Source organism: Myodes glareolus, chromosome 5 (assembly GCF_982192425.1).
Source record: "Myodes glareolus chromosome 5, mMyoGla1.1, whole genome shotgun sequence".
Taxonomy (NCBI): domain Eukaryota; kingdom Metazoa; phylum Chordata; class Mammalia; order Rodentia; family Cricetidae; genus Myodes; species Myodes glareolus.
The window spans coordinates 31,952,341-32,206,856 of NC_142030.1; the positions used below are offsets into that span (position 1 = coordinate 31,952,341).

A 254,516-nucleotide genomic window follows, 5' to 3' on the forward strand; every position below is an offset into this window, starting at 1 on the left:
GAACCACTTGTCCCAGCCCAGCACAAGAGTGGGCACACAATAAGAATACTCTGAAATAACTAATGACAAGTGCCATCATCTTGTCCCTTCTGATTCACATCAACGCCTGGTTCTGGTCATTTAAAAAGGAGTGTCTACCTTCGGTCATCATTTATCAACTCAGTCGCTTAACATCCATCTACTGGTTCACCATGTGCCAGCCCTGAACAGACACACAAATGACAAATGAATGGATTAACAGAATTACCTAGATATGAAAAAGACCAAGCTACTAAAACACACAGAAAAACGGAGACTCGCACCAGCAATACGCTAAGGGAAAGAAGCCAGACACCAGGACTGCATGCTGGTGGGTTCCATTTCTTTGACATCTGAGAAAAGGCAATCCCAGTTCCTCAAGACTTGAGCCCCAAGAGAGAGTCAGGCAGATGTTGAGTAGTCTTGTGACTCAATGCGTAAGTATACTTGCTGTACCAACATGAGAACCTGATTTCAAATCCCTGACACCCATGGAAAAATATACCTGGCCATGTACACACTTGTAACACCAGTGTTGTAGGGGTAGAGATACTGGGACTTGCTAGCCACCAGCCTATCTATAGGTTCAATTAGACACCCTGTCTCAAGGCAACGAGGTAGAAGGTGATAGAACATAGCAGTCAGCATTAACCCATGGCCTCCGAAGGCTCATTAGGAAATGGAACCCAGTAGAGAAGAGAATCTCTGAGCTTGAGAACAAAACTATACAAACTTCCAAAACTGGACTGCAAAAAGGAAATGGACTAGAAGAAATGAAACAGGCTACCCAGACAGTAGGGCTTCAGGCCAGGTGCTGGGTGCGTAACAGGAAGGGGCAGAACAAAGATCTGAAGCGTTAATGACTGAGAACGCCCCAGAATTAGTGTCAGACACTACATGTAGACCCAGGAGGCCAAAATAACAGTGATTAGAACGAATATTCTCTCTCTCTCTCTCTCTCTCTCTCTCTCTCTCTCCCTCTCCCTCTCCCTCTCTCTCCCTCCCTCCCTCCCCCTCCCTCCGTCCTTCTCTCTCCCTCCCTCTCTCTCCCTCTCTCTCCCTCCCTCCCTCCGTCCCTCTCTCTCTCTTCCTCCCTCCCTCCCTCCCTCTCTCCCTCCCTCCCTTCCCCTCCTTCCGTCCCTCCTCTCTCTCTCTCTCTCTCTCTCTCTCTCTCAACTGCAGAAAATCAAAGATGAAGAAGAAACCCTGAACAAGAACAAAGATTGAATGAAGCTTCCAGACACTACTTCTGCAATAACAACAAAAAAGGAGTAAGATGAAATATTTAAAGAGTTGAGAGAAAAAAAGTTGCCAACTACAAATTCTATTTCCTGCCAAGTTATCCTTCAAAAGTGAATGGGAAGACAAGACTTCCTCAGATAAACAAAAACTGGGGGAATCTGTCTACACTAGACCAGACTTGCAAGAATTCTAAAATGAAGTTCTTTAGAGCTGAGGAGATGGCCCAAGGACCTGAGTTCAAATTCCTAGCACCCTCATTAACATCTGGCCATGGCTGCACATACCTGTAAGTCAAGTATAGGACACTGAAGACACAGAGCTCGCTAGCCTGCCAGGCAACCTGACCAAATGACAAGTTTAGTGAGAGACCCTTCTTCGAGGCAATAAAGTGAAGATGGATAGAGAAAGACACTTGACATCCTGTTCTGGCCTCTGCCTCTGCATGGCATGGCATGGCTGTGTGCACTTGCACACACATGCACATGCACCACACACATATGCAAAAGCAAATTCTTTAGAGAGAAAGGAAATTATTCAGGTCAAGCCTCAGAGTTAAAGGAAGGGAAAGTAACAAAGAAAGAATGAGAAAAGGTAAAAGAAACTTTTTCTTATTCACAATTGATACAACAGGCAATTTGCTCAAAATAATAGCAATGATGTATTCAAGGATAGAAAGATAAATATAATCTGTGCCTTATTCAGCCATCATCAGAGGGGTTTCCTCCTGCAGCAGATGGGAAAGAATACAGAGACCCACACTCAGATAGCAGAGAGAGAGACTGGGGAAACCCACCGCTCTAAACGGGATATCTCCATCAAATGCCCTCAGAGCTTGAGGAATCTTTAGGAAGGGGAAGCTGAAGGAGTGTGAGAGCCAGAGGGGATGGAGGACACCAGGAGAACAAGGCTTTCTAAATCAACCGAGCAAAGCTCATATGAACTCACAGCGACTGCATGGGCCTGCACAGGTCCTCTGTGTATATGATACAGCTTTCAGTTTAATATTTCTATGGGGCTCCTGAGTGTGTGAACGAGTGGGTCTCGGATTCCTGTACCTTCTCTTGGGTTCTTTTCCTCCTTTTGGTTTGCCTTGTCCAACTTTGATGTGATGGTTTTTCTTTCACCGTATTATATTTTGTTTTGTTGTTATCTCTTAGAAGCCTCTTCCTTTCTAATGAGAGAAAAGGAGTGAATCTGGAGGGAAGAAGAGGTGGGGAGGAACTGAGGGGAGCAGAGGGAGCAGAGACTGCAATCAGGATGTAGTGTATGAGATAAGAACCTATTCTTAATAAAAAATGGTAAACGTTAAAAAGAAAGAAAAAGCAAAAAAGAAGCTTTAATGTGAAGCCCTATTCTATAAGTTAAAACCTGTTTGGAAGATCTTAAATCAGTAATCAGAAGAAAATATTCTTCAAGTAAAAGCACGTGGACCCAAGACCTGTCAAACTTCAATTGCGTTGATATAAGAAAAAAAAACAATGAAAAAGGGAAAAGGAAAGAAAAAAGCAAAACAGCTACTCCTAAACAACTAACTCGGAGACCTTCCCCTTTGCTTGACGGGCTCTTTTCATTCTGTCAGGCTTCCGTGTGAATACTATTGTCCCATTTTATATATGAGAGAACTGAGGTTCAGAAGAGTCACTTGGCAGTAATATGGAACTCGAATCAGAGCAAAATGGTCTCAAACCAAATGTCACTGGGACTTTTTTTTTAAAAAAAAATACTTTTATAGTAAGTGTGGGTGTTAAAGCCAAAAAGAAAAAAAGAGGAAGAAAGAAAGAAAAGGAGATAGGGAGATAGATAGATAGATAGATAGATAGATAGATAGATAGATAGATAGATAGATAGATAGATAGATCCTAGTACTCAGGAGGCAGAGGCAGGCAGATCTTTGGGTTCAAGGACAGCCTGGTCTAAAGAGTGAATTCCAGGACTACACAGAGAAACCCCGTCTGGTAAAACAACACCAAAAAATCCACAAACAAACAAAAACAAAACAAAAAACCTTTTCTTATTCACAATTGATACAATAGACAATTTACTCAAAATAATAGCAACAATGTTGGCTTCCTAAATTAGCAAATCACCAGTTCCAGGCTCAAGCGAGAGATCTTGCCTCAACTTAATGTAAGACAGAGCACAGTGGAGGAAGACACCAGCATCAACACCCGCCCTTTCCAGAGGCAGTCATGGAGACAAAACTGGGTCCAGTGATTATTGAGTATCCACTGTATTCCATATCTTACACACTGGGAGATTTGTCTACCACGTCCTCTTAAAACCCAAAGTCATACTTCCTATATTCCACCCTTGACTAATGATTGGGTGATGGTGTCCAAATTCCACAGTTTGCCTCAGTTTACTCCTGGGGGCCTTGTCAGAGGAAGTCAGTGAGGTAGCCCTGGAAAGTTACTCGGCAAGCTACAAACAAGCACTGTGGTTGCCATGGTTACAGTTCTGAAAGCCCCCATACCTGTGCATCTGCATTCAGTCAGTCAGAAAGCTGGGCTGTGTAACCCCCGTCTTCATGTGCCGACTGTGAGACCTGAAAAAGGCTATTTAGCCTCATTGTTCAGCTGCTCAGCGCTGCCAGCTCTTTTAAACAAGCTTCCTTACCAAGTGGGTGGGGAGTAAATGAGCTGACATCCAGGAAATGTGTTTTGTTTTGTTCTGAGATAGGCCTCTCTATGTATTCGAGACCATATTGGAACTCACTTTGTAGACCAGGTTGACCTCCAACTCACAAAAATCCATCTGCCTCTGCTTCCTAAGGGCTAAGATTAAGGGCGTGCGCCCCATGCCTGTCTTGGCCTTGAATTTTTGATGCTCCTGCCTCAGTCCTTCAAGTACTGGGATTAGAGGTAGGCACCATACCTGGCTTTAGAAATGTTAATTATCCAAAGACTTTGTACAGCTAATGAATTTTAGCAAAGAAAACTGAAGCCCAGTGACAATAATCATGATCACACAAGTCAGCCAGGACAGGGACCCCGTGTCCCAGTTCAGGAGAACATATCCGACCAAAGCCCAGAGAGTGTTCCATTTCCTCTCTCCACATCATAGCAGGGCCTCCAAAGTCCCTCTTCAAACACTAGCAGTAGATTGGGAAAGGAAGTCCCTCCCGGTACCTCCTGCCCTCCCCAAGGGTGCCACCCAAGTGTGAGGAGGTCAGGTCAGAGGCAGTCAATGATCAAGGGTCACAGGATCCTGAATGTGCCCAAACTCACCTGATCTCAGACGACGAACAAGTTTAGCCTGCTTGGTACCAGGGCTGAAGATGAAGCAGGTTGACCCCGGGGAAACTGTCCCAAGCCCAGTTTCCACGTGACCCTGCTTTGGGTTTATCTGAAGAAATGCGACCTGCTATTCAGACACACACATGCACACATGCACACACGCACACGCACACATATACAAGCCCCTACCGCAGGGGGAGAGCTGATAGAGTTGGAGTTTCCAGGTGGGTCAGATTGGAGGCTAGACATCCCAGGCCAGTTAAGATCCTATCTGGACAGCAAGCATGAGGGCCTCTGAGCACCTTCCAAGGGAACAAGCCGTTCCCAAGCCTCCAAGGGCTCTGTGCCTTGCAACAGAGTCATCTACCCGAGACCAGCCTCTTTGCTCCTCATTCTAAGGAAACATTTATGTACCCACTCTCATGCCAAATTACTTAAGCAACACTTGGGAGCCAAGCAAGGAGGCAGGATCTTTCTCTGTGGGCCCAAAGCCTGGCTCTGGCCCTACTCCCACAGTGGTCTTGGAAAAATCACTGGAAATACAAGGCCAGAAGAGTAGACCCAAGGTTCTCTGGGGGCAGGTGGATGGGGCTTGAAAAGGTCAGCTGCAGGAGGGAATAATAGGCAATCACCTGGGAAATCCAGCAGAGGAGATAGGTGCATTGGCACTGTGGGGGTAGATAAGGACACACAGGCAGGACATGCCAAGCATAGAGGTCAGCGTGTTCACACGCAGAGAGTCACGCAGGGTAGGATGGACCAAGTATGATGAAGGAGACCTGGGCACTAGACAACCCTGACTGACTTCTGGGCTAAGCTGAGTTCCGGTGTTTGCTGCTGGGACCCAGGGAACCAAGACAGATCAGGTTCATGTGCAGGATGACACTGACCGCTCCTTCCACAGGCCAGGACCCAGCTGTTCTAGTTAGGTACTCCAGGAAATTACTGTGTTTGCAGCCCTAGACTTTCAGACCAGAAGGCAACAAAGAGAAATGGAGTCTAGGACTAAATTAGAGAACTTTACTTTACACTTGGCTCTGAGTCAAATCTCAGCTCTGGGATAAGGAACCCACAGGAGAAAAAAAAATGCTTCCCCGTGAAGCATTAAACCGGGACTGACCCCTAGATCTACTCAGTTAGTGTCCCCGAACCAGCAGACACCAGGCTTCTCATTCATATGGGAGGAAACCAAGGAGCGCAGGACACCTCAGTGACAGACCCCACAGCAGCCCAACTACACGAAGACTGTAGGTGGAGGTCAGAGATCTCATCCCTCCCTACCTGGCACCTACCATGGCTCAGAACATGGAAAGGACTGGCGAAGTTGGGTCTTAGTTGTCTATCTGTCCCTCAGAGAGTCTTGATGCTCAGGAACTTAGATGCCATAGAACTGTGGTTATGGTCCTGATCCTATAGTTCCAAGAAAAACAATCTTTGAGTAACCACAAACCCTCTCAGCCTCAGTTTCCCATCTGACATATAAGGCTTACAGTACTCTAACTAGGGCATGGTACTGGACTATAATTTGCAGGTACATGAAATATCACATTATTTATTGCCACAACGCTAGGTAGCCTCACATGTGGTAGACAAACACTACCATTCAGCCACATTCCCTATTTAAAATATCACACTCATCAAGCCTAGTGGAGTGGTGCATGCCTTTAATCCCATCAACTGAGAAGCAGAGGCAAAAGGATCTCTGTTAATCTCCATTAACTATGTACTGGTCTACATAGTAAGTTCCAGAGTTAGTTAGTAAGACACTGTCTCAAAATAAAATAAAAGATATAAAATAAAATATCACATTCTTGAGTTTCTTTTCAAGAAACTTAACCCTGGCCACCCTGGCTCCATCATTACCAAACTCTCATACCTCTGTCTCCCTGGGGAAAGTAGAAGTTCCCAGGGTCCAGGAAGTATAGGCAGGGTTTGTACCATCCAATCTGTTCTCACTACCACTGAGGACCCATGACCTGAGCAAGTGTGACCCCTGGCATCTTGTAGCAACCTGCTTCAATGGGTCAAGGTCAGAGCAAAGCACCAGACCCACCCTCAGAGGCATGAGAAAGGCCAGATCCCATCCCAGGCCTGGGCCTGTCACCCTGCCTGGCCCTCTTCCATGCCCAGCTCTTAGAAGCTCTCTCGGACTCACTCCTCAAAAGTGATGCCTTACTTGACAAGTCATGATGATGCGGGAAGCGGGGCGGTTCTGGTTCCTGGCAGGCTTAATGTGGTTCTGCTTCAGCCTTCAAGCCCCAAAGTAGAGAAACGCAAAGCCTGGTGGGTGTATTGGCACATACTTGTAACCCAGAACCCAGGAGACTAAAGAGGAGGAACTTGAGTTTGAGGCCAGCCTGGGCTATATAAGCTCTATCAAGAAAGGAGAGGAAGAAGGGAGGGAGGGATGGTAGAGGAGAGGAGGAAGAAGAAAGAAAGGGAGGGAGGGAGGGATGGAGGGAGGGAGGAAGAGGGAGGGAGGGGGAGAGAAGAAGGAAGGTAGATAGTGTGGACCCATTCTATAGAGAATAGTACAAATTGAGCATCTCTGATTTGAAAATCCAAAGTCCGAGGCTGTTTGAGTTTGAATATGTCACAGCCTGATTCCTATCTGTAGGTGACCTCCTGTACTGGCCATCTCCCCAGAGGGCAGCTGGCAGTGAGTGGATCCCGTGTTATGTGTGGAACTGCTTGGAGGACAGAGAGCCACACAGGATGTAGCTGCCCAGTGGTGGCTCACACAAGAGGCACCTAATGCCCTGATATCTGTATCCTTCAACTCTGACCAGCCCTCAAGGCAAACCCTGCAAGAGATGATGGAGAGTTCCAGAAAACATAAGAATAATGGACAAACATACACGATAACTCAAGGTGTTCTAAGCATCTGCACATGGTCCTGCTCCATGGAAATTCTCCATGGAAGAGAAAAAGAAGCTGGTTCATACTGTGGGTGTGTGACTGCCAGCCTTGTAGGGGATACAGGCATTAATGACAGTTAAAATTAGAACACATTGGAGAAGCATTTTTGTTATGAGACTCAGGAATAGAAAAGACCAACTTCCTTTCTCCTGTGCAGACCAGAAACCATGAAGGATGTCTGAGTGCCTGCCCTAGACCCAGGTTTGTCTCTCTGGGAAATGGGTGCAATGGCTCCAGGGGACTATGTAAGACAAAGACGCCTTTATCTAAAGAAGCTTGCTGAGCAGGGCTTTGAGTTAGTTCAGTGTACAAAGATGCTTGCACCAAACTTGTGAGTGGAGTTCCAGCCCTGGGACCTACACCATGAAGGGACTCCTGCAGCTTGTCCTGTGGCCTCCACACTGGGCAGCAACTCATGTTGCCTTTCCATAAATAAATTAATGAATAATAAATGCAATAATTTTAAAAAACCAAAGCTTGCTGAAGAAAACGTGATCCCAGTCACATACCCCCATCAGCCAAGATTGAAAACCAGGAGACATAACAGTTTTATTTCTGTCTCCTCCGCAACTCTAATGGAAGGGTCATGTCCAGAGCCGCACCCAGGCCATGGAGGTCCATTTATCTGCAAGAATACTGGAGATAACAACCCTGCCTGAGGTCCTAGCCCACTGTGAAGGCAAAGGGAGGTCCAGAAGCACATTGCCAGGCCCTGCTCCAGGAAAGGGGCTGCAGGAAACGGGACCTGGGGCTGGAGTTGGGGGTCTCAAAACATGATGCTGATGAAAAGTAGATGCTCCCCAGGGATGTCAGGGATGTCCCAAGCTAGAGGAAAGGAGAGCTGTCATTTCTAACCTGTCTGATGGAGGAGGTCAAAGACTGAGAATTATGTCCCAAGTGAGCAGCAGTGGACAGTCTAGCCTCTATGATTCTTGCTCTTGGTTAAAGAGTGAGTCACCTAATTTTTCTGTAAAGAGTTGAAATCCCCTTGGTGGCCTTCCGTCTTCCTTTGTCCCGTTGCCTTCAGAACCTTTCTAGAACAAGATCATAGCGCTCATTCACTCACCCACCTTCAAAGCGACCAATCATCTCTGCCATTTGCCCCTACCTGGCTGACCAATAAAGCTTCCTCAGGCTCTTGTTAGGCACACAAGGCCCCTGGACTCTTGTACCCTAGCTCCCAGCTCTCCTGGCTGCTAGAGTCTCTTCCGCGGTTCTCATTTACTAGCGAAGACTTGCACTGCTCAGAGAGGCCTAGCCACTTGATGTAAGGCCACACAGAAAATGGACTTGAATTCTAATTCAGCTCCTAAAATTCACTGGAGCCTGAGAGCTTGACACAGAGCTCTGGGAAGCTGCATTGCTTGGTTCTGCTGCAGGCCTTGTGCTGGGGGGACAGGTAAAGAAGGGTGAGTTAGGATGGGAAGGTTTGTTATATCTGGTTCAGCAGCTTGGCCCTCAGCTGCCTTCTGGTTCAGCTCCCTGCAGTGAGAATCAACTGGCAACTTCGGACCAACAATCTTTCTTTGGAGCATGCACTGACTGTAGTACTCAAGCACCTGGGATCTACAGTACATGGGATCCACAGGCGACGAGGTTGTAGATACGGGCTGGACTCTGGAGATCAGTCAGTAGTCCACCCCACCACCAAAAGGAAGCATTTTGAAAGCAGCAAGGCGCAAACATCTCCTGTGCTGTACGCTGCACGTGGGGGCGGCAGGAAAAGGCACAACACTTCAGAGAGGAAAAGGCGGTGGGGTGGGGGCAGGGGCCAGGCTGAGGCTGCCAAAGTGAGATCTGATAAAAGAAGCTGCGTGCTGAGCAAGCCTGGGGTATTGCCAGGAGGCCGAGGTGCAACAGCAAGACTTGGAGGCTGGGGGCACAGCGATAACTCAGTCTACTGCCCTCTCAGCTTCTGGGATAACCACAGGGGCAGGTGTTGCCCAACCTGTAGCACATCTAAGTCCCAGGCTCCAGGCTCTAAAGGATCCCTGCCCCAGAACTGGTGTCTGGGGTGCCTCCCCCGCTTGGGCTTGGCTTCCAGGGTACAGAAGGGAAACTGAGGCTGGACAAGCCTCCCAAATTCAGTCAGGGTCGTCATCTATAGGATCTGGGTTTGCTCCTGCTCCTAGCCTGGGCCACTCAGAGAGGAGAGATGGGAATGGGCATGCGATCAACCAGGGACTCTGAAGTGCCTAGTCTCTTTGTTCAGTTCCTCGGCTGACCTTTCATGATCTTGGGGGCTATTGCTGCCCCTCTGAGTTCACTATCCCCCAGTTTAGCGGGGGTGGGGGGGTGGCGCAGTTCCTTGCTATACAGTCCCCAGTACAGTGGCTTAAGTCTAAACCAGCCCGGCTCAGAACTGAACATTCTACATCTGCGGACAAACCAGGTTGAGGCCCACTATGACTGGTAGTGTCTTTCTCACACTCGGGCCTTGAAATTCCTTTTACTGAGACTCTAGAGGTCCTTCTCAGTCATTGCCGGACCCTCTCCATGAAAGGACAGAACTGCCCTCCTGGACAGACTACAACTTGTTAGAAGAGACAGCAAACCTCTGCTGGGACAGTAAAGAATGTGGCAGGGGCTCTGTGATTCAGGGGCAGTGTTCTGGGGCATACAGGCTCAGGGGTAGGAGCCCATGATTCAGTGGCAGTGCTCTCAAGGATCTGGGTGGTATGCAGCCTGGCCCACAGAAAACAACAGCAACAGCAACACAGTGGCAGGCATAGTGCAGAGAGCGCCTCAGATACCACAACTGAGTGTTTAGCTGGGTGGTAAACACCAGAGACCCCCATAGCGTAAATTCAAAATCCACTCTCTCCATTCTCTGAATTCCCTAGCTGTATCCATTGCCAAATGGCTTGCACCAAAATGAACAGAAACAATGAAAACTCAGTAAGTTGAATTTTGTTGCATTTATTTCAAGTGAAGAAAAGCTTTTCGCAGAAAAGGAGCTCTGAAAGTGAGCGTCTGCCCTCGTGCTAAGGAAAAGTCTTCATGTTCCCATTAACTGGGCTTTATGGCAGACATTGAACTGGATCTCCTCTCTGCCTCAGTTTCCTAGTGCTGGAATCATAGGAATGCCCCACAGCACTGAGCTGCATTCCACTAGATTCATCAGTAAACAGAGGCTGGAAAAGGCAAAGCAATCTTCCCATTTTGTTTTGTTTTGTTTTTTGTGTTTTGAGACAGGGTTTCTCTATAACAGTAACTAACTGTTTAGTTAGTTATAACTAAGTTATAACAGTTAACTAACTTGTAACAGTCCTAACTGTCTTGGAACTAGCTCTTGTAGACCAGGCTGGCCTCAAACTCATAAAGATCCGATGGCCTCTGCCCTCTGAGTGCTGGGATTAAAGGCGTGCACCTCTGCCCATCTTCTAAGTATGTCAAGTAGATAAGGGCTCTGCCTGGTCAGAAAGGGTTTTTCTGTGTAGTCATGGCTGTCCTGCAATTCTCTTTGTAAACCTCGAACTCACAGAGATCTTCCTGCCTCTGCCTCCCAAGTGCTGGAACTAAAGGTGTGTGCCACCACTGCCAGGCACGACACTGCTTTCTTAGCTGTGTGCTAAGGGCCCAAAGCCAAAGGTTATGTGGGAAACAGACCAAAGTGCAGGGAACTGGGGGTGTGAGCAAGGGAAGACAGCAGATCTGCCACCGCAGACCTCACCTTTGAGTCCCTGCAGTTCCAAGGTGGGCGGGGAGGGAGTAGGGGTGGGCTGAGGTTGGAAGACATGCAAAATAAGTCCGCAGCATGCAGTGGGAGCCGTGTGTGTGTGTGTGTGTGTGTGTGTGTGTGTGTGTGTGTGTGTGTGTGCATGCCAGGGGTGGGTTGTGACTCCCCCAGGACGACAGAGCCCCAAGTCATTGTGAAGTGCCCTCTTCATGCCATGTTTCCCCTTGAGGATCTTGCACCCATTGCTTTTTTCCCACCACAGACTCCTGAGCAGGATTGATGAACAACGTAATAACGGGGGCAATCACATTATTCCTGAATGCATTTTAATAAAAATCAAATAAAAGCAATTATGTGAATTTCCAAGAGGATCACCTCTCCTCCTTTCCCCGAGGTAGGAAATGGAATGAATTCAGGAAATCATTAAAATCAGAAACTGAGCTGACTGCCACTGGGGCTCCAGCGGTTACACAGAGGCGGCAGGGAAGCCCAGTCTCCACTGGCACGTGGCAGCCAGCGGCGTGGGCGCCTTTCTTCAGCTGAGTGGAAATTCCACCTATAGGTGACAGAGGGTAATTAAGGGCCAGAGGAGCCACTTTGAAAGCAGGTGGCCTTTTGCCCCTCTAGTGTAGACTAGGAGTTTCAAAGGAACCTAGCCTCCACTCAAAGGAGCATTTCTATCATCAGCAGCCAGGGGCCTGGTGGGCTCAAAAGAGATTCTCAAACTACTCCGTGTTCCTCTGTGGGGACATACAGAACTCAGCTTCTGGATGTCAGAAGACTGGGTGTCTTGTCTGAAGCACAATTAGTAAAAACTCAGAGACAGATATTGGGGTTCAACCTGAAGACCAGAAAAGCAAAGCAGTCAGTCACTGACTCTTACCTCAATCTCAGTCCGAAAATGGTGATCCTGCCTCCAGGAAACCTCAGAATGAGACTGAGACTGAGAGCTGTCTCCTCCCATTTTATAATCCTCTCTAGTTCTGGGATTAAGGGCGTGTACTACTACTGCCTGGTTTCTATGGCAAACTAGTGTGGCTACTGGGATTCAAGGTGTGTATCATTGCTGCCTTGTCTGTAAGGCTGGCCAGTGTGGCTTTTCTGATCTTCAGGCAAGCTTAATTTATTACAATACAAATGAAATGCCATTGCGCCTATCCTCCATCATTCCTCAGAGGTGCATGGGCTTGTAACTTGCAAGACCCTTCTGATGAGCCATCAGATGCTCTTATCTAACACTGGAGTTAGTAAGATCAGGAGGTAGCTGTAGCCAGAGGGGGCCAGTGACATCCTCAGGGCTCTCAGCTAGTAAGGCAATGCCAAGTCTAGATTCTGGCTTCTCTGGGACCATGAAGGCAACCGCATGTCTTGTGGTGTTGGTGGCCTGAACCCAGCGGCTCCCACCAGGCACGGGGGCTTGCAAGATTAACTGAGTGCCTCAGTTGTGTCCTGGACTGGTGTGACTCTCTTCAGGCACTATTGAGGCAGTAGTCACCCTGTTTGTACAGGTGTGGAGTTGGTTTTTTTCAGGGAGACAAAGAGCTTGTCCAGAGCCCGACAGATGGAAGTGAGAAGCCATGGGTTCTACCAGGCTGCCAGGTAGACACTCTGCCTGCTAAATCCCAGGGCCACTGAGGGAGGAAGTTGTACAGAAGGTAAGACAAGAACCTGCCAGCCCAATAATCACACTGGCTAATAACCCATGCTACCATGTTACATGAAAAGGAAAATCAAAAGGACCCAGAATGGACTCACTGATTATGTCAAACTTTATCTCCCTCAAACACAACTTGAAACTCAGTTGCAGTGGGAACAACACCTGAAGGTCCCCTTTGAGGACAGCCTGAGAAGTCTGGAATAACCTTTGCATGTGTGTCCCTAGTTCCTATGGCCTCTGTGGGAACACATGCACACGTGTAAATCCGTGTGTGTGTGTGTGTGTGTGTGTGTGTGTGTGTGCATGTGTGCTCGCATGAATACACTGGGGCAGGAATGACCTGGTTCCTGGTTCAGACATTTGGTGGTGCTATTCCACCCTGTCCAGCCTCACTCTACTCCAGGCTGTCTTCAGTCTCTGCTGCTGCTCACGGCTCTGCGCCCTCCTATAGGACACTTGTGGAAATGACACTGGGGAGAATCACAGCTTACATTCCAGGAAGCAAGAGAGAAAGGGGAGATTTTAGACCTTCCTGATGCCAGCTTCCTTGTGGTTCGGGCAGACCCTGCACTGATATCACTCAGCATGAGAAGCATGCACTGGCCACCTGGTTGCTGGCCTCACAGTTCTGGCCTCACTGTTGACCTGCATGCTGGGGACTCTATCTGAGAGGCTGAGGCCATGGTACTGGAAGCTGTTAGGGCTGCAAGGCAATCTAGGAAGAAATGTGAACAGTTATTCAGTCCCCTCAAAGGCCAGCAGCTTGTCCACTGCTCTGCCCCCACCAGCCCCTGTGGTCTAGTGCATGATAACTTCTCTACACACGTGCCTTGTGTGATGCTCAGAGACCAAATAGACTTTCTCACAAAGAGAAGAAAGTCCTGCGTTCATACACATGTGGACTTGAAATCATATTATACGTGTGTGTGCAAACGCATGCGTGCGCTTACGCTCACTGTTAACACCCACACCTAAATGTGTATATATATATAATAAATAAATAATAAATGTATATATATATATATAGATATATATATATATAGACTTTGCTTATCCATCCAGTTAGTGGATAGCAGAACACCCCAAGTCATAGGAGCCTCCCTGAGACTTTCTCTCAGTTCACAGGTCAGACTAGCCCACAGAACGGCTGGAAGAAATCCATATCCATGAAGTTCCTATATCCAGAGATGTGCACCTACTCACATACACTCTCTTACTCTGAGTCACTCTAGGAATGTCTGCTTTGGAGGCAATGCTCAGCTCCCCTGGCATCCGGGTACTACATACCTAACATCGCTATCCTGTGAGAGGGATGGGTGCCCAAAAGTCACTGGTGGGTACAGAGATCAGATCTCCCAAGAAAGGCCTCCCTACCATGAAACCTTGGAACTGGAGCTGGAAGGAGCCAGGTATCCTGAGTGGAAAGGAAAGGGTCCTACAGACAGAGAACATGGCCTAGGCAAGCACATAACACACCTTGCTCAAGGAATGCCCAGTTGCACGTGCTGTTCTACCCTGCTGGCTGCACCAGGAACATACATCCACCTTAGAGTATTTGTTGCAGGAGGGTAAATGAGGTTCCACATGGCCCTAAATGGGGCCATGAGAGTAAAGCAGATCCTCGAAGACCCTCCTTTCCCTTAAAGAGGTCTAATGCCATGTCTCAGCAGTGCAGTCAGCCCAGTGGTTCTGCACATATTTACTGAAATGATTTGTTAAAAGAGGAAGGGAATTATGGCCACATTTAGGGTACTGGGTTCCTTCCGAGAAGTAGGGGGCCAAGAGCCAGGTCTTCCCCAGTGCCCAAAGAATCCAGTTCTTAAGCAGAGCGGCTATGAGCTTCCATTAGGATGTGTTCATAGCTCACAAATAGTCTTTTATATGTAGGAAATAGAATGTAATAAAAAAATTTAATTGTGTATAAGTCCAGGTTTACAGGGCTGTTGCGAGGCTGGGTTGGCTGAGAGGCCTCTATGATACCCTGAGGCTGGCATCCTTAAAGGTACCCTATCCAGCTCTGCAGCAGTGTGGAGGCCCAAGCTCTTTTCACAGCCACCAGTAAAGGCATAGTAGATCCCAGTCATGACTAGAACGAGGCTGGGCATGGACAGGGAGACAGTCAGAAAAGGCCAGCCCATTCTTTGCAAGAACTGCACACATGGGCCTGAGCCTTGTTGACCTCTCTACAGTGACAGACTCTGATAAGCTATGGTCCCAGGCCTGATCAGACTGTACCACTTAGGTCATATTCCTTGGGACACTCTGCCTCCCTACTAGAAGACTTATTACAGAGGTTGTGAGGAATGTAACATGCCTGTAACATGCCTGTTCTGTTACACCCCTGGCATTTAGGATCCCTCCACCAATGTTGGTAAAAAAACAAACAAACAGAAAAAAAAAACCCTACCTGAACAAAGCCCCTTCATACAGACAGGGCAGGGCAGGAGTCTAGAATAACTGAGCTCGAGGCCCAACTCCACTGCTTTTTGGCCAGAGCCTCTGGTCCTTTCTCTAGGGCACACTGGGTTCCCATGTGACATGGGACTACCAGAGCCCCTCTGGAGAGGAGAAGGTCAGCACAGGAGTGAGACAGTGAGAGTGAGAAAGTTTTGGCAAAGCAGAGCACACCGCCTATGCCAGGCAAGCATCTTGGGTTCTGATCTCCTTCCCATGGTGAAAACCCTTCAATTCATTATGGATATGCTGGGCCTCCCCCAGGGCAGCGCTAATCCCTGCTCCAGTGTAGTACAAGGCTTCAGCTCAACTGCCTGGGTTGGGGGAGGGTCCCTTTTCATTCTAGGGCCCTGCCCATACATCTGAGACCCAGTACTTACCGGAAGTCTGGGTAAAGACAGCAGTTTGGGCATACTGGCAGGGGAAAGTGGGTCTCATAGTGTCCTTGAAGTACAGGCCTGATATTCTTCAAGGACTCGTTAGTATACTCTCTAATGCCTGCCTTCAGGAGCCATGGTTGGGCTGTCCTAAGCTGGAGGGAAGACCCGGGCTCAGCACGGATCTGCCCCTATAGATACCAACAGAGCTGGCAAGCCTTTGGCAACAGAAAACAGGTGAGAAAGACTGAGCAGATGTGGTAGCTGTCACCCCAATTCAGGCAAGCTGAGCTCCTCTGGCGCTACCATCTCTTCTCTCTCCAAATACTGCCGTCTACCTCTTGCCTTGCAAGGTTCCCGCTCCCATCTCATGCCATGTTTCATCCTTCAACGGACTCCAAGGTCCTCTCTTCACGTCTATTCTGCAGAAGAAACGAAGACTCCGAGAATTAGAGATGGGCCCAGTAAGAGGTGAGTGAATTCTGAGCTGAGGAACTTCCAGAGAATCAGAGTATCGAGTTGGCCCAGGTGAGCCCAGCTCTCTTTGCTCTATACTGTCTTTCAAAGCGCATGAGCACTGCGTGGCCTCTGCTCCCCTGCCCAACAGCGTGTGCAGAAATGTGAGCCTTATACGCACAGACCTCTGATGCTCTCCCACTAACACACTTGGCCTTTGCTCCTCTGTCTCCTTTTGTGAAGACCCATCACAAATGCCTCTCAGTGAGTTTCCTTCCACTTTATGATGCTCTATCCATAGTGACATCCCTGACCCCTAGTCAAGGGCCTAGAGATGTTCTGCTCTTGGGTACTAACCACTTTTCCTGCTGAGAGGCCCAAAGGGAAGATCAGTGGCTTCTCTGCCTCATTTCACCTCTATCTCTAGGCTGGGGTAAGGATGTGCAAAAATGGGGAACATTATGGATACCCCAATTCCCAGCCTTTAAAATCCACAGACAAACTCCTATCACTGCCATACAGCATCAAGTGTAACAGCCGTGATTGGAAACAGATTGTCCCGGGCTCATACCTCAGCTCTTTCACCCAGGACCCATGTGACCTTGAGCTTATATAACCTGACTGTGCCTTAAATTATCTTTTTATTTGGTTAGTTAGCAGGTTCCCCTGGCTAGCATCATATTCTTGATGTTCTTCCTGCCTCAGCCTCTCCAAGGCTGGGATTATGGATGTGTACTACTGCACCCAGTACATTATTGATAGAAATAGATTAGTCCCAGCGTTCCAAGCTTTGGAGGATGAAGGGCATCCACATATGCAAACTCTTGGATTAAGACCCTGTATCTCATATTGCTATATGTGTGACTGCTGTTACTAGTATTAGAGTCTAATAACTAGACTAAGAAGAGGCATTGGCACAAGGTCTATCCAGAAGAGGATAAAAGTCCAGACAGGAATGGGAAAAGGGGGCTCCATTTTAATCCCACTGAATTACCAAAACCATCTTGGAAGTGGTTATCACCAGGCCTGCCTTGCAGATAAGGAAACTGAAGCTCCCAAAGGTGGTGTGAGCTCCAGAGAATGCATATCCCTAGTGGCGGAGCTGGGATGGAAGGCCAGGTCACATGGCTCCAAAGTCCACACTTTCAACAGCCCGAGCTGCCTCTCTGTCTGGCAGGAAGATAAGCCATGTACACAAATAGCTGTAATCCGAGGTAGAAAGTGATAAGTGCCAAAAGAGATGATAAAGGCTCTGGGAGGATTTGAGAGGGAGACAGGCCTACCCAAGGCAGGAAGAGAAAGGGAGGCAGCAACATAAGCTTGGGAGAGTGAGTGTCAGTCAGTCTGAGTTGGGTGTGGGAGGTGGACAGGCAGGGTAGGTGGAGCCAGGGAATCTAAGACAGTCCCTAGCACCATGGCGTCGCCAGGGCCCAATAAATATTTGGGAAAAGGAAGGGAAGAAAGGAGGTAGGGAGAAGGGCAGAAAGGGAAGTGGCTGTACCATCTTTGCTAAGTCCAGGATCTACCCGCCTCATGGGGCTGAGATCAAGACATGAAGGGCGGCATGAGAACAGTGAGGTATTTTGCTCAAAGAACTTTCCAGCAAGTCAAGTTGGACCGGGCTTCTCTTCGGGGTAACTCTGTGCTGTAACCTGCTTGTACTGGCTTAGGAAAGGCAGCAGTTAAACTTTCACCAACTGTGTGAACTGCTAAGCAGGCAGCACCAGGCTACCATGGTAGGACTATTTACTCTAAGGGAATCAACAGATACTACGAATCAGGTTTTCCCCAGTCTGGAGAGCCAGATGTTAAACATTTACTAGCACGCACACACACCACTGGGCAGAGGTCTGCTCTGTAAAGGAGCAAGCATTCTATCTCCTCCGGAAAGGTATGGGGGCTGGGAGAGACTGTTACTTCCTGGGAAGAATGAGGCTAAGGTGTTCTTGCTTAGTGAGGGGGCTCAAGTCAGATGACCTGAGAAGTTCCTCTCTGGCTTCAAGTGCCCATGAAAAGTTGGGTTTAAGAAAACACTGTACCAGGATAGTTACTCACACCAGGAAATCATTAACCACTTGACCTAGAAGGTGGTAGTGGGGCAAGGACTTAGAAGCCATGGGAGAAGCGATGGGCTTATAGATGTCAAGAAAGCCTTTCTCAGTCCACAGAGTCAGAAGAAATAACACTAGGGCAAGAGAGCCTATGTCTCTAGACCCTGGGTCCAGGGCTCTTCCTGGGGTACACGGCTGGATCTCTGCGAACAGAAGTCTCTGCATAGGGCCTGTGTGGCTTGTTTCCTCCATCAGAATGTCAGATGGGCGGCAGCATGGGTCACATTTGCCTCCGCTTTGTTGGATCCCTAGCATTTAGCTCTGTGCTTGACACACTGCTTAGAGACAATAGCATTTGTTGAATGAATCAGAGTGTCTGAGATCCTGTCTCCTGGTGTTTCTGGGGAGAGGAGTGGCATCTTCTGAAACATCACTACCTGGGTTAATGACATGGAATCAAGTTATCAGGACCCAAATCCTGGCAAGACCCCCCCCACACACACCTATGTACACCCCTGTATGATACTGGCCAAACCACCAAGTGATTTTCTTCTTCACAAAGTGAGTTGTGCAATCTGCCTGCCTCCTGAGAGTGTTGTGGCACGTATGTGGGACAGAAAATGCTCTTTGCAAATTCATAAGTGTTATTTCCCAGGGGAGAAGGGAGCTTGAGAAGTCAGCCCTAGTAGACCCTGGCCAGTGACCAGAATGTTGGCTTTGCAGGACTTATCACTAGAGTAACCTGGGTCAGAATGGCCCGTGGCCTGGGAAGGTCAGAGTTCAGGTGTAAGAGCAATCTCTCCAAAGGGGTGAGAGCAAAAGGAGACAGTCACGAAGTCTTGGGGAGCCCTTTCCAAAGAGCAAATAGTAATTGTCTCAGAAGAGAGTTGTTTGATGTACCTTTAGGTTCCCGGTCCTTTACCCCTGCAGATGGCATACCTTCCTGGGAGTGGATAGGAAAGCCCACTGAGCTCACCCTGGATTCAAACCAGTGTTTAAAGTGATGTTCTAGAAGAGAGATGTTTGTAAGACCCCCAGACATGTACCTCCAGTCCTTTCTTGGTAGGAGAGGGGGGGTCCAGCTCATTCAAGGCTGCAGGTGAATGAGGAAGGGAAGCATGATGCTGGCAGTGTCCTCCCAAATGACATCTGATACTTGCGGAATGGGTGAAGCCAGGCCTCTGGATCCTGATCTGGCTGACTCCTGATCCATCCTATGTATCAAGATTCTGGTTCTGGTTGGTACCAGCTGCAGTTAAAACAATACCTCGGTTTCTCTTCTTTCTCCTCTCTCATTCTGATCGAGGGGAGAAGGACCACAACCACTTACTGAGTGGCTCAGCGTCAGCAAGGTGTATGTCCTTCAAAAAGAGCACAGTTTCAGGAGCTCCAAAGCAGGTTCGCAACAGAATGGCTGTTACTTTGGTGGGCTTGATACTATCCCACTCTTGCTCTGTGATCTTGTGTAGATTCATAGCTCACTCTGGTCTTTTTTTTTCTACAACCTCCATGAGCACTTACCTTTCAGGCACCTGTTCAACATCAGTTATTTTTCTTTCCTAAACCAGAAGAACAGCATCTAGGTGAGTCCTTCATGGGAGCCTGGTCTGTCGATGTGTGTCCCCATATCTCTGCTGTACTTGACTGCTTGTCAGTTCACTGGGTGATAGTATCAAACAATGAACCATACCTCTAGAGGTAGGGGGACTGGGTAGTTTTCCACCATGAGGTATTAAACTGGCAACTGAGATTTCCTGTGCCTCAGTTTTCCTATCTGTAAAGTGGAGCCATTAGTACTAATTCTCAGTTCAGGTGAGGACCAGAATACAAGTGCATGAGCTACTGAGGACCTGGCCCATAGCAGGGACTGGATAGGCAGTCGCTATGGTCACACTGATATGGAGGCAGTATGGCAACATTCAGAGATGGCGATGATGTAGACAACCTGGCTTTTGGTGTCATCAGAGTAGGCTCCTGAGCAGGTGGCTGCAGATACGGACTGGAAGGCTAGGATGGGTGTGTCCTAGGAAACAAAAGGAGTGTGCACAAAAGCAGGCAAGGAGTTGTGTGCATGTGATGATGGTACTCCTGGAAGTCACCGAACACGAAGAACATGAAGACAGGTTAGGGCAAGAGGCTGTAAAAAGCATGCATATGTGAGATGTCAGGCCTGAGCTCCTCTTCAGGGTGAAGGTGCTGCAGGACGGAGGCAGGACACCATCATACTCCACCCTTGGCATGCCGCATTTTTATCTCCCCAGCTGTCCTTCACACACCAACCAGTCCCAGCCTGTTCTTTGGTGGAGCTCTGGTGTAGGGAGAGGGTGCTGCAGGAAGCGGTCCACCTTTCATGCTTCCCCTGTACTTCCCAGTCCTGTGGCCCAGGAAAAGCCACCGCCTCCCTCTGTACCATCTTAGTCATCCATAGAAGTGCCATTGTGAGGATCGGAGGATGGCGAAGCAAGATGATACGTCCTAGCTGGGTGTGGTAGCTCACAGCTGTAATCCCAGCATTCAGTCAATACAGAACTGAGTTCAAAGGCCAGCCTGGGCTACATAGCAAGACCTTGTCTCAAAGTGCTCTGCCACCATGAAGAAATCAATACAAATAAGTCCTAGACAGTCATATACTGGGAATCTTCCTCTGATACATCAGTTTTTTAGTGTTCAGAAAAGGGAGGAGAATCTTGCTGGAACACAGAGACTCTGTGCTTGGGGGTACAGGTTTTCTGTGTTGCACCAACCATCTACTCCTAAGAGGTATAGGTACAGATCTGGGCAGGATCCAAAGGCTCCTGATCCAACCACAGGTGAAGACTAATGATGCTGTCATTACTCCCTGTCCAGGAAGAGCTCAGACAGAGATCAGCTTCTAGAAGGTGCTTATATTTTCCCCTGAAGCACTTCGAAAGTCACTTCAGCTGTACCATACTTGGTCATGAGATGAGCTCAGGGTGCAGCCCGAGCTGGAACCCCAGCAGCCAGTCTGTTCTCTTCTATCAGCCCGGAGACACAGGAGAGGGAACTCCAAAGTACCTGGCCCATGGAGCAGTGAGTTGAATTTTTGCATACCTTTTGGCTCCTGAAGTAGAGAGGCAGGAACTGTATGTTTGTGCCTACCTCAACCCACGGACGGCAGCCTGGTCCAGAGGCCGCTATACCCTACCTGCACAGATGCGCTGCACACTCACGGTGCTCACACCTCACATCAACGCTTTCCACCTGGCCCTCGGACTTCCTGCTTCCTGGGATCCAGGGACAGCCTACACTCTGGTGGGTACCAACTTGGCCTTCTGAGCCAGAGGGAATACAGGAACCTTTCCCCACCCAGGCCTACTGCAGCTGAGGCTGAAATTGGGAACTCAGGAAATAGACAACAGCAAGGCTTGATCTCACTGTTATGAGACCTAGTCTTTAGTTTATAGAAGGCCTAGAAAAGGAAAGCAACTTGCCTAGGGCCACACAGAATTTCTGGCTAAGGATACAGACCTCGGGTTGTTGGCTAACAAGAAACTGTTAATGAGGGCCGGAGCAGCTTGGTAAGGTATTTACAGTTCACTTTTCTTTGGAGGGGATAGGATAACGTAATTAATTGCAGGCAATAAGTTAATACCTATCATGCCCTAGCTCAGCACACAGTAGGTAGTAAATAAGTCATACCTTCGAAGACTCCAGAGGGAGCCAATAGGCCTAGTAACCTCCTGGGCAGAGGAATAGAGGTAAGGGCCTAGGGTCCCCAATGCTTGAGGCCTGGGGCCTTCACAAGAAGCCTGGGTGCGATTTCTCAGAATTCTTGCCCCCAAAGTGTCATGCTTGGTGGACTGGGAAGACTGAAAACCACCTGGCTCTGTCTTGCTAGGCTCCTCTGCCCTCGGAAGCCACTTTCAGGTTTCCAGATGAACATCTTGGCTAGAAATAAGGGGTGGGGGAACAGCAGGATGGCTCCTCAGTGGGTAAAGGCTTTTGCTGCTGAATCTGAGGATCAATCCCCAGGACCGACACCGATGGAGGGAGAGAGATGACTCCCAAAAGTTGTACTCTGATCTTCAGGTGCATCCCTCTCCTCAACTAAATAAATACAATGCAATTTTTAAGAAAGAAAGTGGGTGGAGCCTTCTGGACAGGAGCTTTTGAACATGAATGTTCACTTAAGGTCACCATTTTCTCCACTTCTGGAAGTGGCCAGCTCTGATGACTTACAGGAGTTGGTGAGAGGTTGAGAGGGCTGGATGCCTTGACTTGTGGTCATCAAGGCAATAGGAACTGGCCAAGGTGTTGGTTGGGGCTAGATTCTTGCATCCCAAGTCTGACAGGGACTTTTATGCTGGGGATGGAGGTGGCCAATGCTGTGTATGTCTGAGGGTGGGATGGCTCTGTCTCCATTCAGCAAACTGAATTCTCACCTTTCAAGTCAAGCTTTCCAGGGTTTCTCAGACTACCCTTCCCAACCTGGGCCACCCACAGGATGGTGTGTGTGTGTGTGTGTGTGTGTGTGTGTGTGTGTGTGTGTGTGTGTGTAAAACGGGCACGTTGTTGTTAATCTTCTTGGGAATGTGCTGGGACCGGGCCATTCCAGTGTCCCTAGAGGTCTGGAAATGATTTCATGCCACCTACTTTCCCCAGGGATATTCAGCTGCCACCTGTGGGTGGGTAGTGGGCAAGTTGATAACAGGTCATCCTGTGTGACAGGTCCGAGGACTGAGGCCAAGGAGCACCGCCCGCTCTCAATCCCGCCCCCCACCCCGCTCCTCCCTCCCGCACACCCAATGGCACCAGGAGGCAGAATTTATCTCAGGAAAAGTAGTTTTCCGCACCCAGACAACCCCTGCCCCATGTCCCTGTGGACCTGAGCCGTAGTCTGCCCTCAGGAATTTCAGGCTGAGTTCACAGCTGCCAGACCGTGCTTTGAGAATGAATTCAAAGCTAGCAAACGCATTTTGCCTCCTTGTCTTGGTGGTGGAAGGAGTGATCTCTCTGGCCCTGAAGGAGTTCAAGCCGAGGTCAGAGCAGCCAGCCCTCTGAAGGATATTCTAAAACGGGGGTCTGCAGTGTGTGTGGGGGCTCTCCGGCCTGCTCCTCCTGTTGGCCCGCGGTGCGCTATGATCACCGCCCAAGAGGCTTAGGAACCCGCGAGTCTGCGTGGCACGTCTGCGCTCCCGTGCGGACCTCGTCAATCAAACTGCGGCCCCAGCGAGGCCAACACTTCTTCCGCCCGCCCAAGGCCCAAAGGAAGACCCCCGCCCGGGCTGCCTGCCCGAGCCCGCCCCCAGCGGTGTCATTGTTCTCTGACGTCACGCGGCGGCCCCGCCCCTCTCCCCCCACCTTTCCTCCCCACCTCCGGTTCTCCCGGCTGGTGGCCAAGCAGCCTCCGACGACCCGGCAGTGCAGGGCTCCCCCCGCCGCCCGGCCGGGGCTGCGCCCCCTTGCGCTCTTCCCAACTTGCCTTTGTTATTCCAGCTCCCTTCCTCGCCTCGCCTCCGACACCGCGGCTGCCTGCAAAACGCGGAGCACGGAGTTCTCGCCACACCTGGATTGCCTAGCGGGCTCCGGCCCAAGCCTCCCCCGCCTGCCCTGGAGGGGAGTGCGTGCGTGCGCGCTTTTCCAACCTAGGCGCTTGTTATTCTCAAGACTGGAGTTCCTCGAATCAGGAGGGGGGTTTGAGGAAAGGATGTGGAAGAGTAAGAGGATATGTGTACGTGAGCGTGAGATGAAGTGCACGGGGGTATGCCTCGTGGTTTTTGTTTTTTTTAAAAAAGCGTACCGGAGGTAGTGTACAGCGATGTTAATGTGTACAGTAGGAGTCAGAGTGCACGGGCATATTTAGGATGGAAAGTGCGTGTGCAAGTGTGTTGGGGTGCAGTGTGCGTGCTTTGCTTAGGATAGGCGCAAACGTGTGTGCCGTTTGTGTAGGAGTTTCTGTGTGAGTGGCAACAGACTTGAACCAAAGGTAGTGCGCACTTGGATACTTTCCGGGGCGGGTCTGCAAGGGAAACCCCCGCGAGTGGGCGCACCTAACTGTGCTTCGTGAGTGCCCTCCGTCCCCACAGGAGTGGTGCTCAGCCCAGGGCTAGAAGCGGGCTGGGTTCCTTCCACTTCTGCAGCGCGAGAGCGCTCGGTTAGTGGCGCCCAGGCGCTCCCTGCAAGGCACCCGGGCGTTCTTTCGTCTTTGAACTTCGAGTGGGGTGGGACATACAGTTCGCTCTGCAACCGGCGCTCTTCCTCAGAGGTCAAGGGAGGAGCGCTTCAACCTCCCCTACGTCACTAGTGGTGGTGAAGGTTAAGGTCCTCTCACCCTCTCTCTACCATCCGGTTTTAGGAATAATCCCAAAGTCTCCGGGGAAGCTTTGCACACTTCTCGTTAGCAACTCGGTCGCCCCAGTTGGAACAGCTGACAGCATCTGCGGTCCCAGTGTACTCCGGCAGGGGACCAGCAGGAAGTGGGGGTACGCCTCCGGGCAGTACTCTTGCGCCTACCAATGCGGTCCCTTTCTAGGCACATCTGTCTCCCCACTTCAAATGTAAGGGATTGAGGGGGTGATAAAGATCAGCGAAGGGAGGCGAGAGGAGGGACCTGAGTGAACCAGCGGTATAGGGGTGTGGAGGTAACGCGGAGCCTACAAGGGTCTGCAAGAGAAGAGCTTAGAACAGAGACCTGGAAACGGGAAGAAAGGGAGAGAAAGGAGTGATAGTGAGTCAGAAAGGAAAGGGAAAGGGAGAGCGCAGCGAGCGCGCAGATGGAGAGCGAACCAAGGCAAGCGGAGCTGAGCGCTGGAGGCGCGGCGCTCCGCTCCTGCATTAACTCCGTGCCGGCTTTTGCGGGAGGCCGGTGGCGCGGGGCCCTTTGGAAATAGAATAGCCAATGTAATCTGACACTTCAACTTGCTCGGCTCCGGGCGAGTTGATTCACTTACTCACCCCCTAACGCCGAGTTCCTTTTCACTGTCTGTGGACATTAAAAAAGCAAGCGGCGGCGGCGGGCGCCCGGAGAGCGAGCGGCCGGGCGGGCGAGCAGCGATCGGGCCGCCGAGCAAGCGAGCAGCGCCGGCGCAGCGCGGTGACCCCAGCCCCGGCCAGCTGGGAGCCGGAGCCGGAGTCGGAGCCGAGCAGATCTCCGCGCTCTCCCAGCGCTCCTCCCGGCTCCAGCCGGCCCTACCCGGCGGTGGCAGAGGCGCGTCCTCCAGCGGTGGCAGCGGTGCTCGCAGCGCCCGGTAAGTTTGGGGACAGAGCCAGGCGCCCGTTAGTACCGAGGCTTCCTCGCGCTCCCCGCGGATCGTCGGGGTGCAAGTGCGGGGTACTGTACTAGGACTTTCCGCTTAAAGCCTTAGCTCCGGCCGGGCGAAAGGGGCCAGCCGTGCGGGCTCGGTACGGTGCCCTGGCCATCGGAGGCGGAGGCCCTGGCCACCGGCGAACGCCGAGCTGGGTAGAGCGGCTCGGGATGAGCGCGGGGACCGGGGGATTGTCGGGTGTGCGGGGCGCCGGTGCGGTTTGTGTGCGCGCGGACTCGGTGCCCGCCTCCTGCCGGCGCGTCTCCAGTAGTCGCTCTGAACACTCGGGGGCCGGCCGGGATACTGATTCGGAGGAGGGAGGGAAGGATCCGGGAAGGCTTGGCTGAGTCTCCCTCGCCTCATTTGGAAAGATGTGAAGTTGTGCTCCTGTGTGCGTAGGAGAACCTCTGGGAAGGCGCTGGATTCCAGGGTGTTCAGGGTTGGTGGTGTTAAGTGTGCTTTCTATGGAGAACACACTTTTGTACATGGGTGATGGGGGCGCGGTTAAGTTGTTCTGGGGGGGGGGGAGAATGGCCCAGGAAAACGCGGCGCGTGGCTAGAGCAGGGCACGCCGAGGGGAGTGAGTGTGTCGAGGCTTCCCGTTCGGGCTTCAGAAGCTGAAGGGGCTTTCAGGCAAACGCCTGGCTGGGGCTGCCCCAGCCAGGAGGCGAGCCCAAGGGGAAGATGTGTCTGTGTATGTGCGTGCGCGCGCGCGTTGCAAATACGAAAGTAATTTCCCCGTGTGTTCTTTCTTCCTCTCTGTCTCCGGCGGCGGTGGCCCCGGGGGAGTGGTAGGCCGGCCCGGGCGGAGGTTGAGGGGCCGGACTGGAGCTGAAGCTGGGGTACGGATGGTGGGGGCAAGCTCTGAAAGCTTGTTTCACATTCCTGGTGTCAGAACCGGGGAGAAAACAGTGGGGAGCATGCCCTCGATGTTGCGGTGCAGGCTGCGGGAGCGCGTCGCCCTCTGGCCGGGGACATCTGTCCAGGAAGCTGGCCAGGCAGGGAGAGGGCGCGGTGCAGAGGGCAGGCTCCCCGCCCTGGAAGTGGTGGGGGCGCGGGCGAGGGGCAGCCGCCTCTCCCGGCCATTGTGCGCCAGCAGATTTTCACGGGAGACTGCCCCGAAGCCGCCGGAGAAGGCCAGGAGCCGGCCACAGCCCCGGGTTTAAAAGACACTCCAGGAATGTAAACAACTCGGGCGGGAGGGCTAGCGAACGGGAGCGCGCTCCTGGGCCCCCCACCCTCTCCCGGGGACAGCCGATAGACACGACCACTCTGCCCTTCCCCTCTACCTGCCGCAAACTTTTCCCTCCTCTGCTTTACAGTTCCACCTTGTGCCTCCAGCCCGGAGCAGGGCGAGGGCCTCTCCTACCACCCAGGCTCAGGGAGCCTAGCAACCCGGACCCGATCCGGAGACCGGTGGCCAGATCTCTGTTTCGATGCCGGGAGTCCGAGAGACGTCTGCCTCGGGAGCTGCAGCTCCTTGGGCTGGCAGTGTTAAGAGTAACTGGGACTAGGAGCCTGCCTGCTTGGATTGCTTGCTCGCTCTCTCCCGCCCTCCTTCCCGCGGCTCCTTTCCCCCCACCCCACCCCGCTCTCCCCCTTCCCCTTTCCCCTGACTGCTTTTCCAATGCCCTGACATGAGGGAGGAAGATTTAACTTGGCAGCCCAAACAAATGTTCTCTCTGAGATCTCCAAGAAGCTGGCTGGCGGCTGGGTTGGCGGGGTGAGTGCACCGCTCGGCCAGCCTTTCCCTTCTCTCTGCACTGCCAGGGACATTTGGAGCCCCGTGGGTGGACAGCCCAGGGCATGAAGAGTGGGGACCAACCCCCGGGATTTGAAAGGGCAATCAGTGGGCTGTGCCTGTGGAAGCCCCTGCCTTGGCGTTCATTACATAGAGAACCATCGGCTCCAGCTGCCTCCTGGTGCCAATGGTTTTCTGAAGGGTTTTCTTGAGCAACAGTTTGCCTCTGCTGCAACCTGGGAACTGGGCCTGGTAGACCAGAGGGTTAACTAGTTCAGTCTCCTCCCTCCCTCGTGGGTGTGAGGACAGGCTGGTTACACAGGGCAGGGCAGGAGGCCAGAGGCTGTTCCCAGAGGTGCCTGGTTTTGCTTATTGTTTTTTTGAAGGTACAGATAAAGAGATGGTGACTGGGGCTGGAGAAACAGGCGACTTGGCTGCTGGTGAATTCCGGCCTGCACCCCTTGTGCTTGCATGGTGACTACAGTGTGAAAGAGCTGCCTGTGACCTATTTGGGAAGTTTGGATGAGGGAGCAAACCCATGGCCTTTCTTATCCAGGCTGGTTTTTGAGGAGGTCCAAAGCAGGGGGAATTCCTGGCCCCTTGCTTGGGACCTCTGTCCGCTGAGTGGAGGCAGAGGGTTTGTGAACACCCCCGGGAGCCTTGTGCTGACCTTTCCCTCTTCAAGAAGAGGATGTCGAAACACCAGCATCAAACAAAAGGCACATTGAAAACCCTATCTGCCTAGGAGTGCCTGCGGCTTTGGGGCCAGGAGCGCCTTCAGAGGGAGATGGTGTTTTCCTCTGGCTTTTAGAATTTTGGTTGTTTTGTCGTCTCCCACCCCCCCCCCCCCAAAAAAAAAGACAGAAGCATCTCTGGCCCCCAAGTCACAGGTTAGGAGACCTAGTTTTCTCCTATGAATCAGAAGTTGGGACTTGGGAACTTGGTGACTGAGGCTGGGGGCGGAGCTATGACTTTCCAGGACTTGAGCTGTGGTTGTAAGACTTCCTGAGTACTGCTCACAGGCTCACAGAGGGACTGGACTAATGAAAAAACTTTGAGTAAGTAGCCTTGTCTTTGCAGAAACGGCTGCTGGCTTCTTTGTGGGGACAAAATGTTCTTTTTTTACTCCTGAGGAAAAGTGTGTGTGTGTGTGTGTGTGTGTGTGTGTGTGTGTGTTGGGGGGGCTCCAGGGGCAAATAAAGACCTCGAAGCTGGAGTTTGGCTCCACCCCCCCCATTTGTGTGTGTGTGTGTGTGTGTGTGTGTTTGTGTACACATGTAACACTTAACCAGCCACAGCAACACTATATTTTTATCCCTGGCCCCTTTATTAATGTTGTCCACTCCAGCCAGCAGATGGAAAAGTGTCTCTCTCTCTCTCTCTCTCTCTCTCTCTCACACACACACACACACACACACACACACACCACCTCTGACTGGTGAGGGTGAATAAGAAGGAAGGCACTTTGAAGCCTGTATATGTCCTCAGAGTCTGGGTCCAAGATGACCTGTGCAGGAAACTTGGATACCCAGCTCCAGCCCCAGGTCCATGTTTTTTTGTTTTGTTTTGTTTTACCCAAAGTCTTAGGGTCGAATGTTGTAAGAAATGTGCACCAGCATATTTTGGGAATTGTTTGTGGATATGGTGGCATGAAACCAGGCTGTAGAGCCTGCTGGATAGTGACTGGATCCCATACATTTTCATTCATAACTACTCCCATGGGTCCCTTGTCAGGCCCCAGCTTCTGTTGCATCTTTATGGGATTCCTTGGGTTTTGTGTAGACAACAAAGGACACTGCCCTAATTACCCCTGACCCTGACCCTGCGGCTGCAGTTTCTCCTGGTGATTGCTGGATCCTCTCAGCAGGACACAGTGGCCACCACCCAGGCCCTCCCTGGGGGCAATCTTTGTCCTGAGGAGACCTTGAGGCCGGGGTTGTGGCTGCCTGCCTGGGTGTATGGGAGCCTGGCCTGGAAGTGCCAGCCATGAGTCTGACGTTAGGCCCTTCCTCAGGGAGGCTACACACAAAAGTCCCACCACAGACACTAGACAGAGGGAGAGAAGAAGGTATCAGGAGGCTGTAGCTTGTGGACCAGGAGGTTGACTCTGCTGAGTCTCAGTCTCCTGTTGTGTAAAATGAGTTCAAGCACAGAACTGTCATCCGACATGGTTGCTGGGAGGATGAGGTAGGTCCAGACATTTGAGTCTTCAGCCTAAAGGCTAGACAACTCTGATGTAGGAAAAAGGGCTGGATTGAGGCAAAGGGATGCTGGAAACATTTTCCAGAAGTTGCTCCATTATCCTTCCTTACCTCCCTGACAGCTGACTGGTTAGCCTCAGCTTGTATGCCTCCTGGGACAAGGTACTCACCACCTCCGGGCAGCAAGCCTCTGTACTCACTGGGCAGCTGTGAGTTACATGGATGGCCTCCTGGAAAGCCACACCAGCTGATCGATCCCCATTTCAGGCTTAAGATGCTGGGGCCTCTCCCAACCACAGACTCATTTTCCTTAATGATCGTGAGGACTAAATCTTATATCCAGGCTATAGTGATATGACTGCACAGGGCTGGGGAGCTTTCTTCCAGTGGTTGTTTTCAGCCTTCCTGATAGGGCACAAGCTCAGGGAAGGGCCTGCCCAAGGGGTGCTCTTCCATTTGGCTCTAGGGTAGTTGGCTTGCCTCTTGATACTTTCCTTGAATTGGGTATGACCTTGGATGGGTTGCATAATGAGGGTAGGGTCAGGTCAGGGACCCAGGATTGACTCTTCATGTGTTTAATGATAGTCTACAAAGTGAAGACAGTGGCCAGTGAGTCCCAGAGCTATACAAGACACTCTTAGGCGCTTTTGTCCAGCAAGGGCAGAAAGACCAGTCCAAATAAATAATTATCCACCCGCCTCTGGCTGCTTGCCATATGCACATGAGAGAGGGTGTGGCTATAGCCCTTTCCTTTGCCTGGCGTGGTCTATCTAGAATCACTTTTCAGATTTGTTTGATCCCATTAACAACAGTGTCAGCTGCTGTATGGAATTACTTCCATTTAACAGAGAAGAAAAGTAAAGCGCAAGAGAGAGGCCAAGAGGCTGTGACTAAGCCAGGACTCAACTCCAGGCCTTACCGACCCCCACATCACAGTGCATTGAGCAATAGCCCCAACTATGCTGGAATGTGGCACAGCAGCCTGTGTGGACCCCAGGAGTGGAGCAGTTGTTTCCAGGAAGGGTCACAGGTGGCCCTCCCTGCATCTGGCAATGCACGCCCCCAGCAGCTGTCCTTTCCTCCCTCCTTCCCTCCCTCCCTCCCCCTCCCTCCCTTTTCTCTCCCCCTTCCTTTTTTTTTTTTACCCCCCCCCCCCGCCCCGTATCCATCTAGAGCTTGCACTGAACCTCAGATGCTGCCTGCCTAGGCATCTGTATATAGAAGCTTCAGCTCTGCCTGGCCCTGGAGGAGGAAGCAAGATTGTCCCTGAGCTGCTATGGTTTCTATACATACAGAGCATGACTCAGACTGCCCCTCCTCTGGCTGAGTCAGTCCGCTACACTGTGTCGGGTGGCCGCCCTGTGGAGCCCCTGGGTTCTTTCCCTCATGGTCACCACTCTTGCACCTCATCATCTGGAGCCTAAAGACTTTGTCTGGTGGGGAGGTGGGCAATGGGTAACAGGGCAGGCTGAGATGGCATCTCCCTAGAAGTCTGACCTGGCCTGGCCAGGCACACCTGTGCAGGTAATGACTCTAGCCCTGAGGGCCCAGAGCCTGCCCCTCCCATTAGACCCAGCTGCCAGGGTTACTACAGGATTGTGCTGGGGAGGCCGGGGTGCCTGAGCTAATTAGATTTCTTAGATTTCAACGCTCCCCTAATCCTGTTAGCCTGGCTGTAATTGTAACCACTTCAAGGTTTTTGGCGGTGGCAGACTGTTGAGGACAGACGGTGTGGAGACTCTGCTCTGCCCAGCCCTAACCCTAGACAGCCGGTTGGGGATAGGAACAGCCTTTCCAGGTCTCTTGGGTCGTGGTGGTGGTGGTGGTGGGTGTTTTTCTATATAGCATGTCTGTATCCCAAACTGTCAGAAGTGGTATGTCCCTCTGAGGTCTCCTAACTCAAATCCTTGTCAGAACCTATGGGGAAACTGAGGCTGAAAAATGACAGAAAATGGCTGATGGTTTCACTACCTAGAGTGGCTTGTTCCTGGGAACAGCAGGGCAGCTTTGGAATTTCCAGGGGCTGTGACCCTTCCTGAGACACCTGCTCCCAGAAACAGGATTTGGGAGGCCTTGTTCCCCTATTGGTGGTTACCCACGCTCCTCTCCTCTCCCCTCAAGCACACATGCAGACGCGCGCACATGCAGACGCGCACACATGCAGACGCGCACACATGCAGTCGCGCACACATGCTCATCTCTGCCTGTCTCCCTCCTTGCCCTTTGATTCTTCCTGTCCACAGTCTTTCCCACGTTCTTGTCCAGTCCTGTGGTCACCAGGACATGGCCAGGCCTCGGATAGGGAAACGTGTCAGTATGTAAACTCTTGTGTGCTTTTAATGACTCCTTGTCCAAAAGTCTTCTTTTGGTGTCTGACTGGAGTGGAAACTGCCCCAAGGAAGGATTTCTCTGTGACCAGCAGAGCCTTTCCTTGCCTGGAGGCTCCCTTTAGGTCCCAGAAGGCTCACCGTGAATGCTTAGCTCTGGACCATCGGAAGAAATGCCTGGAAGCCTCCTTCTACCTCAGAACCCACTGCTCTGGGCTTTAAAATCCTAAGCCTGTAGAACTGGGGTGGGGGGCTGTCTTTTTCTAGCCCAAGAAACAGAACCTTAGAAAGCAGTGATTAGCCCGTTCAAGGTTAGCAGTACACGGAGCTGCCCTCGGGCCAGAACCTGGGCTCTGCCAGTTCATGAGTTCCTCAGACATTTACTGAGCATCTGCAGTTGGCCAGGCCCAGCTCCTTTTAGCTGGTCTTTAGTTTACCTAAAGACTGCCTGTTTGTAACCTAGCTCAGGAGCCCAGCCAAAGGAGAGGTGGGTGGCCTCTGAGTTCGTTTTAGGGATAGCCTCTTGCAGTACACAAGCTGGAGTATATGCGTGTGTGTATATGTTCCCAGGTAGCATACAATACTGCTGTGAGAGAGGTAAAACCTAGTTCCTCTTAAGAAGGTCCAAGGTCTCACCTGCCAAGGTTTCCTCTCCCTTCCTCCCAAACCCCCCCCCTCCCGATCCATTTCATGCTGACTTTGAGCTTGTAGGCTGATGGCTTGCTTACCTGCTGTCGTTTCCTCTGTAGACAAGGAAGCAGAGTTGGAACCTGCTTGCTCCACCCTGAGAGTCACTTATATCAGATCCAGGTGACAGCCGCTGGAGGAAAAAGGGACCAGGCTCAAGACTGAGTCTGGACCTTGCCCTATCCCCAAGGCTCCTGCCCAAGCTCCCACCCTGTTCCCTGCGTGGACCTTGATCTGAACTGGGACAATTGAGAGGCTCAGAACACCATTCCAACAGCCAGCAAGCAGCAGAGCCAAGCAGCAGGCAGAGCCGGAGATCTCTGGAGTCTTGACTTTTTTCTTCTGGTGTTTGGAAGTACAAGGAGTCCTTCTGGGGTCTCTGTTTACCATCTGGATGGCAGATGGGGAAAGCCCAAACCCAGAGTGGTTCAGGGACAGGCCCCAGGTCAAATGAGATGGCTTTCCTTCAGCAGGGTGTCACAGCAAGGAAACTGGGGAGGGGTTGGTCCAGGTGGAGAGGATCAGTGTATCTCTGAGGTTGCTACTATTTACACACTAGAAATCATTTGCTGAAGGCCCCCCCAATCTCCTGCCACCCCCTTCTGTGTGTTTGCGTGTCTGAATTTATGTGTATCTGTGTTTGTGTGCATGTATGTGTGTCTATATTGTCTGTATGCATGTTTGTCTCTGTCTCCGTGTGTATGTATGTGTGTCTGAGTGTGTCTGAGTCTGTGTATATATGTGTCTGTATGTATGTATGGTTTGTGCCTGTATGTGTGTATGTGTGTTTGTGTGTGTGTGTGAAGCCAACCTCAGGTATTAATCCTCAGGACAACCGTCTTGTATTTTGAGACAGGGTTTCTCCCTGGGACCTTAGCTGATAAAGCTGAACTTGCTGATCAGTGAGTCTCAGGGACCTTCTTGTCTCTGCCACCAAGCCCTGGGACTCTAAGAGTACACAACTACACTTGACTTTTGACATGGGTACTGGAGACTGAACTAGGTCTTCTTCATAGTTGCGTAGCAAGAGCTTCAGTGACTGAGACGTTTACCTCCCCAGCCCAGTTTCGGGATTTTCTCTGGCTGCCTGGAGTCAGCTCTCAGCTCCACCTTTTATGTGTGACACCTCTGACCTTGGCCTCCACATCTGTAAAAGAGTTATTCATGCTCTAACAATCACTAACACACTGCCCTCCCAGTAGGTGAAGAAGAGTGCTCAGCGCCTGGCATGTGGCAAGTGTTTAAGGAATGGTCGTCTTAGTCACTGTCACGAGTGTCCTCCCAAAGCCTTACCTCCAGTGTACTGCTTGCTCAAGGTCAAACTGACTGACCAACCAAAGCTTTCTGATTCATTGTCTGTAGGGTCTTCTGAAGCATGGCATGGGTGCCTGACCACTCCTAGAGGTAATAATCCAAGGGCATTTTAACTCGACCCACCAGGGAGGTTTGTTTGCCCCCCCCCCCAGAATGTTCTAAGTCATCTGGCTTTCTGTCTGAGATCTTTGCCTTCTGCAAACTGAGGTGGGAGATACCAAAACCTTTCCTTTTAGCCTCTCTCCATCTGATATGACTCAGGGAGGACCAGGCCTTGATGCCTGCTCAGCTCCATGGAAGGCAGCTATGAAGGAGGACAGAGAATGGGACCTTTGAGTAGTCACAGACCCCCGCCCTGAGCTTCAGTTTTCTTACGCACCAGTTATGAGCAAGGATGATATCTTAGCATCCTGATGCTGGTTGTTAGGGTAGCATCCCCTCCTCTCCCTCCCCACTATTCCTGGGAAACCCTCAGCCTAATTTACTATGAACTTTTACGATAAAGAACACTTGACCTCATTCTGGTATCCCCCATCTTCTGGAGAGACGGTCCACAGTTTGCTTCAATGTGGATAACTGGAAGCAGTGTCAGAAGGTTGCGCTTGCCCACAAAGCCGGTGTCCCTGGCAATGAGAGGAATAGCTGGATGTGTCTTGAAGCTCCTCCTGGCTACATTCCAGCTCAGTGTATGACCTCTCCCTGTAGAGGACATTGTCTTTTGAAGCCTGCCTCTCATCATAGCTTGACATTTTATTGGTGAGAAGACAGAGGTTGAAGGAAGGGAAGGGACTTGACTAAGGTCCCTAAAAGTAGAAGTCTCCTGAAGCATATTACCTGTCCCAGGGGTTGGATGGTCCTAGGGGAATGGTCCAATGGGTATGGCCTTGTGGGGTAGGCTGATGTCCCTGGAAGCAGTCCTATTTCCAGCTGCAAAGGATTCAGTCCTAAGTCTTTCAGGAGATTAGTTGGGGAAAGCTCCCCACCCCATCTTCTAGGAAGGTGGCAGACCAGGTCAGACCTGATGTGGGTCACCTCTTCCTTGGACTTGGGAGCCCTGACACTACTGAGGGAGACACACAGCCCTAAGAAGAGCTGGCTGCCTTGATACTGAGGTGGCCTTTTCTGGGGGGCTTGCTTTGCATGCAGGGAGGCAGTTTGGGTAGGGCCTTGAGAAGGCTTGTGACCCCCACCTGCCGCTGTAGGTAACACATCATTTCTCTGGCTCACGGTCTTTATGCGACTTTCCTGACTTTGGGAAATGTACTGTGGCTGGCAGGGAGAGGAGGAGGGTGTTCATTGGCTATCAGCCTCCCTCCTTATCGTTCATGGGCCACTGGGGCCCCAGTGCCTCATAGTACCTCAGCTCCTGGGGGGAGATCTGAAAGTTCAGGGGCAGGTTTTAGTTTTGTTTTGATGATGGGCTTGGAACTATGAGCTCAGCCACTGCTGACCCGCTGCTGAAGGTGGGGGCACTTCAGTGCCCTGCAACCCTCCTGAGCTGGCTTCACTTTTCTGCAGGTCCTTGTCATTCTAGCTGGTCCTTTTATGCAGGAGGAGTGGGCCTGCTTGGAGGGATGGAATCCTTTCAGGCCTCAGAATTCTTGGGGTCTCTGCCTTGTATTAATAGTCCCTACAGGTGCCTAGGCAGCAGGACCTATGCCACCTGCAAGCTCTATTTCCAGCATTCCTGGGACTTTGGGTTTCCAGTCATCAAGCTACCTTGGCAGCAGCCTCCTCTGATGCCTGCCATCCAGATTTACACCCCATGTGTGACATGGCCGCAGCGTCATGTGTGCCTTTGTGCACGCCCAGGAGTGGGCTGCTCCCTGCTCCCCGGTACTTCCTTCTGTCTGGAAAGTCCCATGTTCCATGGCGCTTAGAAGGGATCCTGAGGTCCAGTTACCATTCCAGAACTGTGAAAAATCCAGGGCTCACCCCCACTCCCCTCCCATAGCAGGAGGAAGCAGAGTGGACTCCCTGAAGGAGATAGCTTTCTTTTGGCTCCCAGTTTCTTAGTTAGGGTTTCTATTGCTGTGAGAAAACACTGGGTAGTTGGTGGCACACACCTTTAATCCCAGCTTTTAGAGGCAGGCCGATTTATGAATTTGAGGCCAACCTGGCCTATAGCGTGCGTTCCAGGACAGCCAAGGCTACATAGAGAAACCCTGTACCAGAAAAATAAAACAAAACAACAAACAAACAAATAACAACAAAATCCACCATGACCGAAGCAACTTGAAGAAGAAAGGGTTTATTTCATTTTAGGGGTTGTCATCTACCGTCCAGGCGAATCAGGGCAAGAGCTCAATGCAGCAACTTGGAGGCAGGAGCTGGTGGAGGAACGCTGTGTGCTGTTGGCTTCCTCTTTGTGACTTGCTTGCTCGGCTTGCTTTCTTAGAGCACTCAGGAACATCAACCTAGTGGCTGCGCTGCCCACAGTGGGCTGGGCCCCTCTCGCATCAGTCATTAACTAAGAAAATACACTACCGGACTTACCTACAAGTTAATCTCCAAATGGCTCTAGCTTGCACCAAGCTAAAATAAAACTAGCCAGTGCCCTGGGCCTTCTTAATTTTCTTTGCTTCTCTGCAGCTTGCAGACATCAGGCTGGATGGGGAAGTAATGCACTCCGGTTGTGGAATGTGGAAGTGGCTGGGGGGCAGTATTGGCAGATTTCGGGGACACAGCAGGAAGAGAGTGGCTGGCATTTGTTGATCACGCAGGATTCTTTGCTGGGTGGTTTTGTCTTTGGGGCCCTTCCTGTCATCTTCATTCACCGCCAGAGGTGGAACCCTGTCCAAGGAGGTGTCGGCAGTATGGATGTGAGAAGAGGTTCCTCTCTAGCCCACCTCCCACTGGCTTGTCTTCCACCTCCACAGCCGTCTGTCCAGGTGTATCTTACCCAAGGACTCTCAGGCTCCAAAGCCCAGGGCCTGGGTTTGGAATCCGAATTTTTGGCATTGTTTCCTGCTGTGGCATCCCTTGTGGCTGTTGGAACATTAGCTGGGAGGCCCTACCCTTGTCAGGTGTGGTGTATAGTGTCACTGAATCAGACAGCATAGAGTATTATTACCACATACATCAATAATAGCAGCCCAGACCAGGCCAACCCCTTATTTAGTCACTGAGTCTAAACCCAGAGGGACAGGTCACTAGTTGAGCTGGGTTGGGAACTAAGGTATCCCTACCATGTAGCATATTGTTGGTCCTTTCACTGTTCCTACAAAAGCCCTCCACTGGAGTGAGCGAGGCCCAGGGACAGGGCCTCCTATGGCTGTTAACAGTGGTGCTTGGAACTTCTGCCTTGTCCCATAGAGGCAAGGTCCTTTGCTTGCCTCTGCTCTCGAGCTACAGAGCCTGGGCCAAGTATCTAGGTTTCTATTCACTGTGGTCTCTGGAGGACTGTTGGTCTCTTGATCATGGCCTGTACGTGGCCACCACCCTGTAACAAGATACTTCTCAGTGCATAAAGAAAGGGCTGTCTTATTTTGCCAGCTGTCACTTTGAGTAGAGTAGGCCCCAGAAACTGTTGTCCTGGGAGACTCCTTGCCCGCATGTCTGGCCTATCTGGCCACAAAGTGTTGCTTTGTCCTAGACCACAGTTTGGATGTGTTACTGTGACCCCTCCCAGAACCCACAGATCCGAAGATGGCTGGAGAGTAGCTTTCGAAAGGAGCGAAGGAGCCTGTCCATCTCACCCTCCTTGTCCCCACTTTCCCGTTAGGGAATGGAGGCCCAGGGAGGGGAAGCAAAGCTAGCGGGATTCTGAGGGCTCCTACCCTACCCAGCAGTCTGGCCTCCCTGTGCCTCCATCCTCTCCTCTGAGGCTGGCCTCGTTCCTGCTGGACCATGAATATGTATGACGAGGGACCACAGGCAGAACACCAGCCTCTGAGTGGTTCTTAAGGTGGCCAACCCTGCTTCCTGATGAGGGTTAGGGAGCCACTAGGGTTGCGGCTCTCACTAACCTGAGAACTAGGTCTTGGCCTGTGTCCAGTCCCTAGTACTCTTTCCTGGGAAGAGTAGTATCTGGAACCCCTCAGGGTTGTCACTTCGCCTATTACAATGCCTACTCTGTCACTATGTCCCTTAAACACTTGGGAGTGGGATGTGTCATGGACACTGGTTTACAGTTTGCATTTGGTCTCTGTCTTCCTTTTTAGCCAGTGTTCAACCCCCCCTTTGTGTTCTGTACTGAGTACCGGTTACTCCCTAGGTCATTCTCCCGTCCGTCTTTCCCTTTTTCCTTCCTAGTTTTAAGGATTAAACCCAGGGCCTCACCCATGCTAGGTGAGCACTCTACTACAGAAGCCCCCTCTCTGACTTTTTGAGACTGATTTCTGGCCTGCAACTCACTGTGTATGTAGCTAAGTTATGACCTTGAATTTCTGATCCTTCAGCTGCAGCTTTCCAAGTGTTGAGACTGTAGGCATGGACTACCACATGTGGATGGTTCAGGTAGAGGTCAAACCCAGAGTTTTGTGTATTAAGCTGCATCTCAACCCCTGCTATTCTCTTATTTGGAGACAGGATCTTACTCAGTTGCCCAAGCTGACTGTGAACTTACTCTACAGTACAGGTGGGCCCAGCACTTACCATTCTCAGTAATGGTACCATTCTCAGCTTAGCCACCAGGCTTACACAACACACCACAGTTTTCTCATGTGCAGTTACCTCTAGCCTCATCATTCAGTCTGGTGAAACTCCTGTTCATCCCTAAGAAGCCAATTCAAGGGCTGCCCCCACTGAGCTCTCCTTCCCCTGAGATGCTGTCTCATGACATTGTCCCCTGTCAGATGCTGGGGAGCTCTCTTCTGAGGATTCTCCTCCACTCTCTTAGTTGCTTGCCATCATGCTAGGCTAGGACTGGGATTGTACCTCCCCCGACACCCCCTCTTTCCGTCCATGTCTTCACAGGCTGGCCCAGGGCCAGCACAGGCACAGAGGAGGTAACAAAAACATTTCAGTGTATTCCTGGAGCAGTAGCTGGTTACTATGGAAACAAGGAAGTGTTGCAACTTCCTGAACTTGAGGTTGAGGTCAGAGAAGACAGCTCTGACTTGGTTCCATGAGTTGAACCCAGGATGACTGTCCTGGGCTTCTTCCTAACTCCAAGTTTGTCTATGGCAGGAACTTTCCTGTCTCTAAGCCTCAGTTTACCCTTTAGGAAGATAGAGACACTGGGATGCTTGGCTCACTGCCTCATCTTAACAAATCTACTTTCCCATGTGACAGACAGTCCCTTTGCCCTCTTCAGGCCTCAGTTTCCTCCCTTTGCTCATCTATTTCCCTAACAAGGTGCTCCATTGAGCTCCATCTAGGTGCTTGGGTCTACCGAGTCTCTGTAGCCTGACTGCCCTTGACCGCATCACGATTGCTGTGACTGCAGAGGCACAAAGAGGGAAGTCCCCAGGGCTAGGGTGGCAGAGGGTAGAGCATGCGGTGGGTGGAGGGGTTGTGTGCAAACCAGGCCAGCTGACTCTGGTCTGAACCAGCACAGGTCCTGGGTCACTTTGCCTTACTCTGAGGGTGGCCTAAGCCAGTGTGGGTCAGGGTGGCCCTTGATTGTGCTGGACACTGCCAGCTTTGCCTTCTGGTGTCAAACTACGAGGACCCTGCCCTGCCCTCTGAGAGCCTCAGAGGATGTTCCCTGCCCACAGCAGCAGGTGGGCAGCCTACTCTTTCTGTTTCCTCTCTCGGCCTCATTGCTTGGAGCCTCTAGTCAGCCGAGCTCCAGCTGCAGCCTGGCTGCCGCCTCCCCCGCAGCGCTGCAGCAGAGGCAGGTGCTTCTGGGCTCAGCCCTGTCCACACATGACAAAGAAGCCAGGCCGAGAGTCAAACACCCTCACCCAGGTCCCATGGCTGCGCGTACTTACCACCCAGCTTAGTAGGTAGCAGACTTTGATGACCCACACCCATTCTGCCTCCTTTAGGCCTCTAGAGGTAGACCAGCTCTCCCCAGGCCTCGTGCCAGTAGGACCGGGAGGAAAAGGTTTCACATCCTCTCCAGCTAAGATTGCTAATCAGTAAACTAGGTGGGGAGTGAGACTGAGTGGGCTGAGGCAAGCTGCCTGGGTTCTCTGGAGCCTAATCACAATCAGTCAGTGGCAGGCAGTCACAGGCTGTGCCAGTCATAGCCTGGAGGTTGCCAGGAATTTGGGGGGGAAATCTAAGCTCAGGTGATGTGGTGTATGGAGCTCAGTAGTAGAATGCTCACCTAGCAGACCTGAGGCTCAGAGTTCCTTTCCAGCACAAATGGAAGGAGAAAGGGAGTGAGGGAGAGAAGGAGATGGATGGATGGATGGATGGAGGAAGGAAGGAAGGAGCAAATAATCCTGATTTTTGTTTATTTGTTTGGTTTTTCCAGACAAGGTTTCTCTGTGTAGCTCTGACTGTACTGGAACTTGCTCTGTAGACCAGGCTGACCACCAACTCAGAGAACTGCCTGCCTCTTCCTCCCAAGTGCTGAGATTAAGAAGTACTTCTTGATTTCTGATTTAGGGGATCATCAGACATCCAAACAGGTCTTTTTTCCCTGATGTTGCCAGCTGTGTTTCCTACCCCTGGGGCAACACCGGAGCCTGGAAGCAACTCTGGCCAGAGTCTACTGACCAGTTGTCCCCTCCTGCTACCTCTCAGCTTCCTGATCTGGAATAAGCCCTATGATCTCCCTGCACTGTGGGACACTGAGTTCATGCCTGTGTCTAGGATGCTTCTGGAAGCTTGTTTGAGCCTTTTGTTCGCCCAGTAGTCAGAGTCTTCACATTAGACCCCACTACCCTCAGGTTCCATATTGGGTCTAACTTCTAGGAGAATCTTACTTTATGGGTGAATGTGGGCCTGTGCATTTGCACGTAGGCCAGAAAACCCCCTCAGATATTGCTCACCTTTCTTTTTTCAATTATTTATTATTAGTGAGTATATACATGTGTGCCTGCTGAGTGCTTGTGTGGTGGCCAGCGGGTCCAAGGACAACTTTATGGAGTCTGGATCCTGGAATTGAACTCAGGTCTCCAGGCTTGTATATCAAGAGCCTTTACCTGCTGAGCCATCTAGCCAGACCCATCATATTTTGAGTCAGGGTCTCTTACTGGCATAGACTGGCTGACCAGTGAGCCAGAGATCTACCTGTCTGTCTCCCCAGCACTGGCATGAAAGCGATCTAGCCTTTTTTTTTTCTCCTTTTTTGCATGGGTTCTGGGGACTCAGACTCCAGACTCAGACCCACTGAGCTCTCAGTTTTGTGCACAGCCACAGAACCCCAGAAGCCCACTCTTCACAGTTTGGCAGCAAGAGATGAACCTATTACTTCTCTGTTTACTGAGGTCCCTTCGGGTCCACCAGTGCTTTGCCTTCTTTCTGATTTGAGCTATGTTCCCAGACAGTGCCTGGAGCAGAGAAGCCCTGAGTCAAGCTGGGTGTAGCTGCGAGTCATCCGAAGAAGACTGTCCACCATCCTCCAGATGACTCTGCTGCATGGAAAACTCAGATTCTCGGGTTTACCCACTATCACCCTGACCTGTTTACCCACTCCCATCTTTTTCTGAGGGTTTAAAAGAAAAGATTTGTTTTGTTTGTTTGTTTGTTTCTGAGGTCTCGAGACTAACCCCAGCCTGATTTCTTTACCTTTGACTCGTATCCAGCTGTCAAACCGCTGCTTTCTGTGTCCTGCTTGAGCATTCCCTTTATTAGCCTGGTTTGGCCAGCTACTTCTTTTCTCTTTTGGATCCCACATGATAATAAATAGACATCTCATTTTATTTAGATTTCTCATGCCAAAAAAGCAGAGAGGGCTAATAAACACTGCCTTGGTTGTTCCTCACTTTGGTAAGAGGTTTGTTGTCATTGTTTTCAGTTTTTTACCTCCGTGTCTAGGATTTTATCTGCTGTTTCTCTCCATGAGCTCCGGTCCTCCGACCCTTCCCATTGTCTGTTACTGGCAGTGTGTCTCCTAGGAGGCCTCTGTGCTCTGTGTGTGAGCGCGTGTTGCTCACTGCAGATTATACATTTATTAAATAGCATTCTGGAAAGCGGTGGTCAAGTGTTTTGGGGGAGGGAAGTCTTGATCGTGATTTACATAAAGTCACTGTAGGGAAAACTAGGGTCATCACCTTCTCACTGTTCCAGCTGTGATCTGGAAGTCATCTTGATGTCACCCTAAGACTGCAACCATGAGAAGGTGGGCTTTCTGTTCTAGGAGCTTTTCTTGTGGAAGGACACAGGGAGCTCTGGACTCAACCTTCAGAATTCCAGAGCCCTCTCTGGCAACCTCCATATAACCCCTGCCTGTCCTCTCTCTACTGGGCCACCTGGGCGGGTCTAAATAAAAGCTCCCTCGGCCATCAGCAACTGCCCCCTCTGCTTACCTTTCCTCTGTATCTTACCACACCACAGCCTGGCCTCCAGGCTGCCTGTTATCTGTCCCCAGCCATGCTTTCTCCTGTATGTCCTTTCTGTTCCCTCTGCTCTGTCTGCTTGCGGAACTCCTAGGCATCCTGCAAAGTCTGCTCAGGCCTCAGACTGTCCTAGTGCACCAGCCAGATCGAGTGTGCAGTCTGCCCTTGCCCTAATTCCTCAGCACGGCTGGACGACTTCTGCTGCGGCCTTTGTTGTCAGGATGGCTGCCGCTTTCAGCTCCGACTCGCCAGCACCCTGCACCACGTCTGGCATCTAGCAAGCGTTCCAGAATGCTCTCTGCACAGTGGATAATAAGTGACGCCACCTTTGACACAGTGCTGGTGGGTTTTGTGGTCTGGAATACACGTCTTCGCATTCAGGAGGAATGATCACCTCAGTGCTGGGGCCACAGCTGGACCGTAAGCCTGGCCCAACCCCTCTGCTTCCTTAACCTTTACCTTCCCAGCTGGAGCAGAGGGTCAGCCCTGCCTCTCACAGTACCTCTAGGGCAAGGCTGTTTTGTGCAAAGTGGCCAGGTCTGTAGGCTCCTGTACTTCAGTTGCCCCTGGGTTGCTGTCTGTCCTGGTTTTGCTGACTTAGAGAACTGTCTCCGTTTTTTGTGGCCTGGCTAGGCTGAAGGGCCTCTTGGGCAAGATCCTGGGCAGATCTGGGGCCCAGGCCTCATCGGCAGCCTACACACCAGGCAAATCTATGGCAAATGGCCCTGGCTTGCCAGCTCTGGGGAGGGCAGAGGGAGGGCCACCTTCTGTCGGGTAAACATGGTGTCTAGGCCTGCCTGGGCACGTTCCTGGCTCTGTCGGTTAAAGACACAGGACTACATTTTATTTCACCAAACCTGGAGTTATTGGGTGGCAATGAGAAGTGACAGGTAGGGACACGAGGTAATCTGTAGTCCTTGGTTAGTTGGTGTGGGGGGAGAATCTGTAGTCCTTGGTTAGTTGGTGTGTGTGTGGGAGGCAGGGGACATGGCCAGGCTCTGCCTGTGGCCCCTCCCATCACTGCCTTCTTTTCTCTGCTCACTGCTTCTGGGCCCTAGGGGTGGTGGTGGGAGTGGGGGTGGAGAGCGGGATTTGAGCTGCTTGAGGGTTAAGCCAGGCCTGACGCCAGAGCCACCTTTGCATCCCACTGCAGATGCGCTCTGGCCCACCCTTACCCAAGCTGGCTCTTTGTTCCCAAAGTCTGCTGGGCTTGTTCCTGGAGTGGCAGCCTCTGCAGTGGAGTCTCATCCACTCACCTGACTTAGAAGTGGAGCTCAGCACCATATTTCTGCATCTTTCTCCTGATGGGAGGCCTTCTGCTGAGTGTGTGTGTGTGTGTGTGTGTGTGTGTGTGTGTGTGTGAGAGAGAGAGAGAGAGAGAGAGAGAGAGAGAGAGAGAGTCCAGGTACACACATATCACAACTTGTGTGTTGTGTGTAGAGGTAAAAAGACAACTTTTAGGAGTCTCATTTCTCTTCTTCTGCTAGACTCAGTGGCGTGTCTGTACTTGCTGAGCCATCTCTCTGGCCTGACTCTTTGTTTTGATCTGTCTGTTGGTGTGCCTGAGTAACATTCTGGGCATAGTGACCAGAGCGCCCGCATGGAGAGCCTTAAGCGTTGCCTGGGCTGTTTGCCCTGGAGAGTTGGAAGGGTGGCTGCCTCTTAGGAGAGCTTCTGTGGTCCATGACAGAGGCAGAACTATTCCAGGCATTCTGTTCTCATCCACGAGAGCTGAGAGATCCTGCTCTATCGCCCTTGACCCTTGTGTGAACAGATTCTAAGACACCTGTGAAGACAGCGAGCAAGGGCTGGCACTCCGGCTCACTTGCCTTCTCTTCTGCCGTGTAGGGCTAGCGTGGCATCCTTGGCTTGTGGCAGCGCAAGCAGTGGACCCTCCTGAAGGTCCTGCAAGCTGGGAGGCTCCTTAGCATCACTCTGGTAGACTCCATAGGAGCCAGGTAGAAATTGGATGTCCTGGATCCTGAAGGACACAGAAGTTTGGTGCTCTGTGTGCTGACACTCAGTTATGTCAGCATGACGCCTTACATCACAGACTTTGACTCGGAAGGCTTGGAGCTCACTATCCAGAGGGCAGGCACCGCACTCTGACCCCCTGCTGCACCTGGGACTGAGGACCGGTCCCTGCCTTTGTCTCTCTGTCCCATTCCCCACTCTCAGGCCACCACTCTTTCCTCTCATGTCCCCTTCCTGATGTGGTCCCCGAAGCTCCTGGTTTTCTAAAGGGGGGGGGCAGGTTGCAAAAATCCGGGAAGAGCTAGAGTGTAATTTTATTTCTGTGGTTTTCCTTTCAAGCTGTCACGGTAAATCTATTTTACTTGTCACTTTGTAAGTCATTATGCAGAATTAAACCTTTTACTAGCTTTTAAGGCTTCTGCAGCCATGGACGGCCCACTTGGCCCCTGTGCTGCCTTCTTTTTCCTCCTGATTGCCTGAGGAACTTTGAAAGCTCCGGGCAAGTCCTACTGCTGTGTTCTGCAGAAACGGTCAGTTAGATTGCATATGGGACCCTGGGTACAGTGTGCCATCCCTCAGTTAGCTACCTCATCTCACAACTGGGGGGACGTGCTGGGAATTAGGGGCTCACATCCAGTTCCTTAAACAGCCCTTGTTTCCAATGCCCCGGAAGTGGTGGGGCAGCAGAGATTCTGAGAGCAAGGAGGTATGGGATGTGGAGATAGAGAGGCTGTCTCCAGCCCCCAGGCAGACGAGGGTACCTCCTGGGGCTGTAGCATGAGTGCTCCAGACCTATGGGTATTCTGTTTAGGATTGGGGGATACACTAGGAGCAAGAGAAGGCCCTTCTGTCCTCTCCAGGCGCAGGGGTAGGCAGGGGTAGGCGAGTGTTGTACAGTAGGCCTGGGAAGTACACTGGAGCACATTTGAAGAGTGCAGCATGGTCCGAGTAGCTGCTCTGGCCTATAAGATCCCATTGATTTATTCCTCCAGAAGTCTGTGCCCGGCTTCAGAGGAGCCCTTCAGCATGAGCACAATGGAACCATTGGTGGAGCTACCGAGAGCTGCACAGAAGGGCCCGGCTGCTAGGCTGCCAGCCAGCAGAGTGCATCTCTCACAGCCAGTCCATCTGGGGAGCCCCACAGTAGAGCAGAAGCCAAAGGGCTACCAGTCCCATGGGCTGCCACTCTGGTGGGCGTGTGAGGCTCCTGGGTGCTACCTAGGTCAGGGACCCTGGTATCAGCCCTAGCCAGCCATCCAGCCTTCTGCTCTGCCTCATCCATGGGGATAGATGGCCTTGCTGGAGGCCATCCGTGCCTTATGATGTCTCTGCTAGTCTGCCAAAACTGTCCCCCACCTTGGGGGACCAGTATATGCCTAGCTTTTTTGTCTTGAACCCTAACATAATGTCAGTCCATTGGGATTCCATGGGAAAACTCTTGCTGACTCCCCCTATTCGTGCATTCTTCTCCCTGCCATCGGCTTCTAGAATCATCTCCCTTAGCACAAAACTATCAGGGTATAGCTATAGTGATGTGCCTTCAGTGGAGGATGGGCAAATGAATCCCAAGACTTGACCTTCAGTTCTGTAGTTTAAATGGGATGGTGAACCTTGGCTAATGGGCAGAATCAAGAAGATAAATAATCAGACCTCCAGAGGTGACAGTGAAGAGCTTCAAAATGAGGAGAATGTGGGCCCGAGTGGCCAGGGAGGGCCACCTGGAGGAAGGGACGTTTAAGGGAAGCTTTAAACATGGAGTGACTCTGGCTAGAGCAAGGCAAGGTGGATGGGAGGGCGTGAAGGAGGGGTCTTCAGGCAGTTCAGCCAGTGCCTATGGACTTTGAGGGAGTAAGTGGTCCTGCTTCATAGGCCTGCCCCAGACAGCAGTGGGAAGGCCTCTTCCTCTTTCTAAACGGGAGTGTGAGGATCTGTATTTAGGAGATAAAGAACATTTTCTGGATGATTTTTATCAGTTCAGGCAGCCTGTTTGACTTACAGGAAGAAGGCCGCTCAGTTTGCGTTGGGAGAGAGAAAGGCAGTGGTGAGCACTGGGTAGATTTATAAATAAACAGTCTGCCGAGGGCATTGTCTGTCCCCAGCTGGACAATGCTGGACTCATATTGACACCACAGCCTGTTCTGCACGTCAAAGCTGCCCTTTGGACAGAAAGACCTGCTTGAGTAAGAGCGCCACCAAAATGCCAAGGAACCCTTCCTCCAACTGGCTTCCCCAGACCTGCTGGGTGAGTCCAGCTGCGACGGGACCTGTTTCGTGAGGCTGCAGCCTGGGGCCGTAGGTGTACAAGGAGCATGGGGTATACAGCCGGCCTGTGCTGGTACTAACCTGGGTCGTGAGGGTTGGAATTAGGCAGCTTCTGTCCTTTTCGCAGCCTCAAGGGAGCACCTGAACGGGGGTCCCAGGACTCTGAAGTCCCCAGTTGCCCAGGTAGTTACTTACTGTGCTCCAGAGGAGGCAGGTAGAACCAACTCTCTGCCATTACTCTCAGGCTCTTCTCTTTTGGGTGACTTCTGTCCTTGGCTGTGAAGCTATGTTGACTCCCTATTTCCCAGATTCTTTTGAAAATGGAAGCCCACAGTCACTGCTTCAGGTGGCCTGGCCCTGCCAGCCGAGTGGGTGATTTGGTGAAAGTTGAGCACCTTCCTGGGCTTCAGTGTCCTCTTTAGAAAGTGTCTGGGCTGGGAGATCATTCAGTCGGTAAAGCTTGTTGCACAGATGTGAGGATCTGCACCTAAAAATACAAAGCTGGTTATGGTGGCATTGCAGAGACAGGAGGAGCCCCGGAGTTTGATGACCAGCCAGTTTAATCTAATTGTTGAGCCTCAGGTTACACACACACACACACACACACACACACACACCCCTATAGTGGTGGACTGGGCAGTTGACTCAGTGGGTAAAAGAACTTGCCATTCGAGCTGGCAACCTGGGTTTCAGTCCTGGAACCCACGTAAAGTTAGAAAGATAGAATCCACTCCCAAAAGCTATCTTCTGACCTCCACACATGTGTTTGGCATGTGTCCTGTCTTAATAATAGTAATAATAATACTTCATAATAATCTTTAAAAAATCAGGTCTACTGGGGGAGGGTTGATGCCCAAGTTTAACTTCTGGTCACCAAAAGTGTGCCCACAGACATACGCTTGCACATGCCCCCATTCACACCTGCCCATATGCATAGACAGACAGAAAAGTAGATCATGCTTGCTTAATGCTGGTGAGAGGCCTGGGGACCCGCATACATGTGCACTAACACCCATTAACACACGTGCACTTGCTCATGCAGAAAGCGGCTAGGTTGGATGCTGCTGAGAGGTCTAGGGCTCTCGGGGCACAAGGCCCAGGGCCCTGCACCACTCTGGATTCACAGTGCACTTCTCACCTGCAGGATCTTGGGCAGTCAGCATGCTCATTTCATGGGGACCGTGGAGTTGTTAGTGGGATGAAATACAATAATGTATGCTTAGTGCTCAATGTTGAGCCAGTCCCATGGTGAATGCTCATAAATAAATTATGTCAGTGATATTTATTTCAGGGGAAAACTCTATTTTCAAGTCAGAACACTATCTATTAAGCCAAATGTTCCCCTGATTTAATTCCAGAAAGCACTAAATAACAACAATAACCATAGTACTCCTAGTTTGGAGACTGTTCCAAGAAGTCCAGGGCTGTGCCTCTGAGCTTGCTTCCTGATCAGGGCGCTTATGCAGAGACAACCTTGAGCATCTGCCTTGCCTATCCTTGCTCTCTGGGTACCTGGGCCTTCGTGCTATCCAGTTGGTCTACAGGGTAGCTTTTGTCTGTCTGTCTGTCTTTCTGACCTGTGCTGAGTGCAGGCCTGCTGCCCTGAGTCTCACTGTCTCTGAATATGCATTTCTCTTGCTGACGCAACCATGGCCATGAAGAGGACACCCCATGCATGTCTTCACCCAGCGATGCTGTGGGCTTCTATACCTCTGAAGTGCAATGAGTCTCCCTGTCCCAAAAGTCAGTTCTCATGGGCCCCAACCATTCCGGAGTTTCTTCCTAGGTCCTCAGATCTCACCTTTCATGGTTAGCTTGAAGCATCTATAGATGATAATACCAAAGCTGCCCCCAGAATGCACTGCTTGTGATAAGCTAGGGACCCATCATTCCTGTCGGGGAGCCTGAAAGTCCGCAGAGATGACTGATCGTAGGCCTCTGACACCTGCCTTATAGGGCAGGTGATTGACATAACGTGATACGGTATGTGCTTCGCTTAATTGATGGGACCAGAATTTGAAATTAGCTCCTGAACTCAAGTCCTCACCTGCCTACTGGCCTTGCTGTCCAGATTGATTGTTCCTGAAGGAAGCTGAGTGTAGAGAAAGTTCAGGAGGGGAGGGAGGGACAGGTCCCCACAGTGAGCCAGATATGAAAATGTGTGACGTAACTTCTGGCCACTGGAAGAGGCAGTTCAGCTCTGAAACAACTGATGTTTTTTACCAAACTTTTTTTTAAAAAAATTGTTTTTATTGAGCTATATCTTTTTCTCCGTTCCCTTCTTTTCCTTGCTGAATTTTTTTATCCTAAATCACCACATTCAGGAATGGACAGGAATGGGGTCTACTGAGGCCGAGACTCTGCTAGGCGCTATGGACAAGATGGTGACCCTAGAGTTAAGATTCCTGTCTGTGGAGAGCCAGAGAGAAAGCACGGGTAAACAAGCCAATTATCTACATCTTTAGTAATCACAGTGAGTGCCAAGCAAGAAACAAGTGCAGGATGGGAAATTCTGGGAGGTGGGTTGCAGAGGCCCGATCCAGCTTTGTGGTAGTGAGGGTGGGGAGAAACACATGGGAAAAGCCTGGGTAGCTCAAAGGAGACCTGTGTGTCTGGGGACAGTGACCAAAGGACAACGTAACTGTGGATGAAATAAACACCTTGTGCATCTTCTGTCCTCCCGTTTGTCTCTGGAGAGCCAGCAGCGTCTGGCTCAACCTGTCACAGACTTGGGTCCAGTTGAGCTTGGGGCCCACAGATGGTGATGGGTTCTCCATGGGACCAGCTTCCTGCCCCAGGCAAGGAGCGCATTAAGATGACATCACTGTCTGTTGATGCTTCCTGAAGGTCACCTCCATCTTTGAAGCAGTATGGGAGGACTGACCTTGGCCCTCGATCCATGGTCCTGGTGAATACCACCTGCTGTACTGAGGACCTTCAGCTGTCACAGGGGCACGGGGAGGCCTGGTGCCATTCTGTGTATGAGTTTGGGTTCTCGTGCCTGGGGTCACCTGGTTCTGCACCTTTGCTTATTGACTTGTTCAGACTGGGGTAGGGAGCTGCATCAAATCAAATGTGGAGAACTGGGGATGATAATGAAATCAAACTGGACTGTTTCCCCAGTAATTCTAGAGACTGATGCATCATTAATGTTGGTAATACAGTGCCTGTCAGCTCACAAACTTCTCAATAAATGTGCAGCTGGCAAGCTCTGATAGAAATTGGAGGCAAGCAGAGAATGAGATTTGGGGCCTTTGATATATGGGGTGTCAGTGGCACTGTGAAGTTTTTATCAATTTCTGTCACTTTGGGCTTTTGTGCACGCTACATATGTGGTCTGCTTGGCCCCTCTCCTGGGCTGCTTGAATGCTGACTGTGCCCCCACTTCAGTGTGAGGAAGAGGAGTTTTTTTTACAGGGGGGCCACCCCATCCTCCTGAGACTTTCCCCGGGGAGCTGTTATTCAGACCGATACGAACAGGCAGCATCAGAAACCTCTGGACTGGTCTCATAGATCACTCAACCATTATGTCAGTTTTGAGCGAGACTCAGCTTAAAGTAGCAATTCTTGACCTGTGTGTCATGACCTCTTTGAATGAACGGGTCAAATAACCCTTTCACAAGGGTTGCCCAAGACCATCAGAAAACACAGATTTACATTAAATTCATTAACAGTAGCAAAATTACAGTTATGAAGTAGCAACAGAATGATTTTATGGTTGGGGGTCACCACATCTGTATTAAAGGGTTGCCGCTCTATGAAGGTTGAGAACCACTGGTCTGAGAACTTAGGTTCTCAGATGGAATTCTGGGTTTGAGCTTTGAGGTGTGTGGAATTGAACTAGAATGGAAGTGTGTGGGTGGACTAGAAGTAGGGCCCGTTAGATAGGAGAAGCTCTGTGGACCCAGGCTCGGAACTGCAGATAAACCCTGAGGTTTATGGGAGTGAGGAAATCGACCAGGCTGGCCTGGGTGCATGGGTGAGGGACTGTAGACTTTTAGATGCAGCGTAATGTGATGATTGGGGTGTACATTCTGGAGCCAGCTCTTGTGTTTGCCATCTGGGCACCCTTGTTTGGGTACTTCCGCTTCAGTGCCTTGGTTCCTTCCTTTTGTTAAATGGGGATAGGAATGGAAATACCATATACCTCATGTGACTAGACATGGATGAGTATTTGTAGGACATCCAAGCCCTACATCGATCAGACACAGAGCTAAGATATGAGCTCAAGTGGCCGTCAAAGCCTGAAGACTTCAGGATGCTGCAGAGGCTGAAGCTGGGGTTGCAGTATGGTGGGGATATCTATGAGGACACCACACTCATGCATGCACATGCACAAACACACACAGAAATGAGGTCTCAACCCCCTCCGAGCTCTGACCTCCAAGGTCAATGTCACCAGCAAGGAGGTTAATTATGAAAGGAGAACATGAGGGGGTTCAGACTCTCAAGGAAGCTAGAGAAATTTTAAGACCAAGGACCAGAGTGTAATCGTCTAAGAAACTTGCTGGGACCCCTGGGGCTAAGATAGAGATGGTGGTAGTGCCAGACAGATGAGCCAGAAATCAAATAGAGAGCAGGGCAGGGCCTTGGATCTTGCTGGCATCGCCTATGCAGGAATTAGAAGAAGGCCTTCAGAGGCCAAGTGTCCAGAAAGCAGAGTGTAAGCACTCTTGAGCTATAGGGAGGACTGGGCAGGAGGTCCCTTTGCTGCAACCATAGCTCCTTCCCATTGGATGGGCAGTAGCTGAGAACTGACGTGGGGGCATAGGAGTGCACTGTGCTGGTGCTGGGAGGCCAGTGCTCCTGGGGGGTCTTCGGGAAGAGGGACCTTTCGCCACGCTGAGCACAGTGCTCTTGGGCCTCCCCCAGGCTGCCTGTGAGGTGCTCCTCCCTCCCCAGTCTCTGTGGAACCCCAGGAAATGTCTCTGGATGCTCAACCTGTGTCTGTTCTTCCAGGAGGGCAGCATGCGAGACCTTGGGTATCTCAGTCATGAGAGGGTCATGGAAGACAGAGGCCCTCCAGCTGGACTCCAGCAGGGAAACTCTGTGCCCAGTCTGGAACCCTCGCTTGTTCCCATCCTACAGTTCTGGGGAGATTTTCTCCAAGGCCCCTGAAGCCTTAGCCCTTCACCTCAAAACACCTGCTTCTGTGCTGTGGAAGGGGAGGTGCCTATAGGTGCATTGTAGGGGTCAGCTGACTTCCTCTTACTCTCAAGGGGCCAGTCATGGGACTAGCTGGACTAGCCCACTGATTTGATCCTACTACATTTGGCCCCAACTGCTGCCATGACAACAGGTATCAGGTCCTGAAGGAGTGGCCCAACCCCGGAGCTCAGAGACTCACTGGGAACAAGACAGGTCAGGAACTTTCCACAACATGGGTGTCTAATGAACAAGGAAGGGAGCCGGCTGCAAGCCAGCCTGTTAGGGAAGGGCAATCAGGGAGGGCTTCCCAGAGGAGGAGGAGGCCTCTGAACTACATCCTGAAGGGTGGCCTGTTTCTAGCAGATAGGGGCTAGAGAGGACACCAACTTTGCATCCACAGAACTAGTAGGCCCTAAGTTCATATCATGGCGGCCTTGAACAGCAACCGTGCCTCAGAGGACTCGGGTAAATAGCCATGCCCCCAGATCCTATCCGCAGAGCAGTTGTGGCAGTGGCTCCCAGAGGGCTATTCTTCCAGGATCCAGAGCACTGCGGTGGTCCAGGAGGTGTAGAGTGTAAGACCCATTACACTGATCCTGGGGCTTATTGACCAGACGATGAGCCACTCTCTGCATAGCTGGGCAGTTGAGTTGGAAGCCGGGTGGAAAACTGCAGGTCTGAGGGCATCCTAAGAGGATGGGGAGCTGCTGAAGGGAAGGAGCTGACTACATTATAGAAGGCTCTTGAGGGGGCCTTGAAGGGGGCTGTCAGGGGTACACTTGGCTGGGGCAGAGAGAAAGGAGAAGCTAGCTCTTCCCCTTCAGGGTGGTCCAGCACACACTTGCACACATCTCCCTGTATTTGTATTGAGGAGGGAAAGGACTCAGCCCGAGGGAGCTACTGCCCATCTAATGGAGAAGGGTATGCAGTGCAGGCAGAGAGCTGAGCTCACTCTGGTGGGAACACGGCAAGTCAGGGCTCTCCTTGGCCAAAACATGAGGGAAGGGACTTGGGAGGCACCAGGAAGAGCAAACTAAGGGACAGACACAGGGGAGGTGTCGAATGAGCAGTACACCCTCAATACCTTCAAGCAGGGGTCAGCCAGGCCCCATCTGTGTCTCTGTCATGTTTTACATGGTGTAGCCAGCTTCATGGAACTGCAGGTCAGAGACTAGGCCACCTGTGCATGGAGGGAGGGGTTTTCTCTAGACAGGGTCCACCACCTGCCCTTTGGATATTAAAGTCCAGGGTAAACCAGGTCAGGGAGGGAGGCACAGGGTCAGGTGACAGCTGTCCTGGCAGGTGTGTCGTCATCTGGCATGAAGATGGCTGTGGGGCCCAGGGGTGGCCTCGTTTCTCATTCCTTAGCTCCCCGCTGCCAACTTGTACATGGTACTATGGGTACTGCCCATCCATACTGAGCATGCCCTCCAAGGAACAGGTGTCCATTCTCCGCTGGCAGTTGGCATAATGAATGAGATAACTGAGGACCAGAGACCTGCCCCAGCGACACAGCAAATAAGCCTTCCATCTGCCTCCCAGAGTACCATGCCACTGTGATCCTGGAGGCTTTGGCATAAACTGGTTGGACCAGGATCTGGCCAATTCCTCCGTCCCGCAAAACACACATGCAGGGCCATGTGCCTACTCAGCGTGCCTCTACCCCACCTTAAAAACAGAGGCAGTAACCAACCCAGAAGGCCTGGCCAAAGTTTGACTTGGACCAGGCCTCCTGGGATGGCAGTAAAGCCCCTGAGCTTGCTGACTGAGAGGCAGAGTCCCAGCTCCGCAAGCATAAACATGGCTATTTTTAGCCCTTGCAGGGCTGTGAGTGCAGCAATGTGACCTGAATTTGGCTCAGCCCCCTCATCCTGCCCCACCCCAGGACAACAGGCCTCTCCTGTCCCTGACTCTCCCCATCAGCTCAAGGCAACTCTGGGAGTTACTGGGCATGTTGAGAAAGGGAACTGGGATGGCCTAGACAGGGGTTCTCGAAAGGATGGCTAGGAGCCAGCCAGGCACATGCGGAGACTAGCTTGGCTCCAAAGACAGGATGTGGTAGGCAGTGAGGTGGTATTTGAGTCTCAAAGGAGATGTGGAAGCCATTTATGTCCTGTTTTTTTCTGTGGTGCTGGGTACCTCTCTGGTCTGGCTGGACCTCAGGAAGCCTAGGCTCTGCCTCTGCATCACAGACTCTCAGACAATCATGGCTGTTCTCAGTTCTCAGTGTCCTCATCCAGGGAGAGGGGGAGCGTGTGGATGGATGTCCACTCACTTTCTCTTTGAGCAAACCCTGGGCTGCCATCTTGTGCCAGCCGTTGGACATGAGCCCAGAGATTAGCCTGACGAGGTGCCTACCCTCCCGAGCTGTTGTTACTGGGCAGAGATGGATGGGAGCATGGAGGGCAGAGTAAATACATATATAAGGAAGCAGCTTTGGGGGCATGCAGTGTAGGAACGGCATTGGGTGTTGTTACAGGACGCCATGTGTTTTAGATAAGGGTACCCACAGAAGGACCTCTTGGGACACTCTTGAGCTGTGTGGGCAGGGAATTTGAGAGGGAAAGACGAGTGCAAAGGCCCCGGGGCAGGAGTTCATTTGGTGCATCGCGAAGGTACTTGTGGAGTGGACAGAAGTAGAGAGGAGTTTATAAAATGAGGTGAGCAGGGACCAGAAGCACACAGGGTGGAGACAGCTAACAGGACAAGTTATACCAGTGCAGGGAAGAGAATTGGGTGAGCGAGGGAGCCAGTGAAGAGATGTTGCCCTCCTGCCAGCAAAGGAAATGGGGGGCACATAATATGGCAGGCTACCAGGGAGCTTGGCTGAAGGCAGCGTCAGAGTCAAGGTTATTGCTTGGTTTCTGGGTTCAGCTTATGGGTGTTGGGCCCTGGGCTCTGTGGAGTGGGCATCAGTTGATCCAGAAGGAACCGTGAAGGAGGAGGGGAACTGACTGAGGGAAAGCAGACAGTGGAAGGGTAGTGTCCTGGTGGATGCACTGGTTTTCTGGGTCTGTTGACATCCCAGAGAGTGGTTTTATGGGTTCAATCAAACCCAATGCTATCAGGCTCCACTGCCTGGGGCACTGTGCCAGTCTCCTCGGGCAGTGTGGGTAGAACTGTCTTGGGCTTTGTTTCAGTGCTTCTGGGACCATGGTTCTCTGAAGCTTGGCTTGTAGGTTGCCTGGGCTCAATGGAGCTGTGTACAGGGGGTGGAGGCTGCAGCCTGAGTGCAGAGGGTTTAGAAACCCCACCTAGAAGAATAGACCTGGCATTGCTCAGAAGGTGCGTGCCTTGGGCATGGAACACTGTTTACTTTCCCCTGGACCTGGGCCCTGGGTGCCACTGCTGCTCCGTGTGCTCAGCTGGGAAATTCTGATTGTGACATAGCAACTGCCTCTGGTGTGTCCACTGGGATTCGAAGCCAGAAGGGGCAGCTAACGTGTGGGGATTTTCGCAGCAGACTCAGTTTCCCGGTGCTGTGTGCTGGCCACCATGAGGGGCCTAGACATGTTCCTCTCTTTCCTGGGCCTTGGCGTTTCTACCTGAGACTCCAGAATGTAGTAGAAGAGCCTCAGGGCTTTGGAACTGGAAAGGTGAAAGGTCATTTTGTGAGTTATCCAGGGCCAGGGCTGAGTCTGGCTGGAGCCCAAGGGAGCTGGTTAGTATGGGATAGAGCAGGGAGGGCTGTGACAGTCTCCTAGTGCAAAAACAGGCTTTTGCCTCGTTGACATTGACACCTTACTGTGGCTATGGGCATTACAGAGGTCAATAAACTTCTGCAAGCCATCAGCAAGTGCCTGGCTAGTCCTGCTCCATCTGCCTTTCCCTAATCCTGTACTGCAACTGGAATCTTTAATTTGGAGGGAGGGATCCTCTACTGTTGAGGTTCCCAAGAGGGCCATAATTCTAGCCAGTGACTCCTTCCAAACCTAACAAGGAGGCTGTGAGCCTCACTGGCCCTCATGGTAGCTTTCAAACTGTCTGTGTCTGTGTGTATCCCAGGCAGCATGTGCGTGTTTGCTGCTCTGGGTTTGTACTGTGGTGGAAAGAGAGGCAAAGGGCAGATGTTGCTTCCAATTGTCACCAAACTGCCTTGAAATGCTGTAAATATTTTCTAAAGGTGAACTTCCCAGGCCGATGCATTAGTACCTGCTCAGAAGCTGATTCCTGAAAATTAAGACAAACAACCTCTTAAATCAGAGCTGTTAACCTCAGGTGTAAAAGCTATTAGCACAGCCGTGGGTCAGGGTGACTCCACTCTGCCTCAGCGACTGTGTAGCATTGACATGGCAGTGCGGCAGCAATGAGGAACCTTCGCTTACTCAGAAGGCTCAATAGCCAAACTCAGCCACTCACTGCTGTGCGACCTCAAGTCAGTGAATCCATGTCTCCGACCCTCCTTGTTTGTCAACAGAGTGGCTGGGAGCGGCCACCCCTCAGGTCCCGTGAGCCTTGTTGAGATGACCTCATGCTCCTAAAAGGTTGGCAGAGATGACCAAGGAATCCTGTCTATTCCCAGACCAAGCTGCCTGTGTCAAGGGCAGCTTCCAATGGCCAAAACACTAACTTGGTGTTGTTTTCTTCTAACAGAGTAGTGCTGCTGGGGGCTCCAGCTTCTGGTGGGCAATAGCCCGTAGTACCATCTCATTCATGAGTCTCTTCTTATTTTTAACTTGTATTCATGGTGGTTAAAGCTAATTTCATATTAAGGTAGTACTGTGAATTTTAGAATGTATTTAAACCAAAGTTGTGAGTTGCCTTCAAGTAGAACATTCTGAGGACATCCATTAGGAGGGCTGGAGCAATGACAATGATCAGGAGGAAGACTGGAATGTTATTTGGAGTGCCCTTTCTCTGAGGGCTCGTGGAGTTCTGTTTTAGAACTGTGGCTATGGAGAGCTACTGGAAGGACAGATTCTGGTGGCCTGTCAGTGCCCTGTCAAATCGACAGAGAAATCCCAGACCCAGGGTCCAGTCAGAGGGAAGCTGCTGGGCTCCTGCTGGGTTTGCGCCAAGAGTCTAGAAGGGTCCAGCAACAAAGCCATCTCCTGCCTTCACACTAACTGTATGTTTCCCCTGAAGATCTCAGACTGGGGTCCCAAGCTTGCATCTGCCATCTGATAGCTCCCAGGCCAGAACCAAGACGAGGCCTCACTTAAGCTGGCTGTGATTTATCCCAGTGGAGTGTGACTACCCAGGGATGTCAAATACTTTGTGTTATGCCCTGTCTAGGAATGACAGCCCAGGGCACCATGTAGGATGATAATTCAAAGGCCACAAGAGAGCACAGGGATTGATTAGTAATGCCTACCATAGGTGTGGGCAAGGACCTTGGGGGTACTTGTGCTGTCGTAGTCACCCCAGGATCTTGTCGCTGGATTCCATTGCCCCTCTAGAGCTAAACATGGGGGTTAATTAGCCAGTACAGAACCTAGAAGTTCCTGATATGACTAACAACTGTTCTTGGGGCAATCCTTGGGGCTGGCCTGTGACTGGACTCAGTGTGGGTGACCAGGACGTATGTCACCCAGAGTCTAGAAGGATCACCACAGTCAGGGAAGTTACAGAGGCTGCATGGGGAGCACAGGGGAGAGGTCATCCACTTTGCATGCTCACGAGGCTCCTCAGGCTCCCCCCCCCCCCCGTGCTTTTCCAGGGCATACCTGGTTTCCGATTCCTGAACCGTGTTCTTTAGTGGCTTCACCAGCATTTGAACGGGGGTTTGGGGAGCCCAGGTGCCTTTCAGTCATTTCCAGAGCGTTTGACTCCGCCATTGCCTTCCTGCCTGCAGAGGGAGAGCAACCCCATTCATCCCACTTCACAGCTGACGAAACAAGGCCCAGACTTGGCAAAGGACTTGCTTGAGATCACACAAAAGGTGAACGCAGAAACCTGGCCTGAAGCCATAGCCCTCATCTCCTGACCGCTTCACCATCTACTCACACTGATAGCTCAGAAGGTGGTGGTTCAGTCCCCAGTACCCTTTTCCAGCCCACAAATGGTGTTTAATCTGGACTAGCTTATTTCTTAAAGTCTCTGTGGCCTGGGAAGTGAGTTTCTTGATCCATCAGATGGGTCACCAATAGCACACGAGCCGTTGTGCAAGCCCGCAGTTCAGAGTGTGTATCCATTTGGGGTAGGGTTTGGAGGCCCCTGTGCCATCCATTTGCCTACATTCAGAGTGACTGGGTGCTCAGCAGAAGCAGCCCGTGGTCTGACCAATGAGAAGCTGTATGAGCATCTAGAGTGCATTCTTCTTCACAGCAAGGCCAGAGGGCCTGAGCCCACAGGACAGAGGAATGGTGGCTGCACCCACTGTCCGACTGTGGGGGAGGGAGGTGTGTCAGAAAGGCTTGTACTGTGCAGGGAGATAACTTGGTGCAGGGCTGGGGGTGGGGAACCAAGGAGGACACCAGACAGAGGTCAGAATCTGTCACCATGCTCACCCGGTCTTGCAGCCCACAGCATATGAGGCGTCTTCAGCTGAAGCTCAGGGCTCTAGGCAACAAGGCAAAGCTGAGAAGAGCTAGCGCCTAGCAAGCTTTTTTCCCTGGGGGCAGGCGCAGAGAATCCTTCCCTGAGGCCAAGCCTCAGGGACTGTCTGGTGTTCACTGTCTGATGAACAGGTCCCCATCGTCTGTCTGTCTGCCTGCCTGTCTGCCTGCCTGGCGGTCTCTGCTCTCCTCATCTGTCTGAGCAGCACAAACAGCTCCTCCCCAGTGCTCCATCACCGTGCATCCACTCTCAGGCTGTTGGTGACACCAGTGGCCCATTCAGAGACCTATTTATTCTGCCGCCGGGGCACAGGGCCCGGTTTTAATCATATGTGCTGTACCACGAGCTACAGATGGCTGTATTATTAATAGTCATAATTAATCAGCATCCACGAGATCTTTTCCCCAGCAGCAGCTCCTCAGCTTGAACAGCTCTGGAGGCCCTGAGCCCATCCCCACTTTGCAGACGGGAAGTGATGTGGGCCAAGGGAGGGAACTCCTCCTGGGTGGAACCGATGGTAGATTCATGCTTAAATGCCTGGTCTGGTGACAACCCACAGCATTCCTTTTGAGGAATAGACTGTCTACCTCCCCTCCCCCACCCTCATGTGCCCATAGGATACTAGTCACTGGTAGAAGCTGTCAGTGCTAGGCCTGTGGGCCAGTGCCCACGCTGTGACTGTGCTTTGAGGCTTGGCTGAACACGAAGGAGGAAAGGTTAAAGCAAGAAGGGCCTAGTGGCCAGCAGGGCAAGGGGGTCTAGCTCGGTGCAGGTGGGGAGGCAGTCCTGGGTGAGGGATGCAAAATGCCAACATCTTTCTCCTTTTCTCCTCCCAGCTGCTGGCCCTTCGTCCTGAGCGCCAAGTCCAGGAGCAGTGATTTAAGCAGCTGCAGCAAGTGGCTTCCTGATTTATGGTGCTGCTCCGAGCAGTCACAGCCACACAACACAGCAGCAGTCAGGGTTCTTCCGCTGGTCCTGTAGATGGCTGCCTGCCACCTGCTCTCTTTGCTTGTCTCCCTGTCCTGGCCTCCGGAACTACTGTGCATGAGTGTGTGCACATGTGTCCTGAGCCATATCTGGGGCCACATGCGCATGCACCAGAGACTGTTCACATCCTTGCTCTTGATTCAAGTGCAAATGGACATAGTGTGCCATACGGGTGTACCTGTCAGCGTTCAGGGCAGTACTTGGTCTTGTGGGTCGGATGTCTGCTTATCAACCAGTGTACATGTTTCACATGTGTGATCATCAGGAATGTAATGGGGTATGTCTGTGTATACACACATGTGCTTATAGCCTCTGACTTACTTTGTATGCCTGTGTATGCAGACATGGGGTATATAAGGAGGCTGTATATGCATGCATGTGTATGTATGTAAACACACGAAATACGCAGTTTGTTCCAGGCATTTGGCCTGATCATAGGTTCACGAATAAGACTTTCTGCCCTTATCATCACGAAAGAGTGACCATGCCAGGAACCCTGCAGGCAGTATGGAGATAGCCTTATCTCCTCAGAACCTTTTGCCTATCTTTCTGGCCCCCACTCCCAGATCCCTATACAGTCTCTGTTTCTCCCCCACTATGTCCACCAGCTGTGAGCCAGACCATAGGAAGAGGACTGTCTCATAGAAACCCATTCCCAAAGCACAACCAGGTTCTGTCAAGAACACACGTCTGTGGACAGTTCCTTCTCCCTCTCCGTCCTGTCTTTCTGTCTTCTCCTTTTGCTAATGGCTTCAAGGATAGCTATTTTGGAGTTAGGTTCAGATAGAGGGTGCTAGCTAGAATAATGGTAATTCAGGCTTTTTCCCAGTCAGGCCTGGGGTTCTCTATCTGTCACGTGGTAATAATGGCCTTCACCTGCTGCCTCGAGGGGTCGTTCATTGTGTCCTGTTTGTAGTGCTAGAGATGGAACCCAGGGCCTCATCATGCAAAGCAAGCACTCTTCCTTGAAACAGAATCTTAATAACATGCCTAGACTGACTTCAGATTTGAAATCCTTCTGCCCCACCCTCCTGAGTGCTAAAGTTAAAGTCCTGAGCCAGCATACCTAATTTCACAGGGCCATTTTGAGGGCCAGATGAACAAAGGCTCTGAGAGGAAGGCAGGATGATGGCTGAGATAATGCCCACAGCACTTGTCAAAGCTCTGAGCTTGGGCAGTGAGGACTATGAGGGCATTAGTGACTGATAGAAGCTGGGATCTCAGACAATGGCTTCCGCACCGTCCAGCTCTCTGTGGAACTCGGAGTCCACCATTCATGCTGCTGTCTCAGTCTTTATCTCTCTCCATGTGGCGGAGGAAGGATAAGGGTGCTGCTTGGTCTCATATACTGGACGCACAAGGCAGTGGCACCCGTCACTCTACTTTGTGGCCTGTTACTGTATGGGTGGCCCTGAATCTGGAAAGCCAGGCGACTTCGTGGTGAATGGCATTGCACCGGGGTAGGATGCCTATTTGTGAGGTTCTGTCTATGCTTCTGGACTTCCTGTCTGCTACAATCGGCTGTGTGGCAGCCAGGTTTCTGTAGGGTGGCACACTGAGGAATGAGGCTGTTGTTTCTGGTCTTTGCTGGCTACAAGGGAACTGGCATTTGGCACCACCCAGCTCCCCTACTCTAGACTTGAGGTCACCTTGATCTGCTGCCTTTGGTCCACCAGGCCCTGGAAAGAAGCCCGAGGATCCCTTTCCACCAGAACCTGGTGAGAGCAGCAGACCCGCACCATCCCAACAAGTCCCAGGTCCTGGGTTTAGAGCTGTGGGGTCCCAACAGAGCCTTGTGTCCGGTGGGGTGCGGAAGAGTAGACAGAGTCCCTGGTAGAAATGAGTCCCAGGCGCTCAGGCCAGTTCAGACAGACCTCACAGAGACGTGTGCAGGGCTGAGAGGACTTGGGGGTCATGGGGCTTAGGTAGAAGGCAGACAGGAATGCACCCAGACCTCGAAGGACAGAAGGGATTTGGCCAGCTTGAGAGGGCAGTGTGACAGAAGGGTGTGGGTATGAGGGCAGAGGTTTGGAGTGACTCTTGGGGAAAGGCGAATCCGCTCCCATCAGACATCGGGGCTTCTCTGGCTCAAATGGTCTTGCTTCTTGGTGAACGGAGGCCACGGGGTAAAACAGATGGCCAGTGGGGGCGGGGGTGGGGGTGCCCTCAGGCCTGAGCCAGGCGAAGCCAAGTGGCCCACATAGGCCAGAGTCAAAGACCTTGGCACAAGCACTTGAGCTCTCAACTTGAAAGTTAATGATTCATTTGTGGCCAATTTCTGTTGGCATTGGCCTGGAAATTCCCAAGTCTGCCCTTTCCTTTGGCTTAGGAACACCAAGAGTATGGTCTCATTACATCTGGCGATGAGCTGCTCACCCTTTCTCTGGGGGATGGCTTCTCACATTGCCATCAGACCTGTGCAGGTTATCCATTAGGTTCTGGGTGGTAGACCGGGAGCTGGGCTGGGTCCAATCAAGCTAGAGGCTCACTCCGACCCTGTGTGCCAAGGGCTGATGAAAGGAACCCTGTTTGTATTCATGATGTCCCCTATTTAGCTCAGAACAGATGTGACCAGAATCCAGTCTAGGGTAATGTATAAAGTGTGCAGCGGTTGCAGATGGACAGAGCAGAATTTGACTGGCATAAGCAAAGGCCCTGGGGCATGACAGTCTTGCTGGTGGAGCGCCTGTGGTGTGACTTCGGCCAACAACGCCAGCGAGGGTAGAACTGGAAGACTGGAGATAGGACAGCGACACGGGCTAGTAAGACGAAGTCAGCTGGAGCCAGGTGTGTTGGTTTTGGACTATGGAGTCATTTGCCCATTTGGGTCTTGCTTTTGCTGGCCATCAGAACTTTCTAGATAGCCTGCTCCCAAACTCCGCCCAAGGCCCTGCACCTATCTGAAACCTGTACTAGAGAGAAGTGGATATATAACAACCCAGCTAAAAAGAAGATGCAGGGGCCCTGAGACAACACTGTTAGGACCACAAGTGAGAGAGGGACCAAAACATGATGTCACTCTGAGTCTGAGGGTCAACAGAGAAATGTTGGTTGGGGTCAACATCTGGAATTCCATGTTTCTGGCAGGCTGCAGCCAGCTACCTGGGAGGCTCATGGGAGCCGTGTAGTTTTCTGTCCTGAATGTGTCTCTGTCACTGTGTGTACAGGCAGAGCCCAGGAGGGGACAGTTGATGGCAGAGCAAGGACTGGATTCAGGGTCCTACCTCTGCATTAGCTTTATGTACCCATAATCCTACTCCATAGGCCCCTTCAGCCTAAAGGATGTTTCCTGAATCCCAGGCCGCTTTTCCCAAACAGCTGAGAAAGGGACCCTTTGACTTTGCAGACTGAAATTCTCCTGGTGATGCCTTGACAGTCCCTGGTGTGATGGTAAACATCTCTTCTCTGTAAAATATCTCCCTGAGACAGCAGCTTGCTCTGATGAGGGTGTGATCCACACTTGGCAGGGCCTCTGCCACAACTGACAGCTCGGAAAAACATTCAGAAAGACCAATATGTGCTGGGCATGGCTGGAGGAGCTAGGCAGGGTCAGACGAAGCAACCCAGCTGGGCCTGGGATCCTCACATGGCCTCTGACTGTGGCTGGTCCCTGTGCTGTGAGGTGGGGCAGTATCAGGTGTCTGCTGGCTCCCATAGCCCTGGTATCTGGGTCCTTGGCACAGGTAGGCAGCAGTAGGGGATCCTGTCTCCCGAGGCTAGCATTGCCAGGCCTGTCTGTGGCTGAACGCAGCAGGACCTTGGACCTACAGCCTCGGGGCCTGCGTCATACTGGCTTAGGTGTCCTGAATCAGAGCCAGGAAATGGATCTGCCGTACCAGTGTGGTGGGGATACTGGCCTGGCAGCTGGGGTGAACCTCAAGTTCCTGCCTGTGTCTACTGAGGCTGCTCGCCTCCTACCTGTTATGCCTTCTGGTCCCTGTGCCCAAGCTCCCATCCCTCCTATCTGGAAAGTGCCACTCAAGCCATCCTGGCGATGCTCAGCCTTTCCCTGGGCTATTTATCCCCTTGGTGCCACTCCCTGCTTCCCCTCAGGACAATTTTCTGTTCCCATCTAAGAACGTCCCCAGGAATTACTTCAGTGAATCCTTTCTTGGCAGCCTCTTCCAGCCGCAGCTGACCCCTCTTCTCTGCATCACCTCCCCGTGGACTTCTAGTGTTGGCTCCATTATTGTGCAGCACAGTCAGAGTTTCTTGCAGTGGGTTCTCTCCCACCACCTTTACCCCCTGAGGGCCTTGGGGGCTTGTTTATTTGTGCATCCTGCAGGTCTGATATATAGTAGGTGCCCAATAAAAGCAGGCTGGATTTAATTAAGAGCCTCCTGAAGGCGGTGCTGGAGTCTCCCTTTGTTAATAATGTCAGGAAGAGCAGAGGATTGCACACTAGCAAGCGCGAAGCCTCACCTCCCTGCCCCCACATACCCCTATCCAAGGTGACTGTTGGGGCTGGGGCCAGCCTCCTGCTGGCCTCTCTCCAACCACTGCCTTCCTTGCTGGCAGAAGCCAGCTCCCCGGGCTGCCCGAGTGATCGCTCCAGAAAACACCCCAGTGGAAACTGCATGAATGATTGATAAGGGCTGAGAGCTGTTTAATATTTTCCTCCTGTTTAATGGCTATCAATAATTTAATACGCTCTCTGTATGTTTTTAAGAAATAGCACCCATTTTGCCGTCTCCGGTTTAGCGGGCTAAATGATTTAAGTGTTGGAAGTGTGCTTGGAGGATGGAGGTGGTGCACGTCAGAAATCTGGAGTCTGGAGGGGGTGGTAATGAGGGCTACCACAGCATCTTGGCCTGGGTGAGTGTGTGTGTGTGTGTGTGTGTGTGTGTGTGTGTGTGTGTGTGTGTATTGTGGGGGGGCGTGGTTAAAGGACCAGTGCCTTTCTGCTAAGAGCAAGATAATTGCTTTTCTGGAGTCTCACTGGGCAGCAGCTGTTGCTCCCCCAACCTTGCCCCATGCTAAGCTTGTGGCTCTAGGGGCTGAGGGGCTAGGAAGGAGCTGGGCTAGTACCACCACTGTGGGAAGAATTCCCCCAATCCTACCTCTCTCCCCTCCTAAAGCTTTTAAATTGTTATTCATGATGTGTTTAGGCCACTGCCCGGGAGGGCTGACATCTCTAGAAGGGTTTGGGGAAATGAAGAGGGATATTCAAAGCTGATAATCTCTAGGCCCAAGAAAGACCTGGAAGGTCACCTGTCAGTGTTCTCCATCTTTCCAGATGTCGAGGATCACCTGGGAGATCTGGTTAACTATTTGAATTTCTGGGCTGTCTTCCAGACCCACGTTCTGTCCAGGGAGAGGACAAGACGCTGTAGGTGCAACAGTCATCTGGGTGATTTGGTCCTCAGGGGAGTCTGAGAAGTCGAAGTCCAGCTTGTTTCTGATGTACCTGTGACACGGGGCCCTCCCTCTGCTTGCACACCTTTAGGGATGGCGTCCTCACCCATCCTACACCCATTACTGTGTGTCCAGGCAACTGCCTCTACAGCTGCTCTTGTATGGCTGTCTTCTCTCGTAGGATGGACCTGGTGACCTTCCCTCACCCAGCCTGTGAGCTTTGGCTCAGCTATGCCCCCCTCTGCTCAGTAGGGGTCTGAGGCTGGGAATAGGTGCTGTGCCCTGTGTGGAGTGAAGTGGCTGCATCAGACTACTGCTAGCAGGAATTGGTGCTGGCGGCACAGTAGGGACAGAAAAAGACCCGAGACCCATAATGACCTTGTCTTGTTGGGGCTCAGACCTTCCACTGAAGAGGGAACCAGGGACCCATCAGAGGTGGTTGAATTAGCCTGTCTTTCAGATGGGTGGTGGGCTAAGGGGTAGTGGTCACACATACTTTTAGACCAGAACTGGAATTGGGAGGACGAAGACAAGAGACTCACCCAGAGGGTTTATGTGCGTAGACCCTAGCAGTGGGGGTCATCTGAGACCCTGTCTGTCCTAGTTACCCATGGCAAGGTGCTGTGCAGGCTGGGTCTGAAGCGCCACACTGCAGGAGTACAGAGGAACCAGTGTCCTTGTCTGGCCCCATACCTCTTCCTTTGCTCTTTAGGGTTCTGTGGTCTTATTTTAATAGGTAATTATGGGGGAATGGTATACATTATGGTGTCGTCTACAACAGGGAACCCATTAAGACTTCCTACTGGGGAGCCCTCTTTGCAACTTCACCTTCGGTCTTTCCTGGAGATGAAGATGGTGGTGAAGGACTGATGGCCTTGTTTGATGCTGGCCCCTGAAACGTGTTTCCAGGAGACTGATCGCCGTGGGATCATTGTGTGTGTGTGTGTGGGGTGGTCTCTTCCCTGGGGATGATCAGCCTCTGCTTGAAGAGCTTTCCGATTCAAAAGAAAAAGTCTCAACCCTGCCTGAGATAGGCTTTGTCCCCTCCCACCCAGAACCGTGCACATGCGGGCCTAGGAAAGGGTGGGAGGGAGGAAAGGCTTCCTGGAGGAAGCTCCCTCTGGTATGGTGGAGAGGGATATGGCTTACCAGTTGCACAGGTGAGGCAGCTATGGGGTATGGAGAGTAGGAAGGTGGGGCAGCAGGGCAGTTCAGGGATTTGTTTGGCTTCGGCTGCTACTTAGAAAAGTCTACTACCCTGCTCCTGTATCTGGATAGATTGTCTCAGCATGAGCATGCTTTTGTCACTACTGGGTCACCCAGAAACACACCATCCCAGACCCCCTAGAAGGGTGGGGTTCCTCTCAGACACTACTCCCCTCGTGCAAAGGACCCTGACTTTGACACCTGCTCTCAGCTATCTGTTGTACCTTAAAAGACATGGTCTGCAAGGGCCGCCATCCCACTTGTCTGGGGAGTCCCTTGGGTCCATGTGACCCCTCCAATCACCTCTTCCCCATCTGATAGTGGGCTGGAATACTGACTGTCCTTCACTTCTCCACTGTCCAATGAAGTAGCCCTAAGGCTGAGAGTCAAGGGTCAGAAGCAGAGCCTCCTGTAGCCATGTCTCTCCGCCCCAGGAAATGCCACTTGCACTGAATCCTGTTTCTCAAAGCGAGTTTGAAGGCTCACACAGGATCACAGGCGAAGAGCAGACTTAACAGAGGGCATGCCATGGCTATACTACAGCCCCGAGTCCCCTTGTCTCTTCTTGACCTTGGTCTGAGTGCTCTCCAAGGGTGCACTCGCCCAAGTTTGGCTTCCGGGTCTGTGCCCTGCTGGTAGGATTTATGTGTTGTAGCTGTGGGGGTGCATGCGATGCGCCGGTTTGTTCATTCTGTGCTGGTGTTCACTCTGGGGCTGCCGTGCCTGACATTGAGAAACCACCGACGAACAGTGTGCATTGCTATAGAAATGGACTTGCTAGGTGGCGGGATAGCCCACCGGATTGCTGTTTCCACACCCTACTCCAAGATGGCAATACTAGTGTGTGCTGCACAAACAGTGTTTAGGGTCCAGAAGGGAGTTTTAGAAAGGCCTATTCGCTGTGGATAGGCTTGGGGGGGGGGGTTGTTGCTGATTGGCAGCTGCAGAGATGCTGCAAGAGGTTCCCTGTGCTGCCCTCCCTGAACTCTGGCCTCAGGGCTCCAGGTTGGAGGAAGAACGGCTTGCAGGCTGGGCAGTTTGTCCTGAGAAAGCCTTCTTCCCTGTGGCACTTTTTCCCGCTCTAGGGACTTCCTGTCTTCCATAGCTCATCCCTCCCACAGTCAGTTGTCTGGAGACACAGCTGAGAAGAGCCTGTCGCCCATCAAAGCAGGCTTCATACCTGAGTCTGCCAGCAGTGGGCAAAGTGAGGAGACATGGTATACTTCAAGCCTTGCCCCCTCACTCACTAAGGAATTCTGGGAAGAGTATTCCGCTATAAGGAACCCAGTTTCCTCATTTGTAGAACAGCAGAGAAAAATCAATCTCTCTCTCTCTCTCTCTCTCTCTCTCTCTCTCTCTCTCTCTCTCTCTCACACACACACACCCCTTCCATTGCCACCACATGTTTGGAACTAGACAGCAGGAAACCTTTCGGGAGCTCTGGAGGCCTCCTAACTGAAGGCACATGGAAGCTGACCCACAGGTTCGGCCTGTCTAGTAGTGCACCTCACTGCACCCGGACTGTGCTGTCCTTGTTGCTCCCTCCCCGCCTTCTCCGTCCAACACCAAATGATCCCTGTGTCCCTTGATAACAATGTCAGATGACATACATTAGACTGACTTTCGAGGCCATGGAAATCTGGGAGAGACTTGGTTAATATGCTGCAAATCTGCAGAAAAAAGAGGGGGCGTGGTCAGAGAGGGCCTCCCAAAGGACCCGAATATGGGCTCCAAGGCCACTCTGGCTTGGGGCTTGGAAGGATAAAGAAGAAGAGATCCGGCTGGAGGACAGGAGGCCTGTTGGTGGGGGTATTGTGGTGGTATGTGTGGGGATGTAACTGCTACTCCCTGTATTCAGGTTATTGAACTCACTGAGGCTTACTGTAGGGCTGCAGGTATGAATCTCAGTAGCCTGTGCCTCTTGAAGAGGAACTACAGCACCCAGGAGTTGGTTTGAGGGACCCAGGCATGCTAGATCTAGAGGACAGCTGGAAAACTCAGGGGTTGCTTGCTGGCCCGAAGCTAGAACTCATGGTCCCCTCTGCTCTTTCTTGCAGAACTTGTGGCCGCTGTGCTTGGACTGCATAGAACCCACTCAACACCTCTTTCACCGCAGCCTCCCTTCCCCAACATTGCAACAGCCTGGAGTGGTGATCGACTGGCAGAAGCCTTAGCAGGTGAGTCGATGAGCCAGCCATGTTGGTACTGGGAATCCGCTACTGAGGGCTGGGTGAGTGTGTGTGGCTACCTGAAATAGGCGATGTCAGTAGCTTGAGGAGCTTGGGCGGAGACGTGGCTCATTTCCCAGTTTCCCCTTTGTTCCTGGGCTTCCAAACCAGAGCAGAGAGGGCTTGGGCCTAGCCTGGGCAATGGACATGTGGTTCTGTTCTATTGTCAGCGTCCTGTGTAGGCTTGGTAGCTCTCACCCTCCTGCTAAGGGATTTTGTCTTCTAATCTCGATCATGGAGACAATAGCAGTAGTCATAGAAATGTCCTCCGCTCCCATGGACATTTAACTGTACCATGTCAAGATTTTCCCCTCCATCACTGTCCTTGAGGGAGTGGTTGTCACCATCCCCGTTGTGCAGGTGAGGAAAATGAGCCTTGGTTAGGAAGACCTTGCCCAGTGCCACATACCTAACCAGACCTGGGTTCAAGTTCATATCTGTGCATCCTTGAACCCTGTCCTGGTCCTCCCCATCCTGTCGCACCTTCTGGAGGGTGGGTCTGGGTGTCCTCAGAAGAGCCAACTCAAGACAAAAGGAGAGGCCTTCTACAAAGTGACCGTGGCTGCTGGTTGCTATGATCAAGCTTCCTCGGATCCTCCAGGCATTGGCTATTTCACACTGGATGGGGTAACTGAGAGAAGGGTGAGCTACACAGGCAGGAAATGACAGGGCCAGGATTGGTATTGCATAACCACACTGCACCCAAGCCCTCCTTTCTACTGACCTGCCTCCCTGATATGGGGACAGCATCTGTGTCAGGGTAGAAAGCCTAGGAATGAACCCTGCGTGGGAAGTGGCCATTGGGCTGACTGGGGGAAGGTGAGAAGTTACCATGCTGATAGAGAGGGGAAAGGAAGATGAAGCAGAGGGCATAGCTCCTGTGGGGTCTCAGGGAAGCAAAAGTTAACTCCCAGCCGTTTAGGCCTGCACCCGAGGGCCCATGTGAATCTGTTAGAATCGGGGCCAGCTGTGTCATTTGCAGGGTCCAGTGAAAAATAAAAATCAAAACTGGTTGTTCACGAACTATTAAGGACTTCAAGTTGGTGACAGCAGGCGCAGTGAGGTCCCTTAAAGCTTAAAGACCAGTATGACAAAGGCTAGCCCGTGAAGCCAGGTATGGAAGTAGAATAAAGTGGAATCAACCAAGTGGGTGTCCAGCCTCCTCCACTCACAAGCTGAATACAGGCCTGCTGACCTTGTACGAGGCCCCTTGGCCTCAGACAGTGGTGTCCCCCTCCCACAGCAGGAGGCTCTGTGATGCCAGGGGCTAGCTTGTCTCAAGCAGCCGGGGACAGGCTGCATGAGGATCGCGTGGGAACTCTCTTGGGTCTGCTGCTCCAGCCTGCCCTGCCTGCCCCTGCTACCCAGTCCCAGGCAGCATGCATGACAAGGGACAGAGAGAATGGAAGACTGCGTGCGCAGCAGAGCGGCTGCTGCGAAGCCCAGGGTCTTCTGACTGCAGAGCCTCCTGTCTGGACTGCGCCCTGCTTGCCCGTTCTGTCTACCTGTTCCTGTGGGTTGGATGCCAGGAGCTTTCTTTGTCCCCGTGCTGTCGCCAGGTGCTGCCTCTTGTGGTTCTCTGCCAAGGGCAGCGTGCTCGCGTAATTCATTAAATCCAGTAAAAGGCGTCATTCCTATTGACTGGATACAAAAACAGTGGCTGTGAGACCTAACACTGCTCCAAGCTCCTGGGCTGTGGTGAGGTCCACCCAGGCCGTGAGGTGGATGATGACCAGAGAGGGCCATAACTGAGCTCTGGCCCTACAGGGGCTTTTTCCTCTTGGTAAAATTTAACTTCACTCCTGGTCCATGAGAGGCTCCAAGTTCTAGGCTGTCAGGATGACCTGGCAGGTCCTGGAGATCTGGCTCACCATAGTAAAGAAGCCTTCAGCCCTGCTTATTCCTGGGAAGGATAAGGCTCAGCCCACACAGAGCTCGGGCAAGCCACTAGCTGGGCAGAGAAAAAAAGCCTTGAGTTGCTTCTGACCATCACAGAAGGAAAGGCCAGATGCAGAGGGAGAGGGTGTCCTGTCAGGTTGTGGCACTCCGCCCCTTCTGTGGCTGGAATGTATAAAAGGCACACTGGGTGAAATACATTGACCATTACAGTTAAGAATGTGAACTCAGAGTTTAGGCTTTTGGGTGTTTGTGGTTCTGTTTCTCCATTTTTTTTTAAAAATAAATTGTCTCATTCTGGTGAAAAGGCCTCTTTGGGCCCCATGTCATCATCTACAGGTGTGTGTAAGAGAGTCTTCTCTGGGAGGTGTCATATGGTCGCTACGCCTCCAGCCAGGCCTGTGGACAGGTGGTGTGTAGCAGGTAGGGTGTGTGACATGGTTGATTCCAGCTGTGCGGATCCACAGCGGCAGTTCCTGGAGAGAGGCTTGCCTGATGATGAACAGACATTGGGAAAGGGGGATATCCGGGTTCCTGAGGCAGTTCTGTGGGCAGCCACATGACAAGAGCCGCACTCCTGTGCCACCAGTCCCCAGACTCCAGCCTGGCAGTCACCTGTAGTCTCTGCACTTCTAGGGTTAAGGACAGTGTGGGCTGCCTGAAAAGACCCATGGGTGCCAAGGCCAGCACGCAGAGGATTGGCTGGGCCTAGCCTGAGGTCCTGCAGACTGGGCCGCCTGTGGCATGCCTGTCAGTCTTCAGTCCAGCTGAGAATGCTCGCCCCAGCCCCTGCCCAGAATTTGTGGCCTCCAGGCTATCCCTCCACCAGCAGCCTCTGCAGCCTGCCCTGCCCCCCCCCCCTCATCTCCTGCTACTCCAGTCTAGTGCTGGAAATGCTCTACAGCCTGCTGCTTAGTCCTGCCCCTTGTGGCTTGGCAGGGTGGGGCTGCCTTTCCACCAGACCTGCTGTGTGACCTTGGGTAAGTCCCTGCCCTTCTCTGCTGCTGTCCCTTAGTCTGTGTGACCAGAAAGTGAAGCTTTTAAAGGCATTGTAGAGATGAAGAAATTCAAAACACAGAGACTAGGAAACCTACCCAGAGTCAACACAGTTCTTGGTGGAACTGGGATCAAGCCCAGTTTCCTCTGGAACCATATGTTCCCTGTGCTGTCAGACTGGCTCTCACCAACACTGGCACCATGCTGGGCCCTCCTGCTAAATGCAAATGGTGGTTGAACAGCTGGGTGAGCACAGGTCCAAGGCAACAGTCACGGAACTGCGCTGCACAGGCACAGAAGTGTCCACTCAGTGAGGGCGAAGACCAAGGAGGTAGCCAGGAAGTCTGCCTGGAGGAGGGAGAAGCAGTGCAGGGTACTTCACAGGTCTGCGTGTCCTGGCAGCTTCACAGCCAGCCAGGAGGATGTATTCAGCAGCAGATGCAAGCAGGTGCTACAGCAGCTTCGGAGAGCCCCCAGGCCCATACCCAGTTTGCCCTGGCTTCTTTACTCTATAGTGGGAGTAAGGGCAGCTCTCTGGTGATGTGGGATCCAGTCTCAGCCTCCACACGAGAGTCAGAGCCTTGGTTCCCAGGCTGGGGGAAACAGGGATGGACTAGCTTCTTCCTGTAGCTGGACAGTTGGGCCCCACCAGGTCTTGAAGCCCCCTATTCTGTACCCGTTCTGGGAGGGAAAAGCTCACCTGCCCAAAGGCAGGAAGAGGTTAGTCTAAAGGGGGAGCTAAGTGTCACTCTCTTCTGCCACCCTCTGCACATCTGTTGGTCCCATACTCTTCAATGGCCTGAACTCAGCTCAGGAACGTGGGGTGGACATTGCTGAGGGACAGATGATTACGGAAGCCCTGAAACTAGCCTGGGGACACACAACTTCATTATGGTAGATACAAGAAGCTGTGACTTAAGTAGGTGGCATCCTTCCCAAGATGGGTAAGGCTGGGTTGCTCTCCAGCTCTACCACTTACCTGATTATGTAGGAATGAGGGCCCATAAAGAGCTCTGTGAATGTCATACAGGCAAGTCTTCCTCCCACTGAGGTTTGTTCACCCAGCACTTGCCTGGAGTTGATCTTGTTCTTGTCCGTGAGACACATACCCAGGCCCCACTTGTCGAGACGAACAGCTCTGCCCGTGCCTTTTGTCTCTTTTTCCAAAGCCCCCACATACCTCACAGCAAAGGAGAAGACCCTGAGCTGGCTGCTGTCTGGAATCATCAGAATGTCACACTCTGTCCCAGAGAAGACGTGAGCTTCAGGAATCACCTGGCCAGGTTCCCAATGCCACAAGGAGACCCGGGGCCCAGTGGTAGAAATATACCAGTAACCGCATGGTGCTCTAGCCTTACGGCCATGCACACTGCCCTCTGAAACTACACTGACTGTGTGGAAGGTGGTGATGCTGACAATGGGGACCAGCAATAGTGACCAGAGCCCTGTGTTTACTGAACAACAAAGTCAGCTGAGGAGCTGTGGGTGCTGAGAGCAGTACCAGGAAAGCTCAGTTGTTTGTGGAAACTCACGTAGAAGGGGCCAAGGGGTCCAGCTCTGTGAAAACCCATCACTGCCTTCTGCCATGGCCCTCCCATAGTGAAATCTCCCCTACCCTGACCCATGTAGTTGGTGTCAAAATGCTGTGGATGAAGACATAAAATAGACTGGTGACCAGGACCTGCCCATAGTCCTCATCGGCTCCATTTGCAGAGGGATGCCGGGTGCTTCGCTACCCTGCAGTCTGGGAGGCTGTGCAGTGACATTCCTTTTCCTGGAGTAGAGGTCTGCAGCCAGTCCTGGAGAGTGAACCTGAAATGGACTGCCAGCGTCCAAGCCACAGGAAAAGCTGGGCAGAGAGGCTGCCCCAAGGACTGTGTCGAGGGCCAAGGGGGTAATAAAGGACAGAGGGGTGAGGTAGGTACCCTTGAGTTCAGATGCCAGAAAATGGAGTGTGTAGTTTTCTTCTAACTACCAATATTCTACTTCTGTGCTTCAGTTTTCCTTGGATCCTCTCTGGGCTTCAGGCATCAAGGAGCGCACCTTCAGGCTTTGGTGGGAACATCTGCCTTTGGTCAGCACAAGTTGTGCTTGGGTTTTTGCTGAGGGAGGGACAGAACTGTCAAGATCCTTGGTGGGCAATTGGCTGAGGAAACCGCAACAGGACTCTCCCTAGCTGATGAAGACCAGTTTAAGGCTCCTAGAGTTCCTAGGCTAGACCATCCAGGGAAGGCAGGGGCTGGCCCTGTGTAATTCTACCTGTGGACTAAGAATCTAGTTCTCATAGAGGGTTTGGGAGAATGTTCTGATTTGGACATCCCCATCTTTCCTATAACCAACTGCCTCCTGGGAGAGACTGGCAGCAGGGAGAGGGTAGTTCTCCCAAAACTGTGCCAGGTGAGTCATGCTGTGTGGCAGGAGACCTCCCTGGCTGCTACCACCTGTAGCAATGCTGAAACCCTGTGGGCTCCTCCCTGATCACGCCACACTGTGTGTGTCGAGCAACGCTGACCCGCAGTGGTCTTGTTCTCACCTCTTTCCTGTCACTAGCTACAGCCACGGGCCCGTTGGACTCCAGGTCCTGGGCTTGCATGAACCTCCTGCGTGATTAGTATGCGCAGCTTCCAGCTCCAGCCCCATCAGCCTAGGGATGGCCCAGGGATTTGTTCAGGAAGCCCACAGTTCTTTCTGGAATGCTACAACAGTTATCCTACATCATGGAGTGGCAAAATTCTTTGAACTCAAAGCCTCTCCATGGTCCCTGACTCATGTTATTCTCACATATAAACTGGGTAGGAGCCTGATTCCAATGGGGGGGGGGGGACTAGAGTCAGGACATTTGGCCAAGGTCACACAGCCAATCCAAAATCAAGCTGAGGATCCGGGGCCCTGCTTACACACCTCTGGGAACCAAGCAAATGTTGCTTGTTTGTTAGGGGAAGCCACTGGCTAGAGATGCTGGAGGCCCACAGGAGGCAAAACCTTGCTCTCTTCCCTCCTGGACTTGGTCTGCTCTAATTGGCCACAAGTGCTGTTGCTGCTGACATTTACCTGGTAGGGAGAAGGACCTCTCCCTCTTACATCAAGATACTAAAAATAGCTACGGCCAGCTTCCTTCAGCCCCTGCCCAGCCCACGCTTGCTCCCCCCCTCAGTGACCTTTTTTCTGGGGTGGCACAGCACTAGGCTCCGCCTTGCAGTCTCTGTCAGGTCCCCATGTCCTTAGGCTGTCAGGAGAGGGCCTGCAGGAACACCTCCCTTTTCTTGCCACCCGATGGGCACTCCTTGTCTCCAGTGACCACCTCACTCCTGGACTCCAGCAGGGGGCTTGCTCCATCCCCCAGTGATTTGGTGCTCAATTCTCACCCTCCTCTTCGCTGAACCCAGACATTCTGTGGCCTTTATCCCAGGGCTTTTCCATCCTTGCCACTCCAGCAGTGAAAACAAGCCAGGCTTTGGCATGGATATTGCGAGGCTGCGCACATCCTGATCTCTGAAATGGACAGGAGCATGGGGCGCAACTATAGAATATTGCAAGGATGTACTAAGGCAACGTACAGGAAAGAGTGAGTCAGTAGCCGAGCCCCTCTTGGGGTTTTTTTTCATGCAGCTACTCTGGGATCCTAATAAATGAGATTGATATGCTGGAACAGGAAAAGAACGTTCCAGAACGGGCTCAGGGCTGGCAACTTGATTTCCTCCAGGTCAGGGCCTCTTGCCCATTCCCCATGCACTTCCAGTTTGGCCTGCCATGCCTGCCTAGCCAGTGTTTGTCTGGTTCGTGTCCTGGGTCAGGATGACCAGAAGTTGTATGAACACTGGCCTTCATCCAGTAGCTGGCTGGCTTTGGACTCAGCCCAATGGAAACAGGAGTGGTTTTCCAGGTTTGGACTTGCGCCTGGCACATGGGCTACTCCAGTGTGCCTCGGTTTCCTCAGCTGAAACAGTATGATAATGCTCTAACTTACCCTATGCTATATGGGGGCTCAATCGTACCCAGAAGAGCGCATGGTTGGATCATCATGCTGGCCGCCTCAGCTGGGCCTCCCGCAAGTAAGGCTAATTTCACAGTTGGTGGTAAGGACAGTGACCACCTGCTGTGGTGAGTGACTGGTGTCAGCTGCTGAGCGCAGCACATGAGATGCTGAATTCAGTCTCCAAACCCCTAGCACAAGGTCCTATTATACACTGCATTCCAGATGAGGAAACTGAGGCACACCGAGGCCACCCACAGTTGAAAAGGGGTGGGTCTGGAAACCAGAACCCAGAATCAGCCTGGCTAGAGTGATCAACAGCTATCAACAGCCATCAACAGCCTAGGACTGTCCCAGTGTTAGTAACACAAGTTCCAAATCTTGGAGATTTGCCTCTCTTCTGAGTGACGAAGTGTGGGTGACAGGGCTGTCCCTGGCTGTACAGAGTGCCTCCCCCCTGCTCCCTGCTGGTTGCTGGTCACCACCATTTCCACACCTAGGGCTGTGTTCCTCACCCACCGCTCTCCTCCACCCTGTTCTTGGCAGGCTTCGAGAACATGCCAGTCAAGTCTTGGACCAGGTTGCACCAGTAGCTGGCTGATGGATCATGGGACTATTGCCTGTCAGACCTCAGTTTCCCCGTTTACACAGAGGGCCTATGCAGCTCTCCTCCCATCCTTCCAAAGATTTCTGGAACCTCTCTTTTATGGTTATCATGTGTGTGATACGTGTTCGTGATGTCCAAGGGCCTTGGTCACATGTAGAGGTCTTTAACCCCTGAAGGGGTTCAAGGGGTTGCCTTCCTTCCAGAGGTAGGTTCTCATGTTTGCCCTTGCATCCACTAGACTAGCTGGCTGGGTACTTCCGGGGATTCTCCTTCCATCTAGGAACACTGGGTACAGATGTACACCACTGCCTCACTCTGCATGGGCCTCGAATCCTTACCGTTGCACAGTGAATGCTTTACCTGCTGAATCGTTCTTCTCCTTAGCCCTGGAACGTCTTAAGAGGGAAGGCAGAAGGAATCCCCGAAGGAGTAGGGCAGCACTACTGTGTGTCTCAGAGACAGCAGAGGGGCACAGCAGGAACAGAGACAGCCTGTGTTGTCCCTCCCCGGCCCAGGCCTTCGTGGGTGAGGAGCCAGTGCTCCTTGGGGTCCTGGGTCGTCAGTTCTTACTGATGTAGAAGGTAGTACATGTTGAGGCCAGATCTTTCACAGAAGAAGCCTGGGTATCATTGACACTCCCTCTCCCTCATCCCTGGTACCCCTTTCTCCTCCTTGAGTCTGTGTTTCTCTCACTGTCTTGCTCCTGCCAGCAGTCAGGCCTTACCACGTTCCTGCCTCCATGTTATCCTCTCCAGCCCTGTCTATCTCTCCAGTTTCCCATTGCCTGTAGGGGAAAAGTCCACATTACGAGATGGCATCAAGGCCGTCTTCTGGGCTCAGTGAGGTATGAGAGCTGTTTGTACTTCTCGGCCCACCCGAGCCTTCCATGTCGTCTGTCTTTAGTGGTATGGGGTGTAGTACCTTTGTACATGCCCGGCTTTGTGCCCAGTCTCTAGTCTTGTAGATACAGTTGTGCTTGGAACCAGAACACTTTTCTCAGATACTACCTAGAACTACTGCCCCCAGCTACCCAGTGTGGCTCAGACCCAGATTCCGGATGTAGGAGCTGCCTGTCTACTGACATGGGTGTTCAGTCCCAGTGAGAACAAAGTTGTACCTCGGGGAGTGAGCAGGCTCGCGTGGTAAATACAGGCGTGTGCTCCCAACTCCGCAGCTAAGTGACTTCGGGTAGCCTAGATAAGCCTTGGTAGTATGACCTATGACACGTGCTTAACAAGAATGCCTTCATCACTGGCTGCTGGAATTAAATGAAATGGCACAGAATTAGAGTGTAAAGGGTCCTAGGCCATTGTAAGAATGATAGGCACACTGTGTATCCATTTTTTTTTTTTGTCACATCAGGGACGTATTTAAACCTTGAGTTGTCAGCCACCTTCCAGAAAGGTTCTTACTCAGTCTTTGATGTAACTTGCATCTCTGCCCACCCCCACCTTCGTTCTACCCTAGCACTCCTTCCCAGGGCCCCCTGACACCCCAAGAATTCCAACCAGTGCTTGCTGTCCTGTGTTGTCACCTTGTTACCCTGTCTCCACTGAGCCCCTTCTGATCTGACCCCCTCCCCCAGGTTTCTGGATCCCAAGGATGGGGGCTAATGAAACTGTTTTGGGTGAACCCATGCTCAAGCCAGATCATCTCCAAGAGCAACATAGGTGTGGCCAGCCAGGATTCTGGGTCCACCCACAGGCTGCTTGAGGACATATCTGGGCCACCTGCAGTCAGGGGCAACACCCATCCCTAGCTTCATGGGGCTCAGCAGGCACCATGGAACTTGCTCTGCAGCTGGCTCCCCCGGAGTCCAGAGGCTCCCTTAGCTATGTGTCTGTGTTTTGTTTGCTGAGGTCCCGCCCCACCCCCACAGTCTTCTGTTAAATTGTGTTATTATATTTAAACAAATCAATTCCATTGCAGAGTTTTCCCGTCCTAATGATGAGTTTGCAGTGCAGATGCCATTGATTTCTCACAGTCCTGAAAACCAGCTGATGAATGGCGCCCGGTGCTTCTTTGGAGAGGCACTTAGGCAGCCTGCGTTCGCCTCAGGCTTCTCAGGGACACTGCCCCACCCTGCCCTCAGCTGCTGCCTGCAGTTGGGACTGAGGTCATGGGTCAAAGGAGACCCCAAGTCTTCCCCCACCCCCACCCCCCCGTGGAAGGAATGTCAGGGCCTTCACCTGCTCTGGTGACACAGGGTGAAGTTTTTTTTTGTTTTTTTTTTTTTATTGATTTTAGCCCCAGGCAAGACTTACTGAGGGGAGAAGGCTTGAGGTGTGATCTTGATCTTCTACAAATCCAAAGCACCTTCTTAGGAGTTGGCACCTCATTTTTAAATCTGGTGGGGTTGCCTGTAAAAACCACTTGAATTGCTTTTGGGAAGAGATTGCTGGAGAGGTGAAAGGGCTTCCCTTCGGGGAAATCCGTCAGAACCCAGTGTTGAAAGGCACAGGTAAGCTGCCCCCAGGGCTTTGCCTCTCAGATACCTGCCCTTCCTGCTTTTCCTAGTTCCTGTGAGCAGGAACTACTACTGTTCCCAGTGTAGAGGGATCTCCAGAAAGGGAGGGAGGGACGCTTGCCTGCCAAGGTAGAGGCACAGTGGACTCTGAGAGCCAGTCCTGATTGTTGTACTTCTGTGAGTGTCACAGAGGCAGGGACGCTGCCCTCACTGCCAGCCTTTCTCTTAATCCACCCTGGGTTTCTGTCTGCATGAGCCCAGGCCCCTCACAGGTTTGAGGCTTAGCTGCTCACATCAGCACTCTCAGGAGCTTGTCACCTGCACTGGAGGGAAGACAAGAGGGAGTGTCAGGGTCTGCAGTGGACCTCAGAGAGCATGCCTGGCCTCAGTTCCTCCGAACGCTGATAATGGCAGTACCACACTCTCAGGGGTAGGAGTGGAGACCAATTTGCCAATTTGCTGCCCTCTCCCCTTCTAGTTCACGCCTTTTTTTTTTTTTTTTTTTTTTTTTTTTTTTTGAGACAGAGTTTGTGGCCCAGAGTAGGATTCTGTTCTTCAGGGTTACAACCAGCACCTCTTAGGCTGTGGTGGCCTTGGAGTTGGGGTAGGGTAGGGGCTTGTGCATGGCTGTCCTGTGTTTCCCAGGCATCTTGAGACCACCCCTCACTGGGGACCCCTGGCTGGCCCAGCATGCATCTTCCTGCGCATTCCCAGTGGCCATAGCCAGCCAGCTACCCCTCTTCCTGCAGACTGACAGCTCCTATAATCAGGTTAGCCTCCCTCTGCTCAATGCTTGCTCTGCTGAGCCAGACCAGCTGCCTCTGATGGTCAGTCCACCTGGCCCTCTCTGTGGTGCTGGGGTGGGGGAGGGGAACTGAGGGAAGAGCTGACAAGGGGGAGACTTAGCCTCCCTCCATGTAGACCTCTTCAGCAGTCCAAATCCTTATTCTGGCATCAGGACCCTGTTCCCTTCTCCCACCTCCATGCAGCTGGGGTCTCATGAATGTAGCGACTGCTCCTCTTCACACTTCTTAGAAAACTATGCATCCTTGGAAACCCAATTCCTCTCTCTTCCTCTGGACTACTTCCCTGGCTTCCACCTGCACTGGGCACTCTGACCTGGAACTTATCAGTGCCAATGTATTGAGATTCATATTCCTGGATGTAGTCCAGGAAGGAAAAAAAATAATCCTTTTCTCCATATTGTAGGTGGCAGCTTGAGAAATATCCAGTAAATGGCCTGGACCAACCAAGGGGAAAAAAGCAACCACAGAAGAGAAAAAAACAGACAGGAGGGCCAAGAAGGCCGCTTCCATCCCCTCACACACTGCAGCCCACTTCCTGCTGAGGAGCTTCATTCCCAGCTTCATGACACACTTCAGGCCTGAAATAGACCCATGGAACCTTGGTGGTATCTTTATTACCCCTCCTCCCTGCTGGGCATGTTGGCCTCTCCCCTTCTGGGCCCTGCTCAGTGCCAGGACCCTTGCCAGCCAGTAGGGCCAGACCATGTTCTCTGTCCCTGCTTACTTTGCTTTTATAAATGCAGTGAGTAAGATGGGGGATGGGGAGGTAAGGATTGTGGCACACACCTTTAATCCCAGCACTTGGGAAGCAGAGGCAGGCGGATCTCAATGAGTTTGAGGCCAGCATGGTCTGCAGAGTGAGTTCGAGGACAGCCAGGACTGTTACACAGAGAAATCCTGTCTCGAAAAACATATAAATAAATAAATACAGTGTGTAAATGGGGCCTGCTGCTTCCCAGGAGCTCCGTGTTTAAGGACTAGGGCACGGCTGCAGGCCTGATTGTCCTACCAAACCCATCAGCTGCCTATTCACCATTCAGTTTGTGTGTATGTCTGCTAATTCAAAAGAGAGGTACTCCTAACGACTTTTACATAAATACTATATTTGTTCCATGTAAAGACGGAATTCAAATTTGCTGGTGATTAACTGATTGTCTAGTCCTGTAGCTGTCACACATGAAGGGTTGGGAGACTGTGGTCAGAGGGCCATTCTGGGGACCAAGAGGTCACCAGGAATGTCAGAGACCAGGAGTGTTTGGGCTGCAGTCTAACTAATGGAACTGGGGGGAACCCCTGACTCATGCCCCTAAACATATGGGGAATTTGAAACCCACACCTCCCAGCAACAGCCAGTGAGTGGACTCTTACTCCAGTAGTCATCCGGTGTGCTGTGCATTTTGTGGGCAGTGGACTCAAGAACTTGGGACCCTGACTGTCCCACCTAAGGAGGAAAAGGGCCTGGCTAAGCCTTTGTGCTCCTGTAGAGGTCTCTGCCTCCTCTCGCTTCCCATCTGTGCTCTAGCTCCCTGGCAGCCCTTACGCTTTTGGGAGCACTCTCCTCACCTGGATGGAGGCACACCCCCCCACCCCACGACAAGCCTGCACCCTGCCCAGGCCTTGCAGACGGATGTGCCAGGAAACAGGTGTGGGGCTGATTTCACATTTTTAATATTATGTATTTATTTTCGTGCGGATCAGAAAATATGTATAATTAGTATATAAGACCCATGATTTGGCAGTTGATAGCACTTTAGATGAGGCTAAGTGAAAAAGGTGATTGGTTTAAAATGATTAAAATAATGATACATAGATTATTAAGGTGGGACACAGATGGGCTTGTGGAATCAGGTGATGGGGGAAGGAACACGCTGGAAGAGCCCGAGTGACGCTGACCACGTCAGAGCCAGGCCGTGGTGTTGGGGGGGGGGGGGTCCAGAGACATGAGGCCTGCATACTGTTCCCTGGCCTATAGATGCCCTGCCTCATCCTGGGGACAGATGGCACTCCTGGGTCACTCCAGAGTTTCCCACACTATTGACCATAAGCAGTCACCCCCAAGAAAAATAGAGCCTAGGAGGAAGGACCCATAAAGTGGCTTCCTGCCCAGGGTCACTTGACACAGGGCCTAGACCCGTGTCTGGCCTCCTGGTATCGTAGGTTGTAGATAGGAGGCCAGTGTAGCTCTGGACAGCTCGCTACTATTTAGCTGTCTTCCAGGCCAATCTCAAGTCACGAGGACTGGACAGCTCTAAGGCTCCGGTGGTTTCTAGCCAGGGTTTCCATCCTGTCTGCTGATCTCCTCTGTTCAGTAGGAGATGGGGGCTGAGACATTTGAGAACCATGAGCAGAGTGCTCCTCGAATAGTGCTCGGCTCAGTCATGGTATCCAGTGGGAGGGGAGCACAGTGCTGCCAGACAGCCTTTGGTGTTCTGGCGGTCTTAGGGGCAAGTGGGAGATAAAGGGAAGAACAAAGCCTACCTAGCCTGAGTGGCCGAAGACACGGGTCACTGTCTCCTCCTTTGCCTCCTCCACCAGCTACCAGCTAGCCTGTTCCATCATTTGGCCTCATGACACCAGACTTTCCGTAACTCTCCCTTCCCTCCAAAAGACTAGCTGCAAACCTCTCAGGAGCTCACGGCTACTGCAGTCTGGCCCCCATGAACACTACTCTTCAGCCACCTCCTCTTCTCTGGGACATGGCACAGTCTGACAGCATGCTGGATGACCTTGAGCAGCCCCCTCCTTCACCCCACTAAGGTCCTTATGGTGCCAGCCCAGTCCATCTCTAAGGCTTCTCCCACTCCAAACCCTGTCTGCCTGCCCTGGCAAATAAAGGCGGTGTCCGTGTCTGCCTACGCAGGAGACCCAGCATGGTGAGGCGAGCGGGGAGCCTGTTCACTTGCTGAGGTGTTGGTGCCAGGTGGGATGAGTAAGTGATTTCATTCATGAATGAATGCATAAATAAGTGGGTATGCTTAACATCCACCCTTGGTTGCTGCTGCTGCTGCTGTTGGAGTCTCTCCAGCTTCTCAGAGCAGTGGCCGAGAGGACTGGCCAGCGACTGGCTACGGCACAGTGCCAGCCTGTCTGGGTTCATATCCCGGCGGTGACCTTGAACTGTTTTTCTTCTTCTCTCTCTCTGTTTCTTTGTCTTTTAAGACGAGTACAGTATGTACTTCCTAAGCTGCCGTGAGACTAAACGAATCGGTTGGCATAAAGTGCTTAGACGGGAGCAGCTAAAGGCCCTTTAAAGAAGTTAGCCGTTGCGAACAGTTCATTACCACTACGATGATTAGCAAAGAACGGGGAGATGCTGGATAAAGTCTTGGAGTCCCTGGGAGCTTTGGAATGTTATAGGTAGAGAAGTGCAGCAAGTTGTAATTGGGAGCTTTCATTGTAAGCATTTCTGATAAATTGTTTAAAGAAGCTTCATCAGAAACAGGAGTTGGGTGCCCTAGGACCCAGGAGTTTGTTACCGTTTTCCCAACTCTATAGACATGTACAATTCGACATATTTTTCAAGAGGCTCTCCAGGATTGCTTAAACGTAAGCCTCTATAGATCTGAGTTTTATCAGTGTGTCTGCTTCTATGCTCCCCGTTCTGTGGTCCCAGCAGGAGGTGGCACTGTCCACATTTAGAGACACCTAACTTCTTAGCCTTAGACACCATGCTGTGTGCATGCTGGCCCCTTACATGCAGTTTCCAAACCTGAGAATGGCCTGAAGGATTCTGGGCAGTTCCCAGAGAGAAAGGACTGTCTTTCTCTTCCCTTCCAGAATATCTCTGGCAAAGGGCCTGCTTCACACAAAGGTCTGATGCTGGGCCCTGTTGCTTCTGTGCTTCTGAGCTGAGGGCTTCTCCGTGCAGACTGAGATCCGCCTACTCTCTCCTCCCCTGTGTATGCCCTGCTGTGTGGGCACTAGAAGGCAGTTAGGCTGTGGGAAGCAGGTTGCTGAGTTGTACGGTTGTCACTGGACTGTTTGGCTGTGTGCCAAATCAAAGGTTTAGTGCCAGGTTAGGGTCCAGGACTGGCCTTGCCCTCATGGATCTCTTTGGTTACCAAAACCACAGGATTCTCACCTGAAGGGTAAGGAGCAGACAGGCAAAGATGGGGTCAGCCCTCTTATCAGTAATCTCAGAGTAAGCAGTACAGAGAACCCACAGCTCATGAGAGCCCAACAGGTGCAGCTAGCTCCAGAGGACAGACCGTTAGCTGGGGACGACCCCTGGGTGGGCACTCTGGACACTTGCTGCCTCCGCTGGCAGCAGGGCCTCTAGACCCTGCTCTGAGAGGAACATTTATAACTCACAGCTGTGCGGTCCTGAGCCCAACTGACTGTGGTAAACCGATCTGGCTTCAGGAAGTCCCAACCCAAGGCCACTCCCAACTCGACCCCACATTCTCCTCACCTCCTGACACCCACATCCTGTTCTCAACAGGAGGGCAGGCTGTGGGGCCCAGCCAGGGTCTCCAGCTGCAAAGCACCAGGATGGCTCTAGAACTGTGAGGCCACCAGCATCATCAGGACCTGTCTCAAAGACAAATGTATAGGAACACTAAGGTCATCAGAGGGCTAGTGCCTATCCAGAGTCCACAGAATCAAGGATCAGGAGTGCTGATTGGAGGATCAGGAGCAGGCTTGGAGCTCCCAACACTATCCAAAGAGGGGTGGATGCTTCTAGCCCCCCCCGCCAACCACTGTAGCATAGGGGAGCCTGTTGAAAGAAAGGAGAGCTGCAGGGAATGCTGGGGAAAGACACACCATCCTGGATCCCAGGTTTCTGCATTGCCACCTTCGTTCTGGTGCTTCATTCTCTGGAAGCCCCGTTACCGCCCCCTGAGATTGTGTGGGACTAGGCGTGGGCTGGGGAAAAGAGGGAGGATGCTTTTGCAAGCTTCCAGCCCTCTGTGGCCTTGGCTCTGCCACCTGCCTTGGCCCCGATGCTTGAACCAAGCACTCACTTCTCTGCTGTGTTTTCCCTGCAAACAGAACTAATTCACTGTAGTGAGTTTGCAGGATCTTGGCCCAGGAAACTCTAGAAGTTTGTGACAATATTCTAAACTCAGAACCAGAAAAAACATGTATTTTTGTTTTATTGGTTACGTATTTATTAATGTATATTAGAAATGCCTACCTATGTATACTCTTTACTTTGTGGCTCTCCTCTGCTTTAAACTGGTCCTGGATGGGAGGGAGTCTAGCTGAACTGGTTCAGGGTTCCAGGTTCAGTGAGAGAGCCTGTCTCAAAGACATAATGTGGAACACCAGGTATAGTAGCACACACCTTTACTCCCACCCCTAGGGATACAGAAACAGGCTGATCTTAGTGAATTTAAGCTTCATAGTAAGTTCCAGGCCAGACAGAGCCTCATGGTAAGACCATGTCTCAAAAACAAACAAAAAAAGATGGAGCATGGATATAGAAGGTACTCAGTGTTGTGCGTCAATGTACACGTACAAAAATTAAATAGATGTGGGCTATAGAAACGGCCCAGTGGCTAGAACATACACTGCTTGTCCAGAGGACCTGACTTTGCTTTCCAGCACCCACACCTATAGTACTAGCTCAATTACTCTGGCCTCCAACCTCCATGGGCACCTGGACTCATGTACACATACCCACACAGAGACATACACGGGGGCTTACGGAAGAGCAACCCTGCACAGCGTGCATTAACAGCATCTGGATCTCAGAGCCATTCTTACTCCCTTAAGGTTATCGTCAAGGCTCTGTACAGTGGCTGGACTCGGAGGTAAGGAGGGCTGGGCAGTAGTTCTGTGGGCAGCTACACCAGAGATGGGGACAGCGTAAATGAGAGTAAAACTGTCCAGCTGTCCCTTGGTGAGGATTCTGTCCTCGAGGAGTCAGGGGCAGTGAGTGTCTAAGACATGAGGATACCATGTGGTGGGTGATAGTGTTGTTTTGTTTTAGCGTTTATTTGCTTACTTGTTTGTTTGAAATTAGGGAGCATCTTCTCCTCTCATCGTGCATGTGGATTGATCTCAGGTTGTCACGGCAGGCACCTTTACACTCTAAGCTAGCTCACCTGCTTGAGACTGTGTTCTAAGAAGTGAAATGCAGGCAGAAAAGAGAATCCATGCAACATGGGGGGGGGAGGCTCTGATGGATAGTTAAGGGAGGCTTCTCGAGGAGGATGGTCTCAACTGGGGACAGCAGAGGGAGTTAGAGAGATGGAGACAGCAATCGAGGAGCACGGAATCGTTGACGGCCTGTTGCCAGGTCCTAAGAGAGCTCTGGTAGCTTGGGACTGGGGGTACTGGGGAAGAGAGGAGTAGCAGTTGAGTCTAAATGTTCCCGAAACCCTGCATCAGGCTTGCTGCGGATTCAGATGGAGGATCCTATGGATCAAGGGTGGTCAGGACAGACTGGCAGCTTTGACTGGCAGCTTTGGCACAGAAGCAGAGGAGATTGTGTTTTCTCTGTCCTTGGACTGCTGGGAGTACAGAGTGGGACCCCAGAAGGCAGTCTGCTCTGGATCGTTGGAGGTGCTGCACCTCTGAGCCACAAAGGACGAGCCAGGAAGCAGCTAGACCGGAGTCTGGAAAGAGGCTGTGACTGGAGATGCATGGTCGGGAATTGTTTGTGGCCGGTGTTGCAAGCTAGGCAGCCAGTGAGGTCACCCTGAGAGAGAGCTTGTTGAGAGTGTGCAGGCCAGGAGTCTGAGTCTGAGTCACAGCCATCTGGCCTGGCCCTGGGGAAGGGACAGGAATGGATGTCAGGAGGGTGCAACCAGAGAGAGGGAGGAGGGAGAGCAGAGCCAGCTCTAAGTGGGCAGAAGATGTCATCAGGGAAACTGGGAAGGGCAGTGCAATGCAGAGGGAATAGAGGGAACATACACAAAGGCTCAGAGGCCTTAATAAGGAGGCAGTATCCAGAGAGGGCTGTTAGAGACCAGAAGCTTTCTTCTGGCACACAAGTGGACAGGACCCTAGGTGTCCCATTGGGCTGCTAATGAACCTGTGTCCTGGTCTTTTGTTCATCTGGCAAGGTCGCAGCAGACCTCTAACCTTAAGGTCTGTTTGTTTCTCTTTGAGAAGTCCAGTTGGGCCCTTTTGGCCTCCTGCCCATCTAGGGCTCTTGGGCCCATGATTGTGCCCCTTCCAGAGTACAGGGCTCAAGTAGGCAGTTCAAGGGAAAGACAAGAACAGCCCCCTGTTGCACTCCTGGGCAGGAATGGGTCTTTGTTCTTAAAGAGAGAAGCACTTTCCAGGGCTGCCGGAGGGTTGGACTGCTGACCAGTCTGCCATAGGCAGGGGACTGTGATTCTATCCTGTGATCATTTTCTCTCCTTACCTAAGCTGTCTGTCTCAGTGTGTCCCAGCTGGGCCAGGACAAGACTGGTGAGACAGAGAGAGAGAGAGAGAGAGAGAGAGAGAGAGCGCATTTGTATCCTCTTGGCTCCTCTCTCAGCTCCTGGACACTCCCTTTTGGTGATCAGGACTGGGGGTGGGAGTTCCCACCTTGCTACCGTGGCAGGGCTTTGGAAGCTGCACCTGCTCCATACTGGACCCAGCACCCTGAGAGTCCTTGAGCCATCTCTTTTCTTTCTGTTGACTCTCCTGAAACTCCCTCACGTTCCTCAGGGCAAGTGGGCAGAGGAAACAAGAGTGGGTTCCCATTTCCCAAGAGCTTTCAGGAGTGCAGTCGAGGCTGTGGGGTTGAGGGAAAAACCTGTAACATGCAATGCGCCAGAGCAATGTGGAACTCCTTAGAGAGAAGCCCTGCCCTGCCTGGGGGCTCAGCAGGACAGGGGCTTTGGACATTAGACACGGGGCCACTGGAGCAATGCCAGCCCTCTGCAGGCGCTGACACTGGCAGGGGTGGTGGGCCGCTTGCTGGCTTCTGACATTTCTCAGTCTGAGAATTGCATGGAACCTAGGTGAGGACTTGGGAAAGAGTGAGAGGAGGGGCCCCATGATTCTGCATTAGGATTAGGGGAGCCAGCCAAGGCTGCTTTGATGCTATGGGGCTCTGTGTCATCTCAGTGGCAGGAGACTGTGGGTAATCTAATTAATGTGCTCTGCGGATGGCCAAGTAATCCCAGGGCCTTTAGACTCACTTTCTTTAAGCCTCCCTCCACCTGTCCCTGCCTTAATCCCCTCCTGCCTCAGTGATCGCTGGCAGGGCTGGACTTATCGCCATTGAACAGATTGGTAAGCCAGGGCTCGGGAGGACAAAGTGTGTAGGATGTCACAGCTAATTTGTCAGGGGGCCCTTTGAACCTGAGCCATCTGAATCCAAAGTCTAGGAGCTTAAAACAAACTCTACCGTCTCCCACGTTCTTCTAGAATATCCGGGCATAAACCACCTTTCGGCGTTCTCTTTGTGGAGGGAAGGGAATAGAGGCCCCGAGAAAGTGAGGCAGTTTGGTCTAGTCTCACTAGACCTCACTAGGTCCAATCTGGTCTAGCATCAGAAGCACATCTGGTACCCTGCTCCCCAGAAGGCACAGAGGTGCCCCGTGGACCCTGCCCACCACTGACCGCAGCACATGCTGCATTAAACTCTCTGGCAATCCTCGCCTTTTAAAGGCACCCAGTTCTGAACCCCAAAGCTTTCCCGTGCCCATTGTTTAAATATAGATTACTAATGAAATGCTTTTTCTTCCCCTTCCCAGTGAATAGTTGTGTAAAGTTAATTTGCAGTGTTATGTAAATTCTGTTTAACTTCAATCAAGTTTCTAATTATGTTTTTACCGCAGTAATTCCCATTTGATTTGTCGTCTCCTGTTAGGTATTTAACGTTCAGTGGGCAGGCTTGCTTTCTCCCGTCTCTCCATCTTCCAGCACCCACTCCCTGCTGACCTCCTGCCTTTCCCGTCACCTCCTCTTCCCCTCTTCATTCTCTTGCTCACTCTTTGAATTGTCCCCTCCCTATCTTCTGCCTCCCTCCCCCCATCCCGCCCAGCTCTTGTTTCTCATTCTTCTGGGTCTTCCTCACTCTGTGTGTCCCGAGTCCTCTGACCACTCAGGTCTCGCTCTGTTGTCCCATGCATTCTCCATCCTTCTTTGTGACCCAGTGAGTGTTTCCCCTTCTTCGAGTCTTCTCTGTCTCTCACTCCCTTTCTCCTTCTCCTGTGACCTTTAGCCATTGTAAAACATGTCGGGACTGCATCCTAGGGTCTCCAACACTGAAGAAAAAGTAGAATTCCTGGGCTTGGATCCTGAGGGTCTCCTCAGAAATCAGGGTTTGGCCTTGGAAACGGGGTCAGGAACTCATAGGCAAACTGTTCCCTGGACTGTGGAGTGGGGCCTGGGTGAGAAACATGGACCCTGACTCTGATAGGCAGCGTTCTTGTCAGTGCTGTTTCGGTGGCTACACCCTCACCCCACTGCTATCTGTAAAGCCGAGTGACAGGCGCCCTGCTACTCAGCCGCTGAGAGAATAGATGAGGTGGCTTCCTTGAAGAACTTTCTGGGGCCAGATGGACAGGGCTTTTATCTGGGAACCCTCAGCCACACCCCTTACTTTTCTCCGGCTTTCCAGGGTTGCTTTTATAAGCAGCTTCTGGGCTGCTGGGCCCTGGTATCCAGGCCAGGCCTGAGCCAGGATCGGTGGAAACTAGCTGCAGGTGCTCACACAGCCACCAGCACGGCAGAGACAGAATGTAGTCTTGGGCCTGTCTCTGGGATGTCAAAGGCAGAGGTGGAGCTACTAGCGAGCAACAGGTCCCCTTCCCTTGACCTCTAACACGCCCCAGCGTCTGTTATGGGGACCACGCTGTGGAGTCCCGCTAAGGCGCTTACATTCTGTTGCCAAGTCCCTGAGGCCGCCTTTCTGGACCTTGAGTCTGAGGTCCATCCTGTTATTTGAGAGTTGCTAGCAGTCACAGAGGGCCCGCCTGTCGTGTGTCTGCCCTTCAGGGGCCGAGAGGCCTGGATGTCATCCTTGTCCCCCACAGTCGTGGCTTCTCATCCAGCATGGCCAGGGACAGAAAACAAATGTTTGCCAAGAGCATCTCTCTAAGTGAGGAAAGGCCACTGGTCACGTGTCCTTCAGAAACCTGAGCTGGTCCAGCCTGCCCTGCTGGGCCTTGTGGCCACCTCACCCAGTGAGTGGTTGTGTGTGTGTACATACATGTGAGACCAAGGAAACCTTGACCGTCACATGACTGCTCTTGCCCCTGTTTATCTAAGGAAGCAGTTCAGGCCAGCTGAAGCAAGGAGGCTGTGGCGGCAGCGAAGGACACAGGACAGGCACTGTAGTGCGGTGAGGGGCCCTGAGCCGGTGTCAGAGTTCCTGGGCCACTGTGCTACCCTCTCCACAAGGGTCTCTTGCTCCATATGACCACAGAAACCCTTCCAGCCCCAACACAGAGAAGCTGGTTCCTCTGGCAAGGCAAAGCCCCAAAAGGCAGCATCCCAGCCAGAAACGGGGGTAGTGTATGAAAGCTGCCTCCAACTACCGTGCCCCAGACCTGTGCCATAGAGTCTGACCCTCGGCTTCCCCCGCCCCCCCCATGTACCCAGAAAGTCACTGAATGTATGTTAAGCACCTACTGTGAGGCATTCCCTGGTTCGTGTGGAGGTAAGGAGGTTCTCCAGAGCCTTTGGGGAACCCCATGTCTGACATGTTTCCATCTTGTTGGAGGATTGAGATCAATTCCCTTCCTTAGTGAGAACCCTCTGACCCTGTCATGAGATGACCTGTCGCTCCAATCCTTCAGGAGGCTGAAGCGCAGTGTTGGGTCAGAGCTTACTGGGTGGGGGTGGGGTGGGGACTTTCATTCCCCGAGGACTGAGGACTGACTGAGCAGGTGTTCCTAACTGAGGAGGGGCCCTTTCTCCAGGGATGTTGAGCCAGAGTGGCTGCGTGCAGCTGGCAGATGTGCGGGCCAAGATGACCTCTGGACATCTGGGGCCTTCTGTGAACCCTCCAGGCAGGGAAAGACAGCCCTGAAATAGGCCACCCTTGTGCTTTACCGCCTTCACCAGTCTTTCCAGGAACCGTGCTGCCCTCCCCCAGGCCTGGAAGGGGTCAGGGAGGCATATTTGGTGCATTCATGTCTTCATCCCCTTCTTGGCTGACTCTTCCCAATCTCCTTTCTTTAACAAATGCTTCTTGGCATGTTTCCTTGCTGGCCCTATGTTCCAGTAAAACCGCATCCCCAGTCCTAGAGGTACTAATTGCCAAATCAGTGGTGGCCTCCCAGGTGGGCCAGAGGGATCAAGAAGGTGAGACCTGTTAGAAGAGGCAGCTGTGGCTAGGAATTGGGGTGCGGCTACCTGGGCTCTGGGAGGGAAAGGCACACTTGGTCCTGGGTGTCGAGATGAGGAGGTACCGGGAGCCATCTTGGCATAGCAGATATCCCATAGCTTTGCTGTGATAACACTTAGGGGTATAGTATTCAATGTGAAGAGGAGAAGTGGGGAACCTCTGTGCAGAGAAAAGCTAGAGGGGTGTACCCAGTGGCTGCCATTTTACCACTTACATCTGCACGTGGGTGCTGGGCAGGGTGGCTGCAGAGCGACGAGGCCAGAGCCTACAGTGCCTTCTGGGCCTTCGTCCAGCCCCAGGGTTGGCCTTCCACTGCCCATGGTCATCTGGTAGTTCTAGTGTGCTGGCCGCCTGCCAGGCTGAAGGCTGACCCCTGTCCTTCACCCCACTTGTGCGAGGGCCACAGGCCATTGGCTTTCAGCATCTCTGAGCCCCTCCCGGACTTCCTGCCTCAGGACTCCGAGCGGTCGAAACCAGACCTCTTGTCTAGAACTGGTGGCCAGGGTGTGGCTCATTGTCGCTTCTGCCAAACCTCAGCAGATGCAGCTTCCCTCCTGTCAGGATTTCCAGGGCCAGGAGTCCTGCTGGGCTAGCCTTGGTGGGGCGTTCCTTGGGCTGCCGTGTGTAGGCAGGAGAGTTAAGTCCCAGAGGCGGCTGGGATCTCCCACTCTCAATAAACAGGAGAAGTCTATGTTGAGGTGGGCATAGGGGCACCTGGGAGGTCTTTCTCACTCTGATGTCTAGCCTGATGGAGACCCAATGTAACTGCCTCCCATTGGCTGGGGAGGTATGAGGGAGGGGCCACGGAGGGACTAAAAGCCGCATCTATATCCCCTCCCACCCTGGGACAGGGCACCAACTTCCTTTTTTACTGTACTCTCAGCCTGAGTGAGTGTATCCCCAATTTCTGAGCCATAGAGAATGAGCTGGGGTCACCTACACTGCTAGAATCAAAGTGTGCATGGGTGATTACATGGGCTTTTCCCTACATACTGTGTGGGTGGTCTGCCATGTCAGCACTAGGTCAGACTAATTCCCACGGGGCCCTGCTCAGCCGTGTCCAAAGTTATATGCTCAGGGGTGAAACCCGGTTGTCTTTTGTTTGTTTGTTTGTTTGTTTTGAGATCAGGTTTCTCTGTAGCTTTTAAGTTTGTCCTAGAACTAGCTCTGGTAGACCAGGCTGGCCCCAAACTCGCAGTGATCCTCCTGCCTCTGCCTCCCGAGTGCTGGGAGCCACTATCACCCGGCTCCCAGTTGGTACTTTTGTCATGGCCTCATTCTGTAAAAAATAAATGACCAGAGTCCCAGAGGCCAGAGGCCATGGTGGCCAAGCCTGCCAGGCTTCCTAGTCCGTCCTGTCTCCAGAAAGCAGCAGCCCTTATAGAGAGACCTCTGAGGCCCTCCCTCTCCCCTGAGCCTGGTGGAGTTGATGGGACAGGAAGCCAGGGCAAGCGGGAGGATGGGTCTAGCCCAGAAATGAGGTACAATGAAGCCTGTCCTGTCCCCAGGGCTGCAGACACATGGGTCACCCCCACAGGAAGCCCAACCCAAGCACTACCTTGGCCCACCCAAGCTTCCTGACTGAAGTGTCTCCTATTCCCGTGGGAGCCACCACCAAGAATCCTACCCTCTTGAGAAAGGAAGGACTGCCCTGCCCCTGACCTGTTCTAACTCCTCCCAGGCTGTCCCATTGGTAGAACTCTCGGCTTGCACAAGCCCACACCCTGCATGTGGATGACTGGGCTCCTTCAGACAATCACTGACCTTCAGGCTCATGGGAGAAACCTCAGAGCAGGCCTGCAAGCCAGACACCCAGATTCTTTCTCCAGAATCTGCCACTGGTTGGTTTGGTGATTCGCTTGGGCAAGTCCCTTGCCCACTCTGGACCTCATCTATAAAAAGCCAGGGCGAGGTGAATGCTTTGCCCAATGTAAGCAGTCAGGAAAATGAAACCCTTGGCAGAGGATGAACTTAGGATTGGTGAGGACAGCCAGACTTGGGTGACCACTCACAAGTCCCTCACACATACCTGTGGATGAGGTTGGGCCCCTTTGCTGCCTCCCAGCCCAGCAAATAGACCATGTCTGAGCTCTGCCTTGCTTGGGCAGCTGTGTGGATCTGTGGGTGGAAGTCTGGGAATGAGAATGGTGGCTCTGAGCAGGTATTCTAGCCCATTCTTCTCGTCCCTTGAGGTATCCCCACACCTGGGACACCTCCTCAAGCTGGGTGACCACCAGCCCAGTACAGTTCAGTATGTCCATGGATGTCTGGTACTAAGGGGACCAAGGAGAGGGTCAGGACTCCAAAGAAAATGGGTTCAGGTCATTGTGGCCTGGAAGGGTAGGTAAAGGTAGGTGGGAAACACCTCGAGCTCATGCGTCAGTTGATAAATGGTGGCGAAGCTTCTGACACAGGAGCCCCTCCACGTCAGGATCCACTCTGTCCTCTAGCCTTACAGAGCCTTTGTCACTTGGTACCGTAGAGTGATCCCTGAAAGTCAGACAGAGGTACAGAGAAAGGAAGAGACAGTGCCCCCGAAGTGCTTAGACTGAAGAGTCGTGGGTTCTTGGGGAGAGAAATTGGCAGCGAGAAGCCTGAATGTGCATCCAGCATGGGGTCCCTGAGTCATGAGGAGACAAAAAGACCTGAGTGTATGCCAGCACCTGGGACCCAGGCCAGCCTCCCTTTCCTGTGTACTGGAGTGGTCGTCTCAAGCTGACACCATGCCCCTCGTGGCTTCCTCTGGGTGTCTCCCTGTCCCACCTAGTCCTAGGTGGATCCCATTGTTCCTTCCGCCCTCTGTGGCTCTCTGTTCCCTGTGGGAGGGGCTCTCGTACAGTCCAGAAGCTCTGGCAGTGGGTGGAGTCATGGGCTGGAATGGTTATGAGTCACTATTGCTGGGCTTGTGTGTCATCAGAGTGCACGCTGGGCTGTTTCCCCTGCTGGCTGCGTCTTCTCTCCCACCCACATATGTGGGCTGCTCCTCTGGAGGGGACAATGCTGTGTCCACACACTCAAAACAACCCAGGACAGAGAATCTGAGGGCTAAGCGCCAGGCCTCAGGATCCCTGAAGCTGGAATGGTGCCCTCCATCCCCAAGCTCCATTTCCAGGGCAATGGAGTGAGTGATCATGGGCGAGCCAGCGCTCTCAGCTCAGGCCTCAGGGGAATCTCAGACAGTCTTGGATGATAACTGTCTCAGACCAGTGAAGTTAGGTCCGTGGGTGTAGCCTGTAGCAGGCTGAGGTGCTCTGGTTTTGGTGGCCTTTGGTGGCCACCTTCTCTACTCTGCTCAAGAGCCCCTGGGAAGACAGTCCTGTTGACTCTGTTCACAGATTCTAGAGCTAGCTGGTACTGAGGTCAGCTCTGTCACTTTCTGACCCTAACCATGTGGCCTCCAGTACCTGAGTCTCATTTCCCTCATTTGTGCAATGAGGATGCCATTGCCCATCTCATAGACTTGCTTTGAGGTGTCTAAGTGTGCTCACAGTGAGCTCATATGTATAAACCGTGTATTAAGACTAGACCTGGGGCAGAGGCAGTAAGCACCATGTGAATGTCACTGTCTGCCTCTTCAATCCAAGCAGAGCCCACAGCACTGTGACCACCACTCACCTCTCCTGTGTAACACTCCAACTAAGTGTTTCCCTTGCTCTGTTTCTGTTGCTGTAGCAAACTACTTGAGACTGGATAGTTTAGAAAGAATAGAAGTTTATTTGGCCCGCAGTTCTGGAGTGTGGGGAATCCAAGTGTCTAGTGTTAGTATCTGCTGGGGGCTTCCCAACACAGCAGAGGGTGTTGCGTGGCAAGACTGAACTCTTCTGTGAAGCCACTAATACCACCATGAGGGCCCCACCCTTATACCCTCACTCAATCTTACATACCTTCTAAAGTATGTAAGGTATGGAGGCTCCACCTCCAAACCATTAACACATATACTTTGGGGACACATTCAGACTGTAGTATTGGGGTGCCCAAAGCCTAGGATTAGACTCTAGAGCAACCTGAAGAGACTGCTCACCTTGGGCCTTCCAGGTCTGTCAATCTTCAGGATGAGTGGGCTGGTGAGGGTGTCACTCTTCACCCTGACAGTCCAATCAAATAACTGGGATGCAAGCCCCTCCTTCTGAAAGAACGGGGATTCCCAGTTTCAATGGAGAAGGGCACCTTATGTCTGCAAGAAGACTTGGCTGGCATGCTCCGGGGGCGCATCAGCACCTCCGGGGCAGAGAGACAACCTGCTCTGGGTGTGCCCTGGCTCAGGGATGGGTGAGCTGACACCACACCCATAATTGGTGCAGGGAGATGCAGAGGCTGAAACATACTGGCACCATTCAGGGCTGGGCTCCAGGCACCCAGGAAGGCAAAACTACCTGGTTTCTGGCCATGCACAGTAAAGCAGGTCGGGGATGTTCTTCTCTGCCTGCCACCTGCTGACGCTATGCTCCTAGAGTTCAGTGAACCACATAGGCCTTACCCCTCTTCCCTAGCAGCTGGCCGGCTGGAAACTTCAGGGAATGGGAGGCAGCTGGCCCAGGTGAGAGAAGGTGAAAGGCGAAAGCCGTACACAAAGTGCAGCTCTGACAGACAAAGTGCTGGTAGGGAGGTTGAATTGGTAGTGTCTGGGGACATACTGTGAAGTGAGGTGCAATGACCCTTCTGTGGTCCTTCAGCTGCCTCCTGCAGACTCATTGGCCACCTATGGAGGGAAGGCTGGATCATCCTATACCATCTCGTCCCCCAGCCCCCCTCGTCACACCACTGAGGAAACAGGCTCAGGGCCGTGCAGACTGAGGCCACAGGAGAGAGAGGATTCTAGCTAGGCCCGGGTGATGATAGAGCCTTTAATAAGAATAGGGCTTTCCTTAGTCTGGAATTTATAAATCTGGACTTCCCTCCTTTCCAGGCATATGTGGCCAGAGTCCTAAGGGATGCCTGCTAGGGAATGTGATTGCCTGGGGATAGGGGTTGAGGTCTTAGGGAATACACAATCCCCAGTGCCCAAACTTCTTGAATTTCCTGTGCCAGTTAATGGATATGAAGCCAACTCATCCAGGCCTTTAGTCATGATGGCCCCAGATGGAGAAACTAAGTTCTGGAAAGATCGGCTGCTTATTTGTGAGCCAAGGCTGGCTCCCCTGGTTTCTTAGCTCCCCGCTCATCCACACATCCCCCACACAACTACCTACCTGTCCCCATGCTCCAAGATACCTTGGGACTGTCCATCCACCTGCCTTCCCACCTCAGCTCAGAGTGGGAACACATGGCCAGGCAGAGAAGCCACCAGGGGCCCACTTCCCAGCTCCACCTCCCACCTTTCTGTCCTTTGCTTCTGTTTTGCTCCTCTCGTTTGTGGTAGCCAGGGTCATTTGTTAAAGGAAAGAAATAAGTTACTGAGGGAAAGAATGAGTGAAGGACCATGCTTAGAAGTCTGTTGACAGTTCCTATTTTAAAAATGAGAACCTAGTCTCAGTGACCCTCGTCCATCACCGCGTCTTTGGGTTCCTGATAACTCTAGCGTGTGAACCGAGCTTCACAGGCTGTCTCTCCTGTGGGTGGTTTCTGCCAATGTTCTCTTCTCCAAGAGCAGCCTGGAACATCCCCTGATGTTCAGGGGTACCTATGAGGGCCCAGGAGAAAGATACACCCCCCCTGGTTTATAGTTGTCACCTAGCCAGCAGGTCAACCCACGGCTCCTGCCCCATCCCTGGCTCCCTGGTCAGAGAATCTGGTGTCCCTGGGCTGGTTGAGTCTGTGAGCAGTTCTTAGACCGTAGACCTCCTAATGATTATTCTCAGGTATCCCTGCCCATGAGTTCGCAACTTGAGTCACCAGCTTGTCACCTGGAGACCAGTGAGGTGCAGCAGCATCAGAGATGCTGAGTCCCCCAAATCCCAGGGTCCAGCTCCACCCTGCCAGGAATGAGGACAGCCAAGTCCTCCCTTGTGGCCTTCATGACCCAAAATATAGATAACTGCCCAGTTCTAACTATGCAAGAAGAAGGAAACACCAGATGTTCTGAAAGCTCTGGAGAGATCTTGGGCAGGGAGGGACGCCTCTGTGAAGGCAGCTTTATTCAGGTGGTTCTTCAGGGACTGAAGGTGACCAGGGTCCACAGGGCAATGATGCTGGGAGTGCCGTGTGATCCACAGGGCAATGATGCTGGGAGTGCAGTGTGAGATGGGGCCTCAAAATGCTGCTCCTTTTGGCCAAAGGCTTCTACCTTCAGATGTGTAGTTTCAGGTCTGCTTAATGGAACCTTCTCATTTTGGGACCCAGGACCATGCTAAGGGCGGAGAGAGAGCCGATAGAGTTGTTGCAGAAGGACCAGCAGGTGGGACAATCCTTGTGGTTGCAGAGTGGGCCGCATACTCTGGTATGTGTCCATGTGAGTACACTGATGTCACTTGGTTGCCAGTGTCACTAACCCCGAATAATAGGCGCCAGTGCTATCAACACAGATCTCATCCCATACCCCTCTCCGGGCGAGGCTCGCCACTGGTCGGAAGTCTGTGGTAGGCCTGTGGGTGGTTCCTGCCAATGTGCGCTTCTCCAAGAACATCCTGGAACATCTCGTATGGGTGCACATAGAGAGAAGTTTTGAGACAGCCCTGGCAGACCTTGGCTCCCCCAGCCCTGGAGCCTGAGTCGGGCTAACCCACAGCCCAGCTAGTGAGGGTGAGGTCAGGGAACATGTATTCCAAGAATGCAGGAGGCAGAGTTTCAGATAAGGTTTGGATAACCATCTGGGGTAAATATTTGCCTTGTTTCTGGAGCCAGCCCGGGCCTCCAGCTAGAGACCAAGACCAGGGCCTGGGCTCAGGGTCACCTCAGGGGATGTGTGTCTGTGTAAATCTCTCAGGTGAGGAAATCTCTATCCCCATGAAGACTTTGGGTGGACCCAAGAGGGGACCCATTCCCTGCCACAGACTGGCATTTCAGCTCTGCAAAGCAGGGATAGCAAAACTGCTCTATCTAGGTCAGGCACCAAGGGTTGGGAGATGGGGAAGGCTTCAGGTCTTTATACCAGGTCAGCTGGGCATGGGCATGCCCACATGATGGAGGTTCTGTGCCCACTTAGCCACTGTGACCAGAGCAGTTCTGTACTCCCCAAAGCTGCGTTGTTACCATTCTATGGTCTTTTCCTCCACACCTCGTGCCCACGAGGCACTTTGTGTCTGGCTCAGCCCTCAGGATCGCAGGCTAATCATTTAGCCCATACACTGTAAGGGCTATCTAGCTACCCTTGGTCTGGGTGTGCTCATGCTTGGCCAAGGTCCACACCAACCTGGAGCCCTCCTTGTGGGCAAGTAGCTAGAGGTAAAGTTATCCCCTACTTAGAAAGGAGATAGGGTCTCAGAGAGACTGAGTGACTTGCTGAAGGTGACCCAGCAATAGCAAAGCAGAGTCTTAAGCCCAGCCCTACCCATCCCTGCCCTCTGATCTAACCAAAGAGGCAAAGCCAGAGTTCCAATTCAGATCATGGTCTCCATCATAACAACCCCCACTTCTTCCTAGGAATCCCTGGTGAAGGTGGGATAGTAAATTGGCAATGGTTGGGGCAATCTGTCTTGACCCTGGGACATTCCCAGCCCCCAAGTGGTCTCTGCCTTACGCCAGACCGACCAGGATCTGCTCACTTTGGAGCCGCAGTGGAGCCTCCAACAACTGCATTCCCCTCTGGAGTTTTGGAGTCGTGCCCAAGATGGGCATGGTCCTATGTGGCCTTCTCTGTAACTGATGGAAGCTGCCTTGTGGTTGGAATCTCACCCTCCACCCTGCAAGGGTCCCCATCCACAGGAAACCAGGGTGAGCTCCTACTGCCCACAACCCTCCAGGATACCAAAGGCCTTTCAGGAAGAAAACAGTGCTTCTCAGACCTGCTATTTACCCTGCGGTTTGCACTGTCTGGGAACAGCCAAGGACAAGTCACCTCTTGCCTGTGTCCTTGGCCTTCCTGGGTGTCCAAGCTCACGTAGGCTGGGAGCCATAATAGAGGACACTAGCAGGACTGTGTGGTTCGAGCACTGTGTCCTTTCTGTTTCCACAGCCTTACCCAGGCTCCTGGTACCTGAGCCTTCTGTAGGAGGGCCTCAGGTCCACTTGCTCTGAACAGGGCTACTGAGTAACTTCCAGGGCCAGACAGTGACGTTTATTAACTCTGCAGTAGCTGTGTGACCTTAGGCAATTAGAGAACTTCTCTGGGCCTTGCAGATAAATTTAAGAGCATTTTCTGAGGCTAATTCCAGTCATCATGACCTCACGGTTCAGATTCAGTGTCAGCCTTCTGCTCCATTGTCTTCAACTATAATGCAGTCTTACACCTCTGACCCAGTCCAGAGCTCAAATTCCAGTGTCCCCCACTTGTCACCCTTCCCTCTCTGGCCTGTTTACCCCTTTGCATCAGTTTAGCACTGAGGGAGTAGGGTCTGCAGGAGATGGGGACGTGTGTCCGTGCTGAACCAGATGCCTGAGTGAAAGCCACGCATCCTGAGTGGCAGGCCTGGCGTTGATCCTTAAGGTCTGGATGACACCCAACGAGTGAGCAAGGCCTTTCCGGCTCTGACTTCTGTCCCCACTGCCAAAATAATCATTTTCTCTGTGTCAGTGGCTCTGCTGGCCAACTAGACTTCGGGAAACGCCTGGACTGTGGATGGCTGGAGGCAGGAGACTCATTCACCTTCCACACCAGCCCAATTGCTGCTGTGTATGAGACCCTGGTCCTCAGTTTCCTCCACTGTAAAATGGAACTTTATAGTTACATAACCCAGGCACTCTTTATATTCTCAAAGTAACACATTGGCTTGCTTGATGGCTCTAGGACTGTGTGCTGTATGGAACACTGCACTGGCCTCTGTGGGGTGATTCATGTCCCACCTAGCGGATAAGGGTCCACACCCTATATCCACTGCCTTACACTGTCTGTGTCTCAAAGTGGAGACCTGTCTCCCTACAGTTGAGTCAGGGAGGTGTGTGCTAGGCACACATATTTAGAGAGAAGGTGAAATGGGGGTTTGAACCAGGTTCTTCCGATTAGAGACTGTACCCTCAACCCCAGAGCTCAGGATTCTCTGGCACTAGTGCCTGCTGGGCAGTGAGAGAGCCTGGGCCTGACTGAATATAAGCCAGGCTGCATGGCTGGCACCACCCGTTCAGCCGTCAGCCAGGCCTCCCTACTCTGAGAGGCATCCCGCCCTGTAGCCAGCATTTTTATGACTCAGATGCTAGGGTGCTGGCCCAGGGAGCACAATGCTTGCTTCCAGCCACAGAATTGCTTTCATAGAGACAGACCTGAAATTGGAGTCTGCATCTCTCACCCTACCAGAGAACCTCCTGGGTACTATGAGCTCCCTGGGCAGTGTGGAGTGACCAGAGTCACCCAGTGAGAATAACTTTGCCCCATTCCTTGCCACCAGCAGAGCTGCTCTACATTCTGTCCCCTTAGACTTGGTGCAGCCCCCAACTAGTCTAGCCCCCACCACCTTCTTTCCATCCAAGCTCTTCTTCCTCAGTAGCCATAGGAACTCTTCTCAACCTGGAATCAGGGTCACTCCCCTTCTCTGGCTGCTTCTGCCCACCGCTACTCTCCCCTGCACTCCTGAGCCTCCCATTGTCAGGTCCTCTATACCACACTTCCTTCCCTACCGTTTAGGGAATGCTTATACTTTTTCTTCTGCCCAGACTCTGCTTCCCGAATCTTGGTCTGCCTTTCTGATTCGTTCTTTAGCTTCACCCTCCGAAAGAGGCCGCTCCACGCTTTGAGTCTCTGTGGAGCCGCCCCTGCACTTGTTCTTTGTGTGAGATACTGCTTAGGTCTGTAGTGTTTCACTTCTAGCTGTTGCAGCAGCAATCGCCACCGCAGCTTGGGTGTTCTGTTCATGCCATGTTCATTGTGTGAATGAGTGAGTGTTACCACTTCCTCTTAGATCCTCCAGAACACACACACACACACACACACACAGAGAGAGAGAGAGAGAGAGAGAGAGAGAGAGAGAGAGAGAGAGAGAGAGAGAGAGAGAGATGCATTGGCCAGGGAAGCTAAAGTCTACAGAAATGGGGTCTCTGGTCCTGCCTTCATCATCCCAAACACCGCTTGGTGCTCCCCTGGGCCGGTTTGTTCTGCCTGTTAAGCTTTCCCTTTGGTAGCAGTTGTGACAGTGTGATCAGCATTGCAGGCCCTGCAGGAGCTGGACACACTAACCATTCCCTCTCATTGCAGGAGGATGGACCTTGAGTGAAGTGGAGGGCCTGTGAGCTACTGACCAGTGCAGGGACACTAGGGACTACACGGAGGTAGGTGCACCTTTCTGCTTAGAGCTCCCAGAAGCGGATGAGCAGGAGGGTTGGGGGTGCTATGTTAGCCTCAGCCACATTGGGGCTTCTCAGCCCTCATAGTGGGGCCCAGCGCCACCACCTTTGCTGGATGTCATTGTATCCTGACAGGCGCTCCCGACAGCTCATGTTCCATGGCTTCTGCCTTGATGCTTCTCAGGTAGCCGCTGAGACAGTGTTGAGAGTGCTGGGAGGCAGGCCTGGCATTCCCAGCCTCAGCACGGTGACACTTACAAGCACACTGGTGACTCTGAACCCCAGTGGACACAGGACCCACCAGGAGGTGGCCTGCATGGCAGAGAGACATGCTCACTGCCAGGAGTCACCAGCCAGCCATGGCGAGCACTGCTAGCTTTAGGGCCTGACTCTGGCACTTGTCCACTGGAACCTTGAACAGTTGCTCTGTACCTTGCTTTAACTGTCTGTTAAATGGGAGTGTCATGGCAAAGGATGTGCGCAGCTTACTGCCTGTTTCTTCAGAGATGCTGGGACTCCCTCCCTACATCCCCTACTATCCCCTTCCTCTGAGGACCTGCCAGTACCAGCATGGATATAGACAGATCACCTAGCCTGATGGAGAACTTAGGCCCTCAGGGAGCTCCTAAGAATGATGGGGACCAAACCTTAGGATAGAGCTGACCTGGACACCAGTGTGTCTCATCCCAGGATGGCATTTCAGGGTTGGTCACTCTTGGCTCTACACCAAAGAGCACCTGCATAATCTCTATTTACTCTTTGGCTCTCAACCCAGAGGGTTTAGAAGCTGTGTGCAGATGCTTGTTGGCCCAGAGCCCTTTGTTTCAGGGCACCATGACCCTGGGCCACTTTGGGAGAGTAGAGATCCCTGCCTAGCTACCTGAAGGTTTGCTGTGGAATGCGATGTTCCAGGAGTCCCAGGGCAGGACCGGCAAGCAGTAGGACAACTGACGGCCTGGGCTATGGCCCTGTCTGCTGCAGGATCTCCAGATTTCTACTTCTCAGTTGTATGACTGTAGGTGAGTCAAATTCCTATAGCAAGAGTGCACATTCTTATCCCCAAGTGAACATGAGCGTCACCATCATGGCAGACGGGCCTACTAGGATGCTTAGAGGCCTCTGGTGGTATTAAGTTTAGGCTCTTCTGTTACCCGGGTTGTGCTCTTGGGACACACACTTTCCTCCATTAGACCTCCTAGAGGCGGTTTGTGTAATGCCTTGGTTCCCAGAGGCTCTGTCATTGAGAAACCCATTGAGTTGTAAGTGGTGGAGTGGGATTTGAACTCAGGTCTGTAGAAATTAAGCAACGTGTAATATCAGAGGACAGAGATCAGGAAGGGTCTACATAGATGCAGGAAAAGCCACCTCCACCTCTGCTTCTTCAGCCTCCCAGTACTGCTCTCCGGAGCCAGGGGTTTTGTCCCACTCCCCGGCAGGCTGCACATGCCTTTCTCTGATAGGGCCAGCCACACTGCTCCCCTCTCCGATGGGGCCAGCAGTCCAGTTCAGCTATAGGAATCCGTGCTAACTGCCAGGTAACTTTTTTGACTCTCCTTCATGGTGGGTTCTCTTTTCGGATGTTTTTCAGGGTAATTCATTGCCTTTCCAGAATTTGCCAGTGGCAGAGCATTAGGCAGCTGGTAATTAATCATGGGAATGGCTTCAAGTTTATTCTTTAAAAAAAAAAAAAAAGTGAGGAACGGAAAGGCTTGGTGGAAAAAGAAAAGAAATCCTTTCCAAGGTAGGGCTGGAAATCAATACCCCTGTGTCCTAGAAACAGCTAGTGGGGGTGGCAGCCAGGAGCTGTGGTCAGCACCTGCAGCGTGGAGAAGTCTCATTCTTGGCCATCACCCAGGTGACCCTGGGAACTCGCTGCCTCCCTCTGAACTCGGGTTCACCACTGTAAAGTAGGTTAAGGGTAGATGCTGACAAGACAAGTGTGTCCATGGCTGTGACCCAATGCCTAGCACACTGTGGCTGCCCCAGAGGTGCTTTACTGAGTGACTAGACCAGCTGACATCAGTCAAGGTGGTGGCACAGACTGTATAGTTCTACAGTATGGAGTGACAGCAGGGTTATGTGCGTGCCTCTTTGGTGATTTTCTCATTGACAGAGGCACAGTTTGGCTCAGTGAATTTGGGGCAGGAGGGCCAGAGTCCCTTGGCATATTCAACCTCAACCTCCTAGGAATCTGAGCTGTCAAGAGAGCATGATAGTTGGAGTTTGGGGTGTTCGGGACATTCAGGCTGTGGTCTGGGGCCCTAGAACTCCCTCGTGTCTTAGTGGGAACACGATGCTCCCTACCGTGGATCCTGTAGAAGGGCCGCAGGAAGAGCACCCTGGCAGAATGCAACACCACGGGTCCTGTTGTCTGTGGCCTGGGTACCAGAACTGAGGGAGGGAAAGGCCTAAGCTCCTGAGGCTGGGCTGAGGTGAACAGGCTATGTGCTGTGTATTTATGGAATAGCATTTGCATCTTGGAGGCAGAGTCTCAGACCTAGGCCCCACCTACTGGTCGGATCTGGTGTGACTTGACACTATCTCAGTCTCCACCCCATCCCTGTGACTGCATTGTCTCCATGTTCTCCTTGGCTCTCCTTTGCCCAGAGAGCACACATGACCTTCTCCTCCCTAGCATGGCCGCTCTCCCCACGCTGCCCAGACTTGCCGGCTGAGCCCAGTTCCTCCTCACCTCTGCTCTGCTTTATCATCAGAGTCGCTCTTTGCCAAAAACCCATCAGTGCCTCAGCTCTGTCCTTCTTATCCAGTCTCAGAGAGCTGATACCTCCTGGGTTCCTGAACTGCCAGTCTGGACCTGGCTTATCGGGTTCTGTTTCTTACTTGAAGCAGGTATTTGAAGAAGCTGGTATGCAGAACCAGGAATGGGGTACTCCTGGCCAAGGGCCATAGCACATCATGGGTCCACAGGGCAACTTTGCCATTCACAGAGTCTAGGAGAAAGCGTTGCTTGTGTGGCTGGGAGTGAGACTACACTCTCTCCTCGGGGCTTGAACCTGCTATGTTAGCCACTTGGAATAGAGGAGGATCTCCTAGTCCAGAGATGAAGACAAGGGGCCCATACCCACTAGCACGGTCTTTGGAAACCTGGCATTTCCCTGAAGCATAATTGAAATTTTGCTATAATTAGAAGTGAGATGTACAGGCACCGGCTGCCTGATGGGAGTGTGTGTGTGCTCATGAATAAATAAATCGCCCTCTCCCAAGGGAAAGGGAGCCGGAAGGTGAGCTCTGAGAGATCTGTAGGCCTAGGAGCATCAGTGGCCTGGTCGCCCTCGGGAGAGTCTCTTGCTAGTATCTTCCTGAAAGTGCCTACTGTGCGCCTGCCATGGTAGCTGCCACCCTCTGGCCACTGCCTCCTTTCCTGGCCACATCATAGATCAACCTCTGCCTGTGCCCTGGGGTAGAGCACCCTTGCCTCTCACTATGCCTTCCCATGATGCACATTGCTCTGTGGTTCTTACCCAGCAGTGTTCCCTTCCTGATTCTGCACACTGGCCTCTCAGATGCCTGCTTCAGTCCATGCTTCCTGTGTCTCTGAGGGACCCTGAGCACTTGTTCCATCTTCGGAAGTCCAGGCCCTTCCTCCCCTGTGCTCTCACCGCATCCTCACAGGACCTGACACATTGCCTCACGTTGGCATTGATTGTGTATCGGAATGATAACCTATGGGATTCACAGGGCAGATGTCTTACATCTGTTTTTCATGTTGAGTCTTCTCAACCTGGGGTGTACTTGCTTAGCCTACACAGCTCTCCCTGTTCAGCCACCACTGTGGCCCCTGAGGACACAGCAGCCAGTGTAGGCTTGGAGGGTTTGGCTTCCTCATGTTGGGGTAAGAACTAAGACGACCTGGGGGTAGGGGAGCGGACAAATCATGAGTCTGAAGTCACAAAGGTGGATAAGACCAGCAGGATTAAGGCTGAAATGCTTGGGATAGAAACGCACTATGCCTAGAGGGGAAACCTTGTGTGGATTCTGTCCCATCTCCCACAGTGAGCTCAGGTAAGTGGGTACTGCCCTCCTAGCCCCCAAACAACCATTGCAGGCATGGGCCCATGCCATTGGTCTTGCTTTTCATCCCTTTCAGCTTCTAAATAGGGGGCTTAAAGAGTCAGAACTTGACTTCCCAGGAAAGGAGCATGTCTGACCTCCATGCCTCCCAACTCAAACAAGCGTTCTAAACTGCAGAGATGTTCCAAGGGTGTGCCCTCTTCTCAGGCTCCTGGGAGGGTGGAGGATGCTGGTGTCATGGAAGACTTCATGAGCCAAAAGGGAAAAAGGAAACTCACTCCTTGGGATCAGCCACTGCTCCTGCTGGCCTGGGGGCGGGGCTCTCCAGAGAGGCAGGGTATTTCCCAGATCCGGCTGGCAGCAGAGCCCATTTTCTTCTTAGATGTCATCAATCCCCTCCTGCCGCACTCGGGCTGCATGCTCCATTTCTGCTCAGCTCTCCTGATTGCCTCTGCTCAGGCAGTGTGGGGAGCCATGGAAGATTTAGGCACCGGCTCACTCCCCTCCAAAGGGCTTTCTCCGGGCTTGCCTCTTTGCACAGTTCAGTGTATGCTGAGCTGAAAACCCCTCCCTTTCCCCCCACTGAGATTTACAGACCCTGCTTCTAAAGCCCTTGAACCCCAATCCCTTGGTTTTTCCCTGCTTCTGTTCCCTTAAGCCAGTGCCTTCAGTCTTCCCCTTTGAGGTACTGGTGATGTAGTCCAGGGCCTTGTACATGCTAGGTAAGCAGCCTTCCATGGTCTGTCACGGAGCTAGCCTCCAAGCCCTTTCCTTTGTTCTTCTTGTGTAAATTTTCTTCCTGCTCTGCCAGGCAGGCCTCAGACTTTGCTGTGTGGTGCAGACGAGCCTTGAAGTTGTCATCTTCTCACCTTGTGGAATTTAAAGGCAATGTGGCTCTAAGCCACATTCCCAGCATGGTACTTGGCGCTCCAGTGCTGAAGGATCTCAGGAAGTCTGTGTGTCCTCAGTTTCCCAAGGATAGCGGTAAAGCTTCATCTGTTAAACTCCTCCAGTGCTTGGAGAACTGGGTTAAGAGGGGTTCTGAGGCTGTGTATAGGCGCTGTAGGAAACAGTAATGGTGGTTCAAGGCACACATCTTCCTGTCCAGCTCCTCCTTCCTAGGATTGGATCACTCAGTGGGTTTCTCAGTTCTGGCCTATGGCAATGCAAAGAAAAGGAAGGGTCAGTGACGTCTGTGTGGCCCCAGTGGCATCTATTCACTCTGACTGTCGGTTGACGCCGCCCTCAGAGAGGGTGCTGCTTAATAGAGAGCAGGGCCTTATATATTTCCAAGCCTGTGTCTCCTGTCCATCATGCCTCATCCCCTGTAGTTTGTTTGGGAGGAGCATATCTTTCCTCTCAGATGTCAGGGACTCTCTGCCATGTCTGCAAAGCATCTTTGGAAACTTCACTCAGAGCTTGGGGGACTATTGCAGTTTGCTAATCTCCATGGAATGCTCCTTCACTACCCCTCCATCTGGCCACTCTAGTCCACTCTGTAGGACAGTCTAGCTCAAAATGACCCTCTGAGAGGCCCTGTCCCCTCCAGATTTTCCCTGGAAGCCCCTCCATCCAGCCTTTCTCTCTAGTGAGGGCCAGCATTCTGTACTCTGCTGTCCCCTAGTCACTACACTCCTGTGTCTAAAAGCTTTGGGGTGGCAAGGAGTGACCCTGAAAGATGCTGGTGAGCCAGAACCTGAAGACAATGTAGGCTGTTTTTCTCTTTGTGGATGATCCTCGCATCCTTAGGCTATGTAGCCTGTCCCACCTAGCTTCAAAATGGGCTAATATGGTTCACCCTGGACCTCCAGTGGCTACCTGGTCACTGGAAAACTCAATGACAATTTTACCCCTGTAGCTGGGAGTGATAGAGGATGTCATGTGACAACTGGTTAAAGTGTGTGGTATAGGGACAAACCTGCCAGGTTCAAGTCCCTGCTTTGACACTTAGAAGCCAGGTCAATGTGAATGGGGTGGTCTATCTTTGGCTCCCCACTCATCCCATCCCTACCCATAGGAATAGCTGAGAAGCACCCAAAGACCATGGACTCCTGCCCCAACAGAGATGCCTCTCCATCAGACATTCAATGGGGTTTCTTCATTATGAAGACACTACCTAGACACACACTACCACTGCCCCCAGCCTGTGGGTTTGCATGTGTATATGCACACACATACCAGTCCTCTTGTGAGCAGGAAACTTTGGACTGACATGTGGGTATATTAACAGCACTTTCTGAACCAGCTAGCATATAGGGCCACCACAGTCTTTGGATTAAATGTAAACTCTTGGGCTGTCTTTTGGAGTTAGATTCTGTGAGCTGCTGTTGAGCTCAGGCAGGCCTCTGAACTGTGTATGTGTGTGTGTATCTGTGTGTGTGTGTGTGTGTGTGTGTGTGTGTATCTGTGTGTGTCTGTGTGTGTCTACATGTATATGTGTGTAGAATTTGGGGCTTGACTTCAAGTGTCTTCCTCAGTCTGAAGCAAAACCTTTCACTGAACCCAGAGTTTGTCAATTTTCTTAAGCTGGTTGGTCAGGGAATTTAAATATCTGCCTCTTTCCTAGCTCAGTGCTAGAGTTAACAAGCATGCACTGCTGTGCCTGCCTTCTTCTTAGATGTGTGCTGAGGATCTGAGCTCAGGTCCTTATGTTGTAATGAGGCCATTTGTTGGTTCCCGGCTGCTCAGACCCGAAATAATCATACAGAAACTGTATTAATTAAATCACTGATTGGCCCACTAGCTCTAGCTTTTTATTGGCTAACTCTTACATATTAATTTAACCCATCTCCATTAATCTGTGTATCACCACGTGGCTGTGACTTACCAGGTAAAGTTCCGGCGTCTGTTTCTGGCTGGGCTACATGGCTTCTCCCTCACTCTGCCCTTCTTTCTCCCAGCGTTCAGTTTAGTTTTCCCCTGCCTACCACTATTCCCAGCTCAGGCCCAAGACAGTTTCTTTATTCATTAACCAATAAAAGCAACACACAGACAGAAGGACCTCCCGCATCCTTACGCCTATATTTGCACAGCAGCCGGCCATTGCAACAACTCCAGGCCTCGGAGTTTTAACACGTGGCCTCATATGAAACCTGTGATCTTTCCAGAAGGGAGCTGGCCTAGAAACTACATACTTCCACCGGGAAATTGTGGGCAAGACCTGTTCCTATCTGTGGCTCCAATTTTGTACTAATAAACCAACGTTTTTTATGATCTTTAAGGACTGTTCTGCTCAAAAAGCTTCATGACAATCAGGTGTCCCTGCCAGGATCCCAGAGGCACACTAGCTTTAAGTTCCATTGCCTTTGACCACAGAACATTGGGTTCAGTGGCTTTCAGAGGCAGAGCCTGCTGCCTGCTCATCAACAACCAACTCCTGAGCCCTGTCCCTAGGCCCAGCCAGGGCAGCTGTCGTGGAGGCTCACCAAGAATCCTCATGCAAGAGGACAGTGACCAAATGGTTCTCATTCTTCTAACCCTTGTAGTGGCTCCAGAGAGTTCATAGGTCAATGTGGGAAGGCTGGACCTGTTCTAGTTAGGTGGATAGACCCCTGCAAGTGACAGAGAAGAAATTTTTCAGTGATAAGGCCTGCATGTATCATTCCATCTAGGATGACGTCAAGGCCTGGGTGGCGCCATTATCTCAGAAGAGTGAGCAAGCTCCTCTGCCCACTGGCATCCTACTTGCAGAGCCAGCCTTGGGTGTGGGGCCTCATGGATGACTATGGTTCATTCCTGGGCAGGAGGAGCCCCAGGCTAGTACTCGGTGTGGGACCACCACCCTACCTCTGCATAACCCGCCCCGCCCCTCCCCACTGCACTCCTCATCAGCAGTGTTCTATGGAATCAATTGTTTATATGGGTTGTTCTTAGCGTGTTATATGTGGTGGGAGAGAGCAGCACAGAGTAGACATGACATAAATGCTGGTAGAATGATGGGTACAAAACATACTGGGGTATCTGTGGGGAAGCTGAAAAGCCAGACTAGAGGGCAGCAGAGCTATGAGATATGAACCCTGGCCTAGGTGGCAAGGGCAGAACCAAGGGCAGCTCAGCATAGTTCATTTGAGCCAAGGGTAGGCAGTGTCTGCTGGAGCCATCCTCCTAGGCCACAGCATCACCTTCCTATAGGCTCCACATCATCCTCCTGAGCAAATGCATCTTCTCCTGAAGGCCTAATGCAGCACCTGGCTAAGAGACGCAAGGAAAAAGAGATGCCCAGAGCTTGGCTTCAGAGTGGTGGCAGACTCTCTAGGTTGATTGTACACATTATGTGATACCTCAGAGACACTCACCCTACAAGAAAAACAAATCCTGTAGAAGGACAGAGTACAACCGAGTCATTGATCCCTGAGAGGGTAGCTGTTAGTGATGGAAACAGTGATGACATCATCCCTTCCCACCCTGACAGCCCCCTGGCAGGTGAGGATTAGAGTCTTCCCTGGTTTATAGAGGAGGAAACTGCACTAAGCTATGAAACGTTAAGCTAGAATCATCTCCTCTAGCCCTGGATGCTGAAATGTAGTGCAGGACCCCAAGCGGAGTTTTGAATACAAATCTGAATGGAGCATCTGAATTCTTAAAAATCTGAATTCTTAAACACTGGCACCATCATCCATTACCTGGTGTAGGAGTTTTCAGCCAGCCTGCCCTACATGAGACCTGTCAATCAATTAATAAAGCCCCTTTATTAGTCTTTACATACTTCCTTTCTGGGCTTCCCTAGCTAGTCCAAAGCTGCACACTTGTAGTTAGAGAGTGTCTCTTCCTGGAAACAAGCCCCTTATAGAAGAAGTAAGTGATTTCCAGCCTTGAATTCTGGGCAGTGTGATAATTCAAGTGCTAAGATGATAACACGGGAGAGACGTTGTCTGAACCAGACTATATGGCTTTCTCAGCTTTCCCGGATCTGCCCCAGAATGAGCTGGCTGGTGCTCAGGCTTCCTTCCTCAGAGGCCTCTAAGCTGTGAGGGTAAGGGAAGTAGTACTGGCCCCTGTGGAGACAGATAAAAAGCCACAGGGCCAGAGGACACCAAGACAACTCACTGCCTAGGAAGGGAATAAAGAAGAATTTCAAGAATCTACCTTGATGGCTAAATAGTGAGAGCAAGTGACTTGTCCAAGGCCGTTGAACCCGAACGTGGTTTGTTTTGTTTTTTTTGAGACAGGGTTTGTCTTTGTAACCCTGATTGTCCTTCAGTTCAGTGTGTAGTCCAGCCTGGCCTCAAACTCACAGAGATCCTCCTGTCTCTGCTTCTAAAGTGCTGGGATTAAAGGTGAGCATCAACACCATCTGGCCACTGAGCCCAAATGTAAGGTCCAATCTTTGCTGTTAATCATGGTGTCACAGTGTGGTGTGCATGAGACTGCTTAAGACTGTGTGATATGAATTAGGGGAGCCTTACCGGTAGTTATATTAATATTTTCTCCATGCTACCAGCTATGACACAAGTCACCCAGTTGGGAGCCTTCTCGGCATCTTCTAGGATAGTTAATGTGCCCAGTTTTCTCTAGCTGCTGAAACGTAGTGAGTCTTTAAGGCTGGTTGGCTGGGACCCACAACCCCTATGACAGGGACCGAGAAAGGTCATCTGAACTGGGTAAAACATGCGTTATCGGGAGGAAAGCCAAAGCTAGCCCCATAGCTGAGCACTCAGATGTAACTCCAGAGGGGCCTGTAGGAGGTATGTCGTGGGACAAGACCCTCTGGGCGCACCTTTGTTTAATGGGCAGTGGGGAGCTGGTGGAAGTTTGGTTAATTAGAAGAACATGAGGCCAATTCTCCCTGGGTTCCCACAGGAGGAGATTAATGTTGGAGATCCCTTCTGTATCAGAGTTGCCCTTTTGCAAGCCTGGCTTTTAAAATGCAAGTCCAGTGAGGGTGGGCATTACCATGTTCAAATTGTTCATCGGAAATGGAATACCAGGATGGTGCAGAGCCCATTGATCAAATCAAATGTAGAATTCTGGAGATAGTAAGGGCCAGGGGCTCTGAGGATGCAATCATCCCATGTCTTCACCATCCTATGTCTTCTGCATTAGGGGAAACGAAGGTCTAGGGCTGAGAAGAGTTTGTCTGAAAAAACCCAAGAGTCCTTGCAGTAAATGCATAGCTCTGACTTGTACCTGCCATAGCTCCAGTCTGTACCTGCTCTCCTAAGGGAGGTCTTTTCCTGCGCGTGTCTGATCTCTAGCCAAAGGGAGAAGGTGATGTGTGAGACCTGGAACGGCTCACCAGGACCAGAACAAAACCATCCAGCAAGAGACCATGGGACCCTTCTCTTCTTCCTAGACATTGAGACTGCCATGTCTGACCTATTGCAAGTATGCAGTGGTCCACTGGCATTGCTGTCATCATGGGGCTAGAACAGTTCCACTTGCTTGGGAATCTACCAACCTGGGCTGCAGCCTGTGGCATGGTCATGAGTGCATGTAGTGTGCTGGGTACCCATGACTGAAGCTGGTGGGGTCCCTGAGCCCATGTGCAGCCCAACCTGCACACACTGCCTAGCAGGACCTGTGAAATGAAAACATGCTGCTTCCTGCTGGAGGCCAATACAGGGCTGGGCTCCCTGTGGCCTTGGCAAGCTGGCCCCGCTCTCAGGAAGCCCTGCCCCCCACAGCAGTGCCACAAAAACAGTGGAAAAGTGAGCCTGCTCCAAGGCTCTTTCCACTGTAAACAGTGGCTCTTCAGCTGTCCCCAGCCACCGGAGTCAGGGCCAGAATCTTCCACCCTGCCTGGGAAGGACCTCAGCCGCCCTCTGTCCCAACAGCGGCCCACTTATAAAAGAAGCTCCCAGGGCCTTACTTAGATCCAACTTGTCATAAACCCTCAGTCCTGTGGGTCTCATGCAGGCTGTGAAGTGAAAAAGTGGGGGCCAGGGAGCACAGCAGTGCACAGAGAAGTGCAGAGCGTGCCCAGTGTCACACAGCAAAGACAAGACTGACCCAGTCTTCTGTCTTCCTAGAAGCACCTGCCCAAACCTGTGGATGGCAGTAGAAGAGTCTGTGTGCCATTCACTGCCTGATGCAACTTGAGTTTCTTCGACTTTATCCCATGAATGCAGGAAGTCAGCAGCATGGGAGCAACTCCTTCATTTTCAGTTTTAATGGAGTTCTGTTTTCCTTAGTAATACATGTTGCTGGTAGCCAGCCTGGCAGTCACAGAAGGGACAGGTGAAAAAACAGAATTGCCCCAACCCTGCCGGAGGAAGTCTTCTTGTTCTGCTGTCTCTCTCTCTGATTGCTTTCTGAGGTCCTTTTGGTTTTATGTCATGAGCAAATTTTTTTTTTGGGGGGGGGGTGCACTTACTGTTTCTAGAAACCAGGAGTCTTCACAGCCCAATGGAGGAGCTGAGGGCAGACCAGGGCACTCACCGCTTACTTGACAGACTGACTAGGATGGAAGTTACCAGGGATTCCATGAGGAGATATCCCACCCTGCAGAGAAGCTTCTTACAGAGGGTAGATTTATTTGGGCCCGGGTGCTAGGTACCGAGAGGCTCTACTCTGCAGTTGGACACTAGGTTGTCCGTGCAGTGAGCACTGGGTTCCTGTGGGTCCCCCGGTGCCTACTAGCCTGTCTTCAGGCTCGCTCAGTCAGCTGACCACACGTCCATGCCATCCTTCGCTCACTCAGTCCAGAAGCCAATGCTGGGTGCCTACTGTCTGCAAATGTTAGAAAAGCCAAAGAAAGAACTCAGACCCCTACCTCCCCCCCACCTCCGCTGCCCATTCTACCCTAGAAGCCCAGCCAGCCCCCTCTTTGAGATTCTCACCAAGCCAGACCTGGAGGCCAGCTGGGCTGTGGGGGCAGCAGAGGTCCCAGGAGGAGCTATCTCCGGTCCCCTCCACCCTCCAACGTCCTTGGTGGCCGTAAGACAGCTTTATGGAGGACAGATTGAGGCTGTCTCCCTCCTGGCAGGTTTATTTCTTCATTTTTCAAACCCTGCTCTGATTTTTCCACCTTGGCCTCCCTACCCCCACTGGCTCCCTGGCAAGTTTCCTCTCCCTCCCCCTCATCTGTCAGTCTGGCTAGGCAGAGGGCCACTGGCCTCCCAGGTGATTGAGTTATGGGGGAGACAGCCTAGGCTCTGCAGAAGTACTTTTGGCTTCTTGCCTTACAGAGACTGGGGAGGCTGGAAAGGGTGGCAAATGTGGACCACGGATCCCTGATATGGCTCCACTCCTTCAAGACAGCCCTATCTGCTGACCAGGCCAGCACTGCTTGTGCCTCGTTTTCCCTTCCTGAGGAATGGGTTGGCCCCAAAACAAAGGAGGGCAAGTGTCAGAGCGGCTGACTACGGATTCATTATGGGGCACTTCCTAAACACTGCTGTCGCTGAGCAGGAGATCAGAGGTACATGGAGGAGAGGAGAAGGAAAGTACATGTTTATAAAGAGCCTACTGGGTGCAGGCCCTTCCCCAGCACCTGCCTACATAGATCGTTACTGGTAGCAATAGGTCAGAATTATTTTTGACAGATCGATGAGTTTTGTTTATTTGTTGATAGGTTGGGTTTTTTTTTTTAAACAAAAACAAAAAAGACAGTCTTGTTATGTAACCCAATCTGGACTGAGTCAGTATATAGTCCAGGATAGCCCCCCAAATTCTTAGCAGTCCTACTGTCTTATGTAACCCAAGCTGGATCCAGTCAATATATAGCCCAAGATAGCCCCCAAACTCTTAGCGGTCCTGCTGTTTTAGCTTCTGAGTATTTGGATTACAGGCTTGTGCCTCCACGTGTGGCTTGGAAGCCTCAGCTCGAAGTTTCTAGACGATAGGAATTCTGAATCTCTGGGGACTACAGGAGGTTAGACAGTCAGGTGGAACCCAAAAAGGGCTTGGGGAACTTTATTGTACCAAAGAGAGACCAGAGAAATGAACAAAGCAACCTGAGGTCCCGCCGCTAGAAGTAGAGGCCTGTTCTGTCTGGCGCCTACACCCTAGTTACTCTTTGTGGCGTCAGGCCACCTCTCCTTTGACTGTTGGCAAGAAGGACTTACCATTCCAGCTGCCATTGCCCAGCCCGTGCCTGCCTTGGTGGACTGAAAGCGTGGTGGCTTCAAGGTTTGTCCCTTTCTCACAAACCAGTGTCTGACCCTCGGCTAGTCAGGCCCCACCTGCTGTCTCTTCCCAGGGAAGGAGGGGTGGGAGGGGATCCCCCCCCCCCCACGCTGCTCCTGCTCTCTAGCTCATGGGAATGAAAAACACATTGGCTTCATTATCCTCGGATTGAATGAGCAGGGTTGCTATGGCAACAGCCATCTCAGGCCAGCAAGGGGGCAGGGAAGGGGCTGGTGAGACCGAAGCAAGTGGGGACCGGGCAGCGGGTGAGCAGGCACATCGGGTGGGCAGGCCACGGGAACAATTGTCGTTTATGCCACCCGCCCTCTTTTGAGGTCCCTGGCTTCCAGTCAACAATCTCACGTGGGGAAAGGCAGGGGGATTGAGAAAGCAGCAGCATCCTTCCCTAACTTGCCCCTCTTTCCTATCCCTTTCATGGAAGAGTGCCAGGGTGATGGCAGGCCCGTCTCCAGAGCCATCCAGTGGGCCTACGTTCCAGGAGAGACCAACCCAGGGACCCCTCTAGCCTCCTGGACGCATGGTTAGAGGAAATACCTGAGTACACCTGAGCACCAGTGATAGCTTATGAAAGCTCAAAAGTCTCCAATGTAACTGTTCTGGCGGGCTGGCTCTCCAGATATGAACAGGACAGGGCGGCAGGTGATGGTGGCTGTGAGGTGGCTTCTCAGGTCCAGCCCTTGGCTGGTCCATCCCGTGACCCTGACACTTTCAGTCTAGACTCCTGGTACGCATAAAGGCCCTTCCCTGCTTGGAGCCTGGATGCACAAATAGTCATGCCCAGATAAGCCTTGTCCTGCCGTTCTGCGCTCAGCCTAGCTGAGCTACCGCCTGTGGCCCTTTCTCCTCTGAAGAACTCCAGCTGTTTGGAGAAACTCCAAGTGGTCGGTGCCATTTTGTCTTATCAGGAAGCCTCAGATGTCCCTTCCATGTGATCTAGACACTGGGAGCACCACCAAAACCTTGTTTCCAGGGACTGTGCCCACAGGGTAGTGACATCGGACAGAACCACTCAGAACCTTGATGCTGACCTCATTCAGATGCAACACCCTGGCCAGTCCCCCTTCAACAAACACTGCTGCTCTCACAGCCCAGCTTCTACGCCAACCTTTCCTTCCATAGAGTAAATCCCAGCCCCCACCTCTGTGTCCTGCTTCTTACTATGTTAACTTTAATAAGAGACCAAAGCCTGGAAGGGAAATGGCTTGTCCAGCGCCACTCGTGTGTGATTGTGGGGAGGGGGGTTATAGACGGGAGATCAGGGCAACACAGCCTGATATGGAACATCACTTTTCTAAGCCAGGCCCTTAGTGTCTGTTGTGATGAGCCAAGCAACCCCATGGTCTTCGATCCAGAGCCAACCACCTCTAGGACTGGTGAGAGTGTCCCTACCAGGACTGGCTGCAGGGGATAGCTCTGACAGGACCAGGCTTGAGAGTTCTTTGGTGGCCATTGTGGGGAGGAACCATTGTGGGTGATCCAGGCCTGAATTATTTTGTCTGAGCCCTAGCAAGGGGGGTAACAAGGGGGACAGTCCTGTGGCCCCACCCACAAATGAGCTTATTCCTTCTAAGGATATAGGCAGCGTGGGTGTATGTGTGTGCGTGTGCCAGAATCAGAGTGAGTGGATGGCCTGAAGATTCCCCCACCCTTCTGCCAAGTCGGGTATATGGGAGGGAAAGACTGTAGAGAGGCCACTCAGGGTTCCTAAGCAAGTTGCACACCCATACCAGAGGCTGGTCTCAAATGTCTCAAATGTTCCATCTAGAAACACCTAGGTCAGGCCAGAAATCAGTGTGCTTGACTGCCTTTAACTTTCGTAGCTGAGCTCCTTCCCCTGGCCTCAGATCAAGAGGGAAAAGCCTTTGCTGACCCTCCCTGGGCCTCGTCCGTCATCTTCCCCTCCCCACAGTCCCCATCCCCCATGACATCTTCCTCTGCTGTTGACCTCCCATGACTCTATGACTGTGTATCCTGGGCCCTACTCCTAATCACCACTAAGGCTACAACCTGACTCCCCACCCACAGACCTTTGGAGGGCAGTTGTTGGGCAAGCCTGTCATTTTCCCAGCTGGGGATTATAGGTTTGGGGCTTAGGGCATTTTGGAGAGGAGGAGCCAGGACACTGGTGTGATGCCAGAGAGATACACCTCACAGGAAGAAGGGTGGGGAGTGGTGCTGTTTGGGCCTGGCTGGGGATTCCTGCAACTTGACTGAGATTCTCTCTATCTCTCTCTGTCTCGTGTGTGTGTGTGTGTGTGTGTGTGTGTGTGTGTGTGTGTGTGGTGTGTTCACACCTCTCCTGAAGGTCAGGGCCTCTCTTTACTCTCATGATTCAAGCCTCTCAGTGAGCCGGAGGACGAACCTAGCTTCAGATCTTCCAGATTCAAAAAAGACAGAACTCTGGCTGGAAAGTGACTCCGTCAGTAAAGCCCTTGCCGTGAAAGGCTGGGGACCTGAATTCAGATCCCAGGAACCCAAATAAAAAGCTGGACACAGTGGTACGAACTGTAATCCCAGCTGTGGTGAGATGAGAAGCAGAGATAGGCAGATCTCTGGAGCTCACTAACCACTAGCCTAGCCTGCCTGACAAAGGTCCAGGGCAATGGGGACCCTCACTCAAATAAAAGGTAGGAGGTGCCTGAGGAATGACACCAAAGGTTGTCCTCTGACCTGCACACATAAACGCACACACATCTACACATCTGTTCAACACATGCATGCACACATACATACACACCTACACATTTGTGTACACACACACACACAAAGACAAAACTTAGAAAGGGCATCAGATTAATCAGACTGGCCTGGTATACAGCAGGTTAGGATAGAGTCAAGATTGGGCCACTGGTGCCCAATAGGCAGCCTCCTACTGGCCACTCAGCATCCCAAGAGGCTGGGAAACCCTGTACCTGACTGGTTTGCCTCACCTGAATTGTGCTTCTTCGTCCATTCCCTGGTCTCAGGGACAGAGGTCAAGCATGGAGAAGACAATGTGAACTGCACTCATTGCAATCAGAAAAATCTTCCGGTGGTCCATCATATACAAACTAGGGTGGGGATACACACCTGCGAGGGTCCCATCCCTCTAAAGAATTCAGGTAAAATATATATGCCAGTGTTAGTAGCTAAGGGTCCCTAACGGGCTTGAGGACTTGAAGAACCCAGTACTCAAGAAACATGGTAGGATGGTTCTGAACTCTGGATCTCTTGAGTCAGACAGAGCTCTGTGCTCAAATCTGAGACCCAAGTCCTGTAAGAGACTGTTGGAGCCTCAACCATGGGTCATGTGGTTTGTGTTAGAAGAGGTGATGGAGCCACCACCGGCCCCTTGGTGCTGACTGACTGTGATGCTTGCTCAGGGGATCTCTTCTCTTTTGACTGTTGATACTTAAGGCCCTGTTCACCATCTGAACAGTAAGGGCTGGAGCAGAGCAGCCAGCATGCTTCAGGCAGCCAGGAGGGGCCCTTGGAGCTCTCCCAGACTACACCACTAGGGAGCCAGCATTTCTGATGGACTGCCACTTCCTGTGTGAACTGGCCTTCTGCTGGCAGCCAGAGGGACCTCATGGAGCCAACCCATGACTCCCTACAGGCACAGGGGAGCAGGGAGCTAGAGGGAACCAAGACTAGGGGGAGGCCTGCCTGTTCTTGGGAATTCACGACATCTGCTTGTTGCAAGCATCTCAATAAGGAAGATTTGTGGATGAGATTTGCAATTCTGTTTTCTCAGTGGCATACACCTTTCATGCAGCATAAGCTGGAGACTCACAAGCACACGTAGAAGCACGCACACAAAAACACATGAGAACTATCTCTATGTGATGTTCTCTGGAACACAACAAAAACTGCTGAAGGGAGTGGGTACTGTAGAGGGAAAACCCAGAGTTCCTGACTATCATCTATCTTAATAGGATAGAGCCAGAGATACAAGACTGAGATGGGCAGGATTGCTCATGTGTGACCTTTCATTCAACTCTTGGCTCTACAACGTACTAGCTCTGTGCTTTTGGCTCTACAACGTACTAGCTCTGTGCTCTTGGCTGTGTGGCTTTTAAAGCTTCTGACCTCAGTTTTCCCATTTCTGAAATGAGGCTACTTATGCTATTACTTCACAGCATAGTTGAAAGAATAAAATAAAATATGATGTACAGAATGCTTGTCACAGCACAGACTTCATGGTGAGAGCTTTGGAAAAGCTTAACCGTCATCATTGATTGGCTCTGTCTGAGCCCCCAGCCCTTCCACTATGCGTTACTAACTCTCTGATGGCTGGACTGTGACCATGGAAGATGCAATCAGAGGCCCTTTGGATGTGGTGACCATTGCTGTGTCTGCTGGAGGTGGGCTGAGGGATTGGGGCCTTGCTCTGGCGCCTCCAGGTGTCTCTGCTCTGTGGCCTGTCCTCCTGTGGGATGACAGTGTGCAGAATGCTTAAAGGAGCAGGGAGGTTCTGGGAAGGGAAGCCAAGGGGAAAGTTTAGGAACATCTGTCTCCCTTTCATCATGAGAGAAGAAGTCACTAGCCACATTGTCTCTTCTGTCCCCATTCTCCTTCCTTTTCCTGTGAGAATGGGCCTCGGAGAGGGGCAGGTGTGAGTCATGGCTGTGCCATGCGCTTACTGGGTGGCCTTGGGCAGGTCATATAATCCCTCCACTCCTCCCAGTGAGGGTAATTGTTCCTGCCTTGCCGGGCAGCTGGAGAGCGTGTTAAATGAGATAGCACATGTCAAGCACTTAGCCCAGCGCCCAGTGGTAGCCTCAGGATAAGTGCTCTGCAAATACCATCAGGAGCTCCTCTCCTTCCTCCAGCACCTCATGCACGGACGGTATCCTCTCAGGCCGGACCTTGGAATATTTCTTTCTGAAAAAAAAAAAAAAAAAAAGAACTTTAAATCTGGGACATATAGATACAACTGTAGGCAAGCATGGAGAGAGAGAAAGTGAGACCCGCCCTGCTCCCATGAAGGTCCTCTGGATCAGGGCTTGAGTGCCGCGCACAGAGCCTAGCTCTTAATGGCCCACTGCTGCCCCCACTCCTGCGCCTTTACTGCCTCCTGGGGCTCACAGGTGCTGTCAACATGGGCCTGCTTCCAAGCTGCTTCTGGCATTTCTACCTGCTCAGCCATAAAGCCCTGGAAAGCGATGAATCTAGGGATGAGTAGCTGCTTGCACCAGCACCGGGGTGGGGGAGAGATGGCGAGCAGTGGCTATATTTTTTGCAGAGCTGGCACTTTTACACCTCTCTCTCTCTCTCTCCCAGATCACGGCTGGGGCAAACAGGACAGTGAAGCCTTGGCCTCAGATAATTGTCGGGAGCGTCCCAGGCAAAGCTTGGTCTCCCTGTCAGAACTTTGGAGGCCGGACTTTTCTGTTACCAGGGAAACCAGTATTCCCTGGAAAGGAAATCAACACGGGTGCTTTGACTGTTAAGATGCATCCCCTCCCTGTGCTCCCCCTAAATGAGTTCCAGCCAAAACTGATCGCCCCTGAAAGCGCCCAGGCAGCAGCAGCCTGCCTCCTCCCTGAGCTCATTGAGACGCCGGAAAATGAGATCTGCCCCTGACCTTGCATTTTCCACCTCTCTCTAAAACATTCCATTGTAGTGCAAGGACGTGTTTTGTTTTTTTCTTATTTATCTTCCTCTCCTTCAGCTGGGGTTCTGAGTCTTTCTCTGCTCTTGTCGACTAGAGCCAGAAGGGAAAGGCCTTCCACCTCTTTCTCCCTTTCAGCTGTCAGAAAAAATAAACAAGCAGCTTTATATTTGGAAAACAGAGGGTCTTGGCCACCAGATTGCTATGTCCGGGGCAGGTCACAGCCTTGGTTGTCCCCCTCCTGCAACAGGGATTTGAAATCTGACCTGAAGATTTGCAGAGCTGGAGGGGGAGGGCAGGCCTGTCTTTACTCACATAGACTTTTAAAAGTCATTGGAGGGTCACTCTGATTCTTTAGCGGCCAGCATCCCTGGGCCTTGGGAAAGCAGGTTATAAAAGAGAATAGCCAGAAACAATTCCAGGCTGGCAAGCTGTGAGCAGGGGTGTCTCATTCCTGTCTACCCTGTCCTCTACCCACCCAGGTCACAGATGGACCTGACCCTATGGTAACATTACCAGATCCTTTCAGGAGATTTGGGGGGGCGGGGGGGTGAGACAGGGTGTCTCTGTGTAACAGCCTTGGCCATCCTGGAACTTGCTTTGTGGACCAGGTTGGCCTCGAACTCAGAGACCCTGTCTGCCTGCTTCCCCACTGCTGAGATTTAAAGGCATGTGCCACCACACTCGTCTCTTAAAGAGAATTTTGTTGCAGGATCCATTGTCCTCCTTGTGCACTGCTGTGCAGAGGCTAAACAAAGCAGGGAAGCAAAGAGAGAAAAGAGAACCAGACTAACTAGAGGGTTGGTAGAAGAGGATGAATATTTGAAAAGCCTTTGGTCCAAACAGGAATCAGACCTTTCCCCCTTAGAGTCTGTGTTTCCCCAACCCAACCACTGCCGGGACTTGATGTTCCATCCTTAGCTTGTCCTTGTGACCTGGACTTCCATGACCGCTTTGCTTTGGTGATCCGAGGAGTTATTTTGTCACCTGCAAGTGACTCCCTGTTCCATAAGGAATTTTAAATAAATCCTTTCCTGTCCCTGAACTTCCACGGGAAGCAAACACGCCCCTGCTGGGTTTTCCTCCTCCAGACTGCCAGAGAGCGTGTGCGCCAGGAAATGTGCCCGTCAGTCGGCCAGCAAGGGCCCCAAGCTCTAACCACACGACGCATTGAACCAGGCACAGACCCACAGCAGGACAGCCCAAGGAAGTGTCTTGGGGTCTCCAGGCCTTCACATCCTCAATCTAGGTTTGCATAGATCTTCCTGAAGCCCTGTCAGCCCTTGCTATTAGCACGAGGCTCTCAGAACGTAGAGTAAACTAATGAATTACAGCATGATTACACAGCCCATAATTAACTTTGTAATTAATATGCAACTGCCACTTAAGCTAAAACACTGCTTATAGAGACGTAAGGCAATGGGAAATCACAGGTCAGAAATGGGCTTCGGGATTTTTAGAAGCCTGAGCGGAAGCGGGGGATCATGCAAGGCCACAGGGCATGTTAATTAAAAGATGGTGAATAGTGAGAACCCAGAATGTTTTCACTCTGCACCTTGTCCTTCAACAAAGACTCCTCAGCACTTGCCAGGTTGATCAGCCAGCATTAGCTGAAACAAGCCCTGAGCTTTGTATTTTCACATGTAGGGCAGGCCTTACCTTTCTGCCCACAATCCCTTCCTTCTCCAGAAAGCCTATGGGTTGCCTTCCTTCCAGCCTCGTGCTGGGCATAGCCAGTGGTGTCTGGGCAGCTCCCCTGACCCATCTGCATTTTAGGCTTCTAGAAAACAGGGGTTCCATGTTCATTTTTATTTGATCTTATCATTCTTTAGCCTATCCCAAAAATTTAAATCTAGAGGATTCCTTAGAAATCATCCAGCCCAGACCCCTCCTCCCACCAAGGCCAGAGTCAAGGGGCTAAGCACCTCAGTCACCTGGTAATATGGGCATGAGCTGAGCAGGAAGCCACCAAAGAGGCCCACTCTCCTGTAGGCTGCTACCAGACAAGGAGCCATTGCAACTGTGGGATTAAGCCAGAGCCCTTGAAGTAAGTCATTCACACAAAGTAAGTCAGTCCACACACACACACACACACACACACACACACACACACACACACACACCATCTGTGTTCCTTTGGGAAGGTTGTGTAAATTCTCTGGGCCTTGCTTACTATAAGATACAGGCAGTGAGACCCACCCCAGTAGGCTAGAGTAAGAACTAGGTGGGAAGATGTACCTGAAGGAGCTTGTTGGGATGCACACTATGTGTGGAGCCATCTAAGGTTTCTGCAACTTAGGAAACGGATCCAAAGAGGTCAAGTGCATGTCCATAGTGCTGCACATAAGGCTGGTGTGCTTGGAACCCCCCACACACTGCAAAGAAAACAAAAACAAAAAACCCCCGGAGTGTTCAACGATAGACCCCACCCTGGGTGGGGGAAGGAGGGATATTAGCTGCAGCAGGCCTGGTCTTCTCCTTAGCTCCCATGATCTTTGCCCATCCAGGAACGGCTGGGCCTCTGCTCCCTGCCTAAGGCAGCCTTGCTGCAGAAGGAGCTGTCTGGATTTCCAGAAGAGGCAGACACTTGTGAAGCTTCTCAGTCTTGGATCCAGGACCCAGGGTTCAGCTCTCCCTGGGGCTTCTCCTTCTACAGATGCTTTGGAGTCAAGCCTTCATGTGAAACTGAGAGTCTCTCCTTGCACACATCCTGGTGGCGTTGCCTTCTCTGATTGCTTCCAGCTTCTCTGTGTCCCCTCTGTCTCCCTCTTTAAGGAACTACTGCAAAATTTAGTAAACAGGCTTAAAAACTAGGCTTTTGGGTTTTTTCACATTGAAAATTTTTAACATTCATAGTCATGGCATGTAAGTCTTCCCTAACAGGCGCCAGGCTTCTGTTGCTTCCTCCTTCCACAGATATTGTCCAGAAGGGCCGGGGCCCTGTACAGAACTAGTAGTTGGGGCTGGATGCAGATTCACATTCAGTAACTCACTGACTGAGTGAGTCCGGCAGTCAGGGTGGCTGCTGTCATCACTACCTCATGCTGGCAAAAGAGCCCAGGGCTCAGGGGCCAGCATATAATAGGGGCAGGATTTGAACCCAGTGGCCTAGTGACTTTCCCACTAAGTCACTCGCCTATTTAAGACCGTGTGATGACAAGGTCAGGACACCCGAATGTTCTGCGAACCGCAAAGCGCATGTGGTGGGGCTTCATGTTGCAGTCGCCAGGCAGGAAGTAAGGGCCCACTTATCCCTGGAGGGCCTCTGATCTGAGACAGCAGTGGCTTGGTCCCCTAACACCCTCATATCCAGAAACGCCCTGAACTCAGATAAGATGCTAGACAGCATGATGGGGCAGGAGCCAGCTGGAGAGAAGGGGAACTTCTGCCCAGAACCCTGGGTCACAGCTCTGCAGGGAAAACATGATTGTTTCACAGTGGGCACAGACCTTTTGTTCCTGTCACCATTGCCATGGGCACTCAGCCCCACATGGGGGCTGAAAGCTCCCGACACCCCACTGTGGTAGCTGTGGACAAACTGTGGCATCTGCAAGGGCCAAGTGGGACCGGGAGAGGCTCCCAGGCCTAGGCAGGACCTCCACGGGCGTTCGAAACTCTCCTCTGCCCACACCCACCCTCCCAGGTTCATTTCTACAGGGGTGTCTGGAGGTGAATGTTAGGAAGTGGGTCTCACTGCTCCCCCAGATCCCTTTCAGGTCTAAGCCGTAGGAATTGCTGCTTCTTGTTTCCCGTCTGCAGTTTTAGCACTAATCTGTCTCCTTCTGATATTTCTCCTTTAAATATATATATTTAATATATATATATAGTTTTTGAGAATTTTTGAAAAATTTGGTAAGCAGAAGCATACAAAAGCTGCTAATGGGGCTAGAGAGGGCTCGGGTTAAAAGCCCACACTGCTTCCCAGCATCCACCTCTGAAAGCTCACAGTCACTTGTAACTAAAACTCCAGGGTCCAGGGGATGAGGGGGGTCTGACCCCCTCTTCTGGCCTTCACAGGCACTATGCTTGTGAGTTTGCGTCTGTGTGCACGTGCGCACGCTTGTGTGGGTGTTCGTGCACAATCAAAAATAAATTAAGAAGCTGCTCCATTGAATGGGCATACGCCTCTGTCAGACTGAGAGAGAATACACACTCACACAGAGCCTCTGTTTTCCCATCTGCAAAATATAATAATAGAGTTAGCTGTGCCACTGTGCTCGGAGACGGCTTGGAGTGTGGCTGCGTGGCTGTGTGGTCCCGCCATCCGTGGGGGCTCCAGGGACCCCTGCTCACACTCTGAGTTTTAGAAAAAAACACCACGTCAGGGGTCTGGAAGTAGGCGTGTGGTCTACATGATAGCCTCCTGCTGCTCGCTGTCCTTTTAGAGGTGAGTCAGTCAAGGCCGGACACAAGCACAAGCATCCAAGCTCAGATCCCTAGAACCTACATAAAAGCCATTCAGCATGGATGCGTGTAGCAGCAAGGGAGATAGGCCGAGCCCGGAAGCTCCTTGTCCACATAGCCTAGCAGAATCAGCAAACTTCAGGTTCACTGTGAGATTCTGCCTATAAAAAAACAAGGATGGAAAGAAGCTGAAGAAAGACATCTTGTGTCAACTACGGGCGTACACTCACACACATACACTGCCACCAACATGCACACACCACACACAGACACACAACAGCGCATACACACAAAGGATTAACTTACCTGAATGTCTTCATTTCCCCGGCTAGCAAAGAGTGGGTGGGTAGACAGCCATCTGTCAATGTCCGGACTAAGCAAGAAGAGTGTAGTGATTGATTAGCCATGTCTGTCCTGGGTGCAGGAGTTGAGGGTGGTTCTGCTCTTATCCTTGCTCTCAGCCCAACTGTCCCTGCACTACGTGGTTCCTTATGGACCTGTTGAGCTCTCGGGGGCTCCCTCTGGGAAATATTGTTGCGTCTTCTGTCCCGTCATGTTCCGCAGAATACCAAGTCAGTAGATTTTGAAAGTGTGGGGAGTCGAGGTAGGAGACAGTCAAAACACCTTTTGTGCCCAGAGCTGTACCTATAGGAACTTCTGCTTGAATTCATTGCTTTCTGGAAGACTCCAGTTTTCCTGCTTCCCCATCCCCAGAGCTCTTGAGTAACCACTGGCCTCCTTAACCCCTCCCCATTTCCTGGTATCCGAGACTCTGAAATAGCCTCAAGAGCTCAAGGCAAAGCCAGGTCAGGGCCTCTGTGTAAGTGCTGCTGTCCTGGGAGACACAGTGGCCTGGGCTGTGTCAATCATCTCAGCACTGTGCAGCCCTGATGGTCACTTCCTTGCTCTGGGCAGTGGGGCTGGAAAGGAAGTGTCCAGCCGATGACGATCGGCCTTGCCCCTGTGCAGAATGGGCCGTGCAACAGAGACGCTTGTGGTCAGAGCAGGGACAGAATTCCGGCGCCACTGCTCAGCACTATGGCCCCAAGCAAGTCACTGGGCCTTCCAGAGCCTCTGTGTCCTCTCTGTGGCCAGACCATGATAACTGGAACATAAGTCACAACAGAGCTGACACTAAGTGAGGTGATGCAGAGAACCTAGTGGGGAAGAAGAGGAGCCCCAAAGGCCTTGCCCAAGGCTGAGCCAGCCCTTCCTTGCCTGATGTGTGTGTGTGTGTGTGTGTGTGTGTGCGTGTGTGTGTGTAGGGGGTGGTGTCAGGAACCTAAACTGTGGCCAGAGGGGACAGGAGGGCTCGACTTGGGGGTACCGCAAGGCTGCTAAGGTATCCTGTGCCCAAAGGACAAAGAGTCCCATGCAACTGCAGTCCGGAGCCTAGTTTGGGTGAGAACAGTGACCAACCTTTCTCAGGGCCACATTTCAGTGTGTGCGACAGTGACTTCTCTAGACAGTCCAGGGCAGAATGTCAGGAATAGCTAGGTGGGCTGCCCTTTGGGACTCTGTAAGGCTGGATACACAGTTTTTCTTTAACCAACATCAACAGGGGGCATACTCCTGTGAATGGAGTGGATGCCGGAAGATGGGGCCACTGGGAAGAAAGGGTCCACCCTTCCAGAAACCTCCAACATGGTGCCAAAGTATCTGGAGCCACTGGCCAGATGGTGTGGGCCTTGTGGAGCCAGTCACAGGGTGCTCGCTGCTTGGATAGAGGAAGCAGGTGTGGGCTGTTTAGAATCCTCTCTCCTAAGTGTCTTTGCTTGCTCTGCTCTTCAGCCCAGCAGAGAGGGGAGGAGATTTCCTGTCCTCCCATAGAAGACACAGGCTCAGGAGGTGAAAGGGCCTTCCCAAAGCCCACAGCCAGAAAGGCCTGGCCCTCAACCCAGCACCCGCTAGAGCTCTGCCCTGTACAGGCCTCCTGCCTGCCCAGAGCTTCCTCACTCCTGTCTCCTGCTGCCCGCCCTTCTTCCTGGAGTAAAACACCAAAGACAGAGTCTTGCCCTCCTCCTGCCTTTGCTTCCACCTCCCTGAGCTCCCACAACTTCCCTTTCAGATGAGGGGGGTGGAGGTCTCCATTAGAGCTTCCCTTACCTCAGTCCCATCTACCCCGCCCCACCACACTCTTAACTAAGACTACATTCAAAATGATTTTGAACTCACTTGTAGATCAACCCATGAACTCACTCTTGATCATTTTCCTAGACTCAAGATTTCACTATGAAAATGGGAAAGGTTTGCCCATTGTTACCCAGAAATCATCCTTTTTGTCCATGGTTACCAGAAATTATCCTTTTCACTCATGGGACACCAGTCACTTCTTAAGAACACTGCCCTAGATCGATGGCCAGTACCTCCCAGTCCCAAGATCCCCTGGTTACAGCTAAGAATTCAGTTCTTGGTACCTGAGTGAGCACATTCTGGGTAAGGACTTCAAGACACATCCCAGCTGAAGGGGAGACAGGTGTCTGACAAGGAGGCTGAGGACATAGGAACAGAGTGAGTAGTGCCACTGGGGGGCAGGGGTTACAGTTTGCTAGACCTTGATGAGTGAAGGGGGCAGACATTCTGACCCGAGGGCAGACCGAGTCAAACTAGGAATCAGCCAGCTGTCCAAGGAAGGGACTTGGGATGTGGATTAATAGTGGTGTTAGGTGGGGCGCTAGACCAGGGAAGGCCATGGGTGATGTTGCTTCCTGTGTCCCTCTCAAAATCTAAAACTGCTATAGGGAAAGGTTGGGATGGTACCGTAGAGCCTGGCTTTTTTGTTGGTTTGTTTTCGTTTTTTTTGCTTTGTTTTTTTGCCTAGCGAGATTGTTCCCAGCTGGCCAGCCCTGGTTCTGTTTCAGCACAGTCTCTACTCAGGCTGCAGGTAGAGCCTCCCAGCCCTGCTGCTGGCCCCACTCTCCACCCCCACCCCCGCTCAAACTGCAGATGTGCATGGTGATTGAATCATTTCTGCACACCGTTGCTCACACAGCTCCCAAGAGATGTGCTACTTGCCTGTGCAAGCTGTCAGGAGATGTGTGTGCTCGAGTGCATCTGGGCCAGCAGCCCTTGTGTGCACATACCAGCAGCCCATGTGTGCACATCCCTGCTCTGGAGATTGCAGAGGGGCCCGTAGGTGAATAGCCGTGCAAAAACACCTCTGCCTGGAGCTTCTAAGGTTTGCTAGCTAGGCCTAAAAAGTAAGAAAACAGTTTCTAAAATGATTGTGAGGTGTTTGTACCACACTAGGGAGCTACATAAAGGGCTCTGAGTGCCCACAGTACCAAAGTGGGGGAAAATGTCCTGTCCCTGCATCCAAGGAAGAATCCAAGGCAGGGCCCTGTGTGTAAGAGAGCCAGAGGTTTTTGCCCGTTTGAGGCTTCTGTCTGTTCTGTCTGCTCCATTCTGCCACTGGCATCGTTGAAGAGGTTGGCTTCTTAGTCCCTTCAGTTCTCCGCAGTTCATTCTCAGAGAGACTTTAAGTGCACAGGGCAAACTTGACCTGAGCTTTGCTAGGAGATCACAGGTGTAAACAGAAGCTTCTCCCAGCATGACCACCCCTGGAAATCGGGAAAACTCAGCCTGACGACCATGTCCTTACCCAAAACTGTCCATACATGCAATGAACCCTGGCCAGGCATAGCTTCAAAAGAGGCAGTGTCTGGGGCATTGGGCCATCTTGGGGGTGGGGCTTTCATGGAGTTTTTCAGGCAACAGGCTCCCCAGCTTGGGAAGAACCTTTGAATTTTGAAGTTGAGTCTTCTTTTTCTACTGAGGTGGAGTTTCCAGGAAGCCAGACCCTCAGATGCTGGAGTTTGGCAGACTGCCAGAGGATGACCAGCCCAGCCCAGCTCTGCCCTGTTCACACCGTGGGAGGGTGACAGAACCCCAGACTAACTAGGAAGGCTTTGTATGGACCCAGACAGCAGGATAGTCAAGGTCCCTGATTGAACCTACACCTACCCAGAGGGCAATAGAGCTGAAGAAGCTACCAAGGCATTGCTTTGGGTTGGTACAGAGCCCCAACCTTCCTGGGTGCTAGAGCTGCAGCCACTAAGGGTTTGTAAGGACTTAGAAAGGCACCTAGAGGCAAACATAGCTGAGTGGTGCTTCCGTGGCAACGGGGCGACCTCTGCTGGCTGCCAAGCGCTTACTACTTCCCGACTGCAGGGTGCGATGCTCAGGTTCTGGGGTGGCCTTGGAAACATCTGACTTTGGCTGGGTTGACTGGAACGAGGACATTCGTGGAGGCCCAGTCATGGCTTGAGATAGGAATATGAAGGAGAGTGAGGCAAGGAAAGAACAGCGTGTTAATGGTTAGAAAGGCAGAGGTTTCCATCTTAGCCCAGCCATGCCCCAGTACTGAACTGCCAGCAAAAACAGAAGGTACAGAAGCCAGATTGTCCCCCTCCATATCCCATTTCTTCTGCCTAATGCTAAACTCGTCTCAGGCCCTGAACCCTTAACTTTCAAGTCCTTTCCACTTGCAGAATTCAGACTTAATCATTTCCATTCATTACTGGTGTTAATGACTCCATTTCTCCACCTTTGAGACCAACCGTTTTTTGTTTGTTTGTTTTTGTTGTTGGTTTGGTTTTTCAAAACAGGGTTTTCTGTAGCTTTGGAGCCTGTCCTGGAACTAGCTCTTGTAGACCAGGCTGGCCTCGAACTCAGAGATCCACTTCTGCCTCCCAAGTGCTGGATTAAAGGTGTGTGCTATCACCACCTAGCGATACCAGCAGTTTTCAAACGACACCTCAGCTAAGTATAATGACTCAAGAAGCTGAAACAGGACCATCATGAGTTCAAGGCCAGCCTGGACTACGTAGAAAGACCCTGTCTGGGGGGGAAAAAATGAAAGAACTGTATTGCATATCACCTTACCTGTGTGATATGTATCTTTCTTCAGCCAGATACTATATTTTATAAATAAAAACATGATAGTTAGGCATCTGTAATCCCAGCAATGGAGAGGCTGGAACAAAAAGATTGCCTGTGAGTTTGAGATAATCTGAGCTACAGTGAGACTGTGTGTATTGGGAGGGGGGAACCCCCACTGTTATCCCTGTGATCTGTAATGTCTCCTAACAGCTTCCTAGCCAATGTCCTATGCATCTCACAGGTTCTGGGCGCCAAGCTGGTCACATCTTGATTTGGTAGGATGGAGCCTAGCCTGGACTCCATACCTGGGGAGATGTAGATCATGTCATCTTGGACAAAACCAAAACAAAATCAGCTGAACTGGCAGGTTGGGAACAATTTTCCCCACTGATGCCCTGTGGATCTTTGATTATAGAAGCCCTGGGAAGACTAGCCTGAGCTAGAATGGTCATGTCTGTCACTGTTTGTCTCCTGAAGTGAGACTTGGGACCCAATGGTTGCTGACCAGGGAAGTGCAAGCTCCTTATACTTGCTAGAAGCTTCCTTGGATGGGCTCTTAGGCTACAGATCTCCCTGTGTTCCTGGTCCTAAATGGCATGGCCATCCTGGAAGAGCATCTTTGGAGGCAGAATTTGATGGGACCTCCAGATCCTCCCCCTGCCCCCATACTCTTGTCTCCTCTCCATGGGGAAAGCAAAGCTTCGAAGCCAGAGTACTGAACAGAGCACTCCTGGCAAAGGACACCTGTGTGCTTTTGGAGTGACTAGAAGGGAAAGGTGCCCAGAGGACTTGGAAGTCTCCACAGCCTCAGTTTCTGGCCCTCAGGGTGCTGTAGTTTATCTGCAGTGCCTCCTGCTGGCTGCTTGGGCCATGAGGTCTTTTCCTGTTTGAACATAGCCTTTGAATTGGAGTGCAAATTATTCTAGACCTGGGGTTTCTTTGTGCTTCCTTTCCGGCTCCCCAGCCAGCCAATGAAATGACCTGGCCTTGATTTTCTGGGTTGCTTTGACTCAGTAGCCTTGTCCTAGCTTCCTTCAGAAGTCACACCCTTTCTCCCCTGTATGTGTATGAATGTTTGCTGAATATGTAAATATATGTACCATGTGCATGCCTGGTACCTGAGGAAGCCAGAAGAGGGTATCAGACCCCATGAAATAGAATTACAGATAATGAGAGTCATCATACGGGTGTTGGGATCCCAGGTCCTCTACAAGAACAGCACATGCTCCTAACCATTGAGCCATCATTCCAGCCCCAGAAATCACACACTTCACAGGGACCCTGGCTGGAATTTTTTGCCCATGTTTAGAGTGGGATGATCATTCACAGATCCTCAGATAGTGCCAAGAACCAGGATGACCTGGCAGATTGTGTGCCTCTTGACCTTCTTCTACTCTGGGCCTTCTTTTGTTCCTTTCTGCCCTGAGGTTTGTCCCTGGCCCCAAGAACCTTCTTTTGTAACATGAATGCTGGCTGAGGTTCTGTGAAAGTGTACTCAGGAGGAGACAGTCTCTGTCTGATGGACCCCTGCAGGTGCCAAGGTGTTCTGTACCCCTACCAGCCTCCAGCAAGGACCTGCAGGCATTCCCCAGAACCTGTTTCATTGGTTGGAATTCTGCCTTGGGTCTTACTGAGTCACAGTTTCCTCATCTACAATGTGGGACTATTGCAGTATCTGTCAGTGCCCAGGTCCTGGACCAACCCATGACCATTAGCAGAAGAAGCTCAACCAGTTGTCACCTGGTAGATGACCTAGTGTAAATGCAGAGTTTTTTTTTTCTTTTGAGCTAGTCTCAGCAAAACTGGTGATCCTTCTGCCTCAGCCGTGCAAATGCTTCAACAATGCATACATGTGCCAAGAGATCCTAGAACACTAGAAGATCATGTCATTTTCATGGGCCTAGCACTATCCCCAGCACTGGAGATCTTACAGTGTTCCCGGGCAAGTGGAAGCACAGGGCTGAGCAGATGGGCGTAAGGATGTGTGGATGGTTGAATCAATTGTCCTAGTTGGGTTATTATTACTGTGATGAAACACCATGACCAAAAGCAGCTTGCGAAGGAAAGGTTTCCTTAGCTTACATACACTGAATTGCAGCCCACTGGAGAAGCCAAGGCAGGAAGTCTAATGTGCAGCAGCAGGAGAGGGGGACTGGAGGCACCAGAGTTGATGCAGAGGCCATGGAGGAGTGCTCCTTACTGGCTTGCTCCCCATGGCTTGCTCAGCCTGCTACCATGTAGAACCCTGGGCCGCCAGTCCAGGGATAGCACCACCCACAATAGACTGAGCCCTTCCCCATCAATCACTAATTAAGAAAATGCCCCACAGGCTTTTCTGTCCACAGCCTGATCTTACAGAGGCAATTTTTTTTTCAACTGAAGCTCCTTCCTCTCAAGTGACTTTAGCTTGTGTCAAGTTGACATAAAACTACCCAGGACATCAAGGAAGAATCATTGAAATGATAAAGAAATGATGGGCAAGGAGTTGGGTGTCAGGGAGTATAAATATTTGACAGGTACCAGGACAGTGAAAGGAGGGTCAAGATGAGGATGGGAGAAATAAATAGAAACACAACCTCCACTTTTTCCCTCTTGCTGGAAAACCCCAGGATAAAGCTGGGTGCCCAGGACTCCTCTAGGGCAAGACTGCCAGCGTTGAAGTGGGAGGGTAGCTGGAAGGCTATACAAAGTTGTCAGGTGTAGTGCCACCAAGTGACACCCTCTCTCCTCTCTCCTCAGGCTGGACCACGTTCATGGCTCTCGGGTAGAACCCAGCGAAACGGCCAGAATGAATTCTATGGACAGGCACATCCAGCAGACCAATGACCGTCTGCAGTGCATCAAGCAGGTGAGTGTGGCTGACTGGGGGACTTGAGGAGGGGCAGGGAGTAGATCTGTGCTGCAGGAGGATGGCCCCTAAGTGCCAGCCTAACACTAGATTCTCTCTCTCTCTCTCTCTCTCTCTCTCTCTCTCTCTCTCTCTCTCTCACACACACACACACACACACACACACACAAAGAACGCCGGCACTGCCTCACCCCGACCCGGCTGTGTGACTTTGGGCCAGTACCCTGCCTTCTCTGGGCTTTGCTTCCATGCTTTAAACTGTGGTGAGCATTCAGTAAGGTGCCCAACGCTGTTGTACCCCTTCTGCTGTCTCCCTTCCCAGACCTCTGCTCCCACTACTTGAAAAGGCCTGGTATGACGACACACTTCTGTTGTCCAAGCACTAGGTGGATGAAAGCAGGAAGATCAGGAGTTCAAGATAGTCTTTAGCTACATAGCCAGTTTGCAGCCAGGAGAGGATCCATGAGATCCTGTGCCAAAAAGTTACAAGAAAAGAAAAGGCTCCAGAAAACTAAATCATTTTACAGCAACAGAAACTGAGGCATAGAAAGAAAAGACCACTTCAGTGGTGTTAGCTTATCCACACACCAACTGAGCTCCAGTGGCCGTTCACCTCCATCCTTGGCCTGGGTTGTTGGTAAGCAAGGAACCCCTCACTAGACATCCCCCAAGAGATGGCTAGAAATAATGTTCTACCCTTGGGCCCAACCTCCACCCGGGGACTGTGGAGTCTCAGGCATCACAACTTAATCAGAATAGAAAGGCTGTTGTTTGCGGGCATGGATGACAGATCTGTCTGCTGGGCGTACCCTGGCTGGTGCAGGCTATGGCTCCCACCCTGGGCTCCACAACCGTGGACTCCCACCCCAAGCCCTTCCAGCACAGCCACACCCCAGCCTCCAGCAGTTCCTGGCATTGAGCACCCCAGCACTGTGTAACCCTTTTCTGCAGCCCTTTTGGTTGGCTGCTCCTCTTCTTTAGCCTGAACCAAAGCTTCCTCTTCACAAGGTGTGCTTCTCGGGGCTCTTGGTCATCAGAACCCTGAACTGTGAATCAGTTCATGGTGCCCAGCAACCTCACCAGGCCTTAGGCAGCCTTCGGAGCATCTGCACACCCTGTGCCTGAGTTCAGGGGCTTCTTGGTCACCCAGTAACCTCATCTATCCTGTTCCCCTCCTGAGCTGAGACAAGATGATCTCAGAGTCCACAGTGCTCAGTCCATCCAGGGTGCGGCCGTAGTATTTCAAGTGGGTATGGGAGAGGGTGGACCAATAGATGGTTCTGTAATAGGATGGTGGGTGAGTGGGTAGATGGACATATGGCTGGGGAGTTAGATGCGTGGGTAGGTAGAGATGATAGATGGATAGACGGATGAATGGGTGGCTGGCTGGATAAATTGGCTTCTAGATGAAAGGACAGATGAATGAGTGGATGGGTAAGGAACAGATAAAGTGATTAATGGATGAATGGGTGGGTGGGCAGGTCGGTATGGAGATGGATTTGTTCTAGATGGATGGACAGACACATGGATGGATTGTGTGCCTCACAGAGGGACTGGTGGGCAGCTGGGAGCCAGCCCTGGTTGGAGCATTGGTGTGCCCAGTTGCTGCCCACACACTCAGCAGTCATGGTATAGTTCCAGTCCCCTGAGGAATTGTAGAGATGGACAAGCTTTCTGATGGGAAACAGGACATTGAAAACCGGGACCAGTCACTGCTTCGAGCCTCTACCAGGGATTCAAAATGTGTCCCTACTCCAGGCTCTTCACCCTCACCTGGTCCCTTTCCCTCTCTGGGCCACTGGGGTTCCTTGTGAAGTGGCCAGGTGGCTGGCCTCAGTAGAGAAGCTGTCTTTAGAATAGTTGGACACCCACCCATCACTCCTTTCATTCTTACCTTGTGTCAGGACAAGGAGTGCCTAGAAGTTGCTCCTATGCTCTAGAGTCTAGCGTCCAGAGTCATAAGAGAAGCACCAGTTTCCTCCGGCCATCCCTGGCCCCGCTCTGTAACATGCTTATCCCACACTTCAATACTTGGCCACGACCCTGCAAGCTGCCACCACCCCTACCCCCACCTTTCAGAGATGAGGGCTCTGAGGTTCAGTAATGGCCTCAGGGCTGCATGACTCCATGACTGGGGTGGGTTTGGACCAGGTGTACACTTTGTGTGTCATCAAGACACAGTCTCTGAATGTACTTAAGCCATAATGAGGCTACAGCCGGCAGCTAAAACAGAGAGAAGGGCCTCGGCTGAGGCCACCGAGCTCTAGGCAACAGCCAGGCAAGACAACAGCCAGCCCAGGGGTGCTACTGTTTACCTCATCTGTGAGATGCATCCCATAATGAGCCAGCTGTGAATGGAGAGGAGGAGACACAGGCTGGCAAGACACAGAAGGCTGGTGCTCAAATAGGACCTGAGCAGAACAGGCTTGGGGATCGGCCCCAGAGGCCATCCAGGAGCTCAGATCTCTAAAGGGCATTGCTATGGCCACCTGAGAGTGGCGTGCGGAGGTTGCTGGCACTGCTGATTGGTTGTGACATCACATAAATAAATGAAGCACCTGACTGTCAGGTGGAGTGCAAGCCAGAAGGAGCTGCGGGGCTGCCGCGCTCCATCAGAGCCTCGGTGTTTAGAAGTGAACACAGAAATAAGCAAAGCCAGACTGCCACCCTCCCACAGGGTATGGGAGGTCTAAGCAGAGGTCCCTCTTGTCTTGGCAATCTTGTCTAAGGAGCTGCAACTTCAGAGAGTCAAGCCTGGGAGCCCCCACACAGCTGAGCTCCCACAAGGGAGGCAGGGAACCTCTGGGAGACTGAGATGGAGCCAAGAGCCACCCCATGTGGAACCGTGCCCACCTGCCAGGCACTCTGCCTGAACTACATAAGCCCAGTCTTGTTTAATCCTCACTCAGCCTCATGACACGGGCTGTTACTGCTCACTTGCCCTTTCTCTCCCCTCTGTTTTTTTCCTTTCCTCTTTCTCCATGAAGAGGGATGTTCTTAGTGAGTTCACTTATCTCTTCTCACTGTAAACCTTTCTTTGCCTGAACCATGCTATGGCAAGCGCAAGGAACCAAAACTCCCATGACCACGTGGCAGCCTGTCATTCTCATCTTACAGATGGACGACCAAAGCTCAGAGAAGTGAAGGGACCATCCTAGATTAATAAGGGCCCAGGCAGAGGGATCCCAGAGCCCTGACCCCAGAGGGGCTCCCATAGCTCCCATAGCCAGCTCCAAGGCCCACCCGCTTGGCTGTGAATTGACTCATACCACAGGCGAGTTTGGTGGTCTATCTAGGCCAGTGTGATCCTGCTGTCCCTACCAGCACCAAGGCCCCTAGAGCTGCTAGCATCCTGAACATGGACACCTGGTTTCTACTAGGACCTTAGGGATACCCTATGGGACTACACCAGCAGTAGGCCTAGTGCTAGCTGTAAATCACAGCTGTGATTCTAACCTGCCCTGTGGCCCTGGCCTTCTAGCTCCTGGTCTCAATGCTAGGCGACAAGGACCCAGGGAGCCGTGGGTCAGTGTTAAGGATGAAGTTAGATCTTTGCAGCTTCTCTGTGCTGGCAGCCTGCTAGCCCGAAGTAACTCTGAAGGCATCAGGATTCTGACTTCCTATATGTCAGGCAGGAGGAAGAGACTCCAAAAGAGCCCAGAGAATCTGGAGCTGGGGAGCTGGGAGTGTTTGGAGCTAAGAGCATTAAGCCACATACAGCAGACTATAGGCAGCATTGTGTGCTAACTGCCCCTACCCCTCCATACATAGGGAGGACCTGGGCTGAGCAGAGGGTGGGAGGTGATGGGTGGTTAGGAAGGCACCTGCGGGACCAGCTGCTTTCAAGTATGGAGACTGGGTACCACCTTCCAAAACCTCTCTGGGGTTCCTCCCCAGCACTTGCATCTACAGAGTGTCTAATACCACTGGCCTTTACCAACTCTGGTTCTAGTCTCTAAGTGGGTTGCTGGCCTCATCCTGCTGCAGCGGGCCAGGCCTTGTATAGAGGAGGTTAAGAAAGCTGAAGAATGTGGCCTCCCTTCTGCCCTTTCTGTGTGTGTCCTCTTTGGTCAGGCCTGGGGTGGCCTCCTCTTGCAGCCTCAAGCCTTTTCCTTTTCCTCCACAGCACTTACAGAACCCTGCCAACTTCCACAATGCTGCTACCGAGTTGCTGGATTGGTGTGGAGATCCTCGAGCCTTCCAGCGGCCCTTTGAGCAGAGCCTCATGGGCTGCCTGACGGTGAGTCTCCACCCCTCCTCACCTAGCACACTGGGAAACACGGATGTGAGACCAGAAGTCCTGTCCGCATGCCTGTCTGTGGGCCAGGGGCACAACTGCCCATGCGGCAAGCTGGCCCTGTGGGTCCTCCCCCACCTTGGGTCTGATATGGAGACAGTCTCCATGGGTTGTGTGGCTTCCTCACACTTACTGAAAAGTACACTGTGGGGACCAGTGCTCCATCAGAAGCATGACAGCTCGACCTCTAAGACTCTGTCTTCCTTTTTCACAGCCATTTGTTTGTACCTTCATTTGCTGAACACTTATTGAGCTCCCCTACGGTCATCTCTCCATCCACTCATGAACATGTATTGAGTCCCTGTTACAGTCATCCATCTGGACAAATAAACATTGATTGATCCCTCATTTATCATGTGTTGTCCCCTCTGCCAGGTCCTAGGAACCCCAAGATAAATAAACGTTCTTCAGTTTGATTTCTTAGTAAGGGGCAGCAGTGTGGAGAGATGCCTGAGAAAACGGTGTTAGGCCAGCATGGATCTCTTATCAGCTGAAAGGTGGGGCCAGTCATGCAAAGTCACACGTGTGTATGCCACAGTTTGCCAGGCTGCTGACCGCGGCCAGGCCCCACAAGGCAGCATGTGCAAAGGCCCTTGGTGTCCAGAAAACCAGGTAGGGCTCTAGGACCCAGACAGGGCAGGATCTTAAACTCGGGACTGCAGAGAAGCACCCGGAGGTCTTTTGTAGTTTTTAAGTGTCCCCCCAACCATGCGGCCTGCACAAGTGTGTAACGGGCACAGCAGTCCCTCAGAAGGCCTGCAGCGGGCTTGCAAGGAAGTGTGGGTGACACCGTGGCAGCCTGCACGTCCTGGGTGTGGAATGGAGGCATGGCCAGGCAGGAATGGTGGCCCTTGAGGAGCTCCAGATGGGAAGGAAGCAAAGAGCCTAGTTTAGCTCTGCCTTAGAGGAGGAGATGTGGTGACCACTTTGGGATCCTTGTTCTGAGAAAGACTGAGCTGCCTGTGACACATGCCACCTCCCAGAACCCACCTGTTCTTCCAGCTGCCCATTTTACAGAGGAGGACACTAAGACTCAGAACTGACTGCTTGTGACACCTAGACTTAAAAGCAGCGTGGTCTCTAGCTAAGGCCTGCCTGAACCTAGAGGGGAGGCTCCCGTCCATCTGTAGCAGGACCCAGACCCTCCCAGGGCTCTTCTGAAGGAAGCTGGCCCCATCTGTCTCATTCAAGCCACCTGCATGGCCCTGTCTTCCTCGCCCTTCAGCCCCCAAGCACCCTATCCTCCCAACTGCCTAATCCTCTTTGTGGGATCTGGGTCCAGCCTAAGCCCCATGGAGAGGGCCAGATGTTGCCTAGGCCACAGTGTAAGAGAGGGTGGGGGCCATGCACAATATATCATCAAACAAATGAATATGCTTCCCCAACATACTGCCCCGAGCTTGGCCTTATTGGAGATACTGGCCCTAGCCTCCCTGGAAAGACCATGAACTGGCCCTGCCTTGCCCTTGTCATTCAGCAGACATTTGCCAAGTCTCTGCTATGGGTCACCACAGTAGCTCTGAAACACGGGAGGAACTTAGGAGCTCGTGTTCCCAGGGAAGAACCCACAGGCCAGGAGAACAGAGCCTAGGTCTCAGCTGGATAGGACAGGTTCTGGTGGCAAAGAAGCGGAGATTGGGAGCTGTGCTCGAGTAAGGACAATAGCTGTGGGAGTCTGTTCTGAGACTGAGCAACCATACAGGCCTTGCTGGAGAAGGGACTCGCCCCGAAGACCCTTGAGATCTGCCAGGACAGAGATGTGTCTTTCCAGGCAGAGGACACTGTGGACTTGGTATCAGTTCCCTGGGCCTCATACCTCATCCTCACGATAAAGCATGTGCCTGCCCCTGCCCTCCAGTCTGCCGCCCTCCCCCTCCACACATGGCCCCGGCTGCACAGGCCTGTGAGCTCAGGAGAGCCTGCTGCAGGAGGAAATAGGAGAGAGGACAGTCACAGAAGTTGACCTTGACACCCAGTCTCTTTTCCTGGGCTTTATCTTCATTTCATGGTATCTAAAGGAGAATCTGTCAGTTAGACAGGGAAGGGGTCACCTGGGTCACCATCCTCACCCCAGGCTGCTTGAAAGGAGAAGTGAATTCAGGGTAAGGAGGCTAAGCCCTCTCCAACACACACACACACACACACACACACACACACACACACACACACTGCCTGCTTGGGTCCCTCCCGAGCTAGGGGACAGTGAAGCCTGTAGGTTGACACAGTTCCCTAGGTGACCTCTGAGAGCTGGCTCCAAATTCCTCCAGATCTGGCTTACTTTGAGGATATAAATTAAAAACCACTCAGCTGCAGGCAACAAATGGGCATGGAAGGGTTGTTGTTGTTGTTGTTTGGGTTTTTATTTTGTTTTGCTTTTTTTTTTTCTTTCCCACCAACTTCTAAGCTGCTCATACTCAATTTAAGTGTGAGGCTCTGGGCCACAGGCCCCCTGAACGGAGCCCTGGTGGCCTGTCTGGACTCATTCCAATCCACCGTCTTTATGAGATTTGTACCCATCTCACAGGTGAAGTAATTGAGGTCCAGGATATAGGTAGTCACTTAGGTAAAGTGGAATTTGACTGACAGGGACATATGCAGACCCCAGATTCTGAGCATCAGCTACAACAGCAGAACCATATACTCCCTTGGGCAAGTCCCCCCCTATCTTGTCTCTGGGACAATATTTTCACCCTTTGATGTATTGATACTAAACACCCCTGCCAGGTGCCCCTCCCAAGGGCTAGGTACCTGGCAGCCTGCCCACTAGCTGGTTTCTAGCGTGTATCTAGTCTAGGGCAACCGCTTGTCTTCATGCCTGGGGACTCTCACCGAGCAGGCCTCGCTGAGATACTAGCTGTCCCGATAGACACACGAGTCTTTCTAGTGTCACAGGCACCGGCTTGCTTGCTGCCACACCTGTGTTATGTGATCTTGAGTAAAATCCTTTCTGTGTCTCAGTTTCTTCTACAGCAAAAAATGGCTTGAGCCCCAAATCCCTTCTGTATGCCAGAAATGACAATGGCAGCCCCGTCAGCTCTCTGGCCTGAAGTCCTGATAGCCTGATCATGACCCCAGGCCACTCTTGCTCAACTCGGCTAGAAGAATTTTTCTAAACCAGAGCAGCAAGACTGGCCGGTATCGTCCAGGCGCAAAACCTTTGCCTTGCTTCCCTGACCCAGGGCCCAGGGGCCTCCCTGGAGGTGGAGAGCTGTGGCTCTGACCCTTCATTGGCCAGACTGCCTGGACCACACACACATAGGACCACTCTTGTTTCCTGGAAGCCAAATTCTATTAATGGCATCAAGAATCCCCCAGCGTCGACCTTGGTACTGCACCAGTCCAAACTTAGTGACACCGTGGCCGATCTCCCTGATGTCTGCCTTGTGCCAGAAGGCATTCAGGGGAATGGAGAAGCTTCTGGACTTTCTGAACTGCAGCATCTAAGTACCTGCTTACAAACTTAAAATCTCCACAGGCCGTGTTAGGGATCCAGGCTGACGCAGACTGTGTGGGAGCTCCACCCTAGGTGGCTAGAGGCTCAGGGGCAAACAGAGGGCCAGAGAGCTTGTGGGATTGAGACTGGGGAGCAGGAAAGGATTCTGTTTGCATCGCTAGCTAAGCAAACATCCCAAAGTGAAATTAGCTGCCTCCCCGCATCCTGGCTGACATTGACCCGGCAGAGGGTCCAGAGTTCTGATCTAACAGGTACTGGTGGTCCTGGGAAAAGGGGGCTGTTACCTCCTCCCTGATTCTGTGACACTCCGTCTGTCCTTCTCTGTCCCTTCAGTTTAAATGAGGAGATAGAGTCCAGCATGGGGATGCATCTGCAGTCTCAGCACTCAAAAGCATCACAGTTTGGAAGCCAGACTGGGCTACACAGTGATACCCTTCTGAGAAAGAAAGAATGGGATGGGGAAGAAAGGGAAAGGAGCGCTGGCCTCACAGGCATGGCTGAAAGGTTCCTCCCTTTCAGCTGTAGAACCCTTGTGGCAAGCCCCCAACGTGGACAAGCTTGCTATTCTGATGACTCTGGGTGCCAGGCTAAACCCACTGCAGCCTGAGACCCCACGACAGCATCCGTATAGGTAGCCCCAGAGACCTGAGGACTGAGTCTCCCTTTCTCAGCAGGAGGGGTTACTGCAACTGGGAAGACTCCTCCCTACTCAGTCATGGCCTCCCCAACTGCTCTCCTGCATGACTTCATTCTCTAAGCTTCTTCCTTCCTAACAAGGAGGCATCATCCTGCCACTATTAGTGAGGTGGGAGTGCAAACCTAAAAGCCACGGGTCACCCAAGGGATATGTCTTCCTGGGACAGTCAGATGGGCAAGAGCCTCCAGGGCCTCTCTTTGGACCCTGGGGCAACCCAGTTCCACACAGCACCCCTAAGGCGCCCATCTCTCCATATGGGTAAGATTCTGGACTTACTTTGAGGGTTTGGTGCTGCGTCAAGACTCCAGGCTGAGCTCTAGAATGGAGGAGTCTGAGTTTCTAGACTGAGGTGTGATGATAGCCAACTAGATCATCTGGTCTGCCTGGTCCAGGAGCCCCTGACATATGCCAGGCAACTCTGCCCATAAACTATGGAAAGAACAGTAGATCCCAAGTCCCTGCTTCTCAGGGCATGATGGGGGGATGTAGGACATCTCCAGGAAACCCCCGGGATGAGCTGATGCCTGGGAACAGCAGAGGCAGTGAGCACCTGCAGAGGGAGGGGCAGAAGCTCGGGCATGGTGGGGGAGGGCTGAAGGGAAAGAAGCACCCTGGGCCTGAAACTCACAAGGTTAAGTTGAGGAGCCCTGGGGTGATGCAGAGCAGCTTGCTGGGGCCACTCTAGCAGAGGTGGTATTACCTCTCCAGCCAGTGGTAATGGTAATCACCCAAGCCGTTGACAAAGACCAGGTAGAGTCCTGGCTTTCCCTGGCCTTGGGCCCCTGACATAGCCTGACTGTTTCACCTGCTTTATTGTGTCGTAGGCAAGTACCCCTACCTGGACTCAGAGTTCTGATGAATTGGTAACTCACCCTGGATTGTTTCCTTTCCTGCTGTCAGATTGTCAGCCGCGTGGCTGCCCAACAGGGGTTTGACCTGGACCTGGGCTACAGACTTTTGGCCGTGTGTGCTGCAAATCGAGACAAGTTCACCCCCAAGTCTGCTGGTAAGTACCTATCTGGGGCTCCGCAGGTGGGACCCTAGGTGGAGGAAGCCTCAGTTGGTCTAGAGGCGGTCTAAGACAAATGGCTGAACCATCAGCTCTAGGGCCTACAGCTGGGGCTCAGCTCTCTGTGTCTCCTAGCACAGGGGCACCCCAGAACTACCAGAGGTTCCCGGATATCCTACACCCCAACATAGGCACTGTGTTGAAGGTCGGCCAGGCATCTTCTCATTCAATCACTGCAGTGAGTGCTTGGCTTAGATCTTATGTTATCTGTCCAATGGCACCAGGAAGGAAACTGAGGCTCAGAGAAGCAGAGGAGGTTTTCCTGGTCACAGAGCTATGTGCAGCCAGGTCTGTACTGCAGAGTAAACATGCATCATGATCCTTACACGCCATTCATACTCAGTCACTCACTCACTCACTCGTTCATTCAAAACCCTGTAGAGCAAACAAAAATAAACATGTCAATCTAGCTTTTCTAAAAACCTTTTGTGCAAAACATTGTCTATTGAGACTTGGTCACAGCATGCGGATTCTCAGCCCTTATTTTACAAAGGCCAGGGAAGGTGCTGACCTTTGTTCTGTCTTGGGGGAACACATCATAGTTACTGGAATTTGGGGACAACTTAAACAAAAAAAAAAAAAAAAAAAGATGAACCCTGTCTCAATTTTTTTTCTCTAAGATCCACTTTTACATCTGCTGCCAGCCTCATGAATGTGCTTAGAGCAGGTACATTCGGATTCTAAACAACACAGACAATCTGGTCTATCTGAGTATCTGGTCTGCCCTTGCTGAGTTTATGCTCTCTAGACCTAAGTTTGATCTCTTGGGAAGGCAGGAATGATATTGAGACTTGTATTGCAGGGGTCATGGTAAGTTCTAGAGACGCATAAAGCACCTAGTGTAGTGTCAGAATGATGTAACCTTTATTGATTCAGAATGAGTGGATAAATGACTATAATGTGGGGGGACACACGCATGTGCGCATGTGGATGTGCACACATATGAGTGCATCTGTAGGTTCAAGTTGTGCTAAGAACTATGAAGGAGATTGGGAACTGCAGACTATGCTGGGTCAACAAAAGCTTCCCCAAGTTGAGAAAGAGTTGAATATGTGACAAAACCAGGAACAAACACTTTCACGGGTGAAAGGGGCATTCTGTGCAAAGGTCCTTGAGTGGCAGGGGAACAGGACTTTGTGTCAGGATTAAAACAAGGATGGTGGTTCTCAGAGAGAGGCTGGTGGAGTCAGTGCAACTGAATCATGTAGGCCCTGTCTTAAAAGTTGTGTTCTCTATCCTGAGAGTAATGGGAATGTGGCTAGAATCTCAAGTCTGTGACAACCATTTCAGCTAGCACAAGGGACAAATTGCATTGGGCAGGGATCAGTGTGGACACAGGGGCCAGCAACAGATCTCTGGGGAGACCACTGGGGCATGACATAGTTGTAGAGTGCTCACCTGGTGTCATGACTTTCTGTTGTTCTGATAAATCACCATGATCAAATGCCACTTGCAGAGTAAAGGGTTTATTTCTACTTCCAGATAGCTCTCTCCCATCTGGAGGGAAAATCAGGGCTAGAACTCAAGGCAGGAATCTGAAGACAGGACCTGAAGCAAAAGCCGTGGAGTGATGCTGCCCATTGGCTTGCTTCTCATGGCTTGCTCTGTTTGTTTGTTTGTACAATCCAGGACCACCAGCCTGGGGATGGCGCCTCCTCCAGTAAGCTGCACCTTCATCATAAAACATTAGTCAAGAAAATGTCCCACAGACTAGTCTACATGCCAGTCTGATGGAGGCATTTTCTCAAGTGAGGTTCTCTCTTCCCAGATGACTCTGCTGTGTCAGGTTGACAGAAAACTCACCAGCACACTTTATCATGCATGAGACCCTGGGTTCCGTCTCCCTTGTGAAAATAAGTAAATAAATAAAATCAGGCAAAATCAAGAAAGAGGGACAAGGTCAAGGGAGAATGGGCTGTTCTGGAAGCCAGAGATACTCCTTAGTGTAGGGGGAGGCCTCAGGCCTTGTAAACCTGTCCTCTGGATTGCTTAGACCCTTCTCCTGATAGCTCATGCAGTCATCTGTGGAGTGCTGTAAACCTTAGCCCTATGAGACAGAATATTATCTGCATTTGTGGGCGAGGACACTGTTCAGAAAGGTCGTGTGGCTTGTCAGTTGTCACACAGCTCACAAATGCTCTGTTGGGACCAGGACTTCAGCCTCCTCTGAGGGCTTTGCCTACTCCATCACAGCTGACCAGGAGGCCTTTGTTCTCATCTAGGATCCAAGCACTTTTTCACTTGGCACGGGTCTCTCCGGCAGGATGCTGTACTTTTTGAGTGGTATGTCATCACTTCTGAAGCAAGGATTTGTTCTCTCTGTCTACATACCAGCAGTACAAGGTCACAGTTCACAGCGACCCTTCCCATGCTGGGCCTAAGGCAAGGGGTCTGTGTACTCCTTTGGCAGCTGGTAATGCAGTCATATGTGGCTTGGTAGAAGTGGAGTCTCTTGTATCTTGTTGGGATACAGGCTTGTCAGAACCAACAGCCCCAACTCACTATCTTTCCAAGGTGTGCCCCCAAGAAGGAAGGGCATTCCCTGCTTGAGGGGGTAGAGGTCAGTCTTAGGAGGCCTCAGCAACTGGTTGCTTTCAAGGGATGAAGTACTTCATGGGCACAGGCTGGGTTTCTCAGCCACCTTGCCTGCATCAGAACGGTGGTCAGAGGTTTGCCCACCTGTTTCATAACTGTCTCTGGGAACTCAAAAGGCTCCTTCAGTGAAGACTAAGAAAGAGACCCAGCTGGTACCCAGCATCATAGGCACCAGTAGATGCAGCATCCTTCTCCATGTGTCTGTCCCCAGCGCATCTCCTGACCTCTTCCTTCTGCCTCACAGACACCCCTTTTCCATGGCTCTATGGAAGTATACTGTTATCAAATGTAACCTTCCCTTCAGGTGCCTGTAGCTCTCCATGCCTCCCTAGAGGTCTTGGTCATGGCACTCTGTGATCAGTCTATGGCACCCCAACTGCTCCCCCCTCCACTGTCTTCCCCGTTTGCCTGGGCTCTAGTCTGTCTAGCTAGCCTGTACAGTGTCTCTGTCCTTCGTGCCCGAAGGCCTCTGCTGTCTGTCCTTCCTTACAGTTCTTGACCATACCTAGCTTCCTTGACTTTCTGTGCCTTTCTGGTTTCTTTGCATCTCAGACTTTGTCCCCACACTTGGTACATGTGGCTATACATGTGTGTGGCTATGATTGCATGTGTGTCTTTATGTTATGTTTGGTGTGTGACTGTGTATCATGGATATATGCATTCTGTGTGTGGGGGGGGGGTGGGTGGTGCTGCGAGTGTGTTCAAAGCCACCCCCTGTGTATTCATGCCTGGTCTTTCTCGATATGTGGCTGTGTACATGGTATGCATTTCTCTCTGGTTGTGTGTCATGCATGTGTACATTGTATGTGTGTAGATCTGTGTGTTTGCATTACCATCTGCTTGTATGCTCATGCCTAGGTTGTCTGGAGTGTGTTCACATGTATATATCTGATGAGTCTTTCCGTTTATAGTGGAGGGGTCTCGGCGCATGTAGACCTGTGGGTGCGCACAGCTGTGTGTGGGCTCTGGGGGTGGTGCATGACTGTGACTGTGTGACTGTGAATAGCTGAGCAGTGTGTGTGTGTGTGTGTGTGTGTGTGCGCGTGCGCGCGACTGGCTGCATCTGTGGGCGCCTCTCCCACCCCTCTCCCACCCCTCTGCCGTCTGTCTCTCCTGTCAGGAGGCCAGGCTGGGGCCCGAGAAGGCCATAGAATGAGATCATGCTGCAAGGAGAGATGCTTTGTCAAGAGTGCTGGGCTGTGCGCATGGTTGTAGCTGTGAGCAGGGTGGTAGCTGTGAGCAGGCTCGGGCCTGGGGGCAGCACTGTATGGCACAAGCAAGAGAGAGACAGAGATGGAATGCAGAGCATGAGCAGAGCCCAGACACTACAGCAAGCCGCCCAGGCAGCCGCCTCCACGTGGGGCCCTCTGATGCCCAGCCCCCAGCTCTTTGTTCTGCTGCAGCCTTTAGCCTCTGCGCACACCGGAGCAGGAGCACGCGTGCGCACATGCACTCGGCATCCTCATCTTGAGGCTCCTGAGGAGCCAGCTGCACCCCCCCCAAGCCCTACCCTTTCCTAGCGTAGAAGGTCACCTGCCCAGCCCCCCAGCACCTGACACCCCCAGACTCTCCTCCAAGCCTGTAGCAATGCCCACCAACCCCCTCCACCACCACATGTCAGCCTCTTCTGCACTGAGTGGTTCAGTCTTCTGGCTACATGGGTACGAGTATCAGGCGGTTGCCATGTTCGAGGTCCCCAAGAGTCCTCTGCATACTTCTGCTGGTGTTCGTGCTTGACTAGTTCCATGTAGCCTCAGCTGACCCTCTGAGCAGCCAGCACATATTGGAATAACAGAGTAGAGAAGGTAAGGACCCAAGGAAAGGAGGATGCACAGTGGGGCTGGGACAAGGGTGGGGATGCCATGCTTCTCTTTACCTGACATAGCCCAGGCTGTGGGTTCTTCTGGGTATTTTTAACAAAATGGAAGTGTGGGAGCCTAGCTAGTGTGGTAGGCATCAAGGAAACCCAGGGCTACTCTGACAGACACCAGCGGACTTGGAGAAAGGGACCATAGAGGTAGAGGAGTGACTGGAGTGGAAAGAGATAACCTTTCCTAGGGGCGGGCAGAGAGTGTTTGTCAGTCAGAGAACACAGCCAGACAGGCAGAGGGTGTTTGTCAGTCAGAGAACACAGCCAGGCTGCCCACGGCTGGCTGTGACACAGAACTGCTGGGTGGCTTTAGAAAAAGCCTGTTAACTGCCTGCATTTGCTCTTTGTGGGGTAGCACCATCACACAGATGGCTTGCTTCCTTTGGTTGGGAACCGTAGGTCTGCATTCCCAAGATGGATATGGTCTAATGAGATCCCCCTTGGGGACAAGTGCTGTGCCCAACCTCCAGCCTACAGTCTTACCCCCAAGCCTGGCACTGTGGGCATGCCTATATCTGACCTCTGTTTTACGAACACTCTCACACTTTCCAGCGCAGCTGCCCAAGCCCCAAAGCAGGAATGGAAACCATGTAGTTTGCTGACTTTAAGTTCTCAAATATATGCCTGCTCTGTTTCCCTGGTGTGTGACATGTCCATGACTTCCAAAGGAGGTGTCAGCTAGTCATAGTAGAGGCATTGAGACATGCCTTGCCTCTCTCTGCCTGTGATCTGTGAAGGAGGGTCTTAGAAGAGCCCTCTATCCAGGGAGGGGGAGGGGTTGGAATGGGGCCTTCTACAGTAGCTTGTGTGGCAGTCCTGTAGTTCATTTGTCATGGGACTGGGATGGACCAGAGATGTCCAAAGCCAATCAGGGCTTCTACCACCCGGGACTCCTTACACCAGGGAAGGTAGGTCACAACCAGTGTCCTCCCGTCTTGGAAGATGAGCATTGCACCCACTTGAATGTATGGTGGCTCTGTGAAACCTCCATGGTGGGCAGCGTGCCTGGTTTCTCATAGTGTCATGGCTTCTGTCTTTACCTTCACCTTCCCCCATAGCCTTTCTCCACCCTCTCTGCCTCTGCCCACCCCAGCAGAGCATTCAGCCGCCTTCCCTTTAGCATGGAGGACAAATGGCCCCATTCAGGGACACCCGCCAGAGCTGTCTCTCTAAGACAAAGCTGTGTGCAGCTCCGCGTGAAAAACGGCTTGCGGCCGCCCAGTGAGCAAGCAGGATTGGTGGGTGCAAATTGCAGGGGATTTGTTAACAGCTGCCAGCTCCCCCAGAGATAGCAGGAAGGCAAGGCCTTGTCCTTGAAACACCAGCCGCCTGGCAACGTAGGGCACCTTCTCAAGGCCAGGGACAGACTTCCTTAGGAACACCATCTCCACGTGGACTCTCTGCACAGAGATGGGGTGTGGGGGAGGACTTGGTTTCCTTCCTCCTGCAGGACCTTCTGCCTGTCCCAGGACAGATTCCCTTGGAAATGACTCTGGATTGTATTGCCAGCCTGTGAGAACTGACTAACCATTAGATATGTATAGTGGCCAAAACCTATGTGCTCAGTGCAATGAGAGAGGTCACTGGGGCACACCCATTTACAGAGGAGGAAACTGAGACTGAGCAGATCAGACAAACTCCAGCCCCATAGTTTCCAGTGATAATGACAGAATTTACTTGTAGGAAGGTCACATTGGGCTCCAGGGAGCTATCCCTCCTTCTAAATGACCATGAGTGACCCAGGAAGACAGGTTGTCCTGGGACAATGGCCCTGGTTCCCCCCACTCCCAGCTCCCTGGGGGATGTGGCCTGGGATCTGGTGACCTTGTTCTGCTCTTCAAAAAGGAGGGACAGTGGGAGGAAGCCAGCATTCCCAGGCTAAGGAATTGTGGGGAGGGCAGGAGGATGGTCCCCAGGGTATTAAATAAAGCTCACACGGAAGAAGAATCAGATCTTGTCAGAAAGCAGGCAGATGTGGGAAGAGTATCCCACTCAGGGAAAGGGCTGAGGTCCTCCATGGCCACAGTGGTCACTAAAAACAAGGACTGTGTGGGAATGCCTAGGGCATCATCAGATCAGCCTTTGAAGAACAACAACCAGCTTCACCGAGAAAGAGCACACCAATTGGTTGTCCAATACTAAATGGTCAGTCCCCAAAACACATGTACATGTAGCATTATATGGACTGAGCAGATTGTATTTATTTGTTAAGAAGCACACGCACACACACAAAACCTGCCAGGTACACAAGTTGCCTATGCGTACATTAGGCCCACAAAATAAGCACTGTCCCAAAATATCAACTTAGAAAATACATCTACTCCAAGGGAGGTGGGTGTGTGACCCTTCCCCTTATTTCTCATGGTTCTCATGAGTTTCTTCTGAGCTCATTGGAGTTGTTAGGGGTGGTAGTAAGAACAGGACCAGCTTCTGGATGGCTCAGCTGTTTCCCTCTACAGACAACCCACATCGGTGCCACAAGAGCCCTAGGGGACAGGTCTCTTCTTGTCGGGAGGCCATTCTTTCTGCCTCTCTGAAGAATTAGCTCATTGCCTCCCCGCCCTGCAACAGAGACTTGTGCAAGGCCAAGGCTGCCTGAGGCTCAGCCAGGTGTCTACTTTCCAGACCCATCCAAACTGAGAGGCCAAAGGGGCTAGGGAAGAGAGGCAGGCACCCACAGTAGGAGGTGTCTGGCGACTGTAATCCTACCAAGAGATGCAAGGCTCTTTCAGCTAGGAGTCCAAGCACTGGGGTCTGTGAGTCAAGGAGTAGGGATCAAGGATGCACATGGTAGGGGAGGCCAAGCTGCTAAAGGCTTCTTGCTGAGAGAGCTGTTTGACATGAATTCCCCCAAATACAGATCTTGCAATGCTAAGTTCACTATACTTTGCCTCTTCAGGAGAAGGGTCCCAGAAAGCATGGGGGAGAAATAGGAGCACAGATAGGAAGAGAGACCTCAGTGAAGCATGGCTGTTGAACACGGTAACTGCTGTGCACTCCTGGTATTCAGCTTGCCTGGAATTCTGTTAGGCAGGAGAACTCACCCCTCACCCTCACCTGCTAGGGGCCACAGGGGAAGACGGATTTTATCCATTGTCCCCTGGCTATCATTAATGGAAGGCTGTCCCGGGTTGAGGGATAGGGTGGGTCAACTTCCAATAGACAGGTAGCTCTGCCTGGGAGCAAAACCACTTGCCAGGTCACTGTGTGCAGTCAAACAGGGAGCAAATAAGGCCTTTGCAGTGCCTACCATGAAACCTTTCCATGCAGAAGTCCTCTGTACGCCCCCCCCACCACCTGGACAGATGCCAGCCTAGTCAGATTATGATTGTCTTGCTGAGTTTTGCCCTATTCTTTTGACTTCTACATAGGGACTGTAAAAAATAGCTATATCTCATTATCTAAAAACTCTTTGTCACGACCTACAGTGGACTAGCCACCCTTGCCACACTCAGAAACTGGGAAAATAGTGAAAGCAACTCCTGAGTCTTGGTTGAACCCTAGATCTCTCATGAGAACTTGGAACCATATAAGGCGTCCTGTGGGTCATGTCCTGTGGGTGATGGCATTTTACTGGACGTTAATTCCACCCAGCCTCGAGTTCTCCTACGTTCTAGCACATCTGCACCACCAAATGATTGGTGCAAGAGGAAGAAAGAGGCAGTGGATGCTTGGTGATTTTCAGCACACACACACACACACACACACAAAATATCAAACAGGAAAAGAATGATGGGGCTCCGGTGCCAGTCCACTCAAACACAGGCTGCAGAGGCAGAGAGAGAGAGAGAGAGACAGAGACAGAGAGAGAGAGAGAGAGAGAGAGAGAGAGAGAGAGAGAGAGAACAGAGACAGGGACAGAGAGGCAGCCCAAGTGCTTGCAGTTTGAAATAAATGAATGCTCCTGTCCTGTGGGTGAGAGGTGACAGGAATGCCACACCCACCACAGCTCTTCACCAGTCTTCAGGTCCCGCTCTCTGAATCCCAAACCGGGGTTCTGCAAGTAGCAGGGAGAGAAGTGGGGCCAAAGCTCTAACCTTGCCATCTTTGCTTCTCTGTGGGATACAAGGGAACTGAGTAGCTAGAAAGACACTCTGGAGATGAAGAACGAAAAGCACTGTCACCATTCAGGTGACTGCTTTCTATGCCAGCATTCAGCTTCCTAACACAAAGGTGCCCTCAGCACAGAGGTCCTGCCAAAGGAACAGTTCTCTCTGATGGCCCAGGGTAGCTCAAGGAGGCATGGTGTAGTAAAGCCATCCACAGCCATTGATAGGAAAAGAGCAAGTAAGAGGGTCCTTAAGATGGGCTTAGCATTCCCACCAAGAGGGGGATTTCTTAGAGATTCCAGAACAGGAAGGTGAAGTAGATCCAGGACTTGGCAGGAAGTGGGCAAGTTGGTTTGGAAACTTTCTTAACAAGTGTTGCAAGTCGGCAGCCTTGTAAATACCTTCTGGGAGAAACAGACAAGATTCAGCAGTTATTGTCTATCTTGTCTGTTTAGATTTACAGCTAGGGCAGGTTAGGAGAGGGCGTCTGGATTAGGAGAAAATCTGCTTTATATCCCCGTTCAGTCATAATTCAGCAAACCTTAGATCAGGGGGGCAGCCGTCACTCATCCCTTGCCAGGATCCCAGCCTCACACCTCCATTGCCTGGTGTAGGGGAACAGGCTGAAGTTCAGAAAGGTCAACTATTGCTAGTCAGAGTTGTGATCCAAGCGAGACTATCTGCCGGGTGTGGCGGCACATTCCTGTTATTCCAGCCTGTGGGAGAAGCAGGAGGGTCAGGCCTTCAAGGCCAACCTGGGTTTCAGGAGACCACGACTCCAAAACTAGGGAGATGGCTGTGGTTAAAGCACTTGCGAGGCAAGCATTGAGAAATTGAGTCCTAATCTAATTCCTAGAACCACATACAGATGAGTGTATTACATCTGTCCATAATCCCAGTGTTCCTGTAGTAAGATGGGAGGCCAAGACGGGAGAATCCCTGGAAACTTGTGAGATTCCAGCTCTCCAACTGGGTAAAGGCAAAGATTGACACTCAAGGTTGATCTCCACGTGTATACTGTAGCATGCATACTTACTCACATATGAACCTGTACATACATATATGTACCCATATCATACACAGAAACACACATCCACACTAAAGTTTAAAAAAAACTAAGCAAACAAATAAAACAGCCTGCCTGGTTTTAGTGTCACATACCTTTAATCCCAGCACTCAGAAGCAGAGGCAGGTGGATCTCTATGAGTTTGAGGCAGCCTGGTCTACAGAGTAAGTTCCAGTACAGCCAGAACTACATAATGAGACCCTGTCTCAAAGAAACAAAACAAACTTTAATCCAGTACTCAGGAGGCAGAAGCAGGTAAATCTCTGAGTTTAATACCAGCTTGGTCTACGTAGAGAGTTTCGGGTTGTTAGGGCTAAATAGTGAGGCCCTGGAGAGACAGACACCACACACACACACACACACACACACACACACACCACAGGAGGGGGAGAAGGAGAGGGAAAAAACAGTGGTGGTATGGCAAGATGGCTGAACAGGTAAAGGTGCTTGTCACTAAGCCTGACAACCTGAGTTCCATCTCTGGTAGATGGAACAAAAACAAATTGCTGCAAGATGTCCTCTGACTTCAACATTCATGTCATGGCATGTATGTATGTAGCCTCACATATGCACATAAAAATCAATAAATGTCAAAAACAAAGAGTACAGGCCAGCTGGGGGATACCAAGTTCAAGACCAGCCTAGGCTACACATAAATGAATAATAAAATTGTTAGTGACTCGAGCTATCCAGACGGCCTGAATTTCTTGCATATGGCAGTATTAAATATGTGGTAGGGATTTGCCTCTGCTATAGGTTAAACACCTCTCCATCTTTGGAGTCATTCAGTACTCATGGTGAGGGGCAGAGAGCCTGGGCTGGCCCCAACTGACATCAAGAACTCTTTCCAGCAACCATTGATAGTTCCCAGAGAAGAGCAGCAGGTAAACATGCATGGTCAGAAGCAGCCTGCCTGGCTCTCAGTGCCACCTAGTCCCCTACTTGCCAGCTGTGTAATCTTGGAAAAGTTACCAACCATTTTGTGTATCTGAGAGGAGGGACTCTCAACAGTGCCAACAATTCAAACTTAGAACTTGAAACAGAGCCTGGTGCCTGGTGATGCCTGTGTGTTGACGATTTTACCCAACACACTGACACCCAGTCTCCTGGGATGCCTAGCATCCCTAGGGGAAGCCAGAAACTGGGGTCTGAAGGGCAAGGGATCTGTTTGCATCTGTTGCAAGCAAGGAACATGCTAGCTGAACCCATTTGGGCAGGGAGGGGGTCAGGCCAATACTAGGCACAGGAGAGGGGCCTTCTGTGACTCCCAAGTCCAGAAGCCTGGGCTGTTGTTTCCCTGGAGTTCAGTATGTATCTCCTCCCCTCATGAAGAAGGACTGAGCCCAGCTTGGGAGGGAGGAAGTTGCAGAGTAGAGAGCTGACAGAAGAAGGCAGGACGGGGCCCGGTCTGTGCTCTAGGCAAGAACTCTGTCTCAACAGGTGTTCCCAGCAGCATTCTCAGAACTCAGGATTGAAAAGAGGGAGAAGAACATTTATGGAGAAGTCTGGTGCTAAGCTGGGTGTTTTTATCAACCTTGGGCTGCTCACTGCAATCACCCAGCCTACTGCAGGGACTCAGGAAGCTGACACACTGATAACAAGGCAAGGGATGGTGGAAGGACTGGGGCTGGGGCTCAGCACAGATGGCCCCTTTTAGTGAAAGAGCAAAAGGAAGAAGCCAGTGAGGAAGAGGGTGTGGCCTTGGCCTGCTGACTCCAGGCTCAATGTTATCTCTCCTGTTCCTGGCTCCACCTCTTCACCCTCCCTCCCTGGGATCAGTCACTGCCAAGGAGGAAGTGCACTTGGTCTTCTCCCCCAGTTGAACTGCCCAAGTCAGAGTACACAGAATGGGGCTCAAAGGCCAGGTTCTGGAACCTGGATGCTGGTCTGGGGGCCCTAGCCTTTCTTTTTGCCACTTTCCAGTGACCTTCCTTGGGTCCCTGACTTCTGGACCAGGAATGCTCATCAAATAGTTGCAACTCAGGATGAGAAACCAAAGTGGGAACAACCTAGGGTAGAGGTTCAGCTCAGGCATTAGGGTCAGGCTCGCCCTGACACCTGACCCTGGCCTCATTCTGCAGTCCTATACTTTAGGGACAAAGCATCTCCCAACACACTGAACACCAGAATGCTGACCATTTATAAAGTTTTGCTCTGTGGTCCAGGTTGGAAACCTCCTGGCATAGCCTTATGAAAATCACTTCAATTCTCTCAGCTTGGGGTCCAGTGCATCTAGAATCCAGGTCTCTCAGCTAGAGCAGCAGCAATTCTGTTTCCGTGGCAACCCTGCTATCTCTCCAGGGACCATCTGGATCCTGTCACCCTGGCAAGGTGCTGCCCAGGCAACCAGGTGTTTGTGTTTTTGCAGTGGAAGCTCTGCATAGTGATAATTCCCTCTCTGGGGACAGGGTGGTAGCCAGGCAGGTGGCTGGAAGGAAGCAGGCCCACCTTGGCTATGTCATTTGCCTTTGCTGTAAGAACAGGAGAGCTCTAGCCAATGGCTTATCATTAACAGATGCCTCATTACCTTCCTTGGAACATGGAGGCTTGTTGAGGCTGGCCAGCTGGGGAACACTGCCCAGGGGCTGGACTCCTTGCAGGGAATTCCGGAGGACCCAGTCTCACCTGTTTGGAATGAAGAGACACTATTGTCTCTGGCAGGAAACAGGAATTACTAGGAGCCTGCCTTTCGAACTGCCTCATAATTATAGTCAGCAGAAACTCGCTGCCTATTGAAAGTAAGCTGAATTCACCCCTGCAACATAAGCACCTGTGTGCCCCGAGATTGTCTGCACCTTCAAAGAGCTCACACGCTGGGACCAGGCAGGGACATGCTTAGCAGGATTACAATGTCAGAAGAGTCACATGGCCCAGATAGGATGGCGTAGGGGGCATGTCAAAGCTCCTGCTGGCCATCCAGCAAGAAGCTGGCTGTACGAGGTTGGAGCCAGAGGACAAGGCGGCGTGGGGGTGGGGAAGCACAGCCCTCTGCCGTACTGCCGTGGCAGCTCATGATGGAGTGCTTTCCTTTGCTGGATGAGGAACCTGAGGCTCACAGGAGTGAAGTCCAGTGCTCAGGGCCACATGGCTGGAGAGGGACGAGGCCAAGGCGGAACCAGACAGCTGCATTCTGAGGGTGTGCTGCTCTGATGTTGGGGCTGCCCGAGGCTTTTTTCTGAGCATTCTCCACCTCTCTCTTCCCTCCCTTTCTCCCTCCTTTCCATGCCCCTTCCTCTTTTATTCTCTATTGCCTTTTTTTACCTCTGTCCCTCCCCACTCTCCCGCTTCTACTCTCCTCATCTTCTTTGTCTTTTCCTGTCCCCCAGGGATCTCAGCTCTCTGCAGCCCTAGCCTTGCTGGCTCAGCTATGTTCTACCGTGGAGTCACCATCACATCTTGTTCCTCTGTCTAAGGCACAACCCTAGGATGCCCGCTGCCATTTAGCTCTGCCCATTCCTGAATGCCTCAACCACAGAAGTAACGTAGCCCACATATAGTAGTCCTGTTCCCTCGAGTTTCTTCATGGTCCTGATCTCCCTTTCAGATGTACTCCAGATGTCTCCCTCCCTCCCAGAAGCCAGGATGCATATCTGTGCAGACAGGTTTGGGAGAGAAGGCAGACAACCTACCGTCTGTGAAGAGGCAAGAGACTAGTACAATTCTAGTACTGGGGAAGCCAGATGAGCAGCTATGAAATTTGGTGAGGATGTCCAGGCACTACTTATGGACTTTTGTGTGAACAGAGGCAACTTGGTAATCCCCGGGAAAAGAGTCAGATACCCCATTTCTGAGGCTGGACCTTGTGTCTGACTTTCATATCCAAATGGAGGGGAAAGAAAGAGCAGAGAGGCTCCCCCTTTAAATATGGAAGTAGGATGCTGAGCCCCAGGGCGCTGGAGCCCAGGCTGGACCACAGATAGATTTTAAGCTTAGGGTCCCAGGCTCTACCCTTGGTTGAGAAGGGCTCTGTGAGCTCTATGTAGGACTCCTATACCTACCTAAGCAGGTAACCCAAAGATGACATCTCAGCTGAAGGTCCAGAAGTGGGCTGGGGACCAGAACACCAGCCCCTGCAGTGGGCATCCTTGTGCAGTGAGCAGCGGAGTGTCATGCACATGGCCCTCCTAGAACTGACAGGACTTCAGTTCCTACACGGAAGTGGATATTTCTCTTGCTATCAGCCCTCTGTTATCTAATGCCATGTCCTGACCAGTCCAGCATGGTTGGCTCTCAGTGACCAATGTGCAGGCATTGGGCTTAAATGATTTGAGTTACAAGGATGGGAGGGACAAGGAGTGTGCATCTGGAGATGGCAACGGCTGCTGCCTTAGGTTTGCCATCTGCTTGCCTGCTTTTGAGTTGTGGCTTTGTTTACTGGTGCTGAAGTTCAAACCTAGGCCCTCAAGCATCCTAAGCATTCACTCTACCTTGGCACACAGCCTCAGCCTTGCTGCTGTGTGACTTTAGGAAACCAGCATGACCACTCTGCGCCTCCTCTGGTATATCAAGAAATGGAGCTATGATCCCTCCCTCCCGGGTGGGTTTTTTTGTTTGTTTGTTTTGCTTTGTTTTTTGGAAGAGAGAACAGGATGTCGTAGGAATAAGAGGTGTTTTGTTTGCCACTGACTGAGACAGAGCAGATACAGGACGTTGTCCTCCACCCACTAAAAAGAATCCCTTGTGAGAGAGGAAGTCCTGGGTGATAAGTAGGTCAGGCCTCCAGCAGTGAGTTGCTGGAGATGACACAATGAACGTAAGTGTTGGCTCTCGGCTTCCTGCTCCTGTTACTCTCGGACATGAGTGTCTGAGTGCAGAGGGTTCATGAGATCACTGGCTCGATGCCTATCTGATCTGAGAAGAGATCCCTGACCCTCAGAGGGCCCGACGGATACCGTACAATGCCTGTCCGAGTGGCACTCCCTGCCACTGCTAACAATCTCAAGTGTTTTGAGGGGCTTGTTTGTTTTTGAAGGCAAGATCTCATATAGCCCAGGCTAGTCTTGAACTCTTCATGTATCACCTTCTAGGTCCTGGAATTGCAGGTCAACACCACCATACCTGGCTGTTGAATACTCTTAGGTGGAAAATTCCACACCCAATCCCATGAGACAGGTCACAGTCAACAGTGCAGGGCTGGGGATGTGGCTTGGTTAGTGGAGTACTAACATGCCCAAAGCTCTGGCTTTGAACCCCAGCACTGGATAATATGAGTCTCGGTGGCACACATCTGCCATCCCAACACTCAACAGTAGAGGTGGGAAAAGAAGAAATTCAGAGTCATCCTTAGTGATATCCTGAGGTTAGCCTTGTCTATGTAAGCCCCTGTCTTTAAATTTTTAACAATAAGTGCACCGTGCTGTTAAAATTTTCCTTCAGACTATTTGCGTAAGGTGCCTGTTATTTGGAAATTAATTTACTATTAGACTTGGCTCCCATTCCCAGGATATGTATATACACTTACTTTGCTCCACCCTAAACCCTGAAATCTGAGATGATTCTGGTGCCAGGCACTTCAGATAGGGGCTGCTCTGCTTATGCACTGACGAATCAGTGTAAGGAGCAGGATTTTATTGAATTGTCACCATGCTGTAGATGCTGGGCAAACACGACACACTTATCCTCTCCTTTGATCCTTACAAAAATCTTAATCTGGGACTCAGAGAGCTGAGTGACTTGCTGGATACCCCCTCCCCCCACACACACACTAGCAAATGGCAGGACTAGAATTCAGATCCAGGTACACCTGAGTCCCTGAAGGAGGAAGGAGGGTGCCTGGAAGTCTGGGGATAGCTGGAGAGATTGAGGTGAATGGGAAGGCTGCCTCCTGACTAGGCCAGTGGGCTGCTGACTCAGTCCCATCAGACCTGAACTTCTGTACACCAGTTGCTTTTGGATGCTTTGCTAGCCTGTTCTTCCACTTAACCACAGCAGTAGGCTGGGGGCGGGGGTGAAGGGGACACTGAAGCTCAAGCCACGAAGTTCTTTCTTTGCAAATGTGGGACCCTGAGCCTGGTCCTAGCTTCTTCCTTGCTTCAAGTTGAGGGCTCATATCTGAAGCCCCTGGCTCTTGGCCTTGAAGCAGGGCCTCTTTCAGTGTTACAGACTTGTGTGCCTGACTCTGTGCTAGACACTGTGAACCATGTATGTGAGGTGAGCACCGTTCTCACCCTACAGCAAGCTCTCTAGTGATGCTTCTACAAAGGACAGTGGAAGCACCTCGCGGCTGAGGACTTAGAAAGGTTGACTGAGGAAGACTCCACAAAGAGCTAAGCTGCCCTGAGAGGAGGGTGAGGAAGGGCATCCCGGGCAGACGGAAGAGCCTTGGTCTTCTTTGGTATGCCAGGAGCAGTGCCACCTATCTCTGGGGCTTCTAGCATCTGGGGAGTTAAGGGTTCTGAGGGTGTGGGAGCTTGCAGGATCTGGCGTTTTCTCCTGGCTCCTGATGTCTAGTCACCCCTGACACTCAGAGCTCTGTCAGCAATGGTTGTTCCCCAGCTCAATGAGTTAATTAGGCCAAATTCAATTACACACCATGCTCCCAGGTCTGTCTGAAACCCAAGGTGGGTGTGGGCTCTCTATGCTCCAGACCATTCTGGAGCAATAGCTTGGATCCCAGGGCTGCCACTCCGCACATCCCAGCTGAGTAAAGTAAAGCATAAAGCAGGCAGTGTGCAAAGTGCTCTAACAGCATCCTTCAACCTGGGTGACATATAAACAACAGAAGTTTACAGCACACAGCACTGAGACTGGGAAGTCTGAGATCTAAACAACAGCAGAGAGGGGCCTGGGGATGGCCCTTGGTATCTGCTGGCACCTACTTCCTGCATCCTTCCCTGGCAGGAGGAGTGACAGCTCCCTCAAGCCTCTTCATCAGGGAAGTCATCTTCCTGAGGGTGCAACCATCATGACCTCCTCGCCTCCCAAAGGTCCCACCTCTTCATAGTCTCGTAGGCTAGGAGATTTCAACACATACATTCTAGAGGGATACCACTCATATCATAGTGCCCCCATACCACAGTGGCCCAGAGGTGGAGCTTCTTAGACAGTCAAAGCTACTGACAGGGACTCATGGCTCCTCCACCCTTGGAACATCCCAGAACTTGGTGGACAGGGACTGAGGCTCCCCTGACCTGCCACTCCTGCATGGCCAATTTTTCCCAACTCCATGTTGGCCCCCAGCTGCTGCCCAGCATGTTGACTAGTATGTAGGAAGACCAGTAACACCAATAATGTAGGCAAACCAGGGTCCATACACACAAACACTATGGCAGGCACCGGACAAAAGCCATCCAAGCCGAAGACATCATTTGAGGCTCTGAACACCAGTCTCAGAAGCTGGACCTTACTTGGTTCTGGCAACTGTAGGAAGCCAGGGCACTGTTTAGATGAGATGAGTGACGCAGTCAGCTTTGCCTTTTAGGAGTCTTTTCATGGAATGGAGCTGGGACCAGAGACAGAAGACACAGTTTAGAGACCAGAACAGGAGTCTGCTGGGGTGGAAGCGAGCTATGTCAGTAGGGACAGAGGATAAACCTCCATAATGTCCAATGGACACCCGTCACTCTTGGTTCACCTAACTGTATTAGGTCACCAGTATGCCAGGCCTCTGACACTCAGTCAGTAATAAAGGTTGTTTCATACTTTATACCCAAGCTACTGGTTGTGAATATGGTATATAACACTTTTTTGCTGGGGAGAGGGCTGGGAGTTTTACTTTGGATTTTTAACTAATTCTAAAGTAAAAGTTGATTGTCTTTTAAGCCTAAAATAATATATAATATATAATCATTTATAGGACAATTGTGGGATATAGACAATAAAGGTAGCGCTGAAATAGTACCACTAATAAGTTAGTGGCTCTCCATTCGTCATCCGATAAACATTTGTCGAGCACCTTCTGTGGTCCAGGCACAAACCATCAGGGATGTGGCAGTGAACAAAACAGATACAGCTCCTGTCTTTATGGAGTACCTAGTCTAACAGAATTAGATCTTTATAAATAAGCTTCACGAAATGGAGAGCAAAGAAGCATTGTGTGTCTGTTACGATAGAGGCGGCTTCAATGATGTGACTGGGTCTCTTGCCTGGCCCAGTGCCACCTTGAGCAAGGTCACCCCAATGGGTGTGCTACCTCCTAGGGCTTACCCAGCCGTACTTAGGGAAGGAGAGGTATAGAATCCACACTTCCTGTCTTCCCTGCTAGTGAAAGGAAACCAGGACCCAGAGAAAGATGGTGACCTGCCCGTGGTCTCCCAGCAGGCACACAGAGCTTTCTCCCTGGAAGGCATGTGCTACTCAACTGAGTGCAGCTCCAACGGTCCTGATTTCAACACTGGGCCTCCCACACCTTGCCCTGCCCTGGCGGCCAGCTTCAGAGTTTCCCCAGACAGACATTCCTGCGTGGCCTGTTTGCTCATGTCCAAAGCCCCTGGAGGTGAGGGACAGGTGGGACCACACTTGGGAGAAGACACTGCTGGCTCACTTGACCCACTGTGGGGGAAAACAAAACAAAACAAAACAGGCAGCCAGGACAGAGGGAGGAGAGTGAGAGACGCACCAAGGGATAGATTCCTGGCAAACCTCATGGGCCTGCCGAGTTCTGAAACTTCTGCCCAGAACACTGAGATGTCAGGGCATGCTCCCCCACTGCACTAGCCTCTGCTCTCCCCTTCTCTAGCACCCCAAGAAGCAAGGCCTTCAGAAACTAAACCTACCAGAACAGGAGCTCCTGTGTCATTCCCTCCCAACCCCCTCAACTTACACATCTGGGTGGCAGCCAATCACCACCATGCCCGGGAAGTCCCCATTCTTCACAGGGCTAGGGCTGAAGAATGTCCCCCGGCTTCCAATTTGCTGTGTGATGGAAAGCATCCGCTGCACCTCTCTGAACCTCACAGACACACAGACACACAGACTGCTCTGACAGGAAAGGAAATTGCTTTTCCAGCTCCAATGATCTTGCATGGGTCCAGGCCTGGAGCCATCTGGAAACCTCCATCAGAGCTGTGTCTTGGGAGAAGTAATAAAACCCCTAGGATTGCCAAGGCATGAACATCTGAACTGCCTCTGTGCCCCCTCCCTTCAAAGGCAACTCTAGAAATCAATGGGAAAAGATTCATTAGAGGCCTGGTTCATGTGGTATGCACCCACCACTTCCCGGTCCCTTTGTTAGCCAGCCTAAGCTTCCTGTCCAAACAGATTTCCTCCCTGGAAAATAGCGTGTGTTCTGCCAGACAGTCGACTGGCTACCTAGTCCTTGGATAGGCAGGCACAGGTAGCCAGGACATGCAGATCTCTGGAGCCTATGATTAGTCGCTGTACATCATTCATTTCTTCACTCCCTCATTAATTCAGGCAGCTGTTCTCAGTCTCCCATATATAGAGAATATTTATTAAGGATTTATAGGGCATATTTTAGAAACTGTCAATACAATTTCTGCCAGACAGCAGTCCCAGTTGACGAAGCTTGCCCTTCAGCCAGAGAGACAGCATTAAAACACTCAGGATGAGGCAGGAAGGGTTGTAGTGCGGGACAGCAAGGCTAAGGAAGGCCCTCCTGCGAAGGGAGAGCCTGCAAGAGGTGCAGCATCCTGATGGTAAGCTTTGGTGTCTGAAACAGGAAAGGGGACTGGAGGCTGCCGCAGGGTCAACAGAGGCAGTGGGAGAAAGTAGGTCCAGAGCGATGACTGGCCAGCCACTAGAGCTGAGACCCCTTCCGTGAGCCATAATCCGGACTGACTCAGCTGAAGCCTCTGGAATCGTGATGGGCTGTGACTTAGATTCCAAAAGACTCGCCTTATGTCCATGGGCTGACACTAATAAAGGTCCCAAAGCAGGTACCATTATGGTGTGCATTAATTGTCTCATATTTCTGGGAACCTGAAGACCCAAGACCAAAGTATGGGCCTTGCCAGGTACCTGGGAAGGGGCAGCCCTGGGCTCCCTCCAAGCTGCTAGAAGGGCCTCAGATAGGATTTTGAAGTTGCTGCAGTCTCCAAAGCCTGCCTACTCCTCCCTGAAGAAGAGACTATCATATCTAAATGTCCCTTGTTCTCAAGGACACCAGTCCTGCTGGACTAGGGCCCACACTCATGACCTCATCTTAACTTGATCTTCAGCAAAGATTCTGTTTCTTATATTTTTGGTTGTGAGCCTAGCCTTTAACGGCTGAGCCATCCCACCAGCCCAAGGCTTTTTTATTTTTTGTTTTTGTTTTTCGAGACAGGGTTTCTCTGTAGCTTTGGAGCCTGTCCTGGCCCTCACTCTGTAGACCAGACTGGTCTTGAACTCGCAGAGATTCGCCTGTCTCTGCCCCCTGAGTGCTGGGATTAAAGGCATATGCCACCACCGCCCAGCCCAAGGCTGTTTCTAAATAGGGTTTCCTTCATATGTTCTGGGGCTCATCAACATTTGGGAAGTCATACAATTCACCAGCACACCATGACTTCGCAATCTATCTTGATTGTCTTCACTAAGACCTGCTTTTGGGTGTTCTCATCCATTTGTCCAGTAGATTCTGAAAGCCAAACCGTCTTGTCCAGTGCTTGGTTCTTAAACCTCTGCCTCCTGAGTTGAGGAAGACAGCAACACTTCCAGCTTCCACTCCAGCCCTGGGGGCAGCTCCCACCCTTGCTTATCAGGCTCCCTCCGTTGGCATCAATCCTGTTGAGGGGTCCTCACAAGTATAGAGCCTGAGTCTAGTCCCCATACAGCTGAGCGGGTCAGGAAGAGGCAGTTCCCAAAGACTGCAAGGGCCATTCTGAGCCGGCTCATGAGTCCCCAGCTTATTACTCCCCCACCACGGTCAGCCATGCAGGCAGCTTTCCTGGATTTCCAATAACCTGGAAATTGTAGGGTTTCTCGTACATGCTGAGTGGAGGTAAGGGGCAGGGGCTGGTGTTGTTTTCAAAATGAAATGATTATAGGATTTGGGCAGAAGCCAAATGCAGGGTTCTGAGAAAGCTGCCTGGGTCTGGGATGAGGAACCATGCTGGGGGCGATTCCAGGAAGGGCAGGGGACACTGTGATGGGAGGAGGGGGTAATGAGGTCTCCTTCCCATCCTATCTTTGATGGAGCTGTCCCTGCCAACAGCAAGTAGGTGAAATATACAGATGCTGGATTTTAAAAGAAACAAAGCATTAAGTTGTTTCTTCATGTGTCATGTGGTGTGTTAGGAGCAATACAGGAGTTCTGCTCACTGCTCTGGCTGTGTGGCTCAGGTGGGCGCCAGCAATGCTGAGTCTAGGCATTCCATGTCAGACAGGATAATGTGTAGCATGTAGAGGATGTGTTACGGCTTAGATACTTTCCAAACTTTGCCTGGCCTCTCTATCGCTATTTTGCCTTCTGTGTGGCACATACTCCCTGACCAAAAAGGGCAGGAAGGATGCTATGTGTTAATGCTCAGAAAGTGCTAGAACCTACACAGCAACCAACAAGCATTCAATGGCCAGGTATTAGTAGGGATAAAGGGGGGAACTCAGCCTGGTGACCCTGTACTGTGTCCCTGGTGTAGGCAAACCTCTAGGCTCCTGTAGCAACACCTGCACTGGCCACAAGCCAAACCTTACCTGTGCCTTCCATCTCCAAGATTAGGAAGGGCTTCACCAGGACTGAGGGAGAATGGCAGAGGAAACAGTATCATGCAAGGATGTGTCCTTTGTGTCCTGACCATGCAAAAGGAGACAGAAGCCCCAGAAGTGGTGGTTTCTAGAGGTTTCCAGAAGGTGACTCACACCAAATGCTGTCAGTTGATCCTTAGGCAACTTAGCTGCCTCTGTGGCTGGTGTCCTGTGACTCATTCCCTGCATGGGGGCTTCAGCGCAGCACTCCTTTCTGCCCCCCCCCCCCATCTTCTCCATGCTTCTCAAGGACCAGGTATCTTCCCACTGAGTGTCTGAGCCCACAAAAGTGGCATCTCCCTGTCATCTGGATTTTCAGTCTCACTGAATCAGCAAACTGCCCGAATTAGAGATAGAACTGCTCCATCTCTGGGGCTCAGAACCCGGTGCCCAGAATGTGGGCCACATCATGGCAACATAGTTCTGCCTCTCCTGGTCTTGGGTGCTTGGCTTGTTCCTGCCAGGCCTTTGTGCCTGACTTCCTGCCTGCCTGCCTGCCTTCTTAACTCCCTAGTGGCCTTTGGGTCTCTAGGCCCTCCCACTAGAAAAAAAAAAAAAGCTGTATATGGGGGTGGGGGGTGACCCAGCTTGGAACCACTTTTAACCCCGGAGTGACCTGCATCCCAGGTAGGTGTCTTAGTTACCTTTCTTACTGGAAATGATGCCAGGAGGCCCACCCCTCATCGATGAGCTGGGTCCCTCCTTTGACCCAAGCTTGGGACAGTGGTATCCTAACTTCATTACCTCCCTCCCCACCCCTCCTCTCTAGCGGGTCCTTTAGAGGTGGGCTTCTGCCTGACAGGCACGCAGAGGATAAAGCATCCCCTCTCCGGAGCTAGCCAGCCAGCCAGCCGTGCCCCAACACTGTGTTTATTGGCGGCTCCTCTTCACTAAGGCCCACAGGCAGGAGTTCAGACACCCGCGAGAAAAGCCATCCGCTATTGATCCAGTGTCAGGCCTCCGGAGCCTGGCGGGCATTCATCAAGGAGGCACAGCATGGGGCTACAGTTCGCCCTTTCTTTCTTTATTTCTTTCTTCTTCCTCCCAAGTCATTCCCCCCGGGGCGTGGCGGGGGGGGGGGGGACTTGCCGAGGTCACTCTGAGAGCTGCTGAGCGCCAGTGAGTAGAGTCGCGGGATGCCTTTGTCTGCGGCCTCTTTGCTGTAGATCCTTATCAAGGCAAGCCGTGGGTGGAGCAGCGGCTGTGGGCCCCAGGCTTTTGAGCAAATCTTTGGAAGTTAGAGATGTGGAGCTGGCTGGAACTTGGAGCTAGTTGGGGAAGGCCTTTCTAAAGAATTTAGTGTGTGGAGTGCCGGCATTTTTTGTAGACTCTAAGCGGCAATCCTAAAAAGAGCTAACTAAGAGGGCCGAGAGGGACTTGATTCCGGAGCCGAGAGCCTAGAAATTAGCAAGTGAAAAGGGCCAGTTTGGACTGATGAATGGGTGCTTGAAAACAATTTGTTTTCTTAATTATGTAAATATGCTAGTGAAGAGTATTTACTTTTTGGGTTACCTTGGAAAACCCCGAATCTTGCAATATTAATTGTTTTCTCTGGGCCCCACTCTGGTGCTTTTGAAGTGGTTCCCTAGGAGATCTAGAAGATAGGGCCTGGAGGCAAAACAATGGCGGGACTGTGTCATTATGGTTTCTAGAGGATTGCCACCACCACATCCCCGTCTCTAAGGTGTAAATTTTGCTCAGTTCCGAATTCTCACTCAACCTGCAGAAACGACCTTTCTTTAAAATATTGTTTCATTTATATATGTATTACGTATGAGTGGTTTTGCCAACGTGTTCGTCTGTTCCGCTTGTGTGCCTGGTGCCCTTGGAGGCCACAAGAGGGCTCCAATGCTCCTAAAACTGGACTTAGAGATGCTTGTGGGCTGCCACATGGGTGCTGAGAACAGAACGCAGGTCTCTACAAGAGCAGTAAAGCTTTTAACCTCTGAACCATCTCTCCTGTGCTGGGGTTATCTGTTTAAAGTTAGTGTATTCTGCTGCCAAATGTGTATGCCCTTGGCAGCTGAAAAGGCCCTAAGAATCAATTGAGAATTGTAAACTGACCTTGTACAAAACTTTAGGAGGATGGGGGGGGGGGTGTCTGGCTATTTAGGAGCTTTAGTGTTTGGATTCTGGTTAATTAAGACTAAGTCAGCCTAACACTGCAAAGGAAGTAAATCTTAGGGATGTATGTCTTCATGCTTGCTTCTGCAATGTGGGCCAAAGTGGGCCCTACCTGCTGGCTATGCTGAGTAGTGGGAACGATGGGAGGGAGAGTCTTTGAGCCCCAATTCTCTATGGGGCTGTGTGGAGGGGGGAGTCTCAGTAAATATCCCAGTGAGTAAGTGAATATCCACAAAGAAACCATCTCAACACAGGAGGAGATGAGAGTGAGCCCCACCTGAAATATGTGCACAACAGAGAGAAGTCCATTCCCTCACTGCCCTGAGGATGGCCCTCCAATAAGGAGATGCCAATTAATCTCACTTGCAGAAGCTGGTCCTTGTGCAAAAAGAAAGCCAGTTATGAAGTAGGAATTAATCTATTTAACCAGCTCCTGGGAGAGAAAGCCTATGACAACTGCATTTCCAAATGCCATCCTGAAAGTGATATTTCAAGTGGCAGTGGGTGGGATTAGAGCCTGCTAACGACTTGTGTCAAACAAGGAGCAAGAGCATAATATCTAGATAAGTGATTTGTCTTGCCACTTCCGTGGCAGGCAGCAAGTCAAGCAGAAATGCTTAGGGGCAAGTCGAGAGCTCATACTGAAGGGACTTGTGCCATAAGAACGACTCTCAAAGGCAAAGGGCGTCAATTCCCCATGCCGACGAGATCAGTGTCCAGATGCAGAGAATTTAAAAGCCGCTTTTGGCTGCCTTTCTTGGGGGTGAGTGACCAGCCTTTCCTACTTTCCTAATTGGGGCAGTTAGGAGCTCATTCAAACAACTTTCACTGGCGAGTGGGCGGAACCAAGGGGGCTATAAAACAGTTTCTCCCTAGCAGTGATCTAGGTGGTTAGAGCCCTCGAAGGAGGGAGGGGAGCTTATCTTTTTAGGCGGTGCAGCTAATGGGTTTCCAGGGGTGCCTAAGGGGCAGAGGAGTGGGAAGGGCAAGCTGATGCGGAAAGCCAGAAACCCTAGCTACTGACTGGCTGGAAGAGGCCGCGGCCACCACAGGATGCAGTGTCAGAAAGGCGGCTGCTTCAGGAGCGGGGGCGGGGCTGTGCACAGCAGCCGCCCCCGGCTTCCCTACAGCTGCCCGGCACAGGAACTCCCCGAAGTCGGTGACCAGAGCTTACATGCGCCAGTTCACCCTACCCTGGGCCCCGCGTTCGGGAAATCCCAGGGGCGATAGAGACCCCTGTGCCGGGGGAGTAAGTTGCCAAGCTATCAGACCTCCTCCACCCCCACTAACCTGTTCAGAAAACCTTTTAAACCCAGGTTGCAACTGGACGTCCCCAGCCTGCCCCGCCCCTTCCCCCACCCGGGCCTCGCCGCGGACCCTCATTAGCATGACCACTTGGGAAGATTCCCCGGCGGGGGCGAGAGGCACCCGAAGTCACCCACCGCCAGCGCCTTCCCGGAGGTCCCCTCGGGCGACAGCGCTCCAGAAGCCCCACTCGTACAAGTGTTGCTTCCAATTAATTGCGAAGGCGGGGGAGGGAGAGGGGCCCGGTCGCCGCCCCCGCCCGGAGGCTGGAGCGCCACTCGTCGGGTCGTGCGTTCTCTCAGGCGGCGGCGTGCACCAGCACCACCCCTGCCAAGTTTGAAATGTGAGCTGCCTCCGATTCCCAGTCACTAGCGTTCCCTCGCGGTGAAGTGGCTGGGCCGGCGGGCTGCGCACGCGAGTGAGTGCGGGCTGCGGGGCGGGGGTGCGGGCTCGAGGCTCGCGGGGCGGGGAGGGCTCCCCCGAGACGCCAAGGCAAGGCCGCTCGCCTTTCATCGTCCTCCCGCGCTCCTCCTCTCTCCCCTCCTCCCCCCACCCCGCGCCGCCGCGGCGCGCCCGGCTTCCTCCGAGCCCCCGGCCCCACGCGGCGGCACGCAGACTGGGTGGTCACGCCTGCGGGGTCCAGGAGCGCGGCGCAGCGCGACGGGCCGTGGGAAGTTTCTCCTGCGCGCCCGGTGCGTCCCCGCCCCCCCGCGCGCCCCCGGTCCCCATCCCCGTCCCCGGAGGGCTGTCGCTTGCGCCCGGGCGCGCGGCTGGCTGCTTCCTCGGCGGCGGCGGCCCCATTAGCGGAGCCTCTGCCTGTGATTGGCTTCGCCCGGGAAGCTGGAGACGGGCGATGAATAATTGATGTGTGCGGTGCGGTAGCCGGACAGCGGCGGCGGTGGCGGGCGGCAGTGAGCGGGAGCGCGGGAGTCGGAGCGCCCTCGAAGCGGGCAGCGCGGAGCGAGCGGGCGCCGTTGCTGCCCGGGGCCCCCGCGCCGCCGCCGCCGCTGCCGCCCCGGCGCGGAGCGGGGATGCAGGCGGCGCCCGCTGCCTGCTCGCAGCCTTTGTTCGGCGCCGGCTGATCCCTGCCCGGAGTAGCTCACTGCGGTCGCCGCGGGCTGGACTCCAGCCTCTCGGCGCGCCAGGGCGGGACCGCGGGCTGTACAACTTCTAGGTGAGTGTGGGGCTGGAGGGGTCGGCGCAGGGCGCCGGCGGGCCGGGCCCTGGCTCCCTCCGGGCGCGGGGGTGAGTGTGCGTGCATGTGTGTGACAGAGGAGAGCCGGTGCATTGTGGGTAGCACCGTGTGCTGCATGGTGTCAGCCTGAGGCTTGGCCATGAGAGTGGCTTTAGCGTGCACAAGGCCCATTTTGTGCACCCACAGAGGAGACCTTGCTTCCTCCTCTGGAGGATAGGATAAGTGGGGGACCAAAAAGAGTGCTCCCCACGACTCTTTCCTAAAGGTGAAGTGTTGGTTCTCCAGCAGACATTTTACAAGGCTCCATCCCTGGTAGGTTCCCTTTTCAAAAATAAGAATTAGTCCAGAAGCCTTTGGTGAAGGCAGTGGCTAAGGGTTTTAACTTAAAACTACTCGTTTATCAGAATGAATCCTTAATGCTGAAGACAGCTGGGGACTCCCATCGCTACAGGACTCCCTTCCCAGAGGTGAAGGGTGCACAGCAAGCAGACTTCTGACAAGTGTTTGCTGGAAAAGCTGCCCCTGCTGCTGCTAGTGGTGGTGGTAGGTAGAGGTGGCAAAGGAGAATATGTCTGCACTAGAAGGGTCTTTCTGTGGTGGGTAGGGGTGGCTGGCATCTGACTGAAGATCTTCTACAAGACCTTGCAGAGAGGTTTCTCAGAACACTACAGGAGCTGAGAAGCAGCTGCCAGAGGTCCCCAGGATATGGCTTTAATTTGATGCCCAGGACATAGATAAGTCCCAGTTCCTGGTTCCCCTGGAAGCCAGCTGCAGTAAGAAGAGGAGGGCAGACAGTATTCCTTAGATGGGCTTCAGGGCAGCATCAGGGCATCAGGGGTTACAGTGGGGGTCACGGTGCCCTGCCCTTGACCATCATGCTTATCTGCCAATGGGCCTGGACATAGCAGGTGGTTCTTCTGAGGGAGGTTTTGTGAGACAACTGCCAAAGTGTTGGTACCAGTGTTTCTCAATAGTCCATCCTTGAGAATAGGCCAGAAAGCGGGCCAAGGAGTGAGTGAACACAGCCTTGTCACCAGGAAACCGGAGTGGTGTGAGAGACTTCTCCATGTCAGGGGCTCTGGATCCAAAGCTCATCTCCCACTGCACAGTGTATTGAGATTTAAGGTCTATATGGTTTATAGTAAGTCTGTTCCTCCTTTTTTAAATGTCTTAATCAGGCAGTGACTACCCTGTAAGTAGCTGGAATGGAGTCCCTTCAGGGCTATTTTTACCCTAGACTTCCTTAGTGAGAAACCACCAAACAGTGAAGCTTTGGTGAGAATCTGACACTGTACCGGAAGCAACCGCCTGCACAGAGTTTGAGGCCTGCTTCCTAATGCTGCTTGCTCTTGCTCTCCACTGCACAGCCTCCTTCAGCCATGAGCGCTTGCCCTCACAGCCCCATGCACTCCAGAAAGAAGTCCCATATCAGCTGTGGGGGAATAATGTGTCAGTCCAGGCCAGTAGGGAGTGGAAGAAACCCAGCATAACTCCTACTGGAGCAATGCCTTGAATTCATGATGAAGCTTCTTAAAGACAGGAACCATGGTTCCTTACACTCCACTGCCCATCACAATGCTTGGCAATAAGTAGATGAATACTCAGTGGCTGCTGAGCGAGTGTATGAACGTGCAGAGCCCACAGCAGGATTGGAAGAGTACTTGCAGACCTGTCAGCACCTAGTGAACACCCAGCCATATTCAGATCCTAGGAGGTCTAAGATGAGTCACTAGGCTAAGGTTAGGTGCTCAGACTAAGACCCATGTTCCTAGGAGTCCAGCCTCAGGTCTTCCTGAGTGGCCTTTGCTGGGTCACCCCCAAGAGGGATGGCTGCTGAGCTCAGTGGAAAACTACCATCCAGTATGGTAGCCGCGCTAACCACACATATGGCTGCTTTTAAGGTTAAACTGACTGAAGAATAAAAGTAATATTTGTTTAGTTCTTCTGTTTTCCTCTTGGGTGTTCTGTAGACATACGTCACCAGGCCCAGTTTGATTTGTCACCAGTCCTTAACACAGTGTTTTGTCCACACCAGGCAAGCACTGTATATTGAGCTAGCTCAAATCATTGTCTTGCTGGCACTAGCTTCGCTTCAGATGTTCCATAGGCACTCAGAGCTAGTGGCCACTTTACTGGGTAGCTTGGATTATAAAAACAGCTTTCTAGTGGCAGGAAGTTCCAGTGGGAATGCTGGGTGGGGACTTAGCAAACGAGATGAGCCCACCCTGTGACAGTGCCAGTGTGTTAGATAGGCCTTTCTATGTTCTTAACGTTTTGAGTCATGGTGGCCCCTGTGTGGGGCAGGCAGAGACTAGCCAGTGCTCCCAGTTAACACTGGGGTTAAATTTTGCTGGAGGGTGTGAGTCCTGGGTCACCAACACTCTGCTGTATAACAGAGGTCAGCCAGGGGGCACGGATGGGCAGCGGTCCCAGGAGCAGCCTCAGACCTCCCTGAGGACTGTCATGGTGCCGGCAAGGCGTCAGGCTCTGTGAAGTCATCTATCAATCAGGCGGTCCTTGTAACAGGCAGTTTTGAGCTGGAGGGGGCTGGAAGGGGAGGGAAAGGTACTCTGGGCCCAGGAGATGTTTACCTTGCTGGATGTGGCTTTGGTCCCCCAGGAGAGGCCAACTTCTCCACAAGAGAAGGGACTCATCACTGGGCAGGTAGCCTGAATGCTTGGAGCCACAACAGAGGGAGAAGAGCCTGCAGAGGCCCCTAGAGGGAGGGGGGGGCACCTGGCAAATGGGCCAGCATGCCCCTTGCTGTCCTTCACCAGGGCCTGCTACTCCTGGTATCATAGCATACCCACTGGGCTATGCTTGCCCTGGCACTCCCCAGAAGCCTCAGCTGCCTGGGAAACTCTCCAGGGCCTTCAAACAGCAGCCGCCTCCCAGGGGACCATGCTCAGGGAAAAACAAGGCCCCCACCCTCCAAGCACATCCAGCTTCCCAAGTAACTCCTGAGCAGTAACCACCTCTAGCCTGGAAAGGACAGACAGGAGCCACTGCCCAGGGACAAGGGACCAAGGTCATAGCAGGGCAGGCCTGGAATGGAGTAAGGGTCCTCCCTCACCTGGTCTTCATGGGTTCCTCACTGAGAGCTGGAGGCTAACAATTCGACCGAGCCCCGCTGCTTTCTTTCTTGCTTCAGTCAGACAAAGTACCCTGGTGGCCTGCAGCCTTGTCCCTGTGTCCTGAGCCCCCCACCTCCCAGCGGTTAGGTGTGTCTATGTTCTCAGGCCCTGGACTAGCTGAAGGGGTGCCTTTCTGCACACCTGAAAAGGGAGTTTTCCAGACCCATCTAGGGGAGTAGGAAGGATGGCAAGGGCTTTGTTTGCACGCTCGGGTTGCAGCCCTGTTAACAAGACCCCTAATTGTCCTACCTCTCACTGGATGTGGGCCCCTCCAGGGGGATTCATGGAGCGCTGCCCATCAGCAGTATGTAAGGATCTGGGGACTAGACTTGTCTGTCAGTGGTCACCCAGGCAGTTTAAGGGGTTCAGTTTATATCTCACAGTAGCCCAACTGTGTCCCTGACTTCTGCCAGAAACCCACTCTGGGCTTCTCCCGAGCCATCTATGAGCCTGTAAGTTTTCTATAGCCTTGTGGCAGAGGGAGGACCTAGCCTGGGTCAACAACCAGTGCTGCCTCCTGTATTTGGTCCATACCAAATAGAACTGGGGGCTGCGAGGAGAGGAGGAGGCTTGTCCAGGACAGCCCTGCCTCTGAGCCTGGGGCCCCTCCACGATTGCTTTTAGCTGGAATGAGCTCCCCACATACTTCAGACACTGTTCTGGATAACAAAATTCCTCAGGCCCAGCCTTCCAATAATAGTATCTGTAGCCAGTTCTACAGTTAGTGTGTGACCTCTGGCAAGTCACCTTGGGGTGGGGCGGGCCTGGGGGTTCTGAGAGCACTTCTCTGTCTTGTCTGTGCGCTGGTGCTGTGGCAGGGAGGAGGAAATGGTGACTTTGGGACTGGATTGGTCTTAAGTTTCCCAGAAATGAGTGAGCGGGAGGCTCAATGTCACGTGGCTGGTTGTGTCTTGAGGTGTGGTGCTGGAGCAGAAGGGGCGGTAGGTGGGCCAGAAGCTCCAGTGGAGGCTAAGTGGTTCATTGCTGAAGCTGTCACCCAGAGCACACTTGATTCCCCTGGAACTACGGTTGCCAGAAGCAAGGGTGCTGCTGAGCTGCAGGTGTGAATCTGCTTGGAAGAGGGGAGGTTCGCATCCTGCAGTGGGGATGTCTTCGCTTCTGCTGACAAAGTGGAAGCTCTCCCTGTTTTTGCAGTTGTCATGGTGTGGGTCAAAAGCAGCGCTCTGCCGCCCCCAGAGCTTTGGAAACTTGCTGGAACTTGTCCATCTAGATCTCCCAGGCAGCTCTCTGCACTCTCCTGGAGAGGGGACAGGAGTGGGGGGGGGGGGTAAGAATATAGGTCCTGTTCTTAGACGTGCAGACCTGCCTGGAAGGTCTGCGAAATTCTAATCCAATGAGGGCATTTCCTGGAGACTGGGGCTGCGGGCGATAGGTGAAAGAGAACACTTCCAGGGCTTTTCACACCCTGTGTGGCCCAGGATATAATCCCTGTCCCTAGGGTCAGAGCCTAAGGCACCTCATGACTTATAGGACCTTGTCTGTCTCCCAAGAGTTTGTCATCCGATTAGTGGAATCACCAGGTAACATGGACTTTTTTCTTACTTATTCATTTGAAAAATGGGGGGAGGGGTGTCTTTCAAAGAATAAGGAGCAGCCCCCAAGGCCTGCCTGCTTTTCCTTCTTCTTCCCTTTCGTCCTTCCCCCTCTACCTCTCTTCCTTCCTCTCCCGGTCCCTTTCCTTTCTGCTTCAATCCCTTCCTTATTCCTCTCTTCCTCGCTCACTCCTCTCCTTCCTTCCTCCTTCCCTCCCACCTCTCCCTATTCCTTTTTCTTCTCTTTGCAATGCTGGAAGCTGAATCCACGACCTCCACTCACAAGCTAAGCTGCTGCACTTGGTGTTCTGCTTATTGGTAATTGACACATAGTAAGCAGAGGACCAGGTCCATGGGATGCAGAGCGACACTTGACACCTTCTGCTCTGCGAGGATCAGACCAGAGCTGGGACCTTCTTTCATCTCCTCTCAGTTCTGCTGGGTCGAGGTGGATCAAATGCCACCACCCAGGAAGCTCCCTCTAGTCCCCAGCACACACAGTTGCATGCAGCAGAAAACCGTACTTAAAGCCTTCAGAGTCATTCGTGTGTGTGTGTGTGTGTGTGTGTGTGTGTGTGTGAAAACTTTCTAACGACAGGGTTGTGTCACAATGCCAAAAGGTTAGACATATCAGCCTGTGATCACACACCCACAGGGTCTCCCCTTGCTTGACGGTGAGGGGAGACAAGTTATGCATGAGGGTTGTCTATGCTTGGTGCCTCATAGATGTGCTACGTGATCAGCCTAGGGACCCAGGGCACAGGCTGGTGATGACAGAGGTGGTCATGCAGAGAATAATTGAGAGGCCTGAAATCCTGCAGTGGCCAAAGGACTGCCGTGACTTTGATGCTGGTCTAGGTTAACAGGGACCTTGTCTGAAAACAAAACAAAACAAAGAAAATTAGTGGACTCACTATATATGGAGAATATATGTACATATATCTGGGTTCTTGACCTAAGGTCAGGGTGCCAGGATACCAGTGTGGTATACACTGTAAGGAGTCTTTGGCTTTCTTGGGGTCCTCGCCTTCCAAGATTTATTACACACACCCCATGTAATTATCATTAGCTGCCTATGCCTATTAGTTGTGCTTTGTTTTTTAATTCAGGGATTACTTTTTTGAGGCAGTGCTTTACTCTCTAGCCCCGGCTGGCCTCAGGCACCGTACTTATTTAAATACGTACGTGTACTTATTTAAATGTATTAGTTAAAATTAGATAATTTCGGATTTTCAGTTCCTCAGTCTTTGAAGTTCTTGGTGGGTACCATACTGAATGGCGTAGGAACAACAGCTCAGAAAGGCAGGGAGTTCTGCTGGGCACTGTGATGCTGAAAGTCACTGAGAGCTCTTGAAGAGGTCTTTGAGGTCTACAGGAGGTAGAATCTGCCTCGGATGGACTCACAAGGTAGAACCTGCTTGCCCTACGCCCACCCCCATCTCTACTACCATCACTGCCGCCACCAACCTGCTGCACACAGGGTCACCCAGGGTTTTCCCAAGCCATGTTAAGAAGTAATTATGAAACCCACATCTGTAGTTTCCTGGGTGACTTTTGGTAAGTCACTTAACATCAAGCATTTTTGTTTCTGATCAATAAAACAGCTGTGCAGCCTGGCTGGCAGGTTGTGGGCCATGGGGTTGTGGAGCACTTAGCTCTGGGTCTGGAATAGAGTAGCTGCCCAGTAAATGACAGCTTGACTCAGATCTCTTCTATAGTTCCAAAAGCGGCTGGTCCCATGCCTGAGAGATGGTGTTCTTTCTCAATTTGCCTTGCCCACAGCCTTCTCTGGGCCTCGTTTTTCTGTTGTGTACTGCAAGCAGCATCTTGTCTGTGCCCTGTAGAGGTGCCATCCCTTCCTTCTGAACGGCCACCATAGCTGGACAGGCTGAGATGGTGTGGGGGAGAGTGACTGTATGCTTTTGCCTAAGATCCTGGTATAAAGCCGCAGGGCTGACACTGTTGACTAGTGGGAAGCCCCAGCTCATGTCCCAGCTGTGGAGGAAGTACGCAAGTGCTGGCAGCCACTTTCATTTCCTTCCTGAGGCCTGAGCTAGGAGTCTACACCTTGGGCTCCTAAGACCTCTGGCACTTGGCACAGAACCATCCTTTTGAGATCTGTTTGTGGCCCATCAAGGTCTGGAAGCCCCTGGATATCTAGGCAGAGGGTCTGTAAGCCAAGCTTTGTGGTATTAACACAGCTTGTTACCCTGTACCACTAAAGAGGGTGGATTTTTGAGTGGGAACTTGGTCAGTCCTTCTAAGTCTGTAACAAGTCTCTGTATTTGTGCAGGGCCTGCTCCTCTGGGGGTGCATCATCCTGCTCCCCACAGGAGGTCTCTTAGTCACCTACCACACTCAATGCCACACTCAATGCCTAGTCATACATCCTCTTTTGTCCCCCTCTGAGATGGTTGGTTTGCTTAGCACCGCCAAGAACAATGCGTGAATTCCCACGCAGCATTCCCATCTTCCATGTAACCTGAGAAACCTGGGTGCCTTACTTGCCTAGGGGTCCCCCAGGCCTTCACCGTGAACTCAAGGCTTCCTCAGTATTTGCAGGGAAAAGGTTTCTCTGTGGGAGTTGAGGATACTTTGGGCACGTGTGCTTTTTATTTACCAGCCACAGTCCTCTAGTATTCTCAGGCAGTCCCAGGGAATTCTCTGCAGAAGTCAGCACCCGACACATAAAATCCCTGCCCAACCCACTAGGCTGCGCACAGCCATGACCACTGGGTTTCTAGTGACTTGGGAGGTAACTGGGGGCCAAAGAGGCTTCCAGAAGTCGTCAGGATGTGGGAAGGAGCAAGGACCCTTCCACTTGCCTCCCTTTTAGGCATAGCATAGGATCTATCTCCTTCCTGGTTCTGCTAACACCCAGAGGCCCAACGGGAAGCAGGCAGACCGCTTAGGGTACACAAGAAATACCACTGCCACATCCCTCCTGCCTACCCACCTGACCTAGAATCAAGACTCACCAGGCAGGACCAAGCTGATCAGGGGCTGGTAATCCTCTCAGCTTTTTATGCTGGACTCTCTCCAGAAAGGTCTTTAATGAATGACCTAGGTAAAAATTTCTCTTCTCCAGTGGCAACCCCTGGGGTTTCTTCCCAGTTTGTGGGGGTCTCCCACCTACAGGAGTGCCCCCATGAACTCTTACCTAGTTGGAATCCCGCCCCTATGAAGGCCTGCTCAGGCTAGCTTCCCTCAACACCTCCGTGATCCTGGGTCCTGTTATCTGAAATTTGATGTCCCCTGTTCCGATGACCTGGAGCTTGAGAACTGTGGCAGCATGCTGTGCCTCCCCAGTAAAGTGTAACCCACCCATTGTGTCTCCCACATTCTTCTGGGGACCCTGGATGCCATGCTTATGCTTATAGAGACCTGTGACTCCCACCAGGTACTCTGCCTATTACTAACATTCAGTACCCCCTGGGTTTGTGCAGGAACCATGAACTTCAAGTCTGTAGCTGTAACTCCTATCACGTTTGTGTGTTCAGCATCTGGGTGGGAAAATGCAGGCAAGTATGGTTTTGAATGCGTGAATGAACAAAGAACAGGTTCTGGGTGGGGCCTCTGCCCTCTTGGGAGTTTAAAGTCCCTCAGTGGGACTTGAAAGGCTCATGGTGTGCAGGGCAGCACATACATCTGGGGGTGAAGTGGCTAGGCCTGTTACCGGGGGCATGTGCTCGAGAAGAGATGTAGAAGATGGGTCATTTGCAAGTGTTTGTGTGTCTGACTGTATGTGTTCATATAGAGAAGTAAAGGACATTTCCATGTTGAATCAGTGTTAAATGAGGCTGTGTTCTTGTGGGTTGTACACACTTGTATGTGACTAGTCAGTGTGCTTGGCACAAAGGATGCAGTGTGTGAATGTTAGTGGATCCTATGGGTGTTGGGCTAGAGGGATGAGGCCCAGCTGTCCCCTTTACATGTGCTAGTGAGCCCTGCACCTGACCCACAGGAAGGTAGGCCTGCCACTCCAGTTAAGTATTTCTAAGGGTGCTGTTCCCTGGAGGTAGCACTCAGGACAGGCTAAGAGATCTAGGAAGCTAGCATGACCCGAAGCATAGAAGGGCTGAGGTAGCTCACCTTATCCTTGGAATCTGACTGCGCTTTGATCTTCTCAGGCTCAGGAAAGGGTATCCTGTGGCTTCCCCAACTGTGCCCGCACTCACAGTTTCCTCTCCTGTCTCCAACAGCAGGAGGGTTCTGTGGGCTTCATCATAGATAACTGTGCATAGATATTTAGCAGAGCACCTGGGCATCCAACAGAAGATACTCACCTCTCAGGGCCTCTGTTTTCCCTATCTGAAAAATGGACCTGTCAGTTCCCCTTCCTGCTTAGCACCAGAATTAAAGGACACTAGGATGACTGTTCTCAGAGTCCTCAAAGTGAAGTCCCTCTGGCCACCCCTCTGGATATCCCTCTGGATAGGCCTTGAGGTGGCCGGCAGGGGAACGGGGAGTCTCCACAATAATTCAGACTCTTATCTTGAGTCCTCTTACCACAGGACACAACACCCATGTGACCTTCTCATTGACCCTACTTAACTCCAGATTGCAGGTTGAAGTCAGACAGAGGTCATCAGTTACCTCCAGACCTTCAGTGACAAGTTGCCACAGTAGATGTTTCTAGATCTCTTCAGAGTTCAGAGGGACTTTCTTGTCCATGTTGCCCTCTCCCGCCAGCAAAGGAGGTATTTATTCTGTGAACTAATGGGGCACGTGGCGCCAGGAACGTGGAATGTCAGGTGGAGCTGAGACAAGCTCTCTAGCTTTCTCCTTTCGCGGACTGCGTCTTCTGCACCGTCAGCAGACCCTTGCAAGCCCATCTCCTCTTTGCTGGAAGTGCTTCAAATAACTGGAAATCCAGACAACAGAATTTTCACTAGGCTCTGGCATTGTTTCGGAACCCTAGTACTCAGGGAAAGATGACACCATGACCCCAAAAGAGGGACTCATGGCATTATATCTAACATGGCCTGTGTGCATGCATGTGCACATGTGCACGCATGCACAGCATTTACACACAGCCAAGCACGTGCTACTTTCACACGCAAATGCACCCTAACCTCCAAAGAAAACAAAAACAGAAGATACACTGCTTCTCCCCCTTAAGTTTTGCCTCTCCATTTAGGAAACATAATTGTAGCTTCAATTCTGGTTTTTAAACTGATTTTGTTTTGAATGTTAAGTAACTATGACTTGGTTTGACATAGTTCAGAAAATCAAGTCTCTGGGGAAGAAGTAGCCTGTTTTCTTAAGATGGTTCTTAGAAGTGCAATGGAGAACATTCATTCTACTTCTAGGATTTTCTGGGATGCTGTGCCATGCCCTAGTGTGCTCTGAAAGGCAACCAGAAACACACAGAAACATAACACAAATGCACATACACGCGTGCACACACACACAGGCTCAGATTGGTACAGGATAGGTGGGATGGCTTAGGGAGGACTAAGTGGGAGCAAATTCAGGATCTGAACCCCAAGAGAGTCTGAAGGGCTCTGGGGATGACCCTCTTCATTCAAGAATGGACTGAAATAGTTGCTTGCAATACATTTAAGTAAACGTTAATGAGAGCTGGGATATAGCTCACTGGTAGAGCATTCATGCCCAACATCCCCAACATTACACATACACAAATCAGATATATTGCCCATGATCTCAGGGCCCCGGCTGCCTTTGTTTTGATGGTGCAGGACACAAGTAGAGCCTAGCACTCAGGCTGTGAGGAAAGCCACAGACCAAGGCCGGGATGGCCTTGAGCCAGGCTGTCACTGATTAATCTGGTGAAAGCGCTTCTTTCCAGCTAGGAAGTTACTGAGATTCACTGCTGGAGCCAAGAGGAAGCAGCCTACCCCTCTTACCCAAAGTTAAACTGAACCAGGGCCACACCTAGAACCAGGTCTAGGGTTATTAAGAATGATGACATGGTGCCATGAGGTCCAGTAGGTAAGAAAGGCCCCTCAGAGGAGGCTTGATAGCTTTAGAACCTAGTGTGCCTTCCTGTCCCAATTTTCAGCCCTGGGTCCCATGGTCTCATCCATTCTTGCTTGGGAAGAAGGGTATGCATTTATCAAACCAAATGCCAGGCAGCCAAGCTTAGCCTGCAACATCCAGGTTTGCCTGAGCTGTTCAAGACAGCTGGTGCCTGCTCATGCCCTGCAGGTTTGTTGGCCTCCAGCCTAGCTTGGTTCCATCCTTCTGTGCCTCAAGGTGTCTACTACGGCCGTAGAAGGCATTGCCCCCTACCCCCCATCCAGCTCAGATCTTTTCTCTGTGGCCTCTGGGAGGTTCAGGTTTCTACCCACCAGGTGGGCAGCTCCCTTTGTGCCCCCAAACAGCAGCTCAGCTCACAACACTGCCCTGTTCCTGACATCTGGACCCCCAGGTGCCATCTGCCACCTTGTTTCAGACAGCAGGTAGGCGATCTCAGGGCAAGGGCAAGAAGAAAGCATGTGGGCCTAGGATAGAGAAAGTATAGGCTCCAAACTGAGGGCAGCCAGTCTCCCACCTGCTGCCTGGCATTTGCATTGTCCTCAGCCTCTCTGTAGGGCTCATACATACAGATATGGGGATGGGTGTGACAAAGAGCCTTCCAGTGGATCCCTGTCTTCACCTTTTGCTGTATGACTACGGAGTCCTTCTGGACGTCTCTGTTTGGATCTGAGTCTCAGACCAGTTCTAAAACTGCCCCAAGAGGGACACCTTGTGTCAGCTCGTTCCTCCATGTGTTCTGCCTATCTCTGCCTATGCTTCTGAGGCCAGGGTGTCTCCGAACCACCTTCCCCCACACTGGACTGCACCACTTAATTTCATCTTCCCCAGGCTCCAACTCAGAAGTAAACCCCCCTCCCCACCTCTGCATTTCTTAGATTTAACAAGCCTGCTGGAAAACAATAGTGATTTCCGCATCGATCATAAACAGAAGTGATTACCATACAATTACGGCCTGAACCATCAGCCTGGATGCAATCACAGAGCTGTGTTGTAAATCGGAAGACAATTGCCTGCAGAATTACCCTCAAATTGGTTTAAGTGGCAACAAAGGAGTGTTGGCACTTTGGGGAGGGGTGAGAGAATTCTGGTGGTCCTGGTAGTAGAGGGTCTCCGCTGGGGTGCTCCCTCGGCTTCTTGAAAATTAAGTATAGGGAGAGCTACCTGTCATTTTTTTTTTCCACACCCAATTTTCCTCCTTCAACCACTGCTCCTTGCCTGCGTTAGCACAATTAGTTGTAAAACAGTTTATACCAATGTGTGAGTGACTAAGTATTCCTTGAAATTGGGATGATATAAAGAAGTGAGCCTTGTGGGAGGGGGATTCTGGGACCTTTCTCAGAAATAACTCTCCCCGGCACCCTTTCCACCTGCGGCTTGTCCAGGTCAGCCCCTCTCCCTAGGCTCTTCCAACCTGTCTTATCCTTCCTTCTCTTTCTCCTAACCCAGTGGTGGACTCTGTCCAGGCGCCTCCCACATCCCATCTAGGGCAGCCATCCGGAGGTGTGGCTTGCAGGCTGCCCCTCAATAGTTAAAGCCTGTTCCTTTTCTGTCTGTGGTTTATAAGAAGTCTCTGACTATGAGATGCCTTTAGGTCTAAGTCTGGACTGTTAATCTTCAGGTGGGTGTGGGTGTGTGTGGGGGGGTGTTGCTGCGTGTACTGTTAATCTCCAGCTCTGTGTGTGTCTGTGTGTGCATGTACTATTAATCTCCAGCAGTATGTGTCTCTGTGTGTGCTGTTAATCTCCAGCTCTGTGTGTGTGTGTGTCTGTCTGTCTGTGTGTGTGTACTGTTCATCTCCAGTTGTGTGTGTGTGCTGTGTGTGAGCACACACATACTCTCCCTAGGATATCAGACTACATTGAAGCTCCCAGGACTCAAGAACAGCCTGCCTGTGATTAGTAGTCCCAGGCAGTGACTGCTTGGCACATCTTGTCTGATCTTCACAGGAGGGTTCGAGCATACTTGTGACTGCGCCCTGGTTTAGGGTTCTAAAAGCTGCTGGATGAGGTGGGTTGGTCCAGGCTATATAGTCCTTCTAAGTGGGGAGTGGGGTCATCAGGCTGGCATTCTTTATAGCTTGTCCCTAGCTGCCATCCCTCCAGGCCTGCTGAGGGCAGGCAGTGGTGCCTGACCTGCCCATGACCTCGGACAGTTCTCAATAGCGAATATACACTTGCTCTTTCATGCCAGTTCCGTCACCCCGGTTCATGAAAGAATAGTGACTTTCCCCGGGTGCAGACTGAGGGTCAGTCTTCCACCCTTCCAGACTTCCTAGCAGCCCTCTGGTCCTTGTTAATCTTCTCTGCTTTGAGCCCCACCTACCTGCCAGTGAGCTGGACTCACTGGTACCTGAGAAGCCAGCAGCAACCTGTTCTCTGTGAGTTCTTGCAAAGCCTCAGGATGGTGTCCCATCTGGACTTTGCACTACCAGACGTGGTGGTGGCTTCTCCATCTCTGTCCAGATCTGTAAAGCCTTGCCCTGCGGGGCTAGGGCAGGCTGGAGGTGGAGAGGGGGCCACCGCCTGCTTTGTTCTGGCATTGAAAGTTTGGCTGTGTGGCCTCTATGCACAGTGCACTTCGCCTCTATTCCTGCTGACTGTCTCGAGGGCCAGGTGTCAATGGGAGTTGGGGCTCAAAGATACAGATCTGTACTTAAAATGGAGTGCTACCTCCACCACGGTTAGGCTTGTACTGTCTTTTTATATGACCGGGGAGTGAGTGTGCCTGTTCTAGGCTCTTCAGATAACAAAAAACAAATAACAAATAACAAAAAAACAAATAACAGATAACAAAGCCTGAGATCCCATCCTAAAGGGAGGAATCCAGGCTTTGAGAGCATTTGTCCTGGGACATGTTCTGCACTGGGCATGCTCAGGACTGAGTTTGCTCTTCCCAGTAGCTGCTAGGTCTGTGCTGAGCAACTGGAGGCAGGGACCCCAGGTGGCCATTGACACTTGAATTTGGTGAATTAAACTTAAATGAGACTGAGCTCAACATTTCCTCCATTGTGGGGCCTCAGGTGAAGTATTCCACAGCCACTTATGGCTCTGCCTCTTGGTTGTAGGCAAGATCTTGGTTGTATAGATAGATCTAGAACATTTCCACCATTGGGGAAATTTCATGGCAGTGCTGTGCTATGTTATTCCCCAAGTATGTCGTTGAAGACAAGGTGGTGACATGCCATAGGCAGTCTCAGCTAGAGGCAGGCTAGGGCACAGACAGGTCTGCTGGCTGCACTCTGCCTTTTGATCAGCATAGATCCTTCCCCTGCCGTGAAGCTTTAGTGGGCTCCCCGAAGGCAAAGCCTGCATTTTCTTCCTGGGAAATTTGAGGCAAGTAGGTTTTGAACCCATGTCGAACGAATGACTGAGTAAACATAACCTGATGCAATTTTGGGACAAACTTGACTCCCCCCCCCCACTGACGGAATTAACGTGGGGCGGGTAGAGCCAGCCGCTGAGGAGTGATGGATGTCCCCTTTCTCAAGATAAATGTGGCAGTCAAGGTAATCGGATTGTGTGTGACGGTTTAATTTGTAGGCCAGGGTAGGAAGCGCCCAGCCATGCCTCGCCCCAGCCGCCCACATTAGTTTAATCAAATGCCCGGTATCTAAATGGCTGGGCCCAAGTGATGGATGATGTGAGCTTTGCTAAATGCTGTTGCCCCGTCAAGCCAAACTTCCCAAAGTCCCACTGGGCTCCTGAGCCCGTTTCTTCTTCTTGGTTATCTCTGCATGGAGCAGGGAAGTGGGGCTTGGGCTCTTTCTGTCTTCGAGGTGGTTGAAGAGGAGGCTACTTTTTCTCAGAAGCCATTCTGAGTTATTGCAGTCTTGGGGAGCCATGCCCTTCAACCTGGGCTCCAGTCTTCTGTCTCAAGACTCGTCCCTTTACTTCAACCAGCTGATCTTCTGTCTGTGTCTGCCTCCCTCCCTCCCTTCCTCTACCCCCCCTTTCAATTCTTTTATAGCACTAACTCTCCTGGAACTCACCATATAGACCAGGCTGTCTTAGAACTCACGAGGTCCACCTGCCTCTCCCTCCTGGGTGCTGGAATAAAAAGCATATGTCATCACACTCAGCTTCCTTCTCACTTCTTAATGGGGTATTTCAGTGATAATTTTTCTCCATACAGTCTGACAATTGGTCCATTTTCCATTAGTGCAAGGAACCCTCCCTGAGAGTCTTCCCTGACCCTCAGATCATGGAGTCTTCCTGTCTCACCATCTGGACAATGTATTGTTCACACACACACACACACACACACACACACATACACACACCCCATACATACTGTGGTGTGAGGCAGGGATTATAGTGGAGTCCCAAGGTTGGGTCCTTGAAAGAGACAAAGTATAGAGCATAGAAAACAGTGTCCTGCCCTGTGCGAATTGACAGTGTCTTTGCTCTGAAATTCCCATTGAAAGGGGATTCACACAGCTTCAGTGTTTGTCGCCCAGTCACTACAAGGGTGGTGGAAGCCACACAGAGAAACCTTGGTGTTATTCCAAGTGGGGACTGCAGAGCCAGCTAAGAAGATTTTTTTAAGTAGCAGGTAACCAGAGCTCAGAGCAGTGAAACAAGGCTGCCAGGCGGTGAGTCCAGTGGCTGGGAGGGAGCCCTGGCTAGAGTTGGTAAAGGAGCACCCCAAAATGAAAGTTTGTGTGATGTTAAAAAGTTTCGCTGTGAGTCTATGATAGAAAAGCCCTGCAAGGGAAAAAAAAATACCCAAAAGCCTCCAGGAGCAGTGGTCCCCTGATGAGAGGAAATGGGGGGTGGTTTCAGATGACAACTCTGTCCGCTACGATCAGGTATTGGGAGAACTGTGGGGTCTGCAGTCTGTTCCCTCTCGCTGCCTTTACAAATGTCTGCTCTGTAAGGAGCATGTATTCGTGGACTTTGTAAATAAAAGGTCGTTTTTCTCCTTCAAAGAGAATAGATTTCCCCTGTCATTTGCTCTTGCTAGTTGTCCTTTGGCAAGTCCCTCAGTGTCTCTGGGGGCCAGGAGAATAGACATAGTGCTCACTGGTTCCCAGGACCGTCAGGACAAAGGAGAGAAGGATGTGCTGGTTCCTGTCTAGCATATGCTGCTAGCCTTCTGAGGGCACTTGTCTGTATGACCTGGCTCTTTTAAGGTCAGAGAAAGAAACTATTCTCATCCTCAGGATCTCCCTGGGTTCAGGATCCCAGGATAGCCCAGACTGGGAACTCTGACTCCCTAAGGGTAACTGGACTTACACCAGCCTGCTGACCACCATCCATGACCCCGTGGCTTTGCTGGGTTGCTGATTATCTGGTCAGACCGACCCCTCAGGCCTCGCTCAGCTTGGCCAGCTGGCTGTGCAGCCCCAGCCTCTCCTGCCACAGTGTTTTCATCTCTCTTTCGCCTCGAGCTCTCTTAATTTTTCATGGCGTCCATCAGAGGCAGAAGGCAAACCCTGTTTCCTGCAGGGAAAGAGCAGGAGCTGGAGAGGTTGCGGGAGTGTTGTGTGGTGATTAAACACTGCAGAGGCCTAAACAAATGACGGTTGCCTCCTCCAGAGGCTCTGGAAGAGAAATCAGGAGCTGGGACTGAACAGCAGATGGTCCAGGCTGCTGTCTGTCTTGTGCCTGCCCTCCCCCATCAAGTCCTACCTTACCTGGGGTTTACCTGAGATCCTGCAGCTGACTCAGCCCTTATGGCTACCCTGGGATGCTAGCCACAAGGTACAGAGCACTCAGTGTCACTCAAGCAAGCCACCAGCTGGTGACGGCGGCACTGAGAGCTGCTGAGTGCGGACCCAAGGTTTCCAGATAGAGAAGCTTCAATCAGACCGCTCAGGCAGGGTCACTAGAATAGGACCCGACCTGAGTCAGTTTCTCTACCTGTAGTTCTGTATGCTTCTAGCATACCTGTGTCGACAGAAAGATCACTCACCTCCAAGTGAGGCAGGTGCATACCTCACCTGGGCCTTGCTCCAAACTCTGTGATAAAACCAGGAATCCACCCACTCCTGTACCCAGCCTAGGATTCTTTTTCTGAGAGTCTGAAGTCAAACCTCTGCAGTCCAGGATACAAAGGTAAGGGGAGGTTAGCAGCAATTCAAGAGAGCATTTGCTGAGCTCACAGTGCTGGCCCTGAGAGCTCCTGAACGTTCTTCAGTGAAAGGGAGAAAGATGGGTCTCTCAAATCCATTCCTGAAGCCTTTGAGGGAACAAACATTTCACAGCACCCAGCTCTGAGCTTAGCCACGCCTTTGGCCGGGCAGTGCTTCTCAAAGAGACCAGACAACATCAGCATCACCATGACCTGGTGGAACAACACATTTTTCAGCTCTGGATCTGGATCAGAGACCCCCACCAGGCGTGAAGTCTAGCACTTGTAACCAGCCTTCGAGATGATTCTAAGGATTAGACCCAAAGGATGTCTGGCCTGGAGATCCAGATGGTTCAGTCCTGCTTTGGGACTTCTGTCCAGGACATATTGGTGTATTACATGCTGAGTGATGGGAGTAGCCAGGAAGCCCTGGGCATCAATAGAATTACTTCTACTACAACAAGATGAGTGGACATTTAAAGAAACCCACACAGAATTATATCAAAGTCTGCCCGCCCCACCCTCCAGTATGTGATACAAAGAGTGTCTTTTGGGTTTGCTTTAGATAGCATCTGTCTAAAACCCTGTGTGTCTATGACTAAGCAGGTAGTTGGCATTCTGAAACATGTTCTGGAATGTTTCTCTAGGATGTAAAAGGGACCCCTAAGGTTTAGAGGGAAGAGCCAGTGACATAAAGAGATCAATGTGGTGTTTTCCTGCAGCAGATTAGCTACCTGCCAGCTTTGATGGGCACCTGGAGAGGAGGCCGTCACAGACAGGCACGGGTTATTCTCCAGTCCCATCCAGCATTACGTCAGGCTTTCTCAGAAATGGCGTAGAAGAGGCAGTCAGGGAGGGACTAGAAGTGAAACTGCTTTCAGTTGGTGAGTAGGAAGACAGCCCCAGCCGCCGAGTTCTGAGTGGAGAACTCACTTGAAGACTGGGCAGGAAGAAGTCTCTACCCACCCCTGCTTGCTGTTTTTAGAGCCCCTGGACTATGAGGCATCCAAAGGGGGAAAAAATGGCACCTGTGCTGTCCCAGAAATGATTCCCTAGCTCGAAGTTGGAGGGAGGAGGCCATCTGGTTATTTTTTTTTTTTTTTTTTTTTTTTGCCAAGATCCTAAAAGTCTAGAACTTTTAACCAGTCAGGCAGCTGGGGAAGCAGGGAATGATGGGTGGAAGGCGAGGGGTCTGAGGCAGATGGTAGTACAGGTTCCGGTTTTCAGATGTTCCTTGCGTCAGCCCAAAGCCCGTAGTGAAGGGTGTGGGTCAGCCTGGGAAGTGCTGCCAAACCTTGTCCCGCCTGCACCTGGCCCCATGCCCCATGCCCCCTGAGTTTGGGGAACTGCCTGGATTGCTCCTTTGTAGAAACACGCTTTCTGTGAGGTGATAGCTCCCCAAGGCTTAGTCGCCCCAGATGCCCTCTGTGGTGGTGTCGTGAGCTTTACCATGGTGAGGTCTCTGACTGTTGGCTTCCCTAGGTTTTGACGCAGTGCACAGCCAGGCTGCTCAGCACACACGTGTGATCTGTTACCGTCCAGCTACTGGTGTGTTGAGAACTGGGGTGCTGTGCTGGCTACAGAAGAATTGGGACACACTCCAGCCTGTTACCTAGAGGAGCCAGCCCTTGAGCTCCCTGAGATGTCTCAGAGATTGGGGGAAAATAGACTCCCATAGCATTTCCTTCGCGGGTCCCCCAACCCTTCCCCCCACAGTTCCCTGAGGCTGAGGTTGAGGTAGTTGCTGGTTAGCCTGCAGGAGAAAGCATGTGCAGAAAGGAAATGGATCTTGAGGCTGGACCTGCTGCAGTGAGGCCCACCTGCAGCTCCAGGCACAGGAAAATGGGACTCCTTTCTCAGTTCATAGACCCTGCCCAGCCAGTGTGAGGAGAGCCTCTTAGTCTCCCAAGCCAGCTGACTTCATCCCCTTACCATCGCACGGCCCCTGGGCTACCTTTGACTCATTCAGGTACTCCTTGGGGCAAGAAGCAGTTGCAAGGACCGCGGGGGCCGGGGGGTATTCCTTGATAGCCATTCAGGGATACTGATACGTCCTTGAGCACCAAAGAGATCTGCTCTGGTGGAACCCACGTCCTCCCAGGATGTAGAGAGCAGGCACAGTGCACCCTGGCCTGTCTGTTATGGCCAGAGACTCAAGGCTCTGAAGAAAAGACCTCCTCAGGTCCCCTCCCCTCTGCTGCACACTTGCTGTGTCTGTTCGTTTGTTTGTGGTACTAAGGATTGAGTCCAGCATTCCAGGCGTGTTAGGCAAGGGTTCTACTGCTGAGGTGCTTATCCCCAGCCTTTGCAGTATTGTTGTTTTGCTTTTGAGGTAAAGTCTCACTGTATAGCACTGGCTGCCCTGAAATTTGCTATGTAGACCAGGCTGGCCTTGAACTTAGAGAAATTGGCCTGCCTCTGCCAGTGCCTCCTGTGCATTAGGACTAAAGGCGTGGCCTGTTATCTTTTTTGTTTTACCATTTGCCTTTATATGTTTGTGTGTGGAGATCAAAGAACAACTCGTGGGAACCATTTCTCTCCTTCCACCACTCGGGTCCTGGGATTCAAACTCAAGTTGTTCAGCTTGGCACCAAGCGCCCTTACCCACTAAACCTTCTCCTTGGTCTTGCTTTGTTTGTTATCAATGCTCTTTCATTTCCCACTGTAGTGGTCTGCAACCCCTAACCAACAAATGTCCCTTCCTACAGCCTAAGATGACAAAGGTCACACACAGCCTGCCACACACTAAGCTGTGGCCTGAGTCAGTCTTCTGACTTCTGAATAGGAGCTGTAGCTGTCCACCCACAGGAGGATCTGTGGGAGGACCGGAGTCTCTAGAGGTGGCACCCTGCCAGCTCTTCTCAGCCCACATCCCAGCCCAAGCCCATCCTCGGGTCCACAATACTTTGCAGAAATGGGGGACCAACTTCAGGGTAGGACTCTCTCTTCCTGATGAAAACACACTCTTGACTTTGCACTCAAGTGCCAGCATCTGAGTCCGAATTATACTGGCTAGTCCTGTGGTAGTGAACGGTAGGCGGGGCACTTTTCTCACTAGGCTTTTTCTGAGGCCCAACTCATCTAGAATCTCCTTGGGTCCCCTCTTGCTCAGCCAGGACAGCCTCCACACGGCAAGGAACAGCCAAACCGGTTTGGGAATCAGCCTTGCGGGCTCCAAGGTCTCCCAGAGTTCAGTTCCCAGGGTGTGTTCACATGCCTTAGGACTCTAGCTTCTGCCAACCATAGAGCCCTTGGGAAGAGGGGGTGGGAGTGAGCAGGAGTGTTCTGGAGGCGGGGGTGGGGGCGGGGGGAGTAGCCTGAAGTTACCCTAGGCTGGGCCAGACCACGAGATCATTTAAGCACACACCTACCCAGCCTGAGGAGTCGGGGAAACTAATGTGCACGTGTGCACGTCCCAGGCAGGCTGCACACCAGACCTAGCCAGCCCTTGTCTGTGAGACCCAAGCTCCTATAAGGAGGGGGGCAGATGGAAGTGTTCCCAGCCAGTGTGCCAACAGGCAGCCTCCCCTGGTTTTGCCCTTCTTACCACACAATGATGGGGCTGGCAGAGCAGGGAGCAGAAGGTGAGAATGATCTGGGAAAACCAGAAGCAGTTGAAGCTCAGGACAACACCCTTCTGAGAAGGGCGGGGCAGCAGTGTGGCAATGCCTCAGGAGAGCTTCCCCCACAGAAAGTCAGGGACTGTTGTCAGCCCCCTGTGACCGTGGAAAAGTCCTGGCCCCTTTGCTACAGCTGCAGAGCCCTTCCCACCCACCCACATGCCTTCCTGGACTCTTCCATGGAGCTTAGACAGGGCAGAGACTCAAGGCCACACAGGAAGTGAGTATCAAACTGAGCTCAGATGAGAAACTGGAATCATCGCGTCTTCTGGTGACAGATCTGCTCTCAGATATGCTGTCACAGCCCAGGGACATAAAAGGGAGACCCTGTGCCCCAATGGCAGAACCACTGTCCTGTGGTTCTGTGTCCTGTTTGAATCCACCAACCCCCCATTCTCTTCCCCCAGTACAGTATTGTCTTGGGCAGCTCTTGAGGCATGGGATGTGTGGGTGAAGATAAGGGTGCCAAGTAGCTAGGAAAGGGGACGTTGACTCTGTACCCTCATGTCCCTGGGCAGATCTTCATCATCCACAGTAGGGTGAGCAAGGTCAGATGGCCACCTGACTTATAGACAGGTGTACCTGTAGGGCCCTATGGCTGCATTACCGTGTCAGTGACTCAGAGCAACCTGCCCCAGTCTGAGACTAGGATCTCCTCTCATGGTCACGTGTTTCCTTTGTGGGTTCCTCCTAGGGCAGGGAATGGGGCCATTTCTCCATTTCTGGGGCACCCAGCAGAGGAGGACTCCAGAAGCCAGCAGGAAACAGCTCATCAGTCCCGTGGCAAGTAGGCAGAGTGACAATTCCGTGGACATCTCTGTTGTTCTCCTGGATACAAGTCCTGTTGTGTGGCTCCACTGGGGGCAGAGACCTGGCTCCTGTCGCTCTCCTGCCTCCTTCAGGGCACAGTTGGGTGACTCTGAGGACCTTCCCAAGCTGGCTTGTACAGAGAGGGTAACTGTAGTCTGCTCTAGCCCCTATGCTCAATACCCCTGCAGAGGGTGGACCTCGACAGCCTGGCCCCCTGGCACTTGGACACAGGAGCAGGGTAGGTAGGTCAGTGTCAAGGTGGAGAGAGGGCTTGCAGAGAAACACTGGATGTGGACATTGTTGAGTGCCAGAGATGGCACTGCCCACCCCAGAGAACATCAAGCAAAAAAGGTGCCAGGTGGAAACATTTTAGGATTTAGGTACATTTGTATGATTCTCCTAGAGTTTGGGAAAGACAGACCCACAACGGACCAGGTCCATTCTCCATTTGCCAGGTGTCTCGGCACTGGGAAGCCTGCAGAGGAGGGCAGCAGGGGAAATCCCTCAATGTAGCCTGCAGCATGCTCTGATTACCAGCATGGTATCTACATTTGTGTGTGAGCTTGTTTAGTTCTTGTCTCAGGAGGGAGGAGACTTGGTATGCGAGCATCCAAAGTCTGATCTATTTGTGTTGGGGCTCCTCAGACCAGACCAGTGAAAAAGAGGAATTCTTTTTATTTTTAAGATGAATAGACTCATACACACACACACACACACACACACACACGAAAAATGTTCACTGGTGTTTTGCCTGCACGTCTGTGTGAAGGTGTCAAATTCCCTGGACTGGAGTTTCAAACAGTTGTGAGCTGCCATGTGGGTACTGGGAATTAAACCTGAGTCCTCTGGAAGAGCAGCCACTGTTCTTAACCTCGGAGCCTCGGAATCATCTTTAGCCCTGAATTCTTACTGCCTCCTATTTTACAATAATAATATATTACCAATATATTGTTATTTATTATTGTTAATAATAAATACATAAATGAAAGGGGTGTGCCCAGGCCTATGTATTCCTGGTGAGTTCTAGAGTGCTTGGCACAAGCAGGAGGTTCCCACAGGCCCCAGTCGTGGGACCAGGACCTTGTGCTTGGGAGGTGAAGGAGGAGGATGTGAGAGTGTGACTGGGCCCCGTCTAGAGGGACCAGAGGTTGTCTTTCTTCTCATGGTTACCTCATGGGAGATGTATGGACACCGTGAGCACTAGTACCGGCTCCATGACAGGTGACACAAGAGTGGCAGTTGTCCCTAAGTCACCTACACTGCTGTTTCCGTAAGCTGCCTACATTTAGTCTCGTTACCCTGTACCCTGTCATGAAATGTGTCAGCGGACTCTCTCTACAGTAGGTTTTATATGGTTGACAGTGCCGTTGAGATCGGATTGCAGCTAGGGGCCTTGCAATTGTCTGCGTCTCAGATGCAGTGCGTGCTGACTGACCGTCTCCCATATTCTCATATCCTGAGCTCTTTCTCTCTGTGACTCACTGCAACCTGTTAGTCATGTGTTAGCTGTGTCGTTCTTACTAACTGCAATACCGAATGCCGGGACTGTGGAGGTGAGCCCCTCTAATCCCGTGTCTAGCCTGTAGACATGGTCCCATCTGCTTCCATTGAGCTTGTCCTGACTACCCAGAGCAGGGTAGGTTGGTGACAGGCAAGTCGGGAGACAGACACATGGTGGGTGGTCCTGTTGTAATTCATTGCTGGGCTTGGACTAGGCAAGGTGCGAAGAGAACAGGCTGCCGAGACAGTCGGCTGCACCGGGCAGTGGTACGTATTCCTGAGGTGCTCCTGGGACTGGAATGGATGTGTTGGTGGGAGATCTCCTGCCTCTGACTCAACAGGAAGTGCCCTAGCTCATCCTGCTGCTGTGTCATGGTCCCCTGAGCATCTAAAGTGCATGACTAAGGTATTTATTGGAGTAATAACCCTTCCTAGGGTATGATGTGTGGAGAAGGAGTCTCCTGTGTCTTACAGGCCTCTTCCTGGCCATTTCCAAGTCCTTTCTGGGTGTCCTAGGTCCTAGAAGCCACCCCTCCTATCCCTGCTGCCCCATGCACACATACACAGCCCTCTCCTTCCCAGCTGCCTTCTAGCTCTGGAGCTGCTTCGTGCTCCTCGGAGTTCCCTTGTTTCACCCCGCATTCTCTGGTGGGGTTGGATATTGGATAAGGCTTCTTTTTGGATCTTACCTCTAGGTCTACCTCCAGCCTGCCTCTCAGGCCCAGCACCTCCCTACATTTGGTCTTTTCCAGTTCTTAGATCTTATAGGCACTGAGCATCCCAGGCCTGTGTTCATTACCTCCCTGCTTGGCTGCCCAGGGACCTGTTTCCATTTGACCATCTTGGATGCCTCTAGTTTTTTACTCCATTTAAAGTCCAAGCCCAACCTAGTGAGGGGCACTCTCTTAGATGCTAGAACCCAGCTTCTGCTGTCTTCTACCCCAACAGGATCCCATCGTTGGCCCCTAAGGCCTGGTCTCTGAAGCTCCACCCATACCAGGTGTCCAAGCAGTTCCCAAATTAGAGCCTTGCTGCTTCTGCCCCACCCGGATCTCTGCTGGGAGGTGCAGATGCAGAAGCAAATAGGAGCCTGTCCCTGTCTCCAGGAACTCAGGGAGCTCAGCCTCTGCACTTCAGCCTGCCTTGCCACCGCACTGCTTCCACTTTTCTTTGCCCTAAAGGACATTATGGTGGTGCCTGCTTGTGAGAATTGTTTCAAGAAATATCTTGAAGGGGCAGGTGTGGAGAACCTGGCTCTTCCATAACTCTCTCAGACCTGCTTCCTAGAACCCCTATATTTGGCAACCCCTATATTTTTTCTCAGTATTCTTTCAGTCCTCCTAGTCAGTGGGCACGCCACCTTATTCTACTCCCCAGTACCACTGGCATAGAGAAACCTAGCTCTGTCCTCAGAGACACTGGGGAAGCAGAAATGCCTTTCTTCTGGGGCCATAGGTGTCTGTGTCAGCTGAAGAGGCACAGCTGCACCTGAGTAGAAAACTGCCCGTCACTTCCTGTCTCGCAGCAGGACACCCGCTGTCCTCCCTCTACCCCTTGGCAGCTCAGGGCCACATGCAGAGCCCGTGTTGAGTGCACAGATGGCTTCATCATCTGCCCTGAGGCCTCTGTCTACCCACACATAGCTCACGTGAGTGTCTGGAGCTCATACCCACCCAGGACATTGTGTCTGCACTCTGCCCTGGGATCAGACGTGGACAGGCACACCAAGGCTCCCAGAGTCTTCCTTGCTGTCACTCTGTCAACTGTAGGGGCTGATGCTAATCATCATCTGGTGAGTAACCGGTCACCAGCCATCCGCCTGCAGTCTTCCTGTACTTGAGAGTGTTGACTCAGACCATCCCCACAGCTGCCTGTGACCTTGTCCAGGTGTCCCACAGTGGTGGTCTGGTTCCTCAGTGTGTGTTTATCCCACTGGTTACATGGTGAGCGTTAAGTTGTTAGGGCTGCTCTTCCAGAGTTGACATGCATTATGGAATCTTTGGTCCTCCGACCCCATTCCCATTCCCGCCGCTTCTACTTGCACTCTCCTGAGAATGTGGTATATCAGAGATCAGAGCTGCTGTGTGGAGCAGGCAGGCCATCTTAGAGACTGGAAACTAGCTCTAACGTGAGGGCTCATACACAGCCCACATGGTATCCTGTAGCTGGAAAACAGCAGGACACACGACTCCAGGGCCAGTATTCTCAGCCCCTGCTCCCCCTTGGTGCCCACTGGGGACTGCAGGAGCACTTTTGGAAGGGACCTCCTAAAGGGACCACCATCAGAGAAACACCGTGTTGCAAGGGAGGACAAAAAAGTATTTTCTAGGCAGAAGCCAAAAGACCTGAATGTAATCATGTCTTGGAGACTAAAATATAGAGAGGGGAACCTGGAACCTGTTGGGCAAAATAGGCTCCAAAACGAGGAAATGAGAGATCATCTTCCATTTCCAAGGCTGTCTCCTGCCTTCACTGAGCAGGGTGCATTTACAGGCGCCCCAGGGGCTCTCACAAAGCTACCCAGACCCCCTCTCCCTCCCAGCTACTGTTTTAAACACTTTATCCATGTCACTGTCATTGAAACATGATCCTGAAGAGCGGGCCTTAGTGTTAGACACGGTGACAGTAAAAGAGAGTAGGTGATTGTTTAGCTCAAGGTCACATAGGGTCAGGTGGAACTGTTCTGGTCCCAGATTGTGTAAGCCCCTGGCCTTGAATCCTAGCTGGACAGCTGACCCCTAAGGCCAGGGCAGGTGTGCATAGAGGTGCCGCCTAGCTTACAGACGACCTTACCTAGTGCAGGAAGCCCCACACTCAGTAGGTGTTTAGCAGCCATTTGTCAAATTAATTTAAGTGAGTGATCAGACGCTTTGGCACCATAAGGTGACAATGGATTGGAATGGAGCCTGTCAATAAAATACTGGTTAGTATTTGTTGGGAGCCATAGTGGTGGCCTGCATCTCTGATTCCAGCACTTAGGAAGCAGAGGCAGACAGAACTTGAATTCAAGGCCAGCCTGGTCTACATAGTGAGTATTGGGTCTGCCAGAGTTACATGGTGACACTTTATCCCAAAGGTCCCATGAATTTTTTTAAAAAAATTTATTAATACGTGTGTGTGTGTGTGTGTGTGAGAGAGAGAGAGAGAGAGAGAGAGAGAGAGAGAGAGAGAGAGAGAAAGAGAAAGAGGCAGAGAGGCAGAGAAAGATGTGTGGACAGGCTCTCGTGCCTCTGGTTGCTGAGGTATACACATGGGGAGGTCAGAAGACAGGAGCTCTCCTTCCAACGTGTGGGTCTCGGGGATGGAACTCGAGTCGTTGGCCCTTGAGCCATCTCCCCAGCCCTCTTTTGATCATCTTAGATATATTGGATTATGTGTGTTTGTATGCTATGTTAAAAAGTTTGGAAATGGTTTGAAATCTGGATTGAGTCCAAAGCAGTCCCCACTGCTCCATGGGGAGATCAGCCGGAAGGACACCTGATGTAGTATTCTGATGAGCTAGTGAGGGAGCTGACTGACTCCTAGGGCTACCCACCTCAGTGCCTGGTTGTTGTACAAGGCCTGAACCAGGTGGATATCAAAGAAGGGATGTGTAGGGACTGTTGCAGCTTGTTCTACCATCAGAAAGGCCAGACCCTGCTGTGGTTCCATCTGGAGCAGAGGAAGCAGTGGGTGCCACTGTTACCATGTCTCTGAGTGCCAGGTCTTAGGTCACAGGCCTTTGTGGACCCTACTCCTAGTTAGAGTCAACCTCTGCTTCCCTCTGCTCCTCTGGTTCCTAGTTTCTGCTGAGCCGAAGGCTCTCTCCATGTGGCTAGTCCAAACTGAAGGAGCTCAAGAAGGCTGCAGGGGTGCTCAAACACCTTTCCACATTCTTCTGCAGCCCCCGAAACCCTCAACTCCCTGGGAGGGTAGCCTTGAATCTAAGTGACATCTGCAGCCAGTGGACCAACGGCTGCCGTGAGAACAAGCGAGTTGTCCTTGTAAAAGGGTGAGGAGGGATTTGGGCTTCCTTGCTGATGTTTCCGGGTAGAGGAGACTTTGCTAACCTGGGCGTGGCACTCACCACAGAGAAGGGGTACAAGTTATGACCTTAACTGTCTCTGCTGCCCATCCTGAGACCGTATGCTTCACCAGCTAGTACTCTTAGGGAAGCAGGTAGCCTTCCCAGAGTGTGCGTAGCCCCACCTGGCTGAGTCCCTCTGTCCCATGGCCTTTTCTGCCTGGCCTGTCTCTAAATGGACCCGTATTCACTTCTTTGTCTGCAAATTTCCATGTGGTGTTGGTCTCCAAATGGCTTCCGTTGATCTGCACCCTCATAAACATCTCCATTGCTCCTGCGCATCGCGAGGGAACTGCTTTCCACATCTGTTCTCACCAGGCTCTCAGCCAGGGTAGGGTGAGTGGGATCCTCTTTCCCTCTTGGACACAGGATTGTGGCTTTCCAGGCATGTGACAATGTGGCTAACACATGTCCCACCTGCTGCTGTCCAGTTCCCAGGGCCAATCCTATACCTTCATTATCTTTCCAGAAACCTCCCTACTTGGGACAGGGGACAGGGGACAGGTAGACAAGGCTGCCCTTCACCTGTCGGGCAGCCTGTAGTAACCAAGGAAAGCCCTGAATCCCACAGTGGCCTGGCTAGTGCCCAGAGGAACAGGGCTTGGATCGTGAGTCAGGTTGTAGGCAGCACCATCTCCATCCATCCCTTGTGCTGGCAGCAGGCCTTCTAGAGCTGCAACCCTTTCTGGCCTCATGCTTGGCATGCAAATGAGCTTCCAGATGCCTGGTACCCTGTGCAAGAAGCAGAACCAGGGCCTGGAGAAGAATGGAGCAATCTGAAAACGCACTTGTGTCTGACCGAGCCTTTCCGCATAGGCAGCTTTCCCTCTAGCCATGTCTGGTATGTGCAGGGCACCCACTAGGAGCCTCACCAGCTTCCGGGCAGATGTACTCTCTCTCCTCCATGGGTCTAAGGTGCTACCCTTGTACTCACTCTCCTCCTCGTGCACGTGACAGTGAGGGTACCACAGAGCAGGGTACATCAGCTGCCTCCGAGGGAGAAACCCTCTCTTGAGAGTTACAGCCCCACCTCCCTCCTCAGTCGGGCACTTTTTTGCCAAACAAGCTGACCAAGTGCCTGGCAGCTTCAGTGAGACCCGTTGGAGCTGTGGGCTAAGGGAGGACCTGGACAGGGCCTGACAGTGTGAGATACAGGCCCTTCTGGTCATTATGTATTTGAGCATATTTCTCCAGTGCTGGCAGTGAACAGGTTCCTTATTAAGGTGGGAGGATCCAGGAGAAGACCAACTGTGGTTTGGCCTGAGGAAAGGCATTCTGCCTTCTATAGGGTTCCTTCCAGAGCAGGAACACATCTGTCTCACCACTCTCTGGTGATTGTTGTGAATGACTTTGCATGCCTGAGCCACAGGACAAAGAATCAACATCCCCACCCCACACCCCACACACACACAAACATATCATCAAGCAATCTGAAGCTTGAGGAGGGGAGATCCCTAGGATCATGCAGAGAGGTGGTGATAAACCCTGCCTTACTGTGTTCCCTCCCTAAACTTGGCTGTATCCTGGAAGGATCTAAGGAGACTTTTAGTCCCGAGTGGGTCCATTGGGAGCATGAGAGGAAACCTCTTTCCCCCAGCATTGGTTCAGTCTGGTAGCAAAGGCTCTTGCATGTGCTGTCTGGACCATCTCAAGCACGCACACGTACACACAAACACTGCTACCCTCTGCTATGGAAACCTTTCATCCTTCTATGCATTGAGGTCAGCAGAGAGTGTGTGTGCGTGTGTGTGACAGGCTGTTGTCTGTTCAATAGGAACGTTCTGGCTGGGAGTTTCAGAGAGCCCAGTGAATGCTCCTGGGTCCTCAGCTCCAAAAAACCCTAAATTGTGTCTGTACTGTACGATTTTTAACGTGTCTGTGGTGAGAAGCCAGGTAGCACTAAATGTTGAGAAGTCCACCCTCATTCAAGGCCTCTTTCCCTAGACTCTACCCCTCTTCTTTGTTATCTGGACTCTTTGTTGGTGCGTCTTAACCTGGAGACCATCCCAACTGGTCCCTTTAGTAGACTCTTGGCAACAGATGCTTCTGCTCTTTCTTAGAGAACCTTAGCCCATTTCATGGTTTAAAACACTGAGGCCATCTCCCAGGAACAAAGCCAGCATCATAAACCCCTGTCTGGAAAGGGTGCTGTGGGGACTCGAGTGTGCCCGCTGACCGTCTGTCTGTCTTTGCAGCCCTGCTGTCCTCCTGGTGTGAAGAACTTGGCCGTCTGCTGTTGCTCCGACATCAGAAGAGCCGCCAGAACGACCCCCCTGGGAAACTCCCCATGCAGCCCCCCCTCAACTCCATGAGCTCCATGAAACCCACTCTGTCGCACAGGTAAGCATGCAGGTGCCTTCGGGAATGGGATGGCCTGGGGTCTGCTTGAAAACCTCCTGTGGTGCCAGCCCTGGGAGTAGGACCTCTAAGAGGCAATTTGGCCTTTAAATCTGCCTAAAGGATGTGACTTCTTCCTCATCAGACAGGGAGGGCTGATTTTTTTCCCCCCACAGGCCACTTTGTCCTTGAGATCCCTGGCTTCTAGCAGAGCATTAGGAATCAGGAGCTCAGAACCGTCCCTCTATCCAGACCAGGTGCTTGGGTACTCTCAGGGAAACCAGGGGCAAGTAGGGTCTCAGGGTGCCCCAGGCCTAGTGGTCACACCCCAGTTTGGGGCAGAATCAGGCCACACCCATCGTGCCAGAGCAGGTAAAACTGGGCTGGGGCTGCCAGAACCCTGGATGCTAGGCAGGAACAGGCTTGCTAGGGGCTGCCAAACACCTAGGAACTGGCCAGGCTGCCCTGCACCAACCTTGGAAAAGCACGTGGTGAGACTGGCAATTCCCTGTTAATTATCTCGCAGGCGCCTCGCTGAGCTGATGCTCTGAGTATTCTGTGGGCTGACCCTGCAACAACGGGCCCGTCATGCTGTCTGCATCCCCCTTTGTGGGTCCTTGCTAATGACGGGGGCCTCTGCAATCAGCTCAACTCTCATTATCCTGCCTGGCTGAGAGACTCACAGCCCAGAACATGCTGTAGTCTTCCTGGACCTCGTGGGCCAGGCACTGCCAGCACTCAGGGTCAGCCTTGTCTTCTAAATCGAATTAACTGTCAGGACCAGAGAGGACCTGCTCGTCAAAGCGAGTGCCCTGCCTGGCCAGGAAAGCCCAGCTGTGTTTACCTGTCAATCTCAGAGCACAGCAAACCCCTCTCATCCAGGACACTGCCTCACCAGACCCTGGGCCCAGGCTCTGACAGCACAGCTTCTTCCTCCTGTACCAGTGTTTCCTTAGGGATTCATCCTTGGCCTGGGTAGCTGTGTGCCATGGTGGTGGTGGTGGTGGGGTCTTATAAGGTGTTTGGCATCAATCATGGGCCCTGTCCACCTTGCTTTTCTGATGACGCCCCCATCTGCTGTCCCCAAGCCTTACAGCAGTAAGAACACACAACATGCTTGGAGACTGGGGGCGTCACCTTAGTTGAGAACTGTTGCTCTAGAGGGGCAAACTGCTTCCTTCTGCCTTCCATGCCTTATCCCTGGTCAAGCTGTCAGTGAGCAGGACTTTGGCAATTGATCTGATACTTTAGCTTGACCATTTCACTTGGCGTTTCACAGTCTCCCTCTGGTGGCCCGGGCTGATCTCTAACTCCTGATCCTCCTGATTCAGCCTTCTAGTGCTAGGATTACAGGTGTGTGTGTGTGTGTGTGTGTGTGTGTGTGTGTGTGTGAGAGAGAGAGAGAGAGAGAGAGAGAGAGAGAGAGACTCAGTTGTGTCTTGCTAATTCTAGCCTGTGCCTCAACTCTTCCGAGCTTTTTCACTCCATCACCCCATTAACATGCCTCTCCCAACTCCCCTAAGCTGTTTCACGGGAGGTGATGGTGATGGGCCAAAGTACTGAGGCTTCCCGCTAGAATCCTGTCTCAAGTCTGCATAGCTGTGGCTGTTCTAGCCCTGGCGTGTGACAGGTTTTCGCCCCTGCCAGTCATTTGCTAGGTCTTCCTCAAGTTTAGTTCATGTGGATTATTTGTCATCAAACAAAGGCGAGGAGTCTCTTTTCGCAGAAGCTGAATCTACCAACAGAGGAGGGAGGTTCATGGGCAAAATTCGGAGCTGGTAGATAAAGGAGGGCAGAAAGGAAGCCTGGGTTCTAGGAGGAGCAGGCAGGGCTGACTGTTGGCAGTTGCCTGAAGGTAAGGTATCGTGACCATGGAAAATCCAGGCTGAGGAAAAGGCACCTGCATTCTGTGACCTCAAACTGTCTATACCTAAAAGTACTGTGTCTGAAAAGCCGCTGGCCAGCATCCCAGGTCCTGCTAACTCTGCCGGCATGACAGATTGAGGGCCTTGGGCCTGCGGGATAATGGACAATAACCAGAGGCCACAGAATACGTGTTACCTAGGTCTTTAAGCTTGTCTTAGGTAGCACGTATTCTGTGGCCTCTGGAGGCCTTTTGGAGACAGGCTGGAGAGCTGGAGACTTGCTGGGTATTGATTGGGGTTGAGTCTGATCTATTGAACTGAATGAAGGTTCCTCTTGGGAGCATAGCAACGTTCCAGAACTTAGAAGGCAGCTAAAACCTGGCTGAGAGTAGGAAAATGAGTTGCCCAAGAACACACAGCTGTTAGGGGTGAAGAGAGCACAGAATAGCATGTTCAGGGGTAGTGAGTGATTAGTTGTTTGCTGGGTTCGAGGGTTCTGAAACAGTCTATGCCCTGCTCTGATCCTTACCTTAGGTAATTACCACCGTGCTCCCGCGTTATGGTGGGGCAGCTGTTGAAGAGTGGTCAGTCCCTGACCCTTCTCCAAGCCCACCGCTAATGGTGAGGATATTCAGCAACCAGGAGCTGACAAGTCTTTCCGTGTACCTTTATGCATGTTCCTGTGGAATGAATCTCTCATTTCCAAGGGAACTGTGGAGGGTCCCCAGCACCTGTTAAACCTCTGGTGTAAATTCCTGAACATGGAAGCTTAGTTGAAGAGAGAGCCTTTGCAATTGAGACACCAACTCTGGCATCTTCAAAGGGGCTTTGACCTCGTTAAGGGTGGAGCACAGTATGTTCACTACGAAGTCTGGGGTGTGGTACCCAGAGGATCCAGGGGTTCAGAGACTCTAGGTCCTCAACTCAAAGGCTCTAAAACAAGCAGAAGGGAGGAACCAGGGACTGGAATCCCTACCTGAACCCAGAGGTCTGGAGGGCCCCTGAGGACCAAAGTATTTCTGTGACTGAAGTCACTGTCATATTCACTGCAAACCATGAAGATGTGGTGGCCCCGCAGTGTAAGGCTTTCCTCTTGGGCTGGGCTGTGCCCCCCACCAAAGCTCTTGATCTCTCTGAGCCCCTGAAGTCCCAAAGAGACATGGTACTGCCATGCAAGCGATACAGGGAGGAACCAGGCTACTCCCAAGGCACTTTGTGAGAGTAACTGACCTTCCGAAGAACGAGAACTAACTATAGCTTGTCAAAGCCCTCAGATCCTGTTTTAGCTTCGCCATTGGCCGTATCAAGGTCATCTTGCACTTAGAGAGACACAGAGCATATTACATGCCTTCCCCATCCTCATAACTCCAAGATGGAAGCTGAAAGGCGCCCGGAGGATCTAGCCACTGTCGGGGCAGAAGGGCACCTTTGGCATCCCTGAGGTTATCTTGACTTTATCCCAACAACTTCTGCTTCCTCATCTAGGTTTTTAATGAGTGGTTTAAAAAGCCATTTGTGATTAGCACATTGTCTGTATGCAAATGGGTGTTGCAAAGCTAATTAAGAGTCTAATAAATCTTGTTTATCTATTAATTTGATTACAATCAAAGCTGCTGGAGCCTCTGAGATCAAGGGTAATCTTGCTCCTCCTCCAGGGCCAGGGATTTGCTACAGTACTAGAGAGGCTCTGCTGTGCTGGGTAGGGCCATGACCTGGAGCCAGACTGCTGTCTTGTTGCTGTGAGTTTAAGCAGTTCTCAGCCTCTCTGACCCTCAGTTTCCTCATCTATATGAAAAATCACAGGACCAAGTCTGGTATATGGGGATCCCCAGGAGCTTGTGTGTCCCCCAAACCTTAGTCCAATACTCTCTTGACAGGTCCTTTATTGCCAGCTAATAGTAAGTGAAAATGGCCCCTTTAGAGCAGAGGGAGGGGATCGGTGGTAGGGTGCTTGTTTTGCATACCCAGGGCCTTGGGTTCAATTGCCAGCCCTACAGAAAGTAAAACTAAAGGTAGTCAATTCTTATGTGTAGTTCCTTTGCCCGCCTATACCAGCCTGTGTTGGTAGTAGGCTCTTTGCCATCAAGAAAACCCAGTGGACAAAGGCCCCTACCCTCAAGCTTGACAGTTAGAATCAGGCCATGGTGGAAGGAGAGAACCAGTTCTACAAGTTGCCCTCTGACCTCTACATGTATGGACTGTGATTTTTTTTTTTTTTGAGATAGGGTCTCAGTGTGTGTGTATCTCTGGCTATCCTACCTAGAACTCACTACACTATGTAGACCAGACTGGCCTTGAACTTACAGAAATCTACTTGCCTCTGCCTCCTGAGTGCTGGGATTAGAGCTATGGACCACTACAACCAGCTAATTGTTTTTTAATTATTTAAGAAAAACCCAGAGAAGAAAGCTGCCGATCCACGGTGGTCACTAACAGCCCTGATCACTGAGATTCCATTGCTCCCTGCTGGGCAATGCTCACACCCTGTTTCACACAGTGAGCTGGGGGAGGTGAAGTCTAAGAACTGTAATGATGGAGACACTTGTAATGGTCTCCCCAAATTAAAAAGACTGGAGCATTAGCTCCCTGACCTGCAAAACAGCCTTGCACAGAGCTGGTACCAGTACAGCCAGATCAGGGAAATTAATTAAGATAATACCCTAATAGTCACTTTCTCCCAAAGCGGCTGTCACAGTTCAGGAAAGAAAGAATGCAGCTTGCTTTCCTCCTGGCTTGCCTGAATATTTGTGTGACTTGCACAAGGAGATCCAGGTGCCCTCATCCAGGCCCAGCTCATTTTCTCATATCTCACAAGCCTCCACCAATGCCTTCCGAGCTGGTACACAGACATATAAACCATCTATTGGGACTTGATGTGAAGGGCTCTATGCAAGAAGTAGGGGGGAAATAAAGGAAAATGCCATTGGTTTAATGACAGAAAGTCATGAAAGGCAAGATGCAGACTAGGCTTTGAGGTATGAGTAGGAGTTCACTAGCTAAAAAAGGAAAGGAAAAGAAGAACAAAATCTACACAACCTTTTACTTGACAGACAGGAATGCCCACTCCTAGCTTCAGAATATTGAGTAAATGTAGGTACCTACCCTGTAGCCAGACTGGAGGACTAGAGACAATGGACAGTTGGTTAGGGTCTGTCTGCCTGACACTAGGAATGCTTCCAGGTAAGGAAGAGGAGACTGACTTCTTGTTAAGATCAAGATCACAGAAATTGCCCTAGGCCATTGGCAGTGGCTTTGCAAACAGTTTGGAGTTTGTTCCCAACATCCCCTGGGCTGTGACCCCTTCCCATTCCCTTTGCCTTTGATGCACACAAGCATCCTGCATCCTGGGTGTGTTTGGACATCACCCCAGGTCCCAGGGAGTCCAAGCCCAAGGCAGGAAGTCTCTCACATCTCCAGTGCAACAGGGGGTGAGCAGAGCTCAAGCCAGTATACCAAGGCTTCCTGGGAGGATGCAGGGAACCTGGAACTGGTCAAAGTAGAGCCACGGTGACAGCTGCCCTGGCCTGAGATGCAAATGCAGCACCTAAAGCAGGAGACACTTGGCAGGCGCACGAGATGCCCTTCTACAGCCCAGCCCCTCTCGAGAGGGACAAGATTTCGGAGCAGGTTTGCAAGGGCAGGAGTAGGTCTGGGGGCAGTTTGTGACATGATTGGAACTTCCATAGAGGGGTTATCAGGTCCTTGGGGGCTCTGACTATCCCTCTTTAGGACAGTTGTGTGGGTCAGGGGAGGAGCTCCTTACAGGTGACCCCAAACTGCCAGGTACCCATCTGGACTCTCCATACTATAGATTAATAAACAGTGCTGGTCAGAGAAGGAGGCCTTGAGACACCCTTCCCAGAGCCCCCACCCCCGGACCTTTTTGTAACTTAGTCTCCTCTTATCCCAGCTAGCCCCTCTTCCCTGCTAGCACAAGAGCTTGGGTTGTCCTTGATCTTGGGCACAAAGAAAGGTAGACGTGAGAGTCCAGACAGAGGTGACACATTATAGGCTTAATGCTGTGGGTGCCTGTGGAGGCGATGAGTCATACAGAGTGCTGGTGGATGCCATCTCTGTCGTGAGGTCCAAGGCCACCCTTCTCTGTGCCTGTTGCTTGCTTCTCCAGTGTGCATTCAGCAACCCATAGGCCCTGTTGCATGCTAAGTTTATGGCCACCTTTGCTCTGGGACAGTGAACCTGCTCGCCAGGCAGTGGAGTGCCCACTTCAGGAATGTTGGCTAGCTTTGTCTCTGCTGGTTGTGAGTAGGATGGAACAGGAAGAAGCTGATTTCTGCCCAGCCGTGGTGCTGGGGATAGTAGGGACCTCAGATGCAGTACCAGGTGGTGAGAGACAGGGCCCCCCCTAAGCCTGTCAAGCTGCTGTGTTAGAACCTGAATCCAGCTCTGGCCTGGAAGATTGTGGGGAGCTTATGAAGCAGTTCTGAGGGACGGGGTATGGTGGGGGAAAGACAGACTTTTGCTTTATTTGGTCACTGGAGGACTTGTGTCTGCCCACACACCCCAAATGGGAGTCTAGCAGGACAATGGGTAGCTAGGAGTCTTCTCTTTCTTTTGTGAAAACATGGCCTGCAAGGTCTCCCAGCCAGGCCCCGTTTGCCAGCTTGTGACTTGTCCTTCCCTGGAGGAGCAGAGATGCCCATTCTGGCTGGCCTTAGGCTCACTCTCACGGGCTACACTTAGTCCCCAGTCAGCCACCTCTGCTCCTGGGCCCTGTTCCGCCTAGTCAGCCATACCCTGTTTCTCTCCTCGTTCTAGCCCTGCTCTTTGCCCTTGAAACAAGGGGATGCAGAATAATGAGCCTGCGTCACTTTAAGGACACCTCTTTATCCTCTTGGAATGTGTCCTGCTCTGCCCCCCAGGCCTGTGCTCACACTGATGTACTTGACTGAGCCTCTTGGTGCTGATTCTCAGTCTACAGTGGCAGGTGCGTTGAGAGAACAGTATTCATCCTCACTGTAGGCTAACTGTGTTTTCTGTTCTTTAATTTGGGTTTAGGATTTGGTTGTTCTTTGTTTGGTTTTTGCTTTTGAGACAGGGTCTCATACAGCCCAGGATAGACTCAAACTTCCCATGTAGCCAAGGATGACCTTGAATTTGAGATTCTCCTGTCTCTCACTCTTGAGATCATAGACTTACTGTCAGCGTTTCTCTCCTGGCTGTTTGTGCAATGCCAAAAATCAAAGCTAGTCAAGCACTGTCCCATCTGAGCTCCACCTCAATTCACTGTGGTCTGCTCCCTAATCCTGACTGGGTGTCAGGACCCACGACTGTGTTTGAGGAATGCATGAGAACATGCTCTCTGTCTCACAAATCAGAGTGCAGGAACCTACCTCAAGGGAGCCCTGTGGGCTGAGCTAGTGAGGGACATGTCCAAGACTGCTTTTCAGGTCAGACAGTAGGGTCCAGAACAGTTTGAGGGGGAATTACTCTAACCACCTTGAAGGGTGAGAAGAGAGGCCACAGAACTCAGCCACTGTGGTCTAGAAAATACAAATTTTGCTCAGTACTGCTTACCCCACCCCACCCCCACCCCCCCATCCCCCCACCCCCCGTTTGGGACTAGTTCAAGGCCTGGCCCCTGTCCAGCTTGTTTGGCCACTGGCCTTTAATCCACTCTGTCCTACAAAACTGCTGGATTCGGTTTACTCTAGATTCTGGAGTAGAGGCTGGGAAGATAACTATCAAACATGTGATACCAAGAGTGGTGAGGTGCTATAAAAAAAAAAAAAAAACTACGGAAAAGACAGCGTGGGCTGCTCCTTTATGTGACCTGAGATGGGTGACTTTGCAGAGAAACAGGAAGGACGTGAGCGCAGGTCAGCGGGGGCAGATCCAGGGGAGAGGGTGTCACAGATGAGGGTGTTCTGCTGCTCTAGGGCACAGGTATGATGTCTTACGGCTCTCACTGAGGAAGGGCAGTTGAACTGCAGTGAACTGGCTAATCTTAATGCTGGAACTCACTTCCGGTCCCTCTTACTCCTCCCACATCACTTTGGCTAGCTGGAAGGCCTCCCCGAATGCTGGCTGTAAACCCGAGACTGGATTGGAGGAAGTGGATTCCTAGCTGCTGATTGTTGCAGGAAGCCGCTTGTTGGTCCCCGGCTGCTCAGACCCAAAATAATCATACAGAAACTATTATTTAAATCACTGCTTGGTCCATTAGCTCTAGCTTCTTATTGGCTAACTCTTACACACTAATTTAACCCATCTCCATTAATCTGTGTATTGCCACGTGGCTTGGCTTACCAGGTAAAGTTCCGGAGTCTGTCTCTGGCAGGGGTACATGGCTTCTCCCTGACGCTGCCTTCTTTCTCCCAGCATTCACTTTAGTTTTCCCTGCCTAGTTCTTTCTGCTCTGCTCTGCTATAGGCTCAAAGCAGTCCTTTATTAACCAGTGATATTCCCAGCATAACAGAGGGAAATCCCACATCAACTGATGTGTATGGTGGGCTCCTTAGAAGGAGTGCCCTGTATAGGTGACCAGTACAGGACTGGGTGAGGAGGTGAGTGCAGGCTTGGGAGTGAGCTGGTGAGATAGATCATTCTGGAATGCATTTGAACTTTGCTCATTCAACACTGGAAGCTGGTGGTGCTGACTTGTAGGCAAGGGAAGGTCTTAGCCAGTCAGGGGTGTGCACGGGTCTGGGGGTGGGGGTATGGGGTAGGGCAGCCAGGCAGGCTTTGCTTGCTTGGTCCTGGGCCCAGAGGAAGGGTGACAGGGCGACCTAAGCCTGAATTCCAAAGACCAGGTCAGTAGGACTGAGCAGCTAGTTGGTCATGAGGTGCTGAGAACAAGGAGAAGAGCAAGTTGTGGCCTCTATAAAGTGGGCCCAGGCTGTCCCTGGAAAAGGCTGTGCCTGGGTCCTGACTGTTTCTGGAGGGTCGTGGGCGATAAACATGCTTGAAGAACGAGCTTAGAGCGAGCTTTAGGTCACTCTGGTTTCTTCACTGCATAGCTGCTGGACTGTGGGCCCTGTTAAAGCAGTCACCACAGGTATGGCCCCTGCAGTGATGGGCAAGGGTCCCAAAGATGCCATGGAGGGGGCATCTTTTCCGCATCAAGTGCTGTCATAATCTGAGGTCGCAGGGCTCACCGGGGCAAGAGTGAGCTAGGATGGTGAGGTGAAGACACTGTCCACTGTCACCTAAGTTCTGCCCCAGCTCTAAAGACCTCTTCTCTCTCTGCAGTGATGGGTCATTTCCTTATGACTCGGTCCCTTGGCAGCAGAACACCAATCAGCCTCCCGGCTCCCTGTCCGTGGTCACCACGGTGTGGGGAGTGACCAACACATCCCAGAGTCAGGTAAGAACCTGTCCTGCTCCCTGCCATGGCGCCTAGGCACAAATGTCCCTATCTCCTTCCCCACTAGCGGGGAGGTTCTCCAGGGCACCATGCCATGACAGCCCTCCTCACGGTCTGAAGCCAGTTTTAGGACATACCCAGCTGCAGACCGTTATCACTTCAGAAAGGGTACACATTGCCTCAGGAGGGCCACAGCTGGGTCTCTAAGGACCATCCCCATTGCAAGGCCTTCTGGGAGAAAGGGGTTCTCTTCTGAGGCCATGTTTACTCTAGTAGTGTAAACAAACCCCCTATGTGTCACTGACCTCAGACTTCTAAGCTGGGAACCCTTGACCTTGAAAGGTCTGGATTAGGTTTTACCAAGATGTTACCTTTCAGTGAAGTGTGCCTTGGCCTTACAAACCCCCAGTTGCCTTCCTAATCAAGCCTGCTTTCATTCTTGTTTCTTCCTCTTTTCTCTCTCCTCCTTACCTCTGCCCTAACAGAGGGTCTCCTACTGCTGGATTTGGGCTGGGCCATCCTGAGAGGGCTATCATACTTCCCTGAACACCCACAGACAACCGCTAGGCACCCAGGCCCTATGGACAGAGCTTGTGCTTGCCAAGTACCTTACACCCCTCTCGGGAGCCTGGGGAGCACTTGAGCTGACTTTGTGAGCCTTGGCTATCCCTTTGCCTCACTCCGTCCCGGCCGAAGTTCTCAGCCCTCTCCTTTGGATCCATTTTGATCCTGGGGACTATTCAAGATACCCCATGCTTCTCTCTGTTGTGCCCGCCCTGTGGTGGTTTGCTCTTTTTCCTTCCTCTTCTCGTCTCGTCTCTCTTTGTCCACACTACCTCAGGTACTGACCTCGGTGATAGCCACTCTTTCTGTTTACAGGTCCTCGGGAACCCTATGGCCAATGCCAACAACCCTATGAATCCAGGTGGCAACCCCATGGCATCAGGCATGAGCACCAGCAACCCTGGCCTCAACTCCCCACAATTCGCAGGGCAGCAGCAACAGTTCTCCACCAAAGCTGGCCCTGCACAACCCTATATCCAACCCAACATGTATGGCCGACCCGGCTACCCTGGCAGCGGAGGCTTCGGAGCCAGGTGAGTGACCAATCTGGGTGGTGTCCTTCTGCAGTGGTATGTTAGCTCTCCCCTCCTGCCTACATCCAGAAAGGACTCTGACTTGAATTCCAGCTTCATGTTGCTTGGTCCAGGATATGAGGACAGTGGGGTAGAAAGACTACATTCTCACTTCCTTGTAAGTCAGTAAGGTGAACTGGCAGACCTGAAGAACAGTGACAATGGGCTTCACTTGTTCCAAGTTCCTTAAGTCTTACTGACCTGTAGAGGAAAGACGAAATAGAGATTAGAGCCCCCAACAGTTCAGACTGCATCAGTGAAGGGGCAGAAGCAGGCTAGCCACCCTTCCCTGTCTAGGCACCTTGACCTCAGTCCACCTAGCTGTAAGGATAAAGTTACTGGGTTTCTGGCCTTGTAGTTCAAAACCCACATCCAAGCAGCTTGAGCCGTGACTCGGCGGCTAGGAGCGCCTAACGCTCTGCTCTAGTGCCAGAGGACCCAGGTTCAAGTCCCTTTGGCGCTGCTAGCGATCAATCGATCAGCGATCAATAAGGAATCGATCACTATCGATTAATAATCTGAAAAAAAAACCACATCCACACCTCTGCCACACAGCACCATACAATTCTCAGGTCAGCATCCACTAGAAGATAAGTTGTGGTGGCCAAGGGAAAAGCAGAGAGGCTATTGGAAACCTTTAGCACCAGGTAACTAAAATTCGAGGAACAAGTGACCTAGTTATCACTAGTAGCAAGAATAGCTGCCAACCTCAGGAGTCCCAGATCTCCTGCGGGGCCTCATATCCACAAGCTGGGTGCACAGAATGCGTGGATAGAACCCTGTAGTGTTCCTCCCAGCCCCGAGCATGTCCCAGGTTCAGCTTTAGATTTGATTACTCTCTGTCTCCTCCCTGCTTCTCCTTTACAGTTACCCTGGGGGTCCTAGTGCCCCTGCCGGCATGGGCATCCCTCCACACACCCGGCCTCCTGCTGATTTTACCCAACCAGCTGCTGCTGCAGCAGCAGCTGCAGTAGCAGCAGCCGCCGCCACAGCCACTGCCACAGCCACAGCTACAGTGGCAGCCTTGCAAGAGACACAGAACAAGGATATAAACCAGTATGGACCGGTAAGGGTTCTTGCCTCCTGGTCTGGCCTCACCCAGACTGGGGAAGTCTTGAGTGTAGGTGACATGCATCTCCTTGGAAGTCCCTAAAAGGGTGTATGTTGGGGTGTGGGTGTGGTGGCATGGTTGGGTGTGGCAGGGGTTTTTGGTGTGCTGTGTTCTGCGTGGGATGGTAGCTCATGTGTGCATATGGGGAAGAGGTCCCCTGTTGGTTTCTGACTTCCTGGTTACCCAACAGTAGGCTCTGCCTAAAATCACTTTGTTACTAGCCTGTCCCCAATCACCTCTGAGGCCACTATTGTCCTATTAACCTCCTTTGTGGATTTCACCCAGGCCTTATCACAGATCCTCTGGCCTTCAGAAGGATAGGGTGGGGTGTGGAAAGGGGAGCCCCACCACTATGCAGGGCAGAAGCATGGAGGAAGGATACAGGGTGGGCAGGAGGAAGTGGGCTGTGTTAGTCACACTCAGTGTATAGAGGGTGTGTATCCATTGACCACTGACAAAGGGCAAGGCCACGGCTTTCAGGAAAGGGCTTCAGCCTCCATCCTCATCCGCCTCCTCTTCCTGTGTCCTCCCTGCCCACTCCCATCCCTGCCCACTTACCTGTCCCCTGCCTGCCTCCCTGGGAATGCTGCCTGTGCATTGGAGTGACTGCTCCTTGTCCTACCCAAACCCTAGCTGCATTTTCCCAAGAGACCTGCAGAGGGCAACAGTGAGCCCTGGAGACTTCCCAGTTTCTTGCTGCAGCCACTTGGGAAAGTGTCCCTTCCCTCTTAGTTCCCTAACCTTCCCTCCCTGCACTTTCAATGCATGTGGCATTTTATTCTTTTTTTTTTTCTTCTTCTCCCGTTGAAGGTGTGTTCCTCTTTCCAGATGGGTCCCACCCAGGCGTATAACAGCCAATTCATGAACCAACCCGGGCCTCGGGGGCCTGCCTCCATGGGGGGCAGCATGAACCCTGCCAGCATGGCAGCTGGCATGACACCCTCGGGGATGAGCGGCCCTCCCATGGGCATGAACCAGCCCCGACCACCTGGCATCAGCCCCTTTGGCACACATGGGCAAAGGATGCCCCAGCAGACCTACCCAGGCCCCCGGCCCCAGTCCCTTCCTATTCAGAGCATAAAGAGGCCCTACCCAGGAGAGGTAAGTGTGACAGCAGATGGGAGATGGGAGAGGAAGGGGCCCTGACATGAGGACCATAGGCAGAGCCTTGGAAATGGCATAGTTTGGCTGCCAGAGAACTTGAACTAAATGTTAGGCGTTGGAGCCTCAGCTCCTGACTTTTGGCATTTCTATTGTGAAAGCCCCCCAGCAAGTCACAGGGGTTTTTATTATTTATTTATCAGTGATATTGACAGTCCACCATGGCCTCTAGGCTGCCTGGTGGGCAGAGGGCAGTGGCATTGTGAAATGCTCTGCCTAGAGCAGACAGGTGTGGAAGCAGAAACCATAATGATTGCTCACTCCTGTCCAGGCTCAGATACTGACTGGATGACTTTGGGTGAGGACCTTCGTGCATGGAGCTGCCTAGGGAGCGAGGGCTACCACCAGACCTTCTAGTACATGCTGTCTGTATCAGGGAGGCCATCAGATGACAGCAGTGTGTCCCAAGGGTTTAACTCCATGATAGTTACGCTGCTGGGAGTAGTACCTGCTCTGACGTCACCCAGCAGAGGCGCTGGTAGAAACAGTCCCAGCAGACTGTCCCCAACTCCCTGTAAGGTCGGGGGAAAGGAAGTCACCAGGCCTCAGTGATACTCAGAAAACCGCTGGCCAACACAGAGATCAGGATCCTGGCCCAGTAGATGCCCCCTGCCCACCCGAGTGAAGTTTGTCTTTGGCACACCCCATGAAGCCCCTTCCTGAACATGGCACCCCAGCTCTCCATCCTCTCAGATCACGTCCTTCTTGCTGGTCAAGACCGTGGCCTGAATCAGATTTCTATCCCAAAGAGCCTAAGTTCTCTATGTCCCCACAGGTCCCTTTAGCAGTCACTCTCATAGAGAAGGGATGTTGTGGTAACTGGTGTAGGTGTCCTAAGCCTGAGGCTCAAGAGTAGGGGCTAGGTGCTTCCTGTACATCCAGGAGGCTAGCTCAAGCCCCGAGCCTCAACCTAATGGGCACCAGTTCAGGGAGAGAAATTCAAAGGTCCATGGGTCACCTCCCAGCTCTGGTTGCCCTTGGGTGGGGGCCTTAAGCTGATGGCTTCACTCCCAGAGCACAGCCCAACACAGTTGTTTTTCTTAACACCCTACCCTCAACCTCCTGATATACCAGTGGGTACACTGGCCATGCATGTTCTGAGCTCCAGGCTGCTGCCCTAAGGCCAAAGAAGACTTGCTTATTAAGAATCCTGATTGAGGCCAAGCCCTCTGCTCTTACCAAAGGAGTCTTCCATAAAGCATTGTTACTTCCCAGATGGTCCAGGTTATAATGCTGGATGGTCCCTGTCTGGGAGCTCTGACTTCCACCTCATGGCAGCATGCTCATCCTATGTTGGAAGTGTCACAGCCTTGTTGCAGGCTGAAGTCATGTTTGACCCTCTACAGTACTCCTGTAGCCTCATGAACATGTGGGTAGCAACCATTTCATACCACGGTGAGAGCTCACTGTGGCCCAGAGCAGCCAATGGGTCCCACAGTAAGTCATGAGAAGTTCCTAAGTACTGCCCACTCTGATGTATACTTCCAGGCACTGGAACATTGTTACCAACTAGATTGGAGCCTATAATGAAAGATTCTTAGACAGGGAATATTCTTGAATAGACAGGAAAGGAACCATTGACTCCAGGAAGACGGTTCTCGATACCTACGTCACAGGTGCCCTGGATCATCCACTGTTCCAGATAGGGAAAGTGACAGAAAGTGGCACTGTCTCCTTTCTAAATCACCTCTCCAGGAGGGGCTGTCTGGCCTCTTCAGTGACTAGCTCTCCCACAGCTGTATGGAGAGTGGGTTGAAACTGATCAGAATGGAACACTGGGTTAGATGTTTTTGTTCAGTGTGAGACATAAGGACAGTGCTACCCAGATCAGCCTCGCTGCAAGGGTTGTCACCTCTTAGAAGTAAATTCTGTGACCTACATCTCCCTGACACAATGGGGAACACAGCCTGAGGAGGCACAAGGATTTGGAGACACGAAGGAGTGCTTTAGGATTGAACCCCTCAAAGACACAGCTGAGAAGCTCTGAGCATCGGGGGGAGTTCCAAGGGCACAGGCTTCCAAAAGAATAGTTTCATGGAGAGGTGGCCATGATTTGGACAGGCAGAATGTTGTTTCCCTGGATATTAGAGAAAGCAGAGGCTTCCAATACCTTCTGGCTCATTCTCTCCCTGTGATGGGTAGGAGACAGCAGAGCTAAGAGGAGGAGTTGGGGGCAGGGTTGAAGAAATAGTTCAGTGGTTAAGAGCACTGATTGCTCTTGCAGAGGAGCCAGGTTCAGCTACCAGAACCCATATGATGGCTCATACCCATCCATAACTCTAGTTCCAGGGGTACTGATACCTTCTGACTTCCACAGGTACCAGGCATACACATGGTGCACATACATATTTGTGGGAAATATGCATATGAATGTTTTTTAGAGGAAAAAAAAAATAAGCTAAACCCAGACCTGGCATTTGGATAAGTAATCTGCTTGATAACACATCACTGCTGACCTACTCCTGACCTTTCTCCGTTCCTACAGCCTAACTATGGAAACCAGCAATATGGACCAAACAGCCAGTTCCCCACCCAGCCAGGCCAATACCCCACTCCCAACCCCCCAAGGCCACTCACTTCTCCCAACTACCCTGGACAAAGGATGCCGAGCCAACCCAGCACTGGGCAGTACCCACCCCCCACGGTCAACATGGGGCAGTATTACAAGGTGAGTCCCCCCCTTACTTCAGTCACTCACATCTCTAACCCCAGTCTTCAACAGCGTTCTGATCCTGTGTGTGTTCCTGAAGGAATCAAGAGGCAGGGGGATATCCTCCTGTTCTCTGGGTGCTTAGTTGTATCTGTGGGGAGGACCCTGTTCTCATGAGTTCAGATGGCCGTCCTCTTTTCTCTTCTTCACAGTACTTGAGGTAGTGATGGCAGAGGCGGCACAATTCTGAAGGACAGAACAAAACTACCTCTGTAATCTTGAGTCTGCCCCCCCCATCGTTGTATGCTTATTACTTATTTTCCAGAGTGTCTCTGTTCTTGATCACACCCTACCTCACTTCTTTCTCGGTGTTCGCCTCTCATTTTTTCACTTTTACAGTGCTGCCGTGATAAAGATCTGTGAGCATTTAGCCTTTCCGTTGCCACTATTGCAAAATGCGTTCTCAGAAGGGAAAACCCCTCCATAGTTTACACTGCGCCAGCTTGGGTGGCCCATGGCTGTGTCTAGTTGCCATCTTGACTCCCACTTCGGCACCCTACCTGTTGCTGTTCTGGAGTCTTACTAAAGTTGCATCTGTGGAAAAAAGAGGCAGAGCTTGGGGCCTTCTGCTTCCCACCCTGGTCCCCAAGACCCTTCTTAGTTCCCTCTTTCCCAGCACACTCCTGTCTCCAAGGGGGTCATGGGGCTCTTTTGCCCTCCACTCATTCCTGTTTTATTCCAACAGCCAGAACAGTTTAATGGGCAGAATAACACCTTCTCTGGAAGCAGCTACAGCAGTTACAGCCAAGGGAGCGTCAACAGGGTGAGTGCCGTGTTAGTCTTAGAAAGTCAAGCTGGCCCTCAGCAGGTGTCAGCGGGTGGCTTGAACACTTTCCCTTCCTGCCCCAGCGTCTCTGCATGTTTGTAGGATGCACAGATGGAGAATAGACTTCTTGGTCATCTGCCGAGACATAGATACTCTCAGGACCTAGAGTCCACTGCTCTGCTAGGTCACCAAGGACAAGCATGGGCCCTACAGATAATCAGACAGAGAAAGGATCCTGGGGACTGGGACTTCTCCCTGCCCCCAGCAGGTCCAGGGAATGTGGACTAGAATCACAATGTGGGGAGGCCAGCTGCCCTTTCTACTGTAGGTTAGACAAATCGTTAGTACACAGCCTATGTGTCCCCTTTGACTGATGGGATGAGCAGAGTATTTTGAAAAGGGGTAGGGTCCTTTCCCAGTCCCTCCTGTCCTCCAAAAGAAGAAGGATCCTGCAAGTGGGAGTGTCCTCTGGTGACTCCCCTCCCTTGGGATGAGGAGTAGCCCTGGGGTTGGATTTTGATGCAGACAGTTGAGTATATGTGAACATTTTCAACCAGTTGTCTTCCTGTGAGTCTATAACCTATTTCTGATATCTTTTCCCAGCCTCCCAGGCCGGTTCCTGTGGCAAATTACCCCCACTCACCTGTTCCAGGAAACCCCACACCCCCCATGACTCCCGGGAGCAGCATACCTCCCTACTTGTCCCCCAGCCAAGATGTCAAGCCACCCTTCCCACCTGACATCAAGCCAAATATGAGCGCTCTGCCACCACCCCCAGGTGAGGATCCCATATTTTCCATTCCTCTTCAGGTAGCTCCATCTGGAGCCCCCAGTGAGCAGGGTCAGAGGGTTCAGAAGCTGGGCTACCTGGGTAGGAGTTAGGCAGAAAGGGCAGAGGGACTGAAAGCAAGGATTCCTCTCTCCCTGGAACATTTGGTGTGGGGGCTGGACTGTCCATAGTCCTCCTCTCCCTTGGCCACCAAGAAGAGCCTGGGGCTTCAGGGACAGAGAGGCCAGTGAGAGAAATGGGACTGTGTGGTGGGGTGAGCCAGCTGAGCTAAAGGAAGCCACAGACTCTCAGTCATGTGCTTAAGTACATGAGTACTTTCTGGGGCTCTTGGCCCACATTCATGTTCTTTGAGCATGCTTCCCAAGGTGATGTCACATGGGTGAGTGAGTCCCACTCCAGCCCCCGGGTGCTTGCCACTTATATGATCCTTGTCTTTGCCCAGCCAACCACAATGATGAGCTACGACTCACATTCCCTGTGCGGGATGGCGTGGTTCTGGAGCCCTTCCGCCTGGAGCACAACCTGGCTGTCAGCAACCATGTGTTCCACCTGCGGCCCACGGTTCATCAGACGCTGATGTGGAGGTGAGGTGACCTGCCTGGCGGCTGCCTTGCACAGGTGCCAACAGCAGCTTCCTGCCAATCACCTCTTTGGCATCATTGATAGGGCCGTGCACTATGCAAAGCCCTGGGGATGTCACGAGGAACCCACAGGAGAGGGACTAAGCCTCAACAACTAGGAATAGCTCTTACCCTAGTTCTAAGTGTTGACAGGATTTTCCAGACGGTAGGGAGGCTAGCAGAGCCCTAAAGGCTCGGAAGAGGGTATCTTGTCAAGGTGATGAATTAGCAAAAGGAAACACCATCAGCCTGAACGTGGTTTGTGGCCAAAGCTGCCAGTGTGATGAGAGGAGGCTGTTGAGAACAGCAGAACTGGGCTAGGTAGGCTCCCCAAGCTCTGTAGATGGCAAGGAGGTGACCACTGTCTGGTACTGCTCACCCTTAGGGTTGTGCGCAAGACATGGGCCAGACTCTGTCTGGGAGGCAGGGCTTTTCCTTTTGATTGAAGGGAAGACTGAGGCTGGAGGAGTATCTTAAAGAATGTGAGTTCTCAACACACAAAGTAAAGACTTGAATTGGGGCTTATAGATTCCAAAAGCCCTCCTGATCTTTGGTCACCCAGAGACTGACGTAGAGCCCCATCCCTCCCCAGCTGCTTAGTTGAGCATCCTAAGAGCTGGAAGTGGTTCTCTGCTCCCAGTGTGTTTGAAATCACACAACTTTGGACAACCAGTGGCTGTCACAGGCAAAACAGAAGGGACATTCAGGACACAGTAGCTGAGCTGCTAAGATGGGAGTCCTGAGGCTTCAGAATACACAAACAAAATGGGCCAGAGATGCTGTTCCTGCCACCACCTGGAGATGGCCCCAAGGCCACAATCAGCATTACTGCTGGTCTGGTCAAACATCTTTCCTTTTGCCCTTCTGACTCTTAGGGAAAAAGAGTCACTCAAAGACATACAGGGTAGCCAGGGCTATGGGAGTGGCTTACATGGAAATGTAAGGGCTTGGGATGTTAGGATGGATTTGAATCAGTAGGGAAATAGAATCTCTAGGGCAACGGTTCTCAGTCTCTGAGTCTCAACCCCATTGAGGCTCATATATCAGATATTTGTATTATAATTCATAACAGTAGCAGAATAGCAGCTATGAAGTAGCAACAAAATAATTTTATGGTCGGAGATCACATGAGGAACTGCATTAAAGGGCTGCAGCATTAGGAAGGTTGAGAACCGCTGTTCTAGGGTGAGGGAGGGGAAGGCTGTGGCCCCGGGGCAGGGTCCCTAGGAACTCAGGATGATTGTGCCCATCCCATGCTCTCCTCAGGTCAGACCTGGAACTGCAGTTCAAGTGCTACCATCATGAGGATCGGCAGATGAACACCAACTGGCCAGCCTCCGTGCAGGTCAGCGTCAACGCCACACCCCTCACGATCGAGCGAGGCGACAACAAGACCTCCCACAAGCCCCTGCACCTCAAGCATGTATGCCAGCCGGGCCGTAACACCATCCAGATCACTGTCACCGCCTGCTGCTGTGTGAGTAGAGTGGGCAGACGGAACCGGGAGCGTTGCCTTGGTCTCCCTTGAGTCCTGAGGCATACATACCCTGGGACATTGTTCTCCACCCCCAAAGTGATCTAAGCTGCTGTGTTCTGGCCATTTCTGTTATACTTAGTAGTTTCTCCTTTGCACTATGCCTCCATTGGGATTCCACACACCTCCCCTTTATTCCTTGGTGCCACCCCAGGCGCAAGCACCTCATTCCAATGGCCAGGCCAAAGCTGTGATCTACTCTTACCTCATTTGAAATTTTCATATCCTCACCACCTCCCCCCATACACACCTCTGCTAAATGTGGAGTTAAATCAATTTGTGTTGTCTTAGAGGGGTTGTGGAGAAGACATATATACATGCACTCCCTCGTGCACACATGTGCACACACAGGCACATTGCATATCCCTCCAATGTCTGTGATTTGAGACCACCGCAGAACTCTCCCCCTGTCCCTAGAAATCAGAGGCTGGGACACAGGGCTTCCCTGGGATACTTAACAGGGAAGTAAATTGCCTGCCTTATTCTGTTGGTGTCTCTGAAAGATCCAAAAGGAAACACTCGGTCCTGTCTGACTATACAGAGGGGATGAGGCCAAAGAAATTGAGCCTAGAGATGGGGATGCTTCCTGAGGCTGCACCATAGCATGACAGTTGGAATCCATGATCCTAGAAGGCTTCCTAGCGGGAGGTTGGCAGAGGTGGGCCCACAAGAAGGATGGGAAGTTAGGACAGGAGAACAGGAATATACTGGAGCCTAGTCCTGGTGCCATGTGTGCTGTAACCTCAGCCAGGAAACTTCTCAGTGTAAACTCTACCATGTTAGCCTGGAGCATAGACAGTCATTTCTAAACCCAGCCTCTTAGTCCTGGGTCTCATTTTGCTTTCCAAGCCCCTCTTTCTCCCTCGTCCTGGGGTACCCTCTCCTAAAGAGGCATCATTGAGGTCCTATAAACCCTTGGGCATGGGGGAGCTTGGGTCACATATGCTGCAGACAGGGCAGGTATGGGAACTGTGGGTCACACTGAGCTTCCTGCTCTCTCTGCAGTCTCACCTCTTCGTGCTGCAGTTGGTCCACAGGCCCTCTGTGCGCTCCGTGCTGCAGGGCCTCCTCAAGAAGCGCCTACTACCTGCCGAGCACTGCATCACAAAAAGTGAGTCGGGTGGGAGGGGCTGGTCCAAGAGGTGGTAATGCCCAGGATGCCAAGCCCTAGAGCACCTCTTGTGGGCTATCTACAGTTCTGTTTCTTAGTGTTCCCCGCTCGAGCCCTTGAACACCACCGTGCAGTCTGGCTTTTATTCCTACACTCGCAGAACTAAGTGCAGAAGTGCCTGAGGGCTTTTTGGTGACCCAGTTAAATCAGAGGAGCACCCGGACTGGGTTTCTGCGAGCTTTGCAGAAAGTTCCTGTTCCTAGCGAGGGTGGAGTCTGTTCTTCAGAAAAGGGGCTCTCCTCAGTCCTTTCTCCCTCATGCATCACATGTGGAAGGTGGGGCAGGGGGTGGGGCAGGGATTTCCAGAACACGTTCAGGGACTTGCTTAGACCCAGCCTTAGCAGAACACCCAGCCCTCACCATGTGCCTCCTCCCCCCACAGTCAAGCGGAATTTCAGCAGTGTGGCCGCCTCCTCGGGCAACACAACTCTCAACGGGGAGGATGGTGTGGAGCAGACAGCCATCAAGGTGTCTCTGAAGTGCCCCATCACGTTCCGGCGCATACAGCTGCCTGCTCGAGGCCACGATTGCAAGCATGTTCAGGTGAGCAATCCCAGGAAATGCACCTCTGAGGCAGGCGCATGGAATTGGCAGGGTGACAAGGGGCCAGCTGAGGGGTCAACAGGGCCTATTGCTGACCCTGAAGGACATCATGGCCATTGGCAGCCATGCTCTCAGGTGTCTTTTTTCCTTTCAGGTCCATCTCTGGGTCCTGGTGGTGGTAGTACCAAAATACAGTTAGACAATCAGCTATTGAAGGCCAGCAGAACGTTATGACTAGACACCACAAGCTGGTTTAGGGACCTGCCCTGAGCAGGTTTTCAGGAAGGCCAGCAAAGGGTGGGGGGTGCCCAGGGTATGTGTCCTAGAACAGGGATGCAAGGATCACAGGACCCAGGTATACTGTCTTCTACAGCATGGTTCATCCTGAAAGCTGAGTGGCAGACAGACTTCCCTCTGAGTGTGTAGGTGTTGACAGGCGATGTGATCGCTTTATCTGATACAGACTGCTGAACTTGATCAGATTCGTCCTGGTTCCCTGAGCTGTACTAAAGGGACTACCAAAGGCTACACTGCTCCTGGCCTCAGTAAGAGACAAAGGCAGTGAGAATTGGATGGGGTGCAGGGTCCAGAGGGGCTTCAAGGACAGGGAAATGGTAGGTGAGGGCCGCTGCACAGGAGCAGTAGACACAGCAGGACATTCCTCCTGGGGGTCCAGAGCCACGGCAAAGGTGTCTCCTGAGAGTGCTGATCTTACCTATCTGTCTCCTGTTTCCACAGTGCTTTGACCTGGAGTCATACCTCCAACTGAATTGTGAGCGAGGGACCTGGAGGTGTCCTGTGTGCAAGTAAGTGGTGCTCACTTTGCCTGTTCTTGGGGCTCTATGCTGCTCTGTTTACCCCTCAGGTGAAGCAGGCTCCTGCAGAGGCACGGGTCTTAGTGCTGTAGCACTTGGACCTGCAGTGGCAGGATGGTGGGGATGGGTGGGCTGTGCCCTGCCTCCAGGAGCAAAGACCAAGCCTTGTTCTTCTTTTTCAGTAAAACTGCTCTGCTTGAGGGTCTAGAGGTGGATCAGTATATGTGGGGGATCCTGAATGCCATCCAACAGTAAGTGAAGTCCCCACTAGAGGGGTCCAGCCTGGCTTGGAGGAGAGAGAAGCGGGGGGGGGGGGGAGATGTAGACAGTCCTGAGTACTTCCTAGGCAGCCACCAACAACCTGCAGCCTGACCTTGGGAATTCCTGGACCTGAAGGCCAATGTGTTCTAGAAGGGACAGAACTCAGCCAGTGTAGAAACTTCTCTCTTTTTTTGGAGCGGGGGTGGGGTGGGGGCGGGGGTAGAAGGTAGAGGGAAGTTCTTGGGTCCAGCAACCCCAGGCTCTTTTTCTGAGAATCAGTGTCCCCATTTCAGCAAAGATGTGAACTCCACTAGGCCTCTGCCCTATACGCAGCTCTGACATAGGAGGGTAGACGTAATCTTGTCTCCAGAACTAGGGACTCTAAGCCTCAGTTTTGCCCCCTTTGCTCTCCCCACCAGCTCCGAGTTTGAAGAGGTCACCATTGACCCCACATGCAGCTGGCGGCCAGTGCCCATCAAATCAGACCTCCACATCAAGGATGACCCTGATGGCATCCCCTCAAAGCGGTTTAAAACCATGAGCCCCAGCCAGATGATCATGCCCAATGTCATGGAGATGATCGCTGCTCTGGGCCCTGGCCCATCTCCCTACCCCCTCCCACCGCCTCCTGGGGGCACCAGTTCCAACGACTACAGCAGCCAAGGTAAGTAATGTGGTATTGGATAGGGAGAGAAGAGGCCAATTTGGGTCCACTGGGGACTTGGAATCTCTATGTAGCAAATTGATGGTATCAGGTAGAAGAAAGGCAGAGTGGGGCCGGATAAATGGTTCAATGTTAAAAGCACTTGTATTTACAGAGGGCCTGGGTTCGATTCCCAGAACCCACATGACTCACAACCAACCATAACTGTGGTTTAAAGGGATCCAATGCTCTCTTCTGAACTCCACCTGCACCAGCCATACATGTAGTACATATACTTACGTGCAGGCAAAACATTCCACTCGTACACATAAAAAATAAGTCTTAAAAATACAAAGGGGTGGGGCAGAGGGAACATACCCTCTGAAAATAGTTCTCAGGCCTCAAGACTTGAGGGAATAATGGTTCAAGCCCAAAGATTTCACACCCTGCTCTGCCAGGTTCCCAGTCCGGCTCTTCTGCGTCTCCCACCCTCCCAGAGAGAGCCTAGGAACGGGAGCCCTATCCTGTGCTTACCCAGGCTGCTGTCACTCAGTCTCATGCTCATCAATTCCAGACTTTCGACACCACCCCGGCTGTCTTCCACTCCGTTCCTAGAAAATATCTGTCTGAGGACGGTGACCCTGTCACTCAGATCTGGCATCTTAGCTCTTCAAGGCGCCCAGATCATTAGTGGGGCAATGTCATTAGTTTACTGACTTTAGTCCACAGCCACAGGACCCTGACATCCCAGCATTCTGATTGTGTCTCACCATCACCATGGATATAGTGGCTGGAGAGGCTGGTTTATCATCTGGAGCCTGGTGCTCTTGGACACGGCGGAATAGCCCCTGGGTTTGGGGTTGGTAGGAAATATGGCCCCAGTAGGCAGCAGCCCAGCAACTCCTGTTCTCGTCTCAGACTGAGCCTCTTCCAGGGTCTCTGGCCTTTCTGCCCTTCTGTAACAGAGCAGCCCACTCACCTGGGGTGGGGGTGGTGCATTTGCACATACCTGGGGTACTCAGCCCATCCGAAAGCATGGCTGCTTCGTTATATAGCCTAAAGCAGGAGCCATTCCTGTTTCGAGGGTCGGCATGAACTTGCCTTTTTTACTCTGTCAGCTGAGGGTGACCACCTTCCCTCTAGATGACCTCCCTCCACCCCATCTTAATTCCATCCCAGGAAACAACTACCAGGGCCATGGCAACTTTGACTTCCCCCATGGGAATCCCGGAGGGACATCTATGAACGACTTCATGCATGGTCCCCCCCAGCTTTCTCACCCACCGGACATGCCCAACAACATGGCTGCCCTCGAGAAACCCCTCAGTCACCCCATGCAGGAAACTGTGAGTACCTTTAACTTGTGTCTCAGCCTTCCCATTTACCTGTGTTCCATTCCCAGCCTCATCTGGGGCTCACTGAGGCAGGGGTGTCCTCCCTTGGGATATGGTGATGTAAGTATCCTGGTTCCTTCCTCAACAAAAAGAAAAATTAAGAATTAAATCTGAGGGCTCCAAAAAAAGGGAGAAGCTGGCTGGCATGGTTGGTCCTTATCTGTTAACTTGACTGTTTTAGTGAGAACTTTGGATTCTCTTGAAATTAAGCAAGCTCCAGGCTTCCCGCTGCATCCCCATGGACCACCTCCAAGCTCCACTTACACTCCTCCAACTGTCTGCTGATTCCAGCCCCCGGGAATTAGGTCCCATGCTTAGACACTTAGTCTCCAGGGGTCTGAATCTTTCATTCGGGGTCTTGTCATCACCTGCCAAGAGGAGGTTCCCAGGACATCTGACCTCACTGAGGTCTTGCCCTCCTTGTTTTGTCTCCTGCTTACTGGCATGTTCCACATGCCTGGGAACACCCCCTTGGAGCAAGATGCACAGAGCTAACCACAAGCCATCCCTTCCCGTGGCTCTAGCAACCGTGGCAAGAGAGCTGGGCATTCTCGAGCCCTCCTCGGTTTAAATGCTAAACTGTTGTGTACTAGGTCGCAGATGCTCCTGGGTCAGGATTAATAAGGCACACTGAGCCTGTGTTCACCAAACATACCTTCTTAAGGAGTGGGGGTTTGGAAGTGACTTCTGAAAGCCTCATCATGTTAGGCTCTCACCTTAGCGGTAAGGACCACAGATAGGAAGGCCAGCCGGCCAGAGATGGTCCAGAGTTTTCCACAGTGCCTGGTAGTGGGGTTGGAGGACCTCTGTCAGAAGACTGACAGGGGTCTTCTCATCTTCTCTCACATGGCCTGGAAGAAAGGTGTCACGCATCCCTGGTTCTCAATAAGAATGAGTAGTGTGGCTGGTGATGTAGCTCCATTGGTTGAGCGCTTCCCCGGCACTGCATCGACAGGACATCATACAGATTTGCAGTCTCGTAACTCAGAGATAGAGGAAGGAGCATGAAAAGTTCAGAGTCCTCCTTGGCTGCATAGCAGGTTTGAGGTCAGCCTAGGATACTTGAGAGCCTTCCTCCCAAAAAAAAAAAAAAAACCCAGAAAGAGAAAAAAAAAAGAAAAATGCATCTTGACTCTGCCTGTGAAGGTTTCAGCTTCCAGCCACTGAACTCCTCCAAGCTCTCCAGTACCTCAGCAATCCACAGCCAGGGGACACCCACATATACTACATACCCCAAGCCCTCACAGCTACTAATCCTGGAAGGCGGTAGGGAGGACCATGGACTGTGTGTCCTCTTACAAGCCAAGCATTTTTGCTTCTTGGTTCATCCTGCCACCGAGACTGTATGTAGAGGCCTCTGTATCAGAATCAACCTAAGAGCTCCTCCAGTATTCTCCCAGGGTACACCTGGTCCTTTCTCATCTCTGTCATCTCCCCTGAAAACAACCAGACCTAGCATTGCGTTTATATCACATGGGGGAGACAATCCCAGGCCAACCCTTAGTGCATCTGCTGTCTAGAAGCAGCCTGGCCCTGTCTGAGCAGGTGGTCAGAGGGCTCTCCTGCAGTCCAGGGTAGGCTAGTTGGTTCTAGCCAAGCACTGATTTATGCAAGAATTCTCCAACACCCGGCAGCAGGATGGCAGAGAGAGTGGCGGCTGGCTCAAGGCCAAGGTGCCCTGAGCCCTGAGACAAGACCTAGCTCTTGGCAAGGTCAAGGGGACAGAGGATCAGAGATTTTGTAGGATCAGAGGGTATCATGGGATCCAAGATTTCAGCCCTGAGCTGAACTGAGCTGAGCTGTTCATGGGGGTCTGGAGTCCCTCTCTGCTCCCTCAGGATGGGTGTCGGGGAACTCTGCTGCAATGAGCTAAGTAAGAACGCCCAACTGGCTCCTCAGCACTCTGTGGCCTTTTCTTCCAGCCCCCTCACATCATGCCACATGTGGGTCACCTAGGGACCTGGACTGGGGAGCACTGTGATACTAGTGTTACATTGGAGTGGAGTCCTGTACCCCACAAAGAAAGGATACACCAGGACTTTTGGTAGAGACCAGATCACGGCAGACTTAGGGAGCAGCATTTAGCAGGAATGGGAAGAGGTACTGGGGTCTGGGAGACCAAGGGTGGCGTGATTGCCGCTTGCTAACCCAGCAAGGAAGAACCTAGAAATGGAGATGGGGCAGGTCTCATCTGAGACCAAGCAAGTATTGGGTCACCAGGCTGATGTGTCCTTGGCAGTATGTAAGTGGGACTGGTGGCCCTGTTTGAATGCATAGACCAGGCAGAAGCCTTTGCCAGTGTTTGAGGTGTTCAAAGCAGCTTCAGGCCTTCTGCTTTGAAGGGTCTCCTTGAAACAGCAAGAAGCATTCACCAAGCATGTGTATACATAAAGACCCTTATACTCACAGCCAACTGATTTTCAATGCATTGCCAATTAGAAGGCAACCCGTTAGGGTCACACTGTCCTGTTCCTCAGCAGTCCCAGCGTGAAACCCATTACTGATCAAGGTGGTATGGCCTTTAGGCTGTACCCTGAAGTGCCCCTGGCGAGCCAGATTCTCTCCCTGATCTGCCATTTTATCATCAGATGAGTTCCATCCTGGATGGGAGGCAGGCAAAGCACTTGTCTTATTGCCAGCCGGGGGCCCACTTAGGGGTGAGGGGGGGCAGTCACACTCCCAGTCCTGAGCTGCACGCCTGCCCGTGCCATGTCCACGCCTGCTCTGCACTGCCCTAGCCCTGGGGAGCCTGCACCACGCCGCCAACAGCTACCTGCTTCCCAGAAACACGTCCATTTGCTTGTCCATTCTGCCCTCGCTGTTGTTCATTGTGACAGTGTGGGGGTGGGGAGCTCTCTGGTCTAGGCCTGACTCGAGGCCCTTCCCAGGCTCTGTACAGAGTGAGACCCTTTTCCCATGTGTCCCTTTATAGCCTTCCTGGTTGTCAGTTTCTGGAAAGGATAGATTTTTTTTTTTTTTTTTTTTTTTTTTGATTTTCCGTTCTGCTCCCCAACCCCAGGTCATTGTTCTTCGTGAGGGGCTCCCTTGTTTGAGGTCCGTTACTTCCTGGTTTGTTCGGTTTTCATTTTCTCCAGGCATCCGTCGCTGTGCCTCGTCACCTCACCTCTCTTTTCTCCTGCTCTCTCCTCCTCCACAGATGCCCCACGCTGGCAGTTCTGACCAGCCCCATCCCTCCATACAACAAGGTTTGCACGTACCACACCCCAGCAGCCAGGCAGGGCCTCCATTACATCACAGTGGGGCTCCTCCTCCTTCCCAGCCTCCCCGGCAGCCACCACAGGCCGCTCCCAGCAACCATCCACACAGCGACCTGACCTTTAACCCCTCCTCAGCCTTAGAGGGTCAGGCCGGAGCACAGGGAGCATCCGACATGCCGGAACCTTCACTGGATGTAAGTTGGGGTCACCACACACCTCGGTCTGGGGCCAGGCATGGCACCGGGACCTTCCCGAGAGAAGGGGGGTACTTAAGGGCTCAAGGCCTCGGGTGGAAAAGTGGGTGGGTGGTGGGTGGGCCCCAGCCAGTCTCCTCTGATTCTAGCACTAGGATGCCCCATACAGAGATATGTCATGTGAGGCCCACCCATCAACCCCTTGGCCCAATAGTCCTGTTCCCCAGTCCTGCCCCTTTTCTACCTAGGCCCTTGCAGGGTCCCTCCAGTCAGGGCCTTGGAGATAGTACAAGAGGGTCCTTGCCCTTCTTCCCACAGCCTCCCTCACACCCCCATGTCGAGCTTGCTATTTCTGTATCTACCTTCTGGCCTGGGCAGGGGAAGGGCTAAGAATGGTGTCCCACCATCGTCTTGCTGGTCTTGTCTGCCTGCGGTTTCCTTGTCCATGTGTTTCCATTCCCCGCTTCCGCTTGCTCCATTGCTCACCCCAAGAAGCCTCTCCGTGGAATGACAGAAGATGGTTGGGAGGAAGACAGGGTCAACGTGGGCAGCTGAGACTCCAGGATCTCCCATCCTGGGGCCTCAGTGGTCTAGAAGAAGGGGGTCACAGAAAGACTGTTACTGAACACTAGCTCCTCCTACCCCCTCAGGAGCTAGGAGCTGTAGCCAGTCCCAACCCCTAGGTACTGGACTCCTGGCCCTGTGGTCAGCATCCACCCCAGTGACATCAGAGAGTGCTTGACAGGGAGAACTGTGTCGTTACCTTTGGTTTGCAGATATCTTGGTTCCTCACCAGCTCTCCCCCTCTAGTCAGACCAGTGGGATGCTTCTAGATTCTGGAGCTCCTCTGCCCCTATAGGACATACCTACTCCGAGGGTATCACATGGGGAGCAGAGACAGAGGACCACAGGGACAGGACAGGACAGCCAGCCACAGACTCAGTAAGATTCTGGGAGAAGTCTAGGGCAGCAAGCACTGTGAGGATCAGCTGTCTCTCCACGGCCTCCTTGTGCTTATGGGTGAAGCCGGATGGCTTATGCTAGCAAGTCGCTCGTGGCAGGTTCTAGGAGGACCTAGAACAGTCAAAAGAAAGCCCAGCCCTTGATCTGTAATGGGGCTGACATCAGTGCCTGAGAGGAGGGATCAGCCCAGTGAGTCTCTGCTGGTAGGCTAAGGGTTCCACTGCCCTTGGCATTTGTTGAGTGTGGGCATCCCTACCCCAGTGGTCTGGATTGGTCTTGAAGACAGCCAGCAGGCCCATACTCAACACCGTTAGTTTTCCATCTCTGAGGTAGAACTTCAGGAGGCGAGCAGAAGGAAGTGAGCAGCCAGAGAGACCCCTCACTCCTCCTCCTCCTCCTGGACCACCCTCAGCCACCTCAACCGGGCTTTTTCTCTTCTAGCTACTGCCGGAACTCACAAACCCCGACGAGCTCCTCTCCTACCTGGACCCCCCCGACCTTCCAAGCAATAGCAACGATGACCTCCTGTCTCTCTTTGAGAACAACTGAAGGCCACCTTCCATTAGGGCCATCCCTACCCACTATGCCTCCTGCCCCATCTGTCCCACATACTTTTCCTCACAGGAGCCCATGTTCAGGCCTCCTGCACCAGGACCTCAGGCTGGGGGCTGAGCGGAGCACACTAGGCAGGGAAGGCCATGTGGGTCTGCAGTCCTCTTTGCCTGAATGCTCCAGGGCCTGTGCCCAGAGTGAGCCTGAAGAAGGCCCCTGGAAGATGAACCCCAGCTGAGGGGATCCAGTCCCAGCAAGAGACATGCCAGTGGCGACTTTAGGTCCCTCCATATGTGCTGACTCCAGACGACCGACCTTCCAGTGCCCCAAAGTTCTTCCATGTTTTTAAACCATATCCCTGCCTCCTGGCCCAGAGCCTCCTTCAAGTGACTGGAACCTGAGAGAAGCCTGCACTCCCACCCCCAGGCCAGGGAAGTGGACAACCTTGGAGGAGTGGTGACAGTTTACAGCAGTGAGGAAGGCCACCCCCGTGTACACACACGCGCGCGCACACACACACACACACACACACACACACACAACACCCACAGAAAAGCACAAACCTCTGAGAAGGAGAACATCCCTCAGGGCCAAGGGTCATGGCTTTGGCCTCTGACTCCTAAGACAAGATGCCCTAGAAACACACTCTCAGCAGAAGAAAGACAAAGTGCTGTGTCTGAGAAGGCGTGCCACTCCTGAGGGGGGCCGGTGGGACACAGGTAGAGCCTTCCATGGAGCCAGGACAATGCATAGGAGGGCTCCTCAACTAAGACCAGGGCCAAACCTCACAGTGAGCAGAGAGCATGTGCACAGCGTGCACCCCACCAAAATGTGCCCTCTGTTGGGGCTTTTGGGAAGATGCCAGCCAGAGCCCAACAGGAGCAGCCAAAGCCTTGCAGCCCCAAGCTACTCCCTGCTTTTAAATGACCACAGTGGAAAGCTCTGAAGTCACCCAAGGAAAGGATCATTACATCTGGACAGCAAGCAAACCATTTCCCTCCATGTTCTCTTTCCTTCCTCCCGCCCATACATACCCTATTCCACGGGACCCACGACCCCTTGGGTTCTAGTTCTCCTTTCCCCAGCCAGCTGTAGGGGTACATGGTAGAGAGGCTGGGCAGCACAAGGCAACTTGGGCAGGAACTGGGCTTCACAGCAAGAGCCCAGGGCATCCATGTCTCTCCAAGCTGCCAACCTGGTCCTGCAGGTTCTCCACTCATGGCTGCCTCTGTCTCCAGCCCAGGCCATTGCTGTGTGCACCAGGATATCTTGGCAGGCAGCTTGTGGCGTCGACGAAGCTGCCTGCCATTCTCTGTATCCTTCCACCCAGAGCTCGCGCTACACTCCTGCTCACCCAGCAAGTGCAGCCTCTGGTCCTGCTGTTCACTCCATCCAGCTTAGAGTCCCCTGTTGGCGTGTCATACTGTCACTGCTTTGTTCCAGGCTGGTCTGTGTCCCCTGAGCCTCACGGCCTGCGGTGATGCCAGGTTGTCCAATCACATGAGTCCCATCCGTAAATTCTTTGCTCCCTTCTCCAGTGCTGCCACCCAGGGCCCTCTCCTGCCTCATGTCCGCTGTCAGCATCCTCATTCGTCATCAGCCATTGGTTTCCCTCTGTGCTCCCTGGCACTTTTACATAGATTGTACCAGAAAGGTGACCCTAACTGTTGACTTACTGTCACCCTAAAAAAAACGGCACAAGGAAAGTTGCCATCGCCCCACTCCTCTTCTTCCTTTGTCCTGTTGTTGAGGTTTTTTCAAACAATGTGTTCAGTATGCAAATCAATTATTTTAAGAATCGCTTTTGTAAATATCTTTGTGAATATTTTAGTATCGTCTTTGATAATATTCGACATTTTCATGACCTGGTTATAGCCTTTGCTGGTGTTTTTAAAATATCTTGACTCGATGAGAAAAACCAAGTTCTTTTTTTAAAAAAAACAAAACAAACAAACAACAAAAACAAGAAAACAACCAGGGCTATTTGTACAGATGAGGGAGGAGCGGAAGAGGTGGCCATGCCTGAGTTGAGCGACCAGACCACCCACTATTGAGAGCCACTCTCGGTCAGCCAGTAGGGACAACACTGCACCAGGTACTACGTGGCTGTCCCTGCCCAGTGCCTGTGTCCTGGCATACAGCCATGCTCTGTGACGGACCGTATGGATTGTTCAGCTTCAGACTGACAGATGCCTTTCTCAGAAGTTCCTGCTTCTTGCCGTGATACTGTGCCCCAGAACAGCGTGGGGTCCCTGCTGGTTCTTGTTCAAGCTGTGCCCAGGTTCTCTACAGGTTTCCAGTGCAAAAGGCCTAGACACTCCCGTCGCCTCTCCTGCCATCTCCCAGTTGGCACTGCTGAGGCTGATTTCTTAGGCTATCTCCCCGGCAAGTGCGCACCAACAAGTCCACCACCAAGCCTGAAACCCGTGCTCTGGGAATATCCCTTCCTGAGAAATGTTGAAGCTCATCCAGAGTGTGTGAGAGAGGGTACAAAGACACCTGGGGCTGGAGCCGTGCCTTGGTAGTGACAAATGCAGGTAAAGGTGACATCCGTAAGCAGAGGCAGGCACAGGCTCTAGAAAGATCCTTCCTCGGTCCTGTCTGATAATAACTTGGAGCCATAGTAACCTCAGAAATGAGGCCTCAGCTAACCACTTTACCACAACGAGCAACCCACCCATAGGCATATACCGGCTACCACTCAACAAAATGAGCTGGGAGTCCACAGGCAGATGGGAAGGGCTCCCCGCGCAGGCCATCACCCTCATCTTCTTGGTTTGAAGCTTTATCCATGTCTCATGTTCCTGTAGCCATTTTATTTTTTAAAAGATTCCTAATGCATTCTCCCTAACGGAAGCCCTAACCCCCAGAGAGCTACAGGTCTGCTCCCAATGGGCCCTTGGGCCTGACCCATCCAGACGAGGCAGTGTGAGTGGCGGCGACTCAAGGGACGTGTGTACATATGTAAATGAGAAATAGACATGTCAACAAGATGCATTCATTTCTCTCGGAATGTGTATTGTTTTTATTTTGCGAAACAAAACAACAAAAGGCTTGGAACTCCATCTTATGTGGAATACTAGATCCCATTTGTTAGCGTTTGTGACTCCACCTTTGTCTCATGTAATATACTCTGCCCCTGTGTGAAAAGGCATTTTCGTTCTGTTCTGTTTTTATTTTACCTACATGTACTATTTACCTTCAGTGTCCTGGCCCTGCCACCTGTGTATTTTTAGGGTGCTATGGAAACAATGAAGAGAAATGGGGATTTCAGAAGAAAATTGTAACCAAATTCATACTTTGTATAAGTTTTTGATATCATGATCACAGGTGATTCACACGTACACACATCCACACCCACACGTGCAGCCTGAAGTGACGTCCATGGAAACCGCCATTGTCTTTGTACATCGTATGTACACTGCAATCATTTCATACTTTTGACTGGTCAGAAAACTAATTGTGATTTCTAGTCTTGCAAAGCTGTATGTAGTTAGATGATGTGACCTCTAATATTTATCTAATAAATATGTATTCAGATGAAACCTGTATATTAGGTGTTCATGTGGTTATTTTGTATTTAAAGATCAAATTATTTGATTATTGCTAGACATTTCTATACTCTGTTGTAACACTGAGGTATCTCATTTGCTCATGTTAATTTTTTTCTAAATAAATGGACAAAAACGAAGGTTCTGGTGAGTTAGCTGTTTTGTGGTTGTTAAGGACTGGTCTGAGGGAACTGGCTTCGTTTTTTACACTACCACCCTATCCTGTCAGTCTTTGCCCACAGGCTGTGCAGAGGTTGGAATGTTGGCTTGGGAGAGTCCTGCTCCTCTGTGAGGTCCTGAAACCCTTGTGAATATAAAGAGCCTCTGGCATTGGTCTCTCCTGGTGAGAACCTGTCTCCAGCTAGCCCTGCTGAGGGCTTGTGGAACAGTTTGTGAAGGCTGGTTAAATATCAGACCATGGACAGGGCCCGTCCTGGAGTGTGCTGGGGCGTTAGGCCATCTGTGACTCAAGACTGTCGAGTAGCCCATGCTGAGTCTGACAGCCTAGGAACAGTCTGTCCATGTCAAGTCAGAGGTCCTGTCCCCAGCATCTAGTCACAGCCAGGCTTCACAAGTGCCTTGACAGCCGCTGCTCCTGCAAGTTCCAGAGTCTGTCTCCAGCCACCTGACTTTCCCCCACTGCTTCCCTGCTCTGCTCCAAGCGAAACTTGAGTTTACTATTTTACATGGGTTCTCCCTCTTCGAACCACAGTTCTAACACCCAGCACAGTCTGTACTTCTGTGAATCCAATTTAAGGTCTAAGGAAGTGGATCTGATTGGCAGGGCCAGTAGCCAGTATGGCCTTTCCTCCTGCCTTCCTCAGCCTAACCACTGAGCAATAAAGACAGGCGTGGCCACCTTAGTCCGCCCTCAGTGACAGTTGAGGCTAGAAGTGACAGTTGAGCAGGCTCTCAAAAGTATCCAGTAGTGTGAATAAGGTGTGTGAAAAAGGTGGAGAGATAGATGGGACACGCCTGGAGTGGGCTGAGTGGGTGTTCACAAGAACCAGCTAGACTGAATGACTGCCTGGGGGGGGGGGGCTGGGCACTGAGAAGTACCACCTGCAAGGAAGACAGGGCTGAGATTAAGGTAGCCAGGGTTTCTTGTTTGAATGGGAGATGAAGGTGAGGAGAGAAAGATTCACATAAAACATGGGAGTCCTGGCCACTGCTAAACTGCCGAAGGCCGGCAGTCTTGTCCCCAGCAGCCTGAGATGTCAGGAGAGCTTCCTGGGCATAAAGGGGGCTTTGCACAGGGCACTCCCACTCCCCGGTGCCTTAGACCAGTGACTTCACAATGAACTGAGAAGTAAACAAGTTGGGACATGAGCAGACCCTTTAAATGAAACATAAGCAAGCTGCAAAATACCAGCAGGGTCCCCTATAGGGGAAGGAAAGGGTGTCAGGCGACTGCCAGGGTGGGGATAGGAATGTGTGTGCATAGTTCCTGTGGGCTATGGTTAAAAGCAAAACTTCTGAGCGCCATTGCCTTCAAGGCAGGAAGTGAGCGGAGGAGTAGGAGGCTGACCTCACTATACAGACAGGACTTGCCATTTTCAGCTTGACTCCCTGACACAGGCCTGTGGCTTCCCCAAGCCCTCACGGCAGCCTTGGCCCCTCTCATGCCTGCTGAGACAGGCGTCCTTCTGGAATGGAGGGCGTTTAACTGTGAGATGAAAAAAGTCTTCCAAGCCAAAGCAAGACTGAACTCCAGTCCCAAAACCCACACAATTAAAAATAATAAATCTGGGCTGGAGAGATGGCTCAGAGGTTAAGAGCATTGCCTGCTCTTCCAAAGGTCCTGAGTTCAATACCCAGCAACCATATGGTGGCTCACAACCATCTGTAATGAGGTCTGGTGCCCTCTTCTGGCCTGCAGGCATACACAGACAGAATATTGTATACATAATAAACAAATAAATAAATAAATATTAAAAAAAATTAATCTGCAAGGGGTGGGTAGAGGCCCCAAAAACCCCTCTCCAGGCAACTGGGGCTCAACCTTCATCCCCCCCTGTTACCATCCTCCACATACCTGGTCCTAAAGTGAAACTTTTGTTTTTACCCCTGGGACAGCCCCTCCCTATGTAGCCCTGGCTGGCCTGGAATTCTCTATGTAGCTCAGGCTAGCCTCAATCTCACAGAGATCTGCCTGCCTCTGCCTCTTGAGTGTGGGAATTAAGGACTTTGGCCACCACACTCAGCCTGGTGAGACTTTTAAACAATTATTTTATGTGTCTGGCTGTTTTGCTTTCATACATGTATATGTACCACGTGTTACTCTTGAAAGCCAGAAGACCTTGGATTCCCTGAAACCGGAGTTACAGACAGTTGTAAGCTGCCATGTGAGTACAAGAATTGAACCCAGGTCCTCTAGATCCTCGGCAAGAACAGCAAGCACTCCCAAACACTGAGCCAGCCCACGGTGTGACCTTTTTTACTGTGACCACCCATCCCTCACTGTTGGGAGTCCACAGTCACCATATAGTACAATCACCCTCAGCAGACAGGAAGTGTATGGAAGGTTGCTTCCTCCCATCCCCCACCCCTGCCCTGTAGCCACACCCAGCAACTGACTGCCAAAAGGAACCACAAGATGACCCCTCCCTCAGCAAGGTAAGCTCAGTTCCCCCACCACCATCACCACCACCACCACCACCACCACGACCTTCCTGAGGCTCGTGAGCTCAGGTCAGAGCTTCACCAGAGGCCTGTGCCTGCTCCCCTCTCCTCTGCTTCCCTACAAACTCTCTCCCAAGTTTCAGTCCCCGTAGACACCTGCAGGGAATGAGTGGCATTCTGAGTGAACATGCATTGTTCTACATGAGACAACCGCGTCGAGGACCAAGGAGACAGACCTGGGGGAACTCAGTTAGCCAAACCTTTCCCTTAGGTCAAAGTTGGAAAGGCAAAGACTTCTGTCCTTGTATCGGTATCACTAACCATTGACCAGTGTGTATGAAAACCAGCAACTGTAGTCTCCTCCTCCTGTTTAGAGCTGAGACTGCTCACTGTAGAGACCTCTAACTGAGACTAGCTTATACCGCCCCCTGTGCTGTACACAATAAATGGCTGACCTGCCTCGTGGTTGCAGTAATTGGTGCCACTCCGTCAGAGCGCATACCGCTTACCTGACCCTAGCTTTTCTGTGTCCGTGTGTCTTTCTTTACTGTCTGTCCATTCTTTATTCTCGAGCCACTCCAGTCAGGTTTCTGGACCTAAGCTTCTCTAGGTCTCGGCAGATACCTGTATCCCTGATGCCTGCACAGTGAGGCATTACTGTGTTGCCCTGGCATCCATGTAGGATATGAGTTCAATGCTCATCCCCAAGTGAACTTATTTGAAACCCACTTGAAACAATTTCTAGTGTTTCACCTCCTAGGACCTCCGTGTGACCAGTCCAGATAGCTGCTTTATACGCTGGCCTCACCTCACCGTCACAGCCTGACCTCCTGGAGTTCGCACACGCTTCCTTTAATCTGCCAACTAGAACTTCCTGGGGCAAACCTGTTTGGAGGATGTCTAGACCCAGTGAAGAAGGCATGTAATCAATGCCATTTTTCTTTCCCTCCGTTTCCTTTTTAGTCAAAAAGGAATGTTCTGAGTTGAACACCTGCTTCAGCTCTGCTCCCAAGAACTCTTATTTAAGACAGGCATGAGAATGGGCTTCAGAGGCAGGCTCTGATCCCAAAGATGGACCACTAACCCGGTGACAGTGAAGATCTGGCATGTCCCCGAAGCAAACTGAGATGGAGCATGGAGCAGCTGCCCCTGCTGGAGCCATGCCCCCCTTCAGACCCATTCATGTCTTCTTTCGTGACGTGAGTCAGTGGTGTCCCCTTTCTCTAAGCAAGGTTCACTTGAGTCTCTGCCATACTCTGCTTTGCCCACTGGAGAGAGAACCAGGCGAGTAGCGCCCTCTATTATTCGATCAGGCTGAGCCCGTGGATGACTCCTGCATGTGCTGTCCCACACCAAGAAGATTGAATGTCCCAGGCTCACCCACGCACTTGAGGATTCCCAGGCCAAATAGAGGAAGGCCTCTAGGCCTGGGACCACAGCAACTCTACCAGGGAAAGGAAGTGTGGAAATGCAGGATCCTGAGATGGGTTGGGCGTCCATGTCCCTGAACACATGCTCAGATGATCCACTGGGATGGACAGTGGGTTTCCAACTGTGTGCCTCAGTCAAGGAGCCCTACGAGGCAGCAACAGAACACAGCTCTGATTCCGTGGAAGGGAGAAGATGTGTGATGCTTAACGAGTTGAGATGCTGTGGAGGAGAATTAGCAGCCAAACTTTGAAAGTAAGCGTGACCAGCACAGGCTCAGAACTGTGAGATGAACTTCAACTCCACCCTTCTACCCACCCCACCCCCACAGTCCTGGCTTCATCTCCTACTAATGCCATCTGAGTGATCATGTTAAAGACGTCTGTCCCTGGTTGTAAAATCCCGGGTCTAGCAGAAGATGCCTCACGGACTCTCTTGGATGATAGTTAACAGCAGGAGACAGCAAAAGACAAGTCTGGGCTCCAAGTCTAGGCAGACTTATAGAATTATGATCTATACATTAAAAAATCATTTTTATGGGGCTGACAAGATGGGTCAGTGATGAAAGTACTTTCTTTGCAAGCCTGAGGACTCAAATTCTATTCCGTGCTACAACCCATGGGGAAGGAGAAAATCAACTTTTGAAAATATTCCTCTGACCTTGGCATGCCATGGGCACATACATAGATCTCTCTCTCTCTCTCTCTCTCTCTCTCTCTCTCTCTCTCTCTCTCTCTCTCTCCACACACACACACACACACACACACAGAAGGAGGGAGGGAGGGAGGAAGGGAGGGAGGGAGGGAGAGAAGGAGGAAAAGAGAATAACAATAACAAAGGTCTATAACCTAAGTGGTTATGTTATAAATTGTTATATAAATGCCTATATAATGCTTCCAATTTGTCCTTCGCCCCATAGAATCTGAAGAACTGACTATCTGATCCTTGAAAGAAAAGTTTGCAGGTTCTTGATTGACATAACAGGGACAAACACTGGCCACCTGCAGCGGATATGAGAGAAAGGTTTCTTCTGTAGGAAGTCAGAGGGTTTTCAGCAGGAGGAAGATTCTAAGTAGCCATGTGTGTGTGTGTGTGTGTGGTGTGTACAAGTACTCATGTATCTTTATACTGAGATGTCTCCCCACCAACTGTCACCTAGGAAGAAAACCAAAAATGAAGCAAAGTGATTTGGGCAGGATGCCCTTCATTTCACTTTCAGATTCACGAAAAAGACAATTTGATTCAGAGCAGAGAGAAGTGGGACCATTCTAAGCACAGCCAATCAAAATCATGGCCAGAAAAGGGGGTGGCAGAAAAGGGGTGGCAGTTGTGTGGGGTGGAGAAATAAAGTGTTCACGTTCGGCCCCCATGTTTAAGTTCAAGGGCCTGAAGCTGTCGCGTGGAAAGACCCCAAATAAAGAGAAGAGTATCGTGGAGCCGGAAGTCCATATCTAACTCTGTGTGAGGGGATCACCTGTGACTGAATCACCTCCATGCAGCTGAGCTCAATAAAACCTCAATAAATAAAACCTAAAAGCTCAATAAAACCTACATAGCTGAGACCAGTCAGTTTCCAGTCCCCAGGGGGCACCGCCAGCAGCAGTTACTGCTTGAAGCAGTGACTACAGACCAACAAGCCCTTCCTTGGAGGGAGTCCATTTTTGCCATGCAGGACATGGTAGAGTTGTGTAACCCCAAAGGAGCACAGTTCAAAGAAGAGGGGAGCACGCCCTGCTCTCCTCCCCAGGTACAGTCCAAGTGGGATGTCTGAGCCCAAAGGCAAAATGAGTTCCCAGAAGTGCACTGGGTTTTGATACGTTTTTGAAGAAAGATTGAACGCCGCAGAAGAAGGTAATGGATGAGGGGGATGGGGGGAGGAGATGAAGAGGACAGCAGGAAGTGGCTGGGGAGACTTTCCGAGGCCTCTGAAATCATCTGGGTACTTTCCTCTGGCCCAGCATCTGCTTCCCTTTCCCATCTGCTTCCTTTCAACATCTCTGAGATTGAACTGGCTCCCACCCTCTCCAGCGCTGTCACAGGGTCTACAGGGTCTACACTCGATGGTGGGGAGAGACTGGAGCTCTAGGCTAAGAGAGCTGTCTCCTGTTCCCAATGCACCAAACATCTGTCCCTGCCTGGGTTGACAAATGTACTGTGTAGATTTACGTCAACTTAACACAAACTGCAGTCATCTGAGAGGAAGAAACCACAACTGAGAAAATGCCTCCACAAGACTGGGTTGTGGGTCAGCCTGTAGAACATTTTCTTAATTGGTGATGGATGAAGGAGGTCCCAGCCCATTGTGGGTGGGACCACCCTTGGGCTGGTGGTCCTGGGTTCTGTAAGAAAGCAGGCAGAGCAAGCCATGAGGAGCAAACCAGTAAGCAGCACTCCTCGGTGGCCTCTGTAGCCTGCCTCCGGGTCTCTCTGCCTTGCTTGAGTTCCTATCCTGTCCTAGCTTCCTACGGTGTGGAGGTGTAAACTGAATAAACTCTTTTGTCCCCAACTTGCTTTTTGGTCATGGTGTTTCATAGCAGCAGTAGGAACTCTAAGACAGCAGGCTTTACTCACAAGCAGTTGTGTACATAGAATTGGGAGTTCAAGTTCCAGATCTGCTGTGTGGAGTAGGGAACTCCAGTCCTCAGCCTCCAGAGGCAACCAGGCTACAGAGAGCTGCTCATGGCAGGTAATGAGGTGTCAGCCTCCTGTCTCAGCTCTTCAGTCTTGTGGCCTCCTGGAATCTAGTCATTCTCTCGTCTAGATTGAACTCATGTAAACAGCTGTCATCCTGCATTCTCAGCTCCTCTCCACAGCTCCCCACTTGCTGAGCTGGGAGCTATCCAAACAGGTGTAGTCAGAGCCACTGGAGGACTCTGTGACTGTGGAGAGTGGCATCATCCCTGCTCTCATGCCCAGGAGTTCTGAGCCTGTATTCTTCCTCGTGGAGTCCTCAGCCTTGGCAAGGAAACCCACTGCTAACGTGCGCATATCCAGAGGATCTAGTGTAGAAATAAAAACACACAGAGCCATGTGAGAGAACAGCCCAGAGACTGGGGTACCAGGCACATTACTAAGAATGTAGTCACTGCTGAGCACATCAGTCTCATGAGCTATTTAGTCTGTTTTATGTGCTGTTTCCCTGGAGCCTAAAATAGAACCCAGTGTGTGGCAGGTGCCTAATAATTGCGTGTTATCCAAATGAAGGATGAAGAGAAGGCCGTCAGGGAAGTTCGATCATTAAGAATGAGTCACAAATGAGATGAACAGCATTCCTGGAGAAAGAACAGTATGTGCAAGTACTCAGAGGCGTGAAGGTCCATAGCATATCAAGATGGCGGAAGGCCTGCTCTGCTTGTGGAGAGGGCGATGATGGTGAGGAATCTGGCTTTGGGACTCTTGATCCTTAGCTTGAAGACACTGGAGCAGAACACATAGGTGGTAATTGCTAATTAGGGGCCCTGGGTGTAGTGGGTTTTTTAAATTTTATTTATTTATTTTTGTTTTATGTCTATGAGTGTTTACCTACATCTGTATGCGTGCAAACCATGCATGAAATCCCTGTGGAGGCCAGAGGAGGGTGTTGAGTCCCCTGGAACTGAGTGTAGAAAGTTGTGAGCCACCATGTAGTTGCTGAGAACTAAACCTGAGTCCTCTGCAAGAGTAGCAAGGGTTTTCAATAGCTGAGTCATCTCTCCAGACCCTAGGTTTGATCTTTGACTATTGGAACACAATTCCAAGACTACTTAGTGTTTTGTTTGGGCTGGGGATGTCATGGGACAGGAAAGATCTAGCATGCTCGGTGCCTTGAGTTTAATCTTACATTCAGTGAATACATATCAATTTAAGAAAATTTTATTGCCTTAAAATGAATGTCAAGCCCCATTAGCATACTTCTACCCTAAAGCCCTGGGTAAGCTTTGCTTGTTTAGGACATGTTACATAAATTCAGTCATAGACCATGTGATCTTTGGGAGTCCACTCTTTTAAGCATGCTCTCAAAGTTGCCCACACAGTAGCATAAATCTGTATTCCATTTATTTTTATTGTTAAATAATATTCCCTTAGATTTATCACGTTCTATTTTCTTATTTGTCAGCTAGTGGACATTGGAATGTTTAGATCCAGTACCTGAAAAGATGCTTTGGGTTCAGCAAGACAGCTCGGAAGGTAAAGGTGCTTGCAGTCAAGACTGGTGACCTGAGTTCAGTTCCTGAACCCACATAGTGGAAGGAGAGAACTGACTCTCCCCGAGTTGTTCTTCAACTTCCATTCTCTTGTGTGCGCGCGTGCGCACGCGCGCGCGCACACACACACACACACACTAAATAAAAAAATAAATAAATGTAATTAATTTTTTTAAAGACCAATGTGAACAATGGACATTCTCAGGTATTACCAGTAGGAGTCATGGTAGAATCATCTGAAAGTTTGGACGTTTCTTAAAAAGTTAGACAGACCTATTGTGCTCCCAGCAGTCCAACAACAGGTACTTCCTAAGAGAAACCCACCTGTATCCACACAAAAACTGTAGGCAAAAGGCAGCATTATCTGAACCTCTGAGCAACCCAGTGGCTCACCACCAAGAGAACAGATAAACAGATTGAGAAATGAAGCAAAGCTTAGAAGATGGAAACCTCTCGATAGTGAAAGTCGCAGAAGAAGTACGAGGCAAATAAACAATGTGTGTGTGAAAGAAAAGGGTGTTTATAAACGTCGTATGTGTAATGTTGTTGCCGCAAGTGCCCAGTTTTCGGTAGTACTTACACACAAGCAAAACTCATTGGTGGAGTGGAAATCAACACAGAGGTTGTTGAGGGCACAGGGTACAAGCTTAAAAGACGGCACAGGGCCCCCTCTTCAGTGACAGAAGCAGTGCTGGCTTGGACCGAATGATCAGGAGTATGCATTTGTTAAAAGCTTGACTTTTAAGCTTTTTGCATTTCTTGACTACCAGTTATCCCCGCACAAAGGAAGGGATGATGGTATGAAAGCACTGAGCAGCTAGAAGTGGGGACAGCAAGGCACCTCCGGCAGCCCCGATGTGCAGGAGTGCAGCTTGGACTGGGCAGTGGCTATGGACAGGAAGGATGCTGTGAAGGATTGGGGACAGTGTAGGCTCAGAGGAGAGGTGAGGGTCCCTCAAGCCTTCCCTCTTGACACCCATGAAAACCCCTCAGTCTAGTCCCTTACCACCATTGGCATCCTGCTGAAGGAAACCAGGCCCTTGCTGCTCTTTTAACAGGGAAGGTTTACAGGTGGCCACTTGAGTCAGCATCCTATGACACAACCTGATTCACAAGAAGAGCAGCCCAGGTGACCTCCACAACATCATCAGAGGGAGGCCTCAAGTTTCCAGATGTGCTTCCTTCTGGGAGGAGCAGCATAGCCTTGCTAGGGCCCTGTGTTATCTGATGGTTGGGGTACCTAGAGCCTGCAAATGGAGCCACTTGGCAGCCTAGAGACAGGCTGTGACAGGGGAGGGACACCTGGCCCCTTTCCCCACCAGCTGGCACGGTAGCTAACACAGAACCAAGAGTCCTGGAGGAGAATTGGGAGCTCATGAGTTCTCTGGGGCATATCAAGGTGGGGCAGGAGGTGTCCAAGTCCCAGTTCTACCTGCACGCCTCCACAAGTGAGGTGTGCATCCCTGGGGCACAGCTTCGGGAAAGTCCCAGGTGGATGTCATCTGTGATGATCTTTCCCATCTCACAGGCTCCCTCATAGACCTCAGTAATTTGTCTCCAGCAAAACCCAATCTCTTTCCATACAGTTCCTTGTCTCGAGATGCCCTGGGTTCAACCCTGAGAAGCACAGTCTTTGAAGGGAAAGATTGTGCTCTCTTGAGCGCCACCATCTTTCCCTTTTGCACACCACACACTGAATTTTCCGAAGATAAAGGAAGTGTTTGAAATCTAATATGAAAATATTGAGAGGACATAGACCTTCAGGGCTGAGTCTGATACACACACACACACACACACACACACACACCACACATACACTCCCCCAAGTTGGAGGCATTCTCAGGACTCCAGAAGATTCCTCTGTGGTCTTGCCCCGTGACTCCCCCTACTATTCTGACTGTTGTTACCACAGGTTAGTTTTATCTGTTCTTATACTTCTCAAGATGGACACATGGCTTACACACAGGCCATATTCTCTAGATAATGGTTATGGGTGTTATCTGTGCTTCTGTATGTCTCAGTAACACGTCCTTTGTCCTTGCCGCACAGTATTCCACTGTTCGGGAGTGATAGCACCATACTGTTCATGCACATTTGGATTGATTCCAATTTGGGGTTCTTGTTAACTTTATGTAGAGCATTTTGTGTGGGATGCACAGACACTTCTCTTGGATGTGTGCCTAGGAATGAACTATCTGGGCCATTCATGAGCATATTTTCTGGCTTTACTAGATAACTGCTAAGGGTTTCCTATAGTGACTGTACCTATCCATGCCCACACTTGTGTTGTAGGAAAGTTCCGCCACCACTTGTTCATTCTGGCTGCTGTGCAGGTGCTTACAGTGACCTCAGGGAGCCTTTGCTTCTCTGATGACTAAGGAAATGGTGTGCCTTCCTCTCACGTGCTTAGGAATCACCTGGGTGTTTTGTGAGCCATCATCAAAGACTGCTCAAGCCTTTCCCCTGCTGTCTGTGGGGCTCTTTACCTTTCTTATTGATTCACAGAAATTCTTTATTTACACTAGATAGGCCACTGGTCAGATGGATGAATGGATCTTCAAGGCTTCCTCTCTTGTGACGTCATTTCCTTCTTTTTGTTGTTGTTTGGTTGGTTTTTTTTTTTTTTGAGACAGGATTTCTCTGTGTGTATTGCTGGCTGTCCTGGAGTTCTCTCTGTAGACAAGGCTGGCCTCAACTTTCTTTTTATTTATTCTTCCCCTTCTCTCTCTCCCCTCCTCACCTCTAACAGGGTTTCATATAACCCAAGTTGGCCTCAAACTTTATGTGGCCAAAAATGACCTTGAGCTGGGTGTTGATGGTGCAAACTTTAATCCCAACACTCAGGAGGCAGAGGCAGGTGGATCTCTGTGAGTTTGAGGCCAACCTGGTCTACAAGAGCTAGTTCCAGGGCAGGCTCCAAAGCTATAGTGAAACCCTGTCTTGAAAAACAAAACCAAAAAACAAAAAAATGACCTTGAACTTCTGAGTCTGTTGGCTCCACCTCCCAAGAGCTAAGATGGTAGGCGTCCACCGTGCCAACTCGTGCCGTGCTGGAGAACAGCTGCAGGGTTTTGTGTGTGCTAGGCAAGCGCTCTACCCACTGAGCTCTAGCCTTAGCCCCTAACCTCATTTTCTGCCTGAGTCTTTTGATGGTAGACGTTATTGGTGTCAGTAGTCTAAACCATCCATCTTTCTCCTTTCGTGCTTTTTGTTCTTTACAGATAATCTTTGAAAAGCCCAGGCTTTGCGCTGGCCAGCAGGTTCACTCCAACTTCCATCTGTCCTTCCTCCAGTCTTGAGATGCTTACTCATCCAGGCTGACCCATGCACCCCGTCTTTCCATCAGTTTACCTGCCCGCTCAGTCATCCACCCACCTGGGTATCCACTCCCTACCATTCACTACCTCCACTGTCGTCCATCCGTCTGTCTGTTTATCTGTCTCTGTAATATTTAACTACCACTCTCCAGGTGGCCAGCTGTAAGTTTTGAAGGGTGCAGGAGTTAGTAAGATAAACAAGGCTCCAAGGATCTTATGACCTATTGGGGAAAATACAACACATACAAAATCCTGAACAGATTTTGATCCCTGTCATGTTGTCCTGAAGTCTGTGGCTATCAATCATTACTCCTTGAAAGTTCCATTTGCTTGTCCTTGATTTGTGACATTCCTTTCAATATTTGTAGAGTCCAGTTACCACAGGTCTGAGCTTCACATAGAAATGCTGCATCTTACCTTCATCATTTTAAACGCTTAGCCATTATTGATAGGATCTGAAATAGTGGATGGTACTGCCCAAGCATTGAGCTAAATCTTGCCGTGACCGGGTTGTATTTAGAGAAGTATTTCCCAGGGGCACAGTGACGGATCACTTGCGAGCATTTGAAGGCTGGTCCTGTGGGACCCATTCTAGCAGCGGAGATGGCTGTGGATATGCCCAGGAGTTTCAGGTAAGTCAACAGAGAAGGATGAGAAGGAAAAAAGGGGGGAAGGGAGTGGAAAAGAAATGGGGGATCATTTGCCATGAGGATGCAGGGTCTCCTTCCTGGCTGGAAAATGGGATGTCTTTCTCAGCTCTTTGTTTCTGGTCTCGAGTAGATCAAGTCACAGGAAGAGGAAGGGCCTTGAGCCAGTGGTGATCCTTCTCAGAGACTGGACTCCGGACACCAGCTTGACAGATATACCTTAACCGCCCTGCCTCGGCCTCTGCCCCCACATTCTGACCTCTTCCCAGAAAGAGAGGTTTAAAGTAAAAACAAACCCACAAAGAATGCACTGATCTCATCTTTTACCCACCCTGTTGCCACTCTGAATCTAACCGTCCAAAGCTCCCTGGAAGGCCTTGCTCCCATTATGCCTGGGAGGCACCTGCCCTCTGAGGACACAGGCCCTTTGTTGGAGAGATGGTTTATGGGAGCAGTTCTGGGCAGCTGCTGAACCCCGTGGTCAGGCTGGCACCAGGCTGGATGAGAGCCTCTACAAACAAGGTTCCTACAGAGTGACCAGTAGACTGGGGAGGGTGGACTGAGCAATAATAAAACACCACAGCGCCTCATGAGCTGAGCACAAGTCAAGACCAGGGAAGCAGAGCTGGCTGCCTGTGCCCCAGACTCAGCCAGTCCCCCTCCCCAGCACGGCCTGTGCTGTGATTGCTGTGGGTAACAGAGGCAGCCCCACTTCCAGTCTCAGCTGTCCTTTCCACCTGTCAGCTGCCCCCCTAATTCTTCTGGGCTCCCAACTCAGTCCCAGTCTCTGTCCCATGCTCCCTGGCATAGAACTCAAATACAGCAATAGAGGGGGAAGGGACTAGAACATTAAGGCTCACTAGTGACTTGGTTTTTTCATCTGTACAAAGGAGCTGGTGACGTTTGGAACTAATGATCTTCCCATTTTCCGTTACCAATGGGGACTCTAGTGTTTAACGAATGGAGAACACCTTGCCTGGTGTCTAATTAATGCCCTCTGTTATGAGGATCTAGCATCACTTTATTTATTTATTTATTTATTTTGAAGATGAAGCCAACATTTATTTTAAATTTTTTTATTTTTTATTTCATTTTTTTAAAAAAGAAAATAAACTATCTTTTTTTGATTTTACATAACCAATCCAAGTTCCTACTTACTCTCTTCCTCCTATTCCCTCCACCTTCCTCCCCACCCCAGCCCCCATTCACTCTTCAGAGAGGGTAAGGCACATTGCTCCAAGGAAGGACCAAGGCCCTCTTCACTATATCCAGACTGAGCAATGTATCCATCCAAAGAGAATGGGTTCCCAAAAGCCAGTACAAGCAGCAGGGACAAATTTTGGTGCTACTGCTAGTGACCCTGCAGTCTGCCCCAGCCATACAACTGTCACCCACATTCAGAGGGTCTAGCTTGGTCCTATGCTGGCTCCTTCCCTGTCTGGCCAGAGTTGGTGAGCTCCCACTAGTTTAGGTCAGCTGTTTCAGTGGGTGTTCTCATCATGGTCTTGACCTCTTTACTCATACTCTCACTCCTCCCACTCTTCAACTGGACTTTGGGAGCTCGGCCCAGTGCTCTGCTGCAGGTCTCTGCCTCTGCTTCCATCAGTTGCTGGATGAAGGTTCTATGGTGACATTTAAGACAACAGTCATCAATTTGATTACAGGGCAAGGCCAGTTTGGGCGCCCTCTCCTCTACTGCTTAGGGTCTTAGCTGGGGTCATCTTTGTGGATCTTTGGGAATTTCTCTAGTGCCAGGTTTCTTGCTAGCCCTGTAATGGCTCCCTCAATCAAAATATCTCTTTCCTTGTTCTCTGTCTCTGCCCTTCCCCCAAGCGACTCTCCCATTCCCTCAAGTTCTCCTCTTCTTCCCCTTCGGCCCTCCCTTCTCTCCCACCCCCATGCTCCAAGTTTTGTTAGGGGATCTTGTCTTTCACTGGAAGCATCCTGGGAGCAAGGACCAGGCCCGTCTTGCTCAGTCAGCTGCATGTGTGTAAACCTGGCACACACAAAGAAACCATTTGTTAAAGACAGTAAAATGCATTGGAATGAGTTGGATGAGGACTGGTCAGGGAGAGAGGGAGGGGTCAAAGGCCACACCCGGTTTGAGGCTGGACTTGCCTATGGCAGTGCCTTATCTGACTCTGTCTATAGACAGCCAGTAGGCTACAAGCATAGAAGGAAGGAGCTTCTTCACTAAAACTAAGTGAGGCATTGAGGCCCTGCTGGGGGCGGGGGGGGGGGGTGTCTTGGCATGGATTTAATTGTGCCCCCCGAAGTTCTAACCCTAAGTTCAACCTCAGTGAAAATAAGGTTTTGTACTTATTTAAATTGCTGTTATCATTGGGATTTTTAACCCAATTGAATCTGTGTCCTGGGGTGTGGGGAGAGAGAGAGAGAGAGAGAGTGAGAGAGAGAGAGAGAGAGAGAGAGATTAGATTTAGATTTAGATTAGATTTAGCTGTCTGTGCACACTTGTGATCTCAGGATTTGAGATCTTAAGTTTGAGACCAGCTCCAGCTAGACAGTAAGACTTTGTTTCAGGAAAATACTGAAATCAGAAAATAAAAATAAATTAAATAGGAGAAATTTCGACCTCAGCCAGGTTGTCAAGCAGGCAGGGATGTGAAGAGATACTGGGAGAGAAGAGAAGCTGGGGCAGGGTCCTCGCTCCTGGCCCCTGCACGAGAGAATAATATGGTTCCGTGTTTTAAGCCTCCCATAGTTATGGAATTACAGTAACTCCAGCAAGACAATCCATGACCTCCAAAGACTGACAGGGAATCTCCCCAGGCCTGTGGGGGCACCCAGCAGAGCAGAACCAGCAGTTTGGGGTGTTCACAAGACAGGAAGGCTGGCACTTCTTGGGTCAGCAGATAGAGCAGAACCTGTGATGTCTTTCATGTCACAAAGTTACTCAGAAGCCACCTCAGTGAGGTCCACAGAGAAGTGACATGTTGCAGCAGGCAGAGCCCATTAGGCAGGGAAGTGGGTGGGTGAGGAACAGTCAGGGTGGGGTGGTAGCCAGCCTTCTCCAGAATTAACCTGAGAGAAATTCCTGAAAGGGAAAGAGATGGGGTGGGAGCAGGAGACTGAGAGAGAGACCAGTTTGTGAGTCATGGGTGATACTGAGTGACAGGAATGGGAAGAGAGGGACAGGGTAGGAGGGAGGAAGAAGGAAGAGAGGGAGGAGGAGGCTTGGCTGGGTGTGGAGGTGATCCTAAACTTCAAAGACAGTCCAGAATGTGATAATCTTAGAAACTGAAAGCCTTCAAATAAGAACTTCTAAATCCTGGAAAATCACAATTCTGAAAGATTAAAATCTGGAATGTTGAAATCCCAAAAGTTCACATCCTGAAAACCACAATTCCTGCAGAGAAGATCAAAGGAGTGACGTAAGAGCAAAAAGCTGGGTTCTGGAGATGGGGTCAGTTGTGCCACAAAGCAACCATGAAAACTTCAGCCTGAAAATGCATTCCTTGGGGGCTAGAGAGATGGCTCGGCAATTAGGAGAGCTTGGTGCTCTTGCAGAGGACCTGTTTCACTCCCAGCACCCACATCAGGTCGCTCACTGTCACTAGGAACTCAAGGTCTAGGGAGACTGATGCCTTCTGGCCTCCGTGGGCACCCAACACTCACATATGCAAACCTAAACACAAACACACTCACATATAATTTTATTGTTCTTTAAAAGCAATGTTTGGAGACAGCATGGTGGCTCTCACTTGTAATCCCAGTATTCAGGCTGATTGAGTTCCAGGCTACACAGATAGACTTTCTCAAGCGCTCCACCCCATCCCTGTCCTACAGTCTTTTGTCAGCTCTGGTGTTCCTTCCAGCAGATGGAATTCTAAAAGCTGCTGACGGGTTGAAACACAACCGTGTACTCAGGCGATGATGACACATAGGCTGTGTCCTCCCTGCATCAGCAGCACCATCTCTACCGCCTGTGTGGTCTGTGTGTAAGAGCCAGAGGATGGAAAATGGGAAAGTCTCCCAGAGAATGCTTCCCAAGCCACGAGTCACCGAGGCAATGAGTGCAGACATGCCATCTGGGCACGTGCTGAGCCCTAAAATGTAATAAAACCACCACCAGACAAGACTGAAATCTGACCATGAAGTCAACCAGCTGCCAGCAACTGTACGTCTGTCTGTGACCTATTCCTGCAATTCACTGTCGTGCGGCTAATTTCCTTTTTAGCTTTTCACTATTTTTGCTGCTTTGTTTCCCTACTGTTTTAATCAAACACACTCATTTTTACCATTCACTGTGCTATGTATTTCATCTCTGAAGCATTTCTAATGCTCAAGTTACAAGTAACAGAAAGGTTTTAGAGAAGGTGATTCATTTTGTGTATTTTTTGTGTGCAAATTTAACTGGGTGGACATGAATTAGCATGTTGAGTTTGTATTCAAGTACTGTAAAAATGTGTCTAAAAATGTTGAAATGTCTTTCATACAGAGAGAGAAGTTTTTGTGGTATGTTGTATTTATCAAAGACCTCAGCTCTTTGGGGATCTGTTTACACAGTCTTGACCAATAGATGTTTTATAGACTTTCCATCACAGGGGTTCATGTAATTGAGTTCTAAACCTAGATGTACATAGCCACCAACTCTAACGGTGTGCATTCACTCGCCTGACTTTTTGAACTGTTTCTCTGTTTATTTTCTCATCATGGTTGTACATGTGTGTTTATTACTGATGTCTGCTTACCTTGAGTCTATGCTTGCAAAAATATGGATGTTGGGGCTGTCCATGCAAGTGCTTGTCATACAAGCATGAGGACTGGAGTTTAACCCAGAACCCATTTTTTAAAGACCAGATGTGGTGGTTGTGCACTTGTCCCCGAGCTGGGAGGCAGAGACAGGAGGATGCCTGGGATTCCCTGGCCAGCAAGTATAGTCTCAGTGAGCTGTGAGCCGATGAAAGACTATCTCAAAAAAAAAAAAAAAAAAAAAAACCAAGGTAGACAGTTCCTGAGGAGTAGCATCCAAGATTGACCACTGACCCTCTGACCTTCACATGTATGCACATACGTGTACATTTGCACCTATATACACAGGTGCACTCATATGAACATATACCTACATGCACCCGTCTCCTACCCCACAAAAATGCATGCTGTTATTGTGCATAGCAGTGGCTCTCAAGTTTCCTAATGCTGTGCTCCTTTACTACAGTTCCCCGTGTTGTGATGACTCCAACCACAAAAATATTTTTATTGCTACTTCATAGTTATAATTTTGCTGCCTTTATGAATTGTAATGCAAATATCTGATATGCAGGATATCTGATGTGCAACCCCTGTGGAAGGGTCATTCAAGCTCCCTAAGGGGGTCATGGCTCATAGGTTGAGAGCCTCTGGCATATAGTATTATATAAAGTGGCTGATAAAATGTTCTGGCATATTTTCATGTTTCTCAAAATAAATGCCCCTTAAAAGTAAATAAATGCCTTTAAAGAGTTTCTCTAAATCTTTTTCTTTCTAGAATTATATTTTTGAGATTTTAGTCTTTCTGCATTTTGTGCTTTGGAGATTTTCATCTTTAAGGGTTTCAACATTTGAGATGATGAATTCTGGGAAAGTATCTTTTGGATGGACCAGATCTAGATAGGATCACAACTCCTTGGGGAGCCCTGTAGCCAAAATAAGCCATCAGAGGTTCTCAGAAACTGATGGCATAGCACCCCTGCCACTTTTGGTGACTGGTGGGAGCACATCTCAGGGACAGAAAACGCTTGGGCTGTGAACTTCAGAGAAGTCGCTGGGCCCTTTCAGGCAGACTGTGTATGAGCAAGGGGCTCTGATGCCTGCCATCTTGTCTTCATGGAAGCCTCAGGCCCCAGAGTAGAGCCACAAACAAACCAAAGGTATTTTTAGAAGTAAATGATGTACCAGTGCACAGGTCAGTGGTGTCAAATGATGCCCTTTTGCTTTTTAGGGATGCTGATTTGGCATCTTTTTCTGTCTTTCTTCTGGCATCTCCTCTCAGTTCTTGACAGCTCAGGAAGGGCAAGGTGATGAGGCTGAGGGCATTGGTTAGAGCTGTCCTTCCTATCCCTAGAGGGTTCCATCCAACGTCCTTGTTTCCATCTGCATAGTCTCTACTGCCATCTGACCTAACCACAAGGCTTCCAGGGCTCTGGGTTTATGGACTACTCTGAGCTTTTTAGGACCCCTTGGGAGATCTATTCCTCACTCCTGCTGCCATACCATGCCTGGGTGTGGGAGCTTCAATAGGCACCAGTATTTGAATACTTGGTCCCAGTTGATGGCACTGTTTTGGTTTGTTTGAGATAGGGTCTCTCTATGGCTGCCCTAATTCACTATGTAGACCAGGCTGGCTTCGAACTTCGAGAGATCTGCTTGCCTTTGCCTCTGTCTCTGCCTCCCAAGGAATGGGATTCAAGGTGTGCACCGCCGCACCTGATCAGTTGGTGGTCTTGTTTGGGGACATTTAGGAAGTGAAGTCTTGGAAAAGTGTGTCACCAGAGATGGGCTTTGAGAGCCATGTACCACTTCCAAGTCACTCTCTTGGCTTTGTGCTTCTGTTTGAAGATAGGAATTCTCAGCTTCCTGCTCCTGCTGCTTTGTCCTCTACTTGCTGTTATGCCTCCCCATCACAGTGGTCACTTTTCTCTCTGAAACCCTAAGCCCAAATAAACCCATCTTTCTGTAAGCGGTTTCTGGTCATGCTATTTTCCCACAGCAACAGAATAGTAATTAATACACGGAGGGAAGTGTTGGAAGTCTACCTGCCCAGACACACAAGGGACGGATACTCTGGATTCTTCATCTAGTTGGGATCCACTCAGTAACAAGGCTAGGGTCCTGTTTGTATGGCTCTCTCTCTCTCTCTCTCTCTCTCTCTCTCTCTCTCTCTCTCTCTCTCTCTCTCTTCTTTCCCTGATTCACTCTCTTTCCTTCCACTCCCTTCTTCCTTCCACCTGAGAGTCTTTGGCAAATCTAAGGTGGATGAAGATACAAGCGGCTAGGAAGGCTGACCGAGCAAACATGAATCATCTGCATCCTAAAGTTTTGTTCCATTATCCAAGCTAAACACTGACATCCTTGACATTACTTCTGAAGGGCATTTACTCGAACCATGGATGGATAGGAAAACAAGAAAGACAGACAGAAACACAGTTTTCCTGCCCCGGTTGTGCCTATGGCACCTTTTGCAGCACAGAGGGGTTTTTAAAGGTATGCCGCTGTTAGGGTTGGCCTGAATGTCTGCTACAGCCTGATGGGTTGGAACACTCAGCTACCAGGTGGTAGCCCTGTTTGGGGGAGTTCTACATTAATTATAAACTGATTGGTCCAGTATTTCAGGCTCTTCTTATTGAACTAATTTTTATAACTTATATTAGCCCATATTTCTTGTCTATGTTAGCTACGTGGCTTGGTACCTTTTTCGGTGAGGCAGTCTCATCTTGCTTCTTCTGAGCCTGGGTCGCGACTGCAGACTGAAACTTCTCTCTTCCCAGAATTCTCGTTGTTCTGCCCCTACTTCCTGCCTGGCTACTGGCCAATCAGCATTTTATTAAAAATAATACAAGCGACAGGATAAAAGACCACTGTCCCACAGCATTGTAGGATCTTGGCTGGTGGGTCACTGAAGGTGGCCCTGCTTCCAGTCCTATTCTGTTTCCTGACCAACCAAGATATAAGACTTGCCACTGTGCGCTCCTTCTGCATTAGCCAGAGGCATCCCTGCTGCATGGCTTCCTTGATATGATAGACTGTGCCCAGAACAAGCTGCCTTTCCCTGAGTTGTTTCTGTTAGGTTTTTGCCACAGTAATGAGAACTGCAACGAACAGTGTCTCCAAACACTTCCAGGCCTTTCCTTACCCTCCATGCTTAGAAAACACAGACTATTTTGAAACCAGCAACTATGTCATCATTTCCTCCTGGCTTTTGTGGTTTCGTATTGCACTTTGTTGGGCAGTCTGTCAATAGAAGGCTTTGACCTTGCATTTAGAGGAGGCCTTGTTCTGCACTTGATGTTCCTCCAGCAGCATCCATGGAAAGGTCTAAGTCACAGTCTGAGAACTGGAAAGAGCCCCCCAGGTCACTGTGGGTCACCACACATGCTGTAATTATGTCCAGCACACCTTCAGTCATGGGGAGTTTATTACTTCAAAACACTGCAATATTGCCAATTGATGGAGAGTTTTTTTCAGCTAAATTAGTGCAAACTTGGCTCTGGTCAGGCCTGTGGTGGAGCATTGCGACCGTGTCTCCATGTAGCACTTTCCTCTCTAGAAGTGGTGTCCTACTTTCCTCTTCAGCAAACAGGTAAGTACAATCTGTTCCACACCCTGATTCACAGGGTCCCTGCTTCCTTCCTCTAGAGCCAATTCTGCTGAATTATTAGACAGTCCCCATGGAGCTAAGGCCTCTATGTGGTCTCCCAAGGTACCTGGATAAGCCCAGGACCTGTGATATATACACTCTGTCTTAGGAATCAGCCAGTGATAGCTAAATATCAGAGAGGCTTATCACAGAGATGGAGAGTTCTCTCATCCTGATCTGCTGACCTTTTTACTAAAGTTCAACAACAGTATTAGCAGGAGGAGTCAGTCTCAGAACTCAGACTGTTGGCCGCATGCTTAGCCCTAGACAAAGCCAGTTAGCTCTGACTGACTCATGTCCCTCCCATACGTTTTAGAGACCACATTCATAAAGAGCGGTGTCACACTAGAATGTGTCCTCCAGGGCCAGGCAAGAGTAGAGACATAGTTTAAGTGCTTGCAGTGACCACCTGTCATTATTTCTACCCAGACCTCAGCCTGCAGACCTTATTCTAATAGGAAGAAAAGACAGAAACAGGTGACCAGTGCTGGGTGATAGTGGTGATTGATTAGCATATAAACATCGTGGCAAGAGGAATGAAAGATCTCCAATGTTATTAATAAGCAAGACTGTGAGGACCCAGTTAGTAGACTGAAGAAAACCGCGTGTGCCAACAGACCGGAAGGAGGGAGGGAGGCTGCAGAATTACAGGCTCTCGATTTCTGTGGTGGGCAGAGCTCAGGCAAGATCTGACCAAGCAGCACTGGCAAAAGCCCAAGCACCGTGCCTAGGCAACCTGGCAGTGGGCCCCTTGCTTTGGGATACCAGAGCATTGAAAATGCTACTGTAAGCATAAAAAGTGAATAAGGTGGAGATGTTGCCTGCACAAAGAGTCAATCCGGGCTGGCTCCTGTTGCTCTGGGTGTGAACTGTGAACATGAGCGTATTCAGGGCAGCAGGCTTATATGGTACTCAGCTATTGGAGGCTATGTGGCTGGGGACTGGTAGTATAGGTTCTCTAGGCCAAGAAGGTCTGAACACGGGAGGAGAGTACAGGCTGTGCACTGAACTGGGCCTGGGTTCAAGTCTAAATCAACCTCCTGGGACCCTTCTTTACAGAGCTACCAAGACTAGCTGAAGATGGGCAGTGGTGGCACATGCCTTTAATTCCAGCACCTGGGAGGCAGAGACAGGAGGATCTCAGTGAGTTCAAGGCCAGCCTGGTCTACAAAGCAAGTTCCAGGACAGCCAGGACTGTTGCACAGAGAAATCCTGTTCTAAACAAACAAACAAAACGAAGACTAGTTGGGCTGAGTGTGGTGGTACACAACTCTAATTCCAGCACTCAGTAGACAGAGGCAAGTGCATCTCTGTGAGTTCAAGATCAACCTGGTCTACATAGTAAGTTCCAAGACAACCAGTGGTGTCCAAAAAAATAGACTAGCTGGGGTCATGAATCTATGTGACTAAGCAATGCCAGGTTAGCTGACCAAAGGCTATGTGGAGCAATGGTATCTATGACCACTCCTCTACCTCAGAGGCATCACATAGACCCACTAGATCCTGCAGAAAGATGCACAATTAAGATAAGATGGTAAGAAGTCTTCTTTCTACTTCATCCCAGTGAGACCTTGGATGAAGAGTTAACCCTCTCTGGGCCTCCATTCTTTCGCTGGTAAGACAGGGGCAGTAATCTCCAGGGCTGTTCTGAAGCCAGGGGTGACATCCTGATGCAAAGCCTAGTATGGTGTCAGTAAGTTAACTGCTATCCCTACGCAGCTCAACTTAGCCTCCCTATACCTTCCTCCAGCACCCTCTCTCTCCCCTTCTCCCAATCTCCTATTCGTTTCCTTTGGAGAAACAGTATAAATTGGCTTTGTGCTGAGCAAGAGACAAAGAAATCTTGTTGTGCTGAGCCCATTCTCCCTGCCTGTGCCCATGTGGTCTCAGCCAAGAGCAGCTGGTGACACAAACCTTCTGAGATGGCAGGTCAGTAACTGTTAAATATGGAGCAGTGGACCCTCTAAGGGTTGTGCTTGAGGTGGGATGCTTTTGGGATTAGCCAACTAGAGCTGCAGAGGAAGTGAACCAACTCTTGGTGGCTTCAGATGACAAATATACATTGTTCCAGTTTTTGCAGCTCAGACGTCCTGCCATGGGCCACCTGGGGGCGTCTGTTCAGGAGGCTGCAGGCCAGAGTGAGCTGGGGATATAGTTACCCCAAGGCTCTTCTGGAGGTGAGGGCCAACTTTCAAACACATCTGGTGATTGGAAGGCTGCAGAAGACACATGTCCAAGGTTTTGTATGTAGCTACTGTCAGGTTGGCTCCTCTCCACAGGAGCCCCTGCTAGGCTGCTGTTTGTGTCTCTCTGTGATATGACAGATAGTGGTGTGTGTGTGTGTGTGTGTGTGTGTGTGTGTGTGTGTGTGTGTGTAAAAGAAAGACACATTCAGAGGAGAGAGAATGAATGAGAGGGGCCGGAGGAACAAAACACAAGCTCAGAGAAGAGATCACAGATTCACAAAGGTCTTGGGTGCCCCTTCTCCACCGGCTGTGCTCTGGTCATTCTGGTCATTCTGATCAGTTGATTAGATCAAGCCCACACTCACAGAGCTGTGTGTGTCTCTCAGGGATCACCTGAAGCAGTGTGTGGACTGCCTGTCTCCACAGGGGTGGAGTGGGAAGAATAACTTTTTGAGTATAACTCTTTTCTATACCGTGAAAAGAGCTCTACTAAGCTCCTTTGCAGCCTCCCCCCGCCATGACTTAGAGCCCCTGTATCCTCTATGAAATAAAGATGCAGCCCAGGCCAACTGGCCTCGCTGGCTGCGTGTGGATGACTAAAGGCTAAACTCTACACTTCCATAGGGAGAGCCCTCAAATTCGATGTGCCAGGTGGGCAAAGATGGGACTGGGATTTCCCTAGGGCAGTCATGGATGAGAAGGGCAAAACTCAATCATAAAACCTCTAAGAACCCCAAGTAAGGTCCCAACATCATGCTTTCAAATTCACCCTTCTCTCTGGACATGGTGGGACAGCCTATGACTACAGTACTTAAGAGACAGGAGGACCCTAAGTCTGAAGCTGGTGTGGGTTACATAACGGAAGGAGACTGCCTCAAAACCCAAGAAACCACTGCCAGTAACAAAACTCCCACCTTTATCTGACTCTTCCTCAGGCCTGGACAGGAAGGCATTCATTCATTCTCTCATTCATTCATTCCTTAATTTCTCACTCACCCGTTCATATGTTCAAGTCCCATCCTATTTAACAGGAGCACTTCTTTGAGCTATGAATTACTCACTCTTCTGTGCAGATGAGGAAACCGAGGTGGTGTGGGAGAATTGTCTGTATTCTGTCAATCATATTTTAATAAAACGTTGATTGGCCAGGCAGGCAGTATAGGCGGGAAAGCCAGACAGGAAGTAGAGGTGGAGCAAAGAGACCGGGAGTATTCTGGAAAGCAGGAAGCTCCCTCCCCAGTTCTGCCCAGACCACCGGAGAGGAAAGATGTAAGCTGCCCCACTGGAAAAGGTACTGAGCCATGTAGCTAATGTAGATAAGGATAATGGGGTAACATAAGTTATAAGAGCTAATTAGTAGCCTGACTTAATGGGCCAATCAGTTTATAATCTTATGGAGTCTTGTGAGTGATTTTCCTTGGGAGTTGCCGGCTATGGGGTACTGGGCGGGACAGAAACTCCAACACGCTGGCCCTCGTGTTACACCGAGGCTCAAAGAAGCAAAAACAAATGAAACACCTCTAGGAACCTACACAGCCTTCAGGACGAAACCACACCCTGTGCCCACAGAGGGCAGCTGCTGTGACCTGAGCACTTCCTGTACAGTCTCTCTAGACAATTTATGTGATGGCCGCAACACTGGCCCCTGCGCACACACCTGAGTGAGCCATCACGCTGCACCTGCCTCGTCCAGGTGTTGGATATGTTTTTCATGGCTCATTTCATGCTTAATTTTATTTTAAAATAAATTCCCAAGCTGAGCAAGGTGGCAAACACCCGAAGTCCCTGTGCTTGGGAGGCACAGGCATGAGAATTTATGCAAGTTCAAGACCAGCCTCATCTACTTAGTGAGCTATAGGCTATTCAGGTCTATACAGCAAGACCCTGTCTCAAATAAACCAAAGAAAAAGAAAAGAAAAAAGAAATAGTTTACAGCATTCTTTTTTTTTAACCAGTCCTGGTTGTCCTGGAATTAGCTCTTGTAGACCAGGCTGACATCAAACTCAGAGATCCTTCTGCCTCTGCTTCCTGAGCGCTAGAATTAAAGGAGTGTGTCACTACCGCCCAAATTACAGCATTTTTAAAAACTAGATTTTGAGCCTGGGGATGTGACTCAATTGGTCCAGTGCTTGCCTAGCATGCAAGAAGCCCTGGCTTTGATCCCAGCACTGTTTAAACCAGGTGTGGTGGTACACACCTGTGCTCCGAACACTCATCAGGGAGACAGAAGGGTCAGAAATTCAAGATCATCATCTTGAAGCACAGCAAGCTCAAAGCTAGCCTGGGCTACGTGAAACCCTGATTCAGAAGAGAGTTTCGGGAGAAATTTGCTATTCTTCCAGAGGACCCAAGTTCAGTTTCCAGCACCCAAATTAGGTGGTTTATAGCTGTTGAGGAGATTAATGCCCTCTTCTGGCCTCCATGGCACCTGCACTTATGTGTGCATGTCTGCTCAGAGATACACTTATACGTATACATGGCTGAAAAGAGATTTGTTGGAAACTTCAAGTGTTCTGCTTATTGGACAATGTGAAGGCCTAGCTGGCTGCACTGCTCCCACAGTCCTGTAATGCTAATTCTAATTGGTCTTAATAATAAATGTAGTGAGGGGCTTCGGGCAGGCCTGCTTTTCATCCTGCCCAGCTCCCGCACAGCTAGCTTAGCCCCAGAAATAATAACACACAAGTTATATTCATTTAAACACTGCCTGGCCCATTATCTCTAGAGAGTTAGTTACTGACTAACTCTCATATCTTGATATTAACCCATTTCTAATAATCTCGTGGTAGCACCACGAGGTAGTGGCTTACCGGAAAAGATTCAGCATGTCTGACCTAGTGGCTGGCTCCATGGCATCTGGCTCATAGCCCTCTTCCCAGCATTTTGTTCTGTTTACTCCGCCTACCTAATTTTCTGTCCTATCAAGGGGCCAAAGCAGTCTCTTTATTGACCAATGAAAATAACACAATAGACAGATAACCCTCCTCCATCAAATAAAACCCTGAGTCAGATAATAGGGGGTAAAAACTGAAAGATCAGAGAAACAGAACACTAGAATTCTTACCTCTCTGAATGCTCAGATCAAATGGGCAATCCTGTATCTAGGAATCCTTAGACTGAATGGCATCTCTACAAAACCTCAAACTGAATCCTGAGCTCCTGTCTCCTCTCTCCTCCCAGCCATATCACTTCCTGTCTCCACCTCCCTAGTGCTGGGATTAAAGGTGTGAGCTGCTACCACTTGGCTCTGTTGCTCTTTTAGACTGATTCAGTCTTTTGTAACCCAGGGTGGCCGTGAACTCACAGAGATCTGTCTACCTCTGTCTCCCGAGTGCTGGGTTTAAAGGTGTGTGCCACCACCGCCTGGCCTCTGTGACTAACTAGTGGCTAGCTCCACACTCTGATCTTCAGGCAAGCTTTATTTGTTAAAGCACAAACAAAATAGGGGCCTCTCTTGCTGGAGCGTGCCTCAGCCGCTAGGACAGCATTTACCGTCCTCACTCCTTGTCGTTCCCAGTTTGCATATCCCTGACTCTACAACTCCACAACACAATTTTGATGCCAGTCTCTCCTGCCCTTTGGCTCCATAAGGCCCCACCTCTACCCGGTGGTAGAAGTGCTCTACCACTGAGCCACAACCCCAGACCCTCACTGGGATTCTAGGCAGGTCCTCTACCTCTGAGCCACACCCCAGCCCCTCACTGTTGGATCCTAGGCCGGTGCTTACCACCAACTGAGCCGTGCTCCCTATGTCGTACCATCTATGGCTCCCCAGTACTACCCACATCAGGCCTCGATCTGGCCTTTAGAGACTTCCGTGCCTCTCCTCTTATGGCATTTCCAGTTCATGGTTAAAATCACAGCCTTTTCTCGAAGATGCCCTAACTAGCGCCAACCTAGACTGTTGTTGGCTCATTCTTCTCAGCCCCCATCCGAATAAGCTCTTCCCATTCTTGTGTCCTATTGCAGCTGGAGGTTGTCACAGCCAGAATTATTCCCCAAAATGTAAATCACCCCTCACGTTCCCTGGGCTCCACAACTCCCAGTTGCCTCATTTTCTGTCTTCCTGTGCGGTCGCTTCAAAGCTTCTCTCTTTCCCTGCCGCAGCCTAGCTCCCATGACAGCCAGGACCTTGAAGTCAGACAGATTGGTCTCAATCCAACACACTGCCCTTGAGAGACCTGGAAAAGGGAGTTGCCTC

At 51.4% G+C, this 254,516-nt stretch overlaps 1 protein-coding gene and 2 long non-coding RNA genes across 8 annotated transcripts; 2 read left to right on the forward strand and 1 right to left on the reverse strand.

The window, feature by feature from the left end:
* The first annotated feature begins 24,975 nt into the window (after positions 1 to 24,975).
* On the forward strand, positions 24,976 to 227,715 carry Zmiz1 (zinc finger MIZ-type containing 1). Of its 6 annotated transcripts, none has more exons than XM_087906211.1 (24): positions 24,979 to 25,297; positions 67,508 to 67,627; positions 99,885 to 99,958; positions 130,710 to 130,818; positions 134,945 to 135,058; positions 140,167 to 140,272; positions 195,112 to 195,256; positions 204,328 to 204,442; positions 205,322 to 205,539; positions 206,446 to 206,644; positions 207,500 to 207,790; positions 210,336 to 210,518; positions 211,246 to 211,323; positions 211,930 to 212,104; positions 212,559 to 212,700; positions 214,003 to 214,213; positions 215,276 to 215,381; positions 215,824 to 215,984; positions 216,723 to 216,790; positions 216,982 to 217,050; positions 217,480 to 217,724; positions 218,883 to 219,049; positions 222,255 to 222,509; positions 223,914 to 227,715. In XM_087906211.1, exons 4-24 carry the CDS (start codon positions 130,759 to 130,761, stop codon positions 224,019 to 224,021), a joined length of 3,216 nt encoding a protein of 1,071 aa, XP_087762337.1. In that variant the 5' UTR covers positions 24,979 to 25,297; positions 67,508 to 67,627; positions 99,885 to 99,958; positions 130,710 to 130,758; the 3' UTR covers positions 224,022 to 227,715. The 6 variants fall into 6 exon arrangements, with proteins under 6 accessions (XP_087762340.1, XP_087762337.1, XP_087762338.1 ...); XM_087906213.1 differs by having other exon boundaries at positions 24,980 to 25,297; positions 207,518 to 207,790; XM_087906214.1 differs by lacking the exon at positions 222,255 to 222,509 and having other exon boundaries at positions 24,976 to 25,297.
* On the forward strand, positions 25,949 to 28,178 carry LOC148122054 (uncharacterized). The gene is made up of 2 exons (XR_015737867.1): positions 25,949 to 26,196; positions 26,677 to 28,178. It is a non-coding gene; the product is annotated as an uncharacterized LOC148122054 (long non-coding RNA).
* LOC148122055 (uncharacterized) lies at positions 205,622 to 210,743 on the reverse strand. Its single transcript, XR_015737868.1, has 2 exons — positions 210,549 to 210,743; positions 205,622 to 205,779 (listed from the first exon to the last, which is right to left on the reverse strand). It is a non-coding gene; the product is annotated as an uncharacterized LOC148122055 (long non-coding RNA).
* Positions 227,716 to 254,516: the final 26,801 nt, after the last annotated feature.

Coding starts and splice junctions, on each gene's coding strand:
- Zmiz1 (XM_087906211.1), top strand. CDS start 130,759: ATGAATTCTATGGACAGGCACATCCAGCAGACCAATGACCGTCTGCAG. Junction 212,701..214,002: donor CATCAGACGCTGATGTGGAG/GTGAGGTGACCT, acceptor TGCTCTCCTCAG/GTCAGACCTGGAACTGCAGT. Junction 214,214..215,275: donor CTGTCACCGCCTGCTGCTGT/GTGAGTAGAGTG, acceptor CTCTCTCTGCAG/TCTCACCTCTTCGTGCTGCA.